The sequence below is a fragment of the Gobio gobio genome (genome assembly GCF_949357685.1).
Source record: "Gobio gobio genome assembly, chromosome: 7".
Lineage (NCBI taxonomy): Eukaryota > Metazoa > Chordata > Actinopteri > Cypriniformes > Gobionidae > Gobio > Gobio gobio.
Genome location: NC_137103.1, coordinates 4,935,156 through 5,204,925, shown reverse-complemented (window position 1 = coordinate 5,204,925; position 269,770 = coordinate 4,935,156). Strand labels below are relative to the sequence as shown.

Here is a 269,770-nt window from a genome sequence, read left to right as displayed (position 1 = left end):
TACAAAATGATGTTTTACTAACAAAGTTCGGGAGGAACACATTCAAATGATCTATCCAATTATCACATCATTTAAACCAGCTGTCAGCAATCAGCAATCAACATGTCTACCCAATCAGCACAAGGGAAGGACTACATAAATACCCAGTCAACTCACCAAAGTTCTTTGACAGTTTCCCAGCATTGGACAGGTTCCCAGCTTTTGGTCTTCTAGTTGTCTGCAAAATGTCAGAAATCCAACTCTACCCCTCTGACGATGAGTCCCTCATCTCCAGGGAATTTTCACCTCATACACCAGATGTCATGAGCATCCATGCTCCACCAGATGCCATTTCTCAAACTCCGGAACCAATACGTGGACGTCAGCCCATGCGGGACGCTTCTCGTACTCCACGACGCAGAGGATTACCTTCACCTCCTCCAACAAGACACCAACCAGCATCTCCAGCATCTTCTTACACCTCAGCCCATCAGACAATTCCAGCAATAGAGAAATGGACCGTCTTAAGCCTAAGACAAGCGCTCATCAGCGCAGAGGTCCATTTCTCCCGAAAAATGACCAAGGCACAGTTATATGCCTTGTACGTGTCTCTTCAATCTTCAACCCCTCTTCCCAAATCGACTTCTCTCTCCAAGAAGGGTAAAGCGAGCATGAGTCGCAAAGCTCCATCTTCACGTCCACAAAAAATTCTGTCTCCTTCATGCGCAAGTCCAGGGCCTCCTTGCGCTTCTGGCCGTGGCAGTAGGCCGTCAGCAAGTTTGGGCCGCGCCCCGGACTCCGCGTCTGCCAGGCCTAATACTCCTCTTCCTTCCGCTCTGCCCGCAGGCAGCTCCTTTAATGCAAGTATGACTCCGCTAGAAGTACAGGCTCGGCCGCCGCAAAATTCTCGCACTGTTTCCATTCCTCCTCCCTGTCTGTGGCCTGCAGCCCCATCATCAGACCCAAGCGCGAGGCTGCCTCCGCTAGCCGTACAGGCTCAGACGCACTACTTTCCTTCCCAGCCTGTCTCATTTTCTAATATCTTTGTTCCCCCACAGGCTCCAGGGACCGACCCGAGCGTGAGGCTGCCTCCGCTAACGGCGCCGGTCCAGATGCCTTACTTTTCTTCTCAGCCTCCTTCTTTTCCTAACTTTCTCGCTCCTCCTCAGGCCTCAGGGGTCGATCCGAGTGTGAGGCTGCCTCCGCTAACGGCTTCTGCCCCGGCTTCTCTTCCTCCTACTATTCCCCAACCCAAAACTCCCTTCACCCTGTCCTCAGGAACTCTGTGTCCCATCCCACCAAACGCAACAGCTTTGGAACCCACTCCTGTCGCCCACAACATCAGGACCCAAATTCTATCAGGTGTGGACGTGGATTTATCCTCCTTGTTATCTCTACTTCCTCCGTCCGCTTCAGACCGCCAAATTGACGTAGGTGACTTCTCAGTTACTTTAAAAAATTTGTCTGTTAATCCATCTCGCCTCCTTTCTTTCACTGAAATCTCTATTGCCTTTAATCGCTTCAGCGAAATTATTTGTAGCGCATTTCCCCACAGGAGACGAGAGCTGAGTGATTATCTCGCGATAATTGCAGAGCTTGCGCTGTCTTACGGGGGATCCTATTTCTACACATATCACAAACTGTTTTCAGCAAAATGCGCAGTGCGTGTTTCTCAATGGAACCAGTGTCCTTACTCGGGTGCTCTGGATACAGAGCTTCACAACAAAGTGTTCTTGGGCTGCCGTAATATATCTTGCGCAGTCTGCAAATCACTCGCCCACTCCACCATATCATGTCCTTTGGTTAACCCTTCAATTCCCCCTTGTCCAGTTCCTTCCCAGGAAAGATCCACTAGTTATGTCCCACGACCAGTGCATTTCAACTCTTCAACCAAAGATTTCAAGAAAATCAATTTCAACTCCCGCGATCAAGTCTGCATCAATTTCAACTCGTGGGGATGCGCACGACAGCGGTGCCGTTTCCTGCATATCTGCAATTACTGCGGCAGTGCTCATTCCCGCACCATTTGCCCTGTTAAAAGATCACAAAAAATAAAAATTCTAAAAATTACTTGTCGACTCCTGTGAATATTTCTCGTCTGTCTGCCGAATTGTCTCACCACCCTGACGTTAACTTTAAGGAGTATTTGCTGTCTGGTCTCGAGCACGGTTTCAAACCCGGAGTGGAAAGCCTACCTACGCAGAACATTATTTGCGATAATCTTCAGTCTGCTCTCGCCGAACCAGACACAGTAAGCCTCTTAATCAAAAAAGAAGTGGAATCAGGTTTCATGATTGGCCCTTTTGACATACCCCCCTTCGATTTTTTTCCGTATTAGCCCTATTGGAGTGGCTACCAGGAAATTCTCGGGAAAAAAGCGATTAATAATTGATCTCTCAGCCCCACACAATTCGCCTTTTCCAAGCATAAATAGCCTTATCTCGCTTGAGGAATTTTCTCTTCATTACCACAACATTGAGCAAGCAATAACGTTGATTAAAAACGCCGGCCACGGTGCCTGGCTCGCAAAAGTCGACATAACTTCTGCATTCAAAGTGATGCCCATACACCCGGACTCATGGCACTTGTTTGGCATACGCTGGCACGGGAAGTGTTATTTTGCCGTCCGCTTAACTTTCGGTTGCAAAAGCAGCCCTAAGATTTTCGACATGCTTTCCGAAGCTATTTGCTGGATCCTATCTAATAACTATTCAATTCCGTACGTGATTCATCTGCTGGACGATTTTCTAATCATCTCGCCTCCCGAAGCCATTCCAGCCGCACATCTTCTCATAGTCCAAAAAGCTTTCGCTGAGCTCGGGATCCCAATCGCCAAAGATAAAACCTTGGGTCTAGCCACGACCATTGAATTCTTGGGCATTAACTTGGATACAGTACATTTCCAGGCCTCATTGCCCAAAGAGAAAATTGACAGGATAATACTGATCGCATCCGCCCTCTTAGACAGTCCAAACTGTTCTAAACGCGAACTGTTATCTTTGCTCGGTCATTTAAACTTTGCGATGCGCATAATCCCGCAAGGCCGCCCCTTCATCTCTCATCTCCTCTCCCTTGCGTCTTCATTTCACTCGTTAGAAGATCAAATCTCATTAAATAATTCATGCTGCAACGAGCTTAGTTTATGGATAACCTTTCTTAAACAGTGGAACGGTATTTCCTTTTTCTATAACAATCTGCTCGCGCTCCCTTTCGATATCCAACTGTTCACTGACGCAGCTCCCTCCATCGGTTTCGGTGGTTTTTACCAAGGTCGCTGGTTTGCGTCTACATGGCCACCTCAGCTTTCTGATGCACAGGAGTCTGCAACTTCCTCAGCGATGTTCGAACTATACCCTCTTGTAGTAGCAGCCTTCCTGTGGGGGAAAGAATGGTCTGCCAACAGCATCGTAGTGCACTGCGACAATGAAGCAACAGTACATTGCATTAATAAAGGTTGTTCGCACTCGCCTGCGCTGATGCCTCTCCTAAGGCGCCTCATTTGGATTTCAGCATGCGATCAATTTATTATAACGGCCAAACATATCCCCGGATGCAAAAATCAAATAGCTGACTCTCTCTCTCGTTTTTCTTTTCAGAGATTCAAGCTGTTGGCACCAGAGGCGGACCCATTCCCAACCCCAGTACCTCATTATTCAGAGTTGATATTCCCATAAACCATTCACTGAAATTCCTCCTAAACACTTCACTCAAGCCCTGTCACTCGGTTTTGGTTCCAAATCTTAAATCCTTAAATCCATTTTTATTCAATCAGACATATCCACTGCCAATACAATCATTCCAATAAATGGAAATTTCCTATCTCCACTGCCGCAGCAGTGATGTTTACTCTGCTCCCGCAGGAGCTCAGCTCTTCTGACTATTCTCCACTGCCGCAGCGTTTATGTTTACTCTGCTCCCGCAGGAGCTCAGCTCTTCTGACTAATTCTCCACCGCAGCAGCGTTGATGTTTACTCTGCTCCCGCAGGAGCTCAGCTCTTCTGACTAATTTCTCCACCGCCGCAGCAGTGATGTTTATTCTGCTCCCGCAGGAGCTCTGCTCTTCTGACGAATTCTCCACTGCTGCAGCAGTGATGTTACTCTGCTCCAGCAGGAGCTCAGCTCTTCTGATTAATTCTCCACTGCCGCAGCAGTGATGTTACTCTGCTCCCGCAGGAGCTCTGCTCTTCTGACTCATTTTTTCACTGCCACAGCAAGTGATGTTACTCTGCTCCCGCAGGAGCCAGCTCTTCCTACTAATTCTCCACTGCCGCAGCAGTGATGTTTACTCTGCTCCCGCAGGAGCCAGCTCTTCCAACTAATTCTCCACTGCCGCAGCAGTGATGTTTACTCTGCTCCCGCAGAAGTCAGCTCTTCCAACTAATTCTCCACTGCCGCAGCAGTGATGTTACTCTGCTCCCGCAGGAGCTCTGCTCTTCTGACTAATTCTCCACTGCCGCAGCTGTGATGTTTACTCTGCTCCCGCAGGAGCTCTGCTCTTCTGACTAATTTCTCCACTGCCGCAGCAGTGATGTTTACTCTGGTCCCGCAGGAGCTCAGCTCTTCTGACTTATTTCTCCACTGCCGCAGCAGTGATGTTTACTCTGCTCCCGCAGGAGCTCAGCTTCGGACTTATTTCTACACTGCCTTAGCAGTGATGTTTACTCTGCTCCCGCAGGAGCCAGCTCTTATGACTTATTCTCCACTGCCGCAGCAGTGATGTTTACTCTGCTCCCGCAGGAGCCAGCTCTTCTGACTTATTCTCCACTGCCGCAGCAGTGAAGTTTACTCTGCTCCCGCAGGAGCCAGCTCTTCTGACTTATTCTCCACTGCCGCAGCAGTGATGTTTACTCTGCTCCCGCAGGAGCTCTGCTCTTCTGACTAATTTCTCCACTGCCGCAGCAGTGATGTTTACTCTGGTCCCGCAGGAGCTCAGCTCTTCTGACTTATTTCTCCACTGCCGCAGCAGTGATGTTTACTCTGCTCCCGCAGGAGCTCAGCTTCGGACTTATTTCTACACTGCCGCAGCAGTGATGTTTACTCTGCTCCCGCAGGAGCCAGCTCTTCTGACTTATTCTCCACTGCCGCAGCAGTGATGTTTACTCTGCTCCCGCAGGAGCCAGCTCTTCTGACTTATTCTCCACTGCCGCAGCAGTGAAGTTTACTCTGCTCCCGCAGAAGCCAGCTCTTCTGACTTATTCTCCACTGCCGCAGCAGTGATGTTTACTCTGCTCCCGCAGGAGGTCAACTTCTGACTTATTTCTCCACTGCCGCAGCAGTGACGCCTACTCTGCTCCCACAGGAGCTCAATGAGCACATTCAGCCTACGCATTGCATTTTTTGGGGGCTATCAGTAATGTTACGGCTGCTGTCCTGCATTGGTTGCAATTTTTGGGGAGTACTCTGGGTTCGGGCCAAATACCGAGCTCGGAGCCCTCTCCTCGGACAGCACGCCAAATACGCATACTACCACGCATACTATTATGTATACTATATTTACTATCTGATTATTTGTAAGTGTGAACTCGTGAAAGGGTTTTGCATAAACCTTGATAAACTGGTTCTGCTCACCTCACTCAAACACAGAACCAGAAAGAAGGAAACTCGGTTCAGGGAAAGAGAGACTGAAGTGTAGTCGAGCTGGTGTGTGTTTGTGTCTCTGTGTTCATTCAGTAAAATGGCAGAAGCCAGATTTGCTCAGGATGAGTTCATGTGTTCAGTGTGTCTAGATCTCCTGAAGGATCCAGTGACCATCTCGTGTGGAAACAGTTACTGTAAGAGCTGTATTACAGGCTGCTGGGATCAGGAGGATCAGATGAGAGTCTACAGCTGCCCTCAGTGCAGACAGACCTTCAGTCCAAGACCTGCTTTAGCTAAAAACACCATGATGGCTGAACTGGTGGAGAAACTGAAGAAGACTAAACTTCCTGCTGACTGTTACGCTGGAGCTGGAGATGTGCAGTGTGACGTCTGTACTGGAAGAAAACACAAAGCCGTCAAGTCCTGTCTGGTGTGCCTGGAGTCTTACTGTCAAACTCATTTTGACCGTCATGAGGACTATCACTCCCGTAAGCCACATAAAGTGACCGATGCCACTGGACGACTGCAGGAGATGATCTGCCAAACAAATGATAAACTCATTGAGGTTTTCTGCCGCACTGACCAGAAGTTTATATGTCTGCTGTGTTCGATGGACGAACATAAAAACCACGACACTGTATCAGCCACAGCACAGAGGACAGAGAAACAGGTATGAAATCACACACTGATCAAATAATGCTGACACTATTTATACTGGCACCATATGATCAGGAAACATCATTCACACTGCAGACGTCAGCAGAAGTCAACAGGAGCTGGAAGTGGACTTGCACCACTGAGCCAATCTGAGCTCCGCACTGAATATAACAGGAAATATGGAGACAATGCACCGTAAACACAGGGTAGCAGACAAAGACAACTTATAAATATTATGAGCACATTATAAAGCGCTTTAGATGTTTAAAAGAATACGTTGTTTGTATCACTTTAAGCTGTAAAAGACTGATAAGATGTAGTTTGAGACTGTGCCGATCTGAGGAAAATGTTGTGGAAAAGGAAAAGATATGAAACTACGTGTGGCGAGATGATAAGGCGGAGAGAAAAATGATAACCAAGATAAATAACAGGGAAGTTCACTTTAAGCAAAATCTCAAATAAAGTCTTAAATATAGCCAACTATGCCACCTAGGGACTTTGACCCAAGGATATGCAAGCACTCAAATTAACAGAGAGGACTGAGACGGTTCTGCCAATTAAAACCAATTTTTATAACATAATATTCTTAAAATAAAACAACATTCACTGATAAATAACTTCCAGACAAATTACCCACAGATGTTAATAAAGAAGGTATTTTGAATCAAAGAAACAAAAAGGAAACAAAGAAAAAATAAATATCAAAACTGTGGGGAAAACCCGGATTGCCAAGAACACTGACAGGGAAAAAGAATACCCTAACACACCCCGATGAGCAATCACGGCACCCACACACTAGTGCTCCACCCCAAAAGACATTGAGAAACTCACACTCAAGTGTGTTTAACACTACACCAAAAAGTAGGTGTGGGCAAAGTACCGTTTTCACTTTTTTACAAGCCGTTAGATACATCCCCTCAACCTACACACACACACACACACACACTCGCAGCCATGATAATTAAGCATTTAAGAACGTAAAACTGTCCACCAAAAAGAGATCATGCTAACAGTGTCACAACACTGTATATAAAATGACAGCACGCTGCAATACTCTTGCTGCACTTTGGGCTGTGTGTAATGACTGCAGAACATGGACTCTAGGGCGGTTCCTCGATATGTGTTCTTGTCTGTACTTGTGTTCTCATGGACTTGTTAATCATCAGTCACTGTTCCAATTCAGAGTTCACATCTAGCCAAGCACAGTTCAAATCCCCGGATGTGTCCTTGATCTGCCCCTTTTATCAAGGATGCATTAAGAGGAAACGTTTCGGTTACTAACGTAACCTCGGTTCCCTAAGATGAGGGAACGAGTATTGCGTTTTGCTAAAACGCTATGGGGGAATTCCTTTCCTCGAGATATTGAAGCAAATTTTTATCCAAAAATACCTTTTATACGCAGTGCAGCTGCACAACTCTCAGCAGGAAGCAGCTGCGTGCTGATTGGCTGTGCCGCTGCAACTGCAGCAACCTATAGCGAGACCGTGGGCCGGGACGGACCAATCAGGTCCTTCCAAATTCCCGCCACAAGGGGCAACAGAATTTGCATAGCCTAGGGTATATAAGACCCACTCTCGCAAGGTTAGTCAGGTTAATCAACTGAAGCGACTCCTGAGCAAGTGAGCAAGCACGGCAAGCAAAACGCAATACTCGTTCCCTCATCTTAGGGAACCGAGGTTACGTTAGTAACCGAAACGTTCCCTTACGAGAGTGCTCTCGTATTGCGTTTTGCTAAAACGCTATGGGGGACCAATGCAAAACGCCGTGCTTGCTTAACGGCTCTAAAGCCGACGACACCAAACCCAGGCCAACCTAGGTGGGCCCGTAGTATGATATCAATAATTCAAAATGAGCCAGACCTGAGTCGGGCCCTAATGATAATGAACACGATATACGTGCAATAATAAGTATAGACCAGACATAATCGGGTCAGGAATAATGAGTGGCCAGATACTTCGGGCCGTATAAGGAATATGCTTATGACTTAAACAATATTCAACCCAGGCCGGACTTATCGAGCCTTAAGGGGTTAAATCTGTTCATACAGCAAGAAGCCCAGCTTGTAAAGCCGGAACATCTAAATTATAGAATCTGATAAAAGTGGACGGGGAGGCCCAGCCTGCCGCCGCACAGCTATCATTCAGAGAAATGCCAGTAGACCAAGCCCACGAAGAGGCCATGCCTCTAGTAGAATGGGCTTTAATGCCTAAGGGGCAACTGAGATCTTTAGACTCATAAGCCAGTGATATAGCATCCACTATCCACCGTGACAGGGTCTGCTTTGTAACCGCGTACCCTCGGGTGCGGCCGCCAAAGCATACAAAGAGCTGTTCAGTTTGCCTGTAAGCAGCGGAACGCTCTATGTATATTCTCAGCGCTCTGACAGGACAGAGCAAATTAGCATCTATTTCATCTGACTGTGATGAAAGTGCCGAAAGTGAAATGACCTGTGCTCTGAACGGAGTTGAAAGCACTTTAGGTACATATCCATGTCTTGGTTTGAGGACGACTTTGGAGTCGTTTGGCCCAAATTCCAGACACGAGGCGCTCACAGAGAGCGCGTGCAGTTCACCCACTCGCTTAACTGATGCAATCGCTAGCAGAAAAGCGGTCTTTAGTGACAGGAGCTTTAAGCTCACAGAATGCAGAGGCTCAAATGCAGAGCTCTTCATGGCATCCAGGACCGTGGACAGGTCCCATATAGGGACTGAAGGGGGGCGAGGTGGGTGAAGCCTTCTAGCCCCTTTAAGGAAGCGAACAATGAGATCGCTCTTCCCTAGTGACAGTCCGTTCACTTGAATGTGATACGCTGCTATAGCAGCCACATAAACTTTGAGCGTGGAGGGGGAGCGACCCGCGTCCAGAAGCTCTTGTAAAAATGTAAGCACCTCTGACACTGCACAATCATGTGGGGTCAGACTTCGCGCTTTACACCAGTCTGAAAAGACTGACCATTTGCCTGAATAGAGCCGCCTAGTTGTGGGGGCTCTAGCTTCAGTAATAGTATTCATTACGCTTTCAGAAAGGTTCTCATGTACCCGTTGATGGGCCAAACATGAAGCGCCCATAGATCGGGACGGGGATGCCAGATCTGCCGTTCCGCCTGCATGAGGATGTCTCTCCTCAGTGGGATCGGCCCCGGATCTGTATCTGACATCTGACTCAGCAGTGAGAACCAAGGTTGATTTCTCCAAAGCGGGGCTATTAAAAGCACAGCGCATTTGCTCTCCCTGATCCTCTCTATGACCTGAGGTAACATTGAGATTGGGGGAAACGCATAAAGAGGAAGGTTGGGCCATTCGTGGGCCAACGCATCCTCGTGCTTGGAGAAATATATTCGGCATTGAGCATTGTCTTGTGAGGCGAAAAGATCCACTTTTGCCTCTCCAAACTTGCCCCAAATTATCTGAATTATATTTGGGTGAAGAGACCACTCTGCTGGGGACACTTTGCCCCTGGACAGTATGTCCGGACCCAAATTCAGAATGCCTGGCACGTGAGTCGCTCTCAGCGAGCTCAGATTGTGCTCTGCCCATATTAGGGCTTCTTCCGCCATTGAGTGCAGATCGATAGATCTCAGACCGCCTTGGCGATTTATATAGGCTACCACCGACCTGCTGTCCGTTCGGATCAGGACATGGTGGTGTTTTATGTACGGAAGGAAAGCTCTTAGCGATATCGTGACCGCTTTCATCTCTAGACAGTAGGGGTGTAACGATTCGTTTTAACAACGATTCGATTCGTATCACAATTTGAGGTTGTCGATACGATTCAAGGACAATTTTGGTTCATTTAGAACGATACGATCCGAAACGATTCAGTGACCTGAAATCGATTCAGTAACTTTTTAGCCAAAAATTGTGTGACTGATATAAATATCTGGATACTGGTCAGTGCAGGTGAAGTTTCCTAGATTCCTGTTGTTTCTTGTAAGGGAATCAGGTATCAATTAATTATGGATATAAACAAACAAGTAAACAACAATTAATGGCAAATGCATTCAAATTTTATTTGAATAAAGTGCAACCAACAGTTTAGGTTGAATTAACAGGAAGTTAACCTTTTCTGCTCTCATTTTCAATATTCAATACATTTTCAATAAAAGCACAGTAAGTGCAACCAACATTTCAACAGTAGGTTAACCTGCTACTTCTGCTTTTGTTATCCAACATAATAATATTACAATATTAATATCAAAAATAAAGTGCAACTAACTTCTCTTCAGGTTTAATTAATAGTAGGTGTACCTGTTACTTTTGCTGTTGTTTTTCAACATTAAAATAATACAAATACAATATTAATATCAAAAATAAAGTGCAACCAACATTTCTTCAGGTTGAATAAACTGGCTGAACCTGCTACTACTCTCAGTTTAATAAACAAACAATATTTAACAAAAGATAAAATGTAACCAACTACTCTTCAATGACTCTTTTTCAAAAATATCAACATGTTCTGACCGCAGAACACTTCTCTGTGCGTTCACTATGTTGCCAGCAGTACTAAAAACTCGCTCTGCTGGCACACTGGTCCCAGGAATGCACAGGTAACATTTAGCAAGGGTTGAAAGTACAGGTAACACGTTACTAACTTAGCTCTTTCTCCTGGTGGCTTGATAATTTCTCGCTGGTTGGCTTCTCCTCTGCCATACGCCATGCTGTTTTGTTTTCTTAACGCTGCTGCTGGTGCGTGCGTTGCGATGATGTCACAGATAGGCAGACTGAATCGAGTAACGTTTAACGCCTTTATCATTAAAAGTGCTAAGAAAAAACATCCATTTAAAGTCTGACGTGCTTAAATCCAATGCGTTATTTCCTATGATCGATACAATCGATTGATTACCTTTTAAAACGATGTTAGATCGATATATGTCGTCCGGAAGGCCAACTTGCCGAGCACAGATCGATGTAGTTAGATCGTAGGAAAATAAATCGATACATCGATGTAGTAGATGAATCGTTACACCCCTACTAGACAGTTTATATGAAGGCTCTTCTCCGAGTCTGACCAGAGACCGGAGATCGGCCTGCCCTCGTGAAGGGCTCCCCAACCTAGGTTGGATGCATCTGTCGAGATAACTTTCCACTTTGTAACAGTGCCCAAACTCACGCCCGTCTTGTACCAGACGGGATTTTTCCAAGGAGCCAGAGCCAACACACAGCTGTGGTCTACCTTGATTTGCAGTCGGCCCGGAAGCCATGCGTGAGCTGGAACGCGGCGATTCAGCCAGTGCTGTAGGGGGCGCATGTGCAACAGACCCAGTCTGAGAACTGGCGCCGCCGAGGCCATGAAACCCAACATCCTCTGAAAGTGTTTGAGAGGAATGTGTGCACCGGACCTGAGGGAAACCGCTCGGTTCCGAACAGAGAGTGCGCGCTGTGACGTCAGCCGCGCGCTCATCTGCAGTGAGTCCAATACTGTTCCCAGAAACAAAACTTTCTGTGTGGGAGACAATAAACTCTTTGCCACGTTGATTCTGAGTCCCAAGCATTGTAAATGGTTGAGAAGCCAAGATCTGTGGTTTAATAACTGTATCTCTGACTGAGCTATTATGAGCCAGTCGTCGAGATAGTTGAGAATTCTCATTCCCCGAAGCCTCAGCGGGGTTAGCGCCGCTTCCATGCACTTTGTAAACGTGCGAGGGGCTAGAGATAGACCAAAAGGTAGCACCTTGTATTGGTATGCTTTCCCCTCGAAGGCGAATCTCAAGAATGGCCTGTGATGAGGGGCTATTTGTATGTGGAAATAGGCATCCTCTAGATCCACAGTGAAAAACCAATCTCCCGGGCGAATGTGCGCGAGGATTTGTTTCATTCTCAACATTCTGAACGGGCGCTTCATAAGGGCTTTGTTCAAATGTCTGAGGTCTAGGATGGGTCTTAGACCACCGTCCTTTTTTGGTACAAGGAAGTAACGGCTGTAAAAGCCCGACTCGCTCTGTGAGGGGTGTACGGCTTCTACCGCTCCCTTTATTAAAGTTTTGATATCTCGGTTCGAAGCACGTGACTTTTGTCGCTTCTCACCGTTGTCTCTTCCACGGCGCGAAAGCGCGGTGGTCTGCGAGCAAACTGTAGCGAGTAACCTCGTTCTATTATGTTCAACACCCATTTCGAAATGCCGGGAATGGCCCGCCAGGCCTCGGCCTTCGAAGCCAGGGGCTGAATTAATCTGTGGGGCGAGTCGCTGAGTAACAGGGACTCGGTGGCCCGATAACCTTGCGCTAAGTTGGCGCTAATGAGGGAATTGTTTCCCGCCGCCTGAGTGCAGGGGGCCGGGGGACATAGAGTATTGGTGCTTGTGTACAGGCGAGCGCGCTTGAGTGCGGGCTCGTTGACTGTGAGAATAATGTTTCCAGCCACCTGAGTGCAGGGGGCTGGGGAACATGGGGGAGTGCTTGAGTGTAGGGGTACATGCTTTAATGCTGGCACACTGCCTACAGAGAAAAAGCTCTTTTTGTGACTCATATGGGTCGACGTGAAAACGGTGTTTGTGTACAGGCGAGCGCGCTTGCTTGCGGGCTCGTTGGCTGTGAATTTGGCGTTCCCAGCCGCCTTGAAGGGAGCTGGGGGACGTTTTAGAAGAGAGCGAGGCGGTGCACCGGCCGAAGCGAGCACTATCCGCCTTCTCTTCATACCTCTGGCTAGGACGGCTTCGGAGGCTCAGGTTTCGACACATTGCTGGGTCGTGGACCTCGACGCTCCGGCGGTCTGCTGCGGGCTCGTAGAGCGGGAACCCTGACCGGGCTTGGAAGCCGCGTGAGGCTGGCGAGCTGAAGGCGGCGCCTTGGCGGGCTGGGCTGGTCCAGCTTTAGCTTGACGGCTAGCGGAGGAGCTGGAACGCTTAGGCAGGAAATGTCGCATTGCCTGCGAAGCCTTCTGTGCCTCAGTGAAGCGCTCCGTGAACCCAACCACGGCGGAACCAAACAATCCTGAAGGCGAAATGGGCGCGTCCAGGAAAGCGGTCTTGTCCGCGTCCTTCATCTCGGTTAAGTTAAGCCACAAATGGCGCTCCAACACCGTCAGGCTGGCCATGCATCTGCCGATCGCCTGAGCATTGGCCTTGGTGGCACGCAGGGCCAAGTCAGTGGCGCCGCGCAGATCCTTCAGAGCCTCGTTGTCAGGAACAGACTCGTCCAGGGAACGGAGGAGTTTGGCCTGGAAGACTTGAAGCACCGCCATAGAGTGTAGCGTTGACGCCGCCTGGCCGGCGGAGGCGAATGCTCGACCGGCGAGGCTGGACGTAGTGCGGCAGGCTTTGGAAGGGTGCACAGTCTTTGACTGCCATCCTCTGGTGGAGGGCGGGCAAAGGTGTGCAGCGACGGCTTCCTCGAGGGGAGGAAGGGATTGATATCCTTTTTTCTGAGCGCCATCGACTACCGAGAGCGCTGGAGAAAAGGAGGATTTGGTGCGAGAAGAAAATGGCGCCTTCCACGATTTTGTTAGCTCCTCGTGGACTTCTGGAAAGAAGGGAGCGGGTCTTTGAGCGGTCGGTTGACGGCGGTTCTCGAAATACCACTCATCCAGTCGGCTTCTCGTGGGCTCCTCGGGCTGAGACCAGTCAATGCCGAGGTCGTCCACGGCCTTGGTGAGCAAGCGCATAAGCTCAGCGTCGACTGAGGTTATGACGCCGCTAGCCGTCCGCGTCGAAGTGGCGTGCTCCGAGGCGGCGTCCGACCACCCGCTTCCGGATGCAGCAAGGGAAAGGCTGTCATCCTCTTCCTCCTCCGGTCCGCCGAACGAAACAGCAGCAGCCGCCATGCGAGGGGAGCTGTGCTGCTCGTCGACGAACAAGACGGGCGATGGCGAGGCACGCGGGGACATGCCCGGCGTGTGCTCGTCAGAGCGCTCCGGTGGCCTCTGGTCGCGACGTTTCTTCTTCCGTGGCTCTAGAGGCTGGGAGCACGGGACGGGATCCGAGTCGAAGCTGGCGAGCCGAGCCCGAAGGGTCTGCAGCGCCAGTTCGTCGCACTCAGGGCAGCCGCCCTGGTTGAGTGCAGTCTGCGTGTGGTCTCGTCCGAGACATGACACGCAGATGATGTGCCGATCCTCGTCCGCGATGGAACCTCTGCACGAGGCGCAGGAACGAGACATTTGCAACAACGTCTCGTGCTCTATTTTGAATGTGAAAAACACAGTAAGGTATGAAAGGATATAGTGCCGGATGGCGCAGCTGGAAGGCAGGCTGAAGGCGGAGAATCCGACGTCCTCAGGCCGCGTGTTCCGCTGGGTGCGTGTCGACGGCAGGCTTCGATCCGGAGCTCAACGATTGCAAGTCGCTGAAGAAGAATTAATCTGACTAACCTTGCGAGAGTGGGTCTTATATACCCTAGGCTATGCAAATTCTGTTGCCCCTTGTGGCGGGAATTTGGAAGGACCTGATTGGTCCGTCCCGCCCCACGGTCTCGCTATAGGTTGCTGCAGTTGCAGCGGCACAGCCAATCAGCACGCAGCTGCTTCCTGCTGAGAGTTGTGCAGCTGCACAGCGTATAAAAGGTATTTTTGGATAAAAATTTGCTTCAATATCTCGAGGAAAGGAATTCCCCCATAGCGTTTTAGCAAAACGCAATACGAGAGTACTCTCGTAAGGGAACTTGTGTGGACTTCAGACAGACCGGTATCCCAGAATGCATCTCACACTAACCAACAAGCATCAATAGCGGATGAGAAAACCCTCTACTGTTATTGTGTCACGAAATGTAGTTTTAAGACTTTTTCAGGTGAGCATGTAGTTGTTTAAAGCTCAAATCTGTGGTTTATTTATAAAGAGAGCGCCTATTGATCTGATGTTTTTCGGAGTTGTGCGACCCAGTTGATCAACGGCGCTCAAGGATCATTCACTTTTTCCAAAAGCTCCCATGATGCTCTAGTGTGCGCAGTATAAAGTGGCGTCTCTGTCATTGGTTTGTGCTGCAGAAGCGGCTGAAGGAGACGCAGAGGTCGTTCCAGCAGAGAATCCAGCAGAGAGAGAAAGATCTTCAGCAGCTGAGAGAGGCTGTGGAGGCTCATAAGGTGAGTCTGGAGAAGAAGAGAAGTTTGAGAAGTGTCAGTCAGGACTCACTGAAGCCACTGTGTGATTGTGATGTGTGTCCTAACAGCGCTCTGCACAGACAGCAGTGGAGGACAGTGAGAGGATCTTCACTGAGCTCATCCGCTCCATTGAGAGAAGCCGCTCTGAGGCCACACAGCGGATCAGAGATCAGGAAAAGACTGCAGTGAGTCGAGCTGAAGGACGACTGGAGCGACTGGAGCAGGAGATCAATGATCTGAGGAGGAGAGACGCTGAGCTGGAGCAGCTTTCACACACACAGGATCACGTCCATTTCCTGCAGGTAACAGAGATCTAGAAGAACAAGAGACTCACAGAGAAACATTTCATGAGAGCAGAATGAGCCGTTGATCTGTGTGTTGGGTTATTATATAATCAGCAGTCAGACTCGCTGCCTGATCAGTAGGGTTGGGTATCGTTTGAATTTTAATGAATCTGATTCTGCAGGCTTGCAACCTTTGCCCAGGGGCGTAGCCATCTTTTCAAAAGTGAGGGGGACAGAAATGTCAGGTGTAATACCAACTGACAGATTTAATTGATCTCATCTCTTGCTTTTAATTCAGTAAGATATCAAAGACACTGCTGAACAATAACCACTAATATCTATAATGTTTTCCCTATATGTTATGCCAATTTTATTATTGGTTTATGTACTACAAACACTTGTGCATTAAGTCCCCATGGATTTTATGCTTTGTAAGAAAAAATATCACTGAATAAGGCAGAAAATATACAGTACATATCAAAAGTTTGGAAACATTACAATTGTTAAATGTTTTTGAAAGTCTTCTGCTCACCAAGGCTGCATTTATTTATTTAAAAAATGCAGTAAAAAAGTAATACAGTGAAATATTATCCCAATGTAAAGAAGCTGTGTGAATATATAGTAAAAAAGAAAAAAAATCTTTATAATTTATTCCTTTGATCAAAGCTGAATTTATCATCATTACTCCAGTCTTCAGTGTCAGATGTTCTTTCAGAAATCATTCTAATATGTTAATTTGATGCTTAAGAAACATTTATGATTATTATCAATGTAGAAAACAGTTGTTCTGTTTCATTTTTCTGGAAATCATGAAACTATTCAAACATTTGTGGTAAGATAAAAAAAGAGAGAAATTAATACTTTTATTCATCAAAAATGCATTAAATTGATTAAGTGGCATTTATAATATAACAAAAGATCTATGCTTTATTCAATGCAAATAAATGCTGTTCATTTAACTTTCTATTCATTAAAAAATCCTGAAAAATAAAATGCATCATGGTTTCCACAGCTGTTTTCAACAATGATTATAATCATAAATGTTTCCTTTTCATCAAATGATCATATTAGAATGATTTCAGAAGGATCATGTGATACTGAAGACTTTGATCACAGGAATAAATTACACTTTACTATATCATAACAAATTAAAACATCTGTAAATGTATATGTGATTATATTTCGCAATATTAATGTTTTAACTGTATTTTTTATTAAATAAATGCAGCCTTGGCAAGCAGAAGATACTAAACATTAAAAAGGCTGTCAGTTAGCACTGCATTATTCATATTCTTTATTGTCAATAAATACCTTGAGATGGCTGTAAAAACACAAACCATATATTGTCGCAATCGTGTTTGTTGTCACGTTTCATCAGTCATAGCGATTATTTTTATTCAGCTGCTGCTACAGCGCTGAATGCCTTTGGAACGTGACAGGGTTTTACTTCTACGAATCAGTTTTGTTTTTTCTTTGAGAGCACGCCCTATGGCTTCGAGTATGAATAGGAGTGTTGCATGAGAGTGTTAGCACTCCATAGTGTTCAGATCGCCTCATTTTTGGATACGAATAAAATGACAGGTCATGTATAGATTATTTTGTGTCTTTGAATTTAAATCTAGATTTATTTACGTTGGCTTCTACGTAAACGAACTTGCTCGTGTAACAGACGTAGGCCAGTAAGAGCGGTGCGACTAGACGCGGTTCGAATCCCGCACGGAGCGGTTTGACTAGGACTGGTGCGACCCAGTAAAAGTGCGAGGGACGAATGTACGTTTTATTAAAAGCCATTAAATTTTTGAATATACAACTAAGAAATGCTGGAAAGAATGACACTTTTAAACATGAAGCTAAACTGCTAGTGGCTGGCGGCAGGTCTTAATGAGTGAGTCATTGAGTCGATTCGTTCAAACGGCTGATTCGTTTAAGAACGGGTCATTGAATCTGTGGCTGCGTTCGAAATCACCCCCTATAATTCACTATTCCCTAAATTGGTCCACGGATATAGTCCACTTGAGGGAGGGACGGAAGGGACTGGCAGCTCCAGTAATAACAAAAATATTTATCTTGAACTCTGCCGTGGAAACTCCCATGTATAAACCTTAATCAAACAATTAAATAATCAATTAAAAAGGAATTTATACCTGTATGCATGATATTGTGCTGGGCGGGGGCAGTTTGGAAGATGGATGGATGATTGATTCAGCTGTGGGCGGCATCTCCTGGCAGAAATCTCCCCCTGTACCCTTGAATAGGGCACTATTTGAGGGAACAGCCATTGTAGTGGTGTCCGAAACCATAGTGGACGTTATTGAGTGCACTCGTTCAATCCCACAATGCACCGCTATAACAAGTTTACAACCGATGTACGCTTGATGGCTAGAGAATACCCATAATGCACTGTGAGAGTCGCGCCGCACGTCAAATTAATTGCTGCGTCTCGCCAGGAGATGGCATCCACAGCGGAATCCTATAGGCATGGGCGTCGAACCCTTGTATGTGGGTGGGACAAGACCAATGTTATTGGACCCACTCACTTTTATCGTCTCTAATTCAGCACATGTCTGTTTACCTACCCCTAACCGTTAAACACTTATTATTTAACACATGTTAATATTTTCTTAATTTTTATTGAAAATAAATGCCTTTCCGATCTGATATGTGATGGGGAAAAGGGGGTAGAGCGAGTTCGGCAAAAGGTGGATACGAACCTCGGGTCGATTTGCATCAAATCTTTCTGCCATGCATTTTACCCCTACACTATTGTTGCTGTAAATAATTCTGGGTTTTCCGTAATTTGTCTGCCCCATCCAGATGCTTAGTAAACAAGGCAATATATTTGTACTTAATGTAAATGGCATCTTACAGCTACTCCAGTAAAAAAATTCTGTGAAAGGATCCCCCACATTTTTGTGTTTTTTTGGCTTCCGACGCCCATAATATAGTATATAATATTATAGGCTACTATATAATTAATTTTAAATAATTTTTTTACATATGGGTTACTTTATTATTATTCCTTGTACATTATTTCCCAGTAAGGTCAGTAAGTAGAGAGCGCTATAGGGTGAACTTCAAGCTGTTGACCATTGCGTAAGAGAACAGGACGTCTTGTTGTATGAAAAGTTCTTAATTTCGTTGTTCTCTCAGTTCTATAATTTGAAGAACAATGGAAGATAATATTTTGTAAAAGCATGACGTGATGCAGCAGCTGTTCTCCGAGAAAAAATCTTGCGGGAATACTCGTGCAGGTATACGCACTGCGAGTGACACAAAGCAATCACCACATTGTAAGCATTTATTTTATTTTAACAAATAAGCAAAGCTCAAACGAAACAGAATCCCCTCCGGCGCCTTCTGTGTCAGAATTCGCTCACTCGTTTTCATTCACTCCTTTAATTGGACTAGTGGAGTAATGGGGAATGAGGGTACACAGGGCGAATCGGACAGCAGTAATTCAGCGCGCGACTCTCTCGTTGTGCGTTGAGAGCGAGATGGTTGAGAGTGAGAGCAATTCAAAAGCATAAGGAGTGGTTTGCTCTCGAAAATTTCTCGCGGTACTTATGAGCCGATCGGTCATCCATTGACAAGCCCCTTCTCCATTGCTCGTACAACATCGGCTGTACACTCGTTATTGCGGTGCATTGTGGGATTGAATGAGTGCACTCAAAAACGTCCACTATGGTTTCGGACACCACTCGAAATGGCTGTTCCCTCAAATAGTGCCCTGTTTAAGGGTATAGGGGGCGATTTCGAACACAGCCTGTGTTCCAACCGATTCATTCAAAAACTGTATCATTCAGTAACACACACACTGTTGCTGTGAGATGAGTTATGCTTCTGATGTGATCTTGGAAATATTTTCGCTGCTGAAATAGAACAAAATCATTCAATATTGCATCTAAAATGTAAGTGACTTAATGTTAATTGTTTATGGAACTGTCAAATGAAATCAGTGTCACATTTTCAGTCATGATGGTCTTCAGGAAAACAGCACTCTTGGTCATGCGATGTTGCTTAACTGTATCATATGTTAATAAATATAAAAACTGCACATTTTGAATGTTTACTGCAGTGTATTACTGTCACAATTCACCAGTGTGAGTGCCCGTGATTACCAGCAGAGGGCACTCCACCCCAGACTGTCACTCCTTCATAGACTACATTACCCATAATCCTTTGCCCAGACTCATTAGCACTTACTGTTTACACCTGTGTCTCATTTCCCTGTTCACTTCACCCTATATAAGCCTGGTTATCTCAGTCATTCATTGCGAAATCTTGTTAGTTGTATCACAGCATTTCTGAGTGTTTTCCCTGGTTTCATGTCTCTGGTTTTGGATTTCTTGCCTGTTCTGTGGATTACCCGTTTGCCTGTCTCTCCTGTCTTGTTTGGACTGATTACCTGTTATGACCTCTTGCCTGTTTGTTGACTACGAGTGTGGATTACCCTTTAATAAAGCTAAGTTTGGATCCTGAACCTGTTAAGTCTTAGAGCAGTACGTTACAGTTACTGAGTTTCTCTGTGTGAGCGGTGCTCAAGTGTTTTGATTTCTCCTCGAGAGGAAGTATAAAAATACACTTGTCACGGACAAGCATTAATGTTGAACCCTGACTGCACTTTACTGATAAAATATATTGCACTTTATTGATAAAATATATATTATTCTGTCTATAAAAGCAAGTCTTTTGCTGTTTGATTAACATTATCATAGAGATGGTATCATGAAAATCTCCCGTCAATGACATAACCGACTGTGTTTACGAGAGTATTTTGACATTGTGTGTATTTGTCCGTTCGCGTGCTGTGCAAAAAGACGAGGAAGAGAACTCAGTTCATTATCACGCACTATTCATTCACTATGAGAAGCCGTTCTGTGTGCAGCGTGTGTGTGTGTATGTGTGTGTGTAGCACAGAACACAACACGTGTCATTTTCATTTAAATGGTTAAAAATTACAATAAAATGTGCACACAGTAACGTACTCGGTTACTCACGTAACCTCGGTTCCCTGAGAGAGGGAACAAGTATTGCATTATGGGAAAACTCCTTTTCATCCTTCCCTCACTCGTGAACAAGACCCCGAGATACCTGAACTCCTCCACCTGAGGCAGGAACTCTCCACCAACCTGAAGTGGGCAATCTACCTTTTTCCGACTGAGAACCATGGCCTCGGACTTGGAGGTGCTGATTCTCATCCCAGTCGCAAACCGTCCCAGTGCACGCTGAAGGTCCTGGTTTGAGGAGGCCAACATGACAACATCATCCGCAAAAAGCAGCCATGAAATCGCATGGTCCCCAAACCGTACGCACCCCGGCCCTTGGCTGCGCCTAGAAAATCTGTCCATAAAAATTACAAAAAGGACAAAGGGCAGCCCTGCCGGAGTCCAACATGCACAGGAAACAGGTCTGACTTACTACCGGCAATGCGAACCAAGCTCCTGCTCCGGTCGTACAGGGACTGAACAGACCTAAGCAGGGGGCCCCGGACCCCATACTCCCAGAGCACCCCCCACAGGATACCGCGAGGAACACGGTCAAATGCCTTCTCCAAATCCACAAAACACATGTGGACTGGTTGGGCAAACTCCCATGAACCCTCCAGCGCCCTGGAGAGGGTATAGAGCTGGTCCAGTGTTCCACGACCGGGACGAAAACAACACTGTTCCACCTGAATCCGAATTCTCCTCTCCAGTACCCTGGCATAGCCTTTCCCGGGGAGGCTGAGAAGTTTGATCCCCCTTTAGTTGGAACACACTATCCGGTCCCCCTTCTTGAAAAGAGGGACTACCAACCCGGTCTGTCAGTCCAGAGGCACTGTCCCCGACCGCCACGCGATGTTGCAGAGGCATGTCAGCCAAGACAGCCCCAGAATATCCAGAGACTTGAGGTACTCAGGGCGGATCTCATCCAGCCCCGGTGCCTTGCCACCGAGGAGCTTTTTAACTACCTCGATGACTTCAGCCCAGGTGATGGACGAGTCCACCTCTGAGCCCTCAGCCCCTGCTTCCTCAGAGGAAGACATGTCGGTGGGATTGAGGAGATCCTCGAAGTATTCCTTCCACCACCCAACGATATCCCCAGTTGAGGTCAACAGGTGCCCATCGCCACTGTAAACAGTGTTGTTAGGGCACTGCTTCCCCCTCCTGAGGCGTTAAGCGGTTTGCCAGAATTTCTTTGAGGCCAACCGATAGTCTTTCTCCATGGCCTCACCGAACTCCTCCCAGGCCCGATTTTTTGCCTCCACGACTACCCGGGCTGCAGTCCGCTTGGCCTGCCGGTACCGGTCAGCTGCCTCCGGAGTCCCAAAAGCCAGCCAGGCCCGATAGGACTCCTTCTTCAGCTTGACGGCATCCCTTACTTCCGGCGTCCACCACCGGGTTCTGGGATTGCCGCCTCGACAGGCACCGGAGACCTTACGGCCACAGCTCCGAACAGCCGCATCGACAATGGAGGTGGAGAACATGGTCCACTCGGACTCAATATCTATATCAGAGACTCCCTTGGGATCCGGTCGAAGCTCCGCCGGAGGCAGGAGTTGAAGATCTCTCTGACAGTGGGCTCAGCCAAACGTTCCCAACAGACCCTCACAGTGCGTTTGGGTCTGCCGAGTCTGTCCAGCTTTCTCCCCTGCCATCGGATCCAACTCACCACCAGGTGGTGATCAGTTGACAGCTCCGCCCCTCTCTTCACCCGAGTGTCCAAGACATATGGCTGAAGGTCAGATGAGACGAAGTCGATCATCGACCTCCGGTCTAGGGTGTTCTGGTGCCACGTGCACTGATGGACACCCTTATGCTTGAACATGGTGTTCGTTATGGACAAGCAGTGGCTAGCACAGAAGTCCAATAACAGAACACAGCTCAGGTTCAGATCAGGGGGGCCGTTCCTCCCAATCACGCCCCTCCAGGTGTCACTGTCACTGCCCACATGGGCGTTGAAGTCCCCCAGTAGAACAATGGAGTCTCCAGTCGGAGCGCTTTCCAGCACCCCTCCAAAAGACTCCAAGAGGGCCGGGTACTCCACACTGCCGTTCGGCCCGTAGGCACAAACGACAGAGAGAGACCTATCCCCGACTCGAAGGTGCAGGGAAGCGACCCTCTCGTTCACCAGGGTGAACTCCAACACATGGCAGCTGAGCTGGGGGGCTATAAGCAAACCCACTCCAGCCCTCTGCCTCTCACCATGGGCAACTCCAGAGTGGTAGAGAGTCCATCCTCTCTCAAGAAGTGTGGTTCCAGAGCCCAAGCTGTGTGGAGGTGAGCCCAACTATCTCTAGTCGGTACCTCTCGACCTCCCGCACAAGCTCAGGCTCCTTCCCCGCCAACGAGGTGACATTCCACATCCCTAAAGCCAGATTCCGTGTCCAGAGATCGGGTCGTCGGGGGCCTCGCCTTCGACTGTTGCCCGATCCACTAAGCACCGACCCATTACGATCCCTCCTGCAGGTGGTGAGCCCACAGGAGGGCGGCCCCATGTCGCTCCTTCGGGCTGAGCCCGGCATACAAGCCCCAAACCCGGGCCTGGCTCCACGGTGGGGCCCCGGCTGCACCATGCCGGGCAACGTCACAGCCCTTGTTATTACTGTGTTCATAGAGGGTTTATGAACTGTTCTTAGTCTGGCCCATCACCAAGGACCTGTTTGCCTTGGGAGACCCTACCAGGGGCATATAGCCCCAGACAACATAGCTCCCAGGATCATTCAGGTACTCAAACCCCTCCACCACGATAAGGTGACAGTTCAAGGAGATTCCTAATCATGTAAAAAAAAAAAACATGGCCTAGATCAATATCCAATATCCATACTTAATTTTAATCATCAATAAAATGTTTTGTTAAAAAAAAAATACTTCATAATCAACCTAATGGTGTATTCAAGAAAAAATACCATATATTCCCCAAAACACAGCATACATTTATAGTTGAGAAGTAAATAAGTAAAAAAAATATTATGCATATTAAATATGCATCGTTTTATACAGTCTGTAAAAGTGTGGGGTCAAATTTAATCAGTCAAATAAGCTTGTGTCATGTCAAACAGGAAGTGATGTGATTGCTAGCAACTCGTGTACCCGCAGAGAACAGCCTCATCTCGGACAGTCCTTCGGGAATTTGACTTATGTAAACATGAGGTATAATGCATTTGGGGTATCAAATGGACAATCTTTGGACTTATTAATCTATTACTTGTTCCAGAGCAAATCACTCAGCTAAGGTTAACTTTCATAACTTTATATTTTTATTGAACTGAACTATACTAAAACTAGCGCAGCTTTTGTACTTTTGACTGAACGGTTTGCTTGTTTACTTCATATTGTACAAACTTCTTATACTTTTATAATGGCTAATATTGTTTATTTAAATATTATTTTAATACATAATATTTTATATAAATAACATGCTGTATTTGGTATTAAGAAAGGGTCCATTAGTGATTGTGATTTCGACTTACACTATTAAGGCTGTCTTTATGAGTGAGTCAGTAGTAAAGCTACACTGACTCTACTTGGACACGTAATACTGTTTGTATGTGCTTTATAACAGAGCCTCAACAGAGTGCGGGATTGTTTTCCACAATTTTAAACTTAAAAAGAGTTTAAAATTTGAGAGTTTGGCCCGAGGAAATTAATTAATGAACTCTATTCTAAAAACTTTATTTTATACAATTTAGTTTTTATGGATATTTTGATATATTTATTCTAAAACATAAAAAGGATAATTGATGCAATGTGCTTAAAAAGAGCATACAATGAAAAATAGTAAGTCTAATTAAGGATAGTTAGTCATTTCCAAGCACAAACATAAAACATTTGAAAAGTTTAGAAAAAAGTTGTAATTGCTGCACAGTTTGAGCACGTGCACGGGTTGAAGCGCTATTTTTAGCACGAGTGTAATGTTTGTTAATAGATTTAACGTAAAAAAACATCATTAATCTTGACAAACTATATATCATTCTAAAGGTCTAAACCTCAAGCATCGAGGACAGACCACTGTTTTTCAATGAAAAGCTTATAACGGCTGTATTTTTGCATGAATGTAAGCAATACACATCAAAACAATTGATAAGAAAAAAAGAGCACATACCGTAGTTTCCTAATTACGAGCCACACACGCATCCAGTGCTAAAAGTTTCCAGAATGAATGGAAAGGTGAGGGTCCACTGAATAACATCCCATAGAGCATTTTAATCCAACGAAACAATAACGGTGTAATATTGATGGTTAATCCTTTGTTTACATCGCATTTCCGCGGAGCGGAGTATCATACTAGACTGTTATGCAATAAAATAATGCACCAAAAACCGTCTCCCGGTAGCATAAAGTGGCATGGGTTTAAAGCTTAGAATGTTACGAACATATTACAACTAACCCCACTCAAAAACATGCAAAGATAGCCGCGATATAGTCAAAAATATCCAACTATTGCACTCGTTTTATCTGATGTCATGACGTGCTCATCCAATGATAATGTCTGTTTATCTGGAGCCAATAAAAGCATTGAATCGTCATGACTGACAGAAAATGTAGCCAATGAACACACGATTCCAACGAGACCTCTCATGTGTGTATTTGTCACATGGGCGTGAATATTTATTCATTTGAATGTGGCGCGCTCTCCCACGAGAGGCTGATGCTGCGTCCCAATTCGCATACTATCCGTACTAAATAGTATTCGAAAAAAGAATTAGTATGTCCCAAATCTTAGTATGTTGAAAAGAGTATTCCAAAGATTCCCGGATGGTTTACTATTTCCGGTCAGAATCCGAAGTGCAGATCGATGCGCACTCTAACGGCTGATATTGCCCACAACCCATTGCGAGATGGACGAGGATTCGATTAGAACTACAAACGCGGATAAAAAGTGTTTAAAAAACTACAAACATGAAGGTTACGCGAGTCTGACGGTTAAGTGGAGAGGATTAGATAAAGTGGTTTGAGTGAGCAATTATCAGTATTTAACTTGACGAAAAGATATTTATTCAATATTATCCACATTATATTTCTCCTTCAGCAGCATTGAGAACTTTTGTAATGATACGTTTGGCCATTAACTTTGCAAACACATGAGAGGAGTCTAAAGACCCACGAAAGGCAGATCAACGAGCGACTACATTTCTCTCCGATACGGTAGGAAATTAAATTGAAAGTGGGGGATTTGAACTGTGACGATGATTGACAGTTTAAGCGGTGACGGGACGCACGTAACAGAGTCCGTTAAAGATGACGAAGTAGTATGTCCCAAAGCTTGCATACTCTTCTGCTACACACTCAAAAGTATGTACTTTTTCTTCACAAAAAGAGTACATACTTTTAGGACGTAGTATAAGTAGGCGAATTGGGACGCAGCCTGAGACAAGTCTGTGTGACTGTGACACACACACACACACACCCCCCTCCCCGGCGTCATCTGACAGCTAAAGCTAACGGGCTAGTACAGACGGTCTCTTTGTAGTAACTGTTTGCTAATCTTACTAACTGGACGGAATTTATTATCCAATGGATCGTCAAAAGAAGTTTGTATTGTGCTGAAGATGCTTTATTTGAGCTCACTCGAAGCAGCTATGTGGAAAACCAATGAGGAGAGTCAAGACAGCGATGACGGTGCTTGTTGACAGAGAAGTTGATCCAATAACATACCGGTGAGTTGCTATGTGTAGTTGTTTATGTATATTGAGAATGTGTGTGAGAATGTATTTATTTTATTGTTTCTGTGTGCTAGAAAAAATGCAATATACCAGTATGCATTATACATATGCTGATATTTTGCATTTTTCCTAGCACACATGGGGAAAAAGTATAAATAATTTTTCCCCATGTGTGTGTAAATAAAACATATATATATATATATATAAAACACATGTAATTGTTTATATATATATATATATATATATATATATATATATATATATATATATATATATATATATATATATATATATATATATATATATATATATATATATATATTGAGACTGTATTTATTTTATGTTTTTCCTGTGTGCTAGAAAAATTACAATATACCAGTATAGATTATATATATACTGATATTTAGCATTTTTTCTAGCACACACAGAAAAAAAAAAATATATATATATATATATAATATATAAAATGCATTTTTTTCCCCTATGCTACAAAAAACGAATTGACAAAAAAAGAAAAGTTCTGGACGGCCGACCATCTGTGTGATTGTTGAATGCTCACTTTATCACCGGCCATTATATTGATTGTAGGACTGTGTGAGAATGTATAGGTGACCATCAATATGAATGCTCACTGTATAGCCGGTCGTTAGATTGATGCTTGGGCTGTGTGAGAATGTATAGGTGACCATCAATATGAATGCTCACTGTATAGCCGGTCGTTAGATTGATGCTTGGGCTGTGTGAGAATGTATAGGTGTCCATCAATATGAATGCTGTCTAACCGACTGCCCATCAGTTTCATTGTTCATGGGATGGCCTGTAATTAGAGTGAATGATGACAGTGTGATTGTTGATTGAATGGGCAAACTATACAGAAATAGGACATGCAGTGCTAATTCTCTTTCCTTTCCTTGCCATTCTACAGGCATCAGGTTGAGTCTTCAGATGAGCTATGGCATCCAAGCACCAGCCAACCAGCAGAAAAGAGAAGAAAGCTTTCAGATTCTTCAAGATCTGCACTTGCTGTTGTAGACCTGAATCCGCCAGTAAAAGGCCAGTAAATGTTTTTTTTTTTTACATTTGCAAATTGTGTGTGTTTTTATAGCTATATATTTATATTATATTGTTATTTATATTACTAGTTATATTTATAGTTATTATACTTATATTACTTGTTGTATTTTCAGTTGCAAAGAAGTTTAGCTCTTTTTTATTAATATTTCATTTTTATTATATTTTTATAAGTTCTGTTGTACAAATAAATCACTAATACAAAGTCTTATGGTTCTGCCTATTATTTTATAGTTGAAAAAGCATTCAAGCATCATATATGATGGCTAAAACAGCTTGCAGTACACTTCATAACATTAGGTTATCAAGTCTCCTGTAGGTTTCTTGGCACCTGGACATATTCTTAGAAAAAAGCATGCAGGAACCCCATTTTTCATGATATCTTCGTCAAATTTTAAATATAAACTGATGAGACTTTTGCCTTTCAATTCATTAACTAACTGGATTCCTCCAGGCTTATTTTCATATATTTTTACATCAAATAATAAAGTGTTCATTGTAGCACAAATCATCTTCAAGACACTTCAACTTCTATAACTGTTTGTCTTTCTAAGTTTTTTTCTACTTTAATGTTTGGGTAATAAACTGTAAAGTGTCTTCTTTTTAAAGATGTCTAAATTGTGCATGCAGTGCAAATTGTTTAGCAACTGCAATTGTTTTAGTTGGGAGATGTCATTTCTGGGGATGTGCCTCAAGCAGGCGGAGGGAGAAATGGAACAGACATAGTCTTGGAAAAAAGCTTGCAGGAACCACATTTTTCATTATATCTTCCTCAAACTTGAAATATAAACTGATAAGTCGTGTGGCTTTCAATCCATAACTGAACTGGATTCCTCCAGGTCTATTTTCATATATTTTTACATGAAATAATACAACATTCTGTGTAGTGCAAATAATTTTTGAGGCATTTCAACTATTATAATTTTTTATCTGTTTGAGAATTATCAACTCTGATTGCTTTTTAGTAGAGTCCCAAGTGTCTTCTTTCCAAAGATACCTTAATTGTGCCTGTAGCACACTGTTCTCAGGAGCTATAATTGTTTTAATTCAGGTAGGTCGTTTTCAGCTGTGAGCCCCAAAGTGGGGTTGCAGTTTAACAGGTTAATATTAAATACAATTATAAAAATGTTATTTATCATATCTTCTCATATTTATTGTTTTATTTTTATAGTGTGTTTTTGTAAAGACGTCATTTTGTTATAATATTGTTTTGAACTGCTTCCTATTTACAGTGGTTACTATTTGTTTTCATATTTTTTGGGGGTGAATTGTATTAAAACCAGACCAAAAATCCTAATAATCAAACTAAATGTGAATAATTATTAATGTAAAAAATGCCTAATACAGAACCCCGAATATAAAACCCACAACAATTAAAACACAAAAACTTTCATGTATTGTCACCATTTTTTAATGAATAGATAATAGCCACGTTTCCATTACCCTTCAAATTGCGAATTGAAAATACGGCCAATGGAAACGCGTCAATTTCGCAAAAAACTCCCATATATCGCAAAATGTTTTTACGCTCACATGAGGTGGTTTTTCAGAGGAAATTTTCACAAACCTGCAATGGAAACTTTCTTTACAGATAATGCTGTGTGTTTGGACAGAAGACAATAGAATTACAGGAATACTTTATTCTTAACAGAAATGCCACATCATCATGAAGACCGTGAAGCAGATATGAGGGAGAAACACACACACACACACACACACACACACACACCTCATACGTGGCCGCTCAAGTATAAGGGGCTTTCTTTGCCATTAATGCTTGGATAGTACACCTACGTCTCTGATTAAAAATAATGGCTAGTGTGGTGGCTGGGATATACATAAACCTACCAACATACGTGGCATCATTTCTTTAATGACTTATCACGAGAGGAAAAAAAATAAGTTTTAGTCGCATAACATTGGTTAATGGAAACGCTGACATTTCGCAATCGGTTTATATCGACATTTAGAAAATATCACAAAAGTTTTGTGCAAATCTGTAATGGAAACGCAGCTAATAACAAATGAGATTTTAGTGATATTTTGACCACTTAAATAAGAAATGTCCCTGGTTTCCATTTCAGAAATCTGCTCACCTTACCTTATAAAACGCAATTTACAAATGATTTGTCTCCCCTTAACTGTTAAAAGGACAAAGACAAAGATATTGCTTTCCTCAGCGGACATTCAAATGCAACTCATTTAGTCGATCTCTCGCTCATGATACTCTACATAATACAATAATCTTCAATGAAGCGACCCACCGTTCCTTCATTATTAGTTTTAAAGTAGTGTTTCAGAATGAGTAACAAATGCTTTGTCAAACTGTCAACTTGAGGTTTGAATCTGTGGCGAAAGGAAGTAGTTCTGCACAAAAGAGTGTTTTAAAGACTGTTGTTATTTTATTAATTTACACACTTTTGCCGTTGAACTCACACTCGTAGCCGTGCAATACCTGTCTCTATAGCAGCATGGCTTGTGATCGATTATTCCTCCAGACCAAAGATGTTTAAGATAGTCTTAATGTTCAATGAGAACTTTCCAGCAACAAGATGCAATACAAGTTGTTTTCCACATGCCATGTTTATCATTTGAATCACTATGCATACTGACTAATACTTATGAAACAGTCTAAATGATTAAAAAGAGCTCATTGAAATATTAAAAATAAATACTCATGCCTCTTATGAATATTGATGATATACAACTTGAGATCCAACCTCTATCATTCATGTATATGATTTCTTTTATATTGATGCTCTTTAGTTTATGCAGTCCATGCATTTTTTTCTTCAAACTCCCCTCGTGGACAGATGTAAATGCTCATCATATTCTTTAGTGCTGCAGTGCTGTGTATAAAAAGACTTTCTGATTCATGCCTTATAGCAGAGAATCGTTTCATACAATATTGTCCTTCTGGGATGTGCAGAGGTTGATATTCGTGACAGAAATGTCATGCAGTCATAAATGAAAGCTACTCATTCTTTTGGTGGGTCATTTTGATCATGGTCTCAGGTGAGCGGTACAGGAAGATGAGCTTGTCAAACAGTTGCTCTTCCATCTCCATCTCTCCGGCCTCTCGCACAACAAAGATGTCATTGCACAGTTTGAGCACGCGGTCCACACACGGCAGCTCCTCGTACATGATGGATCGAGATATGCCTGTGAAGAATTCCCGCACAAACTTACCGATGACCAGCACCACGGACATGTACAGACCCACAATACTGCAGCGGGAGAGAGAAGAGAAAACAAGAAGAAGATGGAGAGATTTCATACTTTAAATCACCAGTTTATTCAAATATTCATTACATAACATTATTTCTGCAATTGCAATTTCTGTGTAAATTAATTTATGCCACTGCAAAAAGTATTGCACTAAATATACTTTAATTTTAATGTTGCCACAAACACTGTTTTGAGTTAAATACTGCTTATTTTACTCAAGTATTAAGTGACCGTCAGATGTGCATTACAAGATACATTTATTAAGCTGTTATCTAAAGTGAATCATCTGTCACTTCATTGCATCATGAAGATGTTCTCTGTATTTTCCATCTTTTTAATCAGTTGGTTACTTTCTTTTAAAGCTGTATGTAACTAGCAACGTTTCAATCCCTTGTTTATGCACAATGGTTGATTAAAGGATTAGTTCACCCAAAAATGAATATTGTGTCATAATTTACTTTAACGTCGTGCCAAACCAAATTTCGTAAATGAAAGCTCAACCTGTGCTCTAATGTGTGTGCATTAGTCAATGTTTATATGTATATAAAAGCCTAAATTATTATTCTAATTCTAAATAATTCGTCATATAAAGTAATTGCGTCTCTTAAGAAGACTTGGATCAAACTTTTTACATCGTGTTTTTGTCAAAGACTACGTCCAGATCAGATTCAGAACGATGATCAAACACAGATGGAGTAGCGTCCATCAACAGCCCAAAGCTTCAAGGTCCTAGAGTTCCTGGGTCAATATATTTTGTTGATACTGGGACATTCCTGTCCTAACCATAGTACTAACCATATCCCTACCCCTGAACCTAACCCTACCCATAAGTTATCCTTAAAATCAGGGGGAAATGATAGATGAATAACACTGATGTAGAAGCACCCTGGATGTAAGTCTAAACTTGACATAAACTTGTTTGAATGTTGTTCCAGGATCAACAAAGATATTGATTAAGGAACATGTTGCACTTGGTGAAATCAGGTTCTGTGGGTGAACTACTCTTTAAATATTTACTTACCTGACATTATACAGATATTGTAAACATGGCGTAAACTCACCCATATCCAGCAAGGAAACCCACACTGGATGGGCTGACTTTATCATTGAACACCACCATCTCAATACTCTGGCATCTGCTGGCTGGAGGCTCAGGAAAACACTCTTCCACCACCCACCACTGCGGCCCCGTCTCTGTGGAGCTCCCATTACCCCGCTGCAGTTTGATGGACAGAGGACGGAAGAACTGTAGATGACGATCATCCGAGCCTCTGGAATGATCTGAGAATGATTCCATAAAGTCATGAAGATCTGATGTTCTAATGCCATTCATTCACATGTTTTCCTTGAGCAGACGCTTTTATCCAAAGCAGCGATTTAATATTTCACTTATTCTTGAGATGAGGGACAAAACACGTCCCAAACACAAAAGCCCTATTTATGATAAAAAGTAAGAATGTCAACACAATAAAAATACTTAAAAAAGTTACATCTAATGGAAATTTGTATATATCTGTTGTAGATATATGAGTTTTATCATAATCAGTGGTCAAATATTGAACCTAGAGTCTAAAATCTTTCTAATGATACACAGTAAGACTGTGATGTTTTAACGTGTAGTGGATGTTGAACAACAATAATCTGGGGCCTTCTGCAATGCGCTGTGGGTTAAGGAGGCAATAAACTGTATAAAAATACAGTTTCAAAGATTGTCTACAAGAATACAGGCAAGAACAAGGTAGAAACTCAGAAATAGATAATTTTAAGCATTTAACTCTTTCCCCGCCCTTGACAGAATTTTCCGTGTTTTTACTGTTATGTGGTAGGGGGTGCTATTACACATCTTCTGAAAGAGGGCTGATCAAAACAGGTGAAGAAGCAGAAACAAGCGATATCATATGTAATGCATATGTAAAATAACATGATCATCAAACATTAACCCTTGTGTTATGTTGCGGGTCAATTTAACCCGTTTTGATTTTTAAGTTGTCAGAAATATCAGTTAACCTATGTTTTTTTTTCTTTAAATTTTGTGACTTTTTCTCATTTAGGGTCATGAACATGCATGCAAAGTTTCAACACGCTGATGTGTTTTGACATATACACACACATTTACTGTTACGTTCGTGATGTTCACGGGTCAATTTGACCCGCATATTTTAATGTTCTAAGGCAATTGTAGAGACCCAAAATAATAAAATTTCTTGGTTATATTTTGTTATTTTAGTTTTTTACTAACCTATGTAGCAAAAAAAAAATAGCTTTTCCCCATTTTTTCAATACAGAAATATTTTTTGTATGCCACAATGGTAAAAATTAGCTATCATTTCTTTTTTCAATCTATCTGAAATACTATCTAACCTACATTGTTTTTCTTGAAATTGTGTGACCTTTTCTCATTTAGGGTCATTAACATGCATGCAAAGTTTCAACATGATAATGCGTTGTGAAATGTGCATATCAAAATTTTATACACTCTTGCTGTTTGTGGGTCAATTTGACCCATATAGGACAGCTGTTCAAAAGCAACTGTACAGACACAAAATACAAAACACTTTGTTGTATCTCAGAGCTCTTCAACTATTAACAACTTCATGAAGCAGTGTTTTGAAATCGGCCATGACTGTATAAGTCGTAAAAGTAAAGTTATAGAAGTTTATGAACATTTTTATATTTTATATAAAATATAAATTTTACAAAACATGTTAAATTCTAAAACCTCAAGAAAATCAAAGCTAAATATCTGAACAAATTCTGTACTAAATTTTAGGTTGATATCTCAAAAAAAAAAAAAAAGTTTTTGTGTGCAGTACCAACGTTTTCCACTAGATGACATGTAGACTCTTCGATTTCCATATTTGGTTTGAGTGATCTGAACGTTATATTTTCATACTTTTCAAAATATCTATGAAGTTGAGTATCTACTTCTCAAAATATCTATTGAGAAGTAGTTTGGGCAGTAATGTTAATATTTGATTTGAATTCAATCTCTAAAATGCATATAAAAAAAACATATGGAAAGAGTCAAAACGTGCGTTATAGTTTGGTACCGCATCACAAATGACGAATCTATCGCTATTTATCTCCTGCTCTGTCATCTCTTTCGAAAATCAGTCACCAAATATGGAAATTAGAGTCTGAAAGCTTTAAAATGCTATATAGTTGGTCAAGATTACTTTAGGTTTAGACTAAGATAGTATCTAACTGTATAAAGGCAAGTGTCCTAAGGGCCCATCTTAAAAATAAAAATAAAAATGGTTAAAAGTATTTTTATAAATTGTAAATTCAGATATTTATTCTTTGTCATGTGTGAAAAGTATTGATATTAAAAGTTAATTGTTTGTACCTGATTGTATGTGTTTTTTCATAGTGTGATTTTTGGGGAATTGTATTGAATCCAATTAGGGTCAATTTGACCCGGACCATAAGGGGTGTAACCAGAAATCGAACAGTGCACGAGGATTAAACAGCAACTAAATCAAAACTGCCTAATGTTACTGAATGAAATGACCCAGAACGAGCTTAAGGACTGTGAAGCTTTGGGGTGTTGATGGACTCCATCTACTCATCTGTGTTTGATCATTGCTCTGAATCCCAATGAAGTCTTTGACAAAAACACGTTTTTCTCAAAATGTTGCTTTTTTATGAAATTTACCCACATTCAAGTGTTGATTAAAAAAAAGAATGCATGACGCTAGAATAAAACAGGTTTGGTTTAAGAGCAGAGGCTCTGTTCTTTCTTTTGATATATTGAATGTTCAGATATTCATACAACAAATTATTCTGGGGGGCCATGACATTTTTGTGAAAATTATCAAAAATGCTGGTGGTGACTGGCAACTTTTTTTCGAAAACGCTGACGGGGAAAGAGTTAAAGGGTAACTAAACCCTAAACCAACTTTTTTTAGTTAATGATCTGTAATACTGGGGCTTTATTAATGCTGTTCATTGATTCGAGTAAATGTTTTGACATTTGAGTATAAAGTGTTTTAATTCTATAAAATATGGTGTAAAACCGTCAAAGTGCTGCCCTCTTAAGGTTGAACGGTGGCTACTGCAGTTGAATTTTCCTATTGGACGTTGTGGGTCATCTTGACGTATGATGGTACCTCCAACGGCTCACAATCCGCGCCCCTGCACGAGCTCACCACGCCCTCAGAAATGTTTTCCCCAATCACACGATGAGAACGGCTTCACTCCAGAATGAACTCTCATGTTACATGAAGTAGAAACATTATGAATGAAACTCACTTGACATTTGCTTTAACATTATAATGAAGAAAATGCGGTTAAATAATGCAGTTGTCAGTACACGTCAGGCTTTTCTTGCGATATTAATGCCGCCCGTCATGTGTACAGATAATTTTCATACATGAGATTCGCTTTCAAACCCTGACACGCAAGTGGTTGCCGTGGTAACGAACAACAATACCGTAACGTGCTGGTGTATATAGTCTAACTTTTATTTGAGGAAATCTGTTTATAATAGGCTTTTAGATTTGAACGTATTGGTCCTGCACTGCTTATTGATTCAGTTCATTTGAATGAAAATACATTGCATGTATCTGATCTGTTTTTAGTGGCATTCAGTTTAAGGATTTGACTGTTCATAGATTAGGTCAGTTCTCTTGCGCTGCTGCTTTGCTAGAATCTTCGACATTGGGAGTTAACGCAGTTTGAGCCAGCGGCTCGCATTGATAAGGCTCTGGGTCTGTCTCTACAGACAATCCACCCTCCTCCACTTCAGGTGAAGGTAGGAGAAATGACCGCTCTGTTGCAAAGCTACTGGCGTCACTCCAGTCATTCTCCATCTTTGCGACTCGCGAGTCAGACAGCTGTCAATCAATCCGTCACTGCGGGTCTCAGGTGCACGCCCTCCGCTTAGCCCCGCCCTCGGTTCATCCCCTCTGTCTCCGCTGCGCTCTGCCCACTTTTCCAGCATTTTTCAAATAAGCGCTCTGCTGGGGTTTAGTTACCCTTTTAGATTATAAAAAAACAAACAAAAAACATTCAAAATACAGTTGATAACTCACCCACTTGAAGTCGATGTGCCACTTTAGAATTAGGTCCAGAAGTTCCTCTGATATACTTTGGCAGCAGATTTTCCAGCATCCTGACAGGCATCAGAAAACAGACGAAATGAGAAGTGGCAAAAACAGATGCAGAGAGAGTCCGCATTGAAACATTTGAGAAAGACATACAGTGGCCGGCTGTGTGTCCCTCTGAGCATAGACACCAGTTCATCTCTCAGTGCGCTGTCTTTATACTTCACTGTGTGTTCACCAGCTGCCTCGGCATTCATCACCAGCGATGCATTTCTGCAAAACACACAATGACAAATCACACGCATGAAATGTTAAGCATGATTATGAGATGAGACGGACTGCATGAGTTAGAACATACAACACTGCCTCACATCATGGTACACTATACAGTAACAGAAAAACTGAGCTGCTGTCTACACAATAAATACATCATCTAGACTTTGGCCTGTGTAATGAGTGCAGTTGTTGTGCTTGTGAGAGTATACCGCAGTAAAGTCCAGCTCAGTGTGATGTAGAAGTGTGTTGAGTTGCTGAGTTCACTGATCATGGCGTCTCGGCTGGCAGGACTGACGCTCCACAGCAGACTGGCGTCACTTTTGACCTTTGCCATCACTATGTCCTCTGGCATATAGTTCACGATGAACTGCATCGCCGACTAATTGAGGAGGACAGTTTGATCAGACCAACAACAGAAGAATACAGTCTAGTTGTTTAAACTCAAGCTTCAAAGTGTGATTGTTGATAACTGTGGGACAAATGTGATGTGTACCGGGTAGGTGGCGTACTGATTGGTCATCCTCTGTAAGGCTGATTGAGTGTATGGGATCAAATTGTTCTCCTGAGCGGTCATGCTAAACAATGGCTGTAAACACACACACACACACACACACACACACACACACACACACACACACACACACACACACACACACACACACACACATAAGAAATGTGCCAAACTGTTGTTGCCACAATTTAGCAGTTTAGATAATTGGTTACATTTATTTTGTTCCTATGAGCTCTCTGACACTGTAATGAGGTGGTGATATAATTTTATAGATGTAGTTGATTTTGAAAAGTTATGCTTCTAAAATATGCTTCCACATAGTACCCTCATTCTCAAACTGATGCAACAAAGTTGAAAGCACACTTTCAATTATCTCATGCCAAATCCATTCATTAGAAGCTGATGTCTTTTAGTCATGTGATGCAGGGGCAACCTGTGGGGCATCTGTTAATTCAGAAGCATACACTCGAGTGAAACAGCTGTAAATGTGAGATTGTACTAGCAAACCTCTAGTCATCCACTAGTAGCGGCAATATGACTATTCTCCCAGCTAGTTGTTGGCTATGGTTACAGCAGATTTGGTGCATCTGAATTTGAGCAAAAACAATTAAAAACAAAACAGACAGGTGGCTTGTAAATATCAAGAACACCAGAAATTATAAAAACTTGACTGAAAAACAAGCTCAGCCATCACTCTACAGTCTGTAAGCTGTTTATATTGTTATTGTTTCAGTTTTAAACGAATACCCTGTCTACACAGGACGCAAGCGGCGCGATGGAACACACGAAATCCCTGAGATTTGCCTTGATGCCCTATTCTATTTCTGACACACTCCTGCGTTACTTTTGACACAAAGAACAAATGGATTTGCAATGGTCACTTTGTCGCATCTAGTGTAGTGCATCCTCAAGCTGTTGCAGCAAGGCGGTCGCGTCTGGTGTAGACAAGGGTTTTGTACACTATATGCAGCATATTAAGTAATATTGCAATGATGTTCGAACGCATCAAGTAATAAATGAATGATGGTCACATTGGTTGGGGTGGGGCAGTAAAATTAGATAAACGTAAGGGGGCACGTATCCTAAAAGGTTGATTTCCAAAGGGGCTTCTTCAGCAATAGTTAAAATTGGGCAAAAATTTACACACCCCTTGATGGAAATAACAATCACAATATTTATTTCCATCAAGAGGTGCATCAATGTTTGGTCACGATCTTGTATTGACAATGCAAGAGTCCAGCATTCTGTAAAGCACATCCCAAAGACTTTCAATGAATTTGAGATCTGGACTGAGAGGTGCCAATCATAGACTGTATAAACAATGGATGTAGTGTCCGTGACATCACCCGTAGTTTTCTAAAGCGCGTCCCTCACGGATAACTGAAAATGGGGAAAGAGGCAGGGCGTGGGTGGAGCCGAGGTGCCTGGTTGCTGAAACCAGTGCGGCAATCCACCTGTCACTCAAGTGGCCACACCCTTAATTATGCAAAACTTTAAGGCTTAATATAATTTTAACGAATGAGTTATAAAAAAAAAATCACCCCCCTCACAGTTGTCATGAAGAGCAAAACTAGCAAAATTAGCAAAACCACTTTTTGTACCAGCCTGTAAACATTTTTTTCTGCTGTAAAGATGGGCATTTTAACATGGGGGTCTATGGGATTGACTCCCTTTTGGAGCCAGTCGATGAATCGCAGTTTAAGTCACTTCCGTGTTGGATTCAAGAGAGAGACCGGAAGGTTGCCGCTTGGTGCCAATTCATGCGTGAAAATTATCCTTTATGCCCCCTCACAATCATTCTATCACAGTTTGAGCCTTATAAATCCTGGAATATAGCCATGTGCCTTACATGGTTGTTTAAGAAATTAAAAGCTACACACTCCATCAGTTAGGGTTGGAAGAACTGTTGCCAAACATATAAAATGTTAGAAACATAATAATCTCTGAAACAACTTTTTTGGCTGGGCAGTGAATTTCACAGATGTAAAACATACTTCAGAAATATACTGTATATCGTGAGCACATTTAATACAGATAACAATGTGTTAAATAGCACACCTCGTATCCCGATATGCTCAGCTGGATGGACACATCTAAAGGTTGATTGGTTACTCCTGCTACAGATTTAACCAATGACATGAAGAGAAGTGGGAACCAGACGATGCAGATAAGAGCAAAAATGATGAAGCCACCCATGGTGTATTTCACCACCTTCTTCTTCTTCTGTCCGGGTCGATGAGGGTATTTCTGTGGCCAAAAAACATTCTGAATGCACCTGTGATCACTGACACACCAGTTCCCAATTTCAATGAGTTGAATCACATGTGAGGGTAAACCACTGCCCGAAAGCATGATATTATATTATATTATAATGTCTTCAAAACGCAAGGATTGGACCCATAGAGTTGTTTGACAGAGATTTAATTAACTCATTGCAGCTGAAGTTTTCAAATGGTTCTGAGTAAAAAAGAAAGTAAAGTATTTTTTTTCCTCAAATTCGGCTTGATTGCAGTAGTAAAATTGATTGAACACAGAAACATTCTAATATCACACATAATTTTTTCCCTCAATTCTACAAACAATACCCCATAATGACAACATGAAAGAAGTTTGTTTGAAATCTTTGAAAATGTATTTCAAGGAATTGTCTGTAGACCTTCGAGATGGGATTGTATCGAGGCACAGATCTGGGGAAGGGTACAGGAAAATGTCTGCAGCATTGAAGGTCCCAATGAGCACAGTGACCTCCTTCATCCATTAAAGGAAGAAGTTTGGAACCACCAGGACTCTTCCTAGAGCTGGTTGCCCCGGCCAAACTAAGCGATCGAGGGAGAGGCTTAGTCAGTGAGGTGACCAAGAACCTGATGGTCATTCTGACAGAGCTCCAGTGTTTCTCTGTGGAGAGAGGAGAACCTTCCAGAAGAACAACCATCTCTGCAGCTCTCCATCAATCAGACCTGTATGGTTGAGGGGGCAGACGGAAGCCACTCCTCAGTAAAAGGCACATGAAAGCCCACCTGGAGTTTGCCAAAAGGCACCTGAAGGACTCTCAGACCATGAGAAACAAAATTCTCTGGTCTGATGAAACAAAGATTGAACTCTTTGGCCTGAATGGCAAGCGCCATGTCTGGAGGAAACCATTCACCGCTCATCACCTGGCTAATCCCATCCCTAGAGTGAAGCATGGTGGTGGCAGCATCATGATGTGGGGATGTTTTTCAGCGGCAGGAACTGGGAGAATAGTCAGGATAGAGGGAAAGATGAATGCAGCAATGTACAGAGACATCCTTGATGAAAACCTGCTCCAGAGTGCTTTGCACCTCAGACTGGGGCAAAGGTTCATCTTCCAACAGGACAATGACCCTAAGCACAAAGGCAAGATAACAAAGGAGTGGCTACGGGACAACTCTGTGAATGTCCTTGAGTGGCCCAGCCAGAGCCCACACCTGAACCCGATTGAACATCTCTGGAGAGATCTGAAAATGGCTGTGCACCGACGCTCCCCATCCAACCTGCTGGAGCTTGAGAGGTCCTGCAAAGAAGAATGGGAAAAATGGCCCAAAAATAGTGTGCCAAGCTTTAGCATCAAACTCAAAAAGACTTGAGGCTGTAATTGGTGCCAAAAGTGCTTCAACAAAGTATTGAGCAAAGGCTGTGAATACCTCTGTACATGTGATTTTTTTTTTCTCAGTTTTTTTATTTTTAATAAATTTGCAGAGATTTCAAACAATCTTCTTCCACGGTGTCATTATGGGGTATTGTTTGTAGAACTGAGGGAAACATAATGAAATTAATCCATTTTGGAATAAGGCTGTAACATAACAAAATGTGGAAAAAGGGATGCACTGTGAATACTTTCCGGATGCACTGTAGTTAGCGAGAAAAAGATATGATCTCACCTGTTTGAACTCATCTGAACCACTTATTTGTGCCTAAATGACAATGAACCAAAATGCATCAGTTTAGAAAGACAATACAATTCATTTGGGTGGCAAGTTTTCACCTTTTCCGCTTCCCTCCAACACTTGAGGATAAAGATGTTGGCATAGATGTCCTCCACACAGATCCAGTTAGACAGGCTGAGAGTGGTGTCTGTCCAAACCCAGTCCATCACGGCCCTCAACTCAGTCAGGAACGGAACTAACCGGAACCTGTGGGGAGAAAACAGCCCATTATTGAAACAGACACACTAACACTGGTCTGAGATGACAACTACACAAGCAAATCATTAATGCATCATGCTTCTCAACTGATTATTTGAGCTATAGAAATTATCCACACATTATAATTGGCCCTTTAAAGTTTTATTCATTCTGTTGAACATACTTCACAATGACTGATTTGTTCATTCTGTGAGTGATTGACTTACCCTTGAAAGAGGAAGAGGTTGAAGTAGTTGTGGTTCTTGGTGAGAAAATTTCCAAGAACACGGTTTGGGTAGCCACATTTGATCTGGTATGCTGAGAGACCAAAATAGATGCACTTGACACAGTACCACAGCTGAGCAACTCGATTCCGGTTGAATCTCCTGAAATAAGAAATATTAACATGAGCAATTCTAAGTCATTTAAATGTATACTAGTTATTTGTACTTTTATAATACTTCATGTAAAAGAGCTGGTCATAGCTAGTGTTATCTTCCCAAATTATGAATAAACTGAGATAGTAGATTTTGTCTGGTCTTCCAGGGGTGTAACAAGGTCAAGTAAGGGCCCTGCTTCACACGTTCTAGTCAGGATGATATAGGGCAGTGGCTCCCAACCACGTTCCTGGAGGCCCCCCAACGGTGCACATTTTGCATCAGGTCTTGGAGGCGCTACTAATGAGCTGATGACCTGAATCAGGTGTGTTTGATTGAGGAGAAATGTGCAAAATGTGCAGTGCTGGGGGGCCTTCAGGAATGTGGTTGAGAACCTCTGATCTAGGCTATAATAAATTAATTTTGGATTGTTTGGCAAATACGCTGAAGGATACCTCCATTTGAGTTACGGCACAAATCAATCAACTGCTGGAGGCATGAGTCCTCCTGTTGTCTTAGTCAAGAAAAAGGAAGGTATTCAGTCCTTTAGGAAATGGCGTTTGTTTATTGTTTCCATGTATGTTTTCATTGTTAATTTGTCCATTCAAACCATAGAGTGTTGGTGTTTCAGCTTGTAGAGTTTTAAAGTTTGTTCGGCTCGGCTTAAGTCAGATTTTTTTATATTACATGTGTGCCAAATAAAGATTGTAGGTCCTGGTTGGCAGAGGCTATTTACACTAACTCCGCCCACTGACAGCTGATTGGGCCAGACACAAATGACGGAAGACTTATTATCAACAGTAGCAATAGTGTAGGGGTAAGGCGTGTGAGAAAGTTGACGTAAATCAACCCTTTTGAATACGCCTTTTGCTGAACTTGCTCTACTCCCTTTGCCCATCACATATCACATTGGAAAAGGCATTTATTTAAATAAATAAAAATTAAGAAAATATTAAACAGTTTATTTCCACTTTTCTAATGTGTGTTTATCGGTTAAGGGTAGGTGTAGGGAGGGCTTTATGGCCTTTTAATCATTTTAATAAATATAATAATTTACACTATGTTATTATTGCATACCGTGTAATGTACAAAAACAAGGTGAAAATAGTATCTGCCATTATTTAAAAGTATAAATAGTATCTAACTAGGCCTAATATTGTTGAAAGGAAAATACTACTGTTTTTACATATTGTAAATGGAATCTATCGCTAAGGAAATTAGTTATTTTCACTTAGTGTAAATATAATATAGTTGTAATTTACACTTAGTGTAAATAGCGGCTGCCATATACAGTATATACCATTTCAGCAGGGAGATGGGACGGTGTGGCTGTGCACACTCCCAGTGTTTAGGCATCACATTTGGTGTGAAAGGATCTTAACTAGATTTGCTCATTAAACAACTATAATTCCATTTGTGTAATTTCATAAAATATGACAAAAGGTAACATAAAAGTATAAATAATTGTATCCAAACGTTGATGTTTTTCAATGATTGACAGTTCTTCAGTTATTCCTCACCTCTCTGTGACACCAGGCAGTATGAAGAACATCCAGAAGTGGATCCCAAACACAAGCACTACCTGGAAAACACACTTCCCCAGGAGAGTTTTACAGAGGTAGAGCGCTCGGTCCACAATCATGGTAGTAAACTGAATGAGAAGCATGACGAGGAACGCCTCAGGAACCTGGTCTTCTGACAGTGACTCTGTTATATCGGCGGCCGCGCTGTGCTTCTGTTTCAAACAATCAATACATTCATTAATGGCCAAATACAAATAAACACAGAGTAACAAATGAGCAAGTTATAAAAGGTGTTGGTCACTTCTCAACAATGAAATTCATATGCTCAAATGTTCAAAAATAAAGAGTCTTGGACACTTTAGTATGTTCATCTAGCAGGCATGGGTCTTTTATGCAGAGAACACTAAATCATTTTTCCATAATAATGCATTTAATAGTTAATGATGAAATGTAACTGTTCTGCTGTTGTGATATTTGTATCTTCTTAGATTTTTACACGGATAAAGATAGATATTGATTATTAACAACTCAAACTCCTTTCATGGCGTCTCTAATGTTGCATTCATGTCATGGCGTAATTACAAGATCACAACACGTGACATTATACTCAAAGCTGTTGACAACCTTGGATTCTGAATTTTCTGTCATCACGATGCCAAAATGAATCTGAAGTGGCCCAGTGGTATAGAAGTTGTGTGGGACAAGTCAGTTCAAATGTTGGTACAAATGTATCCAGATAAATGTACATGTAGCCTCACATCGCTCAAGTTTTCTAATCATTCTGAAGGCCTTGATTAGCTTGTTCAGATTTACCCCTTTTCCACCAGAATAATCCGTGTGCTAGTTCAGATCTAGTCTTAGTGCCAGTTCGGAGTTGGTTCGACTGACGAGCCTTTTAAGAACCGGTTTGCCTTTCCACGGGCTAGAGAGCTGCCACAGAGCCAGGTCTTACGTCACTGTATAAGTCTCATCTTTCTCAGCAACGCTAGTGAGGCAGCAGGAAACACAAACACACCAGGCTTGGTTGAGATGCATCAGCACTACGCAGACGGATCCGCGTAGGGTTTCAAAATACCGCATGCGTGATTCAAAAGCATAAGGAGTCGTATGCTGTCGTTAGACTCGTTGTCATACGGCGATTGGTCTGCACAGCGCAGATGCATCTTGAACAATCCTTCCATCAACAATGTGGAACGTTGCGTCACTATTAATGCTCATGGCTTTACGATCCTACATCAGCATCAAAACACAGCGAATCCAATGCATTCGTGCAGCTCGCCGTAATTTGTATAGACAGAGATTACAAATGAGCAGCAGCTATTAGCTCGATTAGCTGCTATTTCAAAATGGCGGTCACAAGTTTGTGTTTGTCGTGTTGGTCATGGTAACCCTGCCTTAGCCCCTGACGCAAGCGGTTCTTACTTCTAGACCAGCAATGTTTTGGTGCTACTTAAGAACCACTTTTCCTGGGTCGGAGCTGGTGCTTTGGGTGTGGAAACACAAAAAAACGATTTGAAACTAGGCTCTGGCTCCGAACTAGCACCAGCACTGCCTTGGTGGAAAAGGGGTAATTGTGTTTGTTTAGGGTTGGAGCTGAACTCTGTAGGACAGTGGATCTTGAGGGCCGGAGTTGCCCAGCCCTGCATTAAAGGAACACAGCATTTCTTTGAAAATAGGCTTATTTTCCAACTCCCCTAGAGTTAAACAGTTGAGTTTTACCACTTTCGAATCCATTCAGACGATCTCCGGGTCTGGCGATAGCACTTGTAGACTCTTGAAGATTAATTAGTAAATTTTTCTTAATCGATTGACTGCACTAGTTTTTACTCATGGAAGTCTTACCTCGACGGACTCAACAGAAGAAACAAACCCATGTCAAAGAAGGCGGAGTAACAAAGCTACACCTACTTATTACATAATCGCTACAAACCAATGGTAGTTTGAAGGTGTTTACCAGCCGGAGCAAACTTTTCCAGAATGTTCGCTTTGGCAAGCTGTTTCAAACTCAAGCTGTCCAACCAACTTTGTTTTTGGCCTGATTTTGTTGGAAATAATGTCACACCAGTTTGTTCTTCAATTTAACTTTGAAATTATACTGGAAATAGCAGACCATCCAGGGACTTTTGGCATACTCTTTTTAACATACTATGCTTTCTGCATTTCCTTAAAATTGAAATACTATATAACTAAATATAATTAAATTGAAGTGACAAAACTTATTGTAGGATTGTGAGAGCACTTCCAATACTTACTCCAAAAGCCCAATATCCAAATATAATGATGATGAAGTTCACCACATCTATCAGAAACATCAGCGCATACACATCACACACAGGGCTGTACTCGGGGTGAATGATGTCATAGAAGAATTGCCTTATGGGTAAGTATATGTGTAGAGCACTGAAACAAAACAAAGTTAAATTAGTATTATTATGGTATTATTTTAATATAGCAGTATTCCACACAAATATCTTACCAGAATGTTGTTATTTGGAAGTACAAAACAGACATAGAAATTGCCCCAGACTAACAATCAATGCAAATGAAAAGTGATTGATGAGCATATGTGCTGTTTCAGTATTCCTGACCGCCAGATACAGTGCTTGACACTAGACATTCATTGCATTAGCTGGATAGAACCCATACAAAAATACTCAGTGACGTAGGTCAAAGTTATGATGTACATAAGTTGCAGTGACTCTACTCAACCTCTTTGGCTTTCTTGCTCCATAGAGGTCGTGTCAGGTAGTTACTCGCATGCCCAGTGACAGGTGTCTCAAGAATAACCAAAAATGCTTACTGTATGTTTCCCCCATTGCTTTGTTGTTAAAAAAAACGTTGCACAGAATAGACCTTAGTCTGGATAGCACAATATTTCATTTTGTTGTACTGTAACCAATGAGACGCCTTTCCAAAAAAACCTTCAGTAGACACAAACTGCATAACTGTGTATATATTCATCATAAGCATGGCCTGTATCAAAGAGTTGTTTGTGTATGATATTTTATTATTATATACTGATTATTTTAATTGTTTAAAAATAAATTTAATGACCAAAAATTCCAGCCATTGAAAAAAACAGTAGAAGATTTTTAAATGAATGTTTTTGATTACGTAAAACTTACTCGAAAAATACATTTTCAAATGTTTAATTTCTCATGCTACTTATCTCTTACAGCTCTATGACAGCAGCTTTGGCCTCCAGCATTCGGCCATGCATGTACTTTTTCATTCGCTCCTTCCTGCTTAGTGGCACATTCCTCTGGTGCTTGTTCTTTGAATGCTTTTTCCTGCTATGGTTCTCATCTGATGGTGTAATATTTAATGTAAGGATATTAATGTACATCATACAACAGTAGACATGAACAAAACAAATAGAAACCAAACTGGCCTGTGCAAAATGTGTCACTGTGTATGTGTATGTACATGTATTTTTGAATGTATATGCGTATCTGTGTGTGTATATTCCTCATATATTGCCATATGGAGATGTTACCCGGTCTCTCAGGGCTCTCTGCTCTCTGTCTCCGAAGGAAAGAACTGAATGAAGCCTGAAGAGGTATGAAGGGAATCCGTCTACTTGTGTTTTCTTCTTGTCGTTTCGATCCTTCAGTCATCTTGTTTTTCTCTGTTTTCCTCTTTAGCTTCTTAAAAAAGTCTGGCATCTCCACCTCCTTGTTATCCCACAAACCATGACACTGAAAAGCACAAAAACACATCAACATTTCATCTCACTGAACCACTGAACTCGGCAGCATTTACATGCATCATAGGCATGCTCCTGATGCAAAGACTGCCTTCAACGATACTTTAGTTTGGACAAATTATAAGGTAGCATCACCTGTATCCTTCACAGAGAATGCAATCCCAGAATACATTGTACCAAGCCCAAAGAATAATTCCATCCAAGATGGTGTAAGAATCAATGAAAAACAACTCAGGCTGATTGGAAAAATTCACCTAAACCTAAGCAGTAATGTTAACAGAAGCAAAATTGAGATAAAAACAAATACTCATACTCAGAGTGCTCTATGTGTAGGCTAATGCTGTACCGGATGAGCTACCAAACAAGTTTACCATCCCAGAAAAGCCACAGCTGGTTACCTGATGCTTAGGTCAAACTATTTTTGTTTAATGCACTATGGTAAACGTGTTTTGAGGTCATGAAACAGTATTGTGCAAGGACCTGTGCAAAAATAAGTCTTTATGAATCAATATTCTGCCTTGGTAATAATAATTTTATGAAAAGGTATAAACGTAGTTGGTGTTTTACTGACCCTAGTATTCATTTCAGCTGAAAAATTCATTGATCTTTATGTATAGTTTTGCAGAAATGTAGGTAGGACCGCACATTTTTCCAATTATTTTAGGTTGAGGAAAATGTTTGTTACATTTAAATAGCTAAATAGTTAAAATTAATGAAATAATTAAAAATATTGATAAAAACACGTCTAATGTCGAATATTTTACTCAAAATATAATCATTAATTTCTAAGAAAAATAAAATAAAACATACAGACCATGAACTGGAATGTATTATGTAGATGTCTGGGAAGGTGAAGTACCTTAAGGATGGAGCGATGGAAGAACAGAACAATTAACTGGATGAGGTCTACCAGGACATAGCCATCTTTCTTCTCAACTCCAACTATGTTGGGCACTGCAAATGCACGCTCTGCATTAATGCCACGATATACTGATGTAGTCCATGGGAAGAAGCCAAACTGGAAAAAGTACTTCACCACAACTGTGAGCTGAGTGGAGAGAGATGAAGAAAGGAGGAACAAGATGGGAGGACGGCTTTGGACAGGAATCGCGATGGAGTTTGATGCAGACTAAAGAGGGCTCAAAGATTAACTTCACTTCCTGGAATACTCTTTAAGTAATGTTAGCTCACTTCACCACAAACTGGATGAAAAATGTGAGATTCATGCACATATATAGAAAAATACACAAGATGGCGTTATTAAAACATGTCTGGATGACTCAATTGATGACAACAGTTTACAAATTGAGGGCTTTGGATCGCCTATCTGAAAGAACAGAGAGAATCGCACAACAGGGAAAGAATGTGGAGGAGGTGTGTGTTAATATTAAGGAAAGTTGGTGTAGTAGCAATAGTGCAGCATGCAATTTGTAACTCATTGAAATTTCTGTATGTCCTTTTTATCTTCCTTGTGAGTTTGCTATACTTTTTAGTATATGTGGTAAAACACTGAATCACTGCACTGAATGTCTGAAGTGGACTATTTTGTTCTATGAAGCACAGAATCACTTGCAAGTTATTGTGAACTTATGCTCAAAATTACTGGTGTTCCTTTACGTAATGGGAGATGGCACACCTTTGTGTCCTTATTTTGAGTTGATGCCCCTTGGGTGGTGTTTAAGACCTAGGTGCTCCACAAATCATGGAACAGATGATTATGGTTGAGTCAATGAGCACGTTTACATGCACACCAGTAAGCTGATAGCTCACAAATATCAGCTTATTGAAATAACCAGTTTTCCCCATTTACATGCAAACCAGTAAACTGACAACGCTAGTAAACCGCGTTTACATGACTTTATTAATAAATCGGGTTCCCTTTTGCATTATGTCAGTGACTGACGGAATGGGGGTCTCGCTTAGAAGCCAATCGCCTTCGAGTTCCTCAAAACGAGCCAATGGCATGACAATGCGGAATTTGCATAGCGCAACTCCGCCCCACCTTGTGGGTATATAAGGAGCTGCGCATGCAATCTTACATTATGTTTCTGCTTCGGAGCCCAGTGTTCACTTGCCTTCCTGAGCTTTCCTCTCTTCAAGACGAGCAACTCTCCAGAGTGTCGATGCTACTCCGCGTTCCAGCGAGTTCCACATTCCAGCACAGCGTGTGTGTTCTCCCTGGGAGCTTAAAACTCCTCTCTAAAAGAGCTCTTTGTCAAGATGTCTCGCCCATGTGTTTCTGGGTGTGGTCCGCTGGTTAGTCCTTCTGACGGGCATGATCGCTGTCTTGCGTGTTTGGACCTTGTGCACGCTGAGAGAGCGTTCATGGATGAGTCATGTTCTCATGAACCCTCCACCATGTCCTGAGCGCTCGAGGCTGGACGATTGGTTCTTGGGGGCGGCCCGTGCTGACACCCGTCAGCACCCTCCTCCAGTGCCATTCTTCCTGGAAGTGCATGAGGAGGTGCCGAAATCGTGGAAGTTCCCGTTAACTTACCGCGATCACTCGATGGCCTCTTCTGCCTTCACTGCTCTTGATGGTGCCAGGGTGAAAGGGTACACTGGTGCCCCCCCTGTTGAACACTTTGTTGAGATGCTGTGTCCTCAGAGTGCTTTAACGTGGTGCGGTGACCCAAAGCACCTGTCCAAGGCCTGTAGGTTTTTGTCTACTCTGGTGGCGAAGACCTATAGAGCTGCGGGCCAGGCCACGTCCGCCTTGCATGCTATGGCCACCCTTCAGGTCCACCAGGCCAATGTGCTCAGAAGCATGCACAAGGGCAATGCTGACCCTGCTTTAATGCAAGAGTTGCATGCAGCAATCGACCTCGCCCTACGAGCGACGAAGGTTACTGCACGCTGTCTTGGTCAGGTGATGTCCACTTGCATGGTCCAGGAACGTCATTTATGGCTCAACTCATTTATGCTTGCTCTGGATTCAGGCTCTTGTGTAGTGCTGGTTTTGTTGGACCTGAGTGCAGCATTTGATACCATTGACCATAACATCCTTCTTGAACGACTAGAATGTATGGTAGGTGTCAAAGGCACTGTATTACAATGGTTTGCTTCGTACCTCGCTAATAGGACTTTTTCTGTAAATTTAGTGAAATTTTCCTCATCATCTGCACCTGTTTTGTGTGGTGTGCCCCAGGGATCCATTTTGGGATCTTTATTGTTTTCCCTTTATATGCTTCCCTTGGCCCTCATTTTTCAGAAATATTTCATATCACTGTTATGCAGACGATTCCAAGTTTTACCTACCAGTAAGGCTGGACACTAAAACAGGGGCTTTAATTCTAGGTTGCCCTGCAAATTCCTCCCCTGCTCTGGAAGCCAAGTTAGGTCCTCTTTCAACAAATGTACATAAACAAATCAACTCTTTGACTCTTCACTATTTTTTGATAAACAAATTAGTTCTGATATTAGAGGAAGTTTTTTTTCCATTTAAGATCTATTGCAAAATTGAAGCGGTCCAGTGGGTTCAACCCTAGAACTGATATGCAGAAGGTTGCTGGTTTGATCCCAGTGGTCACCACCAGTGTGTCCTTGAGCAAGGCACTTTACTCCATGTTGCTCCAGGGGGATTGTCCCTGTAATAAGGGCACAGTAAGTCGCTTTGGATAAAAGCGTCTGCCAAATGCATAAATGTAAATGTAAATGAAACATCTCCTTTCAAGCAAAGATTTAGAAGTTGTGATTCATGCTCTTGTAACATCACGATTAGTTTATTGCAACTCTCTTTATTCCGGTCTCCCTCAGTCTTCAGTATCACGATTGCAAGTTGTTCAAAATGCAGCTGCTAGACTGCTGACTGGGTCTAAAAAGAGGGACCACATCTCCCCTATTTTAGCATCTCTTCACTGGTTTCCCATTAAATTTAGAGTTTATTTTAAAATCCTTATGTTTATATATAAGGCGTTGTCTGGCCGTGCACCAAGGTATACAAGTGATCTTCTTGTGCCTTATTGTCCCTCTAGGGCACTTAGATCGTCTACTCACTTGCTCTTAATGGTGCCTCTGTGTCGCTATAAATCAAAGGGTGATCGGGCGTCTGTGGCTGGGTCCAAGCTTCGGAAGGGTCTCCTCTATCATGTGAGGTCTGCTCCTTCATTGGACATTTTTAAATCTACTCTTAAATCGTATTTTTATTCTTTAGCGTTTGAAAACCTGTAATTATTTTTGTATATGTCTCTGCATTGTACTCTGGATTGGATCAATCCATATTGTGTTTAAATGTGCTTTATAAATAAAGGTTGTTGTTGTTGTAAACAAAACCCCCATTACGTCATTCACTGACGTAACGTCTCTGTTCCCGCCTTCAGGGAACGAGGGTTACATATGTAACCGAGACGTTATTTCCTTGTAGTGATGTCAAAAACAATAATTTCCATATCTGCTCCGAGTATTTCAAATGTAATGTCATGATGTTAAATAAAGCTTGCAACATGTCATTGGGAGATTTACGGCTCATATTATTCTCTCCTGCAGTTACAGATGCAGCGTTTTCACTGAACCTCTTCTACTGCTACATGAGATGAGAACACATTTTACAATTTTCTGGGTCTTAAGAAAATATATCACAAGAGCAGAATCTTTTCTTTCTTTCATGCAAAACGCTCGCTCTGTCTGAATGCGTTTAACCCTTAATCGTCCCTTGGGGTCCAGCTGACCCCACTGGACTTTTCCTCCATTTTTTAAAAGTGTTCCCTTCATCTCAGGGCCATGAGACTCGGTGACTTTTCCTAAATAATCTATCTAAACATGCACAAAAAATCTGGGCTTGATTTGGTTGTTCTAAAGGTGTGTAAAAAAAAATGTACCGTTTAAGTCCCTCGGGGTCAGATTGACCCCACATTGAAAATGAATGGGAAAGTGTAAAAAATACATTTTTTTCACTTTTTTTGTCAATTTTTTTTACTAAATCCAGTATAAATCTGAAAATTTCCACATGTATATCAAGGTCTGGTCCTAGAGCATAAACACAAAGTAGAACGAACTTTCTGTCTCATACACACACGCACACACACACACACACACACACAAACACACACATGTGTGTGACTGCAACAGAGAGCATTTTTATAGAAACTGGCAAATAAAATCAACAAAACTGGCATAAATCTGAAAGATTTTCATACATAAATGAAGTACTAATACTAGAGCACAAATGCAATATGGAACAAGCATGTTCACTCACACGCACACACACACAAACACTAACACAGGTGTCTGGAGCATTTTTTTGGATTTTGGCAATGAATGGGAAAATGTAAAAAATGCTTTTTTTTCACTTTGTTTGTAAAAAAAGAATCAACTAAATCCAGTATAAATCTGAAAATGTCTACATTTATATCAAGATCTGGTCCTAGAGCATAAACACAAAGTGGAATGAACTTTCTGTCTCATACACACACGCACACACACGCACACAAACACACACATGTGTGACTGCAACAGAGAGCATTTTTATAGAAACTGGCAAATAAAATCAACAAAACTGGCATAAATCTGAAAAAATTCCATACATAAATGAAGGACAAATACGAGAGCACAAATGCAACATGGAACAATCATGAGAAAGAGAGGGAAAAGGGCAAATAAAAGCAAGATGAAAGGCAGCTTAACTTTTGCATAACTTCCCTATGGACCTCTATTGGATAATGTGGTCATTGCTCTCTCTTTCTCGTTAACTATAATTCCTAAAGTTTTTCCACAAACCTACAGATGGCGGTATTCTATCCCTAACACATAGAGCAATGTCCAAAAACTATTTATATTTATTTAAGATCATCATTCAAGTGATTTTTTCATAAAAAAAAGATTTTTAATGAGCCAATTTATGACATAGTTAAGTATTTGTGCAGTAAATAGGTAAAAAACTACCAAATACCCACAAAAACACAGCATAAATGTATAGTTGAGAAGTAAATAAAAAAAATGATATATAGTTTTCCATGTAAAAAAATTATATTTCCTTATGCAATCGCTCTGTAAAAGTTTGGGGTCTATCTGACCCCAAGGGACTCAAACGTAAACCCTACTTGAGGGGCGATTAAGGGTTAAATCTGCTCCAGTATGCGTTTTTGTCACCTATCACACATGCGCACCTCAATAAGCCGACAGAAAGCAGGTTAATGCGCTTACATGCTGCACGAAATCGGGGTAAGAGGCAAAAAACGACCTGTGTCGTCCGGTTTATGCTTAAACAGTTTATGACCTTACTCTGATAAAAGAAAACGGGTTCACGCATTTACATGACTATGTTACATGACGTGACTATGGGTCTCGAGTGACTAGAGCCACTGTGAGAGGTGATTGTGACTTGGCATTTAGGCGGACCGCCTTTTCACAGAATGTCCTGTCATATCAGGGAGTGAGTTTCTGGAATAGTATTCCACTGTCAATGAGGGAAAGCACAAGTCTTCCTACCTTTAGGAGTAATTTAATAGTGTGGCTGAGGGACACACAAATATGCGATCATGGTTAGTCAATCATTACCAGACGTAAAATAAGTGCATTATAAAAAGTGATACGATTATCAGTGTAATACGGATTGTGCAGTAAGAGTCAGTATAACATGGGTTGTGCAATAGGGGTCATGCGGGTCAGTGTAATGTCAGGGCATGTGCAAAATTGTGGTTTGTGCAATACAGTCGATGCTTTCCTGTTTTCTAAATGTCCTTTGTTGTCCACTCTTGTTGTTATTGTTTGTTTTAACATGAGGTGATCAATGTTCTTGTCCTTGTGTATATAGTCTGTTTATAGTGTATCTGTATGTATTTATTAACTTGTGTGTAACACCAACCTGCGGGGGTCTGCAGATGGAAATTAGCCTAAGGCTATAATCTGGCATATTTACATTTGCGAAAATGTTCATTAATATGTATTGTCCCCTTTTTTTTTTTTTTTCAAATAAATACAAAAAAAAATAAAAAAAATAAAAAAAATGTTCGTTGTCGGCTTATTAAGCATAATTGGCATAAGAAAGCGCATGTAAACGCACTCAATGATTTTTAACATCATCTGCAGCAGTTGGGAAGATGCTGACCTGGGTGTAGATAATAGCTGTCATCCAGAAGCGCTTGGTTGGTCGTGGCACTGACAGCATGGCCCACAGGAAGATGAGGATGGGCAGGAAGATTGTTAGCAGAGAGGCAGACACCATGTGATTTAAGATAATCACAAAGTAACATAACATCTCTGACTGAGACTCCATCATATTGTAGAGAGCAAAGATGAGACGCACACCGCATGGCAATGAAGAATAAAATCTCTCAGACTCCTCAATCTCTGGAAAATCAAATATTCTGTATAAAGGTAGTGAAAACAGAAAAATTAGAAAACGGCCTTCTGAAAACCACACATATTTAAAGTGTGTGCCTGGTGTGTCTTTGTGAACTGATACAGTGTTTTCAAACCCTGGTCTTGGAAGGAATTTAATGATTTTACTTCAAAAAAAGTTATATATTAATACATATATTTCACAACTGTCATAACAGCTCACTATAGAATTATTTAATCTTTGGGTGAAATAGTCATTTGAAGGAGCACACATACAAGCTATTAAAAGTAGCTGTCTGGCAGTCAAACAGCACATATGATGCATAAGGTTTCTCACTGAAAGCAATGGGGTACCCTATGCATCGAAAAATGACGCTAAAGGGGTACAATGTGCATAAAAAGGTGACACCGAAGGGATCCCGACCAAGTGTCAATATGTGACCAGAGCCAAGAAGAATCAGCAATGTCTTCAATCATGTTGTGTGTGTGTGTGTGTGTGTGTGTGTGTGTGTGTGTGTGTGTGTGTGTGTGTGTGTGTGTGTGTGTGTGTGTGTGTGTGTGTGTGTGTGTGTGTGTGTGTGTGTGTGTGTGTGTGTGTGTGTGTCTCACTTGTTAAGCAGCAATTCGCTGGCAGTAAGTGCTCTGGTCTCTTGATTGAGCATTCTGGACTCTTGGATCTCTTCATTTTTTGCCTCATGCAGATGATTCAGTCCGGGAAATTCTGGCAGCACAACGTTAGGTGTATTTTCTTCACTTGTCCATCCGTCTGTTACCTTTTCAAATCTTTCATTGTGATCCTTCAGCTCTTCATTGTAATCAAGATTTCTTGAGGAATAATTTAATCAACAACAGAAATTACACACTCAGAATAATATTAGAATGTTATTATACAATATCATCTCCAAATTATAAAAAGCAAGAGCTAAACAAGGCAGAGAAAGTGGCTATTTTGCTGTGTTAGACAGTGAAAAAGAAGAAACTGATGTTTACTCTGGCAGAACATCTCCATCTATGCAGTGCTGGACAACATCCATTTGCGTAAGATCCAGGCCATCCAAGTCTTCTTGAGTTGGCTGGCGTGTTATTAGAAGAGTGTCATCAGTCTGGCAGCTGAAAATCATTGATAAAGGAAAATTTAACATGAAACAGTGTTCACAAACCATTTAATTTCAGGGTGAAACATGAAACAAGAGGGGAACAATCACCACTTTAATTTACAGCCCGTAGATCCATACTTACCCTGTAACTACACGGATAATTAATTAAAAAGTACTTACAGTATAAATAATTTGTTAATTTTATGATAGTTGCCCCTTTATTCCCCCAATATTACATATTGTTCCCTTATACCTACACATACTCATTTTATAGTTACATTATAATTACCGAAAGTTATGCTGTAAATTCGCTTTACTTACGCAGTACTTTCCGAGCCGTAATCTAAAGAGTTACCCTTAATTATATCTCCAACCACTTAAAAAAACTATCAAAAGTTTTCACAAGACCCCCATTTGATCCGAACTAAACATGCGCACTCCGCACCCAAGCAAACAATGCACAGAACAGAGCATGTGTGTCCTCAGGTGTCCAAAACTGAGGACACGGAGGAACACACTTTCTAAAGCATTTGCTGCTTGAATCCAATGTTTTCGCCTTCATACACAGCAATAAAACAGCTCCTGAGGATAAAAAAAGCTTATGATGCGTTTGTTCAGTTGGTGTGTATATACTTTAGTCCACCACAACAAAAAAATGTCGTTACGTCAATTTTGATTCATGTAATCATACAGAAAATTGCTTCCCTTTGTTGTCTTAAGGCAAAGTCCAATTGTAATGGAGCTTGGCTTGCATCGAAAGTTGGCTTTATATGTTCGGTACTGGGTAACTTAAGGGTCACTGTCGCATTAGTCAGGTCAGTCAGAATATTTTTTCCTGTTATACCAGTTGTTTACACTATTGAATTGTACCCACTGTTTGTTTTCTACCTCAGTGTATTCATCCTGAGGTCACTAGATTCTGTGAGCACTATACAAAAACTTAATATGACCTGTCTTTTCAATGTCATAGTCATACATGTATAATGTTATTAGCATACCTGGAAAGGCTGCTACCCCATGAGTGGACACTGTTGAGTTTGACATAGCCACATGGGTAGCTGCTCATGTCTGGAGGTGTGGAGATTATTTCCTGTATATCCTCTTCGGCCTTGTCCAATGATGCCACCGTGTCTTGTCTGGAGAGCCAGTTTTTGTAGAACTGATGAATACTGTCATGAGTGACATCCCTGCCCTAAACAGCGAGAAATGCCATTTTAACAAATTATTTGACAAACCATGAAAAATATATAGCCAATAATATTTCATTGACATCACAGCCTGACAAAGCCACTCTTGACAGCTTCTCACAGTTGTATTAAAAGTGAAGTCTTATAGATTCTCCATTTCGATTTTATATGAAACAGTTACTACAGAAAAAACACATAATATTTAGTAATGTTATGATGTGCGGTGGGAAAAGCAAGCATGCAATTTATACATGGCACCAGCATTATGTCTTCTACTCGTCGTCAGTGCTGTTTATAATGCAGAGGCTGTCTAAATGATTTGCAGTGATTGTTCTCCTCCATGGCGCTTTAAAATTCTACATTCTGTGTAGAATTCAAATGGGTCGAATTCATTTTTAACTCAGTGTCGACTTGCACATATGATATAGTCTCTGGACCAACTATGTGCACGCAAAACCATACCTGAAACCATACTTTGCCCAAATCTCTAGTGTCTTTTTATATATCTGTGGGCAGGATGATTCAGATTCTAGAGACCTTTTGACTGGACAGAAAATATGTCTTTTTTTAAAGAGTCATTAAAATTGTTGATCCATATTGGTGGTAGAGAGACTATATTTTGAAAGCAAATTTAGAATCATTGTTTAGAAGCACACTAGCTTATAGATGTAAAGACTAGCATATTAATTATAAACGCCACAAAACTTTGATTTTGATATGGGGAATCTAAGGCAGGTGTGTAGAACACAACCTAATATAGAGGCCAGTGTTTACGTGTCTCTTATGCTGAGTTCACACTGCATGATTTTCAAACTGGTCAGATCACTGCTCTATTCACACTGCATGACTATCTGGGCCAGCACTGCTGTGTTCACACTGCACGATGGATCGGTGACAGGAGGTTTCACACTGCATGACTGTACAAGAGGAAGAATCACCGACAGCACTGCCCCGTCCACAAACTACATTTCACAAGCAAACACGCGAGATGTGACAAGGAAACAACGCAAGATCACACGTGCGTCAGACTGGAGTTCTCGCACGAGACTGGAATTGTTATTAAAAATATAGACTGCAGAAAGCTTGCAATTCAAATTGTCTGTGCACTGATTTGCAGCGAAAAGGAGCAAAAAGAAAAAAAGATTATGGAGGAGGAAATGGTTGGGGAGACTCAGGGAGCAAGGATTTGTTTTCTGTAAAGAGAATTGGAGGTAAATAAATAATTTTGCAATGTGCTGCTGTTGCGGCTGGTCAAGCAAATGTTTGAGCTTGGTTTCTGTTTGATATAATTGTAAATATATCTATAAAAATACTGATATTCCGGTCTATAACTCCTCCCGGAACCTCCCGCTGCCCTGTATCTTGCTCTCTCATTGTCTGTCTAAACACATTTAACACAGCAGGAGTTTGAATCACCGACCGGTCCAGATATTGAGCATGCCAAATATCTCACTGATCGCGTCTTTGATAATTCACATTGAGTGATTGTCACTCACGTGAATGAGCACTGATTTGCCTATGATTTCGGGTATTTGTCTGCGATTCAAAATCGGGGTTAAAATCGGGCAGTGTGAACTCGGCATTATCTAACACACATATATGAGGTCTTGGAGTCTTTGAATCAGGTGTGTTTGATAGGGGAACAAATTAAAAATTTTAGGCTAGGGGTACTCCAGGATCAGGACTGGGAAATAAAATAAAAAGCCATAAAAATAAAAAATAAAAAGCCATAAACCTTTGCTATAATCATCATCTAAATAATCTTCCATTTCAGTGGGGACAGACAATGGAGTAAAATATAACTGGCAGAATATCAACATTACCTTGTTCTGTTGTATGCTCAGTAGAGTTTTCTCAAGGCAAAGCACCTTAGAGATGTCCAAGCTGTCTTTACAAAGCGACTTCAGACCTGATATTGCATCCTCAGTAAGACGGAGAAGGAAAACCCAGAGAAACTTCACTGTGTCAAGTGTTCGCTTAAATATGTGATCTACAAGAAAAGGAGAGAAAATGGTTAAAGAAAACAATTCAATGCATATATGTGTGTTTATGATCAATATTATTAACTTTTTGTACTAATTTGTGTGAATTTGTATAATCTGAGTAATTAAACCTTTCATTCTCTCCTACCTGCTTATTCAATTAAGTTGTTACCACAACTGAAATAAATGCATGTTGGCATGTTAAAAATTTAAATTTATTGATTGTTAAACCTTTTAAGTTCCAGACATTATTTTGTTGAGTTCTGTGTTAATTGAATTTTTAAAAACTGAAGTTGTACTCTTGATACATTTGGAATTGTGGTGGTTGATTTCTAGTTCCCAGCATGCTTTGCATAGGACTGGATAAGGAGAATACATGTTGAAATGAAGTGTCATTGTATGTATTTTTAGTAAAAGGAAAGACCTGGGCCCGTATTCATAAATAATTTTAATGCAAAGAGTAGCTCCTAGTGACAAAATTCTAAGAAAATTATTTGAAATGTGGGTGTTTACTCTTAAAATGAACAAAAAAAATCCTGGTAAAGAAAAAAGTCATTCAGAATGCATCTTAACCCTTAAAAGAGGTCTTAAGGTCAAATTTGTTAGGAGCACGGACGAGGACTTTTAAGAGGCTTAAGAGTTTCTTTAGCAGCGGAGAAAATGGCAGAAAGACGAAGAGGGAGAAGAAATGTGTTGCAGACAATGGATGTCAGTGACTTAATAAGACGCTATAGATTAGATCGTGCAAGGATCATGTTTGTTGCATTAAACCCAACTTTCAAACCACCAATTAAATAGACATGCCAGCAATCAGTATAATTGGAAAGAGTGGAACAATGTTTATAGTTCTAACCCAATCAAATACCTTATAGAAAATTAACAGCATGGTAAATAATAAAAGGAGTTATATACATATATATATAATGTGTGTGTGAGTGAGAGAGAACGGTAAAATAGGACAATTTGCGCTTGTAATTTCAAAGTGAAGGCTTAGAATAGACACTTAAAAGCGCACCTGTTTTCCCCTTTTTGGACAACCAACCAATCACAGTCTTCAAAAGACTGTGTCATACGTAGCAACTCTTCACTAAGATAAAAGTTTTTGTATTTTCCTTGCTCAGGGTTGCTCTCAGATCGGTCCCGAATAGCTCTCAAGCTAAGACTCCTACGTAAAAGTTTTTAAGCTAAATTAGGAGTTTTCTGAGAGGACTCTTAGAATATTTATGAATACAGGCCCTGGGTGTTATATTAGACCGCAACTTGTATTTCGAAAATCATATTTCATATGTTACAAGAACGGCATTTTTCCACCTTAGAAACATTGCTAAGCTACGTAAAATACTATCTATTTCTGATGCAGAAAAGTTAGTTCATGCATTCATGACCTCGAGACTAGATTACTGTAATGCTTTATTAGCTGGTTGTCCAGCATCATCAATAAACAAGCTACAGTTAGTCCAAAACGCAGCTGCTAGAGTTCTTACTAGGTCAAGAAAATATGATCATATAACACCAATTTTATCATCTCTACACTGGTTACCTATTAAGTTCCGTATCAATTACAAAGTATTGCTACTGACCTATAAAGCCCTAAATGGTTTAGCTCCAGTGTATTTAACGGATCTTCTATCGCCCTACAATCCATCGCGCTCTTTAAGATCACTAAACTCGAGGCTTCTGGTCATTCCTAGGATATCTAAGTCCACTAAAGGAGGGAGGGCATTTTCACATTTAGCTCCTAAACTCTGGAATAGTCTTCCTGATATTGTTCGAGGTTCAGACTCGCTGTCCCAGTTTAAAACTAGATTAAAGACGCATCTCTTTAGCCAAGCATTCACATTATAATTACCTTTTATACTACAGTTAAATCGGATCAAAAGCATTAATATTCTGAACAGCAGCTATGCTAATTATTTCCAATCTGCTTTTCTGTTGTTATCTGGGGACACTAGTCCTGAGGTAACTAGTTCGTCAGCTCCAGTTTGTATCAGCCTCTCATGGAGACTTCAGATGCCCCAACACCTGTGATGAGACGACTCGACGCCTGTGAAGAGACGACTCAACGCCAGCGTTGTTATGGCCTAAATTAATACATGATTGATTAACTTATTCTAACATTTTTCTTTAACATTTTCTTTCTAATATTTTTCAATGTACATTTATGAAATGCACTTTCTGTAAAGCTGCTTTGAAACAATGTGAATTGTGAAAAGCGCAATACAAATAAATTTGAATTGAATTGAATTGAATTGCTCAGAGTTGCTCTCAGATCGGTCCAGAATAGCTCTTAAGCTAAGACTCCTATGTAAAAGTTTTTAAGCTCAATTAGGAGTTTTCTGAGAGGACTCTTAGAATCTTTATGAATACGGGCCCTGTTGTTTAATGCTGTTATGTTTGGCATTTAAAAGTGTTTCTGTTATGATAAAGTTTTTGTGGTTACCATTGTGCTGAAGAGTAGATTCATGAAGGTAAACACTACATTGACTCCGTAAGCAATGACTGTGTTAATGCCAGTAAATATACATGCTCAATAAGTTACATTTAGCATGTGCTATAGCTGTGGATTTTAACTGAAATCGATAAGATACAATTCTACAACTCAAGTAGTTGGAGCGACTTAAACTAATCAGCTTAGAAATGTGTGTTTGGTACAAATTAAGTTCCTTTAACTAAATGTAATTTGTTGGTTGAGCATAATTAAAAAAAATTCAAGTAAAGTTTTAAATATTCTTTGTAAACAAGCCTATAACAAATCCTTTGGTCTTTTAATATAGAAGGATATTAAATTTGTCAGCAGCTTTACCTCTTTCTTCCTCTTCATTTTGACTGGACTCCTCTTGCTGCTCCTCATCAGACTCCTCTTTCTCCATGGCTACAATATAACAATAGCCAATTCCTTAGCATACATGTAATGCCTTTATGGATATTTTCATACATTTATATATAAAAAATATATACATAATGCAGCAACTGTACAGGGCTAGAAATTAAGGATGCGGCATCGCTCCAGCTGGACTATTTAAATTTAAGACTTAAATTAGAAGGCCAGAAATGAACAAAATATCCAAAACATAAATATAGTCTATAGCACCGTTTCCCAACCTTTTTTCAGTCATGGCACCCTTTGACAATTTTCTCCGTTTTGTGGCACCCCCTCGCATACTTTACTAGGGGTGTAACGGTACAGATTGCTCACGGTTCGGTTTGTATCACGGTTTTAGGTTCACGGTTTCGGTACTGTTCAGTATTTGCGATGTTCAGGGAAAAAAGGACTACTGTCAAATAAAAATAAAGAAAATAATAAGAACAAATAATTTAAATACAAGCAGCAGCACAAATAAATACTATTCAGCAAAGATACTAATAAAATAAACTATGCTTTTCCGGTTTTTCAGGTACGTCTAACATTAGTTTTCAGGTACAGAAATTTATCAAATGTAAAATAACATTGCATATTTAACTGTAAAAATAAAGATTAATCCTATTAAACTTACAAAGGCTATTCAATCAAGAGCAGTGAGTGATGTCCTTGTCTTTGTTGTTTGACATTAAACAGACAGCAGTAAAGGCTACTGCCCCTTTAAGACCTAATGCTACTGCCCCTTTAAGACTTAATGTTCGGATATGCGTCGTCTTTCTCGACTGTATAAAGTTTACTTAAGGCATATACAGACTATGTCTGCTAGAATACTCATCAAGATGGACATGTTGACATACTTTTTGTGTGAGTTTGTCCGTTCAAGAGCAAGGCTTGAAAGAGAACTCAATCTTTGCGCGCTGTGAGACGTGTGCGCGCTTTCGGATGAGTGCACAGAGACAAATTTTCTCATAGCGCACGTGACTTCTCATTCGCATATTCTGGCACTACACCTGGGTGATGACGGCAAAAATGACTGCTCATATTCGAACATACGGCAGCACTTGCATGCATTGAACAAGGTTTACAAAGAGAGATTTATTTGAAAATTTTGAAAAATATATATATATATATATATATATATATATATATATTTGAAGGACTTTTACACGGCACCCCTGCTCTCGTCAGACGGCACCCCGGTTGGGAAACACTGGTCTATAGTATCTATAGTGGCAAAGAATTCCTGGATGGGCAAAGATTCACCTAAACTGGCAATGGCATTTATCAAATGTATAATTTATTTATATATCATTCTATATATAGAGCAAAACAGTTGTTTTCAATCCAGGTCCTGGGGACCCACCGCTCTCACACTTAGGATGTGTTTACATGACAACAATGCAATTTACACAATTATAATTGTGTTTACACATACAGACAATGCAGCAGCTTCATTTAGCCAAGACTGCAAAACCAACTCCTTGTTTCAAGTATGTTAGAACTATCATGTCTACAGCTAATGATTGCTTTATAAATTGCTTTATAGACATCTCAGAAATACTTTATTTTGCAACAGAAACTATAGACCAGGGGTGTCCAATCCTGAATTTAGCTCCAACCCCAGTTACACACACTTGAACCAGCTAATAAAGGTCTTGCTAGGCATACCAGAAACTTTCAAGCAGGAGTGTTGAGGCAAGTTGGAGCTAAACACTGCAGGAGAGTGGCCCTCCAGGACCGAGTTTGGACACCCCTGCTATAGACTCTCTTTTTCTAGCACTTTAGACACGGTTGCTCCCATTGTGCTTAAAGAAGATTAAGGAAAACAGTCTTACGCCATTAGTATAAGAAGCACACTCATTTTCCAACAGCACAGCAGCAATGACTATATGAATGTCTTCACTTACAAGATTGATACTATCAGAGAGAAAAGTATAACCTTGCAACCGTTTGCTACAGTATTGGATCAGACAGTGCACTATAAACCCAACGAGGAACAATTCCAGTAATTATTTTCTACTGTAAGAGATGCTTCCAGAAGTCAAACGAGCAGATGGTTACACAGAATATTTACGTCACAGAGTAAACCTTAAGATATTTATGGAAATTAAATAATAATGAACTGATAAATACACACAAGCTTGGTATTTCATGCAAACATAGTTCAGAAACTGTACCCTCTTGTCTGTACAACTGTCTTTTGGCTTCACTTTGCTCTTCTTGCTCTTGAAGTTCATGTGCTCTCAGGGCTGCCTTGGAGCCTGACGTCCAAGCCTCATATGCCAACTGTTGGTGAAAATAAACATAATGGATTCAAGACCACCCCATCACTACAAAAAATATCAGTTTGGTTTGGAATTTGACAATTGCAATATGTTTGAAGAACCTGCGATGTATGAAGTCTCCTTAGTAGGGTTGGGTATCGTTTGGTTTTTTTCGATTCCGGTGCCAAACCGATACTTTTAAAACGGTTCCGGTGCCTAAACGGTGCCTGAACTGATACTTTTTTTTTATTTATTAAAAGGCCACCAAACGAGGTGGATGACATTAAATGGCTTTTTATTTATTTATTTATTTATTATTTAATTTGAACCATTTATTAAAAGTTTAATGTATACTTAAATGTATGAATATAAATAAATACAAAACACAATTTACTTATTTACAAATTATAATTGACATATTTACAAATTCACAGTAAAACCTAAGCCACCCAACTACAACAAGCCTAATATAACTCTAAACAGTTCCAGTAATAACAGCAGTCGTCTGTATTCTTGCTCTGCTACAAACCAGCTTCGAGCTTCAGCTTTATTTTGAAATATGATCATATTCTCTGGCTAAATATTTTAGAACACATCGCCTTAATGTTTCCATGGTGACGCGTCATGTTTCTCACATGACACACAGCAGCCGCAATAGCGCTGACAGCTCAGCTGTATCGGGTTTATTTCGTTTTTTCTTTTTATTCAAAATATTCACAAACTTCTTAACTGTGTCACGAACTATCTGATGTTCAAATGTGTGAGTGAATGTGTGTTAGTTGATCTATAAAGCGCAATGGGCGGCGCCATGTTAGTTTGCGCCTCAGAATCGGATCTGTCGGATTTTCAACACTTGAGTTCATTCTCGTCTCACGAAATACATGAAAGTAAGTGACCAGTGAACTGGAAGAAGAATAGAGTAAACTATATAGTTACTATATAATGTGCATTTATCTGATGTGAATAAAACACGTAACGTTAGTCAAATTATAATCGTCTGAAAGGATTGTCATTGCCGCTTTCATAGACATCAGTGTGTGTTTTTTGCTAGTAATTATGAACATTTAAATGTCTGAAACCTGAAATAAACATGATGCCGTTGAAAACACTGAATAGTTGTCATGAGTTGTGATGTGACCAGCGCTGAGCGTGTCTCTGGCTCAGCCAAAGCGCGAAAGCACGTTTGAATTTTGGCACCGAAATGAGGAACCGAAATCTGCATTCTGATTCGGTCCGGTACATACCGGTTATATAAGCCATATTGGAACCGGATTTCGGTACCCAACCCTACTCCTTAGGCATCTTACATAAATGCAAATGTTAACATACAAATGAATACATGCATGCATTTTTCCCATTATGTTTGAACTCTGTGAGTTCACATAATTGCCAAAAGGTAATCTGGTGGAGTTTGGGAAGTTAGAAATGCACTAGTAAAACTTTAAAAACACTGACCTAACTTTGTGCTTTAAATTATGCAAAAGAGTTTGACATAGGGGGAAAGAGGGGTGGGCCACCTCTGATGCCAGCAGCCAATCACAGCAGGGGAATAGGAAAGGACCAAATTACAATCTTCTCCTATTTGGAAAGGCATAAATGTACCCTTTCAACAGACACCCCTAGCTCTGAGTCTTTTGAGATTAACAGATACAAAGTTCTGGTCTCCGTTCTGTCAGGAGAGACAGTAACAGATACAACCAAGTTCTGAAGGAAGAGACAGCAACAGATTCCATGATCTGGGTCTACAGCTTGTGAGGCAACAACAAATGTGTCTGCATTAACAGACACAATACATCCAGAGTTTTCATAAAGCGAGACAATAACAGATGCCATGACCATAGCCATAGCCTCAGACGACAAACTCCCTACAATTTATATCATTTGAATTTATTTATCAATTTTCCTGGATTGTCTTTACTCTCGAGGTGAGACTCCTTGGTTGATGCCCCATAATTAACGAATGACACTTACCTTAAAACACAAAACATATTTTGGTGCCAAGTGCGAGAATCCCAACAATGTTGTTACATTTATTCACTGCAAAATATATATTGTGGCGAGGAACTGTCTAAAGAAACCGACAAAGAGAAAGAGAGATTTTATTTTATGTTTATGTAGGTGCGCTGTGCACACATTCCGATTTTTCCGGGCACTGCGTTTATGTCACGTACACTACTGAAGAGTTGCTTGATCGGCTGGGTGCAGCTCGATTTTATTTGATGCTGGATTTAACAATGGGATATAGGCAGATCCCCTTAACGCCTTTATCTAATGAAAAAAACAGCCTTTACGAAGCCGTTTGGATTACACCAATTTGTTACGCTTCCTTTCAGGTTGTTCGGGGATAATCAGGCGGTGGGGGTATGTGGCATGGGGGGCATGGTTTAGCGAGGTCTGTGACCGGAGAGAGAGCCGGAGGACGACAGTCACATATTTTCATTGGCAAAACAGACAATATTGTGTCTAAAACAACACAATATTCACTTACATATTTATTTTATTAAACTGTTGTATAAGATCAGAACTTGTGATATCGCACTCGTGATTCGTGAGATATTGCTTATACTGGATATCATGATGTAAATGTGAGGGCATTTTCAAAGTTTAGTTCGAAACAGTGCACGGTTCACATTAATAATTGGTAATGTGAAAGCTGTCGTGCAGACCCGGGTGAGCTGAGCTCAGGGGTACTGAATTCGAGACTGCCTGAAGGAGGTGGTCTGAGTTCGGTTGCGAAACTTGCGCTCAAACTGTGCCACAATTCATGTGAATGTGAAAGCAACATGGACTCGGGTGTGCAAGAAAAGTAACATACACATGCGTTTTATCAGATGACGATGTATTAGTTCAATAAAACACATGTAAGGGATGATTTGTGTTGATCAGTGTTGATGATTTACCTTGGATATGAGCGAGAGTGAGCCTGCAGTTTATTCGCGCATAGCACTGACTGGAACAGTCGCGCTCTGACATGGACCACAACAAACGTGCCCCATATCTAAAATTTTATGAACATTATAACTGCATTCTATAGGGTTCATCACACTGTGAGTTGTTTCCCTGCATCATATTCTTCATCAATCAACTGTATATAATGTAAGATGAAGATGTCTAAATAAGTCTGAGGCGGGGCAAAATGCATTAATAATTTTAATTTTTTTACTGTGACTAATTAATCTAATTAACATGTTAACTCGACAGCCCTAATATATATATATATATATATTGTGACATACGTCCCGAGCCTCTATCAGCGTCGCCCTGGAAACGCGGGCTGAGCGGTCACAGCTGCGGGTCATCAACCACCCTCTATATGAGACTCAGAGACAAGCAGAGAGGTGAGAGATGTCTCCAGAAGACTCGGCTAACCTTACTTCTGCTATTCCCCACAGACAGCAGCGTGTGACCGCCAGCCCACTCACGGGAGAAGAGCACGGATCCACACTGCACCGCACCACTGGGAGAACGAAGGACGAGACGCCGAGCACCGAGCACCCACCGACTTCACGCCGAAACGGCCCACCTTCACTCTGACACTTAATAAAATCCACCCTTCAAGGAACTCACCTGCCACCTCGTGTCACAATATACATATATATATATATATATATATATATATATATATATATATATATATATATATATATATATATATATATATATATATATATATATATATATATATAATTTGTGTTCTGCATTTGTGAATAGTATTCTGTGAATGCATACTTTTTTCTCTCTCTCTATACCTGAAAAGCACTTTTCTTCTTAGGTAAGATGTTGTCCTGTGTCCTGTCCTTCACCTCCTCTTCCTCTTCCTCACTGTCAGTTTCAAAGAGATCATAGCCACAGTCCCCATCTGACATTTAAGCAGACACACACACACCATCAGTAAGCTCTTCACATTAAAGAGATCACACTGTCACATTTCCTTTCATTTCACAATTTTATTCTGAAGTTTGGTGATATTGTGATATAGTCTGGCAGATGAAATAAGCTCCAATGAGAAGACGACTTATGGTTCATTCCAACATGTGGATTTCATCACAACTAAATAATATTAAAATATCTATTCAAAGTGGCCAACCATTTCGCTTTGGAAAATGTGAGGATTCGGGATGAACAGCAGATGATGCAACTTCCTCATGAGGAGCATTCGTCTGCTTTGACTTGATTTTCTCCATTCTGTGGGACAGTAATGGAATCAGCTTTACACTTATATTTAAGTATTTCATTAATCATTAACAAATAAATATATAATAAAATAGAGTCTCCATACTGTTTCTTCAGTGTCTCCACAGATTTGATCTCCAACTCTAATCTTGCTGCCACCAGTTTCTTCACTTTGGCTTCAAACAACTCTGCACCTCTTAAAATAAAGAAATATCAGAATAAGATGTTGTTATGTATGATTGCTTTGGTACTGCTTTTTGACATTTTTGCAATAAATTGTGATAATCTCCAAATGTACATTTTACATTTCTATAGCTGTTAATATGTATGTTAATAACGGCTACATGTTAGATGTTGTAAATACGTCCATGTTGTACGTGCCTTTCTCACCTTGAAGCAAGGAGCTTAGAAGTCTGAAGGTCAGACACGACATAGAGGAAGTAGTAGCTCAGGAAGACTCTCCTCTGAGCCAACAGCACAGTGAAACAGATCGCATCCCAGACGATTCCAGCTTCACCCTCCGGCAATTCACATTTTTTGTCAGGCTTGGCTATACAAACACACATGTTCATGATATAACACAAATCGATTGAGTCTGTTAATGAACCTATGTAATGGCCCTGGTCAACTGCTTTCCATTATGCTAAGTTTAAGATTTTAGAACTGATCTAATTCTAATCTCTGCTGCAGAATCACTTCTCTGGTCAAATGCCAACTTATTGGTTAAAAAATTAATTGCCAGATTTACTAACAGCTTGTGCCAGTGCAAAACCATTAAAAAGGCGTGTTATTTTTGCGGCTGAACTTATTGCATATGCATTTGTTGGAGTTTCCCTTTCCGGCGCAAAATTGATGGGAGGAAACGCATGGTGATTTATTAAGGTTTGCGATAGTCAATTTACTGGTGGCGCCATTATTTATCTCCCAAAAATAGCACGTCTTAAACCAGGCGCTAACTGGTAGATTGTGTTGGTCATTATGGAAAGCTTCTGTGTTCACTAATTTGCCCTGTTTAGTAAATCTGGCCCTAAATCACCAGCATTAATTTGCAGGATATTTGATGTAGAGTTGCACTTTCTGAAAATGTCTTTTTAATTGATATACTATGCTATATACACAACTAGGGAAGAGAGCCCTTATTGATTTACCTTAAAATAAACAAATACATCTGAGAAGCATATATTGTAATAAAAAGCTGTATTGAATTCATTTCTGCTTGTCTGTGAAAGTTGTTAGAACTATTAAGCGCTAGCTTAATGAGTCAATGGCAGTTTTTCCAGACAATATGACTCCAGTAACTAATGTTCGTTTTGGGAGCTAACACCAAACAAGTAAACTGGCATCTGTGTTTCTCATTAACAGTCGTGAAATGCCAAAACATTTATATGGTTCTGTCATCCATCATGGTTCCTGTATTTATTATACATATGCAGTGAATTACTGATGAAGAATCATTGAATTATTGAAATGTATGCACACCTGAGGTGGTAATGTGGCCACAATGCGAAGTAGAATTGCCATTACACCTCAGGTGTGCATTAATAAATGCAGTTGTCACTCCCAAAACTGTGCAGGGTGTACATAGCCTACGAAAGATTTGAAAATATAAATGAAGTATGACATTTCCAGAATCCTATTCCATTAGGTTACTTACGTAAACTGTAGCCTTTGATGGTGCAGAACATGCTAAAAGCTTGAATGAGCCAACAGCCGTGCTTCTGTAGACTCTCCAGATAAGCACAAGAGCCAAGCTGATCACACACACAATCACAATAAGTATTCTTTAGAGGAATACTGTGCTATTTACATGCAGCGTCCTGGAAGTATTGTTAGAACACATGGGATTTGTTTTCATTGTTGTGCGGTTGATACTCTGTTATATATTTCAACACGACTAGATTCAATCTTTAAAATATCCAAATTAACAGACTGGATTGAGGTATTACTTATTGGACCAAAAACCTGTACACAGAATCTCTTAGAATAAAATTGTACTGTAACTTCATCCTCTACAGTTAAAGACCTACTGTAGGTGTTAAATTAGACAGCAACTGGTCTTTCAAAAATCATATCTCATGTGTTACAAAAACAGCCTTCATCCACCTTAGAAACATCGCTAAGCTACAGAACATGCTATCTGTTTCTGATGCAGAAGAGTTAGTTCATGCATTCATGACCTCTAGTCTGGATTACTGTAATGCATTACTAGCTGGTTGTTGCATCCTCATAAACAAACTACAATTAGTCCAAAATGCAGCTGCTAGAGTTATATATCAATTGAAAAGTATTGCCTCCTATAAGGCTCTAAATTGTTTAGCTCCATTAACTTTTCTGTTTCTAAAGGTGGGTAGACTTTTCATATCCACTGTAGTGTTATGTATTTTGTAATTAATAAACCTGTATACATCTGTACATGAGATTTAATAAACCTTTTGTACTCAAAAAATTACTTTTCTGAATCCTTTGTGTTATCTTTGACCTTGTAGAAATTGCTTTTAAACTGTAGTAATGATGGTATTCCCTGGGTGAAATTCCAAGAGTGGAAAAGTAGTTATATTTTTCGACCTCCCTTGGTCACAGTATCATACCAGAGAAATGTGCTTACTGAGAGCATGTTCTTGAGGCTGATGACCACACAGGTGTATGCTATGAGACCGTCCCACAGTCTGAGCACATACTGCACTGGCTGCAGCAGTAATGTGCCTCCAAACAGCATGAAGTAGAAACAGGCCACCAGGTAACCCAGACAGAAGATGTTAATTCTTGTGGTTCCAGTGATAAAGATGAGACATAACACCATCCAGAAAAAATAACTGAACACAAATATCTTCACCATGTCCAGAAACGACCTGAAGGCACACACAAAAGCAATACATATCACAACATTCTACATATCAGCATTACATGATGCAATAAATAACACTCTGAACCTTTTTGTTACGTTACATGTTGAAGATTCTAGGCTAAGCTACAAAAGGACAAATGAAACTCACATATTCTAAGTATCCATTCAGTCAGTGTGAGACTCAGCATGCCTTACTTTTTTGACAATGTCCTTTAATATCTGTCTTTTTTACAATGGTGGCTTTTGACTTCTGAGTAAAATAAGGTATGTGGTTAGCATTACTTGAAGAGACAAAAATATTTTGTTCTACATCATAAACTGCACACAGTCATATACAATTGTGAATTGATAAATATGGACTGCAGCTACCACAAGGATGTGAGTTTGAATGACAAATGGATTTCTGTAAAAACATTACTGCTCCAATTATGGCAATGAAGGTGGGATTCCTGCACATAATTTCTTGTAAAATTATGGATTAAATGCATATGATCAGAGAATGTTTGATCACTTAAGCTCCTCACACTTGCATCATTAAGTGCAAAATAGACATGGGTGATCATTTAACCCACTGGGGTCGGCGGCCGAGGGAGTTATGGTAGTGTTATGATGCAACAACAAAAAAAAGAGTTAAAATAGTTTTGAATTAATGTTGCATTCCATCTGTCCTCCGAAGTGGGAAATTCCTAGTTCCCAGTAGGAACTTTTAACTGGAATGCCCTCTCAAGTCAGAGATGCGACGTGGAAACTCAATATTGTTAACTAACGAAATAACTAAATAACTAAATCTAATATTGCTGATCAGTGCATCAACTGTAGTGAAACATAGTAATGTATTATTTACAAGCACTTCTGTTTATATGTGTCTTAATAAACTAACTCTGTAGTGCACACAGTATAATACAACCTCTATTTGCGGGCATGATACTTCAGCATTGTCTGAGAAAAATGCAGTTTTCGGTGTGTTTGTATTTCGAAAGAGCAAGCACAACAAAAGTTTGCCTGGACACGTCCATATTAGTTTTCCAACTGTGTACTGGAACGTGGTCAACTCGGGGGGCCTCAAAAAACCAACAAATACCACATCAGAAAACCAACACATACCGGCAATGAAGGAAGTTGTTGACAGGAGTGTACTGGTTTAGGGTTTGAGGATCCAGAGTTCGGCTGATCTCCACATTCTCTCCTGCCAGGAGTCTCACGCAAGCCTGATTTTCATCCTCAAAGACCTGCCACTGCAGAGACGCTACCAACAACAGCAAGCAGTCATCTGATCGAAAAGGAAATAGAAAATGAAAGATATGCATGCTTTTCTCATGGATGAAATGCTAATTCAATGTGGTGTGATGGAGTAAGTCACAGAGGATGAAGGTGGCGTTGGGACTCATGGCGTAGTCTGGTAGATACAGCCACTTTATCAGATTAGAGCTCAAAGCCGGAGATGACTTCCTCCAGGGATAATCTAGCAGGGAGTGGAGGTGTTTCATTAGGACACATGCTTTTTGGATATTGTGCTTTATAAAAATGTACTTTTGAATCTAGAATGACCCTGGCCTTATTATTGTACTTCCTCAAGCTCTGATCTTACCTAACACACTTGATTTGACTCACTTTTTTGATACACTGTTTTATTATCCAATCCAATTTTGTCTTTTTCTACATTGCACTTCTGCTCCAGTTTAACCCAGTCACTGGAGTTGCACAAGCTCAGATAAAGTGGGGAATGTTGTGTCAAGAAGGACATCAGGTTAAAACGTGTGCCAAATGAAATATGTGGATCATAAACCAGATTTCCATACCAGAGCAGACGAGGCACAGTTTGCCAATGACCGTCACCAGAACTTTTGACCAGCAAGTTAACAAGAACTGATGACCGCCACCAGAACAGTTGACCAGCACCAACTATACTACTGTTGGGCAAAGGAGAAGAAGGGGAGGAGGAAGGCGTGTCCAGAGACAGCAGGAAAAAGGAGGGATAAAAGTGTAGAGGGGAGAGTTAGAACGTTAAATGTTGTCACTATGACTGGTAAAGAAAGAGAGCTGGCTGATGAGAAGACATACTGTATATACAAGAGACAAGATGGTGGAAGGGGAGTAAGGACTAATCCTAAAGCACTAAAGCAAAATAATGTCACTGCCAAAACTTTTGACCTGAGCTGTATGTCCTATGCAGGAGATGCAACATGTAAGAGATCAGATTCTTTAAGGTAGTGGCAGGAGATTGTGTAGTTAGACACCATCAGATGGTGGTTTATAGAATGACTCTGGAGGTGAAGAGAAGGAAGAAAATGAGGGCTGAACCAAGGATCAAATGGTGGAAGCTGAAGGAGGAAGACTCCTGTGTGAAATCCTGAGAGGTGAGGAAGTACAGTTAAGCATAAGGAAGAAGAGGTTGGCAAAAAAAGGCATTGTATAGTTAGATAGATGAGAAGGTATGCATGCAGCTCAAGGTGAAGAGATATGTAGCGAAGGCTAAGGGAAATGTATATGCCAAGCTGAATGAAGTTAGACACTAAAGAAGTAGAAAAGGACTTGTACCGATTGGCCAGACAGACCTAGCTTGGAAGGATGTTTTGCCGGTTAGGTTGACAAAGGATGCAGTTGAGCATGTCCATCAAGTGAGGAGATTGTGTTGAGAAGGTGGATGGATATTGAGGAGCTAATGAATGTAGAAAATTACAAAGAAAGCAGGTGGGATGATGTGGAGATGGTGAATCGAAAAGTGCAGGGGATTAGTAAGGATGAGGTGAAGGCAGTGGAAAGGTGTTTGGTCCAGATGGCATACCAGTGGAGGCATGGAGATGTTTAGGAAAGATGGCAGTGGAGTTTTTAAAATATTGGAAAGTGAGAGGATGCCTGAAGAGCGGAGAAGACGTATACAGGGGCATGAAGTTTATCAGCCACATCATGAAGTTTTGGGAAAGAGTAGTGGAAGCTAGACTGAGAGAAGAGGTTATGATCTGTGAGCAGCAATGGGTTTATACCAGGAAAAAGTATGCAAAATATGCTTTGAGAGTGTTGATGGAAAAGTAAAGAGAAGGCCAGATAGAGGTACATTGCTTGTTTCTGCATCTAGAGAAAGTGCCAAGAAAAGAACTGTGAATGAGGAATTCAGGAGTGTAAGAGTGGTGCAGGATATGTATGAGGGAAGTGTTACAGCAGTGAGATATGCAGTAGGAATGATGAATTGCAAATAATTGTATCCCTTTCTTACAAGTCAACTTTGCAGTAGTAAATGTTAGTAAGTAACTGACCGATGCAGAGCGCTGGTGGTAGGCCAATGCACAGCAGGTACTGCAGAACCATGAAGCTTGCGATGAAGCAGCAGTATTTTGGCCACACTTCTCCCATGGCCTTCCTACGACGACGTGCCAGAACAGCCATTAGAGCGAAAGAGTGCAGAAGCGCACAGACATCCATCCGTTGGCCAATGACATTTACTGCTACCACAAAACACACCTGGTACATGGTACATGAGATAAAGTGGAAAATGTGGTGATTTTATTTAAAAGATGATGCTAGTTTGAGCTAGCATTCTAAGCAAAAGCTGGAACATAAAATACTGAATAATTATTTTGCTATCAAAATTTGAATGCAAAATAGCTATTGATGAAAAGGTTCTCAACTTCATAACCTTTCTCACTCTCTGCTGAATAAACACTAAAGTTATGGTATGTTTACATGACAACGATGAAAATGCAGTTGACCATTCACGGGGATCTACAAAACGACTAAAATCTCTGTATTATGCTGCAAGACCAGTAGTTGGCGATGTAACCTTTTAAAGAAACACTATGTATTACTATCTCAATGATACTATTATAGTTTTTATTATTATTTTGAATTTGGTATTTATAGTTTAAACTTTCATTTTAAGTTTTATGGTTCCAGGTTGCAGGTTGTTTCCACAATTTTATGAACAGAATAATAAATATTAAATACTTAAAAATCAAATTAAGTCCAATTTAACATCTAAAATGAACAGTCTAAACAGAATTTCACCCTAAATTTGAGATTAGTTGTCAGATTAAATCAAAATTAATTTCCATCAAATGTAATGATTTAGGAGATATTTTCTAGAAGTGCAAAAAAAGGTAAGCAAGAACCCTTCACCCACTTTGTAGGATTGTGTTGTTGGGCTGGGCTTCTTATAGTGACATCAAAAAACATACACTACATACAACTTAAAACACTCCAATTATGTCACATTTCACACTATGCTACTTGAAAGAAAAATAGCTTTTTGCTTCAAATGCAGACCATTTTGTCTAAGCAACTATAAGCTAGTGAATATGTAATAAAGTTAGTGCTACTACTTTTATTTGGTTACTCCGACTTGGAATTGTTTCAGTTGCAGTGCTTTTTGTAAAACATGATACTGCAAAAAAAGTGTCTGTAGTTTACTGCAAAATTAACCAAAAAAACTCAATCATTGGGGGGATGCATGAAATGAGACACATCAAAAGATAAAACGGGTTATGTTGATGCCCAGGTAAGATTTACCAGGTAAAGTTAATTATTTGTAGGAGAACCTGATTTCACCAAGTGCAACATGTTCCTGGATCAACATATTTGCTGATCCTTGAACAACATTCCAATCAACCAATCAGATTTGAGGTTGAAATTGTGCACAAATGTTGTAGCAGGATCAACAAAATATGTTCACCCAGGAAGGTGTCTAACTCTGAAAAATCAAGACATGCTATTTTATAAAAGAATGTTTGAATTTAACAATAATTAGCAGACACTAAAGAAATGCAATAATTAATTTCAACATCTCAACATGAAAAGACAATACTTGGCTCAAACATTACTACTAATGTAATATATGCTATTTTCAAGTTTTAAAGTATTGTGTACTGACTTTACGTACCTCCAAACCAAACTTGTAGAAGAAATAGTTAGTCAAATATTTGAGGGATGGCAGAATGCCGTGGTCCAGATGATGATATGTCACACCCTGAAATATGGTGCTGCTGTATGTTGCTTTAAGGCCATTTTGAAGACGGTGATGCAGCTGATGACGATGGACAGTCACATAAACCACAAGGAGGCCTAAAATTGACAGGTGATTCTACGTGCATGGAATCACCAATAGATAAAATCATTATTCTTCAGTCTGCATATACAGTGTATATACAATTCAGTTAGTTGTAAGTCAACATGAAGCACCATTCATAACAGGTTTACATTGGAATGTAATATGACATAATTCTGGGTGTAAATACCAGGATATAATTCCCTAAATTAGCAATATACAGCAATATGAATCATTAACAACCGTTATGCTTCTTCATTTTGGGTTTCTGAAACATGTATTCCAAAACAAAAAAGTAATTCATTATTATTATAAAAATGCTTAGCAGAATACCGAGAGACAGGGCAGGATGCGATCCTCACACTTCCTCAGTCCACCGACCCACATCGCCGGGTCAACTGGTGCCACATAGAGAACTGAATTCCTCAATAGCTCTGCTGTTGTACCAGCAGTCCAACTCTCATTAGATGATGACAGGCCCTTTGTAAAAGTTAGACTATTAAACAACTTGAAAAATAAACATTTGGACATTTAAAAGGACAACAATTGTATGGATAGTATATTGTTTACTTTTTCATCTTTTGGCAACATTACAAACTATGAAAGTTAATGTATGTGTGCATGAAAAGTGATCGATCTATCCCTAACAATGCCAATAAAAAAGCCAGAAATTAATACCAGTATTTAAGTCAAATCACCTTTACTTATATAGCGGTTTTTACAATGCTGATTGTTTCAAAGCAGCTTCACAGTGTTAAACAGGAAAATAACGCAACAGAGTTTGATTCGGCTGCAACGAAAATAAAATAAAGTCACATCAAGTCACAAGTCACAGTTTACACAGTTTAACTTCTTGAACCTAATGCTGTTTATAGCTACATTCAGTATATTCAAAGAAAAAAAATCTTAAATATCCAAATAAAGAACAAATTGTTCATTACTATAGCAACAGTAGATCCCGTTAATATACCCCCCACCCCCAGGCCTCACACATCATGTTCACACAAGGCGACGGGCGGGTGGGCCTTGCGACGGGTGGGACTCTGGCATAGACTTTCCAAGGCAGGCTGATGCGTGTGATCCCTCCATAATTGGATCATTCCCTCAGGTCTTTTTTAAAAATAGGAACCACCACACCCATCTGTCAATCGTCAGGCACTGTCCCGGATTCCCATCCGATGCCAACCAAGACAACCCGACTTAATCCAGGGCCTTCAGCATCTCAGGACAAACCCTTTCTCAACTTGTGAGGGCATGTCCTCTGGGTTCACAGACTATGTCGCCAGGTGAGGTCAGCAAGTCCCCTTCCCAACTTACCACAGCCTGAACCAACCCATGATTTTCCCACCTAAGCCATCTGATGATTTTCTAGAATCTCTTCAAAGCTGATCTAAAGTCCTTCTCCATGGCTTTCTCGAGCTCCTCCCAATCCCGAGTTCTTCCCTCACCCCACAGGTTAACCAAACCCGAAAAGCCTTCTTCTTCCACTTGACGGCCTCTCTCACTCCCGGTATCCACCAGTATGTCCTTGGGTTTGCCACTGCAACAGGCACCAACAACCTCACTATTTATTTGAGGTTCCTGGGTCTGTCCGGCAGAATCCCCCGCCATCTGATCCAACTCACCACCCGATGGTGATCATTTGACAGCTCTGCTCTCTTTACTAGAGAGTCCAGAACAAATGGCAGCCGGTTTGATGATACAACTACAAGTCAATCTACAATCGTTGACCGAAGGTATTCTGGTACCAAGGTACCTTCACTTGCAAGGAGTTAAAGGGATAGTTCACCCAATAATAAATTCGGTCATCACAATAATCGACACACATACATACACATATATTAAGCACGGAAGCTTGTGTGGGCATCAAACAAACCTAACTGGCATACACAAGTTTATGTGTTAACTATATGCATATGTACTGTACGTATGTAAAGCTGAAAATAAACAGCACCATTTTTCTTTTTTTTTCTTCTTTTTGGTTCATCTTGAAACTGTAGCAAGACAGATTAGACTATGGCAGGGACTGCCACAGTCTAAGTAATGAATTGGAAACTGTGAGTGTGTGTATAAGAATTGCTGGTGCATTAGTAATACAACAGTAAAAATATGTTTCTAAGGCAGCAGTCACATAAATAATACTTACAGCAGTGCAGTTTGAAGAATACTTGGATGGGTTGATACTTTTTAGCTGGTACATCATTTTACACACAACCATCACACAGGCCCAAACAGAAGACATATTTAAGGCCAAAGGCCGCAGTCTAGGATACGGCAGAGCAAATGTCCACAACACCAAAAACAAAAGGTTCATCAGCGATACCTGAAATACACATAGCATGTAAGAGTGTGAGTAGCAGTGTATAGGTGCTAGTTGAGGTTGACTGCATGTCCAGCTAATCTAATGTAATGGTTGTGTAGGATGTATACTGGTTTATGTTTTACCTCTTGCACGCAAACCCAGATAATGCCTGTCGAGACTAGTTTAAAGCTGTGGAGCTCCAGTATTCTCCAGCACAGCTCCTGACCTCTCCATAACAACAGAATAGCACGCAGGATCAACTCATGCACCCTGTCCACCACCACCAACCACTGGTTCACTGCATCCACTACAATACATAAACACATTCTGCTTATTTCAACACATTTATAGGATTGAAAATAGTCTAAGGTATTTGAAAATGTACTGCTTTACTGTTTCAACCCCCATCTTTCTTACCACAAGGGCCATTTGGAATTTAGTTTTCAAGGCCTGTAGGCCAAAATGTGTGTCACACCTTTAGTACAGAGGAGGAAGTTGTAATTATCTGATTGGTTAGTTTGAATGTCTCATTTTGGGTTTCACTCACATGGTCAGGGAAAGGATAAAAGAAGATTGTATCTGTTGCTCTGGGCTCTTATTATTTCTCTCTGCTCTGTGATTTTATTGCTCTCTTTTCTTGGGGCCTGCTTTTCTCTTGATTCTCTTACCCATACCACCCCACCTGCCCCTAACCTTACCTGTATCCCACCTCAATAGCAGCAAAAGTGTTTTGCAATACAATATGAACACAATAAGTGTCCTTATATTTTGATGTAAGTACATAGTCGTTAAGGCCACCTAATATAAAGTGGGACCAAACATTTTCATTTACATTTGTGAAATTTTTTTTATTAAAGATGGATCTTTATTTTCCTTAAAAGGGCTTATTTCTGCTGTTGTAAGCTCATTTTGTATAAGCAGCTAATTTAGTCGCGTAAACTGGGTGCCAGTGTGGTGAGCTGTACTGCTTGGCCAGATTCGTCTCGAACTCGTGCATCTTCAGATGAGGAGCCGCACGGAAAAGTTACTAAATTTGCTATGCACACCGCCAAACAAAACGGGGTCTCGTGCTCTCAACACACATGACCGCCCAGAGTATAAACCAAGTTTGACACATTGCATTAGGTATTTTTTTTCTGTCCTATAGAGCCTGCCTTGTGGATTCCCCCTGTGAGTTAAAGCATCACAATTATAACTAATTACACCTTTTAAATGTGGAAAATGGAAGTTAATCATTTTGTGTTGAGACTACGTTAATCTTTTTTCTTTAGACAACTAAAACTGGACAGGATTTCATAGGAATGGTTCAGGAAAAAAATATTTTGATAGCATGTGAAGAGCTTGTGACGGTTCCGTGTGAAATCCCTGCTAAAGAAGAACGTTACGGCACTGAAGTCATTCTTAAAAAACCAAAATGTGTTCTGAATTTTGCCGACCGGATACAGAAAAAGTTTAATCTATCAACTAGCTCCGCTGGTGGGAAAACGCATGGGCCACAACCCGCTTGTGATTGTTGTCTCACCACTGATAGCGCTCTGGTTGGTTGTACCACTATCCTATTGCGTGCAGAGGGAATTTGAAAGACCCTTGGATTGAGCCCAGCCAATGGTGAGTTCCAAGACCCAACATCTGGATGTGGGTCTGGCTTGTCAGGCTAGCGGAAAAGTTTTCCTCAATTTATTTGAGGAAACATATTTAAGTGTTGTTGGAGAATTTTTTTTTTTTTGAAGATTTCCAGTAAATAATGGCTCTCTCACATGTTGAATGGATTACTTGTGTGGTGCTTTTAAAACCAAATTGTTCAGGTAGGAATTGTACTTACCATCATCTTCTAATTCTACTTCATGATGTTTGTCCAAGGAGGAAGACGAAATATTTATTTGATCATCACATTTTCCACGAAGCTGCCCTTCCTTCAGCCTTTAATGGAGAAAAGAACATACAGATGCATGGTTACCTCTCTGGTGAGATGTGTTGTGATGTTAAATCAATGTGGTTCAATTACATGCAGTTGCTTGCGTTATTAACTGGGGCCACACAAAATATGGTACAGCAGCGCCATCTGGTGTTCTCTAACCCCATATACTGTTGTTGTTGTTATATGGAAAACGTCTCCGGTTACGTATGTAACCTAGGTTCCCTGAGAACAGGGAACGAGACGCTGCGTCAGCTTGACGCTACGGGGAACGCCTCCAGCGTGACAGGTGTCTGAACTACTATCGAATCACGGCAATCCTATTGACCGGCGACAGCCTATGATGTCATCAAGGTGCGACCAGGAAGTATAAAAGGGCGCCTTGCCAAACATGACACCGCCCTTCGTCTGAAGGGACTGTTTGGCATGCAAACCCTGAGGCAAAGCGACGCAGCGTCTCGTTCCCTGTTCTCAGGGAACCTAGGTTACATACGTAACCGGAGACGTTCCCTTTCGAAAGGGAACTCGCGCTGCGTCAGCTTGACGCTACGGGGAACGAAATACCAACACCGCCATGCCGAGGGGAGTGCATGCCTACTGGCAGTGACCACTGTCAGAACAAACAAATTCAACTGAAATGCCTGAACCACTCCCCCTCTGGTCACATAAGGCTGTCAGTGACAGCATTCCCTACGGTCATAGCCCAAGCTATAAGCCAGAGTAGGAAGCTTCGAACACTTAGAGAAGTTCTACCCAGGCCGCTCAAAGGCCCGGATCCAACCCATTCGAAAGAAGGGGGCTCCTTTAAGGGAATGTGGCTAGGGGGCCCTAGGGCGCCCCAGCCAGCCACTACCGCCACCAAGGAGGCCTAGCTTGGTGCCTTTTTCAACGGGCACTTCAGCCGGGCCATCCCTGTCTGTTCGATAACAGAGCCTCTGGACACTCGCCTCCTGAGGAGGCATCCAGTCCCAGGGACTGCAGAATGGCAGTGGCCTCCTCGGACCGGATCTCAGAGACGGGAATCCCGGAGAGCAGCACTCAGCTTAGCGCTTTCTACCCTTGCCATCGAGGGGAGTAATCTGCTCAATCCTAGGATCTACTGAGCTATTATCAGATAGAAACACTCAGGAGGCCAGACTGGCCTAAAAACTGATCTAATTGGGAGGCCACCCTAGGGGCCTACGACCACCCGATCAGGCCCAGGCAGCCTTGGCTCACATAAGACCCTTCCGAAAGGAGGGGAGCATAAAGGGGGCTGCCCGGTAGGTAAACCAGGTTGCAGGCTGAAATCCCCTCCTTGGGGATCAAGTAGCAGAAGCGACACTAGTCGCGCTAGGGTGACCACTAGCTGTCAGCATCATGCCAGTTAATAGTCTTTGTACTGAGAACAAAGACCCATTAGGGAGGCCTAGTGAGGCCTAGTGTATGCCAGAGAAGCCTGAGATGATCAGGAACTCGCTTAGAGGGAGGCCTGGCGAGGCCTGCTACCTGATAGCAGTTGAAGCCGACTGTCAAAGTAGCTGGAAAACAGAAACTCGTTTTCTCAGGGAGGCCTAGTGAAGGCCTAATACCCGAAGGTCAAGCTACACCAACTAGCCGAGTATCCTGGCTCGGGAACTCGCCCTCAGGGAGGCCTAGTGAGGCCTACTACCTGATAGCAAGCCTTGGGGAGGCCTAGTGAGGCCTACTACCTGATACCAAGCCTTAGGGAGGCCTAGTGAGGCCTACTACCTGATAGCGACTCGTGCTAGCTGTTTCTCAGGTGACTGGAGCCCAGGAACATGCCCTTAGGGAGGCCCGGTGAGGCCTACTACCTTACGACCAGTCTTCAGGGAGGCCTAGTGCGGCCTACTACCCAGCAACAGCCTAGCAACTCCTGTGCTAGCTGACACGGCGACTGGCAAACAGGAGCCCTCCTTCAGGGAGGCCTGGTGAGGCCTACTACCTGCCAGCAGTTCATCACAACCTGCCAAGTGACTGAATCCAAGAATGCGTCCTCAAGGGAGGCCTGGTGAGGCCTGCTACCTCATGCCGAGTCTTCAGGGAGGCCTGGTGCGGCCTACCACCCGTCAACAGCTTAGCAGCCCATGCTAGCTGACACAGCGACTGGCGAATGGGAGCCTGCTTTCAGGGAGGCCTAATGGGGCCTACCATCTCACAGCAGGCCTGCAGGGACGGCTTCCTGGTGACAGGAGTGAAAAACTGTGATGTTATAACCTTGGGCTGACTTGGCTGACAAAAATTAACATCCAACTGCTGACAAGGGTTATAGTTGGGAAAAACTGCTACTTGAAAGCCGACATCGTTGGGGAGTAATATATACCGCAATACACAAGGGGTCGAACTTTGCAGAGGCCTACCAAGGCTGACTACCTATGTTCAAGGTTGCAGCTAGTAATTTGCCAACCTCCCCAAACGTCGGGACTCACTCGCAAGGAGGCCTAACTCTGAGGCCTACCACCTGACCTGGAGTCTACTGCCAAGACTGCCCCAGCTGGCTACCCACAGCCAGCTGGCCTAAAAATCATCCCAGCCTAGCTGGGTGACCCATCCCGGAGGCCTCCAATTCCTTCTGGAGCCAACTGTACAATGGTGCAGTCTTATCGGCAGCGCCTACAAACACTGGAACCTAATCACATTGTCCATAGCAGGGTACTTGGCAAACCAAACGCCCTGTACCCCCTAAGTGGGGGGAGTACCACATACGCCACCCACCTCATGAAGGTCCTAGCTTTAATAGCGCCTAACATACCGTGTGAGGGCGTCAGCCATGGCAATGCTCTGGCTACAAGGGAGCTCACGACCAAACCTACATAAACCAAAAGGTTGTGAAGTGCTGCTCAACCCGAGCCATGGGTGAGGCAGAATGATACAGAGCTGGATGTGGAGGTACTCAAATCTACCCTGCCTTGTCAGGGGAGTACGACCAACTGGCCAGGGCATATACAAGAAAGGCCAGCGCCTGCCAAAAAACTGGCGGCCTCTAAAACTAGCTCTGGAGGGCCGGGTTGAGCTATGCATACGGAGTTTACGTACTTGCATGAAAAACGGCTAAACCCTGCCCCACGACTACTGGCTAAGTCGCTATCAATTCTGCACAGCACCAACCTGCATTACTAGCAAAGGCCCCAGAACGCAGGCAAGGGGGCGGGCCTTGGCCGGACTACTCTGCGTAAGAGGAGGCTACATTAGGGACAAATAATAAAGCTAAGTTCAAAAAAGGAACAGCTACCCGGAGCGCTAGCGCTTCTTGGCGCGCGACTCCGTAATCCCTAGAAAGCCTAGGCCAATCTAGATCTATACCCGAGATCCCAAACAGGGCCACTACTATTGCCATAGCAAAAGGGGCACTCAGGTAGAAGTGCCAGTCATTACATAGATCTCGTCCTAGATCTAACTGTACTTCTAGCATAGTCTGATACTGCACTCTCCAGAAATTTACACTGAGAGAACAAACAGACCGCCTTACCCTGAGGCGGCTACCAGTTAGCAGTTTAATACTAGGAGAAAAATGCCTAGCCTTTCCTCAGAAAAACAAGCCCCTTTTTTTATTTTTTTTATCGCTACACACCCTCAGGAATGAGCAGCATTCCCAGCGCTAATACTAACGCATTTTCTTAGCTTTTTAGGACTGGGAATAAAAAGGGCTGAACAGCACACAGCGTGTAGCATATATAATGTTTGCTGGCCTCCACTAGCAATACTAGCTCAATTATACCGAGCTTAAGCAACTGGTAAACGTTCTAGCCAACCTAACAGGGGAACTACAGGCCCTTTTAGAACATATCCAGCGATCCCCGAAGCCCTCAGCAGGGAGCATAAGTCAGAAAATATGAAATAATTTCCCACATATAGGGGACTTACCCACTCTCCTGCGGCACACCATGATATCGACCCACAAGCTTAATTCAACATGTATGCTTAGGTGTACCACTACCACAGGCCTGAGGGGGCGCACTCACCGACCAGCCAGGCGGGCCCTAGCACATCATCGTGGACCCACCTAGGCCGGATGTAAGAAGCGCCTGGGGAGATGATGAAGAAGAGGAGTGAGGGTCAATGTAAATTATCATCTCACCCTCAGGGAGGAGATCCATCATGAACGCTGACTGCGCTTTGTGATACACAGCTCCTACTTCTCCCGGGAGTCCGCCTCTCTGTGCCCCACCCCCGACTGTGGGGGCGCACGAGAGGCAATGCTGGCCCTTGGGCCCTGTCTCCGGTCCTCGGACCGTGACGCCTCCCGTCTGCCTGGGACCCGGATCTCAGTGGCATGCAGGTCCTCAGACGCTGCCAAATGTTTGCTATTCCTAGGCGATGCTGGCCCTCGGGCCCAGACTCCGCCAGTTGCGCAACCACTGCATCAGGGAGAACATCCCCTGATCGAGATCCCTCAGCAAACCGGCCTGGTGCACACGAAACACCGCCATGGTGTAAGAAGTAGCACCGGGCTGACCCGCTGCTGTGTATGCCCTGCCATTAAAATGACACATCGTTTAGGTGGCAGGGTTAGAGCTCTCAGCTTCCCAGATGTGAGATAAAACATCCCATTAGTCGGAGGCAACGACACATACCCGACATCAGCGGCATACTGCTGATGTCATACCGCTGATATCAGTGACCATGAACTGAACATAGGTTAATCCATGCCCTCTCGATCTAATTAGGAAGATCAGGAAGGAATGAAAGCCCAACTGAGCCAATGATTATGGCTGGGGAGAAATCGATCGTTTAGTCCAACACGAGCGATCTCTCCTCTAACGCGACAACACAGCGGCCGCAGCCCGCCTGCAGCGCGATTCATAACATTCATTGGCTCAGCATACACAGTCGGGATGGCTGAGACGATCAATCCTCCTTCTCACAGCCATCCCTAGAGCACTTGCAAACAAGTCTCGTCAGCCGCCAGATCGTCAAAGGGAAGAATGCCTTCCAGTGACGATTCAACGAGCTCTATCCAGGAAACCATGATGTGAGTCCGCGCTCAGCCTCGGCATGAACGGGGACCGCATCATAAGTCTCGGATGCCAAACCCTCTTCCCTCAGGAAGAGAATCAGACGAGAGCAGAGCGATCTCAGATTGACAAACGCTCACATTAAACAAACAAACAGACAACTCGATAAGAGCTGACTGTGCATGCTCTTGATCCCAGGCAGAAACAATAATGAATTTGGATTACCTTACTCGAAGCAATTCAGACAAAACAGTCCCTGAAGACGAAGAAGCGGTGTCATGTTTGGCAAGGCGCCCTTTTATACTTCCTGGTCGCACCTTGATGACATCATAGGCTGTCGCCGGTCAATAGGATTGCCGTGATTCGATAGTAGTTCAGACACCTGTCACGCTGGAGGCGTTCCCCGTAGCGTCAAGCTGACGCAGCGCGAGTTCCCTTTCGAAAGGGAACTGCACTTGGCTCAAAACGTTTTAGAACGACAATAAATAATGGACAGAACAGTGTTCTAACATGGTGTTACGTTCCTAACAAAGGAATTCCTTTCAAAGCATCTTATTCAACACAGAGAAAATAAGGGTGAAGGGGGAGATAACAAAAAACATTTCTGTGATCTGTAGTCAGTTAACTGATCACACTCAGCACATGGACCAAAATAATACTAAAATTAATTACTGAAATCCCACATCAAATCACTGTACATATGTGTCACCTTTTAATGCACAGGGTCCGGGCTTTAATAAATGTAAATAGAATTATGCCGGCTGATTAAATTGAGAATCACACTCCAACATGTCATAATGGCAAAATCATAACCCAATATATAATTTCATTATATTATATACAATAAAATTCCCATGCCCAACACGTCTGTGTATGACGCCAAAGGTTTCTCAATGAAATCAACGGAGTAATCTGCACATGGAAAAATGTGTTCATTTCTGTGACCTGAATAGCTCTGTAATAAACTCACTCACCATTGTTTCAGTTTCTCAGTGTTTTTCCCTATCCTGCAGTAAATAAAAAATGAAAAGAAAAAGAAAGACAGTTTATTAAATGAGTTCTTATAATGCACAAAATATGAAGGTGCTTTAGAGGGGAAAGATGAGGGATACCTTGGTTGTATTAAATAAATGCAAAAAGAAAACAATTTAAAGCCACTGCAAAAGGTGAAATACTCACATATCAAAAATCCCCTTCAGCGTTTCCTTCAGATCTTCTTCCCTGAAATCATATCTCAAGATATTAATATAATTTTGTTTCAAAGAATGTATCATTAATGAAAGTGTATTTTGTCGTACTGTACTGGCAGTTTCAACAAGTAATGCAAAATACACTAAAATTAAAGATCCATACTTTTTTTTTGCTGAAAACCAAGCGGCAACCTCCAGTTTCTCTTGAAGCCAATACTGAAGTGACTTAAACTGTAATTCATCGACTGGCCACTAGAGACAGACTCCAGAAGGAGCAGAATCTCATTGAGCTCATGTTAAAATGCCCAACTTTACAGCAGAAGAACACATGTTTACAGTCTGGGACAAATTGTGCTTTTGGTCTATACGGCTAATTTTGCTCTTCATGACGACTGTGAGGGGGGTGAATATTTTTTATAACTCATTCATTTACATTATATAAAGCCTTAAAGTTCTGCATAATTAAGGGCATGGCCACTTTGAGTGACAGGTGGTTAGCCATTTATCTGCTGTCTGTTAGTCATTACTTCACCTCAGCTCCGCCCACGTCCCGCCTCTTTGCCCATTTTCTGTTATCCAGGAGTGACGCGGTGCCAAGTTGGCAACGGCCAGCTCGACTCTACTTTACGCTTCAAAACTGCTCTTCGAATCCTATGGATGACGTCACGGACACTACGTCCATATTTTTTTTACAGTCTATGCTGAAAACTAGTCTTGAAATCATGTGCAATGTTGCTTTTTGAGTAAATTCATCTTGTTTTATCATCAAAATTATACAAAACTATTTTTAAAGAATACAAATTTTTGCAGTGTAAAAGGCAGGTGAGTGAGCATTAGCTATAAGAGGGTGTTTGTTCAGTTCACTGCTGATGTAACTGGTGAAGATAAAATAAAAAGAAGAGTTTGAATGGAAACTATGGAGTAAGCAGGGGTCTGTGTAGAGTTTTTATTCTGATGGTGTAAGATTTTTAGTTTACTTTAGACTTATCTGTGTCTGCGTATTTAGACACACCTGTCTGTTCTGTTCCTTGTCAAAACTGTCTGAAGATCGGTTAAAGAGAGGAAGTCACAGTTGAAATAATGCAGCTGAAGAATGCAGGCCAGAAGGAAGAAGGCTGGCCGTAAGATTCGTGCAAATAGTTCAACGGTGTCAAACTGTTCTAGCCCAAGGTCTCGTAACCTGACAGAGTGAACACACAGATTTCATGTGTAAAAGCGGTCTCATAATCATATGTACATGCTGTCATGTCAGCAAACTCTGAATCATTTATGGACATTAACAGGGCATTGGGGCAAAAATGGCAATCGAAATGAATAAGAAATGATTAACACTTACCTTTCCTCTGACATGCCTAAAATCTGTTGGAACAGGTTACAGACACTTTTAAACTGGTATACGTAGATCAGGATCAAAACCAGCATAGAGTATCCAACCACAACCGCCCAGAAATACTTCAACACACGTCTCCATACTTGATAATGCACCTGGACAAAACATCAATATTCAGTTTAAACAGAATTCACAATCCAAGTATAATGAAATTAAATGAGAGAACAAAAAAATTTAGGGAGTCAAGGGACTTTATTTTATGCATCTGGAAATGATTGGATGGTGAAAAGTGGCCATTACATTACAGAAGTTGCTAGTAAATGCCATTACTACAATGTGTCAATCTTGAAAGAGCATTGGGTTTCATTCACTAAGCACGCATCTGCACAAATTTGTGCGTATGAGCGTTTTCACGAACAAATCATGATTCACCAAAAACTTTATTACTAAAATGTATTCTAATTTACAAAAAAAATGAAGGAACAACTGAAAGAACACTGTAAAGAACACTGTATATCATCTCAACACAATTATATTATATTATTTTTTATATAAAATGATGTAATAAAATTAATAAATAATACAATTAAATTTAATCTTATGTATATTTCAACCTATACAGTGAAAGAGAAAGAAAAGCTGTGAGGTTTCTCTGAATAACGTAGATATGCATGTACAGCTGCTAATGAGTCTGCAAACTGAGTCTGTATAAAAGGTGTTTGTGTTTGATCTGGTTTTGAGAATGACACACTTGGCATTGCTCGAGGATCGGGCGAGAGTGCGGCATATGTTTGATGAGAGTGATGAGAGGCTGTGAAGGAAAGGTTGTGCGGAAAGCCCTTAAATAGAGATGTTTGGGCATGTTTTATGCAAATGACAAACCTCTTGCAATTACAAATATTGCAATTAATTCAGAAACTAATTTCACTAAGGACAGTTATTAAAATTTTATATAGTTTAAATTTACTATAGAAAAACAAGCATTTTTATTTCATTTTAGAGGTTGTGCAGGATGTCTATAAAATGGATCTCTGGAAAGGTTGACAGTGTTAACTCACCTCATACAGAACCACACAGAAAAGGAACAGGCAGATATAGAGAATTTTGTAGACTGCCACTTTGTCAGAGAAACTGACAAAGAAGAACATGAAGCAACAGCAGAAGATCCAGTACTTCACCAAAATGCCTTTTACTAATGCTCCCAACACAGTCATCATTTGAGAGGTATGATTGTTGTCACCTGCAATAGAAACATATACACACATTTCCACATTATACAAATTATTATGCAATTGAGATATTATATTCTCAAACAAACATCAGAGACCTAGATGAGACTTCCACGCTGATTCTAAACCTTCAGGAAAGCAAAATATGGTAGCCAAAAGGTATTTAAATGTGTAAGATTATTTACTCATCCCCAGTTTCACAGACAAGGCTTAATCTGGTCCCAGACTAAAATCTGCCTGTTTGAGCTGTTTTAAAGGAAGGCATATCTTAAAATATGTCAGTGCCATTGTTTTGTTTCAAGATGCACATCAGTAATGTTTTTTCTAAGGAACGATTATAAACGCTACTTAAATGCCCTAATTGAATAGTAGGGGGAAAATACTATGGTAGTCAATGGGGACAGAGATCTGCTTGGTTACAAACATTCTTCCAAATATCTTTCCCTTGTGTTCAGCAGAACAAAGAGATTGATAAAGGTTTGGAACAACTTGGGGGTGAGTAAATGATGACAGAGTTTTCATTTTTGGGTGACCTAACCTTTGAAATTTGATATCGCAGACAATAATCAGACAATGGAGAACAACCACACCTTGTATTTTTTGTATATCATGCACAGATTCTGTTAAAAAAAATGTATCAAAAGATATCCATACATGCTTGAACTTTGACTTCCATTAAATCATCCGTGATCTGCAGCTCCTCGTTTTTTTCTTTCAGCCGTTGCCTAAGTAAAATCCAGAAGCTGAAAGTATAAGAAACCTGCAAAGGAATCAAGTTACACATAGGTCTATTACATATCTAATTGAAACACAATATCAAACAAAGTTGAAGATGAACATGAAGTGAAAACATGATCCCTTTAATTGATGTTAAACATTGCATCTTAAAATATTGACCGCTTTGTTGCCTAGTTACATGCGTTTTATCACCATAAACCTGTCCCTATATTGCATACATACTATACACGTTGCAGTTCCCCCCCTTCTGTAAGGTGCATCCTTGTGCCGTAAAAGTCCAACTGAGAAGGGAGGGGACTGAGGAGGGAGGGGGCTCTGGAGTAAGTGGAGATTAGGAAACCAGGGGATATGACAGACGGAGAGACAAGGGTGGCAATGGCAGTGGGCAGAGCCAGGAGCAAGAGTAAACAGGCAGGGACCTAGAGAGCAGCCTTGACAATGGTCCACGGCGGAGTCGAGGGTGAGAGGAGCTATAGTGGACACTTGGCTGACCACCAGGGGGATGCCAATGGTGGTTGAGACCAAGGTGCAGATGGAGAGCACTCTATATGTACCAAACGACACAGATGGCTTAGGAGACCAATGCATAGCCGCGACGAGTGTCTGAGGTGGAGCAAGGGTGCAAGAGGACTGAGGTGGAGCCGTTGGGACTGAGGACCAAGGTGGAGCCAGACGGAAGGCAGAGCCAAGCGGAGCTGAAGGGGTGGAGACACAGAGCGCAGCGGGCAGCTTAGAAGTATGTGGCGCAGGCAGAGCAATGTCTGACCAAGGTGGGGCTGGAGGGAAGGCAGAGCCAAGCGGAGCTGAAGGGGTGGAGACACAGAGCGCAGCGGGCAGCTTGGAAGTATGTGGCGCAGGCAGAGCGATGTCTGACCAAGGTGGGGCTGGAGGGACAAGGGAGCCCAATGGAGCCGTGAGGATGATGGTCTTTGGTTGAGCCGAGGGAGGTGCTAGAGATCGGAAGACTCAAGGTAAATCCGAGTCACAGGAGAAGCCAAGGGGCTGAAGGGAACCAGCGGAGGCTGGGCTGAGGAACTGGTTGTTATTGGAAGAGGAGATGGGAGAGGGAGGCTGGGCGGACAGTTTTTCCTCTGACAGTTTTCATGTGTACACCAGTGCCTAAAAATCACAGTCATCCATGCAGAGGAGAAGAGCTGAAGCACAACTTAAACAACATTCTTCCGCAAGATGCAGGCAGTATTATTTTTTAACCACTAGAGGCCAAAAGAAAAAATAGTTTAAAAAGTGATAAAGCACCACATTCGCCCTGTTTGTAATAGTTTTTTTATTCATGCTTGTAGTTCTAAACAGAAACAACACGAATCCTCCTCCACAGCACAAGGGATTGTGGGCAGTATTAGCAATGAGAAACATTGTAAATATAAATAGTATACCATCTGTTTTTTTTGAGATAATCATTTCAAAATAGTATGATTTGGGACACACTAAATTTAATCAGGGATACTATTTATGGAGCATAGTTTGCATATTGTAATGCAGGGAGCCACTTGTTTTGTTTCCGAATCTGCATTTTTTTGTATGCTTTGGTTGAAGGAATGATTCAAAGACTCACTGGTGTGATGTAACCTCCAGAAAAATATCCACCACTAATTTAGAGACTGAAAGTTTATCTAAAAGAGAAGAAATAGCCTATGCACTGTGACTTGCTGTTGCAGAAGTGTTGCGAATGAGTGACTGTCAAACCACTGAAGCATCAAATTACTTATTATTAAAAGGTGTATACAAGTATACAGTTTTATCACAACAATAGAAATCAGGGTTTAGATCTGACCTATAAATATATCAGTACTTCTGTAATTATTTGAATGTTTGTAAAATAAAGATACTGTGTTGTTAAAGAGAATATTTGTGAAGCTGTTACACTCATATACATAACAAATGCTCTCACTCTCGTAGCGGTGATGTGATCATACATGAGTATTAGACGAAGCTAAATTGTTGACATTCAGGAATAACAATACAACGGTGCTTGTCCTTTAACAATTAATCATGCAGCTATACACTGAGAACACTTTGCTAAGCTCTATTACAAGATTTAGATTTACATACCTTTGCAGCAAGGTGCACACAGGGCACTGGATAACCATAGACATCAAAGTCAATCAAGACAACCCTCGGTAAAGCAGGGAAAATGTCAATATGGTTAAGATGGAGTTGACTGATGAACGAAACCACTAGCAGCAATGTCCCATAGACAGCAAGAAATGGAGCACTAAGCATAGCGAAACGCCGCCGATCCTTCAACATCCAGATCACACACGACCACACCAGTAGCATTAATGTAAGCCATGAGTTATAGCTGATGCTCCACACCTGCACACATATAAAGAAAAACAAGCATGTAACTGGACGAGCCTCTATCCAGAAGAAGATATTCACGGAACAAGGTTCAACACTGTGGGCATATCTTTCAGTTTTGGAAGTACGCACAATGGGCCTTCATGAAACACGAACAGAACAAATTTTTGTGTAAATCATTCGTAAAGTCGTTCTGATGTAAATTAACGGATTCATGACATTTTCAAAATGTTAATTGGTACAAAGGAAACTTACTTGCTCCCTACCACGAGTAAATGGTGCATAAAACTGTTCTTTTAGGCAAATTGATGACATTGCATTTTGATAAATATGTACAATAATAATATTTCTCGAGTTTGTTTGCCCTGTTTTAGTTTTTTGGGGTTTTTTTGTAGCTAGAGAGTTGAAAAACTTGAGAAAACTCTCTTTTGGGTAAAAAGCAATCATCACTGTCACTTTTTACCCAGCCATCCAAAGCGGAGAAGGGGTGGGACAAATATTACAACGACCAACTATCCTCCTTGGAGAAGATACAATTGCTGGTTACGGCATTTTTATATTCTGTAATATTATTCAAACTTAGATACTAGTAACACGTTACTGCCGTGGATATGCCAAATCATAGCAACCAAAGCATCTAAGATGGAAAAACGCTGTGCCTCCAAAGCGCTCTCACGCACCACCAGCTGGCCGTCTTCAGAAGAGCTCCTGGCTTTTTTTAGCTGGCTAATGCTGAGTTCAGACTGAACGATTTTCAAACTGGTCGGATCACTGCTCCTTTCACACTGCACGATTATCTGGGCCAGCATTCAGTTGCTGCGGTGTTCACACTGCACGATGGATCGGCGACAGGCAAAAAAGATTATGGCAGAGGAAATTATTGGGGAGACTTAGGGAGAAATGATAGTTTTCTGCAAAAAGAGTTGGAGGTAAATAAATCATTTTGCAATGTGCTGCTGTTGGTCAAGCAAATCTTTGTGCTTTGTTTCTGTTTGTTATAATTGTAAATATATATTAAAATACTGATATTCTGGTCTATAACTCCCCCCTAACCTCCCACTGCCCTGTATCTTGCTCTCTCATTGGCTGTTGGTCATCGCCGATGTAATTTTCAGTCAGAACACATTTCACACAGCAGGAGTTTGAATCGCCGACAAGTCCAGATATTTAGCATGCCAAAAATCTCATCGGTGAGTCTCTTTGATTGTGTCTTTGGTAATTCACACTGCGTGATTGTCACTCACGTACACGAGCACTGATTTGCCTATGATTTCGGGAATTTGTCGCTGATTTCGCAAAACCTGTCGGCGAGTCAAAATCGGGCCTAAAATTGGGCAGTGTGAACTCAGCATAAAAACCATCAATGACTGCAGCCAAGGCAGGGTTTTTAGCTTTATCTGAAGTGCAAGAAATTCCATACACAAACAAAGTAACAGTGTTGTTTTCGTCATTAATTTAATTAAATCTGTTGGACATTTGTCATATATGCATTTTAGATGATTGAAAAATGCCCATCCCAAGTTGAAAACGCCCACTGATTGGGAAAAACCCATTCTGAGCAACCTGTAATGTGTAAGAAACAGAAAAATAAGAATATGCACAGTTTTTTTGCTTCTCTATATTTCTTTATAAAGAAAAAAATATCAAAAGGTCAGAAAGAAGAATTATACTGAAATCTTGAAGCAATATATACTAGGGCCATTCTGCCCACAAAAAAACTACGTTACCATGGTGATGATGAGAGCAATTATATAGCTCTGTTTCATGATGATCCGTCCGAGCAGGATCCCAGCACTGGGTCCAGGCCGATCAGTGGAAGATAAAGGGTCCACGTCATTCAATGTTTCATCGCCTCCGGCACAGCTTTCATTCTCCACAGTATAATCTGTGCATGCATTTAACTCACAATCACACACAGATTCTTAAATGTGAACAAAATAAACGTAATAAATTGATGTGAACAGAGTGAGTGTAAATCATATAGTATATACTGTATTTTAGGAGTTTGTCATTTGCAAGCCATTACCTGTAAATGTATCTGTGACTGTTGCAATGACAAAACTATATCTAGCTATGTCTGCCCTCACCTTCATCCTACCTCCTCCCCAGATCCTATATGCATCGGTTTTATCATCTAGCCTTTAGTCATAGCTGACCTTGTTCTCATACTCTCTTCTGTCCTGTTGTTTTTGTGTGCATTTGGATTGTACACAATGTACACAAGATTAATTTAGACTTTCTATATTTAATTACTTTTTGATGTAGAATAAGAGATATGTGTGTATGGAGACAAATCAAAGCAATCTGGGTAGTCATCCTCCATAATCAGGGAATCCACCGCAGAACTTTCGTGATCTTGCCACGGCCTCTTCCACACCAACACCATTGCCTAAAAAATGGCAACAATAACACAAAAAGCAGATGTTTAGATAATGGTACAACTGTGTTTGAGTTTAAAGCAAGATATTCTGCACATCTTCAGCAATACTTTACAGAGCATTCGTGAGAGCAATTCTATCTACATGCATTTTTATTTCTATAGATAAATGATATCTTACCTCTTTTCTTTCAGGGGGGAAATGGTGCATTTTGGAGAAGCTTGATGAGATGCTGGAGTCTTCTGCATAGTTTCCAACATTTTCCTGAGAATATTTGGGTTACAAATACAGATAAATAGATAAACGTACATAACTGGATATCAAATTTAAAAAACAAATTCTGTGTTTTAAGAAATACTTTTGGAGTATTTCAAAATAAAACAGGTCAACTCTGTGGGTTTACGCAATGGCATTAAGTAGTAACTTCTAGCAATAGTAACCAAAGTAATATAATTCAGAGAATAAATTACAGGATTGCCAGGAGTTAAAAACAAGTTGGTTAGCAACATTGTGTATATGCTAGAGCAGTGGTTCCCAACCCTGGTCCTGGAGTACCCCCAGCACATTGGACATTTTAGATTTCTAAACACATCTGGGCCAAGTTTTATGGTGGGACTCCCTCTCTGACTGCAACAGTGGAGAAAGGTTTGCTTCATTTCGATTGGATTGTCCAACACTATCAGATAATGATGCTAGGACAACTGACAGACACCTCAAACGTGGCAAGACTTGTTATTCCACAGGCAGTTTCTGCCCTGCACCCGTCTTGAGAAATCCCTAAGGTTTACATCCAAACCACCATAAAAATTACTTTTAGATGAGGCAATGGTGGCTGAAAAAAATAGAGGCAACAAGAATCCATCCAAATCTATTCATATCCTTGTTTGGAGTCTTTAAAACTGATGTAAACTACAACACATCCATTTCATACTTATTCAAAGAAATAGTGGGCCATATGGGGTCTTGGGCACTCAATGCTCACGACCGCCCACACCATGAAGACGTAATTTTTGTTGCACACTTTCACACTCACATTAAGTGGCCAAAACTCACAATATTAATTTGGTGCCACCTGTGAAACTCCAACATAACTGTTGTCTTGTGTAAGGTTAAATAAAACTGCTATACCTGATTCAACTCATCAGCTCGTTAGTAAAGACTCCAAGACCTCAAATGACTGTGTCAGGTAAGAGATACATCAAAAATGTACAATGTTGGGGGTTCTCTAGGACCAGGGTTGTGTTAGAAGTGTTCAAACCATAGACTGTAAAAAAATATGGACGTAGTGTCTATGACGTCACCCATAGGATTCTCAAGAGCAGTTTTGAAGCGTAAAGTAGGGTCGAGCTGGCCATTGTCATCTTGGCAACGCATCACCGCACGTCACTAACCGATAATAGAAAGTGGGCAAAGAGGCGGGATGTGTGTGGAGCTGAGGTGACGCAATGACTAACAGACAGCAGATGGCTATCCACCTGTCACTCAAAGTGGCCACACACTTAATTATGCAGAACTTTAAGGCTTTAAGTAATGTAAACGAATGAGTTCCCCAAATTCACCCCCACAGTCAAAATTAGCCGCATAGACCAAAACCACAATTCGTACCAGGCTGTAAACATGTTTTATTCTGCTGTAAAATTGGGCATTTTAACATGGGGCCTGTCCCTAGTGGCCAGTCGATGAATTGCAGAGGTTGCCGCTTGATTCTAACATGCTGTAGGTGGTTTTCCTGCAGAGTTCAGCTTCAACTTGCCCTAACACACCTGCCTGGAACTTTTTAGTAATCCTGAAGATCTTGATTAGTTGGTTCAGATATGTTTAATTAAGGTTGGAGATAAACTCTCCTGACAGATATGTCATCAGTGTGAGAATATTAAACAGCATCTGTTTAGTCCTGTAACTACATAACGAGTTAGGAGGGGAGGTCATATATGGCGTATGCATTAGGAGTGGATTTTCAAACAAATCCCATTCCATTCCAATCCCACAACAAAATTGGGGGAAAATCCCATCCGATCCCAATCCCAGAAGAATGACTCCCGTTCCCTCCCACGCCTGTGTTGTGTTTTTTTGGCCCAGAATCTGTCAGTTACAGTTAGAAATTCAGTGCAGATCACAGCATGCCCACTTAGTTGAATAAAAATCCAAAATGTAGTAATGTTATTTTGTTAAAATAAAATCCAGCTGAAACAATGCACACACATTAAATTCAATGTAAATCCTCTATGGAAACACACACAAACACAGGCACACACACGCACACGCACGCGCAGTAAATGTCTTGCAGCTGGTGTTTGGCGTTTTCACGCCATCTTTTTGGTTACTTCAGACCACCCAATGTCGGTGAGCACAACTGAGGTATAATTTTCTGACAGTAGTCGTTGCAGCGTGGCTTTCATGTCTGACTCCATTTTGATTATGATTTTCACGGCTTCAGAGTGCATGGGGAAGCCTCATCTTATATTATTGGTGGTTGGCATTGGCATACCAACTTGATGCATTACCGCCACCAACTGTTACGGGTGTGAAGCACATCATTCACTTAACCAGCCACACCAAAGCAAACAGGAGAGCATAAAGAGACAGGGCAACTACAATTAAGTTCAAAATTAAAACATATAGTTAATTTATATAAATGGTATATTTGTGTATATAGTTGCTATCATAGTGATATTTTCACGATTCCCGGTCCCGCCCACTCCAGCTGAATTTTTTTCCTCTGCCCTCTCAATCACCTGATTAATAGTCATTTTGTTTCCCATGTCCCACGGGATTCCCAAAAAAATGTCAGCCTCTAGTATGCATTTATCTGATGTTAGGTAGCCCCCCAGAAGAAGATTTGGACACCCTGCCATTTAGAAACTTTTTTTTTGTAGCCTCATGTTTATGCATGTGTGAAGTGCATTACAGTACCGCATCAATAGATTGAGTCCACTTGTGTAGTAGACTCATGACTGAAAAATACAGCAGGAGGAGCATTAGCGGGTTCATTATTGCAGGCCAGCTACCATCTTCATGCAGAGCCAGGATATAAGGTTCTGACATGTTGGTCTGGATGAGCGCTGTCAAACCAAACAACCTGGTAAACAGACATAGATATTAGATATCAGCTGCATAACAGATGCTGAAAGTGTTTTAGTAATTTGTTGGACCATCACATGCTGCCACAACAGCGTCAATGTGCCTTCACCCTGCACGACTCCTGGGTTGACATTTCATTCAGTAACATTATGCAGTTTGGATTCATATGCCGTTAAATGTTGATGATCGCGTTATTTTACATATGCATCTGGTGACATATGCTATCACTTGTTTCTGCTTTTTCTTCGCCTGTGTTTTGATCCGGAGATTCAGGAGGGTATTCCAGAAAGCAAGATTATCTAACAGTCAAATATACACGGAACTCTTTTTTGGTTGATTACCCCAAACCTTGCTTACTCGAGGTAAGCTGGGTCCAAAAAATGCGTCCATGAGTATGTTCAGTCAACCCAGAATATGTTTACATTTAGCACAGAAGAAATTCGCAAAAGAGTGACGAATCGACAAGACATTATGGAAACGGACGCTAAGAAAAAGCACACCATACTAGGCCTACTTCTTTCTTCATCAAGGATCATAAGCTTTTCTGAAAGAGTTGAAGGATAAAGCTATTAAAAGTAGTTTGATATAATAGAAAGAAAGGAATTAATTAAATAAGACCACTCTGATAATTGAAAACCCCTCTGAAATCATGTGTGTAGTGTGACTTATGCTTCTTCATGAAAAAACATACTTGTACAGCATGCTTGATGTGAATAACAGTGGCTTTTACTGAATGATTTTGGTTTACTTAGTAGAGATCTGAACTGCACCTGGCAAAGTCATCCTGTGGAGGAATGAGCTGTTGGAAAAGAGGCAGCTGGTAGAGGTAGATGATAAGAATGTGTCCTCCGCTGAAGATGGTCATCATTACACACAGAGAGCTGTAGTGCAGCAGAGAGATGGTGCAGTCCAACACCCAGCACCACACAAGGCCAAGAAACACCATAAAATACAGTGCTGACGTCAGAGAGGGAAACGTTATACCTGTCAAAACATGTAACATCAGAGGCTGCATCTATAGATAATTTTCCTGAATGCATGCACACGTTCATATCTGTATGCATTACCTGCCAGCCCTAAGAGAACAGTGACCAAAACTTTTCCAGCAGTGTTCATTACAGAAGACAGGAGGAGGCTCAGACCAGACATAAATATGATGAGTTTCTGCAGAACGTCGGGAGAGGAGGCAGGAAAGGTGCGGCTCTGAACGGAGGTGTCAAAGGAGGAACCCTCAGATGTTCCACTCTCCCCTTCATTTTCTGAGTCTGAAATCTCTTCTTCTGAACCCTGCCAAATAAGGAAACAGGACAAAAGCAGCCAACACTAAAAATTTTGTAAAATAAAAACAGCAAAAATGTATTCCTTATAATAATTTTTTTTGCAACACAAAGCAGCCAGTAATGATAACCTCACTGAACCGTCCTGCAAAATTTAGCTCCAGCCAAGTGTGTGTTCAGACTTGGCATGTTTGGTTGGATTAAAACGAATGCTGGTGAAATTGCCCTGTTAGTGCGGTTTGTTTGAATAAGTGTGAATGCAATCCGAACACTGGTGTGCACCAAACAAACTGAAAAGACTCGGTCCACTTACAAACGAACTCTGGTGCAGTTTGAATGGAATATGACACAGACATATAAACAAACAGCAAACAGGACATGTCACAAGACACGACCCTTAAAAGGACAGAATCCTCGAACATAATTTTTCCTCGTCATAGTCGCGATGTTGCCAGTTCGCATCTCCTCACAGCAGATCTTCATTTGTGTGTGTGATGGAGGGTTTCCCATTGCTGTTTTGACTCCTTTAGACATTTTATAAGCTTGTCACAAGTTCTCAACTAGTCAAAATACCATCATATGTACGAGCGCATCACGTACAACGAGTGCATTTAGGCCAGCACAAAGCATTGATTTGGATGGTTGGTAAGTTCAGATGTAAAATATCGTAATAAAAGCCAACCAATCAGGTTGTGAACTTATACCTTATGCCCTTTAGTTTCTGTGTAAAAATGCCAATGTGAATGCTAAATGGACTAGGACTAAATGTTTTAACCCTAACGATTAGAGGGAGTGGTATCACTTAGGATTGTGGGAATTAAAATTTTTGGGTAGTTGGGTGCAGAAGGATAAGAGGGGATAGAGGGGCGTTAGGGTATGTGTTCCCTTACGGTTGCTTTTTACTGCGGTAGGTGTGATGTCTGTATAGGGTTTCATATGCCTTAGGGGTGATCATTGGTAGAAGCTTGGTGCTAAGGTACCCGCCAATGGGAGCCCCGGGTCACAGGCCTTTTTTGGGTAGCTCTGGATAGGTAGGTATCCAACCTCTCTGGGTCCACTTGGACAGCGCGCAGAGAAGGTGGCCATGGGTCGAAGGGCCTTAAATGGGATAAAAGTAGGGAAGGTGGCTCTAAGTGGCAGAGAGGCAGGTGGAGTGTTGAGAGTGGGGCTAGAAGGGGGCACAAATGAGAATGGTTTCTTGGGGATATGATGCTTGACCAGGATTATCAAGCCATGACTCCTTGGGGTGGGGTGTGGTTTGGTTCGTTGGTCAGGAGTAAATTCAGTGAAGGATTTGGTACTCTGGGGGAGGGACAGGGGGGAGAAGGGAAATTTGAAGGAAAAGGCTGGGGGTGGTTTGAATTAGGGAGATGTATTGGGTCTGATAGGAAGTGATTAAGAGACAGAAGGTTACTAAAAGTTTTTTTTCTTTCATAGATTGAAGAAAATGGAGGACAATAATGGTTTCAGGATCATCGTGAGAACGATGCACTGATGTATTAAGGTGACCCACCACCTGTACAATCTATGGGTGATGGAGGAAGAACCAGGGCCTAGAGCCCTGCAAAAGGTGGTGAGGTGGTTTGGGGCAGTGGTTATGCCAGCAGCCCCAACACCTACAACAGGTTGGAAACTATATGGTAGTGCGAGGAGGTGGCTGCATGAAAGCCTAGATATTTTGAGAGAGTACTACACCCCAATCCAGGAGGAGGCTCTGGCCCAGCTAGGTGAAAGGGTAAAGAGCCCTGGAAGTAGCAATAAGGTGGACACGCAGGAACCTGAAAAACATCCAGGAGAGTGGTTGTGGGGCAGCGGAGGTTCAGGTTTCATAAGGCAACTGGACTCCACTGAGGTGGTACCACCAGCAATAGCAGCTGGGGACGCCACACAGGGGGGACCGGAGGGGGGACCGAACCAACCAGGACAGACCCCACAAGAACAGGCCCAAGAGGCGCAGGTCATACAAAAAAGTCCGGAAGGATCAGGAGAAGATATTTGGGTCACTATGGATGAGGTGGCAGGCAGCAGCCAGTCACAGGTGGGACAAGTGGAGGAGGCAGGGGCTGGGAAGAAAAGGAAGAGGGGGACGAGGATGATGAGGAGGACATGGCCTCAAATATTTTCCAGAGGCGACAGACAAAATTAAGAACTGGGATCTCCAGCCAAGGAGACCAATATTGGTCCTAGAAGATTAGAATATGGCTAGGCTGCCTGCCGGCTATATTTGATAAGAATGTACAGGTGGAATGCTACCCAGGGGCGCATTGGTCTCATGCCTATGAGATATTGAGAAGGAGGATTCCCACAACGGACAGGGTCACCAAGGTGATTCTGTCATTCAGCATCAATGACAAGGCCTACAGCTCTGGGGAGGCAGTGGGGAAAATAGTTAAGAAGACCCTGGAGGCGACGGTGCACACTTTCCCCAATGCACAGATATACATCCCCAAAATCAATTTCCACAAAGCCTTGCCAAAAAAAAAAAACAGCGTGAGACACTGAAACAAATAAACACACATCACCAGCACCGTCAGGGCAATGAACGTCCTTCCACATGAACAGTTTAGAACGGAACTGGACTTTACCCACTGGACCCGGGCCATCGGTAGGGCGATGTGGAACCATTGGGCAAAGTCTTTAAAATGATAAGGGTTACCAAAGGGTAGGGACCGTGGTGAACCTCTCCCAAAAAAGAAAACTCAATAAAGGAGAAATGGCGGTATTACAAAGAGGGTTGTCTTTTATTCCAACGGGCATGGGAGGGAGGGGGTGGAATAGGTTGGAAGCAGAGGCAGGGCTTACAGCCTACCATAGGCGGCTGCAGCTCAGGGTGGGAACCTAGAGCAGAGCAGGTTACGGAGCTGGTCAGGAGGATCATAGATGAAGATCAGGGGGATCTCTGAGGGGGAGTTGGAGGCCCTTAATGGACTTAGGAGGGACAGGGCCCTGGTGATTAAACCAGCAGACAAAGGGAGTATGGTGGTGGTCATGGATCGGGAACAATATGTCAAGGAGGCCATGAGGCAATTAGAGAATTTGGAGTTTTACCAGGAGTTAGACAAGCCGGTGTATCCTAACCTGAAAATTGGCCCGGATGCCAGTCTCTTCTCTATGTACGTAGAGAGCCTTTATACCAACATAGAAACGGAGAGGGGACTGGCAGCAGTGAAGGCATGTCTCCAAAATTACCTAGAGGAATGGATGCCAGATGAAAGCTTATTAAGATTAAGCCTCCTGGAATTGAGCCTAACCAGAAATGACTTTGAGTTTAATGGCTGGTACTTCTTACAAATAAAGGGCACAGCGATGGGCAAGAGATTTGCCCCAGCATATGCTAATATTTACATGACAGAATGGGAGAGAACTGCATTCCCAAAGTGCAAAACCCTGCCCACCCATTACTGGAGATATCTGGACGACGTGTGGGGGGTCTGGGAGGGTATGGAGGAAGACTTCCAGGACTTTGTGGATACCCTAAACCACCATCATCCATTTGGATAAAGGCGGAAAACAATAAAGACAATATGAACTTCTTGGATCCCACAACCTATAAAGGGCTAGGGTTTCGAGACACCGGGAGGCTGGATGCCAGTTTTTTTTTAAAACCACGGACACGCACACCTTGCTCCATTAGGGCAGCCCCCATGATACCCACGTTTTTAAGGGGATCGTTAAGGCCCAGCTTTTAAGGTTCAGGCGGATTTGCACCAGGGAAGGGGACAGGCTAAAGGCAATGAAAACATTGTTTGTGGCCCTTAGGAAGAGGGGGTACTGCCGACACTTCCTGAGGTCAGTGGCCAAGGAAGAGCGTATGATGGGCAGACCAACAAGGACCATCCAAAAGAAGGTTCTGCCAATAGTAGTACAATTCTTGGCCATGCCCAAAGGCTGGGCAAGGGGGGTTAAGAAGAATTTTGAGAGGCTAGCCCAGGACGAGATATAGGATGGTGGCTGCATATAAAAAGGGGAAAAACCTGCAGGACCTATTAGTCCACAGTAAGTTGGGCTCAGGCCACCAAAAGACAGCCAAGAATAAAACACGGGGTACCTTTGACAAGGTAAAACAGACCGGAGTACACAGGATTACCCAAGCTATTCCCCTAAACCAGAAGAATTGCATTTATTTAATTCGATGCTCCCGGTGTGGGATGAGGTATGTTGGAGAAACGGGGAACTCCCTCCTCACTAGGATGAGTGAGCACAGACACACAGTGAAAAAAGGCACGCAACACATAGGGCACATAGTACCCCTCTTCCGGAGGCATGGGAGTCAAATCTCACAATCCACGGAATGGAATATAACCCGGAATGGGGAAAGAGGGAAAGGCTGAAAAGGGAAAAATACTGGATTGAGAGACTGGGAACATGGTTCCCGAAAGGGCTCAATGTGAAGTTTGGGTGAATGTACCTAAAATATAAATATAAAATAAAATATAAAATAAATGGAAGATGGAGGAAAATAAATGGTGTGGCATAATGATTAAAAAGGTCTCTGGTGCGGTATGTGGGGAGCTGGGGGTCGTATTGACTTTAGTCTACCCATCAGGGGAGGGAGACATAATTCAAAGATAATTGGGCGATTCCTGTACGAGCAACCTACCTAAAACTACCACGCACACGAAAAAAAAATATATTACAGAAAAATACCTAAACCTGCCGATCACAGGGGTGTGACGAAATTCTACGTAAATTCGTAATTCTACTATCCTTGCATTAGCAATAAATAAAAGTTGCAATACACATGGTTTGGACATACCTAAACCTACTCGTTACAGGAGGAATATGTAATTCTAATAGAAATGGGGCTATTCCAGTACAAGAAACCTGCCTAAACCTACCCCTCATAGGGGATTAGGATTAAATTATAAATAGAGATGGTTAAACATACCTAGACCTACCCGACACAGGATGGGGGACATACTTAAAGCTAAATATGATTGTGCTATTCCTAAAAAAAGTACTAGCAACCCTCCTAAAACCTACCCCTCGTTGGGGATTATGACTAAATTCTAAATATACATTACTGAAACATACCTAAATCTACCCGTCAAAGGATGGTGACATACCCTAATCATACTTAGAATTATTTCTGTACTAAGCAATCCACCTAAAACTACCCTCACTGGGGATTGGGAAGAAATTCTAAATATACATTACTTTAACACACCTAAACCTACCCGTCACAGAATGGCAAAATAATTTTAAGTACTTTTAAGTATTTCAAGTATTAAAGAGTCTACTGTCTGTTCCTGTGCAACCAACCCATGACAGATTACCAGACCAAGACAGAGAAACAGTAGCAAGATGGGCATTCTGCTCACTCCTTGTGACCCGACTGAACTGCTTATCCAAATGGCACAAGAGGGCCGGTCCATTGAAGAGTATGTTGAAGAGTTCCTTGACTCAGCCCACCTGGTGCCTTGGGTTGATGGGACGCTGAAAGGCATCTTTTGGACTGGACTGGATGACCACTTATTTCGCCAGGTACCAGCAGCAGTGACCACATGCTCTGTGGCCCAATATCTTGATTATGTGCTGTGGCTGAGTGGTTCTTCCCTTACTGTTGGTGAGGTGGATAAGGACAGTCACAGTCACCCTGTTCCACTCCAGTCAAGATGGCCGCTGCCATATCTGCATCACCAGAACCAGCAGATGAATACTGGCTTATCGACTTTTGGATGGAGATGCCTCCAGTCCCCATCGAGTGTCCAGTGATGTCTCCTGTCAGTCTCCACAAGCCTGCTCCAGCCCACGAGCCCGCTCCAGCACACGAGCCCGCTCCAAGTCTCCATGAGGCCGCTCCAGCCCACAAACTTGACCCATTCCACGGGCCCTTCGCACCACCCCTGAAGCTCCCCAAATAATTTTTTTGGGGGGGCTATGGACCTGTGGGTGGTGAACATGTGGGTGAGGCACATATGGGTGGGGCTCCTAATCCGCCATGGCATCCCAAGTCTCATGATCCGCCATGGCTCCCAAAGGCTCCTGATCCGCCATGGCCGCCCACGGCTCCTGATCCGCCATGGCATCCCAAGGCTCCTGATCCGCCATGGCTTCCAAAAGCTCCTGATCTGCAATGGCCGCCCACGGCTCCTGATCCATCATGGTCGCCCAAGGCTCCTCCTCTGCCATGGCTGCCTGAGACTCCTGAACCCCCATGGCCACCCTGGAGACTTCCCAGCCAGTCAGGGCCCAGATACCTGCCACGATCAGCTAGTACTCCAGGGTGCCCGTTCCCCCTACACACCTACCGGGAGGGGGGAGTTATGTCACATGTTTTGTCAATTTTGCTTGTGTTTTGATTTGTCACATGTTCCTTTGTTCTTTTTACCGCCATTTCTGTGTTTCCATGATCACCCTCATTAGTTCATTTGTCCCAGCTGTGTCTTGTTAATTATCTCGTTTCTCTTCACTATTTAAATTCATCCCTGTTCATTCATTCTTTGTCTGGTAACCATTATGGTTGATTGTGCTTGATTGTGTTGTTCTCATGTGTTGAGAGTTTACATTAAAGTTTATGTCATATTTGGACCTCCTGAGTCTACTGCCTGTTCCTGTGCAACCAACCCGTGACTGTACGATTAGGCTATTCCTGCACTAGTAACCCGCCTAAACCTACCCCTCATGGGTGATTGTGAATACAATTCTAAAGATACATTACTTAAACATACCTAAACTCACCCATCACAGGAGGGCGACAGGATTCCAATACAATTGGGCTATCCTTGTACTAACAGCCCGCTTAAACCCAACCCGTATAGGGGATTGGGACTAAATGGTGTAAATATCAAGGTGATTTTTAAATTGAAGGGTTAATGTAAGTATTTAAGATGTATATGGGGGTTAATGAAGGATAGAGGGGAAGATGGATTGGTTGGGTAAGTGGTTAGCTGGAGTAGATAAGGATTAGGGGGACCGACCCCCTTGGATGGGTCGTCTCAGAGGAGGGTGTATGGTGTTTAGAGAGCCGAAACGCCCATTGATCCTGAGGTACACCACTGATGAAGTGTTCTTTGGATTGAAGTAGATGGACTTTGGTAGAACTCCTCTTGGATTGGGGGGTGCTTACAAATGACTAAAATTCTTAAAAAAGCTAAGAAAGCTAATTTGAAAGGGGCCTTTTTGGCTAGCACTAAAATTTACGCTCAATAAGGGAATAGAACCAAATTCTAATACATATTACCTAAACATATCTAAAATTGCCTATCACAGTAGGGAGACGTAATTCCAAAAGATTGGGGCAAACAGCTTAAACCAACTCGTCATAGGGGATTAGGATTAAAAAATCTAATATATGGTATTTACACATACCTAAAACTAACCCATCATAAAGGATGGAATACGGAATACAAATGGGCTTGCCTTGGACTTGAAACAAGTAAAGTTGCATTGTTTAGTAACAACATATTAGGAATGGAGGCGTGGAAAAAAAGGGAAAACAAGATAACAGAAGAATTGTGATTTGAAAGAAAATGAGGGGAGAGGCAAGAGTGGATCAGCTTCATCAAAAACATGCGGCGGCCAGTGCCTTCCTGCGTTCTCCCTAACCCAAACTGGATGGCCCAAATTGGTTGTCCGGGGGGAAGCGTTGCTTTTTCAAAAAACCTAACCCTGACCACACAATTGTGAACCCACCCAATTTTTATGTAAACCCAGAGTCCTTGATCAACTGCCCCAGGTGTGTTTTTGACTCACAGAAAGGTGGACCTGCAGCAGGACGGAGCTCTACAATAATAAGACCCGTTGCTCATTACCTCAGTCTCGAAGAGCTGCCTGCTGTTTTCACTGTGATGTGGCTTCTTGGCCTTACACCAGCGAATGATGAACAGTGTAGACAGGAACACAGCAAAATCTGGCATTAGCAGACGTATTATGTTAAGTGTGTCCACATCGCTAAACCTGGAAAAAGGTTAAAAGAAGGTTTAAAGAAAGAAGTTTTATGTCTCAAATAGGCAGGGGTGTAATATTTGATTGATTATTATACTTAAGTATTATTTGGGTAAATTTATACTCAAGTGCAAATTAAACTGAATACTTGTACTTCAGCTTAATTACATTTCCGAAGACGAGACACAGAGAAGAAGACATTTCCACAGCTTCACAAGCTCTTTTCACGATTGGAGAAAATTACACATTTACTCTAGTGCAGTGTTTCTAAATGCTGGTCCTGAAGGACCCCCAACACTGCACTTTTTGTGTCTCCCTAGTCAAACAAACCTCACTCAGATCATCAGGTCATATGCCCTGTTTGATCAATCATAACAAATGAGTAACGCATTATTAACACTCTTGTAACTACTATTAGCTAATAAGTAATAGCGCTCAGTTGAATGTGGTAGTTCACTATTAGCTACTATTTTTTTCGTACTTCCCAGAGGACTACAAAGAACTACTATATACAGGTTCATAATTAATGTGAAAAAAGCATAATATAATGTATAATATAAGGTAATGGTAACATGCTATTAATGACTCAAGTATTTCCAAATCCTTCAGAAGGAATTATTAATATGGAGTTGTCCCATCCTTTGCAACTATAACAGCTTCAACTATTCTGGGAAGGCTTTCCACAAGGTTTAGGAGTGTGTTTATGGGAATTTTTGATCATTCTACAAGAAGTGCATTTGTGAGGTCAGGCACTGATGTTGGACGAGAAGGCCTGGCTCGCAATCTCCGCTCTAATTCACCCCAAAGGTGTTCTATCTGGTTGAGGTCAGGACTCTGTGCAGGCCAGTCAAGTTCCTCCACACCATGCCTTTTCGGACCGACGCTTTTTGTGGAGCATGAAATTGTCCAAAATATCTTGGTATGCTGAAGCATTAAGTGTTCCGGACCCACTTTATATTAGGTGGCCTTAATTACTATGTACTAACATTTGAATTGCACTTATTGTGTACATACATGTTTTTAGATTGTACTTAATTTTTTTTAAATACCTGCATGCAATTACATCTGTAATTAATTTATGTAGTTACATTTGTAATTACACTGCTGACACTTCCCTTACACCTAACCCTACCCTTAAACTTACCCACACCACCACACCTGTCCCTAACCCTACCCTTAAACTTACCCACACCACCACACCTGTCCCTAACCCTACCCTTAAACTTACCCACACCACCACACCTGTCCCTAACCCTACCCTTAAACTTACCCATACCACCACACCTGTCCCTAACTTTACCCTTAAACTTACTCATACCACCACACCTGTCCCTAACTTTACCCGTATTCCACCTCAATATCAGCAAAGGTGTTTTGCAATACAATTTGAACACAGTAAGTACATTGTACTTATTTTTTGATGTAAGTACATAGTAGTTAAGGCCACCTAATATAAAGTGGGGCCGGGTAGGGTTAGGTGTAAGGGAAGTGTCAACTGTGTAATTACAAATGTCCCTACAGAAATTAATTACAGATGTAATTACATGCAGGTATTTTTTTTTAATGTAAGTACAATGTAAAAACATGTATTTACACAATAAGTGCATTGTATCAAATGATTCATTAAAATGTTAGTACATAGTAGTTAAGGCCACCTTATATAAAGTGGGTCCGTGGGGCCGGACTCAGGACTTTAAAAATAAAATGACATGAAATTGCATGTATAGGAAATATTTAAGAGATTGTTAATTTAGTTGTATACATGTGTGCATATACTTTGTTCTCATGTCACAAGTAATATCAAGGTTTACTGAGTTTTACACAATCATTTTGTAGTGTTGTTTTTGGTGAAGCGTTCTAAAATAAATATCATCACCTGAGTACATTAGCCCAGGGGTTTCCAGAAGGTTCTAAGGGGTCCCCAGAAAATTTCAGAGCATAAAAAGACAAAGCAAAAATGGATAAAGTCTACTCTAACTGTTTCATTTCTAAATGTTTCTCTCCTTTCTTGCCGCATACATACTTTCTAGAATTGTATATGTTTGCTTTGTATCTTTAGTGAGTTTTTCTTACTATAGTCTGCTTTATCTTGCTCACTGGGGTTGTAAGGCAGTATTCTTAACGCAGTACGTACGCCACTTAGATACATTTATTGTAACAGTTGCTTATACAGATAATTTTTAACTGAAAATGTTCTTCTTCAGGTTTATAAATCCAACATTAAGTATAGCCAATTTAAGCTGGGAAACAATATGTTGTATTTATAATGTCATATTTACTATTTATCTAACAGTTTAAATGTTTTTCGTTACATAAAAATGGATGGATTTTAGTCCCTCATAAAAGTTCATCATATTTGGGGGTCCTTGGCATTATAAAGTTTGAAAACCCCTGCATTAGCCCACTTCTTCTCTACGCTTTTTCTTAAAAAATTACTCCGAGTCGCCCTCTGTCGTTTAAAAGAATAGCACAACGCCGAGCGCGTCAAGTACAAACGCCTCGTCCGTTTGGGGAGGAGCACGCGCAGTTAGCGGAGGCTCGCGCTGCAGAGCCAGGCGAAAGTATAAACAAGGCTTTCACACAGGACGCGGAATGCGCGGCGCTGGCCGCTAGGTTCAGCGTTGCCCTTCGGATACAACGTGCTTTGCGTTGCGCTACGCCAGAGCAAAGTAGTAAATTATACTTAGTAAATAAATTATTGTACTGTAGTAAATTCAAGCAATATATATATATATATATATATATATATATATATATATATATATATATATATATATATATATATATATATATATATATATATATATATATATATTAGAATACTTTTTTAAAAGAAGCCATTTTCGGCTTCAGTTTCGGTTTTCGGCCAAGTGCATCCTAAATTTTCGGTTTCAACCCATAATTTTCATTTCGGTGCATCACTAATTTCCTCTACTAAAAATATTCAAGTTGAGATTAAATTATCATTTTAAATTAAACATATAAATTAGCTAACTCAAATATTTCAATCAATTAAAATGTTTGAGTACAAAATAATAAATATGGAAGTTCTACTTATACTGTATATTTTTTTAATTAAAAACATTTGATGTAACTGATTTTTAAATTTTGCCAAATTATTTGGTTGTACTCAAGATAATGTGATTTCGGACACAGCCAATGGCTTGTTACCTTCATCTCAGGGAACTGAGGTTTCATGCATAACCAGAGACATTTCTTTACTTTGAAAAAAAAAAGGTTGACATTTGTTGGTTTTAAATAATTATATTATACTTAGCAGTTATTTAGCCTGTTCAATGCCAGACTTAATACTGAATTTAATAAAATTGAGATTTGAAATTGAAAGAATTCATATGTGTCATACCTGACAATGCCGAGGTGAAAGTAAATGTTGTCCCAAGGCCCAGTCACTGAAGAATAAAAAGCATACATTAATATTCATGGATAATTTAGGCGAAAAAGAAAACTTTTCAAAAAGCTGATGAATATTGAAGCCCTTTTCTACTTCAGAGGATGGTGATTAGGGCCTTTACTTGTAATTGTGAGTTTGCACTTACTGTAACCACATACTGTATGTAAATGTATGTTTCTCCTTCCAAAATGGTAAAAAAAGAGAAAAAAAAAAGAAAGAAAGAATAAGAATAAGAAAAAAACTACGGGTTATTCTGACTCCAGAAGCCAGGTACCAGAGCGCTACTGCGGGACTCCACGGTTATGGCCAACTGGACATGAGTGTCTGTGGAGCCAGAACTATGACAAAATGATTGTGTACATTTGAATTATAGATAGATGTGTCATTTAAAAAAAATATTGATTAATTTTTTTTTTAAACTCAAATCACGGACATTGGATATTTAACAAAATTACAAATTTATGACATACATTTTCAAACAGCAAAATGTTTGTGTTGAATTCTTAGACTGCAAATATCCAGTTTTCAAAAGTGAAACGTCACATTTTTGCCAATTACAGAGTTGTAGCTTCCAAGTCGGATGTTATTTCAAACACTCACTGTTGTTTTGAGCTCAAGACATGAACATCACAAATTATCATTTCAGATATGTGTACACTGTAAAATCCAATAGTTGTTCTTACTTAATTTTTTTTAAAGTAAGTTCAACAAATGATTGGACATTAATTAAAGTTATTTAAAAAGTCTGTGATCTGAACTATTTGCATGCTAATGCATTTGTTACTTTTGCCAAAGCAAAAAAAAAAAAAACAGGTGGGCGGGCAAATGGTTTTTAAGTTCCCTTTAAGTTTGCTTTGCACAAATAAGGCAATCGGCTTCCAAACTTGTTTTAAGTAAACTGAACTTGTTCGAATTTACAGTGTAACATAGCAGACGCAATAACATGATACAATTAATTTCTGCTTAATATCTTACAAATTATAGTCTTATTGTAAGGCATTTAAAAGGTGAATTCACACACTGAACTCCAACAAACGTCACAAACACAATTGGATGACTGTTGTGTTCACACAGAGAGTGTCATGCTCCGCAAAACGCAGTGAACCATTGTACCAGTAACAAACCATTTTAAGATTGCACAAGGTTTAATGATTTTGATTCACCTGTGAATGTTTACTGGACAGTTAAAATCGTTTTGTCATATTTATGGCTCCATAATTGTGTCTCTTTAGCAAGCACACACTCACAATGACACAAAATGCTTGACTTGCAGACTTGTTATTATAAATATCGTTATTTGATTTGGTAAGTATTAAGCAACACTAAGATATTAAGACTTGTTTTCAGAGAATGCATCTATAATATGTGTGTCTGCCAATTCAATATAATATTCAAGATACAAATCTTATGCATTGTGGCTTTTCAAGCAAGTTTATCTGGCTTTGATTTTTTTAAAGGAAAACAAGACAAAAAGACTAATTTAAACCACTTTTCTTTTTTCTTCTGCATTCCATTGCAAATGAAATGGAACATTTAGTGTTGCATCCTGAAGCTCGACACCAAGTCATTCACATGAAAAAAGCTGTATATGTTTATAAAGCTATATTTTCTCACCAGTACTCTCTCAGAGCAAGAACATAACATAAATCTTTAAAATACATGCACACAGTTTATTTGAATAATAAAGTAGCCCTCTATAACTGAATGCTGTTAAACAATGTATGAAGTACTGTTTGCTGCCGTTTATCTGTCACTCAGATGCACGTCAGATGCGAGTTGCGCTCATTACTAAATGTGACAGTAGGCCCCATACCTAGTGTTCTCCATACATTATGTACCGTATGTGTACTCTGATACTGACTCAGAGTACTGACTCCTTGTCATCATTAGTTACCCTTAACTTATAACATTAATTCATTAATAGAAGTCAACATGTAAATGCATCTTCTGCGTATTGATTGAAAGCCCCATACACCGTAGATGGTTAATCAGCTTGAATTTGTGGCTGTTCAGCACATTGTCTGAGTGGATTTTAATCAGCCAATCATCTAAATAATTTAGTATGCTCATTCCACTCAGTCACAGAGAAGGAGCTTCTTCTGATTGCATGAGACCAGTGACAGGCCGAATGGCAGGAGCATGAATTTATATATATATATATATATATATATATATATATATATATATATATATATATATATATATATATATATATATATATATATATATATATATATATATATATATATATATATATATATACATACAGCTCTGGAGAAAATTAAGAGACCACTTAACATTTATTTCTCAATGTTAAGTGGTCTCTTAATATTTTTCCAGAGCTGTATATAATGTGCCATAATGTATCAATAATACTAAAATAACGTAGTTATTAACGCAGTAGACTTTATTATTTTGAACTTTTACAATTACCTTACATTTTTACTTTAAAAAAGTTATTTAAGCAATAATAGCAATAATACTTACATAAATAAGATCTTACCATCCTTGGGAATATATGTGAAGGTGATTTGCATCCCACACTGCAATGCCAAAAATATCACTCCAGTGGAGCAAAGGGCACGAAGAAACCTGCCAGTTTTCCCTGCATATACAAACACATAAAATTTTGCATCAGTCAATTCATTGCATTAACATTTTCGCATATGATCCTAAAAACTTTCAGCTGGTTCTCTTCCATAGGTTCACTCGATGCTGTGTCCATACACACACCAGACACCCACATTAGCAAATTATTCACAGAAATGGTTTACTTCGTACTTATTTACCTTCTTGTTTATTTAATATTTTACTTAATTTGGATGTAGCAGGAGTGCATCTAATTCTTCTTCGCCAGGGCGATCATTCTCTTGAGGACCACACCCGTGAGTTTTTGGATTTCGTTTTTCATACCCATTTCCTGTAAAATAACTTCATAATGTTTTAACGTTCTGGACTCAATAAACCCCTCAGAACTCAACTTTCCATGTGTTGGTCCTCAAGAGACAATTTGTGAGTTTGTGGAACAGGCGATTCAGCTGAGCGGATCCATCTTAGGATGGGAGTTTGGACTGGCAGCTATCTTAGGATGGGAGTTTGGACTGGCGGCCATCTTAGGATGGGAGTTTGGACTTGCGGCCATCTTAGGATGGGAGTTTGGACTTGCGGCCATCTTAGGATGGGAGTTTGGACTTGCGGCCATCTTAGGATGGGAGTTTGGACTGGCAGCTATCTTAGGATCAGAGTTTGGACTGGGGGCCATCTTAGGATGGGAGTTTGGACTGGCGGCCATCTTAGGATGGGAGTTTGGACTGGCAGCTATCTTAGGATCGGAGTTTGGACTGGCGGCCATCTTAGGATGGGAGTTTGGACTGGCGGCCATCTTAGGATGGGAGTTTGGACTGGCAGCTATCTTAGGATAGGAGTTTGGACTTGCGGCCATCTTAGGATGGGAGTTTGGACTTGCGGCCATCTTAGGATGGGAGTTTGGACTTGCGGCCATCTTAGGATGGGAGTTTGGACTTGCGGCCATCTTAGGATGGGAGTTTGGACTTGTGGCCATCTTAGGATGGGAGTTTGGACTTGCGGCCATCTTACGATGGGAGTTTGGACTGGCAGCTATCTTAGGATCGGAGTTTGGACTGGCGGTCATTTTAGGATGGGAGTTTGGACTGGCAGCTATCATAGGATAAGAGTTTGGCCTGGCGGCCATCTTAGGATAGGAGTTTGGACTGGCGGCCATCTTAGGATGGGAGTTTGGACTGGCAGCTATCTTAGGATCGGAGTTTGGACTGGCAGCCATCTTAGGATAGGAGTTTGGACTCGCGGCCATCTTAGGATGGGAGTTTGGACTGGCAGCTATCTTAGGATGCACTGTTGTGCTGGCTGGAATACATAGGAGGGAATGAAGCTCTCCAGACATCGGGAGATGGCCTCTCTCCAGTCCAATCCGGCCAGATCGGGGAGTTCCCAGTGATCGACAGAGTTGGCCCCAGTCCGATACAATGCCTTGATAGTCTCGTCAGGTAAACAGCTGGTCTGCATGAGACAACAAAACCTCTCAGTGAAGGTAAATAAATTGCGGCTGGATTTAGCCGCCGAAATCTGTCCCGCGAATTCCCAGCTCATGATGTCTTTGTTAGGTCCGGTCATCTGTAATGGTTGTGTTGTGGCAGGAAGACGAAGACGGAAGACTAGATCAAAATACTCCAAGTTTAATTAGCAAATACAAAGCAGACAGGCAGGTAGGGTTAACACAACATATCATAACAGTGACCGGACAAAAACTAAGACAAAGGAACATGTGACCGAATACAAGCAAACTGAAAGTCAAAACAAACAGATAGACATGTGACATCCAACTTGCTGGGTTACTAAAGAGGTACTAAAATAACCCATCAGTATAAAAAAATGACCCAAATGTATTTTTTTTTTAAATGCCATGCCAGGTGATGAAATTAAACAGTTCAGAGAAGCAACACTGCATACTGCATTGACCTATATACAGTATATGCCACTACGTCATCCTCACAAAGTGCAAAGTCCAACTATAACACATTTAGTGTTTTTTCTCTAAAAAGTAACAAAATGCCTTGTTGTGTTCACTATAAAAGCGAGATTGATTTGGACTTTTACTGCTCTGTATCTCCTGAATTCAATTCTATAGTTGGCAGGAACACTTACTGTCTCTCAACAGTTCATGATCAGATTATGCCAGATTTTGATGGAAAATAAAACAGTGTCTATTTACAGTGCAAATAACTCCTCCCACCATTGTTTAACTGAGCAAGACAAAATTACGGTAGCACTTACAGTCCTGTTCCCTACGTACATATTGCGTACTTATTATAGTAATTGTAATAACTGAGTAATAACTAGGTAATAACACTGAACCTACCCCTAAACCTAACCTTAACACATGTAATTACCTTATATTACCAGTACTTTCTTAGGTAAGTACACCGTAAGTGCATGTAAGTGCAAAATAAAATTCTTAAGTACATTGAAATTATTTTTTTATGTAAGTATATAGTAGTTAAGGACACTTGATATAAAGTGGGACCAATACTTATTGTTACATTGTGTAAATAGCATATATTGCTATTTGCATTCAGTGAAATTAATACATTAAGACAGACCTAATATTTGTACTGTAATTTGACTGTTGTTTTGCTAAATAAAACAACATTAATAATATAATCTATTCTAAAACAATATCTAATAATACAACAGCTATACCATAAAACAATAACTATCCCCGCATCTTGGGCCAGGGAAATAAATGTAATACAATTGTACTGTAAAATGAAAAAAAAAAAAAAAAAAAAAACTATTGATAAAAATCAATAATAAACATCTTATCTATGCCCTGTCTTTTTCATTGACAAAACACCTGTACAGAGAAACATTAAAAACCACATTGTTTTTTTGGATAGTGGATTTAATGCACTTTAATACAATGTTGGACTCAGTCTGCACTCTCTTGACTATGTATTTATTTATTATTTTTAAATGTCTGAACTGAGGCCTGTTGCATGCAGCCGGTTTACTTTAACACACTTTTTGAAAAATGCTAACACTGCTAATTCTGTCTGTTAATCATCACTGTTTGATCCTGTGCTTCCCCCCCACAGGATATTTAACATCATCAGTCCATGTAAAAGTATGGGAAATGAGAAAGCTGTATCATCTTAGTCGGATAAAGTGTTAGATTTTGATTATTTAGCAATAAATCAATTATATTTGTGAAAACACTTAGCTGATGCAGCAGATGTGTTACGCATTGCCTAATTTTTTTCTAAAAGCTTTGTCATCTTTTTTTCAGCTGAGACCTTATACAATTATACCATCCTCAACTTGCATTTTACAGTAAACACTGAATTAGTGTGTGTGTGTGTGTGTGTGTGTGTGTGTGTGTGTGTGTGTGTGTGTGTGTGTGTGTGTGTGTGTGTGTGTGTGTGTGTGTGTGTGTGTGTGTGTGTGTGTGTGTGTGTGTGTGTGTGTGTGTGTGTGTGTGTGTGTGTGTGTGTGTGTGTGTGAGAGAGAGAGAGTGTGTGTGAATGAGCGGGTGTGCATGAAGCTAAATTAGTTTAAAGCAAGGACAGAGGAAAAATACGGAAATATGTGAGAAAATGTCTGACAGGATTATGTGGATCTATAAAGCACTCAACCAAATGTCCACTTGGAGGTAATCTCTGTAGCTTGACTCTGCTGACAGCACAACTCTCTGTCATTATTGTAATGCATCATTGATGAGATGGCTACAACTTTAACTGTGTTTGCTGAATTGAGAAGAATACCAATCAAAAATAAAAAAAATACACTGTGTGCCACAACTATATACAATCTACACACACACACACACACACACACACACACACACACACACACACACACACACACACACACACACACACACACACACACACACACACACACACACACACACACACACACACACACACACACACACACACACTCTCTCTCTCTCTCTTTTGTCTTCTCTATAACAAAACCCGTTACAAAATATTACATTGCCTTAAACATGACCTCTTTCTAGACAAAGCATTACTCATTCTTACTTACCCTTCATAGTAGCCAAGTCTGGACTGGGCAACAGTGGTACGGACAGAAGGAAAAGAAGATACACGACTGACAGCCCATTGTACCTCAGTGATATTGCTGTGGGGAAAAAGTATTACAATATAAGTAAAGAAAAAAAACTATAAGGCCCAGTTTTACCAAGCCAGGATTAGGTCTTAGTTCAATTAGGACATTTAAGTAACATTTATAAACATGCCTTGGAAAAAGCTTTACTGGTGTGCATCTTGAGACAAAACAATGGCAGTGAACTGTTTTAAGATTTGTCAGTTCAAGTTGCTTTCAGTTAAAACAGCACAAACATGCATTTTAAGCCTTGTCTGTGAAACCGGGGGTAAGAGACACAAGAATACATGGGTTAAATATTCAATATAATTATTTTATGTTTGTTTTTTTCTGCTACCATGCTTTTCCAGTGGCAAAATTATTCCTACTCTATTTCTATTTCTTCATTAACAATTAACCAGAAATAATTTCCCAGACGTAATAAGCTGCTTATTTGCAAGAGCATATTTTAACCAAACAGGAAAATAAATAGCATGCAGTCTGGTATTTTATTAATATATTTTCTCTTTGAAAATATTTGCTCAAATTATGAACAAAAATATATGTTTCCATTCAAAATGTTAAACCAATTTAACAGTCTAATAATAATATTCAATTAATTTAATGTAACACCAAATCCCCTTTAAAGGGATAGCTCACTTTAAAATTAAAATTAGCCCATAATTGACTCCTCCTCAAGTCATCCTAGGTGTATGACATTCTTCTTTCAGACAGACACAATCAAAGTCCTGGCTAATCCAAGCATTATAATGGCATTGGCTTGATGGGTCGTTTGTGAAGTCCATAAAAGTGCATATATCCATCATAAAAGTGCATTTAACCATCATAAAAGTGCATCTATCCATCATAAAAGTGCATCTATCATCATAAAAGTGCATCCGTCCATCATAAAAGTGCATCCATCCATCCATCCATCCATCCATCCATCCATCATAAAAGTGCATCTATCATCATAAAGGTGCATCTATCCATCATAAAAGAGCATCCGTCCATCATAAAAGTGCATCTATCCATCATAAAAGTGCATCTATCCATCATCTACCCATCATAAAAGTGCATCTATCCATCATAAAAGAGCATCTATCATCATAAAAGTGCATCCATCCATCATAAAAGTGCATCTATCCATCATCTATCCATCATAAAAGTGCATTTATCCATCATAAAAGAGCATCTATCATCATAAAAGTGCATTTATCCATCATAAAAGAGCATCTATCATCATAAAAGTGCATTTATCCATCATAAAAGAGCATCTATCATCATAAAAGTGCATCTATCATCATAAAGGTGCATCTATCCATCATAAAAGTGCATCCATCCATCATAAAAGTGCATCTATCCATCATAAAAGTGCATCTATCCATCATCTATCCATCATAAAAGTGCATCTATCCATCATAAAAGAGCATCTATCATCATAAAAGTGCATCCATCCATCCATCATAAAAGAGCATCTATCCATCATAAAAGAGCATCTATCCATCATAAAAGAGCATCTATCCATCATAAAAGAGCATCTATCATCATAAAAGAGCATCTATCCATCATAAAAGTGCATCTGCATCTATCATCATAAAAGAGCATCTATTCATCATAAAAGTGCATCTATCCATCATAAAAGTGCATTTATCCCTCATAAAAGAGCATCTATCATCATAAAAGTGCATACATCCATCATAAAAGAGCATCTGTCCATCATAAAAGTGCATCAATCCATCATAAAAGAGCATCTATCCATCATAAAAGTGCATCAATCCATCATAAAAGTGCATTTATCCATCATAAAAGAGCATCTATCATCATAAAAGTGCATTTATCCATCATAAAAGAGCATCTATTCATCATAAAAGTGCATCTATCCATCATAAAAGTGCATTTATCCCTCATAAAAGAGCATCTATCATCATAAAAGAGCATCTATCATCATAAAAGTGCATCTATCCATCATAAAAGTGCATCTATCCATCATAAAAGAGCATCTGTCCATCATAAAAGTGCATCAATCCATCATAAAAGAGCATCTATCCATCATAAAAGTGCATCAATCCATCATAAAAGTGCATTTATCCATCATAAAAGAGCATCCATCATCATAAAAGTGCATTTATCCATCATAAAAGAGCATCTATCATCATAAAAGTGCATCAATCCATCATAAAAGTGCATTTATCCATCATAAAAGAGCATCTATCATCATAAAAGTGCATCTATCCATCATAAAAGAGCATCTATCATCATAAAAGTGCATCCATCCATCATAAAAGAGCATCTATCATCATAAAAGTGCATCCATCCATCATAAAAGAGCATCTATCCATCATAAAAGTGCATCAATCCATCATAAAAGTGCATTTATCCATCATAAAAGAGCATCCATCATCATAAAAGTGCATTTATCCATCATAAAAGAGCATCTATCATCATAAAAGTGCATCTATCATCATAAAAGTGCATTTGTCCATCATCTATCCATCATAAAAGTGCATCCATCCATCATAAAAGAGCATCTATCATCATAAAAGTGCATCCATCCATCCATCATAAAAGTGCATTTATCCATCATAAAAGAGCATCTATCATCATAAAAGTGCATTTATCCATCATAAAAGTGCATCTATCCATCATAAAAGTGCATTTATCCATCATAAAATAGCATCTATTATCATAAAAGTGCATTTATCCATCATAAAAGTGCTTCTATCCATCATAAAAGTGCATTTATCCATCATAAAATAGCATCTATTATCATAAAAGTGCATTTATCCATCATAAAAGTGCATCTGTCCATCATAAAAGTGCATCTATCATCATAAAAGTGCATTTATCCATCATACAAGTGCATCCATCCATCATAAAAGTGCATCTATCATCATAAAAGTGCATCTATCATCATAAAAGTGCATTTGCCCATCATCTATCCATCATAAAAGTGCATCCATCCATCATAAAAGAGCATCTATCATCATAAAAGTGCATCTATCATCATAAAAGTGCATTTGCCCATCATCTATCCATCATAAAAGTGCATCCATCCATCATAAAAGAGCATCTATCATCATAAAAGTGCATTTGCCCATCATCTATCCATCATAAAAGAGCATCTATCATCATAAAAGTGCATCCATCCATCATTAAAGAGCATCTATCATCATTAAAGTACATTTATCCATCATAAAAGAGCATTTATCCATCATAAAATAGCATCTATTATTATAAAAGTGCATTTATCCATCATTAAAGAGCATCTATCATCATAAAAGTGCATTTATCCATCATAAAAGTGCATCCATCCATCATAAAAGTGCATTTATCCATCATAAAAGAGCATCTATCCATCATAAAAGAGCATCTATCATCATAAAAGTGCATCTATCATCATAAAAGTGCCTCTATCCATCATAAAAGTGCATTTGTCCATCATAAAAGAGCATCTATCATTATAAAAGTGCATCTATCATTATAAAAGTACATCCATCCATCATAAAAGTGCATTTATCCATCATAAAAGAGCGTCTATCATCATAAAAGTGCATTTATCATCATAAAAGAGCATCCATCCATCATAAAAGTGCATCTATCCATCATAAAAGAGCATCCATCCATCATAAAAGTGTATCTATCCATCATAAAAGTGCATTTATCCATCATAAAAGTGCATCTATCCATCATATAACTGCTCCACACAGCTCCGGGGGGTTAATAAAGGCCTTCTGAAATGAAGTGGCACATTTGTGTAAGAAAAATATCCATATTTAAAAATATAGACCAAAATAACTAGCTTCTGGCGGTCAGCGGTGCGCGAGTCGTGCTAAAAGAGTAACCCCTAATGCTACGCTTTGTTTTGCTCTATCTGATGCGCTTCTGCGTTCGTCAATACGCATGAGTCAAAGGGTCAAGGGTTACTCTTTCATCGTAAATTGATGCGTGCGGCAATCCGCCCGAAGTGAGTTCTTTTAGTCTATAAAGTTTTAAATATGGATATTTTTCTTACACAAACACACCACTTCACTTCAGAAGGCCTTTATTAACCCCCAGAGCCATGTGGAGCAGTTATATGACAGATATATGCACTTTTATGGACTTCAAAAATGACCCATCAAGTCAATGCCATTATAAAGCTTGGATTAGCCAGGACTTGTTTAATATAACTCCGATTTTATTCGTCTGAAAGAAGAATGTCATTACACCTAGGATGACTTAAGGGTGAGTAAATCATGGGCTAATTTTCATTTTTGTGTGAATTATCCCTTTAAAGCAAGCTGATTCATTTGGGGAGCATCTCTGTAACGCCATCAGACAGCAATGTTTTTATAAGGCAATATAATGCATGTGTAGCTCCTATTTACGTCAATGGGGAAAGACCAAAAATCTGATTTAAAGACAAATTATATTTCAAAATATTGAAACATCTACAACATTTGACAAAAATGGTATCATGCTGAAAAAAAGGTTTGACTTGTGTCACCACAGATGCCTATGGAGTTATTCAGTCAGTCATTCAGTTTCTGTACTAAAGTGTAATAATCATACAGTTATACTTCAAACATAAATCACAAACTATTCAGTTCTTTAAAAACACAAGCTCCTACAGACATTATCAATAAAAACACCAATTTCAAACTTCAAAACCATTTGGAAAATATGTGAGAAAGATTTTCAGTAAAGGGTAGAATACACACTTTTAAAATCTGAACAGAATATAAAAGTTAAGTCACCTTTATTTCTAAGTGTCCTCAACTAAGCAAGCCACGTTGGGCATCAAGGCATCGTACACTTGCAGACTTTGTAAATGGTTACTGAGAAAAACTGCATGGGCATCATACACTAAATGACTGAGGATTACACATTACCAGACCATCAAGTCAAAATCTTGGCTCTTAAGCCAAAAATTGCAAAATATTTAGTTTGTATCTCTTTTAAATGGTGTTAACTTGTCTGGCTATCACCAGACCAAGCTCAATTTAAGATTGAACATTGGTCTGGGGAGTCTGCTCTGTATTTTCTACTGCACAAGAGACGTGATAAACGAGCATAGATTAAATGACTCTGTATGCAATTGGATAGTCCTTCAACCAATCAGACCCCAAGAGGCGTGCTCAACGGGCAACAACCCATCGCTTCTCTCTCCGTCATCGTGTTAAACCCGCCAATAGCGCGCCAGGTGGATAAGCCAGTCTGTGATTGGTTCCCGCAAAAGTGTAACAGAAACAGTAGAAATGAATGTACAGGTTTCCAGACTGAGTTGCAGGGCGAAATCAAATCGCCGGCAGATCAGGCTAGGTTTACCCAGTCTAGGTATTAACCATTTTAATCACAAATCACTAAATGGGAAATTAGCAAGAATTGCACAAATACTGTAGATAAAGCAAGTTGGCACGGACTAGCCTTCCCCAACTTGCAGACAGATTTTTACAGGAAGAAAAATCGGTGTTGTTTCACTCAATGTTGATGTGAGTAGCTGAAAAATATCTCCCAGTTCTTTTGAGTTTAATGTGAGACCAAATATGTGACCACAAAACCAGTCATAAGGGTGAATTTTTTTGACATTGAGATTTAAGCTGACTAAATAAGCTTTCCATTATGGTTTGTTAGGACAATATTTAGTCTATACAACTATTTGAAAATCTGGAATCTGTAAAAAAATCTAAATATTGAGAAAATCTCCTTTAAAGTTGTCCAAATTAAGTCCTCAGCAATGCATATTACTACTACTAATATTTTATTTATGGTAGAAAATTTACAAAACAACTTCATGGAACATGATCTTAATATCCTAATGATTTTTGGCATAAAAGAAAAATGGACAATTTTGACCCATACAACGTATTGTTGGCTATTGCCACACATTTACCCGTGAGACGCACGACTGGTGTTGAGCTCCAGGGCCACATATTTACTATAGGTACAAATCTGGACTCTGGCCAGCCAAAACATGAGCCAAATGGACTTGTTCTCAAGTCACTTCTTGGTTGTCTTTGCAGTGTGGGCAGGAGCTTTGTCTCTTAATAACATCTGATTATTCCTCTGTAGATAACATTTTATTTGTGGGAAGTAAGCCATTCTACAACATTCTCCTGTACTCTAAAGCATTAAATGACTTCACAGTGAAGCCGCTCACCAACACCAGCAGCTGAAAAGGCTCCCCACACAATGACAGCTCTTCCTCATGCTTCACTGTGCTAGAGATGCATTTATTATTATATTTCTCAGATTTTCAAAGACACCACTCTGGAGCATCACCATGCAACTCATTGTGATTCATCATTCCACACACAACTTCCCATATTCTGCCCGAAAATTTTCACTAAAGTCACATAAAGCTCAAGTGGACCTTCACTTTCAGTCTTGTTATTATAGTGTAACAATCACGTTCTGGGCTGCCAATGGAAAATGTAACAAATAACAAGCAACACGGATGTCACTAAAACATTTTTCCCATATGTGATCTTAATAATTATCCTAAAGAATCCAATTACATGGTCTTGGATACAGATGTATCAGAGGAGTTGAACAATGGACAATACTAATCCTAAAAGCGTGTGGATTTAGAGAGAATGGATCTAAGGCAGGGATGCCCAATCCTGTTCCTGGAGATCTACCTTCCTGCAAAGTTCAGCTCCAGACCTGATCAAACACACTGCAAAAAAATGCTTTTCTTACTTAGTATTTTTGTCTTGTTTTCAGTCCAAATATCGAAAAAAATCTTACATTAAGAAGCATTTACTAGACAAGCAAAAGTTTTTGTCTTGTTTTGGGGGAAAAATAATCTGCCAATGGGGTAAACAAAATAATCTTGTTTTCTGTTTGAATTAAGATTATTTTGCTCACCCCATTGGCAGATTATTTTGCTTATTTTAAGCAAAAACTCCCTTAATTTTGAGTTATTTTTCCCCAAAACAAGACAAAAACTTTTTAGATATTTGGACTGAAAACAAGACAAAAATACTAAGTAAGAAAAGCATTTTTTGCAGTGCACACCTGAAGCAGGTCTTTAGGAGCACAGGTGTGTTTGATCTGGCTTTTAGGTAGATGGGTTCAAATGGATCTGGCCGGATATGTGGGATCCATCAGAATTAACATTCCTTTCCTCTGCAGGCATCACTCATAAACGTCAGCAATGATGGGAAGATCATAATCTATACTTTTTGAGGCAGATCGTACTAATACCACTAATCTGACTCTGCTGAGCTGTGGAATTATCAAACCACTCTATGATTGAGAGCGTTGACTTGCTTTCCATCGCTGCTTCATTAAAAATTAATATACACCAAACATTTTAAGCTGTTTTAGGAAGTAAAGCCTATGATGGTACTAAGGACATCATCCCATTTAAAATAATGCAGCGATTATAATCCCAAGAAACCTGAAGCTATGTATCGTTCAATAGCTTGATGAATGATGGTTAATTTACTGATATGACGTTATTGCACATGGACAAATGATTGAAGTATGCAGTTTCCCACATCTGACAATCTCTAAAATAGAAAAACATTATTTTAGGCTTAACGTAGTTATGCACGGTAAAGCATAAACATGGTCTGGAATAGTGTTGCCACAGTTACTTTGAAAAAGTAATCTGATCACTGATTACTCCTTTAAAAAGTAACTTAGTTACTTTACAGATTACTTGATTTTAAAAGTGATATAAATACTCTCCCGAGACGCAAGAAGAAAGCAAAAATATATATTTTTACTAAGGAAAATGACAAAAATAGTAACTCACAATGACTTGGATAAATTACTTTAATCTGATTACTGGTTTGGAAAAGTAATGCGTACGATTACTCGTTACTGGAAAAAAGTAGTCAGATTAGAGTAACGCGTTACCGGCATCACTGGTTTGGAAGATGGATTTGTTATGTACTTTCTCATTATAGCATTTCAAATATACATATAAACAAAGTATATTACAAAAGAAAAATGACCGATTCTGCCTCGCAGTACTCAATTGAGGAATGACTCAACCAACAGCTCCTGGCTAGTGAGTACCAACTTTGTTTCTTTTTGTTTTTAAGGATTTTTCACATTTTTATGATGTGTTCCTGGCCTGGGCTGTGTTTATCAATAGTAGATCATAAAAACAACTGAAAAAATTCTTACAATTACAAGTTGATTCCCATTAGCATTGTAACTTAAGTGGTAGTTTCAGGGTTCTGTCATTTTGGTCTAGCTTACTCTTGGTTTGTGACAGAGCCCTGACCTGTTTCGGTCTAGTTTGGTTTCGGTTTTGTTTTGGGATTTTGGACATTAATGCTCTGTGTGTTTGTCTTCTGTTGTGATCGCACGGAATGAGCATGTGCTCGTTCTCGTGCGCTCTGTCTTGTCGTGTGAGCGTGCGCTCTTATGTTCTTTCATGTTGTCATGTTTTGTGTGAACAATAGGAGTAATGAGTTCTAATTAGGTGTGTTTGTCTACACTACGTTTTATTTGGACAAACATGACAATATAACATCGCGACTACATGAAAAGAGGTTTTACCGTTATAAAAAATTTATTTGTGAGCATTAGTGGAACTGAAGGTTTTAGCATAGGCCTAACCATGAAACACACGTGATCGCTGTCACGCCGTGAATCGGGCCAATCGTGGAACAGCTGTGTCGTCATCAGATTCATTTTTGGCTATTGTTATTGTTTTATTATTAAAACTGCCAGTCTTTGCAAGCTCCCCAGCCAAACCTGGACCTATTGAGCACATTTACATGCACACCAGTAAGCTGATAACTCACTAATATCAGCTTATTGAAATGACCAGTTTTCCCAGTTTACATGCAAACCAGTAAACTGACAACGCAATTAAACCGCGTTTACATGACCTTATTAATACATCGGATAATTTCCTTGTAGTGTGATGCCAAAAATAATCATTTCCATATCTGACTCCAAGTATTCCATATGTTATGTCAGTTGTGATGTTAAATAAAGCTTACAATGTGTCAGCGGGAAACTGATGGCTCATATATTACTCTCTCATGCAGTTACAGAAGCAGCGTTTTAACTGAACCACTTCTACTGCACGAGAGATGAGAACACATTTTTACCATTTTCTTGGTCTTAAAAGAGTCTGCGTTAGTGATATATTTCCTCATTTCTTTCATGCAAAATGCTCATTCTGTCTAGGTGTGTTTAAATCTGCTCTAAGTATGCATTTCTGTCCCCTATCACACATGCACATTTCACTAAGCCGAAAGGAAGCAGGTTAATGCATTTACATGCCGCGCAAAATTTGTCACATGCCTGTCCAGTCTCGTGTAGCACATGTGGTGTTTTGTTATTTTGGGCCATGTGCTCCTGTCTCTGTCTGGATCCCATTTGCCCCACCTTTTGTTCCCTCATTACCTGCCTGATTTGTCCCCTTTATAAGTTCCTTTGTGTTTTCAGTCTTGGTCAGATCGTTGTATTGTCTACGTCTCCTGTTTCCCCTTGATCTCTGTTGGTTTGTTTTGAGTTTGTATTTGTTATTCATGATTATGTGTTTTTCCCCCCTGTGGGTTTTTGTTTTATGCTTATGTTTATTTTTTTATTATTAAACTTCATTATTTTCCCTGCAATTAAGTCCTCACCCCTTTTTCACCACACCGAACGTGACAGAACGATCCGACCCACTAGAGGACTCAGCAGGAGGAGTTTTTTTTGTTTCCCGTCTCACCATGGAGTTCAGTAGACGGCTACAGGTGATGCGGCATGTGAACTCGAAATTCATCCGTCAGCAGGAGTTCACCTGCCAATTCCTGACAGAGGTGTGTCATCTGGTCCTCAATGAGGTCTTCAACCTCTGCCTGGATATGCCCCTCAGTCCAGAGGAGATGAGGAGAATGGGGAGTCTTGGTTTCTGGGAGTTTGTTAACCATCTTGACCCCAGCCCTCCTATGACCATGGTTCCGGTGGTCCCAGTTCCGGTGATCTCAGTTCTGGTGGTCTCTGTTCCGGTGGTCCCAGTTCCGAAATGGAGGAGGAAAAGGTCAGTTCCGATGGTCCCAGTTCCAGTGGTCCTGGTGGACCTGGCCACCTGAACTCTGCATGCCGCCCTGGCCGCCTGAACTTCTGTCCTTCCCATCCCTCCCTGGTCTGTCCCTCCCGGGTCTGTCCCTCCCGGATCAGTCCCTCCCGTCCCTCCCTGATATGTTCCTCCCGTCCCTCCCTGGTCAGTTCCTCCCGTCCCTCCCTGGACAGTCCCTCCCTGGTCAGTCCCTCCCATCCCTCCCTGGTCAGTCCCTCCCGTTCCTCCCTGGTCAGTTCCTCCCATCCCTCCCTGGTCAGTTCCTCCCGTCCCTCCCTGGTCAGTTCCTCCCGTCCCTCCCTGGTCAGTCCCTCCCATCCCTCCCTGGTCAGTCCCTCCCGTTCCTCCCCGTTCCTCCCCGGTCTGTCCCTCCTGTTCTGTCCCTCCCGTCCCTCCCTGGTCTGTCCCTCCCGTCCCTAGTGGAGCGTCTGGTAGCCGCTCATTAAGGAGGGGGTAATGTCACATGCCTGTCCTGTCTCGTGTAGCACATCACACATTTGTTATTGTCTCTGTCTGGATCCCACCTTCCTTGTTATCTCATTATTGGTTTAATTTGCCCCACCTGTTGTTCCCTCATTACCTGCCTGATTTGTCCCCTTTATAAGTTCCTTTGTGTTTTCAGTCTTGGTCGGATCGCTGTATTGTCTACGTCTCCTGTGTCCCCTTGATCTCTGTTGGTTTGTTTTGAGTTTGTATTTGTTATTTCTGATTATGTGTTTCCCCCCCCTGTGGGTTTTTGTTTTATGCTTATGTTTATTTTTTTATTATTAAACTTTATTATTTTCCCTGCAACTGAGTCCTCACCCCTTTTTCACCACACCTAACGTGACAAAATCGGGGTAAGAGGCAAAAAACTGGTTGGTTTATGCTTAAACAATTTATGACCTTACTCCAATAAAAGAAAAAGGGGTTACCGCGTTTACAATACCATGTTTGTTGTCAGCTTATTAAGCATAATTGGCTTAAGAACGTGCATGTAAATGCACTCATTGTCTAACCCAGCCCACCTTGTTTCCTGATTATTGGATAATTTTCCCCACCTGTCTTCCCTCGTTATGCTCTTCTGTTTGCTCCCCATTTATTCTCTTTGTGTTTGCAGTCCTGTGCTGGATCGTTGTTGAACATACTTTGTGTTTCCCTACTCCTTAAGTCATGTTATGTTATGTTTTCCCCCTCGGGGTAGTTTTTGTTTGTCTTGTTTTATTTTACCACTTTATTAAAAGCCCATTTTTCTGCATTATCGAGTCCTCGCTTCTTCCCTTCACCCAACCTTGACAGGGGTCTTGAATATTGAAGGGAAAAAAAACACTAGCACAGTGTTATACATTTTGTTGACTTGTATTATCCCAAATGTTTCCAACACTGTTTAAATCAAGAGAAATTTGCAAATTTCCCTCCTCATTGCGTCGCCTGTCAATGGCGTCATGTCCGCGTTATCCTCGGTTTATACTTTAACTGCTGTATAGAAACCATGGTAACACAGTAAGTGTCGTAAACAATGCGAAAGTAGTAGTTGTAGTGTCTAGCATGCCACCGTTTCGCACATGAACCACAATTATTCTTTAGCATTCGTTTCTTATTGGCAGGTTCTGTGGCCAAAGATAACTAAAAAAAAAACGTACGGTTGATTCAAATGTCCGAAGAAGAGTTTTGGACAAGAAGAGAAATAAAACGAGGATCAATATCAGTGTGGTATTTCCTAGATGGAGAGATCTTTGCCACAAACTTCAACTAGACAGAGCCCCTGATTGTGCAGGTTTTATTAGACAGGTGAGCACATTTTTGGATAGCTTTATCATCAGAAAAGGAATAATTGATATATACCTCAACACGGTTAATCTTATATTGTTTGAAAATCTTGTTTTCTTAATTTACCCTGAGTAACATGTATGTATATGCATATATTTATTGAACAACTAATAATAAATATATAATTTACATAATAATGTGGAGTGTGTGTGTCACAATTCACCAGTGTGAGTGACCATGAGAACCACCTGAGGGCACTCCACTTCAGACTGTCACTCCACCCCGGACTTGTCACTTCATCATAAACTGCATTACCCATAATCCTTTGCCCGGACTCATCTTCACTCATTGTTTGCACCTGTGTCACATTACCCCATTACCCCAGCCTATATAAACCATGTTCACTCTGTCTATCATTGCTAAGTCTTGTTTCCCTGGTTTCATGTCTGTCGGTTTTTGGATTTCTTGCCTGTCTCCCGGATTACCCTTTTGCCTGTCTCTCCTGCCTTGTTTGCCTGTTTGGACTGCTTTCCTGTGTATGACCTTTTTGCCTGTACTTTTGACTACGATTGTGGATTACCCTTTTATTAAAAACTGCGTTTGGATCCTCAACCTTCTGACTCAGAGCAGTACGTAACAGAAGACTTAGCCATCATGGATCCAGCACTTCAAATAATCCGTCTACGTCAAGGTAACCAGTCAATCGAGAAACACATTCAGGACTTTTTAGCTATTGCTAATTTCTCTGATCTCCCGGACTGTGCACTCATTGATTTCTTTTGTTATGGTCTTAATGAACAATATCAATCAAAGTTGATCCGTGATGGTCCTCGTGGATCACTCAGTCAGTTTCTGGACTATGCACTGTCGTTAAGTGGTTCCTCCTACACTGTTGGAGAAATAGAGGAGGACATCTCCCCTAAACGGTTTTTGGGAGGGGGTACCATGTATCAAGCTCCAGCGAGGCGCTGTAAACAAAACCCAATACCGTGTTCGCCATGTCCGGTGCTGAGGATCGCTAGTCCTAGGTTTTCTGTGCCTCCTTGTCCTGTATTCACCATACCAAAACCCTCTGCCAAGATGGCCGCCGCCTTGCCAGAACCCTCTGCCAAGATGGCCGCCGCCATGCCAGAGTCCTCTGCCAAGATGGCCGCCGCCACGCCAGAGATGGCTCCCGCCACAGACCTGCGTCCAGAGACGGTTCCAGCCACTGACCTGCGTCCAGAGACGGCTCCAGCCACTGACCTGCGTCCAGAGACGGCTCCAGCCACAGACCTGCGTCCAGAGACGGCTCCAGCCACAGACCTGCGTCCAGAGACGGCTCCGGCCACTAACCAGCGTCCAGAGATGGCTCCGGCCACTGACCAGCGTCCAGAGATGGCTCCGGCCACTGACCAGCGTCCAGAGAGGGCTCCGGCCCGTGTCCCGAGTCCAGAGAGGGCTCCGGCCCGTGTCCCGAGTCCAGAGAGGGCTCCGGCCCGTGTCCCGAGTCCAGAGAGGGCTCCGGCCCGTGTCCCGAGTCCAGAGAGGGCTCCGGCCCGTGTCCCGAGTCCAGAGAGGGCTCCGGCCTGTGTCCCGAGTCCAGAGAGGGCTCCGGCCCGTGTCCCGAGTCCAGAGAGGGCTCCGGCCCGTGTCCCGAGTCCAGAGAGGGCTCCGCCTCCAGTCCCGAGTCCAGAGAGGGCTCCGCCTCCAGTCACGAGTCCAGAGAGGGCTCCGCCTCCAGTCACGAGTCCAGAGAGGGCTCCGCCTCCAGTCACGAGTCCAGAGAGGGCTCCGCCTCCAGTCACGAGTCCAGAGAGGGCTCCGCCTCCAGTCACGAGTCCAGAGAGGACTCTAACCGGGCCACCTGCTCAGCCTGCACCGTCGTGGGGGTCTCCAAGACCGTCTGCGCTGCTATGGTGGTCGTCTGCTCCGCCGTGGGGGTCTCCAACCTCACCTGCACTGCTGTGTTGGTCGTCTGCTCCGCCGTGGGGGTCTCCAACCTCACCTGCGCTGCTGTGGTGGTCGTCTGCTCCGCCGTGGGGGTCTCCAACCTCACCTGCGCTGCTGTGGTGGTCATCTGCTCCGCCGTGGGGGTCTCCACGACCGCCTGCGCTGCTGTGGTGGTCGTCTGCTCCGCCGTGGGGGTCTCCAAGATCGCCTGTGCTGCTGTGGTGGTCGTCTGCTCCGCCGTTTGGTTCTTCAACTTTGTCTGCGCTGTGGTGGTCGTCTGCTCCGCCGTGGGGGTCTTCAACCTCGTCTGCACTGCTGTGGTGGTTGTCTGCTCCACCGTGGGGGTCTTCAACCTCGTCTGCACTGCTGTGGTGGTCGTCTGCCAAGCCGTGGGGGTCTTCAACCTCGTCTGCGCTGTGGTGGTCGTCTGCTCCGCCCTGGCTGCCTGCGCCACCCTGGTCATCAGTCCAGCCTGCTCCTTCCTGGCGTTCTACGGTGACTGAGTCTCCAGGCCCTTTTCCGCTACACGGGCCTGGCCCTCCATCCCGCCCCCGGGTCCGCCTCCGCTCCACCTCCCTCCTTGACAATTTTAGGAGCGTCTGGAAGCCGCTCCTTTGAGGGGGGGCTATGTCACAATTCACCAGTGTGAGTGACCATGAGAACCACCTGAGGGCACTCCACTTCAGACTGTCACTCCACCCCGGACTTGTCACTTCATCATAAACTACATTACCCATAATCCTTTGCCCGGACTCATCTTCACTCATTGTTTGCACCTGTGTCACATTACCCCATTACCCCAGCCTATATAAACCATGTTCACTCTGTCTATCATTGCTAAGTCTTGTTTCGTGTTTCTACTGCAATTCTGAGCGTTTCCCTGGTTTCATGTCTGTCGGTTTTTGGATTTCTTGCCTGTCTCCCGGATTACCCTTTTGCCTGTCTCTCCTGCCTTGTTTGCCTGTTTGGACTGCTTTCCTGTGTATGACCTTTTTGCCTGTACTTTTGACTACGATTGTGGATTACCCTTTTATTAAAAACTGCGTTTGGATCCTCAACCTTCTGACTCAGAGCAGTACGTAACAGTGTGATCCTAAATCACATTGCAATATATCTGCAATTCAACATGCATTCTGTGTGGGTAATGCTGATGTAACGATACATACAGCATTACTGCACTTGGTTTGTGCTTTAGTAGTTAACACTACTTAACAGTACTTATTTAGTATGATCGTTTTGAAGAAATAAAACTGCCCTGTGTTACCACAGCATTCAATTAGACAATTAAAGTGGCATGAGTAGTAAATTAGCAATAAACATTGTTACTTGTGACTAATTCGTTGGAATAAATTAAAATCATGTGATCAAAAGTAACAGTTATAAAAATGTATTTAATTATCTCATCCATGTTGATTATTGCAGCCTAATAAACCTGTGGCCAAATTATGATATATATATATCAATATCAAAATTGTTGCCTGTGAAAATGCTGAGTGGCTAGTAACTTTGGAAAACCCCTGGACCACCCTGGACAAGATGAATCTAATCAGAGAAACTGTGATGGAGGTGTAAATTGGTGCTATCCAGGTAAACAGGGGGAAGAGCAATGATTGCCAACAATCTTGGTGCTTCTAAACTCTGGCATAAATTCATGGTTGTAGATCAACCAATTTGTTTTAATCCAGGAGATTCAAAGGACACTTGTTGCTTTTAAATGGTCTGGTAAACATTGACTGAGACCTGCTGTCCTTAGTCTTCCAGTTCAGAAAGGTGGACAAAGACATTTGATCCAGAGTGGCTTTCTGATCGCAATTGCAGGCTTTTTCAGCGCCTTTTATATCTCTAACATCATGGATAGATCAACTTAATGTGTGCTCTCCTACATAAGACTGGGTATATGGGACTAGACAGAAAGTTATTTACCATGTCTTTAAGGAGAATACTGTTAGGTGGACTAACTCCTGTTATAGTGTAATGGATTTTTTGCCGATTGTTCAAAAGAATGGAAAAGAACGGGTCTGCACTCTTAAGTACTTCAGGGGACCTATTACCATAGCTTAATAAAATCCATGGTTGTGAGATAGAAATGATCATTTATTGATTTTATTTAACCTTTTAAATTAAATATTATTAATTTATTCTTTCAATAAGTACTGTAAGTAGTAACTTTAAATGACAGTTAAATGGTAATAAAACAGTTAAATGGTTTACCTAACTTAGGCCCTGTCCACACGAACACAGGTATTTTCTAAACCGTCCACACGTAAACGCAGTATCCGGACTCTGAAACCAAACTTTTTTGAAAACTCCTGCCAGGGGGAACATTTTTAGAAACTCTGGTTACAGTGTTGTCGTGTGGACAGTGAATCCGGAGATTTTGACTTGTTGCGTCCAAACCGGAACCAGCAATAAATAATTTTCCAGGCTTCTGATTGGCCAACATGGCTTTACGGTTAGGGTAATATCGCCACCTGATGGTTTGGCATGCTCTTAACAGCGCTTCATAGCGTGTTTTGGGTTTTCACGTGGACGCAATTTTTAAGGGGAAAAACTATAAAAATACCTGTGTACATCTGGACTAGGCCTTAAATTGGTCTGTAATGCATGGCAGAACCTCTGATTTTAATCATGCCACTTGGGGTCATTCAATCTTTTAATTTCCTGAGTATTGGTGTATAGCACACCTTCAGAACTTACATTATACTCTTGTTACAATAATCAGAGTTAATGACACACACAGATCTGCTGCCCCTTTGATTATGCAAATAAACTGTAGCCTTTGAGCTTTGCTTTATCCGGGAGCCGGCAAATTCGTGCCAGCGTGGTCTCGGGTAGTTACATAAGTGACTCGTAATTCTTACCACTAGCATTTTTTATCATTTTCCACAATTTCATGGCCCCCAGAATATTTTGTTGTATGAATAACTGAACATGCAATATATCAAAAGAAAGAACAGACCTTCTACTTTTCAACAAAAAAATATAATTTTATTCCAGCTTCATGCATTCTTACTTAGTCTACACTTAAATGTGGGTAAGTTTAATAAATAAAGCATTATTTTGAGCAAAAATAATTTTTGTCAAAGACTACGTCCAGATCAGATTCACAGCGATGATCAAACACAGATGGAGTAGATGGAGTCTAAAAACACCCTAAAGCTTCACAGTCCTAAAGCTCGTCCTGGGTCATTTCATTCAGTAACATTAGGCAGTTTTGATTTATATGCTGTTTAATGTTGATCACGTTATTTTATATATGCATATGATTACATATGCTATTGCTTGTTTCTGCTTCTTTGCATGTTTTAATCTGAAAATTCTGTACTCTTTTAGAAGATAGCACCCCCCTACCACATAATGGTAAAAACACGGAAAGCCAAAAAAAAGTCATCACTGGCGGGGAAAGAGTTCAAATTAAATGGAGTTTGAAAACTGTGACAATATGTGGCTTTGAAACTTCAACAATTGAGTTCAGAAATTCTTTACAGTTTTCCTTTGTTAGGTGTACAAGGTGTTGTCGCCTTTGGCTTGGCTTGCTCAGTTGGGAACACTACATTTTCAATTAAATATCCAAATTAATCTAAATTAACTAAATTAACTTTATAAACTAAATTACTTATCTGCCCACATAGTCACTGTATGATAATTGAAATGAGCTGATGACATCACAGTTTTCTCCAGAGCGGCTGTACGGCCGAATAAAATTCTGTTACATTATTTTCCTGTTTAACACTGTGCAGCTACTTTGAAACAATCTGCATTGTAAAACCGCTATAAAAATAAAGTTGACTTGACTTGTAGAAGTATTTTTTTTTTTTTTAGCAAACTACTTATTTCCTATTACTTTATATTTTTTTCAGTACATCTTGTTTGCAGTGAATTATTTCTTAAGTAGCAATACTTTTACTCAAGTAAAAAAATATCAGTATTCATTCCACCTCTGAATGTGTCCAAATACCTTTATGTTCCCATGGGATTAAATGCATACATAAAAAAAAAAGTTTTATTCAGTATCTAATAAAAGGTGCTAGACAAATTCTTGTATTTATGCAGTAAAACAGTTATACTGTGTTATATATATATAGCATATAGCATATGTATGTATATATAGTTTTTAGTAATACCTGCATATGTACTCATATAAAATTAGCATACAGTAAATTCCACTACAATTTTACAAGACCAAAAAACTTGATATGAAAATCGATGCTACAGTCTTTTTTTTATTAGTTTTTAAGTTTTTTTGTTTAATAAAACATATCCAGCACAGCAAATGCTTTTCTTACTTTTTATTTTGTCTTGTTTCCATTCCAAATATAAAAAAATTCTTAAATCAAGATGCTTTTACTAGATAAGTAAAATGACACGAGATAATTTTTCTTGTTTTCTGGAAAATAAAATCTAAATGAAGTGAGTTTTTGCTGAAAACAAGCTGGATTATCTGCCAATGAAGTAAGAAAAATAATGGGACAGAAACAAGAAACAAGATTTCTAACAGAAACAACATATTTTTTCTTATCCCATTGGCAGATCATTTTGCTTGTTTTAATCTTTATCTTATGTCATTTTACTTATCTAGTACATGCATCTTGATTTAAGAAATGTTACATATTTAGAGTAGAAACAAGACAAAAAATACTAAATAAGAAGAGCTTTTTTTGCGGTGAAAGTCAATGAGTGCTAAATAATTGTGATCTCAATATTGCTCAAAATAATTGCGATTGTGATTATGATTTTTTGCCCTAGTAAAGCAGCCCTAATGCTAGATATGCAAACCAAAGTATAGATAAGTTACAATAAGTGTAAAAAAGGCAGATATTAACATTGAGTGTAAAAAGTGGCAGATATCGTTTGTCTAGAGAATAATACTTGCTATTGGCTAGTAGAGAAATGCAGAAGAACTAACAAAATATTTTGGCTGTGCAGAGACATTTCAATCTTTCTATCTGCACATTAACATGAACATATTCCCTAACATTTTGTATGGACAGCAGAATATTTGCCTCTACTCCCGCTTTACTGGGAAGGGGTAATTTAATACATTTAATTATTACATGTCTGTGATTGTTTCAACAAGCCAACTGATATCAAACTACCCAGAAAAAAGCTTTAACTTACCGATCAGCAGTAAAACAGGTAGAAGTAAATGAAATAGTGTCCCCACTATGACATCTCCTGGCATCTCACCCAGACTCTGTGCGCTCATGATGGAGTTGTGCTGTGACTGGACTGACAGCACGTTAATATCACATCATCTTCAGGAAGTCGACACCCACACATACACACATGAGCATTTATAAAAACATCAAAATCAAACTTGATAGATGTTTAACTTAAATGCACATGCCCATTTACACACAATGCTGTTCACATAAGCATGCAACACGTCACTGTAATCCAGACTGCACAGGATTGCCATGGTCTGCTGTGTTTTTCCTCAAGACATTAGTATTTTTGTAGTGAAATGAAATATTAATGAATCAATAAAAACAGTCTCTTCTCACGTAAGAGGAGCATTAGTACAGAGGTAAATTTGACGAGCATGGATTTCTCAAATAGACAATATGGGCAAAAAAAGCATGAAAACTCAAGCTCAGCATTATCTAACAACAACAACAACAACACTCCACCTCATATAAAGCTTTTCTTCCACTTCCATTTAATTTGCTAGCCACGGAGGCATCAAAGGGCTTGTATTATGTTTCCGTACCGCCACTCTCTCCCCCTGGAGAAAACAACCAAAGGTTGAATACATTATGATGTGTATTAACGAAATAGATTATCCTCTGCTCTGCCAAAGAAGATTAACAACAGTTGTTCAGTCCATCCTCTGCTTGTCAGGGAGGTGTTGGAAGTGTCCTGTTGAGTCAGAAAAAAACATCACAAAATACATAAAAAGAACGCTTGACTAATTCCAACAACTAGAAAAGGTGGACTAGCTACCCCTTCATGGACAGACAGAGTTCAGATCATTGTTAGGAGAGCACATGGATTCAATAGTGACAGAATCATTCAGAATCAGGGTTTCTGCAGGGTTTAATCAGTCAAATTTAATACTTTTTAAGACCTTTTTATGACCATTATGATTTGAATTTATGACCTACACGAATTACGATAAATAACTTCAGTCATTAAAATTCCTTTCAAAAGTCTTTATTATTGACTTTCTTTGAAAGTAACAAGTTTTATTATTTAAAGAGCAATTCTATTATTTCTTACTTAAGATTAAGAAACTGAAGCCTTCGCCTTCTTTTTCTTAAGTATCAAGAACACAGGAACACTTAACAATTGTAACATTGTAAAGTAACATTGTAAATTAACAATTATTTTATGGCATTACTTTCCAAAATAACAAGTCAGTCAATCAGTGTCTGTCTACATTTTTCTCAGTTCGTCTCCTTTAATGGTGATCTCCTCCTCAACCTTTTTCAGCACAGCCAATTTTGTCCTTGCTTGCCCGAAACCACTGTGTGTGGCACTTGGATGCGACAGAAACGGAATCCCGCGCTGTACTTGGACCGGGTAACGTTAGTGATGGAGCCGAACAAAACTGACGGATCGCCTGCACCCGCTGCAGGCCTTTTACAGCAACGAAATGCTTTTTCGACTTTGCATGCGACTTCAAGGCTTTTATGCCTAAACTAGACAGCTCCAACGTCTTCTTACACAGAGTGGAATAGGCTTGATACCGAATGTTAGCGACGGGCTTGAGCCAACTACTAAACGCACCATCTTCGAGCCATAGATCGTTTAAGGTACATTTTCCCATTGTGATAGCCAGGATGATTTCAATTAAACTAAGCAGTGACTCCGTATGATACAGTATGTTCGGAGTTCGCGTGGGTTTCTGTGAAAGTCCTTCCGACAAGTCTGTATGCTGCCGCATGGACCTTGTAGTTCTGGAACGCTGTGATACCAGTGTGATACCACCCAGATTCCTCACACAGAACTACAACAGGCGAAACAAATGAATGCCATTGCCGCCATGAGCACATTTTGATGGAAGAACAAATTAATGGACGAGCATATCAATTTAAGACGTGGCTAAATGTTTTTTTTGACCTTGTATGGAAAATCCGGACGTTTTTATGACTTTTTATGGCCTTAAATTCTTATTGTTAAATTTATGACTTTTTATGACCCCGCGGAAACCCTGAGAATACATTGACATTTTTTATTCTTTCCAAAGAGTTTTGGACAATTGAAGAATGCAAAAAAAGTACTTAGAGCTGAGGTGGTTTAGGCATTTCCCACAAATAGTAATACCAGACATTTTTTATCAAATGCATAAAGTTTTCTAAGATTGGTAGGTTTAGGGGTAGGGGATAGATTTTTACTGTATATCAATTATTTTGTCTATGGAAAGTCCCTATAAAACAAGGAAACCCAACGTGTGTGCGTGTGTTTGTCTGTTGGCCAGGAGGTTCTGAATTTTGAAAGTAGTAGAGCTGCAGCGATCATCTCTGGTCAAGTGTTTCAGGATTCCTTCTAGAGCAGTGTTTCTCAAACTTTTATCTAGGTCCCCCATGTGCGACGGAGGTAAACGGAGGCTACATTCTATTTCTGACGCACTGGATCCGAGTGCTTGTGTAACAAAAGCATTTGAAAAGTTTGTGGTGAGGTATCTAAGGATGCGCCGATGTAGACACAGTGTTAGAATATTGCAGACCATTTTCTTTTAAATGTAGTCCTGAGTTTCAGCCTGTAAATCTTTGATCTTTTTGACGACCCTCCAGAACACAACCCCCTTTCAAAAATATTGCTTCCATCGCCCCCAATGTTCTCCAAACGCCCCCGTTGAGGAACACTATTCTAGGGCCTTAAGGAGGGATTGACAGGTTGACTTCAGCCTCTTCAGCTTGTCCTGCAATTGGTAAAGCGTTGGCAGCAGGAAAAACCATACAGATAGATTTGCCTTGCCCTTCATCACTGCAATGTATTAAGTATACTTATATAAAGTATATACTTTTGTTAAAAAAAAGAGGCGAGGATGAGCGTGTCAGATGACCGTCTAAGGTTACACATGTACATATGGCAATTGTGGATATATATATTATATTAAAAATATTATAAATTTATTTATTTTTTTTTTTTTTGGGGTGAAAGCCAGCCTACTTTCTTTTTTCCCCAACTTTGTTTATATTCAAGTATTTGAAAAATTAAGTGGTTAAAAATATTGTTGTTATTGGCAATTATGTGAACCTATTAAATCTCTCTCTCTCTCTCTCTCTCTCTCTCTCTCTCTCTCTCTGTATATATATATATATATATATATATATATATATATATATATATATATATATATATATATATATATATATATATATATATATATATATATATATAGTCTACTTCGTTTATCCATGCAGTTGTATTTGTCCACAAACAGGAAAAATGTCCACATTCACAATACAAAATGTCATCTTTATTGGTTTGAGTTACTAGTGTGCAATGGAACAGATTGTTGTCATGTATTTAATTTATTGATTCATTCATCTATCCATTCATTAATTTTTGCTTCTAAGATAATGGTTGCAAAACATTTTGTGACACAGCGCTTTCCCTCACTTTCACCAGCAGAGGTCCTCGTCGAGCTCTGATTTGAAGATCTTCGAGTAATGAACCTTTTTCTGATACAATTGTGCTGAAAGCTTCACTTCGCCATCACTACCTATATGCTGGCAAAATAATTCATCTGACAACAGCGATGATTTCAATTGCCATATGTAGTCTGTAAGATTAAATGGAAAGGAGAGATCTAGTAGAAAGAGGGCATGATCGGATTCTACAATAGCAGAGTATTCGACAGAGCAGTAGGGATGGCTGATGGAAACTCACATTTCGGGGCTTTGCCGAGATCCCGAAGCGCAGATGTTTCGAAACACTGCTCCGCAGATGATTCGAAACACCCATGTCACGTGCTATGGCTAACTGAAGCTTTGAAGCGTTTCATCAGGTGGCGCCTCACACATCTGTATGAACATCATTCCCCACAGTTTAAAAGTGAAGTAAATCCATCTTCACCTCGTGGGTTTTTGTGAGAGGAGAGAGATTTTGTGATAGCAGTGATTGTGTGATATAAGTGAGATTTATAGTGCGCTTTGGTTAGTTAGGCTATATTTAGGCTAGATTGAAATGAGATATATTCACTGATAGGTGTAGACAGTGACAGATAGGATAGATATAGTGACACATTCATATAGGCTAAGTCAGATAGTGACAGATAGCACAGCATTAGTTAAAGATATAGAATTATATTCATAGGTGATATATAGATAGATATATTAATAGAATAGATAAAAATGGAGGCTCCACATAAGTAATGCCGTAAAAAAAAATTTGCTGAACAAATAATCCTTTACAAACAGCATGGCAATAACAGAACATTTTTGTATTACAGAATACAGATCAGGTGCTTGAAAGTACAGTAGAAAAATATATCAGGCAAATCATAATAAAAGAAACAAAAAACATTAAAGGCACTAGGGTTTTGAACTTATTGCATTTTCATAACTTTGAGGGCTTTTGTATAAGAGTTCAACTCATTGTGAAATTAATAAAATTGTGGTTTCACCTTTAAGAACTTGCATTTGTGTAGGCTATATAAAATTTTCCCAGCATGAGGATGTTGTTAATTAGGAAGTTATCTTTGTTAATGTCCATTACAAGAGATGCCGTACATCTGTGGTGTGGGAGCATTTCCATTTGGAAACACCAAATAAAGTGAGATGTGTGTATTGTGATAGGCAGCTAGCCTTCCTGCACCATTTGAGGAGCACTCATCCAGCATTTTGGAGGGTACAGAGGACAAGTGTCCATTGTGAGAGGATTCTTTCAAAGGCTGGAGAAATCATATGTAAAAAAAGAAGTTAGCTAACTCCTTCAACAGCAGAGCAAATAATATTTTTGAATAAAAATGTTATGTAACAAATGTGACACATTGTGGCTTTATTTATTTTATTTATGTTCATTTTTCATGACCACAAAAAAAAAAAAAAACTATAGTTATTCACAATAAGGAGGCTACAGGTTATAAAACCAAGATCATGTAGTAGTCAGACAGATGTTAAAAACTTTTTTTTTTTTTTTACATGGATTATTATCAAGGTATTTCAGATCAACACATGCAAGTGACCACTAGATGTCGCCGTAGAGACGGGTGTCGGATTGATTCGAAGCTTCGAAACAATATGGCACATTTGCTTCAACTGTTTCAGTGCTTCACAAAGCCTCGGTCTGCCCATCACCAGTGTTGGGAATAACGGCGTTATAGATAAACGGCGTTACTAACGGAATTACTTTTTTCAGTAACGAGTAATCAAACAAATGACTTTTTCTTCCGTTACAACGGCGTTAGCGTTACTGAGGAAAAAAAATGCGGCGTTACTATAATTGAGCTCATTGAAGCGGTTTTCATCCGAACAGGCTCTCTGTCAGTCGGACCTGCAACACGCGTGTGTGCGCGCCAGCCATGCGTGTTGGGGATTGGGTTAGGTGGTACACATCACTCATGATGATTGGTGGGTGGGAGACAAGGTTGAGGTTGATAGGTTGAGTTCACACACACACACACACACACCTATGACGCACACGCATATGCAGTCAGCGATGGCAGTCCAACGACTTCAAAGGTAGCTTTCGCAAACTGAAAGTATAAGCGCTACTTTTCCCTCGTTGAGGTGAAAGGTAAGATATGTTTATGTAACGTGCAGCTTATGCCCAGGAAGAAAGAGTCTCTCCACGTCGGTGGCTAGTAATTCTATTTCTAATCTAATGAAGCCTCACGTCATCACAGCCACAACATTAGTGGCTAAAAACCCAGGTGATAACATGAGCTCCACTACCAGAGGAGTAGTAAAGAAGTACTGATACACAATTTATATTTATATTTACACAATATTTACACTATAGTAGGTCTACTGATAATATTTACAATAATATATTGAATTTGATAGGTGTCTCTCACATTGTCCCACAGCAACATTACAATAGTGCACATTAATGTACAATGTTTTATAATAATAATTGATTCTATTTAGTGTCCAATTCATTCATTTAACATATTTAATATTGGGGGCATCCAAGTTATTTGACATATTTGAACATTTGAAGAAAAAAAAAAAGTAACACATTAGTTACTTTCCCTGGTAATTAGTTACTTTTATAATGATGTAACTCAGTTACTAACTCAGTTACTATTTGTAAGAAGTAACTAGTAACTATAACTAATTACTTTTTTAAAGTAACGTGCCCAACACTGCCCATCACTACAGAGCAGAGTATTCCACACCCTTTACTGAAGGAAGGAGATTTGTGTCTGAAAAAGTAGTCAATTCTCGAATAGCAATGTGGGGGGAAAAAAAATGGTTGTAGAATCACCAGGGGTATACACAACCAGTCTGGCTCAAAAACGTTGAGATTTAATTTACCATTTTAGAAGACACCTGAGGTTTTGGGTTAGGACGGTCACAATTTGTGTCTATTACAGAGTTTGCCACCTAAAATCAGACCATGCGAATTAAGGCCACAAATGTTACAAACGTGTTTTAATAACAACTAAACCACAGGCAGGCAAACAGGCAACTGCACAACTAATCATAACAGTGACCAGACAAAGAGTGAGGAGGAACAGGGAAGAACTTAAGTAGCAAACAGAAACGAGATAATTAACCGAACACAGCTGAAACTAACATAACTAACAAGGGTAACTATGGTGACAAACAAGTGGCGGGAAACAAAACAGGAAGAAAACACCACTTAAAGTCAAAACAGACAGGGCCCGTATTTATCAAGCTTCTCAAAGTGCCATTTTAGTCTTAAGTTCTGATAATTCCTGAAATATACTCCTACTTTCAAACTAAGAATCACTCTTACTCTCCCAGTTATTTAAGACAGCTCGAGAGGTCTCAAGTGGTAAGGAGTTGCCAGTAAGGGCTTGTGATGGCACTGAGGAGACAGAGATGGGTGCAAATCTTTTTAGAAGAGGAAGAAGGTTTTTGAAATGTTTGACAATGAGCAATTAATCAAACGCTATCGTTTGGAAAGAGCAGGCATCATCTTTCTCAGCGCTGGTTCATGTTGGGCTGAATTTGCCTTTTATAACGTTTCCACTGTTGGACTAATTCAGCAAGCAGTAGCGCTTCTTCCTCCCGCCAGTTCGGTTTTCTTTTGGAATCCATGGTGGCTGATTATATAAAAAAATCTAGGCCATATATAAGCAGGTCAGTTAACAGCACACCAGTTTAAAAAAATGTATTCAGACATGGTTGAAAACGTGTTTCAAATGTGTATATTATAACGTATTGTCTTGAAAATTCTTTATTGTCAAATGTGTGTTGAATGTAAACTCCTCTAAGGAATTTCACCATTTAATGTGAATTTATCTGAGAATATTCTGAAATAAGGAAATCTATTCAGTGATTGGTTCATGCCTTTGACATCATCCAAAATCCTGTTTGTGGCACAGCAAAGTGTCGTAAATCAACTCTAAGACTGACACTTAAGATTTAGTCCTACACTTCACTTAAAGTATGAGTGAGATGCTTGATAACTAACTTTTATGCAGAGCTTTGAGCCAAGAATTTTTGTTACTCTTAAGTCAATTCTTATCAGTGTTCTTGTGAGTAATTATCAGATGCTTGATAAATACGGGCCCAGATATGTAACAACAATCAGCTTATTTACGAAAGTCTTATCATCCCAATTGGGGCCATATACATTCACCAGCAATACCTGGGTATGAATTAGTTTCCCAGACACCATGACGTAGCGACCCTGAGGATCAGCAATAACATTAGAGGCAGAAAACTGATTTAAAATTTTTTTTTTTATTATTATATTACTGTTCCTCTTGCCTTAGCATTAAATTTAGAATGGAAAATGTGTCCGTCCTGCCCCCCATGGTTTCTGTAACCTAAGATGATCTGAATTAAGTAAATGTGTCTCCTTAAGGAAGATTATTTCCGATTTAAGACACTTAAGATGACAAAAACAGTTTGACCTATTTATAGGACCATTAAGGCCGAAGTAAACTTGATCATGTCCGTTCCAATTTCACTGTACTCAGGAACATTTATGATCCAAAGGGTTGCCCTGCGTGAACACCGTGAACAACGGTCTAACAGCGCTTGTTGGTTGTTTTTAACACAGCAATGTCTGCCTCTGCCTTAGCAAGGGCCTCAAAGTTTTCCCCAGCCGTTGTTTCCACTGTTGTGAGACACTTTCCAAATGCGTCCACAGTTTCTTGCAAAGATTCAATGGAAAGCTGGATTGGTGCTAGGGAAGGCTTGATTAATGCACTCATGTCCTCTATTTCTCAAAGCTCCATAGTCAGCATACTCAAAGAGAATTTCTTGTTAACATCCGAAGCAGCCGCCGCCATTTTAGCTTATTTGCTGCTTATTGAAGTTTTCTTTGGATCTTGATCGCCTTTCATTTTAGGATTAGGCATTTTGCTGCCGCAACTGTATTACAACCCCCCAATGTGTGTCTGACCTGTTATAGGTAGAAATTACTGATGTTGTTGCGAGGCCCGCACACACTCGTCCTCTGCCTTCATTGCACAAACCGGAACCAGGGTGTGACTATTGTACCTGGTGTTTCCAGACAAAGGTAGCCTCCGTCACCTAATGCCGAGTTCGACTTCAAAATTGCTGACAAATGCCCGAAATCATAGGCAAATCAGTGCTCGTTCATGCGAGTGACAATCACGCAGTGTGAATGATCGAGAGAATCCTGCTGTGTGAAATGTGTTCTGACTGAAAATTACATCAGCGATGACCTACAGCCAATGAGAGAGCAATATACAGGGCAGCGGGAAGTTCCGGAAGGAGTTATAGACCAGAATATCAGTATTTTAATAGATATATTTACAATTATATCAAACAGAAACAAAGCTCAAACTTGACCAGCTGCAACAGCAACACATTGCCAAATGATTTATTTACCTCCAACTCTCTTTGCAGAACACAATCCTTGCTCCCTGTGTCTCCCCAACCATTTCCTCCTCCATGATCTTTTTTGTTTTTCTTCTTTTCGCTGCAAATCAACGCACAGACAATTCGCAAACTTTCTGCAGTCTATATTTTTAATAACAATCCTAGTCTCGCCCGAGAACTCTGGTCTGACGCACACGTGACCTCGCGTTGTTTCCTTGTCACTTCTCGCTGTTTGGTTGTGAAATGTAGTTTGCGGTCAGGACAGAGTTGTCGGTGTTTCTTCCTCTTGTACAGTCATGCAGTGTGAAACCTCCTGTCACTGATCCATCGGTCAGTGTGAACACAGCAGTGACTGAATGCTGGCCCAGATAGTCATGCAGTGTGAAAAGAGCAGTGATCAGACCAGTTTGAAAATCATGCAGTGTGAACTCAGCATAAAAGAAAACACCCCTGAGGGAGATACTTAGAATTTAACTATTAAAAATCCTTGTGTCATGCACAGATCCAGGATAACCAACATTTATAAATAATGGTCTGCATTTGGATTGAATGAAGCTGTTAATGACTATTCATAATTAAAATAGTCTTCTTTGTGTGTATTTGGTGGTTTTATGTAAATGTTTTACCCATCATCAAGGCATCATGCTGTGCCAAATGGGCAAAGGCTTGACCAATATTGTCCAGCTGATCTCTCTTATAACATCACTTTCGTCATGATCTTGTGGACATGAAGACACACCCAGCTAGAATTTTTTTTGTTATAAGAATGTTCTGAGAACATTACCATGCATTGTTCTATAAATGTTTTCAGCGGGTAGTTTTATTTTTGTTCCCAGAATGGTCTTTTAAAAGTTAGGATAACATTCTTTTGAAAACATTCTAAAAATGTTTAGTAGTAACATTCTTATAACATTATTCCCTAACGTTCTTATAGTGTTTTCAGCGGGTAGTTTTATTTTTTTTCTTAGAATGTTCTTTTGAAAGTTAGGATAACATTCTATAAAAACATAAATGTTTTGTGATATTCCTTAAATGTTTAGACATCACATTTTTAGAACATTATCCTCTAACATTTTATAAAGTGGTACGTTTTATTCAGTCGGAAAAGGGTGGCTTGCCCACTTCAGGTTGGTGGAGAGTTCCTGCCTCAAGTGGAGGAGTTCAAGTATCTAGGGGTCTTGTTCATGAGTGAGGGAAGGATGGAACGGGAGATTGACAGACGGATCGGTGCAGCTTCTGCAGTAATGCGGTCGATGTACCGGTCTGTCGTGGTGAAGAAAGAGCTAAGCCGTAAGGCGAAGCTCTCGATTTACCGGTCAATCTACGTTCCTACTCTCACCTATGGTCATGAGCTTTGGGTCATGACCGAAAGGACAAGATCCCGGATACAGGCGGCCGAAATGAGCTTTCTCTGCAGGGTGGCTGGGCGCTCCCTTAGAGATAGGGTGAGAAGCTCAGTCACTCGGGAGGAACTCGGAGTAGAGCCGCTGCTCCTCCACATCGAGAGGGGACAGCTGAGGTGGCTCGGGCATCTGTTCCGGATGCCTCCTGAACGCCTTCCCGGGAAGGTGTTTCGGGCATGTCCAACTGGGAGGAGGCCCCGGGGAAGACCAAGGACACGCTGGAGGGACTATGTCTCCCGGCTGGCCTTGGAACGCCTCGGTGTCCCCCCGGAAGAGCTAGAGGAAGTGTCTAGGGAGAGGGAAGTCTGGGCATCTCTGCTTAGACTGCTGCCCCCGCGACCCGGCCCCGGATAAGCGGAAGAAGATGGATGGATGGATGGTACGTTTTATTGTAGTTCACAGAATGTTCTCCTGAGAGGTATGATAACGTTCTATAAAAGATATTCTAAAACGGTTTGGGAATATTCTTGTTAAAATGTTAAGTGATAATATTTTTAGAAGATTGTCTACCCCAACAGTCTTAAAACTTTTCCAGAATGTTCTCCTAAAAGATACAATAATGTACTTTAAAAACACGTTTTTAGTAATAACATTGTTGGAACATTATGCCCTAACATTGTTATAAAGTTTTTTTTTCTAGTTTGTTAAATGTTCTCAGACAGTTTTATTTAGAGTCGAACTTCATGCTTCAATAACATACAAATGTTGTGTAACATTTTAAACTTTATTAGCTTTAACAGAAAGAAAGTGGTTAAGCTGTGTTCTCTTTAAACATTCATGTGCACATCATGAAATACAACTATGAATATATATATTTTTTAAACATTTGTATTAGTACCATGATAAAAAAAAAATCTGCTCAAGAAAGAACTTTGATTAAACAACAAAAATTTAAATTTTTATACATTTTGTATTTGTTAACGGTTCTTTAGTCAGCAGATTCAAACAGGTCACCCCTCTGGTGCTGCTGCATGTTCTTGACGCATTAATTGACTTACATCCATGGATGGTCCTCCATTATCCCCCTGCATAGACAATTTTATGAATTAAAATCAGAATAATTTATGATTTCTTAAAAAGTAAATGCTGTTGTCTTTCATGCATGTACAAATAAATAGGGAAATTAATACAAATGAATGCAAATATAGATTAAGTAAATATAAGCAATTAAGTAAATATAGAAATAAAAAATAAAGTTAAACAAAATAGTTAGATACAACTTTTTTTTTTTTTTTTACAAATAATTTATCATTTGTTTATTTATATTCATATATTTTCCTATTATGAAATCAATTGATTTATAAAACAAAGATGGATAAATGAACCAAACTACTAAAAACAGGTAAATTCAAGTAAATGTCAATTCTATGCCATTAATTATGTAAATGTTTCTGACAAAGGAGTATTTTCTTTGGTTTTGTCAAATGAAAAAACGTGACTTGAAAATTTGCATTTCCATCTAAAACCACCCTGTCATTAAAATCTAGCTACATGTCAGCTACAATGACACTGTAAACTGTAATGCAGTGGGTCAGTTACTTTTTTCAAGTTCACCGAACATGGCTTTCTTGCTTAGCCAGGAAATGTTGCTATGCCTACCCTCTAAAGCTAATACATTTTCATCTTTGATCTAATCAAGTTAGTGTTGTCACGATAGTGGAAATACTAATTTCTATATAATGCTTATAAAAAATAAAGTCACCTAAATGTATGTGCAAAAAGCATCTTTCGCTTTACATCCTTGTCTTTTGAACAAACGCTTAACACTGACCTGAGTCACTCTGTGAGGAGCATATCTCAGTGTATCAGCTACACAGTTTTCAATTGTTTTTTGCAGAGTTGTCGGGTGGATCTTGTGGCAGGCCTCTAAATATAAAGAAAGGCAAAGAGGGAAAAAGATCAACCCTTTTATTAAAGTCCTGTAGTAAGCACCCAATTCAAGCTAAAATTTCAAAAAAATCCTTTAGAGTACGTTTTTGGATTTATTAGGTTTGATGGCAGATTTAGTCGCAGCAAAAGGCACAAGTAGCTTGTGAAGAAATAGATTACTGTATGACATTATCATTAAAGCAGAATATCTCAATGGAGATTACTACTCCTACTTACTGTACATGTTTGCCAGTGTTTTATGATAATCAGTGCTTCTTCTACAGGGTATGTGCACATGGTTGCCAGATTGCAAAAATTAAGTAAAACAGAGCAAAAAATGCATAATTGGGTGGATTTAAAGTCTTCACATCTAGCAACCGCAAGAATGAACGCTTGTGGAGGATAATGAAAAAACAGTCTCCTCTTTTCTCTTTTCAAACTTACGGATTATGATGGGATACATAGCCAGGTCCTGAAAATTTAATTTCCCCTTTCAACCCTTCAAATTGTAATTGGCCCAAAGGCCATTTGTTCCAATTTTTCTCATCATTCGTCTTACAGAGTCACCAGGAGTTTTACCTCTCAGCAGCGACAGATAATCAACCTGTAAAAAGAAACAATGCAGAAAAATAGTTATCTGATAGGACAAGCCATATTTCCTAGTGAATTCCTTTCCTCTCAGTGTTCCTTTCATTAGGTTTGACTCTTCAAGTAATAAAGTTGTCAAATTCATCTGTAGTTTTTTTCAAACACAGTGTCCAAACAAATACAATGAGCTTGATAACTGATCATGACTGAGTGTCGATATATCTGCCCTTTCCAATGAACACAAAAACACACAATAATCTTAGACTGTTCCGATCAGATCTGACCTCTGACCTGTACTGCTGCCTGAATCAAAATCACGCCCTGGCCAGAGGAGAACAGAATACCAGAATCATCTGAAATATAAAAATACATCTGAGCAAAATGTCCTATTGTCCTTTTTGACCACAAGAACTTACAAATAGGTCCAGCTGAGCCCAATGGTTACCTTCACCACAAGAGTGAAATTAAAAACATGATTAACATAACATTCCATTTTGCTGCCATCTCACATGTACTCATGAGAAATGACATAGGTAGTGTAATTGTACCTACTTCATCATTGTTGATTCTTCATTAAGTAGTAATGGAAACACAAATCTGTCCCAGAATTTACTAAGCTCTGACAAGTCCCAGATTACTGAAAGTACCACAGTGCCATTGGTAGCTGACAATGGCAAGTAGTTTGTGTAATTCTTTGAGTACTTGCATGGCAATGATCAAGAATCCAACTTACTCTGAGTGTTTGGAGTTGTATCCGGAGTGCTTGTGATAGAGGGACCTACATTTGTGCAAAATAAGTTAAAATTGTGCTCAATTAGATGATGTCACCATAAGAAAGTTGTGTAGTGATGACAGGCATACCTTGGTCACTGCTCTGTAACATAGTCCTGGGGTGCGTTTCCCAAAACCATAGTTGCTAACCTGTTAGCAACTTAGGTCGTTGGCAATGGGAAATTGCATTGCAACCACCAAAGTTGCTAACTTAGTTTTGGGAAACGCACCCCCGGTTGGGGTCACATCCAAATTTGTGTGAAAAGCTGCCAAAAATAGAAACAAAGAAAAGCTGGTTCCATCTGGGTTTCTGCAGGTTTCATCGTGTCTAATTGCAGACCATTATGATTAAATATTAGGAGACCATTTATAAACTTTAGGGGCACAATGAAAAATTAGCAAATGTGTTTTTCTTTGATATGATATGATGTGTTTATCCCTATCGTTATGAATGCCCGTGAGGCGTGCGTATTTTACCCCTATTTTCCTAAATGTATAGCCAGCCAGGGGTAAAAACAAAATGGATTAAATTTAAAATGGAAACTTACTTGGGCTGTCCTCGTTGTGTCTGGCTGAAAAGAAATCCATTGATGGGGTGACTAAAAACACAAGGTCATAGCAAGTTAGAAAGTCAATGCAGTTCACTGAAAGTATATATACAAATTTCTGAGGAAACCAAGACATAGATAATACACAGACATCAAACACTTTGTGGTTACTCAGTACCATTTACTTACAGGAAGGCATTTTGGGCATCTGTGGAGTCTGATTCATCGTGGTAGTGTCAGTTATTTTCTTCACTCTCTTGGCAAAGGGCTCATCTATATCTGTATCTAATGGATTATATATACATACATACATATATATATATATATATATATATATATATATATATATATATATATATATATATATATATATATATATATATATATATATATATATATATACATATACACACATACATACATACAGTGTAACATTAGATATTCTTTTGAAAAATGGAAAGAAATACAAAGAGCCACCAAACAGTCTTTTACCCAAGTCGAGGCAGCTGGCACATACAAATTAGGTGCTTATATTTACAAAATGAGCCTACAAACGCAGAAATAAGCACTTTTAAATAAAGATAAAAAAAAATCACGAAACTAAATGAGAATGTTTAGTGAAATTAGGAAATATTTAAGAGATCGTTAATTTAGTTGTATACATGTGTGCATATATTTTGTTCTCATGTCACAAGTAATAATATCAAGGTTTACTGAGTTTTACACAATTCTTTTGTAGTGTCGTTTTCGGTGAAGTGTACTAAAATAAACATCATCACCTGTGTACATTAGCCCACTTCTTCTCGACGCTGTTTTCTGATGGTTTAAAGAACAATTACTCCGAGTCGCCCTCTGTCGTTTCAAAGAATAGCTCAACGGCGAGCGCATCGAGTATAAACGCCTCGTCCGTTTGGGGAGGAGCGTGCGCAGTCAGCGGAGGCTCGCGCTGCGGAGCCAGGCGAAAGTATAAACAAGGCTTTCACACCGGACGCGGAATGCGCGGCGCTGGCCGCTAGGTTCAGCTGCCCTTCGGATACAACGGATTTGCATTGCGCTACGCCAGAGCAAAGTAGGCGGAGTTTTCAAAACTTTTTGGATGCCCCCGTTTCTATTGGCCGCGCTGGTAATCGTCACAGAGCGCAGCGGCAAAAATTGAAATATTTTTAACTTTGACCACGCGTGTGCGCAAGCTCGTCAATGGTGCGCTCTGGTCGACGCAGCAACAAACCGTCCTTGCGCGGCGCAAGCCATTGAAATTAATGGATTTCTTAGCACAGCGGTGCCGTTGCTGCATTCTGTGCCTCAATGATTTCCTTATAACAGTTTCCTAATGTGGCAGAGAGAATGTTATTCCTTTGTTATTATGAAACATTGGTACAATGTTTTATTGAGATCATTATAAAAACTTTCCATTTAAGAACATTCCCAAAATATACTCAAAATGTTGCAAGTAAAATGTTCTAATTTTGTTAACTCGTCACATTAGAAGAACGTTTTATAAAGAACATTCAACATCTCATCTCTCAATGAAATCCTCAAAACAGTTTCCTAATGTGGCAGAGAGAATGTTCTTCCGTTGTTATTATGAAACATTGGGACAATGTTTTATTGAGATCATTGTACAACTTGTTACCTCAGACACATTCCTAAAACATCCTTTGAATGTTGCAGTTAAAATGTTATATCTTGGTTTACATTTAACGCTATAGTGACGCTTTAATGAGAAAACATTCTTAAAATATTCGTTAAACATTACATTCAAATGTTTTCTTCAGAACATTAACCAAACTTGTTGGGAATGTTAGCCAAAGTTCTGAGAACGTTCACTGCTAGCTGGGCAGTTGATTTGCCAACCAAAACACAAATGCTAGAACCTCAACTGCTAGAGCATCCCCAACCATGCAATCAAGCATGATGCCTTGATGATGGGTGCCACATTCACATAAAACCAACAAATACACACAAAGAAGACTATTTTAACTATGAATAGTCATAAACAGCTTCATTCAATCCAAATGCAGAACATTATTTATAAATGTTGGGATTGGAAAATCCGAAGCTCTCATCGGTTTGATGGGGTGCGCAGTATGGCAGGTGCTGCGGGAGTTTGCTCGCCCGAAATCAAATACAAATATAAGACTAATCTCAATAAGAATGTTTTTTGTTACAAATCAGACTTCAAACTTCAAAAATCAAACTACAAACCGAGAACTGGAACTGGATTAAGGCAATTTATTGGAAATACGGCATACAGAGGCGGCATGAGTATTTATATTTTTGCTCTCCTGCTGGTCTCGCTTCATTGCTGCTGGTACACTGGCGGTGTTGTGCGGGTCCTGTGATCCTGTGATCTTCGATCAATGCAGTCATCAAGCTGCATATTCAAATATCCTGAGCAACGGGAAGGCTAATTTACCAACTGCTGCCAAGCCACGCTTTAAGATGAAATCTCCAAGACCATACAGGCTAACTGGCTACCTGCTAATTACGATTCTACTGGCAGGTGATGTTCATTCAAATCCGGGACCAGTCTGTAAAGTTGAATGAAAGCCATTGTTGCTGGATACACCTGAGCTTATAAACGCCACTGAATTACATCAAGGAAGCAACAACCGATCCGTAAGTCCGATTGCAACTCCGCAAAATACTATTCTTAACCTGAATGGTTGCATACACAAAGAACACTTAAATAGAATGACGACTAAAAGGAAGTTCGAACTCTTTCAACCAGTAAGCCAGGCTAAAGTCTTGTGGAACAAACGACTAAAACCCAAAGGTTTGTTTGGCGGGCATTTGAATATAAGAAGCATTGTGTCAAAGACTGAGCAAATTGAAGGTTTGCTGATGGATTCGAATTTGGACTTTCTTTTCCTCTCAGAATCATGGTTAACTGGGTTATCACCAAAGACTGTTTTTTCTGTACCTGGGTATCATGTTTTTAGGAAAGATAGAAAATTAGGGAGAGGAGGCGGTGTCCTCTTGTATGTTTGTAATCATCTCAAATGTGTGGAAGTTCATCTAAATTCAACGCAAGACTTAGAAAGTGTTGTTGTTTCTATTGTTTTATCTCCTCAAATGTCTTTTACAGTGGTTGGATTATACCGACCCCCTAATTCCACAAAAACATTTTATGATAAATTGAAAGCCGTACTAAATGAAATTGGTCCAAAAACTGAATAATTGTTTTAGGTGATTTTAATATAAATTGGGCGGAACAAACTAAGAAACAGCAACTAAAAAGTATATCAGATCAGTATAATCTTACACAAATGGTCCTTGGCCCAACTAGGGTTACTCAATCAACACAAACTCAGATAGATTTCATTTTTAGTAATAAACCGGAAAGAATTACAAAATCGTATAATTTGGTAACAGGTATGTCAGACCACAACTTGACCTTAATTGTAAGAAAGTTGACAAAACAACGATTTTTATATAAACAAGAGGGCAAAAGCTTCTTTAATATTATACCAAAGTCCCTAGTTGGTCAATTTGAGGAGAAATTAACGCACCTAGACTGGAATGATGTTCTGAAGTCTGGTGATATAGAAAAAGCATTTAATACTATGATGGACAGAGTCAATAAGACTAAAAATGAATTTTCTAAAAATGTCTTTTTCTCGAGTAAAATACGTTTGCCATGGTTGAATGAACATCTCCGGAAGCTAATGAAGCAGAGAGACTTAGCATTAAAGGCTGCTCTAAAATCGAAACTACCACATGATAAGAGAAAATTCCAGGATTTGCGAAACAAAGTAGTGAAAGAATTAAGGCAGGCCAAAGCTGATTATTTTATTAAATTAATTAATGATTCTAAAGGAAATAGTAAATTAATTTGGAAAAATATTGATAAAATTACAAAGAAAGAGAATAAATCAGTTCAAAATTGGGTTATAAAGGACCAATCAAAATTAACAGAAAATAAAGAACAAATAGCTACAATTTTTAATTCATTCTTTATGGATTCCGTACAGTGTCTTGCCAGAAAATGTGGTGCTAGATCAGGAGTACTAGAACCTATAAACAATGAAACTCCTGTTTTCACAATTGAAAACGTCTCAGAATCTACTGTAATGAAAATATTTGATAATTTAAAAGGATCTAGGTCCAAAGATGTCTATGATATTGATGATTTTTTTTTAAAAAAGCTTATAAATCATCTTTTTGCAGACCTATACATGTTGGGATTAAATAAATCTGTCAATAACAAACTCATATTTTCCATCTTGCTGTAAGGCAGCAGTAGTGACACCAATCTTTAGAGCAGGTGATAGGACTTTTCCATCAAATTATAGACCCATAAGTATCCTTCCAATAGCATTGAAAATTGCCGAAAGGGTAGTTTGTGACCAACTAGTTTCTTATTTAAATGAAAGTAAAGTGAATTTACACCCAATGCAATTTGGTTTTCAAAAGAATCATTCTACCGAAACGGCTAATTGTTTTTTTGTTGAACAAATTAAAAGTCAACTTGATAAAGGTGGTATTTGGAGCTGTGTTTTTAGATCTTGCAAAGGCATTTGACACAGTTAATCATAACTGTTTAATCTCCAAACTTCACAGTTTTAATTTCCCTGCTACTGCCTTGACCTGGAGGAAATCATACTTGACTGATACAATGTATTAGAGTGCCTGATAAGTGCTCTTCTTTTGCTAACTGTATTACAGGGGTCCCTCAAGGGTCTATTTTAGGACCTATTTTATTTAGTATTTATATTAATGATCTCCCTCAAGTATGTCCTGGTGTTAACATTTTAATGTATGCAGATGACATTGTGCTTTTTACCCCTGCAAGAACTAATGAACTGGCTGCAAGCAAACTGACATTTGCAATGACAAAAGTCTTGGACTGGCTAAAAAAATCTTGCTTGTCTCTTAATGTAAGCAAGACTGCACAAGACCCATGGTATCCTTGTACCATTTTGAAAAAGTTAAATTTTTTAAATTGTAATAATTTTGTATTTTACAATTATGTATGCTTGATGTACAGAATTATCCATAATCTTGCTCCTCCCCCTCTTAGGGGATGCCTGGCTCATACCGGCAGTGCCGGAAGGACTAGAGCTTCTGTGAGGGGAGATTTGGTACCGCAGTTTAGAAAAACAGCCTTTGGTCAAACAGCTTTTTCGATTAGAGCAGTGAAGATATGGAATTCCTTGCCCACAGACATCCGAAGCATTGACAGCTTCGTCGTTTTTTAAATTAAGCTTAAGCACGGGCTACTTTTAGAACAAATTTGCACCCATTAATGACTGTTGTAAATTCCTTGTTTTACAAATTACATTATGGATATGTAGGCTATTGTGATGTTGTATGTGGTGTATTGTATTGTAAGTTATTTTATTTGTTTACCTGCCCAGGGACAGCAGATGTAAATTAGCTGTTAGCAAACTCTGGTGCAATTACTATTAATTGTCCATTGTAAAAATAAACAATAAAGTAAAGTAAAGTAACCATTGTCTTCAGTGTTCATGGATGTCCAAGAAAGTATTTTTTACCTACTTTATATCTCACCCTCCATTGACTACCATAGTGGGGGGGATTTACAATGTAGCAATTAAAACAAACTGAGAATAGTCCTTCATAACAGACTGAGAACAGCCACACAAATTAAAGTGGAAAACCTATGAATGAGGTAAGAAATTTCAGCAAAGGCAATTACGTTCAACAGAGAAATCATCAGAAATCAGAGACTCATTTTACTGAGTAAGATCAAACCAAATGTCTCTCTGGATCTCCATACGGTGGGCAACAAACAATATCATCATACAGATACCATCATCATGTACTCATCTTCTCGATTAGGCCCAAATAATCTATTTACACCTGCACTGTGCATGCATTTGACCTGGGCGTAGGAGTCATGATCCGTTGCCATCACGATCCCTGGATAAAGGTCATCATCTTATCTGACCACACACCACTTTCCAATGACCTCTGAACTGGTGCAGTCAACTGCACTGTGTTGGATTGGAGCTTGGTCACACAGAAAACTGAAGAACTGGGAGCCTGGGCATTGGCATTCAAGCCTCTTCATAGCTACACACATGGAACTGACATCACGGCAGATCAGGCCACCTCTTGCCAGCGTCACAACCTGATGTAGGTGCAATTTTGAGGGAACTGGTTGGTTGTTGTAAGGCATGGCCTGCATTGCCTTCTCTATATACTCCTCCTCCACATAAAACAGCTTGATGGAGCTGAATACAGAGACCTTGCATCTGGTATGGCATGGCCTTTGCTGACAAGGTTATCTGCTTGTCTCTTCGGCGCACCTTCTACTCCACCAGGTGCCCCCTTGCCATGGCTGGCTTCAAAGAAATTCCACGTGCCTTGTGTGAATCCTCTTTTGTACAGTTCTGTGCAAAAGAGATAGAAGTTACCATGATGGCAGTATTGTGTTCAGGGACCATCACTTAGAAAATGCAGCACCTTCACCAGTGCTCCTGCCTGATGTAGTTCAGCACAGGCCTGAGATGTTCCCAAATTGCAGATGGACCCTTTTGTCTGGATGAGGTTGAGGATTTTTGCCATTAACTGCCTCTCTTTTTTTTTTACCAGTGCCATTGCGATACCGGTCAACGAGGTCTTTGGTAAGGGCAGTGTGGAAAAGGATACATCTTCTAACCACTTTGGGCAAAGTTTTCAGCTCAGGGTTGACCTTGAATTTTGGGGACAGTGTTTTTTTCAGCAGCCGTTAGTATCTCTTCTTGAATTTCTCCTTCTCTTTACGATTATTTTGCAGCTCTCTTTCCATGCATAACAACAGGACAGTTATTTTTTCTGGTGTCTTTTTGAACGTTTTCTTCTTGCTTGACATTGCCTGAAATGTAAGCATAAAAACACAAAAAAACTGACCCTGATAAACAAGCCCAGCTTCTTGTCGATTCTGGCTGTAGTGGTTCTGGGCTCAAAGGGGGAGTGGACAGGCTTTTGAGTGTAACTGAAGCTATATACCCCAAAATTCTTCATACAGTGGACTACCAGTAAAATTAAAAATTTGGGACCATAATTATTCAGACAGTTCGACCTGACCATGTTTTGCTTGACCAAGTGTTTTTTTCTTCTATTGCTAATGTGACATTTTACACACCACAGACTGAACAAAATGAAGCATTGATTGGTTTTTGTTTGACCTAAATTGGTATTATCTAATTGTGTATTTAATTTAACAGCTGATTGGTTGATTGTAATCCATTACATATCTTTCTATCAAAGTTATCTGACATTATAAAGATTAATTTGTTCTTACACAGTTTAACTTGTGTAACAGTTTAACGAGTTCTTGTCATTTTATTACCATTTTCTAAACTATAGCGAATACACTGTGATAATGTTAAATGTGTCTGAATAAATGTAGGTTTGACTATATATATATATACATATATATATATATATATATATATATATATATATATACATATATATATATATATATATATATATATATATATATATATACATATATATATATATATATATGTATATATATATATATATATATATATATATATATATATATATATATATATATATATATATATATATATATATATATACATATATACATATATATATATATATATATATATATATATATATATATATATATATATATATATATATTATACAGTGAGTAAAATAAGTATTTGAACACCCTGCTATTTTGCAAGTTCTCCCACTTAGAAATCATGGAGGGGTCTGAAATTGTCATCGTAGGTGCATGTCCACTGTGAGAGACATAATAAAAAATAAAAAAAATCCAGAAATCACAATGTATGATTTTTTAACTATTTATTATAGTAAAAGTAAGTGTTTATAGTAAGTGTACCTTTCTAAGAATTTTCTAAGAGCTACTCTTTTTCATGCATACGTGCCGTGGAATTCAAGCTCAGTATTATAGTCTTTAAACTGGCAGATGAGCTTTGCTTTACCCTTTGGCTCCATCTTGTGGCTCTGAAATATCTGTAAGAAATTACATTGCACTCCACTCCTGTATCCAGTTTGACATTCACTTACCTTCTTTGACCGTGCATCCACAACAGCACGCCTCGCATAAGCTTTTCAGTTATTTTCATCTTGCTGATTTTGTTTAGTGACTTCAGTTTTGAAGAGCTTTATCTGGCTTTTTGTGGCTTCACTCCCACAACAGATATTCATAGCTTTAAGAGTCAAGGGGCCCTATCTTGCACCCAGCGCAATTGACTTTGTACACAGACGCATGTGTCATTCCTATTTTGCACCCGCGCAAAGCGCACTTTTCCCTCCACAGAAGCACGTCGCTAAACTAGTGAATGAACTTGCGCTCCCTGGGCGGTTCATCGCAAAAAAGGAGGCGTGTTCCGGCGCAAACAATCCCTGGTGCTAGTTTGCTGTTCCATTAAACAATTGCGCCACTGACCAGAAAAAACCTAGTCTAAAGTCAGTGGCGCGCTGCGCGTTGTTCATTATGCTATTTTAAGGGCGCATGCTTGACCATAATATATAGCGTGCACAACGCGCATACACTTTGCTCATGTAATCTACACAGATGCAACAGTTATTTTTGCAAATCATAAATTTTTACACTAAAAAAATATTAACACATGAGATGACGGAAATCATTGTGGTGTGCCACGAAGATGTGAAAAAATAGGCATAAATCTAGCTTACAAATTATTCAGGCTAATTGTAGTAATTAGGATCAGACCTGTTTGCCCAATAGTGGCAAGACATATATGTATATAAGGACATCTGAAAAATTGGTTTGTCCGTCAAGAACCAGGAAAAAAAATCGACTGAAAAACTGAAAGACTGAAGAAAAGAAAAAAAGACTGTGAAATCACCTTTACCATAATGTAAGTACATTAAAAACCTTAGTCTTCAACTTACCAGTTAAGTTGAGCTTGCTCATATCTTTTTCTTTTGCACAGTGAGATGGAGTATGTCTTGGGACAACGAATTAGACGCCGGAGGGAGAGGGTATACCGGCCCAGACAGACCTATCTCTCCCTCAGTGAGGAGGAATGCATAAGAAAGCTACGCCTGACCCGACAGGCTGTGACAGACATCTGCCATCTCCTGGCAGATGAGTTGGGGACTGATGCACAATGTCCCTATGCCTTCCCCGTGGCAGTAAAGGTTACTGCGGAATTGCATTTCTATGCATCTGGGTCGTTCCAGCACCCCCTTAGCTCCATTGGAGGCATTTCACAATCTGCCATAAGTTCGGCTATACATGCAGTTACATCAGGTGTAGTCCGACATGCTGGGGAATACATCAAATTCCCCATCACACCTGACAACCAGGAAAGAGCAAAGCAGGCATTCTGTGCGAAGTATGGGTTCCCTGGTGTCCTTGGTGTTATAGACTGCACCCATGTGCAGCTACGTGCCCCATCAGAAAACGCACTTGTATACATCAACCGCAAGGGAACCTATTCAATCAACGTACAAGTCATTTGCGATCCTTATAGTAAAATCACCCATGTCTTTGCGAATTATCCTGGCTCAAGCCACGACTCATTCATACTGGCAAACTCTACCATTCCTGCCATCTTCGAGGGGAATCCCCCGTTGGATGGGTGGCTGTTAGGGGACAACGGGTATCCGTTAAAGACATGGCTGATGACACCATATTTGATGTCAGCAACAATTCGTGAAATGCAGTTTAATAGAAAACACACACAAACACGCTGTGTAATTGAACGAAAGTTCGGCATACTGAAAATGCGCTTCAGGTGTTTGGATAGATCAGGAGGCACTTTACAGTACAGTCCTCAAAAGGTCGCAGCTTTCTTTGTGGCGTGTTGTGTTTTACACAACATTTCCATAAATCAAGGTTGTGTTGTTGACATAGATGAGGAAATATTAGAGGACTTAAGGAGACGTGATGGTGAACTGCATGTGCTGATGCCACTTAACCCAAATGCCCCAGCAGCAGCACGGGAGAGGAGAGCTTTTTGACAGAAGAACTGCCGCATCGTCTAAAGTGAGGTAAGCAAATTTATCTCGGTCTAATGTTATACTACATTGCAAAAATATAACCATACTCGTGATTCAGAGAGAACGAGTCCAAAACATTCAAAAGTATTTATTTGTGAAATTTCTTTGTATTTTGTCAAAAAGAAAAATCAATAGCAAACAGTAATTGATAAAAAAAAAATACAAATGGAAAATGAGGTTAAAAATATTTAAACAGAAAAAAATTATTTTTCCCTCCTCTGGTAGTTTTGCGACGCGCGCCACGGCGGGATTGGACACCTGAGGGTCCGGGAATGGCATTGCGCGATGTGGAACGGGTGGATGGAGATGGAGTGGGGGAAGGAGGAAGAGGCACAACAGGAGGTGGTGGTGCACTTGAAGGGCCACGCTCCATGGCTGCAGCAATCCTCTCCAGGCTTGAGGAGATGCGCCCGAGAGGCCGCAGCAACATCGCCATCCGGTCAAGACGGCCATTCACACTTTGCCGCATCCCAGACAGCTCCCGCTCCAGCATTTCAAATCCTGTTTTGCTGGAGCTGCAGGAAGGGGTGGTCCTCCGGTCTAGCAATGCTGCCACGGCGTGTAGTGGGTCTGGACCTTGATGGTTGCGCTGTTCCCTCCTCAGATGGCCCGTGCGCACGGCTCGGGAGGCCAGGGTCTTCCTGCAAAGCTGTTACATTGTTTTTCTTTATTGTGTGGCTGCGTTAAATGTTTTTCATGTAAATAATGATTAAAATATTTTCATAAGAAACCTTGTATGTGAATTTGTGTACCTTGGGGTTGGACTGCTTGCGTTTCTTATTGGGTGCCGATTTCAAAACCCCCAAATCCTTCAACGCTTTCAGCGGTGAGGGTGGACGCAGTGATGTCCTCTGCTGGCGTCAGGTCCTGAGTAGAGGCAGATCCACCTCCCGTTGAACGGCGTGCCCGATTGATGCTGGCAAGCTTGGACTTTCCCCGTCTTCTGATGTCATTGTAGCGCATGCGGCACTGGTGCGACGTCCTGGGGATGCCAGCTGATGAAAAAATTGTGGCTATTTCCTCCCACGCCTGTTTAACCGACACTATTTTGGGTGGGTTTCTCCCATCCCCATACAACACAACTTCTCTGTCTTTCACTGCTCTTACAAGAACATCAGTCTCCTCGGCTGTGAACCGCTCCTGGCGTGCGCCTGGTAAATACGCCATAATAATAGCAATCCATAATGGAACTTGCGCACCTGCTTTTAAAGGGAATGTTGGATGACGCTCTGATTGGTTTATTCACGTTACGCCCAAACCACACCTATGAATAATGAAGCTACTTCAGACCAACCCATTTTAGATTTGTGCCGGGCGCAAGAGCCATTTATCCCGCCGGGAAAATAGCAACAGCGCCGAGACCCGCCCACAAAGTTACTTGCGCTTCGCGCTTTGACACTTGCGTTTCAGATCGTTAAAATAGGGCCCAAGGTCAGGTTATCTCAAGAGTCTAGCTCTAATTTGTCCATTTTAGCCTTGTTTTTTCAATTCAGTCACATAGGCATTGATCGTTTCAGGCACTGACATGGCGGGTATTGTCCATCGCCACCACCAGTTTGGTAGGAGAGAATTTCATTAAAACCACTGGATCAGTACACCTCGGAGGAACTGTCAGGGTTCTGTCACTTCGGTCTAGTTCACTCTTGGTTTGTGACAGAGCCCTGACACTCCTGTATTGTTTGTCTTGCCTTGTGTGAGCGCGCAGCTTTGAGCATGCTCAAGCTGCGTGCTCTTCTGTCCTTGTGTTTTGTGTGCGGGGCGTGGTGTTCGGATCCCAGCACTTCGGTCTAGTTTGGGTTTCAGTTTTGTGTTGGGATTCGGACATTCATGCTCCGCGAGTTTGTTTTGTCATGTGAGCGTGTGCTCTTCTGTCTGTGTTGTGTTCTGTGTAGCACACGGTTCATGTTTACATCGGCCATGTGCTTTCATGTTTTGTCTTATGTTGTGTAGCACGTGGTTGGTGTTTTTCACTGGCTACGTGCTGCGTCATGTTTTGTGTGAACATGCAGCTGGTGAGTTCTCATTAGCTGCATGTTCATGTCATGTTTGGTGTGAGCACATGTCTTGTTAAGTGTTTCTTTGTGCCATGTGCTCATGTCTATTGTCTAACCCCGCCCACCTTGTTTCCTGATTATTGGTTCATTTGCCCCACCTGTCTTCCCTCGTTACCCTCTTTTGTTTGTTCCCTATTTAATCTCCTTGTGTTTGCAGTCCAGTGCGGAATCGTCGTTGAATGTACCTCTTGTTTCCTTGCTCCTGCCATGCCATGCCATGCCATGCCATGCCATGCCATGCCATGCCATGCCATGCCATGCCAAGCCAAGTAAAGTCAAGTCTGTTTTTCCCCCTCGGGGTAGTTTTGTTTTGTCTTGTTTTTTTTTGTTTTATTATTATTATCATTAAAAAGCCCTTTCCTCTGCATCCTTGAGTCCTCGCTCCTTTCCCTTCAACAACCCTGACAGGAACCGTATGCTTAGTTTTGCTTTGGAAATGCTGATATCCAGTAAATTGCAGACCTTATCAGGACAGCTTCAACGCAGAACCATGTTTTTGGTGACCATATAGGAGTGAACAAATCAAGTGAATTACAGCAATCCATTTGCTTCTCTTTTTCTTAAGCTTTTCTGTAAAAATATACCTCCGATGTCTTGTCAAATCTGTTTGTTCAGTCAATATCAAAGCATTTTTGGTTTTGTGTGTTTTTTTGTGGCATTCACACTGAAAAACAATGCTGCATCAGTGTTTTTACCACTCAGTGGGTGTAACCGCAGTAACTCCAGCCTATGAGGATGTCACATGCATACCCTCATACTCAGTCCTCAATTTAGAACAGATATAGATCTTGAGCTGGCAGCCTATAAAAGGTGAGAAAACAACATCAGAAAAAAACTAACGAAACTGAGCTGCAACAGAGAAGTCTGTTCCCTGTATTACAGAAACATTTCAACTTTAGAATCTTATCTGTTTGGTAACCATGGCAATTTCAGTCAGGGACCTCATTCAGGACAAAAGCTATTATAGAATGACATTTCTTAAGTGCATAATCTTATCTTAATTATGGGTAGGAAACAGGTATTACAGCAGGGTATATACAGAACTTCTTAAGTTGAATTTAATACCTTTTACTACTTTTTAATACCTTCAAAATATTTTTTTAATACCAGCGCGACTTCAAGCTGCAACTATAGTAGCATAAATGAAATATCTTTCCAAATGGAATAACATATTGCATCACAATGTAACAAAGTCATTATAACTTAACATCAACTGCCCACAGAGAATAGAAATAAAGACAGAAGAGGAAGGAGACATCTTCTTAGTTCGTGCAGTGTACAGAGGGAAACGAGAGCAATTTTCACGGCGCAATATAGATTTTTTTTTCTTTTTCGTTATAAATCATTAAGGCGAGTCAGTGGATATCACACAAAAACGCAATGTGCGCGAGAGTCGGTGAAGTCTCAAACCTAGTCAATTATTCACTACAGAAAGTGAAAGTAAAATCTGACAAGCTTTCGGAGACAAGAGATATCTCTTTATTTATATAAATCTGCTTTAACATATGCTGATAACGTATAGCCTATAACTGTCTGAATTTATATTCTTAAAATTTCTCTTGTGGCCCATATTGTGAAACAAATTAGAAGAGAAGTATAGGCCCATTTCGTGTTAAACAGGTTGTTTTTGAAATAAAGCTGCTCTTACTTTCTGATAATAATACTGATATTATTGTAGTGTTCTGACATATTATAGACTGATAATCATTTTAATTATAGGCCTATAATTCCTTGTGTAATTGGGCAAAATGTATTTAAATAATGAGGAGTAAGATAATCTATCTATTCTTTTATTATGCAGCGTGTCGGTTATGCATAGCCTGCATTGATGCATTATGAAATTATCACAGGGGCAAATTAAATGTAATATCAATTTAATAATAAAAGTAGGCCTACCCTAATAATAATAATACATGCTAAATCGATAGCTTATGCATTTGATAGGCTATCGCGCATATTTCACTCGTACAGTGAGCAGACGAGTCGCGCTCGACGAGTGTGAGAGCATAAACCATGAGCTTTGGCTTTACATTGCATGTGATCTACTCGTACAGTGTGAGTAGGTAACCTTGCTGAAATCGCACAGTGTATGCCCAGCTTTAAGCAACTTGCATATTTCGAAACAGCTCTTCAATGCCATCGTTCAAATTGAAAGAGTGGTGTTTAGTTGCAAGGTCTAAACACCACAGCACCTCAGCTCGCAATGTAGCGGTGGTGATAGGGCATAACGTCTGCTGTCTGACGTCTGTCACGCACCTGTAGATGAAGCTGCTAGGACTAACGTTAGGCTACTGCTGGCAGTGGTTTGAATCGGGAGAGCAGTCGGGGTTGAGGGCAAAGCAGTGGAGGTTGAGGTCGTTGATGCATCCACAGCCCAGAACATTGATATGGGAAGCGGTTCGCTACCTCCGCGCATCTTGGTGGCTATTTGATTACATATGCGATTTGACGCCATTCACCCCCACCCAAGTTATTGTCTTCTTGCAGACGTGGCAATAAGCTTTGCGGCTGTTGCAAACTACTGGCCTAAGCCAGTCTTTAAATCGTGAGTCCTCCAGCCAGAGGTCCGAAAACTTGCATTTCCACATGCTTTACTTACTAAATGGAAGCGAGCTCGCGTACATGTTTGGCAGCAAGCCAGCCAGGTACCCAGTTTGTTTCAGCGCGCGCGCGAACGAACACCACCTCACATAATATCGCGCAGGTCCTACTCTCAACATATAAATAAATCCATGCGAATTTTAGAAAAAAAGGCCTGTACTTAACACAAATTGAAAATGTATCTAAAAAAAATTAGCCTCGAAAATGTAATAGCTCGTCAGATGACGTTTACTACTTTTTAATACTTTTTAATGCACTTAATTTTGGCTAATTTCATTTACTACCTTTTACAACCCCGCGGACACCCTGTACAGAAGCATCCTAACTCAACAAATCCTAAAAGCTGTCTTAACTTTAGGACAACCCCCCTGGTGTCTGAACTTCAAACCTTTTTGAAATCCAACGGTAAAATCACAGTACAAAAGCCTTTTTCGAGAATGGCCTTACATTTATTAATTATACAAGACGAAGAGCAGAGACGTTTGATGGTGGAGAGACTTTTGGAGGTAAAATGCTCGTAAATAATTACAGACTCCCACGACACATGATTTTGCAGTTATTTGACGAATTGCGACCAACATTACAGAGGCCAACGAGCCGTCATGGAGCATTACCGGTCATTCTTCAAGTGATTAACATCTTATTTTTTGTTGTTGCAAAAGGCGATTTATAAAACAGGCTTTAACTTTTAACTGAGCTTATCAAAACTTCAATCTCTGCCTCACTGAAATTAAAAGCACGCTGGTGTTTCTCTGTTTTGATTTTAGGTTTACCTCAGAAGCAGTTTGCGAGTTGTTTGTTGCTTGGTAAGAGCGGTTTAAGATTTCCTAACTACAGATAAGATGAGATTTTGTAAGATAGGATAAGAATCCTAAATCAAGATTCTTTGATCATTGCTTCTGAAAAATAAAATTTTTTGCAAAATACTAAATTAACATATTTTAAGTTAAGACCAAGATTGCAAAAAGTTTGCATCAAACTTGAACTTGAACCCTCAGTAATCATAAAAGAGTAGGCGAGAAGTTTCCAGGTGGCCTACTTTCGGATACTTTTCTATCCCTGAGTAAACTGTTGAATTGCTTAAGGTGTAAAGACGACAGACAGTATAGTATAGTTGTGATTGTGCTGTAAAAACATCTCGGTTACGTATGTAACCCTCATTCCCTGAGGAGGGAACGGAGACGTACGTTAGTGACTAACGAATGGGGGGTTTCGCCTAGAAGCTTCGTCAACCGAAAATGCCTGCAGGTCCCCGACCCTCTTAAGGGAGGCCAATGCGGTCAGTAGAGCCGTCTTCATCGACAGGAACTTAATATCGACCCACCGCAAAGGCTCAAAGGGAGGCCTCTGCAGAGCTTGTAAGACTACTGAGAGGTCCCAAGAGGGAACGAGAGGAGAGCGAGGAGGATTCAGTCTCCTCGCCCCCCTCAGGAACCTGATGATCAGGTCGTACTGACTTACCTTCTTGTCTCCCTAGAGGTCGTGATGGGCAGATATTGCGGCCACATACACTTTCAGGGTGGAGGGAGACAGCCTTCGCTCCAGCCCCTCTTGAAGAAACGAAAGCATGGACCCGATCGGGCATTTCCAGGGGTCTTCTTGGCGGGAAGAGCACCAGGTGACGAAGAGGTTCCACTTCAACGCATAGAGGTGTCGTGTAGACTCTGCCCTAGCGGAAGTGATGGTGGCGACCACCATAAGTGGTAGGCCACTCAAACCTGCCGCGTCCCGTCCAGAAGCCACACGTGGAGCTTCCAGAGCGCTGGACGCGGGTGCCATAGAGTGCCCCGTCTCTGAGAGAGGAGGTCCGGTCTCAGAGGAATAGGCCATAGTGGGGCTGTCATAAGGAGTAGCAGTTCTGAGAACCAGGTCTGGCCGTGCCAATACGGAGCGACCAACATGACCTGCTCCTTGTCCTCCCTGATCTTGCACAGTACTCGTGCGAGAAGGCTCACTGGGGGAAACGCATATAAGCGTAGGCCCTGGGGCCAGCTGTGCGCCAGTGCATCCGTGCCGAGCGTGCCCTCGGACCGGGAATAGTACAGGCTGCAGTGGGAAGAGTCGTGGGAGGCAAACAGATCTACCTGTGCGTCGCCGAACTGTTCCCAAATCAGCTGGACCGTCTGGGGATGGAGTCTCCATTCTCCAGGAAGTGGCTGAATCCGTGAGAGCTCGTCGGCTGCACGGTTCAGTTCTCCCGGGATGTGGATAGCACGAAGGGACCTCAGGTGCTTCTGACATCATAGAACGGGATGGCGGGCGAGTTGAGACATACGGCGGGAGCGTAGACCGCCCTGGTGGTTGATGTACGCTACAGTGGCCATGTTGTCTGTCCGGACAAGTACGTGTTGACCCCTCAGCAACGCTCGGAAGCGGTGCAGGGCGAACCGTACTGCCAGCAACTCGAGGCAATTGACATGCAGAAGGCGCTGGGGTCCTGTCCAGGAGCCCGCGGCTGCTTGTCCATTGCACATGGCACCCCAGCCCATGGTGGAGGCATCTGTTGATACAACAATATGCCTGGAAACTCGTTCTAAGGACACACCGGTCCGTAGAAAGCGGAGGTTCGACCACGGAGTGAGTGTCTGTAAGCAGGCCCGGGTTACTTGGACCCGGAGCGTGCCAGACTGCCATGCCCATCTCGGGACTCGATCGCGTAGCCAGTGCTGAAGCGGTCTCATATGTAGCAATCCGAGCGGCGTTACCGTGGCCGCAGATGCCATATGCCCCAGGAGCCTCTGAAAGTGTTTCAGTGGATCCACACTCTTGCTCTCGATTTGACGGAGGCAAGTCAGCAGAGACTGCGCGCGCTCGCTCGTAAGCTGCGCGCACATGGCGACCGAGTCGATCTCCATACCGAGAAAAGAGATCATCTGCACGGGGCAAAGTTTGCTCTTTTCCCAGTTGACCCGAAGGCCCAGACGGGCTAAGTGGTGGAGTACCAGATCTCTGTGTTCGCAAACCTGCTCTCGAGAGTGACTCATTATGAGCCAGTCGTCGAGGTAGTTCAGGATGCGAACCCCGTGCTGCCGGAGGGGCGCAAGGGCTGCCTCGGCAATCTTCGTAAAGACGCGAGGGGACAGAGATCGCCCGAATGGGAGGACCGCGTACTGGTATGCCCTCCCCTCGAAAGCAAACCGTAGGAACGGTCTGTGTCGAGGTAGGATGGAGACATGAAAGTAGGCGTCCTTCAGGTCGATCACTGCAAACCAATCGCTGGGACGAACGCATTTGAAAAAGCGTTTCGCTGTCAACATCTTGAACGGAAGCCTGTGTAGGTAACGGTTCAAGATGCGCAGGTCCAGGATTGGTCTTAACCCACCGGTCTTTTTGGGTACAGTGAAGTAGGGGCTGTAGAACCCGGACTTCATCTCGGCTGGAGGGACAGACTCGATTGCAACCTTCGCCAGTAGGGTGGCAACCTCCGCTCGCATGACAGGGGCATTGGCCCCGACCATAGTAAAGCGGACTCCCCGGAAGCAGGGAGGAGCCTGCGCAAACTGAATCGCGTAGCCGCGCCTGATTGTCTTCACGACCCAGCGGGACAGCCCTGGAATCTGAAGCCAGGCTCCCAGGAACTGCACCAGCGGGGTCATTCGGACTACAGACGTACCCGGTGTGGGGCAGCGATGTAGCGTTACCGACCCGGACAAGGGAGGCTGTTGGGCGTCCCGGTGTGGGGGCACGGTTAACGGCTGCATCCTGACAGAGGAGACCAGGGAAGGACGCACGTTCCACTGGGGTCTGCTCTGCCAGGGGGCTGGCGACAGAGACGGATGCGAGTGGCGGGACCCGTGGGTGGCGCGCACTGTCATCACCGATCTCTGGAGGCACAGGGATGGGAGTGTTAATTCTTTCTTTGACCAAATTAGGGTTCTGCTGACCCGGGGGCCAGCAGCTGAAGAAAGGATTCTCCACCGGCCCTCCACCGGGGGAAGGAGTGGTCCTGCTACCATCTCCTGGAAAGAATTTCCCATCCCTGAGCCGTCCGTCTCAGGAGCGCCACTTGGCCTGGCGTTTAGCGGGGCGCGGGGCGGCCTGAGGGGACTGGGACGCCTTCCTATGGCTTCCTCCGCGACCCGGCCCGGGTGAAGGCTGCTGCTTGGGCCGGGCAGGAGGGGCGGGAGCCTTAGGAGGGCGTCCTCGGTGGTGAGCAGGCTGAGGCGACTGTGCCGGCGGCTGGGTGGAGGCAGCAGCTGGCCGCCGGGGCAGTATATGTTTTATTGCCTCAGTCTGCTTCTGGGCGGATGAAAACTGTTGGGCGAAGTTTTCAACCGCGCCGCCGAAGAGGCCAGCCTGGGAAATGGGGGCATCGAGGAAACGTGTACGCTCGGTGTCCCGCATATCGGCCAGGTTAAGCCACAGGTGTCTCTCCTGGACCACGTTTGTGGACATCATTTGACCCAGGGAGTGAGCGGTCACCTTCGTCGCCCGGAGAGCGAGGTCGGTGGTGGCACGCAGCTCATCTAAGAGCCCCGGATCAACTCCACCCTCGTGCATGTCCCTGAGGATCCTGGCCTGGTAGACCTGTAGGATCGCCATGGCATGCAAAGAGGCGGCAGCCTGCCCCGCAGCTCTGTGCGATTTCGCCACCAAGGTTGATGTGAATTGACAGGCTTTGGAGGGGTGCTTAGGATCACCACGCCACGTTGAAGCGCTCTGCGGACACAGTTGCATCGCAACAGAACGTTCAACCGGGGGGACCCCAGTGTACCCTTTGACCGCGGCCCCATCAAGGGTGGAGAAGGCGGAGGAGACTGCAGACCGATCACGGGAAGACAATGGGGACTTCCAGGACCGGGCAATCTCCTCATGCAGCTCGGGAAAGAAAGGTATTGGGGGCGGGGACTGACGTGAGTCAGCGCGGGTCCCCAAAAACCAATCGTCGAGCCGCAAGCGTTCGGGACAGGGTGGAGGGTTCCACTCTAACCCTAGACTCGCGGCTGCCCGAGACAACATGGCTGTCAGCTCTGGGTCCGACTCGGGCAATGCTGGCGCGCCTGAAGGCGGCAGCACAGCCGAGTCATCATCCTCAGAGGACTCGAGCCCACCTTGTGATGCGGTGACCGACATCGCATCATCTTCCGGAGCGCCAAACGAAATGCGTGGGGGAGCCGGAGCTGGGTGAGCCACTCGCGGGTTGCGGAGCGCTAGAGGGGGGTGTGGCCCGAGGCATGAGCGTCGGGGCTTTGTTCCACACCGTGACCCTCAGATCACCCTGACCACCAGCCGAAGTACTGCCCATGGGGGGAAAGGTAGATCGGGGTGTGGTAGAGGGGACTTTCACTTCGTTACGAAGATCCTTAAGTCTCGATCGCAGCACCGCGATGGTCATGTTCCCGCAGTGGAGTTCCCGCAGTGGAGCAATGGTCATGTTCCCGCAGTGGCCACACCCAGAAGTACACGGGCGAGACATCCTGAAAAGGACGTGCCACGTGCAAGCTCTTTTGTGAGAGGAAGCTTCGCAGAGAACGCCGAAGCGCCCAGGAACCACACACCAGCTGTCAGACGGACCACTGCGCAGATCAGCAGGCAGGCAGTATGTGATCACTGGAACGCGCCGTAGACACCAACGCCTCTGGAAAGCTGTTCGTCTCGAAGGCTAACAAAGACTTAGCAGGCTTGAAGGAGTGAAGAGCTCTCGAGCTCTCGAGAGAGATACTCTTGGCTCCAAAGCAGAAACATAATGCGATGTTGCTAGCGTACTTCCTTATATACCCACGAGGTGGGGCGGAGTTACGCATGCAAATTCCGCATGCCCATGGCATTGGCACGCCATTGGGCGCTGTTAAACACCTCGAAGGTAATTGGCTTCTAGGTGAAACCCCCATTCGTTTGTCACTAACGTACGTCGTAGTGACTGAACGAAAGGGAACTAAAGCTTAAGTTACAACAAATATAAACAAGAACGAAAAATATTTCTTAATTTTTACCACAGATTAGTGAGGTTTATCCTACTCCGAAATCTGAACGTGATGGTGATCTGTGTGTGTAATGCCGTTTGGCGTGTTTGACAGCAATATAATGCTCCCACCATACAATGCGTAATTAAAAATACGGGAAAAACACCTCCAAAGAAAATGCAGATAATTCCTTCATATTTACATGATACTTTGTCCCATATTTTCCCTGAGTGTTTTTAGAGTGTAAATCTGTGTCTGTGGCCGAAGCGCGACAGGCGAGTCCAGTTGTTGAGCTGTAAGGCCTTCATCATATTTGTACCACAGTCTGTTCTCATGCTGGACTGTAGCAAATCGTGTCACAACTGCACATAATGTAATCATTTTCACAAAACATAACACAATCTTGAGCTCATAATGTAATACAATTTACATTATGAGACAATTATTACATTATAAATTCACAAAAAACATGTTATATTTTTATAACTGTAATAGCTTTTAAAACATAAAAAAAAAATTATATTCCCTCACAGTACATTTTTAAAAATGTAAATCCAGTCTTAAACTAACTTTGAAATGCAACATATGTAAATATTCATGGAATTATTATTATTTTATTTACTGAACAAAGCATTGGTATTCCATGTTGTTTGAATATCAAATGCACTGGTGCATCTGTTCTCCCATCGGCATCTGGTCTGAAAACCAGGTGTGTTCAGGAGCATTGTTGGAGCATTGCTATTTTGACGAACCGAAAATGACTGTGCCATTGACCAACACAAACCTGCTCTAAAGTCAATAGCGCAGTATTTTTTGTGTTATTTAAAGGGTGTGTTAGTAATATGAGCCTAAAGGCGGAGCACAATGTGCGTACACTCTGATTATTATACACACATGACTCATTAAGAGACTAGAGACAATCCTTTTGGACTATGTGCCAACCATTTTTGCCGTCGCTAAACTTGCAAATGTGGATTCGGACATGCCCAAAGAGCACTTGTTCAGAGCAGTGCAATCCACTTGAAGAAACAACTTCTAATACTCTCACATCTAACTCCAGCAGACTGAATACGTCTCATTATGGCAATATGAACATTCCCAGGAATCATGACATGGACAGAGAAGATGAAGAAGAGATGAATATCTATTGTAATGCGGATCCCATAAACAGTTCAGATGTCAGGACAGAAACCGATAACTCAGACACCAAGAGTCACCAAACACCTCAACACACAGGTACGGAGACTCATTTCACTATAACACACACATTTGAGTCATATGAACAATTAATGATCTTCATATCTGTGGTTTTCAGGAAGTGATACTGTGAGGAACAGAAGCTCCAGAGCAGCTCGAGTGTGTTTGGTGCTGCTGTGTGTTCTTCTGCTGACTGCCCTCAGAGTGCTGTGTGTCCACATCCATACAAAAAGCACAAACTACACTGAAGAGAAACGCCGGCTACTAACCAACCTCACAGAAGAGAGAGACCAGCTACTAACCAAGATCACCAACCTCACAGAAGAGAGAGACCAGCAAGAAATCAGGAATACCGACATCACAAAAGAGAGAGACCAGTTAAATAAGGAGAAAATTGAACTGTCAAAAAGTCTTCAAGAAAGGGGTAAACATGAAGTATATTAAAACTAAACAATCAAGTGTTTTACAGGATACATGACTAATTATTTAGGTCAGCGTTACTCAAAGTGTGGGGCGCGCCCCACTGGTGGGGAATAGAGACACGACAGGTGGGGCGTGAATATCTCTCATATTGCGGTCTTTAATCTTGAAATGAGCTGATATAATGCAGCTTATCTACATTTACATTTACATTTACGCATTTGGCAGACGCTTTTATCCAAAGCGACTTACATTGCATTCAAGGTACACATTTTACATTTTGTCAGTTCTTGCTTTCCCTGGGAATCGAACCCATGACCTTGGCGTTGCTAGCGCCATGCTCTACTGTTTGAGCTACAGGAAAGCCCCTGTAGCTCTGTTGCTTTCATTGACGTGAACTCCGTTAAATGTGAATATAGCTCAGGCCGGGAATTGAAGACTGGATTTATATTCATTTTGTAGAGAGGTGTAAGGTAAGACAAACAGCATGTTTTTTTTTCTTCGATCAGCTTTGTTTGTGAGCGCCGCTGCGAGCAGCCTGCCTCAGCTTGTAAAAAAATGCCTTTTTAGGCTAAACGTTTAAATTAACATTGTGATGCTTGAAATGTTTTATATCTATGGATTTTATTATAAGCAAGAGACAAGTCCAGTGTTGATTTGAGAGGCTAAATTGATCAAACGTGGTTAACTCACTGTCGGCTCCTGGCCGCTGTTACAAAAAAAAAAAAAAACTTTAATTAAAACAAAAAAATGCTTCAAACATTTTTCTAAATTAACTTAATAAAGAAACGAAACGAAATATAACTACTTTGACATTAAAAACAAAACTGAACTATTTTAATGGCTGCAACTAATGTGTAGGCCTAAAAGGGAGGATAAAAAATAGAAGGAAAAAAACACGGGCTTCAGTCGGACTCAGGCTGAAAATTTTGATAAGCTGTCGGACACGGGCCAGGTTAGGGCCTCAGTGCTTGATAATAATAATAAAAAAACCTACTTTAGCTTTTCTTCTAAAGCAAAATGTAGCCTATTTCCGATTATAAAGCTTTGAAGCAATCCGTGTTGTAAAAAGCGCTAAATAAATGAAGGTGACTTGACATATCATGCATTGTTTTCAACCTCATAATGTTTATTTTAGGTTTCAAACATTTAAATACACATAAGTGGGCCTACTAATAAAACAATACATTTAGAGTTTGTAAAATAGGCCTACACACTGGTGTCACTAAAAGCAGCAATAACAATCCATTCAAAAATAATTTGCCGACGTTTTATTCATATCAGATACACATAGTGTAAGTAACTAAAAAGTTTACTCTATTCTTCTCCCAGTTCACCGGTCACTTACTTGCATGTGTTTCGGGAGAAACTGATAAATTCACGCGAATCCGACTGACAGGACTCTCTGAACTGCGATGCAAACAAACATAGGAGCCCATCTCACGTTATAGATCAAAATCAAGATAATTTATGAGGGTTTTTAAATGGCAAAACACACTCACTTACACATATTTGAGAATTGGATTATTAGATTTGATGACATGGTAAGCAAGTTTGTCAAGTTCGTCTGATATATATATATATATATATATATATATATTGTGGCAGGGTGAATAATCACACAACACAGTGCTAGGTGAAAAGCCCCCGGAGGGTGGGTTTATTGTGGTCAAGTGAACGAACAGTGAGGTAGTGAAGTCTTTGGTGCGCGGTGCTTCCTTCTTCCCGGTAGTGCAGTGGTGACTCGCGGTGACGTAAGAGGGACTGGGTGGCCGGAGTGTCACAGGCTGCTGTCTGAAAGAGAGAAAGGTTAGTGCGCTGCTTCATGGAGTGTTCGTGCTCAGACTGGTGTTCCCATGTGCGGTGCTTTATGTCGTGTGGTGATCGCCTGCAGCTGTGCCAATCCGGTCCGTGCTGAGTGCTGGCAGGTGATCGGTGTTCGTTGCCAGGGCGACGCTGACGAGAGCTCGGGAGACTTGTCACACTCCCCCCCCTAAGCGTCGCTCTGGTCCTGTAACGATAGTTAGACACACACCTTGGGGAACATAGGGGTGGGCGGGGAGTGCGCCCTGACAGACCTGCGTAAGCCGACCACAGCCTGGAGAGTCCGTCCGCGTTGGAGTTGGCCGTCCCGGCCCGATGCACCACCGTAAAGTGGAAGTCCTGGAGCGCCAGGAACCACCGCGTCACCCTGGCGTTGGTGTCTTTGGCTCGGGCCATCCACTGCAGCGGGGCGTGGTCCGTCATCAGGGTGAAGCGGCGTCCCAGCAGGTAGTAGCGGAGCTCCAGGACTGCCCACTTTATGGCCAGGGCTTCCTTCTCCACCGCCGCATACCTGGTTTCGGCTGGGGTCAGCTTACGGCTGATGTACGTGACCGGATGCTCTTCACCTTCGCGGACCTGGGAAAGGACCGCCCCCAGGCCCGTGTCCGAGGCATCCGTCTGCAGCAGGAAGGGGCAGTTGAAGTCGGGCGCCCGCAAGACCGGCTCCGTGGTCAGGGCGGTCTTGATCTTCCGGAAGGTCCTGTCCAGGCTGCTGTCCCACTGCACCTTCTCCGGCTGCCCCTTCCTGGTCAGGTCTGTCAGGGGAGATGCTAGGGTGGAGAAGTCGGGGATAAAACAGCGATAGTACCCCGCCAACCCCAAAAAGGCTCGTACCTGGGTTTTGGTCTCTGGGCGGGGCGTCGACAGGATGGCGTCTATTTTCTTCTGCTGGGGCTGGATCAGTCCTCTACCCACCCGGAAACCCAGGTACTGAGCCTCGGCGAGGGCGAGATGGCATTTCCGGGGGTTGGCGGTTAGCCCAGCCCGCCGGAGTTCCAGGAGCACCCTCCGCAACCGCTCCAGGTGGTCCTGCCAGGTCTCGGAGTGGATGACTACATCGTCGAGGTACGCCGCCGCGTACGCTTGGTGGGGACGTAGAAGAATGTCCATCATCCTCTGGAACGTAGCAGGGGCCCCGTGCAGGCCGAAGGGGAGGACTCGGTATTGCCAGTGCCCACTGGGTGAGGAGAACGCCGTCTTCTCCTTGGTGGAGTCGGTGAGGGGAACTTGCCAGTAACCTTTTGTGAGGTCGAGCGTCGAAATATACCGAGCCCTCCCCAGGCGCTCCAGTAGCTCGTCCACTCGGGGCATCGGGTAGCCATCGAACTCCGAGACCTCGTTGAGCCGGCGGAAGTCATTACAGAAGCGGAGGGTGCCATCCGGCTTCGGGACCATGACGATGGGGCTGGACCAGGCGCTGCATGATGGCTCGATTACCCCCGACTTCAGCATCTCACCGACCTCGTCCTCGATGGCGTATCTCCGAGCCTCGGGGACCCGGTAGGGCCGCTGCCGCACAATGACGCCGGGTGGTGTGCGGATGTCGTGCTGGATGACTTTGGTCTGCCCGGGACGTGTGGAGAACACATCAGAGAACTGACGGACCAGATGATCCAGCTCCGTCTTCTGGGGGGCCGACAGCTGTGTTCCCACGTCCACGACCGGGGGCTCGATAGAAGCCAGTGCGGTGAGTTGGTCTCTGGTCCCCACCCACCTCTTCAGCAGGTTAACATGATATAGCTGCTCTTCACGCCTCCGGCCCGGCTGGCGCAGCCGGTAGTTGACAGGACCCACTCGCTCTATGACCGTGAACGGACCCTGCCAGGTCGCCAGAAACTTGCAGGCGGAGGTGGGGACCAACACCATGACCCTGTCGCCGGGCTGGAATTCGCGGGGTTGAGCCGCCCGGTCGTACAGCTGCCGTTGGCTCTGCTGGGCCTTCGCCAGGTGTTCCCGGACTAATGGCATGACCCTCTCGATCCGCTCACGCATTTCCCTCACGTGTTCGATGGCGGAGCGGAGAGGTGCCGGCTGCTGCTGTTCCCAGGCTTCCCGGGCCACATCCAGGAGCCCTCGTGGCTGACGGCCGAAGAGTAGCTCGAACGGGGTGAAACCCAAGGAGGCTTGGGGAACTTCGCGGACTCCGAACAGGACGTAGGGAAGCATCAGGTCCCAGTCTCGCTTATCTTCGGATGGTATACTGTGGTCCGGATCTGCTTCACCTTCAGCAGCCGGCAGAGGTCAGCCATTAGCCGGGACATGAAGGGAGTTCCTTGGTCCGTCAGTATCTCCGCTGGGATGCCGACTCGGGTGCAGAGGAGGAAGAGTTCCTTGGCGATGTTCTTTGCCGTTGCCTTCCGTAGGGGAAGTGCCTCTGGATACCTGGTGGCGTAGTCGACAATCACCAGGATGTGTTCATGTCCACGGGCAGACTTCGGCAACGGCCCCACCAGGTCCATTCCAATTCGCTCGAAAGGTACCCCGATGATGGGCAGCGGTATGAGCGGACTGGGGGGAGGTGCTCGTGGCGCGGTCCTCTGGCAGGTGGGACAGGCTTGGCAGAACCGCTTCACTTCTCCATCCAAGCCCGGCCAGTGGAAACGGTCCCGGATGCGCTGGATGGTGTTGGCGGTTCCCAGGTGGCCGGCCATCGGATGGCTGTGGGCTAGCTCCATGACCATTTCCACGTTTGGTTTGGGAACCACGAGCAGTTCTTTTACCTCCCCCCTTCGCTGGGCGACACAGTAAAACAGGCGGTTCTTGACGACGAACGAGGATGGGGTGCTGGTTGGTGCTCGTGGCCATCCACTGTCCGGACCTGCGACCAGCAATGCTTGAGCCGGTCATCTTCCAGCTGGGCCTTCGCGAACGAGCCCCCTCCCTGGACCTGTTGGAAGACATCAAAGAACACGTCAGTAACCGGTGACTCACCATCTCTCCCGCTGTCTGTCGCCAACAGGGCGGTGTTGTGGCTCCTCTTCCGGCGGCGACGACTATGGGGGCGGCTCCCGGCCCGGCTGGCTGGCTGCGTGGTGGCCCGAAGAAGCTCCTCGAACCCCGGCCAGTCCCGCCCAAGAAGCACAGGAACCGGAAGATCTTTCAACACGCCAACCTCCACTGGCCAGGCGCCAGGGCCCGCTGATATTGTCACTCGGCGGGCCGGAACATGACGAGTGTCGCCGTGAACGCAGGTAATCGGGAGCTGTGCCTTGACGGCCTTCTGCGGTGGGAGGACGGTGGCTTGGACGAGACTGACCGAGCTTCCGGAATCCAAGAGGGCCAGGACCGTCCGCCCATTTACCTTCACCTCCGCTCGCGGAGCCTCGCGGGGTGGGTCCTGGTGTAGGCTGCAACCAGCCAGCCATGCGCGTGCTGGCGGGGCAGGTTCCTCCGTGGGCATTGGTTCGTCGACGGGGCCGGGAGCCGCTGGCCTGTGCACTGGTCGCGGGGTACCTTCCGGCGTGCGTCGCTCCTGGACCACCCTCCGAGGGAAGGACGGCGCTCGCTCCCCGGGCTCACGGTGTATCGCCGCCTCCGCCATCTCGACGGCTTCAACGAGCTCGGCGATGGTTGCCGGGTTTTTCATTCCCACCGCCCGCTCCGCAACCTGACCCGCGGTGGGCGTTCCCTTGAGCAACCAGTGTCGTGTGAGCCGCAATAGTTCTGCGGCTTGGGCGCGGGCTGGGCGTCGAGGCTTGAACTCCCACTCATGGAACAGCTGGGCTGCGGAGATGGCGGATAGCACAAGGCGTCCGAGGATCTCTTTCTTAAGTTCATCATAATTATCAGCCGATTCAGCGGGAAGAGAAAAGTATGCTTTTTGAGCCTCACCAGACAATAGGGGTCCCAGGACCCGCGCCCACTCGCTTCGTTCCCAGCCTTCCCGAACTGCCGTGGTCTCGAACATCTGCAAATACAGTTCAACATCATCTTGTGAGGTCAGTTTTGGCAGTAGTTGGGTTGCTCGGACACGCGGATCAGGAAGCGGAACGTGATGGGCGGCGGAGAGGCGGAGGGCGGCGAACTCTTCTTCTATGGTGGCTTGACGGGCTGCCAGGTGCTCAGTGATCTGCTGCTGACGTGCACTCACTTCCGTTAAGCATTTGAGCAGGTCTTCCATGATGGGGAGAAGCGCCGCCCTACTTCCGGGTTCCGTGAGTGACTGGGGAAACAGAAAACAAAACAAAATAAAAGTCCGGGGATGGTTGGTGATTCTTCACGCTCTTGCCCGCATTCTCCACCACTGTGGCAGGGTGAATAATCACACAACACAGTGCTAGGTGAAAAGCCCCCGGAGGGTGGGTTTATTGTGGTCAAGTGAACGAACAGTGAGGTAGTGAAGTCTTTGGTGCACGGTGCTTCCTTCTTCTCGGTAGTGCAGTGGTGACTCGCGGTGGCGTCAGAGGGACTGGGTGGCCGGAGTGTCACAGGCTGCTGTCTGAGAAAGAGAGAAAGGTTAGTGCGCTGCTTCATGGAGTGTTCGTGCTCAGACTGGTGTTCCCATGTGCGGTGCTTTATGTCGTGTGGTGATCGCCTGCAGCTGTGCCAATCCGGTCCGTGCTGAGTGCTGGCAGGTGATCGGTGTTCGTTGCCAGGGCAACGCTGACGAGAGCTCGGGAGACTTGTCACACTTGATATGAACCAAAATCTTTTTCAAAAGTATTGTTTATTTGTAAATTCATATATTGGATAAGGATGGAAATATACTAGGATACTGACACAATTCACACTGTTGTGCCTTATAAAAATAGTAGCAATCAATTAGATAAAAAAAACCCAGATATGTAAGCTACATTAGTCCAAAAAAAAATATTAATCTGCCGCTCTCATCTGTTGTATGTTAACTTAACTTAAAGTTAGACACTGTCTGTGTCCGAAATCGCCTCCCTATACCCTTACATATGGAATTATTTGAGTGGACAGCCATTTGTAGTGGTGTCCAAAACTATAGTGGACGTTATTGAGTGCACTCATTCTATCCCACATTACACCGCGGAGTGTACAGCTAGGGCTGGGAATCGATTCCGAAAAGAAGCGATTCCTCGATTCCAAACTCCATCGAGGGGAATCGACTCCTCTTTAAAGCCCCTAGTTTTCAGTTCAACAGTTTAGAGTTTATCATTAATTTGTCTCTCGCTCACTAATAATGACTGGAAGTCCATTTCATTTCTGCAAAAGGTTCTTTCGGACCGTTGAAATGAACCAGTTAACAATAAAGCAATTCAGCGGTTAATTTGCGTCATCGCATAATGACGTTCCATAGTTTTATGGAATGCTGAAACATTCAAATAAAGCCATAGGCTACGTGAACGCATATCGCTGATCATTAGCCTACCTTTCATTCACTTAGGTTAATGGTGTTTATTGTCATTGTTTCCTTCTGTGATCCTACATCTTGGACAAGTTCACTATGTTTTGCACCCAAAAACATCATTTTAGCTAATATCGTGAAAAGGTTATGTTGTCCACAACGGTATGTTTTGAGAGCTGCTTGGTCTACGATAACAGATGGAGATGTGAGGGTCGTATTTTCATTTGAAATAAAATGCTGTTTTTTCTTTCAATAATACAATGACAATTCTGAAAGAAAATGCACCTAGAGCACAGATTAAAGGGGTGGTAAAGCACATTATTTTGAAGGCTTGATTGTGTTTGTGGGGTGCACTGTAACATGTGTTCATGCTTCGTTTTTAAAAAAAAATCATTATTTTTCATATATTTGACCTTTATTCTACACTGCTCTGTCCCTCCTTGTAAAACGGTCTGATGGTTTCCGGGTTGTATGAAGCCAGTCCCTCAAAAATACGCAATGGGCTCAGATTGGTTAGCTGGCCCAGTGTGTTGTGATTCGCTAACCGCCTAGTGCACGTTTGTCGGAAACGTCACGCCCCTTACCTTATCGGTAGACTGTGCTTTGGTCAGTATTAGAAACAATGGTGTCAATAAAACCATACCAATCTGAGCCCGAATCAGACCCAGAACATTTTAGTGAAGATGATCGAGCAGAACCTGTTCAGTCCTCAAGAGTAAAGACTGCGGATCTATAGTGATCGCTACTGAATGGCACTGTTACTTTTGTATTTTTAGAACGATTATAGCCAAATATCTGTCGCAAGAACTATTAACCCAAAACGAACACTAAACATTGGCTTTACTAGTAGCCAAATCACACACAGAACCATGTTTAGCATGCCTGTAGATAAACAATACATAAAAGCTCTAATCAAAGAATCAATTACACTAATGCTAAGTTTGTTGTTGAGATTTTAACGTTAGGTGTTTGTAACGTTAGGTGTTCGTCGGATAACGTTAAGAATGAATGAGCATTTAACAAACTGGTTTGCAGAACAGCGTTGTCATCTGTTTACTTCCTTGCTACAACGTACAATTAACCTATTACAGGAAAACACATAGATGAAAAATACATCAGACTTACAGGTTGTGGCTCGTAAACAGCTTCTGTTTGTAAATCCAGCTTTCAGGACAAGCCATGGTTCAAATCCTGCATTGAACTCGCGAAGATTGTGGGATGTGCAGCGGGAGCCCATCGTGCATGATTCACACTGGCAGTGTTTGTCTCGTGCAGCTGAGCCGCGGCTTGTGAATGGCAAATACAGATGAATATTGTCCATTATGTCACATTTTCCAGTCTTCTCCTCCAACCCCTGTCTGTCTCGTGATTTACATTTACATTTACATTTATGCATTTGGCAGACGCTTTTATCCAAAGCGACTTACAGTGCACTTATTACAGGGACAATCCCCCTGGAGCAACGTGGAGTAAAGTGCCTTGCTCAAGGACACACTGGTGGTGACCGCTGGGATAGAACCAGCAACCTTCTGCATATCAGTTAAGTGGTTTAACCCACTGGACCACCACCTCTCCTCGTGATTTATGATGGGCAGCATATATCTGCGACCTGTTCCCCTCTGTCTCAAACACACATGCATATAACATGCTGTATGTTAAACGCTCTGCAAGGCTGAACAAAGCAAGTACCCCAGACCTGCAATCCGGATGAAAATAACAGCGTTTCGTCTGCATTGCAGCAACAACACTCCAGCCTAACTATACTACAACAACGCAGCGATACAAAATGGCCTCGCCCCCCACCCCCCTTATTTAATATTCTCGGAGGAGGGGTTTATGTAAATATTGGGGCTGGTGATGTCACCAACCCTGGAGGAATGTCTGTAGTCCCTACCGGCCGTTTGCTGTAGTCCTTAGAAATTGATTTCTTTAAAAGCAAATATCTCCCTTTGCTTTAAACTTTGAACATTGTAACTTTGCAGATGTTGTTTACGCTCAAGCAGCAACATTACACGCTAGCTAAAGTTATAATAGTGAAATCGTGGTTTACCACCCCTTTAATGACAGAGAGGCTCGCGCATCTGATTGATAATGCCTCGTACCTTCTGTGCAAAATCATTTAAACAAACTGTCATTTATCTTAACTGTACACATGCATTTTAGACATGCCATAGTTCTAACCATGCAATAATTGCACATCCTTGAATAATGTGCTTGTCACGGTTCATGAATCTGCTGTCTCTCTCTCGGCTCGTGTTGTGTCTGTGGGCGTGGTCACTGATCATTGCTGATCAGCAGCGCCAGCTGGTTCCAATTGTTTGTGTCTTTATATGTGCAGTAACTGGTGTCTCATGTTGTCAGATCTTTGTGGTTTCCCCGGTGTTTGTTCTGTTGGGGAGTTTCACATGAGAATATGATGACACTAAGAGTATGAGAATGTATGAAAAAGCAGGCCTGTCAGATAAGAAGCCTTATGATGGAAAACACCCATAAGTTTGGAATAAGTTTATAATATAACCGTGTACAAAGTGCATAAGAAGGTGCCTAAGTGCATGAGAATCACTTGCAAACTCATAACACATCCTTAAGTGGTGCTATTTTTAAAAAAATTGGAAAGTGTAGGATTATCCACAATTAAAAATAATTGCAGAATAAATTGGCTTACACGTGTTTGGAGGCCTCATGGCCTTCATGACTGAGAAAAGTCTTATGGGAAAGGATAGGATTTTATCTGAAGTTGCTTGCATTTGCCATCTGCACTGATAGTGAGTTGCTCTTTTGGTTCACGTGGCCTTTGATGTGTTCTTCTCTTGATAAAAATAATGAGGCAAAAATCACTGTTTGGGACCATCCAAAAATGTTGGCCACCATTACAAAAGAGATAGTTTATGAATGGTTTGACTTTGATGAAAATGTTGGAGTGCTTGGTAGATGCTGGGAAATGAGAGGGAGAACAGCACCTTCAGATGAGATCACTGGTCAAACTGTATAGAAGTGTGAGCTACAAGTGAAGAGATTCAGATGTTCAGCTGGCATCTCACTTTGTTGTTCTGACAATAAAGTTAACCTTCTGAAACCTGCAACTTCGCCTCTGAGAGATTTTCTTCTTCACTGACTGATCTGAGGGGACATTGAGGGGATTTTCCACGACAGTTCCTGCTCTGGTTTTCCCTCGCTGTCGTCTGGTTCCTGGATTTTTCCCTGTTCTTCGTCGTGTTCGTTCTTCTGGATTCTCCACTCAGCACTGGGATCACGGGGCACCTTCACGAGGATTCCCCACACCTGGATTGAGCACCATCACCGTCTGTCCACCGAGGTCCCTCCGTCACCCACCAACAAGCTTGTGATCAGCCTGACCCACCTGTGTTGTGTCCGTGGACTTACCGGTTTCGACTGTGACTCTTGTGTTTAAATAAAGCGTCTTGCACTTGCATCCTGAGCCTGTCATTGTCACAGTGCTATCCTGTTTATTTATTAAATCGCATTTACTGCTGGGCTATGGGCCATTTCAGGAGCATCCATAATTACTATTTAAAATCAATCTTATTGAAATGTATTGAGTTACATAATTGAGTTATTGAAATGTATCTTCATTTTACAAATAAAGTTTCAGAGAAGGATGCTTTCTACATCCTTATATCCCGCGGTCACTCCGGGACTAGGTTCCCCCATCAATATTGTAAAAAAAAATACAAGAATCGAAAAAAACCGTGAGGAATCGATTCTTGGAATCGACTCCAATCGATTCCGGAACCAGGAGTCGGAATCGATTCCTAAAATTTCGGAATCGACCAGCCCTATGTACAGCCGTTGTGTTGCCAGATTGGGTCGACAATTTCCAGCCCAAAAGCTCACCAAAACCCGCCCACTCCAAGAAAAAACGCTCAAAACTAAATAATGTGATAAAATTGGATTGCCATACCACTGAAGTTTGATAAGTACCTTTTTTATCTCCTTAAAACATAATGTTGATGAAAAGAAAAGAAAAATTCAGAGGTAACAGATCAAAACAGGGCAAATACATTAAAGATAATTAGTAAATTATTAGTAAAAAGTAATGAGGAAGCAAAGTCCTCATATGTTTTTAATATATCACATGCAAATTTATTTCCCTATTACACTTAATTTTTTTGTGGTTAAATAAACATTAAATAAAAATAGACCAAATACATTCTATTTTGTATTTTACACTGTAATGTGCTATTCATTAAAGCAAGTATAAATTGAATCAAGTTAGTTTTTACACATTTTTACATTTATTACAAAATAATAGATAAAAGCTGGTAACAATTTAAACAATACATTTTATTTGTGAAGTAATGTTAAGCTTTTTTTTAAATAGTCTACTTATTTTCAGCAGTCATCAACACACTGGTGGTCACAGACACAAAGATGTACCTTTAAAGGGATAGTTCACCCAAAAATGAAAATTAGCCCATGATTTACGACAAAAAAAACAATACGTTTTCCTTTGTGTTGCGCTTTGCTTTGCTTTGAAAAAACTACATGTCTTTCGTGAAGTACATAGAACATAAACTCTCCAGCTGACTCTGCGTTGGCCTATGTGTTATGATGACTGATTTTATGGAGTACATGCGCACTTGAGTTTTGCTTAAGCAATTAGACTATCCAATTTATATTTTTGGACAATTTATAAAACCGCCAAACTGACCTCAAACCAGTCCACCCGCCCTACCCCACAATTTTTACCCACACAATCAAATTCAAAACCACCCAATTAATACTGACAGTATTACATTTTGGTAAATGCAAACATGCTTCCCACCAGAAGACCATACAGGTATACATTTTTTATGCCTGTTGTTTAATTAAGGTTCATACAGAGTTCAAGGTGAATCTTTTCATCTTACTAATATAGCTAATAGAGGCTAAATTTCTAATGATTACTAAACAGCAAGTACAAACTATGCATGAACAACAGCCCTTCCGGCGCATTCATTGTCCAAATTCGCTTACTCGTTCCTTCATCCCTTTCATATGAACTCTATTAGTGGACTAATGTAGGGAATGGTGAGTGAGGGTATGGGGGCTATTTTGGACATAGCCATGGACATAGTAAAACATATTTGTGTTACGAAGATTTATGAAAAGTCTTATGGGTTTGGATGGAATGACATGATGAGTAAACGATGACATAATAAAAATTTTTCGTTTAACTATCCCTTTAATTCATGTATTAATTTGTTATCCTAATCTGCTTTTTCTCTCTCATTATAGGGTAGTGAACATCCTGAGCTTGAACTCAGTAGGGATATTCCTTGCACATTTTATTTGTGACTCAGTACACGGTTCACTGGTGATGAATTACAATGAACGCAGCAATATTAGGAAAAGGGCCCTCAAAAGAGTTGACACTTTTCTTAAATCAGTGGATCATGAGGTGTATGAACATACTGATTCTCTTAACAACTCTACTGTTAGCATCCCTTCAGGTAGCAGTCCTCCTGGTGGCATTCCCTTTGACAGCAGCCCTCCAGATAGGAACCCTACTTGCATCTCTGTTAGTGAGAATACAAACAATGCTTGTGAAACAAACAATGAAAGTGATCAGAAGCAGCATTACTGACTGGGCACTACGTTTTGGTGTATCTCTCGTTGCACTTTCTGACTTTATTGACAATTCTTAGAGTCCATTTACCATTCTTGCCAAAAGATGGAAGGTCCCTGTTAAAAACGAAAACGGAGTACAATGTGGAGATGATTGCTGGTGGATCTCTTAAATGGGAATTCAATTAAATACAGTTTATTGTGTAAGCAAAAACGAATATATAATGCGTGTCTTTTAATTATAAACCAGCTGGAAATACACCGGGACTCTTATTTTGAAATCTCTTCTTACTATTGCAGTTGCAGGAGCTCATTCAAGTTCAGATGAGGAGATAAAATATGCATTGTTACAACCGTCTAAAACACATTACTATATAAACATCGTAAAGTAAACATTGTCATTATTCATCAGCATTAGTTCATTAACAATTGCCTGGCATAAATCTGCGTTATTCATTGATTGTGAGACGCTCTGGAGCGCTGGATTGGGGATGCGTGAGTGAGTGATGCGGTCGACTACCTTCGGGAAGGCAGAGTCCCCTCCCCATACCTCGATCTAGTGCTATTCCTACCCCGCAGAGTAGACCTACTTCGACGGATGGCCGGGGTGATCTGAGGATCACGTTCAGAGCAAACCTGCCGAGCCAGCCTCTCCTGATCCCTCACAAGCGCCACAACCGGTCCAGGAACGGCATCTCTGGCTCAACCTGGCTGATATGAGGGAGACCAATAAATATCGGTTCCTGGACTCCCCCATCTCCACGGCCGGGTTGTTCGGCGACGCGGTCGAGAGCTTTGCCCTGCAGTTCCCGGCCGCCCAGAAGCAGACGAAGGCGATTAAACACATCCTGCCCCGGCTTCTCGTCGCAGAGGACGTCCGCTCACCGCCGCCTCCGCTGCCGCCAAAGCCCAGCAGCAGCCTCTACCCGGGCGTCGGCGTGGAGCCGGTTGTGGGAAGGACGTCCAGCCTGCTCAGGCCGCTGCCAAGCCAGGTGGCAAGCGCCGTCGCAAGCGACCCTGAGACCGCCCAGAGATGGAGGAAACTGCTCTCCAGGAGATGGCCACAGCTGCACTCCTTCCCCCGGAGGAGGGCCGGGGTAAAATCCAGATTTCTTCAGTTGTGTCTGTTCCGGCGCTGGCCCCAGCGGCACCCACATTTTCAAGAGAGCGCGCTTGACAGTGTTCGACGCCCCCATGCCTTGTCACCCGTCCGAGTTGGGTCCCTGCATGCCGCTACGCTACCCAGTCACGCCGGTGGTGCCCCTGTGCTACGGGTCGCAGCCCTTGCGGCGAAGGACGCGATAGAGCCAGTCCCTCCAGCCGATATGAAGTCCGGGTTCTACAGCCCATACTTCATTGTACCCAAGAAAGGTGGCGGGTTACGACCGATCTCGGTCCCTTCACAGGCTACCGTTCAGAATGCTAACACAGAAACGCATCTTCAGGTGCATCCGTCCCCAAGACTGGTTTGCAGCGATCGACCTGAAGGATGCATACTTCCATGTCTCGATTCTCCCTCGACACAGGCCGTTCCTACGGTTTGAGTTCGAGGGACGGGCATATCAGTACAGAGTCCTACCCTTCGTCTGTCCCTGACGTCTCGTGTCTTCACGAAAGTCGTAGAGGCGGCCATTGCTCCCATGAGAGAGCGTGGTGTTCGCATTCTCAACTATCTCGACGACTGGCTGATCCTGGCCCAGTTGCGAGAGCAGTTGTGCGAACACAGGGACATGGTGCTCCGGCACCTCAGCCACTTGGGGCTTCGGGTCAACTGGGTAAAGAGTAAACTCTGCCCCGCGCAGAGGATCTCTTTTCTCGGGATGGAGCTGGATCCGTCGCCCTGACACTGTGCAAAGTCAGGAAGGACGAGGAGCAAGTCCTGTTGGTCGCTCCGTATTGGCCCAACAGGACTTGGTTCCTGGAACTAGTGCTCCTCACGACAGCACCTCCTTGGCCCATTCCTATGAGGAAGGACCTCTGGAAACTCCTTGTCTGGACCCTGGATGGGACGCGGAGGTTCTAGGTGGCCTGCCACAGAATGTGGTAGACACCATCACTTCCGCTAGAGCTCCCTCTACGAGGCGCCTCTATGCGTTGAAGTGGAACCTGTTCGTCGATTGGTGTTCTTCTCACCGAGAAGACCCCCTGAGATGCTCGATCGGTTCAGTGCTTTCCTTCCTACAAGATGGGTTGGAGCGAAGGCTGTCTCCCTCCACCCTCAAAGTTTATGTTGCCGCTATCGCCGCAAACCATGACATGGTAGATGGTAAGTCTGTTGGGATGCATGATCTGATCGTCAGGTTCCTGAGGGGGGCGAGGAGACTAAATCCGCCTCGCCCTCCCTCTATACCGTCTTGGGACTTAACTCTGGTGCTAACCGCACTACAGAGAGCGCCCTTTGAGAATTTGCAGTCGGCAGAGTTGAAAATTCTGTCTCTAAAGACAGTACTCCTGACTGCATTGGCCTCTATCAAGAGGGTAGGGGAGCTGCAGGCATTTTCGATCAACGAATCGTGTCTGGAGTTCAGGCCTGGTAATTCTTATGCAATCCTGAGACCCCGGCCTGGATATGTGCCTAAGGTTCCCACCACTCCCTTCCGGGACCAGGTGGTGAGCCTGCAAGCGCTGCCTTCGGAGGAGGCGGACCCAGCCCTAGCTTTTCTCTGCCCCGTTCCGTGCCCTGCAGACATAGGTGGACAGAACGCAAAGCTTCAGAACCTCAGAGCAGCTCTTCGTCTGTTACGGAGGCCAGCAGAAGGGAAAGGCTGTCTCCAAGCAGAGGATGGCCCACTGGATAGTGGATGCCATCGTCTTGGCATATGAAACGCATGACGTGCCTTGCCCGCTCAGCTTAAGAGCCCACTCCAGTAGGGGTGTAGCATCTTTCTGGGCGCTGGTTCGTGGCGCCTCGCTGACAGATATTTGTAGAGCTGCGGGCTGGGCGACACTTAAAACGTTAGCTAGATTCTATAGCCTGCGTGTAGAGCCGGTAGCTTCCTGTGTGCTCACTTTCCATAGTCAGTAACCCTGAAGTGCCCATTCTAGTGTCGGCTTGCTGCGCCACTCCCTTCCCCACGGAATAGATACGTGCGCTTATTTGCTCCAGTCGAGTTCCCCAGATCGGCGAACCCTGTCGAGTCCTCCGCAACCCGCGGCAGTCGGACGTGGCGGAGAGTCCGACGCCAGGTCTAACACTCGTATGCATTGGTGGAACTTGCGGCAGTCCTTTATAAATATAAATCAAGTGTAACCTTTACTAGTTGATTCGTGTAAAGTTATCAACCCACTCCTGCATGTTCTTTACATAATCATCAGACGATCTCTTCTCTGTGAAACATAAAGCTGCAAGATGCATAAATGAAACAATAGATGGCGGTAACGCGCGATTTTAGTATGTGATCAAATAAGAAGAAAACACTGTGCTACTTCAATGCATTGCAGGCTCGTCAAAACACAAAATGGAATGTAGCTTTTAGTCGCGCTACACTGTTACTTGCTGGAAAAAGTAGTTAGCTACTGGAAAAGCTACATTGTTTTAAAAGCAACTGAGCTACTGACAAGCTACTGAAAAATTTAGTTAATCTGCTGAGTGCCAGGTGAACATGGAGTTGGCATGGAGTTGAAAGCATATCAATGTGTACACCTTAAATCATTAACTTACTGCACATGTCTCCTATCCTCTACTTAGTGAGGGAACACTTAATGAGATGGTGAGCGGTGGCGGTGGTTTGACGAGGATAAAAAGAATGTCTGCCTCGATCTGCAAAACCTTGTGAATGCCAACCATATACCTCTGTCTGTATACTCCCAAATTGTTATCCCTCAGTCCAAAAAATACATATCTGTATTTGAGCCGACTGTTTCATATTACAGTCGTTTAAGAAGAGTCATGGTGTCGTATGACACAAAAAAGAATTTGTGGCACTGCCCTTGTGGAAGGACAAAGAGATCATGCCAACACAAGTACATTTCAAAATGGCACTTATTTCAGACTCACCGTGAACTGTTCAAAATAAGGCAACAAATAAGGTCAAAATCCTCACCAACTCACGTATTGTTGAAGGTAGGTCAATGAAACTATTTATATCTTATGACTTTCCACTGTGGTAGATTTGCTGTGCTTTCATTAATCATTGAATTGGTTGTAAACTGTACTGTAAATATTGTTGAAACTTTTGATTTCAAGACATCTCTATCTACTGTAAATCTTGCCATCAATGCGGAACCTCCTACTTTTACCAAGAGTGGACAGATGGCCTACACAATTTTAATGACCGCATAGTCCTTGATTTGTCTTAGCAAATTATACATGTACTTTTTTAATTAATCTTTTTAATGGGTAAATATATGAAATTTAAACATACATTTTCTGTATATTCACTAAAATGTTTCTCCCTTAGGTGCATACTGCGATGAGCAGGGTGGTAGAATACTTAGGATTGACTACAGGGGTGAAGTTTCCCTCAGCTAATACAGTTCTTCATGGGTATCTTCATTTTGAAGCACTCACTGATCATGATTATATTTTTTCCTGTGTAAACTGTGGTGATCTTCCTCCAGTGGTCATCATGGACCTCCATAAAAAGGGAGCCTTCCATTTGTCAGGTAAAATGTTTTCATGGAATAGACCGATTTAGATGTTAATTACTGACCAGGTTACTTTCAGAATTTACTATTTGTGTAATTTTTTTTCACATTATTTCTTTAGTAAGTGACCTTGCACAACCTCCAGAGGACTTCAATGGATAAGTTGATATGGAGCATTTTTGGGAGACACTTTCAATGGAAAGGATCAGTCAAGGATTTCTAACAAGTAATACAAGCCAAGATTTATTTGTCAACATGTAACACCCTTTTCAATGACTGAAGAATTGTGTGAAAAACTAATTAACAAACTAAAACATGTTACAATACACGTTTACATTTATCAAAATGTCAAGATCAAGATGTTTAAATATCTTTCTTGTGTTTTGATATTTCCAAAGGTGACCTACACAATGCCATCTTTCCACTTTTGGCCGCCGTGGATAGGCCAAAACACACGCCTCTTTAATCCTGAATTTGAAAAAGTGCTTCCGCCAAAACCAGCTGAGGTCTGTGAATTAACAGTTTCTGAAGACCGCCTGACAGAGGAGCTGTAAAAGCAGAAGGTAAAAATACAGTTAATTATATTTCTGTCAGGTCCATTAAGTCAAGAACACACATGACAATAAAAATGATTTAGAAATTTGTATTGAATTGCAATCAGTTGATGAATTCTGAATTAAATTTGTTTTTGGCGTTATGGCTCTGTTCAGGGAGTCCTCTGACCTTTCATCAGCACCATGAAATAGCAGAGAGTCAGAGGACAGCAGCAGCATTAGGGAACACTCACACAGTTTAGGACTGGAAGTGCTTAACTATTCCCCCCAAACAAACCACACCTGGCACCTCTTGAGAATAAAACAAGATGATGGAATAAGACAATTAAAATGTTTAGACATCTTATGAATGAATTACGAATTAGTGGCAATATGGTTCTGTTCAGATGAGTCTCCTGACCTTTCATGAGCACCATGAAATAGCATTGAGTCAGGGGACAACAGCATCATTAGTGGACGCTCACATGAATTAGGACTAGGGGAGCTGAACTTTTCCTCCCCCAACAGACCATACCAGGCAATCCTCCCTGGCTCTTCCAGCTAATTGAAGAGACAGCAGAGGATACAAAGCAATTTCATCTATGTGAAGCTAGCAGGAGGAATGTAGCTACAGTTATTGATACAAGTAAATAAATAGTAAATAGGCGATATGGCTCTGTTCTAAATTCCCCTTCATTATCATGGGGAGCTCCATGAAATCCAAAACAGGGAACAGCAGCAGCTTCTAGGGGCAATCCTTCTATTTAATAGACTGGAGAGTAGCATAAATCCTCCCCAACAGTCCATAACCGGGCAATCCTCCCTGGCTCTTCCTTCTAAATCGAAGAGCCATGGAGGATCCAAAAGAGTGTTTCGAGAGAAGGCAATCTAACTGAATTTAATTGTAAAGATCCAATCGATCTACGTGAAGCTAGCATGAAGAATGTAACAAGCTAATGATAGAAGTAATTTATTACTATTATTTATTTAGTTATATTTATATATATATATATCGACAGCTACTGAAGCAAAAAAATATTCAATTTCTCATGCCACGATCAGAGAGCAGCACTCATAGCTTTTCTAATGGATGGCTCGAGCGTCAGGCCAGATAAAACGTTCATAAGCAGCTGAAAACAATCGCATGAATGGCCTTCAAATGTAGAGACAGGAGTGGAGGAAGCTGCAGTTGTAGCAGCCTCTATGCACAGAGAATGAGCTGTATAACGCTCTGAGAGAAGCTTGCAGTATGCATAGCGGCGGAGACAGGAGGAAAGCCAGGCTCTGGACACGAGCTTTCCCTACTCCAAGGCAAATAATGGATCCTGCTGACCAGCTTGTGGATGACTCCTCAGGTAGGCTAACATAGATGACATAAAAGCAGAGTCAGATTCAGAGATGATAAAACGCTGTTCATCCCCTTTCCTATCAGTTTAGTGTGCTTAGAATTATGCTGAATTGCTAGGAACAAATTGATACATAAGAAATGTGAGGTCATGTGACCGCGAGTAATCTTAGCAATATATCAGGATAAGGCCCAAAACACCTCTATCAGCTTTAACTACCGCTCTAATAATATCAAATTCCCATAGTGCCTATAGCTTTAAGAAAAAGCATATTTCCAAATTCCAATAGTTACTAAAGCTTGAAGAAAGCATTTCCAATTTTATTTATTTATTTACTTTAATTTGTTTCCTGAGTTTAAGGGTGAATGAGTAATCTGTGAAAGTTGATGCACCGTAAAAATAGTGTCGTGGTAATCTTTAATCAAATCTGAAAAGTAACTTCTAACTCTAAAGTTCTACTCTAAAGTTAGTTATAACTTAAGAACAAGTGTATTTCTAATAGCACCTACAGCTTTTAAAAACAAGCATGCTTCCAAACTCTACTATAACTTACGATATCACTTTAAGACAAGCACATTTCCAACATCTATAGCTTAAGAAAAAGTAGTTTTCCAATAGCTATATCGCTTTAAGCCAAGCATGCATCAGACACTATAGCTTTAACAACAAGTGATTTCCAATATTGATTATAGCTTTAAACAAGCATGTTCCCGATATCAACTATTAATTAAACAACAAGCACTTCCAATATTAATTATAGCTTTAAGAACGAGCACTTCCAATATTACTTATAGCTTTAAGAACGAGCACTTCCAATATTAATTATAGCTTTAAGAACGAGCACTTCCAATATTAGTTATAGCTTTAAAGCTACACTGTGTAACTTTTTTAGTTTATTCTTAGCTAAAAACACTTAGTTCTTTCAAAAATATATGTGCTCATTAATGTATATTTACTTCAAGTAATAAAGTATTCTCGTAAGTTTATAATATGCCATTTAAAATACATACGGGTAGGGGTTCGAATGCAGGTCGCCATGTTGCCCCTCCATCTTGAAAGTACATTAGCCAAAGAGGGACATACCCGTAAATTCAAGCTTCGTCTTTCGCGTTTTAACACTCGATGGCACTGTACAAAATTCCCTGCCTCACGCATGTGCGCGCCTCACGCATGTGCAGAGAGTTTTCATCTCAGCAGCTCCAGTAACAGTTATACAGAGTTTTCCTGGCTTGTTTATTCCTCAAAAGTCTGTTTTCCTTGTGTGGTATTTCTGTGCGTTAATAACTCCGTAAGTAATAATAGTTATTGTCATTGTAGATGTGTTTCAGAGTGTGTCATCGCGTAATTCAGTTGATGTCACCTCAGAAGTATTTTTGTGTCAACATACAATAGCCTAATGCTCACCTATTTGAATAATCATTCAGTTATTTTGTTATCAACAATGTTTATTCGTTTATAGAATATATTTGCTTGTAATGTATGTTGATGGAAATATGTATCAGGTCTGATCGGCATATTAACAATTGTTATACAGAGCGCACTGCAGTGCTAAAGCTGCGCACACACTTTTGTAACCCGACACCGCTTGTTAGCAGCGGCAGCGGCAGCGGCAGCGGCAGCTCCGCTCCTTTTAATGCAGCTGCATTTAGCGCCTATATATGGTACAATAAGCTCTGGTTTACGGTTACATTATACAAATGTAACTTATAGGTATAGTTATACAGTTCTTAACTGTGTATCTTCTGTCATGTCATTATCATGTATATTTATCATCCTTATTTGTTCTCTCACAGAAACCACATTTATGTACATATCCACGCAAACCTGTTTATGCCTTGCAATTGGATGACTGAATAAACATTACTATCATCAAAGTTCACTCTGGATTATCTGCAGTTCTTTCTAGCCGAATAATTAGGTCAGTTGAGTTCCAACCATCCCACTGCGCACAGAATATCCCACAGGCACGAATGTGGACGAGGTCGAACTGGAAGCCATGTTAATCTTGGACTAAATCGGCCACCGTAGGAGTTAAAACGAAATTGGAATTGAGAGGAACAGAAACTAAAATTCACTGGATGGTCATTGTGGCGGGCAGCGAGGCCGAGGGACCGTGAGGGCGGGACGAGGCGGCGCTCATCAGGGAGGATGAGCGCCAGCTGCGCGCCGCCGCGATCTCGGCCCTTGTGGAGGAGTGAGGGACTATAAAGGAGGAGTGACAACAGTGAGGGACGAGAGAGGACCAGGCCTGGATTTTATGTTGAGTTTTATTTATGTTTTGTTATATGTTCGCTGCAGTCGTCCGTGAGGGGCTGCAGCTTTTTATTTTCATTTTGTGTTTGTTTGTATGTAGGCGGCAGTCGACCGTGAGGGGCTGTCGCCGCCATTTTGTTTTGATTAAAAGTTTGTTTAATGTTAAAAAAAAAAAAAGACTGTAGTAAAACTCGTTCATACGGGAAGAAGGAGGCGGGAACCGGCGAACATTAAACAAAACATAAATAAAACTCAACATAAAATCCAGGCCTGGTCCTCTCTCGTCCCTCACTGTTGTCGCTCCTCCTTTATAGTCCCTCACTCCTCCGCAAGGGCCGAGATCGCTGCGGCGCGCAGCTGGCGCTCATCCTCCCTGATGAGCGCCGCCTCGTCCCGCCCTCACGGTCCCTCGGCCTCGCTGCCCGCCACAGTCATATACATGTTCACCGCTAGATGGGGGTAAATATTACACAGTGTAGCTTAAATATTGATTATAGCTTTAAGAACGCCATTTCCAATATTAATCATAGCTTTAAGAACAAGCATTTCCAATATTAGCTAAAGCTTTAACAACAAGCACTTCCAATATTAGCTATAGCTTTAAGAACAAGCATTTACAATATTAGCTATAGCTTTAATTACAAGCACTTCCAATATTAGCTATAGCTTTAATAACAAGCACTTCCAATATTAGCTATAGCTTTAAGAACAAGCATTACCAATATTAATTATAGCTGTAAGACATGCACTTCTGATATTAATTATAGCTTTAAGAACAAGTACTTCAAATATTATAGCTTTAACAAGCATTTCCAATATTAGCTATAGCTTTAATACAACGCTTCCAATATTAATTATAGCTTTAAGAACAAGTATTTCAAATATTATAGCTTTAACAAGCATTTCCAATATTAGCTATAGCTTTAATACAACGCTTCCAATATTAATTATAGCTTTAATAACAAGCACTTCAGATATTAATTATAGCTTAAGAACAAGCACTTAAATATTAATTAAAGCTGCTAGCAGCGATGAAAGGGCCCTCGCACATGCACCGCCACCCGGTGGCTTCAGGAAAACAGCGAACAGTGAGTGACATGCATTTAAGCGGGTAAATATAGGAGAAATATGGCTAACTCACTTCAATGTGCCACACATCTTTCTGCCAGCAGGTGGTGCTTTTACTAGAACTGAATATTGCCATGTAGATGTCTTCAGGTCAGGACTATTATCAAACGTGTGATGTTTGGGGCATATTGGTCATTGTATGCCTGAGTTACAACAACTTCCTGTTTCGTGGCGTAAATATCATACATTAGCACTTAGTCAAGTGTTGCATGATGTGCATTACAGTGTAAAGCATGCAATTGGCTGCTACGAGCAGGTGGCGCTTTGACTATAACTGAATATTGCCATGTAGATGTGTCTTGACATTGTATGTCAGTATGGCCTTTAGATTAGACTGACCAAATATGATGTTGATCTGATTAAATCTCTAGGTGGAGTTGATTAAAGTACAACGTCTGGAAATGGCAAAATTTGCAACAATTTAGCAAAGAAAAATATCTGACTTCCTGTTGGTTTTCAGATTTTGCACTAAGAGACTTTTTTGTAATATTGCCATGTAGATGTCTTCAGGTCAGGACTATTATCAAACATGTGAAGTTTGAGGCAGATCGGACATTGTATGCCTGACTTACAACAACTTCCTGTTTAATGGCATGACTCACGTACATTAGCACGTAGTCTTGTGTTGCAAGATTTAATGTGTTTCTAGCATGTTTGGGACTTCATGGCATATTTAAAAGTGTTTCTGGGAGTGAATTATAGTATAAAGCATGCCATTTCATGATGCCAGCAGGTGGCGCTATGACTAACTGAATATTGGCATGTAAATGGGTTTAGGTCAGGACTCTTATCACACATGTGAAGTTTGGGGCAGATCGGACATTTTATGCCTGACTTACAACAGCTTCCTGTGTCATGGCGAAACATCCGACTTTGTCAGGCCACCACGGACACGCCCTTCAGGGAAAACTCAAGATCTTCACAGTATAACATCACCAAGGCCTTTAGATTAGACTGACCAAATATGATGTTGATCTGGTTACATCTCAATGAGGAGTTCATCACAGTGTTAAACATGCCATTTCCTGTTGCCCACAGGTGGTGCTATGACTGTCACTGAATATTGGCATGTTGATGTCTTCAGGCAAGGACTCTAATAAAACATGTGAAGTTTGGGGCAGATCAGACATTGTATGTCCGAGTTACAACAATGTCCTGTTTCATGGCGAAACAACGAAATTTCTGAGGCCGCCACGGACACGCCCTTCAGTGAAAACTCAAGATCTTCGCAATTTAACATCACAAATGCCTTTAGATTAGACTGACCAAATATGATGTTGATCTGATTAAATCTCTAGGCGGAGTTGATTAAAGTACAACGTCTGGAAATGGAAAAATTTGCAAGAATTTAGTAAGAAAAATAAAAAATCTGACTTCCTGTCTGTTTTCAGAATTCGTACCAAGAGACTTTTTTGTAAGTATTGGGCTGTTACATAAGAACAGGGATACCATGGTCCTTAAACCAAGTACTGGTTGCTTTGGCACTGTGTGCAGGTGCCAAGTCCTGTTGGAAAATGGGTTAGGGTTAGGTAAAATCCCAAATTCAGTATCTCAGAAAATTAGAATATTGTGAAAAGGTTAAATATTGAAGACACCTGGTGCCACACTCTAATCAGCTAATTAACTCAGAACACCCGCAAAGGCATTTAATGGTCTCTCAGTCTAGTTCTGTAGGCTACACAGTCATGGGGAAGACTGCTGACCTGACAGTTGTCCAAAAGACGACAATTGACACCTTGCACAAGGAGGGCAAGACACAAAAGGTCATTGCAAAATAGGCTGGCTGCTCACAGAGCTTTGTGTCCAAGCACATTAATAGAGAGGCGAAGGGAAGGAAAAAATGTGGTAGAAAAAAGTGTACAAGCAATAGGGATAACCACACTCTGGATAGGATTGTGAAACAAAACCCATTCAAAAATGTGGGGCAGATTCACAAAGAGTGGACTGCAGCTGGAGTCAGTGCTTCAAGAACCACTACGCACAGACGTATGCAAGACATGGGTTTCAGCTGTCGCACTCCTTGTGTCAAGCCACTCTTGAACAACAGACAGCGTCAGAAGCGTCTCGCCTGGGCTAAAGACAAAAAGGACTGGACTGCTGCTGAGTGGTCCAAAGTTATGTTCTCTGATGAAGTAAATCAGGATCCCAGAGTCTGGAGGAAGAGAGGAAAGGCACACAATCCACGTTGCTTGAGGTCCAGTGTAAAGTTTCCACAGTCAGTGATGATTTGGGGTGCCATGTCATCTGCTGGTGTTGGTTCACTGTGTTTTCTGAGGTCCAAGGTAAACGCAGCTGTAGTCAAACAAAGTTTTAGAGCACTTCATGCTTCCTGTTTTATGAAGATGCAGATTTAATTTTCCAACAGGACTTGGCACCTGCACACAATGCCAAAGCAACCAGTACCTGGTTTAAGGACCATTGTATCCCTGTTCTTAATTGGCCAGCAAACTCGCCTGACCTTAACCCCATAGAAAATCTATGCTGTATTGTGAAGAGGAAGATGCGATATGCAGAAGAGCTGAAGGCCACTATCAGAGCAACCTGGGCTCTCATAATACCTGAGTAGTGCCACAGACTGATCGACTCCATGCCACGCCGCATTGATGCAGTAATTCAGGCAAAAGGAGCCCCAACTAACTGTACATGCTCATAAATTTCATGTTCATACTTTTCAGTTGGCCAAGATTTCTAAAAATCCTTTCTTTGTATTGGTCTTAAGAAATATTCTAATTTTCTGAGATACTGAATTTGGGATTTTCCTTAGTTGTCAGTTATAATCATCAAAATTAAAAGAAATAAACATTTGAAATATATCAGTCTGTGTGTAATGAATTAATATAATATACAAGTTTCACTTTTTGAATGGAATTAGTGAAATAAATCAACTCTTTGATGATATTCTAATCATATGACCAGCACCTGTATATCTCCATATTAATAATAGTCTGAGTAATTCTGAGTATTCAGCTGTAAACTCTCAAGTGTTGGCTTTCTAAATATAAATTGGTTATGTGTCTATTCAGAAAGACTAATGAGCAGCAGCCCTTTTATTTTGGGTATGTCAAAATGCCCCACTTGCCAAACTGTTTTAGCCCTTTAACAGGATATGACGTGTTCTTGACCACAGTGTTCCCTTCTAAAACCTAAAGCTCAAAAGCAGAAGTTCAGAGCAGTGCAATCTACTTGAAGAAACAACTTCTAATAACATCATATCTAACTCCAGCAGACTGAATATGTCTTATTATGTTAATATGAATATTCCCAGGAATCATGACATGGACAGAGAAGATGAAGAAGTGATGACTATCTATTGTAATGCGGATCCCATAAACAGGAGTCACCAAACACCTCAACACACAGGTACGGAGACTCATTTCATTATAACACACACATTTGAGTCATATGAGCAATTAATGATCTTCATATCTGTGTTGTTCAGGAAGTGATACTGTGAGGAATAGAAGCTCCAGAGCAGCTCGAGTGTGTTTGTTGCTGCTGTGTGTTCTTCTGCTGACTGCCGTCATAGTGCTGTGTGTCCACATCCATACAAAGAGCACAAACTACACTGAAGAGACACGCCGGCTACTAACCAACCTCACAGAAGAGAGAGACCAGCTACTAACCAAGATCACCGACCTCACAAAAGAGAGATACCAGCTACTAACCAAGATCACCGACCTCACAAAAGAGAGAGACCAGTTAAATAAGGAGAAAAATGAACAGTCAAAAAGTCTTCAAGAAAAGGGTAAACATGAAGTATATTAAAACGAAACAATCATGTTTTTTACAGGATACATGACTAATTATTAAGGTGAAACTGGTTAATATTAGTTTGTAGATCAGTGTGATAGGAATAAAGTGCTCAAACCAAAACTGGCTGTGTTTACAGATGGATGGATTTACTATAAGTCCAGTCTTTACTTATTTTCTTCTGAGGAGAAGAGCTGGACTGAGAGCAGAAGATACTGTACAGAGAGAGGAGCAGATCTGATCATCATAAACAACAGAGAAGAACAAGTGAGTAAACTCATTTTCTAACTGGATGATTTACATTTACATTACATTTAGTCATTTAGCAGACACTTTTATCCAAAGCAACTTACAAATGAGAGCAATAGAAGCGACTAGGACAGTCAAGGGCAACAATATGCAAGTGCTGTAACAAGTCTCAGTTAATCTAGCACAGAACACACTATTAGACAAATAAATTAGACAAACAGAAAATGAATAGAATGATAAGTGCTATTCTTGATTGGTCAGGTGCTGCTGGAAAAGATGTGTTTTTAGATGTTTTTTTGAAAATGGCTACAGACTTGGCTGCACGAATTGAGATAGGCAGGTCATTCCACCAGGTGGGAACGGTCCAGGAAAAGGTCCGTGAGAGTGATTTCATGCCTCTTTGGGATGGCACCACGAGGCGTTGTTCACTGGCAAATCGTAAGCTCCTTGAGGGTGTGTAAGTCTGAACAAGCGAGTTAAAGGTCCTGTTCTTCGTGATCCCATTTTTCAAACTTTAGTTAGTGTGTAATGTTGCTGTTAGAGCATTTATAATACCTGTAAAATTATAAAGCTCAAAGTTCAATGCCAAGCGAGATATTTTATTTAACAGAAGTTCCCTTTCAAAGCCTACAGCGAACGGCTGGTTAGGACTACATCCTGGTATTTCCTGCTTTAATTACGTCAGTAGAGCAGTATGTCGACTAACCTCCGCCCACAAGAACACGCGAAAAAGGGGGCGTGGTCTTGTTGCTCCCGCGTGGAGAATAGGAAGTGTTGCGTTCGGTTGCGTTTGTATAGTTTGTTTGTTGCCATGTCGTCGAGACGATGTTATTTTCATCCCGGAGTCAAGTCACCTTTGTTTGGCTTTCCCAGGGATGCTGTACTTAGAGATCATTGAGCGCATGCATCCCCGTTATGGTGAGAGGCGTGACCTTTCCGGTAACGTGCGCTCTGCGTGCGCTAAGCTGCTGTCGAATCACAACACGGGAACCGCTGGCACAATCAGAACTCGTTACGTATTTCTGAAGGAGGGACTTCATAGAACAGGGAAATCTTTCAAGCCGTTTTGAGGACAGTGAAGACAGCAGTATACAGATAAGTAAATTGTGTGAAAAATACTGTGTTTTTTTTACACGCGAAACATGCACACATGTTATATTGCACACTGTAAACACAATCAAAGCTTCAAAAAAACACGAAAAACGGGACCTTTAAGGTATATTGGTGCAGAGCCAGTGGTTGCTTTGAAGGCAAGTACCAGTGCCTTGAATTTGATGTGAGCGGCTATTGGTAGCCAGTGCAGACTGATGAAGAGAGGGGTGACGTGCGCTCTCTTCGGCTCGTTAAAGACCACCCTCGCCGCTGCATTCTGGATCAGTTGCAAGGGTTTGATAGTGCATGCTGGAAGGCCCGCTAGAAGAGCATTACAGTAGTCCAGTCTGGAGAGAACAAGAGCTTGGACCAAGAGTTGTGTGGCCTGCTCTGATAGGAAGGGTCTAATCTTCCTAATGTTGTATAACGCAAATCTGCAGGACCGGGTTGTTGCAGTAATGTGGTCAGTGAATTTTAGCTGATCATCAATCACAACTCCAAGGTTCCTGGCTGTCCTGGACGGAGTTATGGTTGATGAACCTAGCTGAATGGAGAGATTGTGGTGAAGTGCTGGGTTGGCTGAGACCACAAGCAGCTCTGTCTTTGCAAGGTTGAGTTGCAGGTGATGTTCCTTCATCCAGGCAGAAATGTCTGTTAGGCAGGCAGCGATATGAACACCAACTGTAGGATCATCTGGTCGAAATGAGAAGTGGAGTTGAGTGTTGTCAGCATGGCAGTGATAGGAAAAGCCATGTTTCTGAATGACAGATCCTAGTGATGACATGTAGATGGAGAAGAGAAGTGGTCCAAGCACTGAGCCCTGGGGAACGCCAGTGGCTAGATGATGTGACTTAGACACTTCACCTCTCCAGGACACCCTGAAGGACCTACCTGAGAGGTAAGACTTGAACCACTGTGTTGTGTTTGTGTAGGACTCAATAACCACACCGTGTAACTTCGTTCATATCACTTTACTTCAATGCCGCCAACCTCCCGTTTTCCGACCTCTTGCCGTAAACCACTGCTGTCAGCCTTAAAGGCACCGTAACCTGTCACACGCAGTGTATAACATAACAGAGTCCAACAGGACCCAATACTGAACGTTTTCAGACATAACATTTCCCCCCCACCCCCTTGAAAACTGAAACATAGCATTAAGCCCACATCCCAGTGTCACTATAACCCTGTCACATAGTCCCCATGCCAGATGGGAGGGGCCCTCATCCTCTGAGGGCGTGCTGTCAGTGAAACTGCGTCGGGCAGTGCGGGTGGATTCTCCCCCTCCCGGTTAGCTCTTGGTTTGGGCTGCCAACCTAGAGCCGCTGCTGGGGACAAAGGTGATGCAGGTGCTGTGGGGGCTGCAACTCTGTGCAGGCGGTTTGAATGCCAACGAGTCCCGTTCTCCAGTCTGTAAGTGTCTGGACCCAACTGCTTAGACACTCGCAGGGATTCTGACCAGTATGACTGCAGCTTATTTTGGCGGTGGAGGTGTTTGACCCTGACCCAATCCCCAGGAGAAAGTGAGGGGGTCTGCACCCTGTGCATGGCATCAAACCTTTCTTTCATCCGGGCCTGCGAACCTTTTACCTGAGCTCTGACTTTCTGGAGCCCTGGGCACCCACGTGCAGGAGCTGACTCAGCTCTCAAGCAGTCCAGTGGTTGCTTTAGTTCGCGCCCAATCATGAGCAATGCAGGTGAGACTCCCGTGGTGGAATGCTTGGATGCCCGGATGGTCAGGAGAGTTTGGTTGAGTGCATCGCTAAAGATTTTCCCTTCCTCCAGACAGGCACGGATTCCATTTTTGAGAGTTTTATTCAATCTTTCCACCCCCCCATTGCTCTCTGGGTGATACACTGCCGTCTTGATGTGCTTGATAGATCGTACCATGAGAAACTCTGTGAACTCCGCGGATGCAAACTGGGGCCCATTATCTGTTGTGACGACACTGGGGAGGCCCCAGCGCCCAAACAGGTTGTCCAGGCGTTCTATGATGGTGTGTGCAGAGATGGAGCTCAGCTGAAAAACCTCTGGCCACTTTGAATGAAGATCGTGCACCACCAACAGGTAGCGAGCGTGAGCAGGTGCCCCGTGAAGTTCGCCACAGAGGTCGACTTGAATATGTTCCCAGGGTGAAGAAGGCCAAGGGGTCGGGGTGAGAGGGGCTGTGGCAGGTTGACTGGTTTTCCCGCTCAGGAGGCAACAAGCACAGTTACGTACCAGCTCCTCAACCTCAGAGTCTATGTGGGGCCACCACACTGTGTCACGGCAGCGCTGCTTCACCTTGACCACCCCCAGGTGGCCCTCATGCGCCATATGTAGTACTCTTGACCTGAGAATCTCCGGAACAACCGCACGGTGGCCACGGGCCAGGCACACCGCCCCCCAGCAGGAGAGCTCGTTGCGGAAACGGTAATAGGGAAGCAGCCTGTCATCCACTTTGGCAGGCCAGCCATCCTGGACATAGGTACGGAGAATCGTGAGGGCCTCATCTGCAGCTGAGGCCTGCTGCAGCTCCGCCAGAGTGACTACTGAGCTGAGGGGCCCGTGTAGGACGTGGACCCAGTCTTCATCGCTCTCTGTGTCAGCTGTCACCCCGCCCGTCTCTTTCGTCACGGACACAGCTCTAGACAGGAGGTCGGCCACCGTGTTGGCCCGTCCAGGCAAAAACTCCAGGCTGAAGTTGTACTGATTTAGCCTGTCAGCCCATCTCAGCAGTCTCATGGGCCTGTGTCCTGAGCCTTGAGTCGCCAGCAGTGCCGTCAGCGCTTGGTGGTCAGTGCGGATGGTGAAAGGCCTCCCATATAGGTAAACATGCCAGCGTTCGCACGCCCACTGGCAGGCCAGGGCCTCGCTCTCCCCCACCGAATACTTCTGCTCTGCAGGAGTAAGTGCTCGTGAGGCGAAAGCCACCGGGCGTTCCACCCCTTCCTTAGTCTGGGAGAGCACAGCACCTAGCGCCACCCCAGAGGCGTCGCAGGTGACCATGGTGGGTGGAGATGTGAGCTGCCGTTTGATGATGCGCACAGCTTCGTGGCAGGCCGAGGTCCAATCCCACGGAACATCCTTCCTGAGCAGCCGGCGCAGGGGGGCCGTTGAGTCAGAGTAGTGTGGCATGAATCTGAGGTAGTAGGCGGCCATCCCCAGGAAGGAAGACAGCTGGGATGGTGACTGTGGGTCTGGCAGGGATAGAATTGCCTCAGTGTGGGACATAATCGGGGCGATGCCCTCCTTCGAGAGTCTGAAGCCCAGGAACTCGACCTCCTCCACCCCAAACATGCATTTCTCAGAGTTCAGTGTGACCCCATGCTGTTCGAAACGCTGAAAAACCTGCTCCAGACGATCGTCATGCAGTGCAATGGAGGGCGCATGCACCACCACATCATCCAGATAGATGGAGACACCCTGGATACCAGCCAGTACGAGTGACATTATCTTCTGAAAACAGCTCGGGGCTGATGAAAGTCCAAATGCCATTCGTTTAAATCTGAAAACCCCCATGTGCGTGACAAACGCTGTAAGGTCCATGCTGGCCGGTGCGAGAGGGACCTGCAGGTAGCCGTTACGCAAGTCCATCTTGCTGAAGACAGTGGAGCCGTGGAAATGGCTAGTGAGCTCCTCAGCCGTAGGTAGGGGGTACTTATCGGGGATGATGGCTTTGTTTACATCTGTGAGGTCGACACAGAGTCGCAATGTGCCCCCCTTTTTCTTGGCTATTACCATGTTAGACACCCACGGCGAGGCGTCGACGGGCTCTATGACATCCGCCTCTACCAGGCGATGAAGCTCGGCCTCCACCGCATCACGGAGAGCCAGGGGAATGCGCCGAAGGGGCTGGATAATAGGGCGGACCGACAGGTCAATCGTAGGCTGGTGTACAAATCCAGTCATGCAGCCCAGCCCGTTGAACAGTTTTGGGTAGCGGTCAGGCCAGGAGGTGGCGACCTGCAGGACATGCAGGCCCCTAGCATCACTCACCGTAAAACCCAGGGCAAGGAACAAGTCTAGGCCCATAATGTTAGCTCCCTTCCGGGTGATACAGAACTTAGTGGCAGGCGCACATTGTTGATCATATCTGACGGAGAGGCGGGCCACACCCAGAGTGGAGATGGGAAAGTGGCCGTAGCCTAACAGGGGTCTAGCCGCTGCTTCCAGAGGAACATCACTGAAGAAGCGGTCATATGTGCATTTATTCAGAATTGACACTTTAGCTCCTGTATCCACGAGGAGTGGAATGAGAGCAGTGCCCACACGGCATGTGCAGAGCTTGAATGAAGGCTGTGAGGTCTGTACAGTGTTTATTGGAACAGCAGCAGTGTCATTGTAAGCAGGAGAGGAGCGACAGCAGCGTGCAAAATGGTTCAACTTGTTACAGTTACGACAACGTTTCCCCTGGGCAGGGCATGACTGATCTCTGGTTGCGTGTTTAGGAGAGCCACAGTTGCTACAGCTCTTGCGCCCACTCTCCCTGGGCCCCCTGTCCACTCTCTGTACATCCAAACTGTCACTCACCCTGTCAGCTGCTTCTGCAGTTGCTGTGTGCTGAACTAACGGTGGTGATGACGTCACAGGCTCGTGCACAGCGCGAACAAACTTGCGTGCCTCCTCTAGGGCCGTTTCCAACTGTTTTCCAATTACTAAAGCGTCCGCTAGTGTCGTGGAGTCTGGCTCTAGTAAAAGTCTCTTTTCTAAAAGTGCTGGGTTCAGAGAGGGTTTCTTAAGCAGTGGGGTTACCCGAGCCTGCTTAAATGCTGTGGGGAAGGTCCCGGTGTGAAGAGAGGTGTTGATAATGTGAGTGAGTGCAGGAGTAACAGAAGAAGAAATGGCCTGAAGGAGGTGAGTGGGGATAGGATCAAACGGACAGGTAGTGGGGTGATTGGAAAGGATGAGTTTGGAGACTTCAGCTTCAGAGAGCATAGAGAAAGAGGGTAGCGTGTGTGTGATGGTTATTGAGATGTGCATGTCGGTTTGTGGTGTGGAGAATTGGCTGCTGATGGAGGAGGTGTTGTTTGTGAAAAATGATGCAAAGTCATCAGCTGTAAGATGATAGTTTGTTAATTCTCTTTAAGACCTCCCTTGTGAAAAAGTAGTGTGCTTAATTGCATTGAAAGTGTACTTTTTGTGTACTTAAAATCTTAAAAGTATACTTTTAAGGAATGAAGATGGCTCCGGAAGGAAGATGGCGCCGTATGTGGCATGCCGTCTGCTGTTCTCCTTGTCGTCCGCAGTTTTTATGTTTTTATGTGCATCTTTTTTAATCACAAGCTGTAAAATGGTATTGGTTTATGGTCGCCAAACACTCATGGATATTTGTGCGGCTATTGAAACCGCCAGGGGTGACATTTGTTTGCCATGCACTTCTCTGCCTAACGTTACACATTCACATCTCCCTGTATACCATTGATGGCGCTTGGCTGACTTGCCTTGGAAAAGAAAACGTTGGAGGAAACGTGGAAAGCGGGTTATTTGACAGGCCTGGTTTGACATCTGAACGTGGTGCTCGCTGGAGTCAGCTGGTTGCTTCACATAGATGGCTTCGACCTATTGTACCCAGCGTTCTTTCCATGTCTTCACACCGTTTTCCTCCCCATGTTCGTCGCGATGGTTTGAACACCTTTAATCTTCGACCGTTGTGTCGGACAAAACAAGTTCAGGGAGATTCGCCACTATATAAAGTGGCTTTGATCAACGCGCGCTCTCTGGTAAACAAAACTTTTTTATTAAATGACGTTTTTACTTCAAATGCCTTGGATATACTTTGCATTACTGAAACCTGGATTAAACCTGGAGACTTGAGTCCTTTCACTGAGCTGGTGCCACAGGGCTGTACATTTTTAAATTCCCCTCGTTTATCCGGTCGTGGTGGGGGATTGGCGACAGTGTTTAAAGACTCTCTCCTCTGTCGTGGCTTATCAACTGGGACTCGTAGTAGTTTCGAAGTTCAGTTGTTTTTGCTCTTTCTAGACAACCCATTGGTTTTTGCAATTATATATCGCCCACCTCATACACACAATAATTTTCTCAATGAATTTGCTGAATTTATGGGGGAAATTGTCCTTAATTATGACAGAATCTTGATTTTAGAGGATTTTAACATCCATGTCTCCTTTGATTCCAAGCTACTTTCAAAAGACTTTCTTAATTTATTTGACAGTTTTGACTTTGAGCAATGGGTGTCTGGACCAACTCATGTTCAATGTCACACTCTGGATCTGATTTTATCTCGTAGTTTAACAGTGTTGGACATTAATATCAATAATGCAGGCTTGTCTGATCATATGCCTATATTGTTCTCCATGCCTTTGGATGGGAATACTCAAAGACAAATTTCCACTTCCTCGCTGGACTCGTATCATCACTGACCACTCACGTGACGAATTTTCCTCCATGTATGTGCATCAAAGTGCCAATCAGTATATGAATTTCTCCACGTCACTTGGATGCTGATGAACATCTAAGTCTGTTTAATGCTAACTGTTCTAACATCTTGAATTCGATTGCACCATTGAAGAAGAAAAAACATAAGCACAATTCAATCCCTTGGCAAAATGACTTTACCCGTTCTCTCAGACAGACCTGTCGAAGGGCTGAACGTAAATGGAAAAAAGATAAACTACAAGTGTCATATGCAATTTTAAGTGACTCTCTTTCTGCATATCAGCGAGCTGCTAAGGCTGCAAAATGTAGTTATCTTTCTGAGTTAATTTAAAAAAAATAGTCATAAACCAAATATTCTTTTTTCCACTATTGAAGGACCCACTTTATATTAGGTGGCCTTAACTACTATGTACTAACATTTTAATTAATCATTTGATACAATGCACTTATTGTGTACATACATGTTTTTACATTGTACTTACATTTTAAAAAATACCTGCATGTAATTACATCTGTAATTAATTTCTGTAGTTACATTGTTAATTACACAGTTGACACTTCCCTTACACCTAACCCTACCCTTAAACTTACCCATACCACCACACCTGTCCCTAACCTTACCCGTATCCCACCTAAATATCAGCAAAGGTGTTTTGCAATACAATTTGAACACAGTAAGTACATTGTACTTATTTTTTGATGTAAGTACATAGTAGTTAAGGCCACCTAATATAAAGTGGGGCCCTATTGAATCTGTTCTTCACCCAAATGTTAATCTGTTTCCTGAGACATCTGTCTCTCTTTGTGAAGATTTTGCCAGACATTTTAATGATAAGATTTCCCAGATTACATCTTTGCTGCCTCTGTCGTCATACAAATTGCCTGATACTCCTATCTCCCCTTCCACTTGGTCTGTCTTTGAGCCTGTAAATTTAAATACCTTGATTGAGATTACGTCTACACGGAAACCTACTACGTGCCCCCAGGATGTAATTCCGGCACGTTTTCTTGGACAAATTATTGAGACTATTGGCCCTGACTTATTGTCTATTATAAACAAATGTCTTCATACTGGCACTGTACCTGGAAACTTTAAACTTGCTACGGTGCGGCCTCATCTTAAAAAACCTAGCTTGGATCCTGCACTAATGGCTTACTTGCGTCCCATATCTAATTTGCCTTTTTATTCAAAAATTTTAGAGAAAGTGGTTTTAAATCAACTTCAATCTTACTTGACTATTAATTCAATCTCTGAAAAATTTCAATCTGGTTTTAAATCCTGTCACAGTACTGAGTCTGCTCTCTTATGCGTTTTGAATGATATCATGCTGATTACTGACTCTGGGCAGTCTATGGCTCTGGTTCTGGTAGACCTCAGTTCTGCCTTTGATTTAGTTGATCATAATACACTTATATCACGTCTTGAGACATGTGTTGGTCTCCGCGGCACGGTGTTGCAGTGGTTTCATTCTTATCTCACTAATAGGAGGTATGTTGTTAGTATTGGAAACCAATCCTCATCTGAAATACATCTAAAGTCTGGTGTTCCCCAGGGTTCGATTCTTGGTCCAGTACTGTTTTCCCTTTATATGCTTCTTTTGGGATCTATTTTTAATAAGTATGGGGTCTCCTTTCATCTGTATGCTGACGACACACACATTTATATCCCCCTGAAGCGTGATAATAAGCAGGCTTTAAAACCTTTATTAGACTGTTTAGACGAACTAAAACTTTGGCTTACAAGTAATTTTTTGAGCCTCAATGAGAGTAAAACTGAATGCATTTTATTTGGCTCAAATGACCACTGTGTAACCGATTTTGATTTAAAACTCCTTACTCCATACAGCACTACAGATGCAAGAAATGTGGGTGTTTGGTTGGATAGCAAACTTAAGTTTGATAAACAGATAAGTGCTGTCGTTAAGTCCTGTTTTTATCCTCTTCGTCTTCTGACGAAGTGAAGCCATTTTTGTCTCGAAAGAACCTTGAAAAGGTTATGCATGCTTTTGTAACATCTCGATTGGATTGCTGCAACTCATTGTATTTCATGTTGGTTCAGAATGCAGCGGCTCGGCTTCTTTGTGGGAAACGTAAACATGAGTCTATTACAGCAGTTTTGATCTCATTGCATTGGCTGCCAGTCAAATATAGAATTAATTTTAAAGGTCCTGTTCTTCGTGATCCCATTTTTCAAACTTTAGTTAGTGTGTAATGTTGCTGTTAGAGCATAAATAATACCTGTAAAATTATAAAGCTCAAAGTTCAACGCCAAGCGAGATATTTTATTTAACAGAAGTTCCCTTTCAAAGCCTACAGCGAACGGCCAGATTGGACTACATCCCTGTACTCCCTGCTTTAATGACCTCAATAGAACAGTTTGTTGACTAACCTCCACCTACAAGAATACGCAAAAAAGGGGGCGTGGTCTTTTTGCTCTCCCACGTGGAGAAGAGGAAGTGTTGCGTTCGGTTGCGTTTGTAGTGTGTTTGTCGCCATGTCGTCGAGACGCTGTTATTTTCATCCCGGAGTCAAATCACCTTTGTTTGGCTTTCAGGGACGCTGTACTTTGAGCACATGCATCTCCCCGTTATGGTAAGAGGCGTGACCTTTCCGGGCAACGTGCGCTAAGCTGCTGTTGAATCACAACACGGGAACCGCTGGCACAATCAGAACTCGTTACGTATTTCTGAAGGAGGGACTTCATAGAACAGGGAAATCCTCAAGCCGTTTTTAGGACAGTGAAAACAGCAGTATACAGATCAGTAAATTGTGTGAAAAATACTGTGTTTTTTTACACGCGAAACATGAACACATGTTATATTGCACACTGTAAACACAATCAAAGCTTAAAAAAAACAGGAAAAACGGGACCTTTAACATTTTGTTGTTCGTCTATAAATCACTTCATAATCAGGCTCCGCAGTACCTATCAGATTTGGTTCATCCATATACTCAATCAAGAGCACTCAGATCAGCTGATTCTAGGCTATTGCGTGTTCCCAGGGCACGTCTCAAAAACAGAAGCGATCAGGCTTTTTCTGTTATTGGCCCCAAGTTGTGGAATAGTCTCCCAATTCATATTCAAACTGCTTCAACTCTGTCTATTTTTAAGTCCACTCTTAAAATGTACTTCTTCTCCCTGGCATTTAATATTTCCTGATTTACTGTGCAATGATCCTTTATTTTAATGCACCTCATCTATTTTACAGTTTGTGCTTGATAGATTCTTATTGTTTTTAATCTTGCTTGCGGTTTTGCTTTCATATTCTGTGCAGCACTTTGGTTGTTTTTAAATGTGCTATATAAATAAACATTGCATTGTATTTGTTACGAACTGCTCAGAGACAGAAGGGTTGAGAATCCACTCGCAGCTTTATTTGAGGGCAATCCAGAGGCGTAATCCAAAGTACAGGCAATGGTCATACACAGACAGGCAGTCCAAACAAAGAAACGAACAAACAAACAAAACAGGCAGGGACCAGAGGCAAGAGAGTAATCCAGGGAACAGGGCAAGAAATCCAAAACAAGAAAACCAGGAGACAAGAAAACAGGAGAATGCTCGGAATTGCAGCGTAACACTAAACAAGACTTCGCGGTGAGTAAATGAATGACCAAGGTATAAATAGACAGGAAATAACAGATGGTGAGACACAGGTGAAATGCAATCAGTGAATGAGGGACAGGTGAATGTGATTAGAGAAAAGTGATGATGAGTCCGGGCAGTGAGTTATGGGAAATGTAGTTTGTGAGTGATAATAGTCTTATGTGTGGAGTGCCCTCTGGTGGCTCTCAAGGGCACTCCAGCTGGTGATCTTTACATAGCCCCCCCTCTAAGGAGCGGATTCCAGACGATCCTAAAACTGTCACGGAGGGAGGAGGAGCGGAGGCGGACCCGGGGGCGGGATGGAGGGCCAGGCCCGTGGAGCGGATACCGACCTGGAGACTGCGGCAAGCTGGGAGGCCACGGCGGATCAGGCTGTGCAGGCGACCAGGGCGGAGACGACCCTTCAGGCGGCCAGGGAGGAGACGACCCTTCAGGCGGCCAGGGAGGAGACCATGGCACAGGAACAGACACCGGCTCAGAAACAGGACCAGACACCGCTTCAGGAACAGACACCGGCTCAGGAACAGGAACAGACACCGGCTCAGGAACAGGAGCAGACACCGGCTCAGGAACAGGAACAGACACCGTGTCAGGAACAGGAACAGACACCGGCTCAGGAAGAGGAACAGACACCGGCTCCGCGAAGACCATCTTGTCCTGGGACACTGGTTCGGCGAAGACCATCTTGTCCTGGGACACTGGCTCGGCGGTGGCCATTTTGTACGGAGACACTGGCTCGGTGGCGGCCATCTTGTCCAGAGACACAGGCGTGGAGTCGGCCATCTTGTCCGAAGACACAGACACGGGAAGAGGAAGAGGAACAGATTCAGGCTCGGCTGGACGAGACTCTTGACGGGCAGACGTGACGTGAAGCTAAGTCTCTGGATCGGCAGACGTGACGTGAAGCTCAGTCTCTGGATCGGCAGACGTGACGTGACGCTCAGTCTCTGGATCGGCAGACGTGACGTGAAGCTCAGTCTCTGGATCGGCAGAAGTGACGTGAAGCTCAGTCTCTGGATCGGCAGAAGTGACGTGAAGCTCAGTCTCTGGATCGGCAGAAGTGACGTGAAGCTCTGTCTCTGGACTTGACAGGACCAGCGGTGAAGAGGGCTTTGAGCTGGACAGGACCAGCGGTGAAGAGGGCTTTGAGCTGGACAGGACCAGCGATGAAGAGGGCTCTGAGCTGGACAGGACCAGCGATGACGACTCTAGCTTGGCGGGCATGACGCATACTGCCTTGGCTTCGGCAGATTTGGCGTGAAGTGCGGGCTCGGCTGGACTGGCGTGAATTGCAGGCCCGACTGGACTGGCGTGAATTGCAGGCCCGACTGGACTGGTGGCCATGTCGTCCGAAGACACATGCATAGCAGATGCAGTGGGTATGTAACTATCCTTCTCCATTATACCCACTGTAAAAGCAGAACCGCTCAGTTGCAATGCAATGTCTATGTACTTTTTTAGAGAGCAATTAGGATCATGCAAAGGCATGATAGAACTGAGTGGCTCAGATAGTCCTCCTCTGAAAAATATCATGAGGCATACCTCGTCCATTGAAGTCAAATGGGCCAGCTCAATGAAGTCCTCTACATAGTCCTCGATGGGGCGATCTCACTGACGGAGACGCATTAACTGTGCTGCTGGATTCATAGCGGCGAAGTCTTCTGTTACGAACTGCTCCGAGACAGAAGGTTTGAGAATCCACTCGCAGCTTTATTTAAGGGCACTCCAGCTGGTGATCTTTACAGTATTGTATACTTTTTAAAAAGTGAACTTGCAGATAATATGATATAATTAAAATTAAAGGCCACTTAAGTGTACTTAAAGAGAATACACTTTAACGACAATATTTATAAACACACTTAAGTGCACTTTTTTAAAATGCAATTTGTAATAATATCTAATTAATTTTTACTTAAGGAAAGTATACTTTCATGACAATATTTATAAATACACTTAAGTGCACTTTTTTCAAATACAATTTGTAATAATATCTCATTAATTTTTACTTAAGGAAAGTATACTTTCATGGCAATATTTATAAACACACTTAAGTGCACTTTTAATAAGTGTACTTTGTAATAATATGTAATATTTTTTTACTTAAAAATACACTTTCATGACAATATTTATAAACACACTTAAGTGCACTTTTAATAAGTACACTTTTTAATAATATGTCATTAATTTTTTATTTAAAAAGTACACTTTCATGACAATATTTATAAACACACTTAAGGGCACTTTTTTAAAAATGCACCTTGTAATAATGTCTACCTATATTTTACTTAAACATATTTAAAATAATTATTGTTATTTATATTTTATAAAGTACACTTATTTTTATATTTACATACTTACATTTGTTAATGTATTTTAAATGTGTTTATTCTATAATGTATACTGTGTGCATTAATGCATTTCTTCTAGCTTCAATACACTTTTTAAAATTTGTATCACTAGCTCCTGCTCTATGAACTCAACTACAAGTGTCAGTTTTTTACATAATATTTGACATAAAGTGTAATTTATGAGAGGAGTAGCCTAGCTATTTGTGCTTAATGTAATAGCAATGTAGTTCTTTACATCTGTGTACAGAATACTTTCAATATCATTATGTTGTTCTACGCCGATTAAACACACATTTAATTGCAAGCAAAAGTTGAACAAATCTAAACAAAATTAATTTGCATTCAAATTCAGTTAAAAAACATTTCATTTTAATCAGACTACACTACACTGTAAACATGATTGACTTTTAGGTGAATGAGTCAAGTTCTTTTAACTTACAGTCCAACTACACAGTGAGTTAGAGCATCTTCAACTTGAACAGAAATGGAAAACATTTATAATCAACATTTAACCATGCACGAAATATCTTTCTATTTAATATTTTAATGCGCATGCGCCAAAAATACTACGTCATGATTTTGAAAAATGCGCTGTCCGCTATGTTTCTGTGATCGCGATGCGTGAGGAAACTGAAGCTGATCAAACAACAAGAGAACAACGGAGTGAACCTTTTGGATCATTGGATGATTACAGATGAGACGTTATGTGCTGCAAACGAGTCAAGTAAGTATATCTTGATTTAAGCTTTCTTGATTTTTAATTTTCACCGTAACATGGCAGTTCTTATTGCGATTAAGAGTGTATTTAGTTTAATTGCAGATAGACGCAATATGGACTCGGGAGGTGAATTAATCATGTTTCCTATCATCATGTATCTATGATTGCATTATAATAATTTATTATATCGGAATGTGATCGCGTGTGTGGGCGTGTTCGAGGAATTTGGCTGCTGAAAATACAATATTTTAATCGAACTCAGAATGTTTTAATGAACTAAATGACTTAAAGTTATAGTAACATTAGACATTTATATACAATTAATCCATATTACAACGACCAGTAATATTCAATATATCACCCACCTCTAGAAATAATGCTTGTAATGTTTGTTTGTTTTTTTTGCATTTGGAGAGTACGATGTTAAGTTACTATTTGTGTTTTTGTAATATTTTGTGCTTATCTGGAGTTATTTTATTTTTTATTTTGTAGGATCAGTATAGATGTGTTATTGGAGATCCAGTGCAAGCTGTGTGGAATCACAGAGCCGTATTGATGAGGTGAAGTTATTGTTAATTATGAATTTATTCCCAGCCATGACACTGATCACACACTACAAGCTAAAACACTGCTATCAAGTCTATAGCTTTTAAATGCTTTGCATCTTGTCCATTTGTTAGTAATACATTCCCACCTGTGCATTTACACCCCTAATCATTATATATTTTACAGGTAACAAACCAAAGGAATGGGGCCGCAGCATTGCTGTGCCAGCCGTGGCAAATACAGGAACATCCTTCATGGAGATGGTCAGATGAAACTTGCAAGGCAAGATGAGGAAAAATGGAAGAATAGCTTTCTCAATTTGCATGGGTCTTGGGTTATTTATATATATTTAAGTTATGTTTAATTAAGTGGGAATAAAAACAATTATTAAAATGTCCTCTATTTTTAAGGCCCAGTGTCCGTGAAGATGATGTGGTCCGTGGGATCTGGTGTTTGTGGGAAACGTGAAGGAACCTCTCCCAGCTTCTACTGTGATGTTGCCCTGATGACTGAGGTAATTCATCACATAGGTGATGCAGTTGCGGTCAAAAGTTTACACACACCTTGCAGAATAAACTGCTTCATCAGGGCATTACTAAATAAAAAGGCAACATGCTAATTTTTATGATCCCTCTTATTGCTAAAATTATTCTTTTTTTAACAGATACAGCAGTGTGAATATAAACTTTGGAGCGCAACTGTACATCTATCGCTTTCATTTAATTGAGCCAAATATAATAATCGATAGATCTGTTTTATAAACAATTGTTTTCTTTCTGTTTTCTTTTTTACTTTCCTCAAGGTATATATTTTTTGCTTTCCTGCTTTGGAACATGTCCATTCTCATCTACTGTGGAGAGATGGTGCGCAAGTTTTCTGCCGATGGAGAGCTTCTGCAACATTGACATAAACAGCACTTTCCAACAACTTCAAAATAGTTGGTGATGAACAATTAAAAAATAATAATAATTGTGCCTTTGGAGTTCTTCAGGTTTTTTATTTATTTTTATTTTTTACTTTCATTCACCGTAATGCTGGAATAAGATTTTAGAATAAACCTTTTGGTCCTAACTTTGGTGCTAGTAAAGGTTTAAGAGCCTAAAAGTTCGGTAACACTTTACAATAAGATCTCATTTGTTAACATTATTTAATGTATTAGCCAACATGATCTAACAGTGATGAGCAATATTTTTTTACAGTTTATTAATATTTGTTGACCTTAGTTAATCAAATATAGTTCAAAGCTAGTTAATGACATTTATAGCCATTGTTCATGTACGTTAACAGTGCATTAACTAATTAACATATACAGCTTTCGATTTTAAGATTGCATTAGTAATAGGGGTGTAACGGTACACAAAACTGACGGTTCGGTACAGCAGGGAGAGAAAACTAAATATAAAATTGCTTTTTTTTTTCAATTAAAAAGTGGTTTACTGAACAAATTGTCATTGTCCTTAAATTAATTTTTAATCATAATAATAATTGTAATAGTTTCTTAAAGACATAAAAATTATCTCTGCAAATGCTGTAAAGTGTAGACTATATAGGAAGCCCTTACTTGCACTTGCACAGTACGCAAACATAATCATTTATACACAGTGGCTGTCATTTTCATGACAGATTTATTTAAACATTATGTACATTACTCCAATACATTAAATAATCAAGACATCACTTACAGGTTCAGTAGACTATAATGAATATATAGGCTAATATAGGTCATATATTTAGTGAAAAAGTGGTTTTTCTAGTGAACTTACAACTGTGGACACTGAATGACTTCTAGTAAATGTAATGCTGCGTGACATTGTTCTCAAGCTGTTTTACTGACGTCTTTCTGCCGTTGAAACACTGATTGAGCGATTACACAACATGTGATATGTTTCAGTAAGTTGTAATGTATCCTCAACACACCTTCTAATGTTAATTCATATTTAATCTTTGACTATGATGAGATGATTGCATTCACTCACTCCGCGCTGCCGCTTGAACTGACGTGCCTGTACAGTGATCTGTCACGTCACATTAAAGAGCATCAAAATGGGAATTATCACTCGAATTTCATGATAAAATGGACTGAATACTTAATATGTTTGTGTAGGAACTCGGATTGAAGTGTGTTCTGTGCGTAAAACAAGCCGACTGTTAACTGTTAAAGATTGCCATCATACTGTTCGGTACACACGTGCACCATACCGGAAGTCCTGTGCCGAAACGGTTCGGTACGAATACGTTTGCCGTTACACCCCTAATTAGTAAATATTGAAATTAACATTAACTAAGATTAATAATTGTTTAAAGTATTAGTCATTCTAAGTTCATGTTAAATGAAGTAGTTAACTAATTAAACGTTATTGTAAAGCGTTACCCAAAGTTTTGAATCTTATGGAATGATACTTTTCTTTACATTTTGTTCGTATTAATTAATTTGTTGTGTGTGTGAGGTACTCTGTGTTTGCTTCTGTGTGTGTACTGGTAATCCTTACGTTATTGGGACCAATTGACCCCACAAGTATAGTAATACCAGTAAATTTTGACCTTGTGGGGACATTTTTTTAGGTCCCCATGAGGAAACAATCTTATAAATCATACAGAATAATGTTTTCTGAAAATGTAAAAATGCAGAATGTTTTCTGTGATGGGCAGATTTAAGTACCTTTGTATGAGGAAGATGGTGCATATAATCCTCATTGTCCTCCAGACGCTTTCTAAATGAACTTGTGTTTATGTGAATTGTTTCTTGGGATTTTCTTGTGCATCAACAAAAAGGTTTGTGTATTTGTTTTACAGATTATTTTGTCAATAAATGTAGAGGTTTTCAATTTGGATTTGTTTATTATACTAAATTGCAGCTGTATTATTAGAAAATTGTAATTACAAATGTATTTAATTATATAATAGTGTACATGTAAATTACGTTAAAGTTTACTTTAGTTCACATTAATTGCTTCTCAATAGATTGAGCAGTGCACTTCTATATTTTGAAGATATTAGAAGCAATTATGAAAGTACATATAAAGTTGTATTAAAGTCCCACTTAAGTTGTTCCAAAAAATCACTCTTAATGGCAACTTATTAAATTTTATTTCACCTTAATATGTGATACATTTGAAATCAATTACACCTAATGTGCATTCAGTGCGCCAAAAACAATGCATTTTATTCCCACTTAAGTGTATTTTTAGCTGACATTAAAATATATTTTAGTTCACATTAATTGCTTGTCAGTACATTCAGAAATACTCTTACCATATTTTAAAGTACATATAAAAATATACTAAAGTCTCAACTAATTGCATTTTAACATGAACTTAAGCTGTGATACATTTGAAATTAATTACAAATCAAATGCACTTAAGTGGCGAAAATATTACATTTAATTCCCTCTTAAGTGTATATTTAGCTAACATTAAAGTATATTTTAGTTCACATTAATTGCTTGCAATAGATTGAGCAGTGCACTTTAACTATATTTTGTAGATATTAGAAGCAATTATGAAAGTACATATAAAGTTGTATTAAAGTCCCACTTAAGTTGTGCCAAAAAATCACTCTTGATGGCAACTTATTACATTTTATTCCACCTTAATATGTGATACATTTGAAATCAATTACACTTAATGTGCATTCAGTGCGCATAAAACATTGCATTTAATTCACACTTAAGTGTATTTTTAGCTGACATTAAAAAATATTTTAGTTCACATTAATTACTTGTCAGTACATTCAGAAGTACACTTTTACCATATTTTAAAGTACATATAAAAATATACTAAAGTCTCAACTAATTGCATTTTAACATGAACTTAAGCTGTGATACATTTGAAATTAATTACAAATCAAATGCACTTAAGCGGCGAAAATATTACATTTAATTCACACTTAAGTGTATATTTAGCTGACATTAAAGTATATTTTAGTTCCCATTAATTGCTTTCAATAGATTGAGCAGTGCACTTTAACTATATTTTGAAGACATTAGAAGCAATTATGAAAGTACATATAAAGCTGTATTAAAGTCCCACTTAAGTTCCCACTTAAAATCACTCTTAATGGCAACTTATTACATTTTATTTCAACTTAATTTGTGATACATTTTAAATCAATTACACTTAATGTGCATTCAGTGCGCCGAAAACATTGCATTTAATTCACACTTTTTGAAAGTTCACAAGCTCTCGTCAGTGCCACTAGTTCCGCTGCCTGTGCTGATGTGTACGGCAATGGCTCTGCTTCCACCACTTCATCAGGGAGTCTAACGACTGCATAACCACATAAATATACACCATCTGATGGTTTAGAGCATGAACCGTCAACATATAGTTTATCCCCCTCTTCTAGGGCCGTATCTAACAGATCGGGCCTACAAGCAGTTTCAGCTTCAATTGTTTTCAGACAATCATGCACCTCATCAGTGCTGTCAGAGTTTTGGTCTGCTGCATCCAGCAATTCTCTCAAAGCAATGACAGCAATGTGTGGAGCAGATGACGGCTTAATGGTTAAATTTGTTGTCGCTAACAGAGTGGCTTCGTAACCTGAACGACGTTGTGCTGTCATGTGTTGTGTATTAAGATTGTGTAAAATTGCGTTTACCTGGTGTGAGGTGTGCAATGTCAATGGATATGACAGAACTGTTTTTTCAGCACCCCTTACCATCAACGCAGCAGCAGCTACTGCTCGGAGGCATGTAGGCAGACCTTGTGCAACATTGTCTAAAGTTTTGGATAAATAAGAAACTGGACGATAACTTGTACCATGTTCCTGGGCCAGTATCCCCGCCGCAATGCCCCCGCTCTCATGCACATACAGATGAAAATTCTTTTTGTAGTTCGGAAGGCCCAAAGCCGGTGCTGACAGTCTTACAGCTGACCGTCTTAGTGGCGCTATCTCTCCCTCCCCCTCGACTTCACTCGCCATGTAATCAACATGAAGAGGGTGAGGCTCAGTGGACACCATCAGCACAGAAGGGAAGAAAAGAGACACATTAGTTTCAGTAAACACAATTTCCATCCCCAATTTGTGCATTATATCCCTTCCCAGCAAGTTCAGAGGTGACTCTGGAATAATAGTAAAATTGTGCATTAAATGTTGACCATCACTTGTGACCACAGGCAAAGGATGTGTCACTGGGCAGGAGATCGGAACCCCATCTATACCCACGGAGCGTGTAATTCTTGCTGAAACTGGGCCCTCGTATATTAAACCAGAAATAGAGGAACAACTAGCACCAGTATCAATAAGAAAACAATATTTCTTCCCATCTACACTCAATTCCAAATTTGGCAAATCAATTTTGTTGTTATCATATTTTACAGTGAGCATAGATGTATTTGGGGTTCTATCACTCCGTAGGCCTCCCTATTGGGGAGTCCATTCTGTTTGATTTTGGTTGTCAGTCGACTTCTCCTTTTTTTCTGCCCCTCCCCTTCTCTTTCTCTCCTCATCATATCTCCGTTTTCTACAATCTCTTAACCAGTGGCCCATTTTTCCACAATAGTGACACTTCCCCGGCCTGCGCCCACCCCCTTCTCTTTGTACTGCCGTTGTCTGCATGAATGCAGGTTCAGTTTTAACCGTCACCGTGCTATCTGAAAATCCTCCAGCAGCATCTAATTCCCTCACTTGTGCACAAAATTCTTCCACAGACAACTCAGTAATTCTTGAGGTGGTTAATCTTATCAGCTGGGCCTGTGTTGGATTCATGTTGTTCAAACATGTGTTAATAAACAGTATGATATGATCTTGTGTGGTTGGCCTTTTTGAATCTATTTACGAAAGCTGCGGCTGATTCTTTTGGCTCCTGTTTAGTGTTCGCGGCATATGAAATGTCTCTTTTAGAAATCACCTTTCTTTCTAACATTTTTTGCAGCTCCTCATAAAAAGTCTCTAAATGCTCTTCCTCTTCCCAAAGCAGCTTATTAGGATTATCTGCTGTACCTTTACCAGTCATTTTATCGTTTTCTGTTCTCAGAGAAGGACACCCGTCAATTATATCTGTTTCTGTCACGTCCTCCCCCAGAGTTCTGAGTAGTATTACTTTAAAATCTGGACCTGTCAATTGTGCATATCGTGTATGACTTTTTAGGATCTGGACATATTTCACCGGATGAGAGGGAGAAGGCAGATTGTTACATATACTTTCAATATCACTCGCCTTAGCAGGGCGTATGGAAATTTGATTTCCCCTTCTCACAAACATAAATGCAGGCTCTGTTTTCTGTTCATCAGCTGTGGCCCCCCCTGCTACACACAGTTCAGTCTCACTCTCTACTCCGTCTCTACTCTCTGTCAGAGTGTGGTATAGTTTTGTTTCAGGGATGGATTGTTTCAATTCCTCTAATTTAGGAACATTATGTTTAGGAACATTATGTTGGTAAGTGCTCGATTTGAATTCTACCGGCGGGACATGTGTCACCACAGCTGACTTGTATTCTACCGGTGTGACATGGGGTATTACTGCTGGCTGGTATGGGGGTGACTGGTTTTTCTTTTTTGAGTTCGGCCTCTCTGGACCCTTATCCCAGTATTTTTTCATTTCTTTCCATTTATTGTATGCCTCTTTCATGTACTTATAATTCCATTCTGGATTTCCCCATCCCCCATTAATCATTGAATCTGCACTATCCATATCCCCTGGCTTAAAAGAACCGTCTTCAGGGAAATGATCCAATTGTATTTTTCCCTGAGTCCACCCTTTCAAATTTGATAAATACAGTTCGGTCCAGTATCCGCAACTATTTCTAAACATCCAGTCTCGGGGTGTTTCCCCTTGTTCTGGTCTTGATATTTTTTGACCCATCCTTCACTTAATCAATTGTGATTTGATTATTTTGTTAGTTTACCACACCACATCACAGGGGTCTCTTTATCAATTTGTCAAATATTTGGTGTCGATCAGTTTGTCAATTACTTTTATTAATTGTCTAAACGGAATATTCCCATCAACACTTGTTTGACCGTCAGAGCGGATCTACACGGTCCTTCCTCCTACTGGAGGGCTATCTCAGAATGTTTTACCCGTCAGAGCAGATCTAAACGGGTCTTCCTCGCACTGGAGGGAGTACTCAAAAATATTTGTCAGGTAACTGTGCATTTAAACATTACCCTTACAGACAAATCTTCCTGGACAGGAACACCAGGGCTATCTCTACCTTCTATGGGATCAATCAATCAATCCTACCACCACAGGAAATCATACAAAGATAACTTACCTGTGATGGAGGATGACTTCTCAGCAGTCCCGTGTTTCTTGGGAATATCCCGGACGAGCCCCCAGCTGTTAGAATCTAACTTTTAGGTAGACTATCAATATATCAATATTCTCAATCATCAGTCGATGTCCACCCCTGTGATGTGTGGCAGCAGCTGCAGCGCAAGATCTTGGGAGAATGCTCAAGGAACCACAGACACAGTGCAGTACTATAACATTCTCAAATTTATTAAGGAAGAAAGGTCATATATAAAGGTGTAAGTGAAACATGTATGTGCGCAAAATGTGTGTATGTGTATCTTAATGTTTTGTCTTGGATGTCTGGGTGTGTGCGAATGTGTCCAAGGACTACTGAATGTATTGTCTAATTGTGCACACGTACCATGGCAGAAAAGTCAGTGTTATACAAGGAAAGTTAAAAAGTGAAGCCCAAGAAATAAGAAAATATTAACAAGTGTATACTTTTAAAGTATATTATTTGTGCAATAAGTACACTTTAAAAAAGTACACTAAAGTGCACTTTTTTTCACAAGGGACAACTTGTCTACCAACTCAAAATCAATCTGTCAGTTGAAAGTCAACAGTCATGTCAGCATATGATCTGTAAATGATAATGTATATCCTACTCAAGGGGTCTCAAATGCATAAAATTAATGATTATTTAAACTGATTAAAAACTGTTTGAAAAAAATCTTTAGTTTAGCATTTGTTGATAATTTGTTGATAGTTAACTAAAGATTAGTTGCTTATCTGTTGCTTGTCAACAAATATATTGTTTACGATCAGTAGACTATTAATAGACATTCTCCACTAAGCGTTAGTAGATATCTTTTTAGGACTATCTAATTAAGGTGAAAAACAGTTGATATCAGTAGAAAGTCTATAACCTATCAACAGATTTCATACAGGTTTCCATTAATTATAAAATATTTACCATCTAAAACGAGAACAGTTTTGCATACCTGACTGAAGTAGAACAAACACTATAGGCAGCACATCAGAGAAAAAAAAAAACACTTTTTATTCAAAAAAATAAACATAAAAAAACACTTCAAATAATAAAACCCATAGGGTATCAGGATCAAATATAACACCCAAGATGGCGGCGCGAGTAGTTCGCAAGGCTCTGGGTCTCTCCAGATTCTGCAATTTTGCTGTATTTTTCTTGCTCATCTCGGGTCTGTTCGTTCAGAATAGTTGTGCCTTAACATCGTACACCCGTGGTGAGATTTTGGATATTGGTTTGCGAATTTCCGACAGTTTTATGGACAATCTTCGACTCCTTCCTGAGATCGCTAGGACACCCGAGGCTATGCACTCTACCCGGCCGGGCGGAAGTGCTCGCAGGCGGCGCCGAGATCGTAAACAAAGGTGGGGGATACGCGGAGGACTGAGAGCTAAGCTAAGGCTAAAGCTAAGGCTAACCCCACATCGGCTCTCTTTACCCAGTATTTTCCTTGCCAATGTACGGTCGCTAGTGAACAAAATGGAGGAGATTCGACTCAGCATCACACACAGCAAGAAACTTTTGAACTGTAACGTCCTAATCTTCTCGGAAACCTGGCTAAACGGCGGAATACCGGACACCGCTATTGAGCTAGCGGGATGCCACACGCTCCGGGCGGATAGAACATTAGATGGCTCCGGTAAGACCAGAGGTGGTGGATTGTGCATTTACATTAACAAAGCTTGGTGCACAAACTCTGCTATTGTTGGGAGTCATTGTTCAGCTAACCTCGAGTTTCTCATGGTTAAATGTAGACCGTTTTATCTACCGCGGGAGTTCACTTCCACCATTATAACTGCAGCCTATATTCCCCCGGATGCTGATGCCAAGCTTGCTATGAAAGAACTTCATGCAGCCATCAGTAAACAACAGACTGATCACCCGGAAGCTGCTTTTATTGTTGCAGGTGACTTTAATCATTCAAACTTAAAGTCAGTGCTACCCAAGTTTCACCAGCATGTTTCCTGCCACACCAGAGGAAACAAAACCTTAGACCATGTTTACACAAACATGGCTGGCGCTTACGTTGCGACACCCCTCCACAGACCCTCCTCCGACACCCCACAGTCAGATCACCTTTCTTTGTTCCTCATCCCCAAATATGCACCCATCATCAACCGTGTGAAGCCATCCGTGAAGACCATCAAGGTGTGGCCTGCGGGGGTTGATTCCACACTCCAGAAAAGGTTTCTACACACAGACTGGAGTGTGTTTGCTTCTCAAGCCACCAGTGGCGCTCACACGGACATTGACTACTACACCTCCTCTGTATTGGATCATATCAATACCACCATTGACAGTGTTACAACCCAGAAACAGATCACCACATACCCAAATCAGAAGCCATGGATGAACAGGGAAGTGCGACTCCTGCTGAAGTCACGCAATACTGCCTTCAGATCAGGAGATGCTAAGCCCACAGTACGTCCAAGGCAAACCTGAAGAGGGGGATCAAACAGGCCAAGCACTGCTACAAGCTAAAGATAGAGGGTCACTTTTCCAACTCTGACCCTCGACGCATGTGGCAGGGCATTCAGGCCATCAGTGACTACAAACCCCCCCACTCCACCCCCGCAGCCACTGATGTCAACTTCCTGAATGAGCTAAATTACTTTTATGCTAGCTTCGAAAGAGACAACAGAGAAACTGCCACCAAGCTCAAACCCTCAGCTGACCCACCAATCACACTCTCCACCACAGATGTCTGCAAGTCACTGAGCCGGATCAGCGCGCACAAGGCTGCTGGACCAGACAACATCCCTGGTCGTGTTCTCAGGGCATGTGCGGAGCAGCTCACTGATGTTTTTACAGACATTTTCAACCTGTCTCTTGCCCAAGCAGCTGTACCTTCCTGCTTTAAACGCACGTCCATTGTGCCAGTGCCAAAACACTCTAACCCGAGGTGCCCTAATGACTACCGCCCTGTAGCACTCACACCCATCGTCATGAAGTGCTTTGAGCGGCTGGTCCTAGAACACCTAAAAGACTCTCTACCATCCACATTGGACTCACACCAGTTTGCCTACTGCAGCAATAGGAGCACAGAGGATGCCGTTTCCATGGCACTGCACTCTGTGCTCACTCACCTGGACAATAAAAACACTTACGCACGCATGCTGTTTGTTGACTTCAGCTCAGCATTCAACACTGTCATCCCAACCAAGTTAATAGCTAAACTTGGAGACCTGGGCATCAACACTTCAATGTGTAACTGGATTTTGGACTTCCTAACTGACAGACCCCAGAATGTTCGTTCAGGATTCACCTGCTCCACATCCATCACTCTAAACACTGGTGTACCACAGGGCTGTGTGCTAAGCCCGTTTCTCTACTCCCTCTTCACCGCCGACTGCAAGCCTGTGTATGGATCTAATTCTATCGTCAAGTTTGCGGACAACACAACGGTGATTGGTCTCATCAGCAACAATGATGAGACTGCCTATAGGGAGGAGATCCAGCACCTGGCCACATGGTGCACCGAAAATAACCTGCTCCTCAACACCACCAAAATGAAGGAGCTCATCGTGGACTTCAGGAAGGAGTCAAGAGGCACACACGACACCATCCACATCAATGGAATGGCTGTTGAACGTGTCTCCAGTTTCAAGTTCCTGGGGATCCACATCTCGGCGGACATGTCGTGGACGACCAACACCTCCAGCCTGGTCAAGAAGGCTCACCAGCGCCTCTTCTTCCTGAGGACACTGAGGAAGAATCAGCTCTCCTTGGCTATCCTGGTGAACTTCTATCACTGCACGATAGAAAGCATCCTGACCAACTGTGTCGCAGTATGGTATGGGAGCTGCTCTGTTGCGGAGCGCAAGGCACTGCAGCGGGTGGTGAAAACTGCCCAGCGCATCACAGGGACTCCACTGCCTGCCATCGAGCACATCCAGAGGAAACGCTGTCTGCATCGAGCTCGCAGCATCCTCAAGGACTCCTCTCACCCAGCCCACAGACTGTTTTCTCTCCTGCCCTCCGGCAGGCGTTTCAGGATCCACCGGACCAGGACCAGCAGACTAAAGAACAGTTTTTTCCCCAGAGCTGTCTCCTTACTGAACTCAAACCCCCATTGATCCACTCCCCTCATATACTGATAACTCTCCTACCTCACATCCGCCTTCACTTTGTTATTTGCACTACCGACTGTTTATTACAGTCACAACTGTTTACTTATTCATTTTGCACTACCATACCTTAACTGTATTATGCTCATTTGCACTGCCGACTGTTATTTACAGTACCTACTGTTTACAGTACCTACTGTTTACATTTGCATTTTGCACCGTACTTCTAACTGTAATATGCAATCACTTTCCACTGCACTTTTACACTTTTTTTCGGATAGCTTCTGTCCATAATTTATTGCACTACCTTAATCCACTGCCATATTCCTCATTTTAGCCTAACATATCATTGTATACCTCTATCTGTAAAATTCTGTTTATAGTAATAGCCATCTGTATATTATATTATATTCATAGTACATATCCACCTGTAAATTCTGTTTATAGTATTAACCATCTGTATATTATTCACTGTACATATCCACCTGTAAATTCTGTTTATAGTAATAACCATCTGTATATTATTCACTGTACATATTCACCTGTAAATTCTGTTTATAATAATAACCATCTCTCCTTTTGTAGATATATTTATATATACTCAGTACATATCCATGTCCTGCACTTATGCAAACGTTGTATATCCTGCACTTGCTGCTATTGCACTTCTGGTTAGACCTAAACTGCATTTCGTTACGTTATACTTGTACTTGTGTAATGACAATAAAGTTGAATCTAATCTAATCTAATCACATCTGGTTATGTGACAAAAATTATATTGAGAATTTCAAAATGAGAAAACTCTCTCTCAAAAAAAACAAAAAAAAAAACAATGCTGCACTGCCCTAGACCAAGCTAAACTGTTATAAAATGTACAACCACAAAAAACACTTGGGGTTACTTGACTGTAACCCTGTTCCCTGATAAAGCGGAACGAGATGCTGCATAAGCTTATGCAAATGGGAAATGTCTTTGACATAACCAGCTGTGAAAATTGACCCGGAGGTATTTATAGCCTCGGCCGATGACGTCATTGGGTGCACCTGCTGCACGAGGCTATAAATAGATGAGCTTCAGCTGGAGCAAACCAGATCTTCTTTGTTTGAAGACCAGTCCTGAAGCATCATCGGCATGGCCTAGCAATGCAGCATCTCGTTCCGCTTTATCAGGGAACAGGGTTACAGTCAAGTAACCCCAAGTGTTCCCTTTCAAAAGCTACACTCAATGCAGCATAAGCTTATGCAAATGGGAACGAGAATACCCACGCCGCCGTGCTTGATGGTGCCTGGACCCCTTACGATTGTGTAGGTGTGCACAAGAACGCAAGAAACCTCAGACATTAGCTTATGATGTCGACTCAAGGACATGTGAGCCCGGAGTGGCATGAGCATCCAAGCTATAAAGTCTTATGAATGTGTGCGGAGAGGACCAACCTGCCGCATCACAAACACTTTGTAAGGGAGCACCCCTTGCTAACGCAGTAGAAGAGGCAATTCCCCTGGTGGAGTGAGCCCTTAATCCTATAGGCGAAGCTTGCCCACACGCTTCCTAGGCAAGAGCAATAGCCCAATGTGACATTGTTTGGTGGCTGCAGAACCTCTGTTACGGCCCCCATGGCAAACAAACAGTTGCTCTGACTTACACCACTGGCTAGTGCGGTGGATGTAGGCCTGAAGAACATGGACTGGACACAGTCTATGAAGTTTCTCCTGATTCGGCATTGTGAACGGCGGAGGGCAGAAGGTTTCAAGAGTGACAGGATGTACAGACGAGAAAAGAACCTTAGGCAGGTAGTCAGGGTGGGAATGCAAAATCAATTTCACCAAACCTGGGGCAAAGTCTAAGCAGGACGGCGATATTGACAGAGTCTGCATGTCCCCAATTCTTTTCAGAGAAGTTATAGCCATAAGAAAAACCATCTGTCAGAAGTTTGTCAGACGCTGATTCTAGAGGTTCAAAGGGGGTCTCAACCAGACCCCAGACTGAGGGCTAAAACTAAGTCCCATGAAGGGATCTTGGTTCTTACTGGAGGCCACAACTGCCTGGCACAACGAAGTGAGCAGGCAGAGGATGCCTCCCAAGTGGCACCCCATCCACCAGGGCATGGCAAGCCAAAAGAGCGGCCACATAAACCCTGAGAGTGGAGGGGCAAGTGCCTGTTGACAATTCCTTTGCAGAGAGTTGTAGCCAAAAGAAAAAACAATTCTAAGGGTCAGAAGTCTGTCAGACGCTGACTCTAATGGTTCAAAGGGGGTCTCAACCAGACCCTCGAGGACTAAAGCTAAGTCCCATGAAGGGATCTTGGTTCTAACAGGTGGCCTCAACCACCTAACTCCACGAATGAAGCGAGCGAGCAGAGGATGTCTCCCGAGCGACACCCTATCCACCAAGGCGTGGCAAGCCGAAAGAGCGGCCACATGAACCCTGAGGGCGGAGGGGCTGGTGCCTGATGACAACTTTTCTTGCAGAAAATCCAGAACTGTAGTAACCTGGCAGTTGACTGAATCTACATTGTGTCGTACACCACCTTTTAAAGACACCCCATTTATTAGCATAAACTTTCCGAGTGGAGGAAGCCCTAGCACTTAGGATGGTCTCAATAACTGCAGGCGAAAGCCCTGTGTCCCTCAGTTGGTGCCCTTCATGGGCCAAACATGAAGGTTCCACAGGTCGGGCCTGGAATGGAATATCATGCCCTCTGCCTGAGACAGAAGGTCCCTCCTCGCCGGAATCGCCCAAGGCGAGCCGTTGAGGAGAGACACTATCTCCGAGAACCAAACCCTGTTCGACCGACGCAGCGCTATTGATTAGAAGCAAGACCCTTGTTGGCGAACCCTGGCTAGAACTCCCAGGAGCAGAGCGACTGGAAGGAGGGCATACAGACGCATTTTGGGCCATGTATGAACCATCACATCCAGACCCAGCGGGGCTTGGTGATTGAGAGAAGCAGATACATTGCGCTGTCTGAGAAGAGGCGAAGAGGTCCACTTCCGCTCTGTAAAATCTGATCCAGATCTGCTTGACTACTTCTGGGTGGAGTTTCCACCCCCCTATCTGTAACTCTGTCTGGACAGTAAATCTGCTCCCACATTCAACCGCCCTTGAATGTACAACTGCAAGATGCTATCCTATCAATATGGGCCAACATTTCTAAAGAATGCTTTCAGCACCTTGGTGAATCAATGCCACGTAGAATTAAGGCAGTTCTGAAGGCGAAAGGGGGTCAAACACAGTATTAGTATGGTGTTCCTAATAATCCTTTAGGTGAGTGTAAGTTCGGTAACACTTTACAATAAGATCTCATTTGTTAACATTATTTAATGTATTAGCCAACATGATCTAACAGTGATGAGCAATATTTTTTTTTACAATGTTTATTAATATTTGTTGACCTTAGTTAATAAAACATAGTTCAAAGCTAGTTAATGAAGTTAATAGCCGTTGTTCATGTACGTTAACAGTGCATTAACTAATTAACATATACAGCTTTCGATTTTAAGATTGCATTGGTAATAGGAGTGTAACGGTACACAAAACTGACGGTTCGGTACAGCAGGGAGAGAAAACTAAATATAAAATTGCTTTTTTTTATTAAAAAGTGGTTTACTGAACACATTGTCATTGTCCTTAATTTAATTCAATTATAACTAAAAGTTTCTTAAAAACATAAAAATGATCTCTGTTAATGCTGTAAAGTGTAGACTATATAAGGAGCCCTTACTTGCACTTGCACAGTACGCAAACATGTAAACATTAGGCAGTTTTTGCATTAACTTCTAAATCTAATTATAAAATGATGTCCTTACTCCAATTCGTTGTTTAAATATAATCATTTATACACAGTGGCTGTCATTTTCATGACAGATTTATTTAAACATTACGTTCATTACTCCAATACATTAAATAATCAAGACATCATTAACAGGTTTAGTAGACTATAATGAATATAACGGCTAATATAGTTCATATATTTAGGGAAAGAGTTGTTCCCTTTCGTTCAGTCACTACGACGTAACGTTAGTGACTAACGAATGGGGGGGTTCGCTTAGAAGCCTATCATCTTCGAGCTTAGAGAAAACGCCCAATGGCGTGCCAATGCCATAGGGCATGCGGAATTTGCATACGTAACTCCGCCTCACCGCGTGAGTATATAAGGAAGTACGTGGCAATATAGCATTATGTTTCTGCTTTCGGAGCCAAGAGAACCTACGTCTTCACTCCTACAGCCTTCTGAGACTCTGTCAGCTTCTTCGAGACGAGCAGCTTTCCAGTTGGTGTTGGTGTAACGGCGCGTTCCAGTGATCGCATACTTCCTGCCTGCTGATCTGCGCAGTGGTCCGTTTGACAGCTGGTGTGTGTTTCCCTGGGTGCTTCGGCATCGACTGCGAGGCTTTCCTCTCACAAAAAGAGCTTGCGCGTGGCACGTCTTTTTCAAGACGGCTCGCCCGTGCACTTCCAGGTGCGATCGATTTCCACTGCTGTCTATGGGCGCATTCACTGCTCAACGTGTTTGGGCTTCAGCACGTTCAGGCAGTGTTTGCGGATGTGTCGCGTTTCCATTGCGGGAACGTGACCATCGCGATGTCGCGGTCGAGACTCAATGATCTCCGTGAGGAGAGAGAGTCCCCTCTGCCACACCCCAATCTACCGTCCCCGAGTGAGATGGTACTTTGGCTGGTGGCCAGGGTGACCTGAGGGCGATGCTGTGGTATTAAGAACCCCGACGATCATTCCTCGGGCCACGCCCCCCTCTTGCACATCGCTTCCCGCGAGTGTTGGACTGAATCAACGGCCCGTCTCTGACGCCTCGTTCGTTCAGTTCACGCTCCAGATAGCAGTGAGATGTCGATCGCCGCATCCCAAGGTGGGCTGGAGTCCTTTGGGGATGACGATTAGGTTGTGCTCCGCATCCGGGTGTGTCAGCACTGCCTGATCCGACCTAAAGTTGACAGCCATGTTATCTCGGGCAGCCGCGAGTCTCGCGCTGGTGTGGAACTCCGCCCAGTCGCGGGTGCTCGTGGTTGCGCGATTGGTTTTTGGGGGCGGCACCCGACAGCTGTTGGGCCCCGCCCCCAATGCCTTTTGCTCCCGGGGTGCATGAGGAGATCACGCGGTCCCGGAAGTCCCCGTGCTTCCCGCGACCGTTTGGTGGCCTCCTCCGCCTTCTCTGCCCTTGATGGGTCCGCGGCCTAGGGTACACTGGGGCCCCTCCCCCCACTGTTGAACTCTCTGTTGCGCACTACGGTGTCCACAGAGGGCTTTGACGTGGCGTGGTGTGGCTGTCCTAAGCACCCTCCCAAAGCCTGTGGGCTCGTCTACTTCGGTGGCGTGGTCCTGCAGAGCTACGGGCAGGCCGCTGCCCCTTTGCGCATGCACAGGGTGGAGCCGACCCAGGGCTCTTCAATGAGCTGTGTGCCGCAACTGATCCCGCCCCCGGGCGGTGAAGGTGGCCACACCCTCCCTGGGTCGGGCGATGTCCACAGCTGTGGTCCGGGAGAACACCTGGCCTTACATGGTGATGTGGAGGACGTTGAGCGGGCCCACCTCCTCAACTCACCCATATCCCAGGCTGGCCTCTTCGGCGGCGCGGCTGAGAACTGCGCCCAACGGTTCTCGGCCGCCCCAGAGCAGACTGAGGCTGTAACACGTACTGCCCCGGCGGCCAGCTGCTTCACCAGCCGCCGGCTCAGTCGCCTCAGTCCGCTCGCCGCCGAGGGCGCCCTCCCTCCTCCCGCCCGGCCCCAGCAGCAGCCTTCACCTGGGCCGCGCCGTGGAGGTGCTTGAGGATGTCGCCCAGTCCGCTTCCCAGACTGGTTAAACGCCAGGCTGGAGGTCGACAACTCAGAGATGGGTTCCAGTTCTTCCCAGGAGATGGTAGCAGGGCCTCTCCTTCTCCCGGTGGAGGGCCGGGGTAAAATCCTTCCGCTGCTGGCCCCCGGGCTAGCAGCGCTTGGGAAGAACTCATGTTGCTGTCTCTGAGGACCCAGAGACCAGTGATGACAGTGTGCGCCACCCACGGGTCCCGCCACTCGCATCCCTCTCTGTCGCCATCCTCCTGGCAGAGCAGACCCCAGTGGAACGTGCGTCCTTCCCTGGTCTCCTCTGTCAGGACGCAGCCGTTAACCGTGCCCCGACCCCGGGACGCCCAACAGCCTCCCTTGTCCGGGCCGGTAACGCTGCCTCGCTGCCCCACCCTGGGTACGTCTGCCGTCCGTGTGGCCCCGTTGGTGCAGTCTCTGGGAGCCTGGCTTCAGCTTCCGGGGCTGTCCCGCTGGGTCGCGCGGACCGTCAGGCATGGCTACGCGATTCAGTTCACGCAGGCTCCTCCCCGCTACAGGGGAGTCCGCCAGACCGTGATCGGGGCCAACGCCCCCGTCATGCGTGCGGAGATTGCCACCCTGCTGGCGAAGGGTGCGATCGAACCTGTCCCTCCGGCCGAAATGAAGTTGGGGTTCTACAGCCCCTACTTCATTGTACCCAATAAGACCGGTGGGTTAAGACCAATCCTGGACCTGCTCATCTTGAACCGTTACCTACACAGGTTTTCGTTCAAGATGTTCAAAGCCAACGCCTTTTCGAATGCGTTCGTCCGGTCGATTGGTTGCAGCGATCGACCTGAAGGACGCCTACTTCCATGTCTCCTCCTACCTCGACCCAGACCGTTCCTACGGTTTGCTTTCGAGGGGCGGGCATGTCAGTACGCGGTCCTCCCATTCAGGCTATCTCTGTCCCCTCGCGTCTTTACGAAGATTGTCGAGGCAGCCCTTGCGCCCCTCCGGCAGCATGGGGTTCGCATCCTGAGTTCCTTGACGACTGGCTCTTATTGAGTCACTCTCGAGAGCAGGTTCGTGGACACAGAGATCTGTTTCTCCACCACTTAGCCCGTCTGGGCCTTCGGGTCAACTGGGAAAAGAGCAAACTTTGCCCCGTGCAGAGGATCTCTTTTCTCGGGTTGGAGATCGACTCGGTCGCCATGTACGCGCAGCTTACGAGCGAGCGCGTGCAGTCTCTGCTGACTTGCCTCCGTCAAATCGAGAGCAAGAGTGCGGTTTCACTGAACTATTCAGAGGCTCCTGGGGCATATGGCATCTGCAGCCGCGGTGACGCTGCTCGGATTGCTTCATATGAGACCGCTTCAGCACTGGCTTCGCGATCGAGTCCCGAGATGGGCATGGCAGTCTGGCACGCTCCGGGTCCAAGTGACTCGGGCCTGCTTACAGACGCTCACCCCGTGGTCGAACCTCAGTTTTCTACGGGCCGGTGTGCCTTTAGAACGAGTTTCCAGGCATGTTGTTGTATCAACGGATGCCTCTGCCACGGGCTGGGGTGCCATGTGCAATGGACAAGCAGCCGCGGGCTCCTGGACAGGACCCCAGCGCCTCCTGCATGTCAATTGCCTCGAGTTGCTGGCAGTGCGGTTCGCCCTGCACCGCTTCCGAGCGTTGCTGAAGGGTCAACATGTGCTTGTCCGGACAGACAACACGGCCATTGTAGCGTACATCAACCACCAGGGCGGTCTACGCTCCCGCCGTATGTCTCAACTCGCCCGCCATCTCGTCCTATGGAGTCAGAAGCAACAGAGCTCCCTTCGTGCTGTCCATATTCCAGGAGTCCTGAACCACGCAGCCGACGAGCTCTCGCGGTTTCAGCCTCTCCCGGCAGGAATGGAGACTCCATCCCCAGACGGTCCAGCTGATTTGGGAACAGTTCGGGGACGCGCAGATAGATCTGTTTGCCTCCCACGACTCTTCCCACTGCAGCCTGTTTTATTCCCTGACCGAGGGCACGCTCGGCTCGGATGCACTGGCGCACAGCTGGCCGCGGGGCCTACGCAAATATGCGTTCCCCTCAGTGAGCCTACTCGCACAACTCCTGTGCAAGATCAGGGAGGACAAGGAGCAGGTCCTTTTGGTCGCCCCGTACTGGCACGGCCGGACCTGGTCCCCCGAACTCATTCTCCTTGCGACAGCCCCTCCCTGGCCTATTCCTCTGAGAGTCCTACGGTGGTCGCCACCATCACTTCCACTAGGGCAGAGTCCACTCGGCATGCCTATGCGTTGAAGTGGAACCTCTTCGTCACCTGGTGCTCTTCCCACCAAGAAGACCCCTGGGAATGCCCGATCGGGTCCGTGCTTGAGTTTCTCCAAGAGGGGTTGGAGCGTGGGCTGTCTCCCTCCACCCTCAAAGTTTATGTGGCCGCTATATCTGCCCACCACGATCTCTTGGAGAACAAAAAGGTAAGTCAGCACGACCTGATCATCAGGTTCCTGAGGGGGGCGAGGAGACTGAATCCTCCTTGCTCTCCCTTTGAGCCTTTGCGGTCGGTCGATATTAAGTTCCTGTCGATGAAGACGGCTCTGCTGACAGCTTTGGCCTCCCTTAAGAGGGTCGGGGACCTGCAGGCATTCTCGGTTGACGAAGCGTGCCTGGAGTTCGGGCCGGCTAACTCTCGCGTGATCCTGAGACCCCGGCCTGGATATGTGCCCAAGGTTCCTACCACTCCCTTCAGAGATCAGGTAGTGATCCTGCAAGCGCTGCCTTTGGAGGAGGCAGACCCAGCCTTGGCACTGCTCTGTCCATTACGCGCTCTCCGCGCCTACGTAGACATGACGCAGTGTTTCAGGACCTCAACCAGCTCTTTGTCTGTTATGGTGGAGAGCAGAAGGGAAGTGCTCTCTCAAAGCAGAGGTTGTCTCACTGGATAGTGGACACCATTGTTTTGGCTTACCAGCAGCAAGGTCGACCATGTCCCCTTGGTGTGAGGGCACACTCCACTCGGAGTGTGGCCTCCTCTTGGGCTCTAGCGCATGGCGCCTCGCTAACAGACATCTGCAGAGCTGCAGGCTGGGCGACACCTAACACATTCGCCAGATTCTACAATCTCCGAGTGGAGCCAGTGTCCGACTATGTACTTGCCCCCCCGAGGGGCCGGTAATGGGCCAGGCTCAGGTGTCTTCGCTTGCTCGCCACTCCACGGACTGGATACGTGCGATATTCTCCTCAGGTGAGCCCCCCGAGAGCCCTGAGCTCCTCCAGCACTGTCGACGCCGACATCACTTCAGTCTGCCCTTCGAGCCCAGACCCTCATGTCCGGCCAGGTGCCCCGTGTGCATGGTTCCCCTCCGGCGACCCCCACATGAGTATTTCCACCGTAAGCCTCCTCAGTGAGCAGGTGTCTTTCCCTTGGCAAGCCCCTGCCACTTCTAGGGTTAAAAATCCACCTTCGGCTGGTACCCTAGAGTTTCCCATATGCAGCCCGCAGCGGGTCATATGTGTACTCTCTAAGTCCTCCCCACGGGTAGGCATTATTGGCATTCCCTCACTGGGATATGCTTTCGAGTGTAACTTGGTATTCCTGTGATAAGTGGGAGTCCTTCGTCCGTACTAGTCTTACGACAGGGTACTCACACTTACGCAGGGCACTGGAAGACAGCTGAGTGGCGGGATTATATTGGGACCCCCATTCGTTAGGCACTAACGTTACGTCGTAGTGACTGAACGAAAGGGAACGTCTCGGTTACGAATGTAACCCTCGTTCCCTGAGGAGGGAACGGAGACGTAACGTCCCGTTGCCACATCAGTTGTGCTACCTGGAACGCAGGAGTTCAGTCTTGGCTCCTCAAGCAGGTAACATAATGCAATATTGCCACGTACTTCCTTATATACACACGCGGTGAGGCGGAGTTACGTATGCGAATTCCGCATGCCCTATGGCATTGGCACGCCATTGGGCATTTTCTCTAAGCTCGAAGATGATAGGCTTCTAAGCGAAACCCCCCCCATTCGTTAGTCACTAACGTTACGTCTCCGTTCCCTCCTCAGGGAACGAGGGTTACATCCGTAAACCGAGACAATTTTTCTAGTGAACTAACAGCTGTGGACACTGAATGACTCCTGAGGTCATGTGATGCTGCGTGACATTGTTTACAAGCTGTTTTATTGACGTCTTTCCGCCGTTGAAACACTGATTGAGCGATTACACAACATGTGATATGTTTCAGTAAGTTGTAATGTATCCTCAACACACCTTCTAATGTTAATTCATATTTAATCTTTGACTATGATGAGATGATTGCATTCACTCGCTCCACGCTGCCGCTTGAACTGACGTGCCTATACAGTGATCTGTCACGTCACATTAAAGAGCATCAAAATGGGAATTATCACTCGAATTTCATGATAAAATGGTCTGAATACTTAATATGTTTGAGTGGGAACTCGGATTGAAGTGTATTCTGTGCGTAAAACAAGCCGACTGTTAACTGTTAAAGATTGCCATCATACTGTTCGGTACACACGTGCACCATACCGGAAGTCCTGTACCGAAACAGTTCGGTACGAAAAAGTCTGCCGTTACACCCCTAATAAGTAAATGTTGAAATTAACATTAACTAAGATTAATAATTGTTTAAAGTATTATTCATTCTAAGTTCATGTTAAATGAAGTAATTAAACGTTATTGTAAAGCGTTACCCAAAGTTTTGAATCTTAGTAGGGATCGACTGATACAGATTTTTTAGTGCCGATGCCGATACAGATTTTTTTCATCAGCCTTAGCCGATGACTGATACGGGTACCGATTTTCTCGAGCCGATATTTGGAGCCGATACTGCTTTTGCTCCCTCAATTTACATCATAAAAATTACACAATGATCATGATGATAACAATGTTACAAGTCTCAATTTGTAAAAGGAACATTTATTGTAGTAAAAAATAAGAATAATAATTTAACAAATAGTAAAAACAGGTAAGGTAGAACAAGAAAAAAAAAACAGTTCTGCAGGAAAGACTCGGGAGAATTATATCGACAATAGTGCATTTAATGATAGCTCAGCAAGCTAATAATATACAAAGTCAATTTGGCGTAGGCCCCGTCCGTAGGCATAATCCGAGGGTATCGGATCTGCAATTCCTGCCTGAAGACAAGGGCAGGGGCGCAGCCGACCCCCCGGGAGGTATGGACAGGACCATCCTGGTGGTGGTGGGGAGGATGGGGGTAATCGTCGCTTCAGATCTGCGTAATCGTCGCTTCAGATCTGCGTAATCGTCACTTCGGTATCTGCGAACTCAAACATGTGTAAGTACTGGGCTTTTATACGGTGAGCATGAGAATATAATTGGGTTAGAATGAAGGCAATAAGTGACGTAGTAATTGAGTCTCCCCAGCAGAACTTATGCTAGAGCTTTCATTTCTGTGCTGAAAATAAATTCTGAAAACAAAGCTTAAATAAAACAATTACACTATTGCACACAGTAGCTACAAGCAAGCAGCATAATAAAGTGCACACTGACTATAATATACTTAATTTTAAAACAATTTACAACCTAGTAATTTAATGCTTAGGTACACTTAATCTCTTGTAGAGCAACATCAGCGGTTATTCAGGAAAAAATCTCCCAATGCTCCATGTGAAACTTCGGTCTTCCAACCTTTTTTACCATCGTGTCAATTCTCAATTGATTTTGATTAATATGGGCGAGGGAGGGAGAGCAAGACCATTTGAAGACGGTGAGAGTGCGTGCGTGGCCGGGGGAGGGTCTCTCTCTCTCTGCTCGTTCTCTCAGCAACAAGCGACTCATCACAAGCGCAGCTATATCACTCACCGATCAAATAAGGCTTTAGCGGGATAAAAATTCGCTTTGGCGGCTGCCATAAGACGCAATATGTGGCGGCCGGTGTTGATTCTGTGGCGCACATGTGTTATGTGTGGGAAACACTGGAGAGACACACACACATGCGTCCAAACCGCAGCCAGGTGGTCACTGAATAAAACTCCATCAAATACCACGGAACAACGCTGGCATTACTTAATCCCATGACCAGTGTTCGTAACAGCTACCGTATGCATACAAATAGCCTACAACTGAGCTATTTGCAGCTCCCTAAATACAATGGCAAGCAGTTTTATAGACAAGGCATTCAGCATTTGCGTTTTCCATTTGGACGCACAAACTTGCTTAGCTATAGTTGCAAGCACATATAGAGCAACGTGTTTCCACTTTCAAAGTGTATGTCAAAATTTCAACTTAGTCAAACAGTTTAAAGATAAAAGTTTAAAACTTATCGTTGTCTTGAAGAGAAGATTCTAGCACTGCTAGTGGGGAGAGGGTCAGTGCATGAACTGCAGCATCTCCAGCAGCTCAGAGCTGCCTGTGGACGCCTGTCTGTAAATAATGCTGGGAAAAAACTATCGGCGAACGCAGCAGCCTTGTATCGGCCGATGCCGATACATGTAAAAAAAAAACCTGCAATTATCGGCCCTAGTGTAGCCGATATATCGGCCGGCCGATATTTGCGCTTTTTACGTGTATCGGCATCGGCCGATACAAGGCTGCTGCGTTCGCCGATATTTTTTTCCCTGCATTATTTTAAGACAGGTGTCCACAGGCAGCTCTCACCATCTTCAAAGTGTCTTGCTCTCCCTCCCTCACGCATATTAATCAAAATCAATTGAGAATTGACACGCTGGTAAAAGGTCGAAAAACTGAAGTTTCACATGGAGCATTCAGAGATTTTTTCCTGAATTACCGCTGGTGTTGCTCTACAAGAGATTAAGTTAAGTGCACCTACACTCTAAAAAATGCTGGGTTAAAAATAACCCAAGTTGGGTTGAAAATGGACTAATTCAGCGATTGGGTTGTTTTAACCCAGCGATTGGGTTGTTTTAAGCAAACATTTAACCCAACCGCTTGGTCAAAACAACCGAATGGGTTAGTCCATATTCAACCCAACTTGGGTTATTTTTAACCCAGAATTTTTTAGAGTGTAACCATTAAATGACTAGGTTGTAAATAGTTTTAAAATGAAGTATAGTACAGTCAGTGTGCACTTTATTATGCTGCTTGCTTGTTGATAATGTGTGCAATAGTGTAATTATTTTATTTATGCTTAAATATTTATTTTCAGAATTTATTTTCACCACTGAACTCTTTTTTTTTCTTCTTGTTCTACCTCACCTGTTTTTACTATTTGTTAAATATTGTTTTTTTTAGTTCAATAAATGTTCCTTTTTTAAATTGTAAATTTTTAATTTTTATCATCATGATCATTGTGTCATTTTTATGATGTAAATTGAGGGAGCAAAAGCAGTATCGGCTCCAAATATCGGCTCAAGAAAATCGGCAGCCCGTATCGCTCATCGGCTAAGGCTGATGAAAAAAAAATCGGTATCGGCATCAGCACTAAAAAAATCCATATCGGTCGATCCCTAATCGGCCCGATATATCGGCCGGCCGATATATCGGCCGGCCGATATATCAATCAAACACTAAATCTTAGTGTTGTACATGCAATGATACTTTTCTTTACATTTTGTTCGTATTAATTAATTTGTTGTGTGTGTGAGGTACTGTGTGTTTGCTTCTGTGTGTGTACATGGTAATCCTTACGTTATTGGGACCAGTTGACCCCACAAGTATAGTAATACCAGTAAATTTTGACCTTGTGGGGACATTTTTTTAGGTCCCCATGATGAAACAATCTTATAAATCATACAGAATAATGTTTTCTGAAAATGTAAAAATGCAGAATGTTTTCTGTGATGGGTAGATTTAGGTACCTTTGTATAATCCTCATTGTCCGCTAGACGCTTTCTAAATGAATTTGTGTTAGTGTGAATTGTTTCTTGGTATTTTTACAGATTTTTTTTATCAATAAATGTAGAGGGTTTCAATTTGGATTTGTTTATTATACTAAATTGCAGCTGTACTATTAGAAAAATGTAATTACAAATGTAATTATATAATAGTGTACATGTAAATTACGTTAAAGTTTTAATTTAGTTCACATTAATTGCTTCTCAATATAATGAGTAGTGCCCTTTAACTATAGTTTGAAGACATTAGAAGCAATTATGAAAGAACATATAAAGTTGTATTAAAGTCCCTCAGAGCCCGACGGCATCGCCCACGACGTCACACGGCACCTCCGATAAATATCTATATTATTTCATGAAACTTTTATCGATTTTCTTACCGTTTTTTTCCAGCAGAAAGCTAACGAGCTAGCCATCACGGGGGTGTCTTTGGTGTCTTTGTAGCCTTTACAGAAGGTTTTCTATCCAGCCTGGAACATGTGCATCTTTTTGGAGTTGTTCAGCAATAAATCAAAAAGCTTACATCCAAGATATATCCACTTGATGTCCATAATTTATAAATTTCCCGTCATTTTTGCCGCTAGCGCGATGCTAGCTGCCATTTTGGATGAGGGTTTGACCAATGACAGGCTGATCCGTCATCCACGTTGGTGTGCGTCATTACGCATTACCACAGCTCTGTTATTGTGGAGAGAGAGAGGCGCATGGCTAGTGTTGAGGAGATAGAGAGAGAGACGCGCTGCAGTTTTGTGGAGAAAGTTTGAGGAAAAAGTTTGAGAAGAAAGTTTGTGGAGAAGTTCCTGATAGGAACTGTTTTGAGGCTTGGCACCAGTAAATATCCAAAATCCAAAGAGGCCAAAAGCGCCTGGACTTTTTTTGGAAAAATGTAAATAGTTTTGGTTCTGTATAAGTTATCATGTTTATTCCTGAGTTCCAGGACTCCAAAGACTTGAACAAACTGTTTTCCAGAGGAAATATGCTTAGCTTTTATTTATTTGTGTGTGTTTTCAATAAATATTTGAGTGATTCAATTTCCGTTTTATGTTTTCATTTGTCTTTATGGTCCCATAACTTATTTTACATTCAGGTGACATCAATGCAACACAAAAATACTGACAGTGCAACTTGTCTTGAAAAAAAAGAGGTGTGTCAATTGTCTGTGCTCAACAGGGTTGATGTTTTACAAGCTTTTTTAGTAAATAACACCAGGCGGAAAATTAATTGTAAAAATACCCTTAGGTCTCAAAGGGTTAAGTTGTTCCAAAAAATCACTCTTAATGGCAACTTATTACATTTTATTTCAACTTAATATGTGATACATTTGAAATCAATTATACTTAATGTGTATTCAGTGTGCCGAAAACATTGCATTTAAATCACAGTTAAGTGTTTACCTTTAAAGTATATTATTTGTGCAATAAGTACACTTTAAAAAAGTACATTAAAGTGCACTTTTTTTCACAAGGACTAAATGTGATATTGTTTCATTTTCTCAGGGTTTTGTTAAGAACATATCTGCTGGTGTTAAAGTCTGGATTGGTCTGACTGACCGTGATGTGGAGGGCACATGGAAATGGATTGATGGCAGCACACTGACCTCTGGGTGAGAAACCACTGAATTGAACCCATTATTGTCTAATAAATCAACACCAGTATCATATCACACAGAAAGCAAATGCTGATCTTTAATTTCAGGTTCTGGGCGCCTGGAGAGCCAGATAGTTACGATGGAATCGAGGAAGATTGTGCTGTAAATTATGGGGCAGGATTCGCTGATTATCCATGTAATCGTGCAATTCAGTGGATCTGTGAGAAGGTCATTTTAAAATAAGTCAATACATGAACTGTAGGTTTATTCCCCCCTAATAAAAACATGTGTAAGGGATTTGAAATGGCCAGAACACAGGCACTCAAGGGTGGGAGGGGTGATCATTTCTAATGGCTGTTAGGACAGGCGTCTGCTGCTTCTCACAGACTGTCATGTGTAACTGCATGTGTTTAATGCTCAAGAAGAGATGCTGAATATCTGTGTGTGGCTCATGGCATTAGAAATAAGAAGCTATTTCCTAGTTCAGTAAGTCAGTTCATTCAACTGATGATGACAGAAATGTGGAACATGTTTCTTCAACTTCAACTTAAAAAAAATATTAAAAAAATAAGTATTTTTGTTATATGAAGGTCACATTAAAACTTTTTTGCAAACTTTTTACCATGCCTCCATTACTTTCTTTTAACCTCTTACACTCCGAGGACCCTGTACAGGGTCCGGAATTACATCATCAAGTATATACTTTAAATGTTAAATGTCTATTACATAAACCACTGCTAAAAGTGATAAACATGTAAGTATATGTTGTCTGAGCTGTCATAACCCCCCAAAAAGAGGCACTGGGGTTATAAATTCATGTTTGAAAGTATGTAACTCAGGCCCTGTGTGCTCTAGCACCCTGCAGACAGTTTGGGCCGTTTTTTTTATCATAGGTACATTTCAACTGTGAGAGACGGAATCTAAAACAAAAATCCAGAAAATCACATTGTATGATTTTTAAATAATTAATTTGCATTTTATTGTGTGACACAAGTATTTGATCACATATCAACCAGTAAGAATTCCGGCTCTCACAGACCTTAAGAAGCCCTCCTGTTCTCCACTCATTACCTGTATTAACTGCACCTGTTTGAACTCGTTACCTGTATAAAAGACACCTGTCCACACACTCAATCAAACAGACTCCAACCTCTCCACAATGGCCAAGACCAGAGAGCTGTGTAAGGACATCAGGGATAAAATTGTAGACCTGCACAAGGCTGGGATGGGCTACAGCACAATAGGCAAGCAGCTTGGTGAGAAGGCAACAACTGTTGGTGCAATTATTAGACAATGGAAGAAGTTCAAGATGATGGTCAATATCCCTCGGTCTGAGGCACCATGCAAGATCTCACCTCGTGGGGCATCAATGATCATGAGGAAGGTGAGGGATCAGCCCAGAACTACATGGCAGGACCTGGTCAATGAACTGAAGAGAGCTGGGACCACAGTCTCAAATAAAACGATTAGTGACACACTACGCCATCATGGATTATAATCCTGCAGCGCACGCAAGGTCCCCCTGCTCAAGCCAGCGCATGTCCAGGCCCATCTGAAATTTGCCAATGACCATCTGGATGATCCAGAGGAGGACTGGGAGAAGTGCATGTGGTCTGATGAGACAAAAATAGAGCTTTTTGGTCTAAACTCCACTCGCCGTGTTTGGAGGAAGAAAAAGGATGAGTACAACCCCAAGAACACCATCCCAACCGTGAAGCATGGAGGTGGAAACATAATTATTTGGGGATGCTTTTCTGCAAAGGGGACAGGACTCACAAGTGAGGAGGTTTCCTGGGGAGTCATAAGCGAGGATACACAGGTGTATCCTTTATGGAAGTGTTTTATCGACTGAATGTGACACACGTATAAATTCTCCTCCCCTTTCACATCTTGCCACAGTTTATTAATTATTTTTATAATCACTGCATGAAAAGTGGGATTTTCGTCAGTATGTGGCACTGTAGATTGCCGTGAAACTTCAGGTTTACGACTGTGCACGGCAATTTGCAGGCAACAACGAAAACTGCCGTAAATTGTCGTAAATTGACGTGGGCCTTGCTTGGCAGTTGTCCCCCCATGACCCCCCCTCCCCTTAATTCTAGGGGAGGCTTTAACATGTAAATGAACATGCTGTGAGCTACACAAATGCAAATCACAGTAGCAGCAGGGGGAGTTTTATCTAGGTTCTGAATTTTTTAAACTAAAACATTTTAAGTTACATGTACTCTTTTTAGTTCACATTACTAATTTTTTAGGGCAACCAGTTTGCTCCAATTTTTTAAGTACATTCAACTTGTCCGGGCTAACAGAGTAGATTAATTACTCTGTATGTCATTAGCAATAACCAATGTTATGTAAAAAAAAATACACACAAAATAAAAAGTTACGGTGTTATGTAATTGAAGCACTTTTGCCACACCCATTAACTTAAATAAAGTGAAAATAAATATAATATGTTTTTCTGGAGCTCCTTGGTGGTCTGAAACCTCAATGAGGTTGAAGAATATAAGGATAAATTAAGCCCCTCTGTGGACTGATTTCCGGACTGTTGAGATTCTCTATCTCTCTCTCTCTCACATACACACACACACACACACACACACACACACACACACACACACACACACACACACACACACACACACACACACACACACACACACACACACACACACACACACACACACATCTGTGCAGGCAGACACACACACACACACACGCACACAGCCAAAATACATCAACATTTTTTTTATTTTATTCACCTCTTAACATTCTTTTGTTTCATTTTCTTGTTAATTTAATACATTTCTTAAAATCGTGGGGAGGGAATGGCGCAGCAAACCGACACTGGAACAGGCACTTTGGCGTTACTGACTAAGGGAAGTGAGCACACAGGAATATACCGGCTCTACAAGGAGGCTATAGAATCTAGCGAACGTGTTAGGTGTCGCCCAGCCCGCAGCTCTACAAATATATGTCAGCGAGGCAGCGCTTGCAGGCTCACCACTTGATCCCGGAAGGGAGTAGTGGGAACCTTGGGCACATATCCAGGCCGGGGTCTCATGATCATGAGAGTTACCAGACTTAGCACCTTGTCCCTGAACACCACGCTCTCTCAAGGGAGCAATGGCTGCCTCCTAGGGATGCGCGGTATACCGGTACTGGAAAAATACCTGTATATATTTTATTTCAAACGGTACGATATCATGATTTTGCTCATTTCGGGATATGCTGCTGTTCCGAAGTTCACCGCTAGGTGGCAGCGTGCAACCCAAACTGACAAGATGAATACAGCAGTTGAATCTCACTCAACACGCACAAAACTCATTAATAGACGTGAAATTTGGAATTACTTTGCTTATAAAACTGCTGAAGAACCATCAAACCTTGCCAAGCATCGGTCACTTAATTCCTGACTTGTAAGACATTAAGAGATCGACAGGTGAGTGCATAATTCTAACGATTTTTCATTTTTCTTTTAACACTGATTAACACACATGCATAAGATCGTATCGTTTAAATATAAAGAAATCTCCAGCGTTCGTTTCAACCAGTGACGTTTAGATTTCATAATATTTGCACCATTCTATTGCACTATTTACATCCGCGAAAGAAATAACCAACTGTGTTTATGTGACTACTCACTAAAGATTGACATTTTTTACATAATTTTGTGTGTATTTGACTGAGGAAAAACAACTTAATTTGGAATGCGCAAGCTCTTTAGGCTTGTGTGTGTGTGTGTGTGTGTTTGTTGTTGGCATAAGCGCAAAGAAAACTCTCTCAAAGAGCTCTCATCCCATATGTATTACGAAATGCTATAAAATCGCTTGCATGTTCAAATTGGCAAGGTTTAAAAAGATTTGGGCAGTGATTTCCGTCAGCTGTCCTGCAATGGAAGCAAAAGTGTTGAATCTGAGCGCGCAGATTGCTTTTATAGTGCAGGTGCGATGTCTTTTGAAGCCAGAAGCAATTTGCTCATTTTGAGAGAATGGACACGTGCAGTAATGCTGAAATTACTTACAAGAAAGTTTCCAAATGACAGATTGATGTGATAATCTTTGTTGATTAATTTAATAATAAACATTTGCCGTAATTTCCCGCTTCATATACCCAAAACTTGCGAGAGTGAGTAAAATTATGCGCAATACCCACATCAAAATTCAGACCCTGTATGGCAGGCATGGGCAATTCCAGTCCTCAAGGGCCACTGTCCTGCAGAGTTTAGCTCCAACCCTGATCAAACACACCTGAACCAGCTAATCAGTGTCTCCTGGATTACTAGAAGGCTACAGGCAGGTGAGTTTTATCAGGGTTGGAGCTAAACTCTGCAGGACAGTGGCCCTCGAGGACTGGAATTGCCCACCCCTGCTGTATGGTATCGATTTAATATCGGTACTTCGGTATTAGATTGTGGTACCGTACCGAAGACAAAATTGTGGTATCAAGCCATCCCTACCGCCTTCGCAACCTGATCTGAGTGTGCTGTGCAACACTTACCTGCATCCGCGGAGGGGGCGTGCGAGTGTGGGGAGGCCGCTTGAGTGCGTTCCCACACCCGGCGCCCCCTGCTGGCGAAGGGAGAGGCGCCTGAGGGTGGCGAGGCATGGGAGCGTCGACCACCGCCAAGCGCACTCTCCAAATGAAGGAGGGGCTGAGCGTGGCAAGGCTTTGTGGCGTTGCGCACGGTCTGCCTCACCTCCTTCCTCAGCGGGGAACAAGAGTGGCAAGGCATAGCGTTGCGCACTGTTGTCCACGCACCGCTGAGAAGAGGGGAATGAGAGTGGCGAGGCTTTATAGCATCACTCACTGCCATTCTCGCCCTCTTGTGGGGAGGGGAATGAATGCGGTGAGGCTTTGTAGCGTCACACGCTGCCATTCCTGAACTCCCAAGACCCAGAGGTATTGGAACTGCTCTTATTTTTTATTTAATTTGGGTACCACTGGCTGTTTTTAACACCAGTGGCGGAACAGAATTACTAATGGTTTTCCACCCGGCCCTCCTCCGGGGAAGAACAGTTCCAGACCGAATCCGGGTCAATGGTGTTTCTGGACCAGGGTGGACATCGTCTAGCCAAGGGCCAGCGCTGTGCGCAGCTCAACCTCAGCTCAGAACTACCCTCATGCACTAAGCAGGGCGGAGGTGGCCTGCCAGTGGCACTGCCACCCCACCGATGAGGGTAGTGAGAGAGAGGAAAACTTTATACAGATTATGGCCCTATTGGTGTTCCATATTTTGACACCAATAGTTCCACAATGCCAAAGCCTTCCAATGCACATCCGAGAAAAGGCAAGGGGCAGGCAAGGCGATTTATGCGTTGCACTATGCCTCAGCCACCCGGGAAAGCATGGCTGTCAATTATGAATCTGATTCAGCACGAGCGCCCACTATTACGGTGGGGATCTCAGCATCATCTTCATTTTCAACACATAACAGCCCTCTCTCCGATGCAGCGATTGACATCTGTCCTCTGCTAGAGCCCCAAATGAAACGCTAGGTCCACTTTTTAGGACCAGCAATCCCATCTGTAAGCTACCAGCAGACATGTGAGATAGTGAGCATGGCCATGAGACGGCACACGGCGCGCTGAACACTTAAGCCCTTATGAAAAAGGCAAGACGAACAACGTCATGAGAGAGCATAGACCACCCACAAACACAGCCTCAACATGCTTGCGATGCGATAGAGGAGTGAGGGGCCCACAGAGGTGTACGCGGCGGGGAAGCCTCACTGTAATCCTCAAGTCACCCAGGCTTATCAGCCAAAATAGCCCCCCCTCTGGTGCACCAGAAAAGAGACTAGATCGGGTTTTAAGTGAAGGGACTCAACCCCGTTTGAGGTATCACAGTCTCGACCGAGCATCGGAGGCGCCGAGTGACGCGCGCTGAGTTGCCGTGGCAACCCACGCTGTCACCCGGCAGCTAGACGGCACACGGTGCGCTGAACACTCAAACCCTCACGCGGAAGGTGAGATGACCAGCGCGTCGACGTGATCCCGTTCCCCTGAGAGAACACAGATCACCCACGAACACAGTCTCAACATGTTTATGCGAGAGGGATTGTGGCCGTCAGGACAGGAAACAACCGCATCCAGAAACGCACGAGTGGAATGACGTCTTGAAAAAGACGCAGTCACACCCGTGTTGCTCTTTTATGAGGAAACGCTCTTTCAACAGTGCTGAAGCACCCAGGGGAAGACCGCGGCAACACACAGGCGGTTAAGTGCAGTCCTGTGTTTGCATTCACTGAAACAAACGCCCTCACCAAAACCGACAGTTGCTGTGAGAACAGCAGTTTGTTATGCTGATGCAGCGGTGAGCACGCGGTCGCACTGATTGTGCCTTTTCGCCAACACAGAGCGTCCTTCTCGTTCTCTGGAGCATCTCTCTTGCAGATAGGCTCTCTTTTAGAAAAGCAGTCTTGCTTCATCAACGCCGTTCGGCTCCGAAGTGAATGACAGCGTGCATTTGCTCTCGCTTCCTGTTTATACCCGCGGCGCGGGGCGGAGCGCGAGATGCAAATCTCGCACGCCAATGGTCCATTGGCCTGTTCTCTATATCTCGAAGCTGATAGGGGCTCCCTGAAGTGATCCCAATTCGTCGGTACGTCCGACGTACGTCGAACATGACCGACTGAAAGGGAACTGTTTTTTTTCGAACAAGATAAAAACATGGGTATCGCTGCAATATGGAAAGAACAAAGTGATATGGTATTTCCAATTTGTGCTCCACTTTAAGTAACATCAGGTGGAAGTTTGGGTTGTGGAAGTATCTTATGATGATTTACAGTAACTAGTGTGCATGCACATGCATGAACAAAACAAAAAACACCTAAATTGAATATTTTAGCCATTTTTAGCAACTTAGGCCCCGATCACACAGAACGCAATTTTGCAGCGAGAGGCGCCTCTTTTGAATAGATTTCGGTTGGCAGAGAGCGTTATGCGCGCTGCTTATGCGCCCCGGCGCCTCGCGTTTTGACCGCCTGCTGCGCCTCGCGTTTTAGAAGGAGCGCTCTGAGCGGAAAAGCGCCCGACGTCATCGCGTTTTTTTCTATTGTCCAATCAAATTAATGAAGAGGCGGGGCCTTCCGTTGTGATGACGGAAGTTTACAGTTACTCAGATCAGAGCCTGCAATGATGGAGGAGAAACTTGTTATGGCTGTTATGGCGGGCTACCCGGAGCTCTATGACTTCACCAACCACTACCACAATTTAAACAAAAAACAGCAGGCATGAAGGCACGTTAGTGGGGCAGTGGATTTGTCAGGTAAGTTGCCTTCATTCATTTAAACTGAAACGTTACTAACGGTAACAGCAGTAGCAATAGTTTGCGGGCTCTAAATTGCTTTCATGTGGATCAATATTAGGTAACGTATTAGTTATTAGCTTAATTGTTATTTTTACCCTGTGTTGGTAGAGGAGGAATGCAGATGAAAATGGAAATATCTGAGAGACAAATATTTAAAAGAAAGGAGGACAGAGAAGGAGAAAAGGAGTGGTGCTGAAGGAGGCAGTCAATAGAGATGAAAGTTTGGGAAGTTTATGACCGTTATGTCCTTTCTTGAGCCTCACGCGAAGGAGAGACCAACGACTTCCAATTGTAATTTTGATAGGCATATAGACAGTCAGGACTATACAGTTGAATCTCTCCTGTCGCAAGTTGAAGTAGGTGTGAGGTAGTAAGTTTAGGAGCCTAGGGTGATGTGGTCAGAGTAAATAATGTGATGACATGTCAAAATGACTGCTGTGTTTAACCGTGTTTCAGTGTTTAACACTTGCATTGCATTGTCTTAGGAGGATGAGCTGCTGACTGGGACCTTTGAGACACCCTTTGAGCTACCATCTGCATCAACATCTACAGCGATACAACCATCTATGTCAACAACTACATTAACATCTACGACACCTCCACCTAGTCTTCCAAGGGCTGACGGACATGTGCATATGAAAGAACGATGCTGCAAAAAAAAAAGGGGAGGGTGATGTTTCCAATCAGAATTTATTTCAGATTTAGCAGAATCCAATCAGAATCGTCCAATTGACGTGTTTACATGACGCATTTTTTATTATGATCAGCCCTTTATCCAAAATATGTGTCCAATCGCAGCTGTACTGTTAGCACTTTGGGTTCCTGATGAAGCACTATATTAGTATTATTATTATATTGTCTTATTATTTTTGTCTTCTCTAGATGCTACATTGAAGAAGTGGCTGGCAGCCAGCCGAGTGCAGATAGACATATCTAGCAATTCGAAGCTCCCTGAGCTGAGAAGATCAACAAGATAAATTTTTTTGTTTTGTTTTGTCTGTTCAGTTTTTTGTCTTATTTTTGTTATTGTACTATATTTTTGTTCCTGTACAATATTTTTGTTCTTGTACTATTTGATTGTTCTTAAGTAAAAAAATAATGTACATTTCTACATTTTGGACTTTTATTTATGTTGCCTAGCAGCTATGGATTTCAATAATTTTACTAACATATAGATGAACATATAGGTGAACATATAAGTACACATATAGGTGAACATATAAATGAACATATAGGTGCACATATAGGTGAACATATAAGTGAACATATAGGTGCACATATAGGTGAACATATAAGTGAACATATAGGTGCACATATAGGTGAACATATAAGTGAACATATAGGTGCACATATAGGTGAACATATAAGTACACATATAGGTGAACATATAAGTGAACATATAGGTGCACATATAGGTGAACATATAAGTGCACATATAAGTGAACATATAAGTGCACATATAGGTGAACATATAAGTGCACATATAGGTGAACATATAAGTGCACATATAGGTGAACATGTAAGTGCACATATAGGTGAACATATATGTGCACATATAAGTGCACATATAAGTGCACATATAGGTGAACATATAAGTGAACATATAGTTGCACATATAGATGAACATATAGGTGCACATATAGGTGAACTGTGATGATGAACCTGGACAATGACATCATCACTAGTGTGCCAGCCAAGTGCTATGGTAAATTTATTGTGTGTTTGAACATGTTTATGCTGTGATGTACAGGTTTGGTGGGATAATACCAACATTTATGGTTTCATTTGTCAATGTTGGGTAAGGATAACAGCAAGCTAGTGTCTGTTTTAAATTGTCTTTATTTGGTTAATTTGCATATTATAGCACATGTTAGATCTGATCTTTCAGGACCTGTAGTTTGGAAGCGGGATCTGGTCGCGCGCGTAACCAGAGCTTGCTGTCTGATCGATCATACCATGTTTCCAATGTTTCGAGTGCTATGAAGTGATTAAATGTTTGTTTTTATGTTTATATGTTGGGTTTGTGTGTATTATAATGAGAGGATGTAAGAAATGAATTTTGAACATGTACTTATTGTATTTGGCTGACAATGTTTTGCTGTGTAATTCTGTGATGACTGTTTCAGGAAAAGGTTCCACCCCGTGACAATGGTTTATCCCACTAGGGCTTTGGCGGGAAACTTGACTATTTAAACCATTGTTTGAATGTGTTTGGGGAGGTTGCATTCTATATACTGCGCAAAGTGTTTGAATGTTTGTCTGAGGTGAGACATGAAGTTTGCTCTGCTTGATAAGCTACTAGGCATTGTTTAGTGCCAGATTTTGCTGCTCACAGCATTTTGCTTTTGTTTTTAGTTTAAGTATAAGTTACATTAAGTTTATTTGTTTTCTTTGTTTTTTTTTGTACTTTGAGTGAACTGCACAATTTTTGAAATGCTGTAAATAAATCACGTCTGGCATTTGGGAAACTAGCCCCTTTGTTGTACTGAGCCTTCCTATCAACCTCCTGGCCTCTCGACAACACACTACATGACACATGGTGGCAGCGGTGCTTCCAGGCCAATAGGAGGCTAGTACACATGGGGCTTCAGTTTTTTTCGGGTGCAACAAACCCTCTTTTGAAGTTGAGTGGCTGGAGGAAGTTGTTTTTGTGAGACTAGAATGCCTCGAAAGAAGCAAGATGCACCGAAGGCAAGAGATGAGGCACATACACTCACCTAAAGGATTATTAGGAACACCATACTAATACTGTGTTTGACCCCCTTTCGCCTTCAGAACTGCCTTAATTCTACGTGGCATTGATTCAACAAGGTGCTGAAAGCATTCTTTAGAAATGTTGGCCCATATTGATAGGATAGCATCTTGCAGTTGATGGAGATTTGTGGGATGCACATCCAGGGCACGAAGCTCCCGTTCCACCACATCCCAAAGATGCTCTATTGGGTTGAGATCTGGTGACTGTGGGGGCCATTTTAGTCCAGTGAACTCATTGTCATGTTCAAGAAACCAATTTGAAATGATTGGAGCTTTGTGACATGGTGCATTATCCTGCTGGAAGTAGCCATCAGAGGATGGGTACATGGTAGTCATAAAGGGATGGACATGGTCAGAAACAATGCTCAGGTAGGCCATGGCATTTAAACGATGCCCAATTGGCACTAAGGGGCCTAAAGTGTGCCAAGAAAACATCCCCCACACCATTACACCACCACCACCAGCCTGCACACTGGTAACAAGGCATGATGGATCCATGTTCTCATTCTGTTTACGCCAAATTCTGACTCTACCATCTGAATGTCTCAACAGAAATCGAGACTCATCAGACCAGGCAACATTTTTCCAGTCTTCAACGGTCCAATTTTGGTGAGCTTGTGTAAATTGTAGCCTTTTTTTCCTATTTGTAGTGGAGATGAGTGGTACCCGGTGGGGTATTCTGCTGTTGTAGCCCATCCGCCTCAAGGTTGTGCGTGTTGTGGCTTCACAAATGCTTTGCTGCATACCTCGGTTGTAACGAGTGGTTATTTCAGTCAAAGTTGCTCTTCTATCAGCTTGAATCAGTCGGCCCATTCTCCTCTGACCTCTAGCATCAACAAGGCATTTTCGCCCACAGGACTGCCGCATACTGGATGTTTTTCTCTTTTCACACCATTCTTTGTAAACCCTACAAATGGTTGTGCGTGAAAATCCCAGTAACTGAGCAGATTGTGAAATACTCAGACCGGCCCGTCTGGCACCAACAACCATGCCACGCTCAAAATTGCTTAAATCACCTTTCTTTCCCATTCTGACATTCAGTTTGGAGTTCAGGAGATTGTCTTGACCAAGACCACACCCCTAAATGCATTGAAGCAACTGCCATGTGATTGATTGATTGGTTGATTAGATAATTACATTAATGAGAAATTGAACGGGTGTTCCTAATAATCCTTTAGGTGAGTGTATAAGTGAACATATAGGTGCACATATAGGTGAACATATAAGTGAACATATAGGTGCACATATAAGTGAACATATAGGTGAACATTTATGTGCATATATGCACATATATATATATATAATGTACCTATATAGGTATATGTATGCACGTATATATGTGCATATATGTACATATAATTTAGGAAAACGGCCAATTTTATATATGTCACATATATTAAAAACCTATATCAAAACCTATATTAAAACATACATGTTTATATAGTTTCTTTCCATGTGGGAAGCCCCTCACTTTGCAAATGCTAATGGCCTTCTTCTGGCTAACAACCTGAACAACTTTTACTGTCGTTTTGAAAAACAATGGGACACCATTAGCGATAATGGCCATCAACTCCATCAACCATTAGCTTAATCACTCCCATTATAGCAGGAGCTGAGGCATCTTCACAGGCCTCTTCACAGTTGCACCATTCAACAGTCCCCCTCCCTCTCTCTCCCCCTCCACCTTCACTACAGAAACGCATCTCTACATTCTGGAGAGAGATGTAAACAGAGTTTTCAAAAGGCAGAAACACCGTAAAGCAGCGGGACCAGATTCTGTCTCTAGTCACCAGTCTGTCAAATTATTAAAGTTTCCAGATGATACTACCCTCATCGGGCTAATCTCTGGGGCGGCTGAGGTTGACTACAGGTGGGAGATTGACCATCTGGTATCCTGGTGTAGTCAAAACAACCTAGAGCTCAATATGGTGAAAACAATGGAAATGGTTGTGGATTTTAGGAAGAATCCAGCCCCATCCACCCCTGTCACACTGCTTGATGACTTCCCAGTAAAGACTGTGGACTCTTTCTGTTTCTGGGAACCATCATTACACAAGATCTCAAGTGGGACCTAAACATTAATTCACTGATTAAAAAAAGCTCATCACCGAATGTACTTTCTGCGACAGTTGAGGAAGTTTAACCTACCGGGGGCAATGATTGTGCATTTTTATACCACCATCATTGAGTCAATACTAACCTCCTCTATTACCATCTGGTATGCTGCAGCCACTGCCAAAGAAAAAAGCAGACTGCAGCATGTTATTCACTCGGCGGAGAAAGTGATTGGATGTAATTTGTCATCTCTTAAGGACCTGTATTAGCCTGACAAGCCAGACCCACATCAAGATGTTGGGTCTGGAAACTCACCATTGACAGGGCTCAATCCGAGGGGTGGGATAAACGGTTGTCTTTCAAATTCCCTCTGCACGCAATTGGATAGTGCCATGAGCGCCACAACCAACCAGAGCGAAGAAGAAGGTGAAGTCAAGCTAACGTTAGTTGATAGACTTTCGCCGTATCCGGTCGGCAAAATTTTGAATATATAGTCTTTTCTTAAGAATGACTTCACTGCTGTTCTTTGTTCTTTTCTCAAAGAAAAGCTTAACTCCAAGTCTTCCAGAGTCGCGGCCAAAGCCGATTCAAAAGACAGCTGTTCGTCAGCTTCTTTGTTTACGAGTAGCACGCAGAACCTCCGCAACTATGCCATGACGTGCCATCATTATATTAAGCCCGTCCACCGACTCTACACACGCTGTGATTGGCCTGACCAGAGTTTGTTTTTTCCAGCTCTCAGGTCTACTGAGAGTTGCTAGACTACACTCAACTAGGGTGCTTCTAGATTTCTAGGCTAGACCTGTATACCTCCAGGACTATGAAGTGGGCAGTTAAGATTGTGGCCGATCGTTCTCAGCCTGGACATAAACTTTTTGAGGTTCTACCTTCGGGTAGAAGACTGAGGTCCATAAAGACAAAAACCTCACGCCACAAAAACAGTTTTTACCCATCTGCTACTGGCCTAATTAATGCTTCATATGCATTACATTAATGCACATTACTATGAACTGTATGTTACACATGCAATTTTTATCCAAATGAGTATGTATATTATAGACCTATTTATTTACTTATTGATATTTTTTTATTTATTTGTTTTCTTAAATTAAAAAATGTCAATAGTCAAACTTTTTATTTTCTTAAAGCACCTGCACACCACAACAAATTCCTTGTACATGTGTACTTGGCAATAAAGTCAAATTCTGATTCTGAAATCAATCAAAAACCACAGCCAATCAGAACAGTGTGTGGGCAGGCTCTCGCATCAAGTGTACAGCACCAGAGATAAGTACATAATCAAATTCACAAATATTACACCATTTAAAAATGACTGAAAATACATACTGAGTTACTAAAACAATCTTTCTCATAGAATATATTTGTTTGTTCACAGTTTGAACGTTCATGTTTCCATTTGAAGATCTGAGGTGATTTATCCATTGTTGCTTTTAGTACGACTACGATGGGCAGCATATATCTACTGCAAATGCGACCGTGTTAACATCTGTCTGTCCCAAACACACTTGCATATAACATAGTTCACATATAAGTAGTTCACATGATAAATGTAACATTAAAGTTAAGACATGCTTCTAGTTTGAAAAATTTATACAGACCTTTGAAGTTTGGGCAAAAACTTCTGGCAGTGTTGTGTTTTCATGTATTTTATAATTTTTTTCACAGCGCTGGATGTGGTGATTGTGAAACACACGGAACACTTCACTACATGATTTCATGCTGAAATTTGTTATTTTTCATGTTAATCAGGTCAGCTGCTCACGCTGAATTAAAGACAGTGCATTGTTCTGATCAAAATTAACATGATTAACATGAAAAATGTTATGCCAATGTGTCGGACTCAGTTAGGAAACAACTTCTACATGATATAAAATACTGTATCCTTAATTGTGGATAATTAAGCTTTATATCATATGCTGAAGTAAATTTCTGGAGTGTTAACGATTAAAAGAAAAAACAACAACAACAAGAGCCATACAGAACCGAAAACCGTGATCCTAAAACCGTGATACGAACCGAACCGTGGGTTTTTTGAACTGTGCCACCCCTTATAAATACAGTACAGTCATTATTTTAACAAAATAATATTTAGTATTGTGAAAGGATGGATCTCAAAATCATAGTCACTGCTGGAAATGGTTCAAATATGCAAAAAATGCTGGAAAACTGAAGAATTTGCGGGACCTATTGGAATTTTTCTGAAGATGTATCAGTTTAAATGCTCAGGACAAACAAGAGACTCAAGAACAACCATCACAAAAATCACACACACACGTAGATCATCAGAGAATAGATCATCAGAGAACGACATACAGTATTCAGAATCAAGGGTATGTCAACTTTTGAATTGGGTCTTTCTAAATTCAGTTATTTTATGTAAAATATCTTATTCAGGACAAAATAAAATAACAAATCCGAAAAAGAAAAAAAAAATAACATGCATTTTGTATAATCCCTCTTTTTTTAATTATTATTCAAGCAAGGGGTGTGTAAACGTTTGAGCATGACTATACATCTAAATGCAAGACAAAAATGCACTCGAGTACAAATAAGTTGTTCCAACCCCCTACCTGGATATCACGTGTTCTTGACCATAGTGGTGCTTTCTAAAACTAAAAGCTCAAATGCAGAAGTTCAGAGCAGTGCAATCCACTTGAAGAAACAACTTCTAAGAATCTCACATCTAACTCCAGCAGACTGAATATGTCTTATTATGGCAACATGAACATTCCCAGGAATCATGACATGGACAGAGAAGATGAAGAAGAGATGAATATCTATTGTAATGCGGATCCCATAAACAGTTCAGATGTCAGGACAGAAACCAAGAACTCCCACACCAGGAGTCACCAAACACCTCAACACACAGGTATGGAGACTTATTTCATTATAACACACACATTTGAGTCATATGAACAATTCCTGATCTTCATATCTGTGGTGTTCAGGAAGTGATACTGTGAGGAACAGAAGCTCCAGAGCAGCTTGAGTATGTTTGGTGCTGCTGTGTGTTCTTCTGCCGACTGCCGTCATGGTGCTGTGTGTCCACATCCATACAAAGAGCACAAACTACACTGAAGAGACACGCCGGCTACTAACCAACCTCACAGAAGAGAGAGACCAGCTACTAACCAAGATCACCAACCTCACAAAAGAGAGAGACCAGCAAGAAATCAGGAATACCGACATCACAAAAGAGAGAGACCAACTACTAACCAAGATCACCGACCTCACAAAGAGAGAGATGAGCTAATAAGTAAGAATATTCAATTGGCAAAAGAGATAGATGGATCATCTTGTATTGACCTGATTAAACTCAGAGACAGGTTAAATAAGGAGAAAAATTAAATGACAAAAATTCTTAGTGAAAAGGGTAAACATGAAGTATATTAAAACTAAACAATCAAGACTAATTATTTAGGTCAAACCAGTTAAAAATAAGTTTGTAGTGAGTTAGCTCAAAGGGGAAATATTAATAATTATTATGATTATTATGATTATTCATTATGATGTATAAGATTAACTTGATGTAGCTACATTTAGTTTAGTTACGCTTAGTTAAGATATGTGATACTTGCATTGCCGTTGCAGCAGTTTAGTAAAGTTCCTGATTTGATGGTTCTCTTAGTAGATGGTTTGGTTTCATGGTCAGTTTCAACTCCGTCGTGGTCAAGGAAGCTGCACATGGCTTGAGGTGTTGGACCTTCCGGCCCACAACCATGTGGTCTGAGCAGGTTTCCGGTACCACACATGCACAGCAACCATGAGAAGCGGGAAGAGGAGGAGATGAAGGTGTACATGGCTCCATGTGTGTGTAGGCCTGCCAGCCTGGATGTCTTGGCCAGGTGGGAGCCAGCAGATACGGTGTGTCGGTCGTAGGTGCAAGAGAAAGACGTGGATCTGTGCGTCTCTCTTTAAAGTCTGGGCAAAGTCACTCCTAGGGTCGACCTGACCAATGAGATTGTTGACAAGACGCTACGGGGAAAACTAATTTGTCTCAGATTCTGAAGCCTTTATACAATCACGCAGTGAAACTGCACATCGATTGGTTTGTAAAGTTCACGAGTTCACACTTACATATAATTTATGGAGAGTAATTTAAATGCGTATTTGGCGTGCTGTCCGGGGGGAGGGCTTCGAGCTCGGAATATGGCCCGAACCCAAAGTACCCCCCCTGTATGTAAGTGGTTGATGAATAAAAGTGGTGAAAAAGGGGTGGTGGAGGGTTGCTGGAAAACTGTCAATGAACAGGGGAAAGACTGCTGCGTGTATATATACCTCTTATTGATGATTAGCTGATTGCTCTCCACCTGTGTCAATTATCTGAACGTGCTCCTCCCGAACTTTGTTTATAAAACATAATTTCCCGAGTTCACACTTACATATAATTTATGGAGAGTAATTTAAATGCGTATTTGGCGTGCTGTCCGGGGGGAGGGCTTCGAGCTCGGAATATGGCCCGAACCCAAAGTACCCCCCAAAAATGCTAAAAGCATAGGACAGCCGCCTGGCTAAATACCCCCCAAGAAGTGCCGAGCTTGGCGGGCTGGCATTCGCGAAGGGGCCTGGTTGCTTGACCGGTAGGCCCCTGAGGGCGGTTGTGGCGCATCGTGCCGGGGAATTGCCTGCAAGAGAAAAACTGGAAAAGAGAAACATGGGAGAGACAACAATATTAAAAACATTATTAAAACATTTCCTTGCTGCGTGGAAACATTGCACTCTTTCATACTATGTGGAACTTCCACTCTTTTGTACTGCGTGGAAACTTTCCACTCTTTCGTGCTGCATGGAACTTCCACTCTTTCGTACTGCGTGGAACCTTTCCACTCTTTCATGCTGCGTGGAAACTTTCCACTCTTTCGTTCTGCGTGGAACTTTCCACTCTTTCGTACTGCGTGGAAACTTTCCACTCTTTCGTTCTGCGTGGAAATTTTCCACTCTTTCGTTCTGCGTGGAAACTTTCCACTCTTTCGTTCTGCGTGGAAACTTTCCACTCTTTCGTTCTGCGCGGAAACTTTCCACTCTTTCGTTCTGCGCGGAAACTTTCCACTCTTTCGTTCTGCGCGGAAACTTTCCACTCTTTCGTTCTGCGCGGAAACTTTCCACTCTTTCGTTCTGCGCGGAAACTTTCCACTCTTTCGTTCTGCGTGGAAACTTTCCACTCTTTCGTACTGCGTGGAAACTTTCCACTCTTTCGTACTGCGTGGAAACTTTCCACTCTTTCGTACTGTGTTGGAAACTTTCCACTCTTTCGTACTGTGTTGGAAACGTCTCAGGTTACAAATGTAACCATTGTTCCCTGAGAACAGGGAACGAGACGCTGCGTCAGCTTCGACGCTACGGGGAACGCCTCCAGCGTGACTGGTGCCTGAAATCACATTGAATCACGTCAATCCTATTGACCGGCGACAGCCTATGATGTCATCAAGGTGCGACCAGGAAGTATATAAGGGCGCCTTGCCAACATGACAGTATCTAATCGTCTGAAGGGACTGTTTTCGGCAGGCAGGCCCTGTGGCATGGCACAGCGACGCAGCGTCTCGTTCCCTGTTCTCAGGGAACAATGGTTACATTTGTAACCTGAGACGTTCCCTTTCGAAAGGGAACTCGCGCTGCGTCAGCTTCGACGCTACGGGGAACGATATACCCACGCCGCCATGCCGACGGGAGTGCATGCCCAATGGCAGTGACAACTGTCAAGACAAGCAAATCTTGCTGAAATGCCTGAACCACTCCCCTTCTGGTCACGTTAGGCTGTCAGTGACAGCGCTCCCTACGGTCATAGCCCAAGCTATCGCCTGAGAAGGAAACCTTCACACACATGAGGTCCTTCCCAGGCCTTGCTCGAAGGCCTGGAACCAACCCATTCGACTCAGAAGGGGTTCCTTTAAGGGAGCGTGGCAAGGGAACTACGAGGGAACCCTATGCCAGTCACTATTCGGGAGATTATCACCGAAGGCCACCAGGGAGACCTGACCAGGTGACCCAGTCTAGTATGGGACACGTAATACGGTCAACCCTGTCTGTACAGTACAGAGCCTCTGGTACTCGCCTCCGAAGAGACATCCCGCTAGGGTGCTGCAAGAAAGGGCAGTATCACCGACTAGCCGGACCTCAGAGACGGGTTATCCCGGAGAGCAGCGCTCAGCGAAGTGCTTTCAAACCCTTGCTAGCGAGGGGAGTCAAGCCGCTCGATCCTCGGATCTACCAAGCACTTATTTTAAAACGTGCTTAGGAGGCCAAAGGCCTTATAGGCTGAATATATCGGGAGGGGCCCCTCGGGACCTACCACCAATAGATCAGCCCCAGGAGGCTGTAAGCTCACAATAGACCCTCGTTTGAGAGGAGCTCATAAGCCTGCCCGGTAGGCAACCATGCCGTAGGCCTACTATGAAGGTCCCGTCCTGTCGGGACCACATAGCCGCAGTGACACTTCGTCGTGCTAGGGTAAGAACACCGCCTTCAGGTCTCGCAAACGGCCAGAGGCCGGCGCCTGATAGCGGGTAGCCACTAGCTGTCAGCAAAAAAGCCAGTTGTGTGTTCCCGCCTAGGGAACTCGTCCCCCAGGGAGGCCGAGAGAGGCCTCCACCTGGTAACCTGATAGACCGCTCGCGCATCCAAAGCAGCGCTCGTCCTCAGGAAGGCCAAACGGGCCTGATACCTGATCGCAGTCGTGCTAGCCCTCGAGGTAGCTGGGAAGACCAGGGACTCGCTTAATCAGGGAGGCCAAGCGGGCCTACCAACTGCAAGACATCGGGCACTCACAGTTTTCCAAACTGAATGTGCTACTCATAGCGCTTCAAGCTCACCACAGCGGCTGGGGACCGGGAGCTCGCTTTCAGGGAGGTACCATGCCTACCACCTGATAGCAAAAAGTGCCACTTATAGCACTTTATGCACACCACAGCGGCCGGGGAGCCGGCCTCTGCTCATTGACTGGATTTATCCAGGAACCACGAGACCAGAGCGTGCCCTCAGAGGAGGCCACGTGGGCCTACTACTCCAAAGCGAATCCCCTCAGGGAAGCCCGTGCAGCTTTGCCTGATAGCAGCCCATGCTACGATCCGTTACCGAAACTGGGGACCGGGGAACGATTCCAGGGAGGCGCAATGCCTCCACCTGGTAGCAGAGCATGCCGTCCGTCGTGCTTCGCTAACCGTCTCACTCTCGCGCCTGAGAAACAGGGGCTCGTTTTCCGGGAGGCAACAATGCCTACCACCTGATAGCAGAGCATGCCACGCCTAGCGTTTTGTTTCGCCAGTTGTCTCAGCGCCTGAGAATCGGGAGCTCTCTTTCAGGGAGGCAACCGTGCCTACCAACTGAAAGCAAAACGTGCTACTCATAGCACATCACGCTCATTGCCACAGTGACTGGGAACCGGGAGCTTGCTCTCAGGGAGGCCATAATGCCTACCAACCTGATAGCGGAGCATGCTACTCTAAGCATGCTACTCGAAGCACTTCGCGCTCACCATAGTCGACCGGAAGCCGGGAGCTCGCCCTCAGGGAGGCAACAGTGCCTACCAACTGATAGCAGGACATGCTACTCGTAACATTCCATGCTCATTGCTACGGCGACCGGGAACCGAGAGCTCGTCGTCAGGGAGGCCACAGAGCCTACCAACCAACGGCAGAAAAGTGCTTATCCATAGCGCTCCATGCTCATTACCACAGCGACCGGGAACCGTGAGCTCATCGTCAGGGAGGCCACCATGCCTACCACCTGATAGCAGAAGGTGCTACTCATAGCACTTCATGCTCACCGCCACAGTGGCTGGGAACCGGGAGTTTGCCTCCAGGGAGATCACTCAGGGAGGCCGGATGAGGCCTACTACCTACTAACACTCGTGCTAGCCATCCAGTGACTGGGGCCCAGGAACGCCATCCGCAGAGGAGGTCAAGTGGGCCTGCTTACCCCACAGCAGGCCCATAGGGAGGCCCAGTAGCGCCTACCACCTATTCAGCAGCTCGTACCAGCCGTCGAGGGACTTAATGCCTATGGTGCCCCCTCAGGGGAGACCAAGCAGTGCCTGCTGACCACAGCAGGCTCTCAGGGAGGCCAAACAGGGCCTAACTCCTGAGCGAAGGAAACCCAGACTGGGAGCCTACCCCTCAGGGAGGCCTGGCAGGACCTGTCCCCCCGAATAGGGGGTCTGCTTCAGATTCCAAGGATCCTGCCGAAACTCTAAGAAGGCTGGCTGCTGCTACCTGGGCTGACGGCAGCTGTCTGCTGCTGACGAAGGCCTGGAAATCCAGTTAACACCTGGGGACTCATCCCCAGGGCCAATGACGGGTCACTGCTGACGTCGACACCAGTGGAGAAGAGCCTCCGAGGCCCACTCGTGGGCCATAGTGTCGGGACTTTCCTGCAAGGAGGCCGGTTAACGCCTACTACCTGTCCTGAAGTCCAACTGCCCAGACCGTCCAAGCTGGCCACTCAGAGCCAGCTGGCTCCTATGCCCGCACCTGGGGCTGGCTCCATCCCAGAGGCAGCTAGGGACAACCTGCTTCGCCGTGTCCTAGGGCCCCCAGGACGGCGCAGTCTCTTGGGCAGTGCCTACAAACATGGACCTAATCACATTGCCAACAGCAGTGTACTCAGCAGAAGTGCTCAGCAAAGACCCTCTAAGCGAGGGGAGTACAACTTACGTCACCTGCATCGGGGCGGCTGTCTTTCTTTCCATGCAGCGGCCAACCTTGATTGCGAGGGCGTCAGCCATTGGCAATGCTCGGGCCTCAGGGGAGCATCCGACCAGAACCGTACAGACAGAAGGATTATCCGATGTTCTGCTCAACCCGGGCCCTAAAGGAGGTGAAGCAGAGACATAAAGCAAGGGAACAATATCACAGAAATGTGAAAACCCACCGGCCGTACCATCCTCCAGGAAGAGGCCGGGGGCCGCCAGCAGATGGCGGCCACCAAGCTCCGAAAGGCGGAAACAGCAGATAAAGTCTAGTCGCAAACCGGCGAAAGACGCTTAATTCCACCCCACGACCACTGGCAAAGTCGCTGTCTCCTGCAACATCCTCGTCTGCATTACACGTGACCCCAGAACGCAGAGAAGGGGGCGGGCCTTGGCCGGACGACTCTGTAACAGAGAAGGCTGAAACAAGGATGCATAAACAAGACCATGTTCTTAATTAAAAAGACAGGCCAGGGGCGAACATCTTTATTAAAAGGGGACGCGCCCATCCTTGACAAAGCCTAGGCCAAGTGGTGCGACATAGGTCCGCACTAGATCTACTCAGGGCCCGGGAAAGAAATATTATCACCTCTAATATTACACAATGAGGCCCCAAAAACCCCTTTCCCAAAGCCCCGCAGAGCTGGGCGCAGATCTCACTACAGCTCGTGCATTAGCGCGTACCCGGTCTTCAGCTACTTTTCACTTTACGCTAGGAAAAACGCAGCTCGCCCCTTACACTACAAGCCCTCAGGCGAGAGCGCGATTCAGTTACCCAAACAATGGGGAAAATATAGCACGGAGAGGCAGCAAACTCTCTAGCAGAAAGTGAAGTATTCTACACACAACCATCATAATGTTGCAAAGAAGATCGTTCTTAGCTTACTCACGGGGAGCTGCAGGCCCTGCGAAGATCCAGCGGCGATCCAAATTTCCCCAGAAAACCTCTCAGGCGAGCGAAGGTATAGGAGTTCTGAAAAACATAGTTTTGAAAATGTTTCACCCTCAGCGAGGGGACTCACCAATCGCTCCCAGCGGTGCTTCCAGCCAGCCATAGGCTAGTATCCGCCCGCCATCCTGAGGGGGGCGCTCTCACAACCAAGCCAGGCGGGCCGGCAGAACTTTTTCTCACATTTTCTGCTCATCAGAGGTCCACCGGCCTGATGTAATGCGCCCGTGGGAAAAACCAGAGGAAGGGAAAAAAGGCAGCGTTCATCTCCGCGCTCCTCGGGGGGTGGAGTCCGCTGCCTGCGCTGGTTCCGGTTACCAGCCACGGCTTCCTTCCTCTTCCTGTTGCGGGTGTCCCGCCTCCCCTGCACCCCAGTCCTCCGCGGGGGGCGCTCGAGAGGCGACGCTGCTCGCTATTCCCGTCTCCAGCCCTCAGACTGGGACGGGCCGGGGACACCCGACTGCCTGTCCGCGGTCCCGGACCTCAGCGGGATGCATGTTCTGAATGCCGCCAAGCGCGCCTCCACCTCTCCGAACTTTCCCATCACCACCTCTACGGAGGTGCCGAAAAGTTCAGATGGCGAAACCGGGGCATCAAGGAGAAAGGACTTATTTTTCTCCCCGATGCCCAAACGGTTAAACCACAGATGTCTCTCCGTGGCCACCGTCGCCACCATCGGCGCTATACTGTACGGTGGCCCGGAGAGAGAAAAACCGCGGTCCGGCGCGACTCGACTACCGCCTCAGGGGGTCCCTCCCCCTGATCGAGGTCCCTCGACAGGTCCGCCTAGTAAGCCTGCAACACCGCTGTGGTGTGCGAAGCCGCTGCAGCGTGACCCATTGACATGTACGCCGTGTCAATCAGAGACCGGCAGGGTGGGAGCTCTCAGTGCCGCCGGCCGCCCAGAGGCGAGATAAAAATAACATCTCGTCCACGGGCGGCACCGACACATACTCAGCCTAGCCCCCGACATCAGCGAAACTTCGCTAGATGACGTCGACAAATGCGGGGCCGAGTATGGTTTCTTCCATCCCCTCGAGATCTGCAGACGGAGATCTGGAAGGAATGGAAGACTCCCAGGAGTTGGGAGGTCATGGGCGGAGAGAAACCGATTGTCCGAACTGTTTGGACGCTCAGCCTCTCTCCTACGCGCCGCCAAGGCAGCTGCAGTCTACCCGCCGCGCATTCCATGACCTCCAGCAACTCCCCGTACATGGGACAGGATGGTTTGAGAAGCTTCAGTATCTTAAACTGACTCACCCATCCTCTGCTCGCGTGGAAGAGCAGCAGACGAGGAGGAGACATATAAATCCTATTTTTCCTCCTCCGAAGTCCGCCTCTCGCGATCTTGATCGTCCTCGAGAACCACGTCTGTCTCCAAGCGACGAGCCAGATCCATCTAGGAACCACATGCTTATGTTTAGACGCCGCTCAGCCTCAGCTCGAGCAGGGTCGTTCCCAGATGCTGAAAACCTCTCCCCTCGAGAAGAGGTCCAGACGAGAGCAGAGCGTTCCAGAGGAAAACGCTCGCAAAACTTTCCACAAGAGGTTCGCAAACCTCTCGTGCATGCCCTTCTCCCAGACAGTAAAAGCAAAGTGTGTGTGTATCCAAAGCGAAAGCTACCTGGTACACATTCAAAACACACCTGCAGAAGTGGCGTTGCTTCTCAGCACACTTCATTGCTATCCTCTTTGTAGACATTTCACGTGAAGACAGGCAAAAACAGTCCCTGAAGACGAAAAGATACTGTCATGTTGGCAAGGCGCCCTTATATACTTCCTGGTCGCACCTTGATGACATCATAGGCTGTCGCCGGTCAATAGGATTGACGTGATTCAATGTGATTTCAGGCACCAGTCACGCTGGAGGCGTTCCCCGTAGCGTCGAAGCTGACGCAGCGCGAGTTCCCTTTCGAAAGGGAACTTTCCACTCTTTCGTACTGCGTGGAACTTCCACTCTTTCGTACTGTGTTGGAAACTTTCCACTCTTTCGTACTGTGTTGGAAACTTTCCACTCTTTCGTACTGTGTTGGAAACTTTCCACTCTTTCGTACTGTGTTGGAAACTTTCCACTCTTTCGTACTGTGTTGAAAACTTTCCACTCTTTCGTACTGCGTGGAAACTTTCCACTCTTTCGTACTGCGTGGAACTTCCACTCTTTCGTACTGCGTGGAAACTTTCCACTCTTTCATACTGCGTGGAATTTCCACTCTTTCATACTGCGTGGAAACTTTCCACTCTTTCATACTGCGTGGAAACTTTCCACTCTTTCATGCTGCGTGGAAACTTTCCACTCTTTCGTTCTGCGTGGAAACTTTCCACTCTTTCGTTCTGCGTGGAAACTTTCCACTCTTTCGTTCTGCGCGGAATCTTTCCACTCTTTCGTTCTGCGCGGAAACTTTCCACTCTTTCGTTCTGCGCGGAAACTTTCCACTCTTTCGTTCTGCGTGGAAACTTTCCACTCTTTCGTTCTGCGTGGAAACTTTCCACTCTTTCGTTCTGCGTGGAAACTTTCCACTCTTTCGTCTGCGTGGAAACTTTCCACTCTTTCGTACTGCGTGGAAACTTTCCACTCTTTCGTACTGCGTGGAAACTTTCCACTCTTTCGTACTGTGTTGGAAACTTTCCACTCTTTCGTTCTGCGTGGAAACTTTCCACTCTTTCGTCTGCGTGGAAACTTTCCACTCTTTCGTACTGTGTTGGAAACTTTCCACTCTTTCGTACTGTGTTGGAAACTTTCCACTCTTTCGTACTGCGTGGAACTTCCACTCTTTCGTACTGTGTTGGAAACTTTCCACTCTTTCGTACTGTGTTGGAAACTTTCCACTCTTTCGTTCTGCGTGGAACTTCCCACTCTTTCGTACTGCATGGAAACTTTCCACTCTTTCATGCTGCGTGGAAACTTTCCACTCTTTCGTTCTGCGTGGAACTTCCCACTCTTTCGTACTGCGTGGAAACTTTCCACTCTTTCGTTCTGCGTGGAAACTTTCCACTCTTTCGCTCTGCGTGGAAACTTTCCACTCTTTCGTTCTGCGTGGAAACTTTCCACTCTTTCGTTCTGCGTGGAAACTTTCCACTCTTTCGTTCTGCGCGGAAACTTTCCACTCTTTCGTTCTGCGTGGAAACTTTCTACTCTTTCGTTCTGCGTGGAAACTTTCCACTCTTTCGTCTGCGTGGAAACTTTCCACTCTTTCGTACTGCGTGGAAACTTTCCACTCTTTCGTTCTGCGTGGAAACTTTCCACTCTTTCGCTCTGCGTGGAAACTTTCCACTCTTTCGTTCTGCGCGGAAACTTTCCACTCTTTCGTTCTGCGTGGAAACTTTCTACTCTTTCGTTCTGCGTGGAAACTTTCCACTCTTTCGTCTGCGTGGAAACTTTCCACTCTTTCGTACTGCGTGGAAACTTTCCACTCTTTCGTACTGCGTGGAAACTTTCCACTCTTTCGTACTGTGTTGGAAACTTTCCACTCTTTCGTACTGTGTTGGAAACTTTCCACTCTTTCGTACTGCGTGGAACTTCCACTCTTTCGTACTGTGTTGGAAACTTTCCACTCTTTCGTACTGTGTTGGAAACTTTCCACTCTTTCGTACTGTGTTGGAAACTTTCCACTCTTTCGTACTGTGTTGGAAACTTTCCACTCTTTCGTACTGTGTTGGAAACTTTCCACTCTTTCGTACTGTGTTGGAAACTTTCCACTCTTTCGTACTGTGTTGAAAACTTTCCACTCTTTCGTACTGCGTGGAAACTTTCCACTCTTTCATACTGCGTGGAACTTCCACTCTTTCATACTGCGTGGAAACTTTCCACTCTTTCATACTGCGTGGAATTTCCACTCTTTCATACTGCGTGGAAACTTTCCACTCTTTCATACTGCGTGGAAACTTTCCACTCTTTCATACTGCATGAAAGCTTTCCACTCTTTCATACGGCGTGGAACTTCCACTCTTTCATACTGCGTGGAAACTTTCCACTCTTTCATACTGCGTGGAACTTCCACTCTTTCATACTGCGTGGAAACTTTCCACTCTTTCATACTGCGTGGAACTTCCACTCTTTCATACTGCGTGGAACTTCCACTCTTTCATACTGCGTGGAAACTTTCCACTTTCATACTGCATGGAACTTCCACTCTTTCATACTGCGTGGAAACTTTCCACTCTTTCATACTGTGTGGAACTTCCACTCTTTCATACTGCGTGGAACTTCCACTCTTTCATACTGCGTGGAAACTTTCCACTCTTTCATACTGCGTGGAAACTTTCCACTCTTTTGTATGGCGTGGAAACATTCCACTCTTTCAAGCTATAGGGAACTTCCCGCTGTACTGCGTCCATGGAAAGAACTTCTCCATTGAAATTAAGCCAGAACTGACTGGTCAGTTACCTCGCCTTTATTTATAGCGCTTTTTACGGTGCCAATTGGTTCAAAGCAGCTTCACAGTGTTAAACAGGAAAATAATGCAGAATTTGGTTCTGACTGATATGATTAGATTGGTGATGAGAGGTTGAAAATGTAGATGAAATCCAAGCATCTAAGGAAACCAGAAAAGCTAGGAGAACATGGCGTTGAGTGTTCGGGCGGTATTGAGGGGCTGGTAGTCTGTGCGGAGGGTGTCAATACCTTTGAGGATACCAGCGTTATAGGTTGTCTGGTGTCGGGACGGGTGGGCTGGGATCTTTGAATCCCTTTGATCAGAGAGAGGTTGGTGAATTGTTTATCTCGGGGGAGGAATTGCTGTACATCAATTGTGGAAAACTGGATGCAGCTCAAGTAACCTTTGATGTATTAAGGTAGAAATAAATGAGGTGATTGAAAGGAGAGAAATATCGGGGAACGGCATGTTTATAAGAGAAGTGAAATGCTTTAAACATCTCCTGGCCGTCACGTAGCATTGAGGTTTCTGGGAAAGAACATCACTGCTTTGGCAGTGGAGAAAATTAACCAGATAACTGAGCTCCTGTGGAAGCAGAGGGAACAGCACTGCTGAGGCAGTGGAGAAAATTAGCCAGAGAGACTGAGCTCATGTGGGAGCAGAGGGAACAGCACTGCTGAGGCAGTGGAGAAAATTAGCCAGAGAAACTCAGCTCCTGTGGGAGCAGAGGGAACAGCACTGCTGTAGTAGGAGAAAATTAGCCGGAGAAACTGGACTCCTGTGGGAGCTGAGGGAACAGCACTGCTGTAGTAGGAGAAATTTAGCCGGAGAAACTCAGCTCCTGTGGGAGCCGAGGGAACAGCACTGCTGTAGTGGGAGAAAATTAGCTAGAGAAACGAAGCTCCTGTGGGAGCCAAGGGAAAAGCACTGCTGTGGCAGTGGAGAAAATTAGCCAGGGAAACTGAACTCCTGTGGGAGCAGAGGGAACAGCACTGCTGTAGTAGGAGAAAATTAGCCGGAGAAACTGGACTCCTGTGGGAGCCGAGGGAACAGCACTGCTGTAGTAGGAGAAAATTAGCCGGAGAAACTCAGCTCCTGTGGGAGCAGAGGGAACAGCACTGCTGTAGTGGGAGAAAATTAGCTAGAGAAACAAAGCTCCTGTGGGAGCCGAGGGAACAGCACTGCTGTGGCAGTGGAGAAAAATAGCCAGAGAAACTGAGCTCCAGTAGGAGCCGAGGGAACAGCACTGCTGTGGCAGTGGAGAAAATTAGCCAGAGAAAACTGAGCTCCTGTGGGAGAAAAAGGAGAAAAAGTTAGACGGACAAATGGAGAAACGCATTGTGTAACCGAAAGGACTCTTATTTTGAAATGTTTATGCCTTATTGTTGCGGGATGCTCATTCAAATTCATATGAGAGAGATAACACAACAACAACCTTTATATCTATAGCACGTTGTAGCAACAATGACCCGATTCAATCAGATTTTGGGCCGAATACATCACCGGATGAGGCTTCTACACACCAACTTGTGACTCTCCTAATCAAATCAGACATAGACAATGGGGTGTGTGTGTAAGAGATATCGAAGTTAATGAACAACCACGATGTCCGCCAGATTGTCTGAGTCTAAAGAATGGACCATCGAATTGTTCCGCCTAAAGGCATTCACATGACTTTACTCCGCAAACACACATACACGGAGAGCGCTGAAAGAAGACAATTCTTGCACACACACGTGTTACTTGAAACACGGGGACTAAAAGAACTTTCTTAATAATGTTCAAATATATATTCCGTTGAGTTCATGTCTTTATACAATGTATTAGAATAACTAAGATGTTTACTGTTGTAAATCAAAAACCTGTATGCCAGTAACTGTGATAATCTTGTATATCTGGACGCACAAATCGCAGAATGATCGTTCTTAGTATCTCTGTTATCGCAAAAATATGACTAGGCCAAATCTTGCTCAGAAATCAGATTTTGAGGCATAATTTCAGAAAGACCAGCTTTCTAAAGAAATAGAGGCTTTAGAATTTCCACCCTATTGATTAACTCAGAGGAGGGGGTTCAGAGAACAATGGAACACTCGCGCCTTCTCGAGAAGATCTCTCCACGGACGTGATTGGATCTTTCCATAAGTCGGGCTCGGCCACTCCATCTATAAATGCAGAAGTTATCATTAACTCCTTGCGCTCTGCCACTACGAGGAAAAGACGACCCTGGCCTTCGGCCCCTCCCCTTGAGAGAAGGACCCCTTTGGCACCAAGCCAAAAGAGAGAGACGGACCTGCAACTTCTGGAGCGACTTTCCTGAACTTCACCGAAATTCTCCGGACTCACCTCCTTAGCGAACTTCCACGACGATTCGAACTCAGACACGTACACGAGAAAGCCTAATGCAAGTATTATATTTCACCTTTAACTGCTTGTACGAGGTTGTCTTAATTAATCCTGATTCACGAAATCATAAAGGTCTGAAGGGTTTTGGTGAAGTGATTGAACTGTCTGTCTGTCTCTCTCTCTCTCTCTCTCTCTCTCTCTCTCTCTCTCCATCTCATCTCTCTCATCTCTCTCTCCCTCGTGGATTCTCTCTTTCCATCATTCTTTTCCCTTTGATTTTATTCGTTAAGTTTGATTTTTCCTTGTTTGTACCATATCGTTTGTTTCTCCTATATATATATATGCATATTTACCCCCGTGTGATTCGTAGCTTTGTATTCTATAGTGTTTTATTAAAACTCAATAATTGCATTAAACTGAATCCTTATTGTTTTGCTCACAAATCTCGAAGTCACTGAAGCGTAAGATCTAAGCTACCCATTTAAGCTTGATTTTCATGTATTACTACTTTAGTAATACAAATTGTGCAAACATAAGAGATATTATTTGTCCTGATCAAACAGATCAATGTTTCTTAAGGTTTGTAAGATTGATAATTGATGAAGAAATCAATTTGGATAAAGGTTACTTTTAAATGATTAAAGGTTCCGTTATACGTTAATTTTTCTGTACAACAAGCTAATAATATTCATAAACTCATGAATATTCATACCATTTGAATTAATTATTCCCCAGAACTTATTGTTGTTACAGTGGTGGAGAATATATTCGAGCAGTTTCAAACTTCGTTTTTGTGAGCAATATTAATATTCATATTCATGTGTAATTTTTGGGTATTAATATTATGCACGTGCGTTTTCGTTCGTTTCTTTGAACTGTGAGACAAATCGCGCAAAGCGAAACTCACTCACTAAGGCACGACGCCGAGCTCAGTTTAAAGCATATTAACAGATGCTAAATTGGCAATATTAAATGTCCTGCAGAGATAAAGAAATCTCTGTTCAGTCCGTACATGAGTAATATTGTTTTGTCCCGCTTGACTTGAACGACGAAATCTTCTTTCAAGCGGAAGATTGAAATAGGGCGAGCCTCCCCTATTCAATAATTGGCCTAATATAATATTAAATCGTTAAAGATAAACGATAAAACTCCTGGTTTCGCATTGGGGTAGCTATCCAAAGCGAGACCTAACACATGACTCATAAATGCTGACGGACCGTCAGCCAGTTTGATAAATGTCTATTGGAGTTCTTTTAAATGTGAAGCAAAGCAGATGTTAATTCCTGTAGCCACATGTTTCTTGTGCCATTATAGCACAAAAGGGCCCGCCGTGGTCTAAAAGTCATTGTGTGTTAATTCTGGGTGCGGCCATTATATGATTTTTGGTCTTCAACCCCCACGAGCGTGTGTTGCAACTCCGCGTGCTAGACGCCCGAGGGCGCGAGCTCACAGCTCTCGAATTACACTTCCTCATAACTTTATCCCGAGCGAGCGCAACAACGCCATCTCGTGGGTATTTTCGGATAGTTCTACTCTCCGCTAGTAATTTTGTCTTGACAGACTTAATTTTCCTTCCTAAGTTGAGCATGTGAATTGTTAATGATTACTGTTAGGAACGTTTTCATTTATGCAATTTTACTAAGCATTAGGCAGCAACCAGGTCTCATTCTCGCTGATTAAAAACACTTATTTGAATTTGGGTTTAAAAGGAAAAATGAATTTCCTCTAACTTAAATTGAAATTAGGTTCTTAAAGTTACTGACAGTCCGCTTGGAAGGACGCCACCGTGTGGCCGTACCCTGCTAAGTCAGCTTACAGCTCTCTCTCTCTTTTCCACTTTCTTCCAATTCTGCCTGAAGTGCTTGTTCCTGTTTCCCTTGCTGATTATTAATTTTTTTTTTGGTTATTAATGATACTCCAACTTAGCATTAAATTGTTATAGGATATTATTTGGACTTGCTTTCTTTTATTTACATTCTCCCTACAGGCTTATTTAAATTTAAATTTTAAACTTGTTTTGAATTTAATTTGAATTAAGTTTGTCTTGTTTAAGTTTAATTTTAATTTTCTATTTAATTTAATTTAATTATTATTATTATTTATTTTTTTTATTTTAATTTTTTTTTTTCTTCCTCTCATTTGGGTTAGGTTCATTTTGATAGTTACCAACATTATCAAAATTGCCTTTTGTTTTATCATTATTTGATAGAAACCTTTGCCTTTTTCTAAATCACTCTCGATATAGGATTTTGCATTTCCTTTTCGCCTGCAACCATAAATCACTTGATCCGGTAAACAATAGAGTCTTAATTAATTTTGAGTTCGCCTGTTTACCCTCTTTTGTGTATTTATTGTAAGGCTCACAAGCATCTGTGGTGAACTGAGAATCGTCTCAACGTGGTCTCCACGAGCAAGGTTGTCCAACCGACGTGACCTGCACCGGCTGTGTGTGAATCTCGGTTTCTTTTACCTCTGTCCGCCGTTGCGGCACGCAGTGGCGACATCAGCAATCTGACACTCCAAAGCCAGTCAACCAGTTCAGCTGACACACACAAGGCAATGTCTGGTGCCCGTACCCAAACCATGGCTTAATAGGGAGCCACTCTTGAAAAAGAGGGTTCTGGGGAGCGTGCCAACTTTGCTGTGCTGGTTGGCGGTTGACGGGTGGGTGCTGTCAGGTCGTGTTTAAAGTCTAAACTGTTTGAGTGGGCGTAACGCGACAGAGTAACAAGGACCGAGGACACGGCAGTTGGGTGTTTGGGAACGCCCGGAAGGCCGACTGCGCCACTGGTTTCCACCTGAGCGACCTCAAATCGCCCCGGATAAACTAAAGGTGATAAAATCCACATTATAAGCCAAATATTAGATACTCCCCGAGTATAGCCTAAACGTTTGGCCCACCTTTCCTCTCTAAGCCGCACCCTTTTCCTAGGTTTCCTACCCCGATAGCCACACATGCTGTAGGCCCTATCAGAAACTCTTACGAAAGGTAGCAGGCTTAACCCCTTTAGTACTTCTCTAACACTCCCAGCGTTCGCGCTTATTCTCCTTGTTATGGCAGACCAATTCATTTTGTGTTTGTTTTTACTGTGCTCTTTCCTACCTTCACTGTCCGGACTGTCGTAATCTTGTTTCTTTCAGTTCACCAAGAGACCCCAAGGAAAGCAAATTA

The 269,770-nt window shown here is 42.5% G+C and overlaps 4 protein-coding genes across 4 annotated transcripts; 3 read left to right on the top strand and 1 right to left on the bottom strand.

Moving 5' to 3' along the window:
* Nucleotides 1–5,653: 5,653 nt before the first annotated feature.
* LOC307128958 (E3 ubiquitin-protein ligase TRIM47-like) lies at nt 5,654–15,576 on the top strand (the record flags this gene model as incomplete). The annotated part of the gene is made up of 3 exons (XM_079821049.1): nt 5,654–6,226; nt 15,126–15,221; nt 15,308–15,576. The coding sequence occupies 3 exons, from the start codon at nt 5,654–5,656 to the stop codon at nt 15,554–15,556; spliced, it is 918 nt and encodes a 305-aa protein (XP_079677175.1). The 3' UTR covers nt 15,557–15,576.
* Nucleotides 15,577–30,213: 14,637 nt separating this feature from the next.
* On the bottom strand, nt 30,214–134,313 carry LOC307129777 (piezo-type mechanosensitive ion channel component 2; the record flags this gene model as incomplete). The annotated part of the gene is given in 52 exon segments (XM_079822488.1): nt 30,214–30,466; nt 31,529–31,748; nt 35,501–35,654; nt 35,656–35,785; nt 35,998–36,167; nt 36,282–36,374; nt 38,358–38,546; nt 40,303–40,450; nt 40,669–40,827; nt 42,339–42,553; nt 44,594–44,741; nt 45,518–45,647; nt 45,838–46,039; nt 46,907–47,095; nt 53,093–53,351; nt 53,935–54,150; nt 54,316–54,435; nt 55,421–55,614; nt 57,433–57,599; nt 60,395–60,463; nt 62,629–62,737; nt 66,465–66,574; nt 66,803–66,900; nt 66,995–67,084; nt 67,279–67,438; nt 68,543–68,639; nt 69,494–69,737; nt 70,838–71,003; nt 71,094–71,195; nt 72,988–73,192; nt 74,607–74,807; nt 75,105–75,251; nt 76,918–77,094; nt 77,217–77,380; nt 78,896–78,993; nt 85,123–85,164; nt 86,146–86,313; nt 86,470–86,618; nt 87,522–87,703; nt 88,347–88,452; nt 90,501–90,764; nt 92,477–92,634; nt 93,003–93,138; nt 93,308–93,391; nt 96,041–96,206; nt 96,979–97,192; nt 97,276–97,495; nt 105,240–105,384; nt 108,737–108,782; nt 111,288–111,389; nt 115,370–115,465; nt 134,250–134,313. Coding segments are annotated over 52 exon segments (7,935 nt in total).
* A 22,850-nt stretch (nt 134,314–157,163) lies between these two features.
* On the top strand, nt 157,164–158,192 carry LOC307129776 (putative nuclease HARBI1; the record flags this gene model as incomplete). The annotated part of the gene is made up of 1 exon (XM_079822487.1): nt 157,164–158,192. One exon carries the CDS (start codon nt 157,164–157,166, stop codon nt 158,190–158,192), a length of 1,029 nt encoding a protein of 342 aa, XP_079678613.1.
* Nucleotides 158,193–196,128: 37,936 nt separating this feature from the next.
* Nucleotides 196,129–238,728, top strand: LOC307128959 (uncharacterized protein). Its single transcript, XM_079821050.1, has 5 exons — nt 196,129–196,316; nt 196,396–196,701; nt 196,846–196,973; nt 238,018–238,124; nt 238,217–238,728. The coding sequence occupies exons 1-5, from the start codon at nt 196,190–196,192 to the stop codon at nt 238,350–238,352; spliced, it is 804 nt and encodes a 267-aa protein (XP_079677176.1). The 5' UTR covers nt 196,129–196,189; the 3' UTR covers nt 238,353–238,728.
* The last annotated feature ends 31,042 nt before the right edge of the window (nt 238,729–269,770 follow it).

Bases quoted from the DNA above. Each gene is read 5' to 3' on its own strand.
- LOC307128959 (XM_079821050.1), top strand. From the start codon at position 196,190: ATGTCTTATTATGTTAATATGAATATTCCCAGGAATCATGACATGGAC. The intron at 196,317-196,395 runs GTACGGAGACTC...TGTGTTGTTCAG, and splicing joins CCAAACACCTCAACACACAG to GAAGTGATACTGTGAGGAAT. The intron at 238,125-238,216 runs GTGAGAAACCAC...CTTTAATTTCAG, and splicing joins GGCAGCACACTGACCTCTGG to GTTCTGGGCGCCTGGAGAGC.